The sequence below is a fragment of the Agelaius tricolor genome, unplaced genomic scaffold (genome assembly GCF_023055355.1).
Source record: "Agelaius tricolor isolate 1412-34295 unplaced genomic scaffold, bAgeTri1.0.p SCAF_66, whole genome shotgun sequence".
Lineage (NCBI taxonomy): Eukaryota > Metazoa > Chordata > Aves > Passeriformes > Icteridae > Agelaius > Agelaius tricolor.
This window is the reverse complement of record NW_027269326.1, coordinates 1493990-1769979: the sequence shown is the minus strand read 5'-3', so window position 1 is coordinate 1769979 and position 275990 is coordinate 1493990. Positions and strand designations below refer to the sequence as shown.

Sequence of the window (275990 nt, the reverse complement as noted above, 5' to 3'; positions counted from 1 at the left end):
CTCCAGAACCAAAGCTGTGCCAAAGCACAGATGCTGCCTTCAAAGGGACTCAAATTCAAGCCCAGACCTCTCACCTTCCAGAAAACTCCTTCCCCAAAACCCACCCCCCCAAACACCCCCACAGAAGCCCTCAACACCCCGCCAGGACCCCCAGCTCTGCCCGTCCCTCCGCAGAGCTTTCCCAGCCTCCAGCAGGGCCCCTGCTTCCCTGCACCTGCCGTGGGATGGCACTCAGGAGGATCTGCTCCAAGGCCTTCCCTGGCTTGGAGCAAAGCCAGCCTGCCAGGCCTATGGTTCCTGGGTCATCCTTGCCAGCCAGCCTTCCCGTGCACGGCTCTTCCATGGGCACATCTGCGCTCAGCTCGCACTTCTCCACTCTGGCAGGCCTGCTGGGAAAGGATCCAGAGCAGCCTGGCAAGCTCTTTCTCCAGCTCCTTCTTCACTCTTGGGGGAGCTAGAACATCCCACAGGAAAGACACTGCTGCCACAAGAACTGGGTGGCATCGGGCAGCTCTGGGGAGACCCCTCAGCACTGCTGTATCCTGAGGGAACGCTGCTGGCCATCCCCTGTGCGTATCCGCAAAAGCTTCAAATCAGCTGCCTCAGCTTCCAGGGCCTCTCTTGGCCAGCATCCTGATGTGGATGCAGGGCTGCTGCCAGGCGCCGCTGGCACCCAGCGGGACAGGACCGGCTGTCTCGTGTCCACGCAGCAGCCCTGACACACAGCCAGGGCCATGCCGAAAGCAGACAAACGCTCCCGGCTCAGCAGAGAGGAGCAAGGAGCACCGGGCTGCTCTCAGCCTATCGCAGCATGCTGCTCCAGTGGGAGGGGCAGGCCGGCCACCCACATGCAGGCCATGCCCTGCGTCAAAAGGACGGGCATTTTGTCCTTTTCATCCCTCCAGCCCAGAACCAGGCCTGACATCTCCTCCTCTGGAATGGAGCTTTTCCCGTTACAACGTCATCTCACGCTTGGCCAGTGCGTGAGATGAGGCTGCAATGACTTGTGATACTCCCTCCATGCCAAGCACAGCTCCATTGTGGCACAGCTTCCCATCCATTGACCAGTCCATTGTTTCCCTCAAGGGTCAAATTCCCACCAGTTAAACCATAAGGTTTCCTTCATTGTCTGTTCTTCATTATCTTGTTGACACGCACAACAGCGTGTGTCCAAATATGGCAGGGCCTTTGACACCACTTTGGTCCTGACACACAGGCTCCTTGTGCCACTGCTGGCCTCCAGTGTGCTCAGCAAGATCTGGAACTGCACAGTGCTCTGCAACTGCACCTTCAGCACAGGGACCTTTCCAGCCTGGCCTGCCCTTGTTCCTCTGGCTCTGTGCACAAAACACGGCGTGGCAGAGAACGGCAGCAGGGGCCTGTGTGTCCCAGGGCCCCGGATTTGCTTCACCTCCACAGGCATGCGGGCAAAGTGAAGAAGCCAAACTGTTTATTCACGGAAGGCCAAGCAAAGGGAGGAGTGGTGAGGGAAGAAAGGGGACGGGCAGGGTCTGAGGGCTGGGGAGGCACGCAGTTGTCAACAGGCAGGGAGAAGGCAGGAGCTATGGCAACTTCCCACAGGCTCAGCTGTGCCAATCATCAGCTGTGCCTGAAGCTCCAGCTGGTCTCTCCTGGTCTCTTCTGGTCTCTCCAGGTGATCTCCTCTTCCATGGTGTCTTCAGGCCTTTTAGCAGCAATGGTTCTTCTGAGCCGCCAGATAAACGGAGTTCTGCAGATCTCTCCATGATTCTCTGCTGAAGCGCTATGTTCCTTTGGGAAGGGCTGTCATCTCTTCTCAGGCCTTGAAGGGCTGCAAGAGACATGAGCAGAGCCACGGTCAGAGGCTGGATCTGCAGGTAGCCAAGGAGGCCTTCCTGCCAGGGCCATAGCTCCTAACTCTGGCCATGGACAGGAGGCAGCAGGAGACAATGGGATGGGTTAGAAGGTGCTGGCCACCAATCTCCCCTGCGCGTCTCCCTGAGATCTCTCTGTGCTTGTCCACACAGGGAGCGAAGCCTGCCGCAGCCAGGCCAGGATTTGCAGTTCCCCCAGCGGCAGCCCCCGCTGTCAGCCCGCTGCCCGCACTCACCCTCATTGAGGAGCTGGAGCTCTTCCTTGCGGCCCCTCATGACCATCCCGGCCATCCCTGCCAAAACAGAGCCTGTCACGGCCCCAGCGGCGCAGCTCCCTGCCAGCGCCGCTGCCGGCGCCGCGGCCACACGGGCTGCTGGCCCGGCAGGGCTCAGCCGGGGCCCTTGCCGCACGCTGCCGCCCCAGGGCGCGGCTGCCAGAGGGCGGCAGCAGCGCCCAGCCCGGCCGGGGCTCCACGGCGCCGGGCCCGGCCGGCGCTGCCGGGGCAGCAGGCGGGGCCGGGGCCGAGCTGCGGCGGCCCGGGGAGGGAGCCCGGGCTCGGCACTCACCGATGATCCTGACGGCCGCCTCTCGCAGGGGCTCCTGTGGGCTCTGCAGGTAGCGCAAGGCCCCGCGCAGGTGCTCGGCCGCTCGGCTCCTGTCCTCTGCCAGCTGCAGAGAGCGGCAGGAGGGAAGCGTTGGCGCGGGCTCAGCCCCTGGGCCGGGCGCTGCCTGCGCCCAGCCCCGGCCTCCCCTGCCCGCACCGCCCTGAGGCGTGGCCACAGCAGCCGCTGGCCAAGGGCTCCCGAGGGGAGGGGGCAGAGGGACGGCTGCTGCCCGGGGAGCCGCCGTGCCGCCCCGCAGCCCCGCCGGGCCGGGGCTCCATGGGCACCCGCCTCGGGCCCACGGGAGCCTGGAGAAGAGCCCGCGCGGCCTCTGCCTGCAGCAGCGGCCAGGGGCACAGCTGCCCGGCCCCGCACCCTGAGCACCGCCCTCAGGGGCCTTCTCCAGCCTCAGCCTGGGCCTTCCAGGCCCTCCTTACCAGCACCTCGCTGAACTTTGACAGCTGCCCCTTCTTCACCAGCTGCTTCAGCTTCCTCCTCTTCAGGAACTTGGCCACACCAAGCAGCGTTTCCCGAGAGGCCTGCAGGGCACCAGACACCCACAGATGGCCCCACGGGCCAAGGCACAGGACCCACATCCCTGTGCCAAGGCCTGCACCAGGCTGCACTCCTGGAGGTGCCAGGGCAGGAGGCAGCCCAGCCCCCTCCCCAAGATCCACCAGCATCACACAAAACCTCACCTTTGCCACACACCGCTTCTCATCATGGCACTGGAAGAAGAGTGGAAGGAGGCTTTGGCTCAAAACCTTCGCAAGGGGCTTTCTTCCCTCCTCCACTACCGACTCCATCACCCTGAAGAAGAGCTCAAGGGAGAGCACTTGCACATAGCTGTTGTCCTGGAGGAATGCAAGAGGATCAGGCCTTTACACCAAATACTCCACGCTCACCTGGCCAAAGTTTCTGGGCAGCAGCCAGTGCCCCCAGCTGGGCACACAGAGCCTTACGTGGTCAAAGAGCAGCAGCAGTGCCTCAGCCAGCTTGGGGGCAGTGGTGCTGGATACCAGCATGTCTGCCTGGAGCACATTTGTCAACACATGCATGGACATGCTGACCACCTTTCCATCGGCCTCACCCAGCAGCTCCAGAAGGCTCTCAGAAAGGCTGCACATTCTCCTGGCCTGCGTGGAACACAAGGCTGCGCTGCAAAGCCATGGACGGCTGCACCGCCAACACCGCCCTGGCACTGCAAGCCCACCCTGCTGCTGCTGCTGCTGCTGCTGCTGCTGCTGCTGCTGCAGGGCCCACAGGCCAAAGGCCTGAGCCAAAGCACTGGGGCAGCTGAGGCAGGAGAGCTGGGAGCAGCTGCCTCAGCTCCTGAAGCCCTGCACGCCCAAGGGGCTGCTTTGCACAGCGCAGCTTCAGCCGCAGCCCCCTTCTCACCATCCAGGGCTCCCTGCTGAGCACCACCAGGCCTCTGAGCGCCAGGCGCCGCCGCTCCCTGCACTCCATCTGCAGGCAACTTGACATCATCTTCACAACAGTGCCAGCACATTTCCTCAAGTGCAGGCACTCGAGGACCTGAAAGGCACGGGGCAGTGACAGGGGAACCATCCAGCAGGAGCCCAGAACCCCACAGGGCCGGGCCCAGGCAGCAGCACAGGGCGTGGCCACTGGCCCAGGCAGCTGTGGCTCTGAGAGGCCAGAGAGCTGCGAGGCAGCTCAGCCAGGCACTGCTGGCCACCAGGCTCACCTCCACAAGGAATGCCAGCAAGGGCAGATCCCAGCTTGGCTTTTCACTGCTGAGCAGCAGGAGAAGGCGATATGCCACATGGGAACACAGTGGGCTCAAGTCATAACGCATCTCCCTGGCAGGGGGAACAAAGGCACCGAGAGCCTGAGGTGGGGGACAAACCTCTCCCAGAACTGACTCCCAGAGGCCTGCTCTTTCCCCAGCATCCCTGCAGGGGATGTGGCCGCTCTGGGAGGCGGCCCCTTCTGGGCACTCTCCTCTCCCAGGCTTTTTCAGCCTCCTTGGCCGTCCCTCAGTGACGAGCCTCTGTGGCCCATGACCACAGGGACTGCCTGGAGCACAGGGCACAAATGCCGGGGACAGCGGGGACAAGGGGGTCTCACCTGGCCAGCAGAGCCACGGCATAGTGCTGGCTGTCAGCACACAGCAGCGTCTCCCAGGCACACTTGCGCTCCATAGACATCACCACGTGCTCACACCGCAGTCGGCAGAGCAGAACCTTCATGGCCTGCACTGCAAACCTGTGTGCAGAGCAAAGCCCAGGTCACACTAGGAGCGCTGGCGCTGGCCACAAGGGCATGGCAAGGACAGGAGGACTGGCACCTGTTAAGCGTGGTGGGAAGGCGCTGCTCCTCCTGGCACGCTCCCCAGAAGCTATCAACTTCCTCTGCTGGCGGCTGCTGCGTAGTGATGACAATATGGAAGAGCAGTGCCAGAAACAGTTGCTCAGAATAAGGGATCATGGCCTTGAGCAACCCGGGCACCTGCACAGTCACCAGAGCTGCCTGCAAAAGAAGCAGCCAGAGACAGCGCTCAGTGCCAAGGTGTCCATGGGGCAGGGCCCAAGGGCAGATGCAGGAGGAGCAGCGGGCCTGGTGCCCCCTGAGCCTGCCCCTAGCCCAGCTTTCAGCCCAGTGACTCCGGCACTGAGAGCACTGAGAGCTACTGCAGAGGCCACCTGGCGGCCCTGAGCATGGGCCCAGAAACTCACAGCCAGGGCAAAAACGTCCCTGTCGTCCCCAGCAGAGGCGCATGCGCTGTGCAGTGGCCAATCCTCCATTACACGGAGCAGTGTTGGCAGCACTTTCTGCATTGTTACTCCTGACGAGCCAATGCTTCTCCATATCCTCGCAGCAGCTCTGTGGGATCAGATCTCTGTGTCAGGGGCATCTCAGTCACAGTACCGTGCCCTGTGCAGCTGTGCGAGTGCAGGTGAAAGAGCCCCGGTGCCCTGGGGGGCAGGGGGGAGCATTGGCAGCAGGCTCGGGAAACAGAGGGGCCCGAGGCTCCTGGACCTCTCTGCCTGTCCGGCAGACCCCATAGCACAGGCTGCGCAGGGCCACGGGCCCTAAAGGCTGCTGAGCCCTGAGCTCTCCAGGCACGTGGGCCCCGTACCTGTCACATGTTGGGGCACAGCGCAGGAGGGTCAGCACCACGTCGGCAGGGTGCTCTTCAGCCAGCCTCACAATGTGGCTGTGCAGCCTGGCATCCACAGTGCCATGGGACAGTAGAGCCTGGTGGATGTTTCTTACCATGGCCGGCACCTGGAGGAGGCATGGGGGAGATTTGGAGTGCTGTCCAAGGGAGCAACTTGCCCAGCTTCCCCCAAGAAGTGCTTCCCTTCCCGCCACACTCTGCTGGCCTCAAAGGCTGAGGGGCCCAGGGACCATGGCTTGAGGGGACACACCATCCTGGCAGGCCTCCAGGCCCGGCCCCAGGCTGCTTACCTGCTCCTGAGAAGGAGCAGCACTGTCCTCCAAAAGATCCTTCGTGGCAGCATGAATCCCAGTGAGAGTGGGCCCGCTGCCAGTATTTGAGATGTCCTCAGTCTCGGCGGTGTTGCTGTTTGTCACGGCCACATCCTCACTTGCTGCCTCGTCTGCCTTTGCCCTGTCCTCGTTCATTGCAGCCCCAGAGTCTGCTGAGCGCTCAGCCCAATCTGGGTTGACATCAGGCTCTGCCTGGAGCTCGGTCAGCCCCGAGGCAGGCTGGGCTGTGCCCTCAGCTGCTGTGGGGCCCACCTTTCTAGGTCGTCGAATGCGCAGCAATTTCCCAAACATCTGCAGGAGAATAAAGGGCAGGGAAGCCAGGCATGCTCCGTGGCATGCTCCAAGCGTGCTGCTGGGCTCAGCAGGGACAGCAGGCCCAGCCCAGCCGGGGGTAACTGCAGGTACCTTCAGGGTTTTGCGCAAGCGGCTGCGGCCGGCTTCCTGCTCTTGTGTCTTCTCCAGGGCTGCACCTGGCAAAGAGCGAGCGCAGCCAGAGCTGAGGGGCTGCGGGAGAGGCCGGAGAACACAGCCCAGCCCGGCGCTCCCCAGGCAGGGAGAGCCCCGGCATGACCCAGGCGAAGGAGCGCGGCCATTGTGGGCTGTCTGCTCTGCCCCTCGTCCATCCTGTCCATGGGCATGTCCCCAGGGCATGGGATGGGATGGCATGGGGCCATGCTGGCTGTAGCCATCAGCCCTATGGCCCAGCTCTGCTACTCACCATCCTGCAGCGTCTGGATCTGCTCCGGGTCTTCAGGCTCTTGTGCTGGGGCGGCTCCAGGCCTTCTCTTTTTTTCCCCCCTGAACACTTTCAACAAGCCGGGCAATCTGGCTGCCATGCCAGAGTCTATTCTTGAGGGTGCCTTCAAGAGAGATGCCTCAGGATATCACCAAGTCAACAACTGCGCTTGTGCCTTCAAGGCACCTGTGACAGACAAGCCTCAGGAAGGCTGCAGGACAGCAAGTCCTGCACTCTGCTCTTGAGGGCTCCTGCCACAATGACAGGAGACTCCTCCTAAGCCATTCAGGTGACCAAATCCCACCGTCTGGACCTGATGGCGCTGGCCGCAGGAATGGCAGACGCCTCGGAAAAGCTCCGAGTCACAGAGTCCCGCAGGCTGGCCTCGAGCTCAGGTGCGGGAATGACGCTGCGGAAAAGCTCCGGCTGAGACGGGAAGGAGCGAGCTGTGCGGGGGCTCCTCACGGCACCGCTCTGTCCCCTTCTGTCCCGTCGCCTGTTCCGAGCACCCGGGCAAGCTTCTATTTCCCACGTGTCACAAAGGGCCCTTGGTCACCGGCTTCCATTCCATGCAACGCCGACCCTGCTGCAGCGTGCCAGCCAGGGCCCTTGCACACACTGCCGCCTGCCCCGGGGCCGCCCCCAGCCCGGCCAAAGTGGCCCAGGCTGGAAGCAATCCCTGCGCCCACGTGTCTCAGGCAGCCCCACAGGATCTCTTGCAACTGCTCCAAACATCAGCAAATGCTGCCCTGCTCTGTGGGCTCGGGCCAGTTCAGAATCCTCACTTCAGGAAAGCTTTACTTCCCATTGCTCAACTCAAGCACTTGCAAAAGTTGCAAACTTCTCCAATGAATAGCCACGAGAATGGGAATGCTTTGGAAGTTTCTTCCCTTCTCAAAGCAGCAACTCCTTTGCCTTAACATCATCCACTGCAAGTCACTTGACCAAACATAACACTACACAGAGCCAAAAAGAAGGCCATTCTTTGATTGGCAAGTGCTTTTCCAAGAAGGGATGATCATCTCCTCATTCTCTTAAAGGAATAAAAGCTCTCAAGAAATGAAAGACCACTCAGCGTTACAAGAGTAACCCAAACAAATGAGTAGATGGCAAAAGGGCTAATCCTCCCCCAGTACAGATATCTAAGTGGCCAAGAAAGTACAGCTCTCCCCTCTTGTTCCCTGCAGGAGAAACAGGACCAGGAAAAGAAATAGTCACAGAGATTTTTTTCTGCCCTCCAGAACCAAAGCTGTGCCAAAGCACAGATGCTGCCTTCAAAGGGACTCAAATTCAAGCCCAGACCTCTCACCTTCCAGAAAACTCCTTCCCCAAAACCCACCCCCCCAAACACCCCCACAGAAGCCCTCAACACCCCGCCAGGACCCCCAGCTCTGCCCGTCCCTCCGCAGAGCTTTCCCAGCCTCCAGCAGGGCCCCTGCTTCCCTGCACCTGCCGTGGGATGGCACTCAGGAGGATCTGCTCCAAGGCCTTCCCTGGCTTGGAGCAAAGCCAGCCTGCCAGGCCTATGGTTCCTGGGTCATCCTTGCCAGCCAGCCTTCCCGTGCACGGCTCTTCCATGGGCACATCTGCGCTCAGCTCGCACTTCTCCACTCTGGCAGGCCTGCTGGGAAAGGATCCAGAGCAGCCTGGCAAGCTCTTTCTCCAGCTCCTTCTTCACTCTTGGGGGAGCTAGAACATCCCACAGGAAAGACACTGCTGCCACAAGAACTGGGTGGCATCAGGCAGCTCTGGGGAGACCCCTCAGCACTGCTGTATCCTGAGGGAACGCTGCTGGCCATCCCCTGTGCGTATCCGCAAAAGCTTCAAATCAGCTGCCTCAGCTTCCAGGGCCTCTCTTGGCCAGCATCCTGATGTGGATGCAGGGCTGCTGCCAGGCGCCGCTGGCACCCAGCGGGACAGGACCGGCTGTCTCGTGTCCACGCAGCAGCCCTGACACACAGCCAGGGCCATGCCGAAAGCAGACAAACGCTCCCGGCTCAGCAGAGAGGAGCAAGGAGCACCGGGCTGCTCTCAGCCTATCGCAGCATGCTGCTCCAGTGGGAGGGGCAGGCCGGCCACCCACATGCAGGCCATGCCCTGCGTCAAAAGGACGGGCATTTTGTCCTTTTCATCCCTCCAGCCCAGAACCAGGCCTGACATCTCCTCCTCTGGAATGGAGCTTTTCCCGTTACAACGTCATCTCACGCTTGGCCAGTGCGTGAGATGAGGCTGCAATGACTTGTGATACTCCCTCCATGCCAAGCACAGCTCCATTGTGGCACAGCTTCCCATCCATTGACCAGTCCATTGTTTCCCTCAAGGGTCAAATTCCCACCAGTTAAACCATAAGGTTTCCTTCATTGTCTGTTCTTCATTATCTTGTTGACACGCACAACAGCGTGTGTCCAAATATGGCAGGGCCTTTGACACCACTTTGGTCCTGACACACAGGCTCCTTGTGCCACTGCTGGCCTCCAGTGTGCTCAGCAAGATCTGGAACTGCACAGTGCTCTGCAACTGCACCTTCAGCACAGGGACCTTTCCAGCCTGGCCTGCCCTTGTTCCTCTGGCTCTGTGCACAAAACACGGCGTGGCAGAGAACGGCAGCAGGGGCCTGTGTGTCCCAGGGCCCCGGATTTGCTTCACCTCCACAGGCATGCGGGCAAAGTGAAGAAGCCAAACTGTTTATTCACGGAAGGCCAAGCAAAGGGAGGAGTGGTGAGGGAAGAAAGGGGACGGGCAGGGTCTGAGGGCTGGGGAGGCACGCAGTTGTCAACAGGCAGGGAGAAGGCAGGAGCTATGGCAACTTCCCACAGGCTCAGCTGTGCCAATCATCAGCTGTGCCTGAAGCTCCAGCTGGTCTCTCCTGGTCTCTTCTGGTCTCTCCAGGTGATCTCCTCTTCCATGGTGTCTTCAGGCCTTTTAGCAGCAATGGTTCTTCTGAGCCGCCAGATAAACGGAGTTCTGCAGATCTCTCCATGATTCTCTGCTGAAGCGCTATGTTCCTTTGGGAAGGGCTGTCATCTCTTCTCAGGCCTTGAAGGGCTGCAAGAGACATGAGCAGAGCCACGGTCAGAGGCTGGATCTGCAGGTAGCCAAGGAGGCCTTCCTGCCAGGGCCATAGCTCCTAACTCTGGCCATGGACAGGAGGCAGCAGGAGACAATGGGATGGGTTAGAAGGTGCTGGCCACCAATCTCCCCTGCGCGTCTCCCTGAGATCTCTCTGTGCTTGTCCACACAGGGAGCGAAGCCTGCCGCAGCCAGGCCAGGATTTGCAGTTCCCCCAGCGGCAGCCCCCGCTGTCAGCCCGCTGCCCGCACTCACCCTCATTGAGGAGCTGGAGCTCTTCCTTGCGGCCCCTCATGACCATCCCGGCCATCCCTGCCAAAACAGAGCCTGTCACGGCCCCAGCGGCGCAGCTCCCTGCCAGCGCCGCTGCCGGCGCCGCGGCCACACGGGCTGCTGGCCCGGCAGGGCTCAGCCGGGGCCCTTGCCGCACGCTGCCGCCCCAGGGCGCGGCTGCCAGAGGGCGGCAGCAGCGCCCAGCCCGGCCGGGGCTCCACGGCGCCGGGCCCGGCCGGCGCTGCCGGGGCAGCAGGCGGGGCCGGGGCCGAGCTGCGGCGGCCCGGGGAGGGAGCCCGGGCTCGGCACTCACCGATGATCCTGACGGCCGCCTCTCGCAGGGGCTCCTGTGGGCTCTGCAGGTAGCGCAAGGCCCCGCGCAGGTGCTCGGCCGCTCGGCTCCTGTCCTCTGCCAGCTGCAGAGAGCGGCAGGAGGGAAGCGTTGGCGCGGGCTCAGCCCCTGGGCCGGGCGCTGCCTGCGCCCAGCCCCGGCCTCCCCTGCCCGCACCGCCCTGAGGCGTGGCCACAGCAGCCGCTGGCCAAGGGCTCCCGAGGGGAGGGGGCAGAGGGACGGCTGCTGCCCGGGGAGCCGCCGTGCCGCCCCGCAGCCCCGCCGGGCCGGGGCTCCATGGGCACCCGCCTCGGGCCCACGGGAGCCTGGAGAAGAGCCCGCGCGGCCTCTGCCTGCAGCAGCGGCCAGGGGCACAGCTGCCCGGCCCCGCACCCTGAGCACCGCCCTCAGGGGCCTTCTCCAGCCTCAGCCTGGGCCTTCCAGGCCCTCCTTACCAGCACCTCGCTGAACTTTGACAGCTGCCCCTTCTTCACCAGCTGCTTCAGCTTCCTCCTCTTCAGGAACTTGGCCACACCAAGCAGCGTTTCCCGAGAGGCCTGCAGGGCACCAGACACCCACAGATGGCCCCACGGGCCAAGGCACAGGACCCACATCCCTGTGCCAAGGCCTGCACCAGGCTGCACTCCTGGAGGTGCCAGGGCAGGAGGCAGCCCAGCCCCCTCCCCAAGATCCACCAGCATCACACAAAACCTCACCTTTGCCACACACCGCTTCTCATCATGGCACTGGAAGAAGAGTGGAAGGAGGCTTTGGCTCAAAACCTTCGCAAGGGGCTTTCTTCCCTCCTCCACTACCGACTCCATCACCCTGAAGAAGAGCTCAAGGGAGAGCACTTGCACATAGCTGTTGTCCTGGAGGAATGCAAGAGGATCAGGCCTTTACACCAAATACTCCACGCTCACCTGGCCAAAGTTTCTGGGCAGCAGCCAGTGCCCCCAGCTGGGCACACAGAGCCTTACGTGGTCAAAGAGCAGCAGCAGTGCCTCAGCCAGCTTGGGGGCAGTGGTGCTGGATACCAGCATGTCTGCCTGGAGCACATTTGTCAACACATGCATGGACATGCTGACCACCTTTCCATCGGCCTCACCCAGCAGCTCCAGAAGGCTCTCAGAAAGGCTGCACATTCTCCTGGCCTGCGTGGAACACAAGGCTGCGCTGCAAAGCCATGGACGGCTGCACCGCCAACACCGCCCTGGCACTGCAAGCCCACCCTGCTGCTGCTGCTGCTGCTGCTGCTGCTGCAGGGCCCACAGGCCAAAGGCCTGAGCCAAAGCACTGGGGCAGCTGAGGCAGGAGAGCTGGGAGCAGCTGCCTCAGCTCCTGAAGCCCTGCACGCCCAAGGGGCTGCTTTGCACAGCGCAGCTTCAGCCGCAGCCCCCTTCTCACCATCCAGGGCTCCCTGCTGAGCACCACCAGGCCTCTGAGCGCCAGGCGCCGCCGCTCCCTGCACTCCATCTGCAGGCAACTTGACATCATCTTCACAACAGTGCCAGCACATTTCCTCAAGTGCAGGCACTCGAGGACCTGAAAGGCACGGGGCAGTGACAGGGGAACCATCCAGCAGGAGCCCAGAACCCCACAGGGCCGGGCCCAGGCAGCAGCACAGGGCGTGGCCACTGGCCCAGGCAGCTGTGGCTCTGAGAGGCCAGAGAGCTGCGAGGCAGCTCAGCCAGGCACTGCTGGCCACCAGGCTCACCTCCACAAGGAATGCCAGCAAGGGCAGATCCCAGCTTGGCTTTTCACTGCTGAGCAGCAGGAGAAGGCGATATGCCACATGCGAACACAGTGGGCTCAAGTCATAACGCATCTCCCTGGCAGGGGGAACAAAGGCACCGAGAGCCTGAGGTGGGGGACAAACCTCTCCCAGAACTGACTCCCAGAGGCCTGCTCTTTCCCCAGCATCCCTGCAGGGGATGTGGCCGCTCTGGGAGGCGGCCCCTTCTGGGCACTCTCCTCTCCCAGGCTTTTTCAGCCTCCTTGGCCGTCCCTCAGTGACGAGCCTCTGTGGCCCATGACCACAGGGACTGCCTGGAGCACAGGGCACAAATGCCGGGGACAGCGGGGACAAGGGGGTCTCACCTGGCCAGCAGAGCCACGGCATAGTGCTGGCTGTCAGCACACAGCAGCGTCTCCCAGGCACACTTGCGCTCCATAGACATCACCACGTGCTCACACCGCAGTCGGCAGAGCAGAACCTTCATGGCCTGCACTGCAAACCTGTGTGCAGAGCAAAGCCCAGGTCACACTAGGAGCGCTGGCGCTGGCCACAAGGGCATGGCAAGGACAGGAGGACTGGCACCTGTTAAGCGTGGTGGGAAGGCGCTGCTCCTCCTGGCACGCTCCCCAGAAGCTATCAACTTCCTCTGCTGGCGGCTGCTGCGTAGTGATGACAATATGGAAGAGCAGTGCCAGAAACAGTTGCTCAGAATAAGGGATCATGGCCTTGAGCAACCCGGGCACCTGCACAGTCACCAGAGCTGCCTGCAAAAGAAGCAGCCAGAGACAGCGCTCAGTGCCAAGGTGTCCATGGGGCAGGGCCCAAGGGCAGATGCAGGAGGAGCAGCGGGCCTGGTGCCCCCTGAGCCTGCCCCTAGCCCAGCTTTCAGCCCAGTGACTCCGGCACTGAGAGCACTGAGAGCTACTGCAGAGGCCACCTGGCGGCCCTGAGCATGGGCCCAGAAACTCACAGCCAGGGCAAAAACGTCCCTGTCGTCCCCAGCAGAGGCGCATGCGCTGTGCAGTGGCCAATCCTCCATTACACGGAGCAGTGTTGGCAGCACTTTCTGCATTGTTACTCCTGACGAGCCAATGCTTCTCCATATCCTCGCAGCAGCTCTGTGGGATCAGATCTCTGTGTCAGGGGCATCTCAGTCACAGTACCGTGCCCTGTGCAGCTGTGCGAGTGCAGGTGAAAGAGCCCCGGTGCCCTGGGGGGCAGGGGGGAGCATTGGCAGCAGGCTCGGGAAACAGAGGGGCCCGAGGCTCCTGGACCTCTCTGCCTGTCCGGCAGACCCCATAGCACAGGCTGCGCAGGGCCACGGGCCCTAAAGGCTGCTGAGCCCTGAGCTCTCCAGGCACGTGGGCCCCGTACCTGTCACATGTTGGGGCACAGCGCAGGAGGGTCAGCACCACGTCGGCAGGGTGCTCTTCAGCCAGCCTCACAATGTGGCTGTGCAGCCTGGCATCCACAGTGCCATGGGACAGTAGAGCCTGGTGGATGTTTCTTACCATGGCCGGCACCTGGAGGAGGCATGGGGGAGATTTGGAGTGCTGTCCAAGGGAGCAACTTGCCCAGCTTCCCCCAAGAAGTGCTTCCCTTCCCGCCACACTCTGCTGGCCTCAAAGGCTGAGGGGCCCAGGGACCATGGCTTGAGGGGACACACCATCCTGGCAGGCCTCCAGGCCCGGCCCCAGGCTGCTTACCTGCTCCTGAGAAGGAGCAGCACTGTCCTCCAAAAGATCCTTCGTGGCAGCATGAATCCCAGTGAGAGTGGGCCCGCTGCCAGTATTTGAGATGTCCTCAGTCTCGGCGGTGTTGCTGTTTGTCACGGCCACATCCTCACTTGCTGCCTCGTCTGCCTTTGCCCTGTCCTCGTTCATTGCAGCCCCAGAGTCTGCTGAGCGCTCAGCCCAATCTGGGTTGACATCAGGCTCTGCCTGGAGCTCGGTCAGCCCCGAGGCAGGCTGGGCTGTGCCCTCAGCTGCTGTGGGGCCCACCTTTCTAGGTCGTCGAATGCGCAGCAATTTCCCAAACATCTGCAGGAGAATAAAGGGCAGGGAAGCCAGGCATGCTCCGTGGCATGCTCCAAGCGTGCTGCTGGGCTCAGCAGGGACAGCAGGCCCAGCCCAGCCGGGGGTAACTGCAGGTACCTTCAGGGTTTTGAGCAAGCGGCTGCGGCCGGCTTCCTGCTCTTGTGTCTTCTCCAGGGCTGCACCTGGCAAAGAGCGAGCGCAGCCAGAGCTGAGGGGCTGCGGGAGAGGCCGGAGAACACAGCCCAGCCCGGCGCTCCCCAGGCAGGGAGAGCCCCGGCATGACCCAGGCGAAGGAGCGCGGCCATTGTGGGCTGTCTGCTCTGCCCCTCGTCCATCCTGTCCATGGGCATGTCCCCAGGGCATGGGATGGGATGGCATGGGGCCATGCTGGCTGTAGCCATCAGCCCTATGGCCCAGCTCTGCTACTCACCATCCTGCAGCGTCTGGATCTGCTCCGGGTCTTCAGGCTCTTGTGCTGGGGCGGCTCCAGGGCTTCTCTTTTTTTCCCCCCTGAACACTTTCAACAAGCCGGGCAATCTGGCTGCCATGCCAGAGTCTATTCTTGAGGGTGCCTTCAAGAGAGATGCCTCAGGATATCACCAAGTCAACAACTGCGCTTGTGCCTTCAAGGCACCTGTGACAGACAAGCCTCAGGAAGGCTGCAGGACAGCAAGTCCTGCACTCTGCTCTTGAGGGCTCCTGCCACAATGACAGGAGACTCCTCCTAAGCCATTCAGGTGACCAAATCCCACCGTCTGGACCTGATGGCGCTGGCCGCAGGAATGGCAGACGCCTCGGAAAAGCTCCGAGTCACAGAGTCCCGCAGGCTGGCCTCGAGCTCAGGTGCGGGAATGACGCTGCGGAAAAGCTCCGGCTGAGACGGGAAGGAGCGAGCTGTGCGGGGGCTCCTCACGGCACCGCTCTGTCCCCTTCTGTCCCGTCGCCTGTTCCGAGCACCCGGGCAAGCTTCTATTTCCCACGTGTCACAAAGGGCCCTTGGTCACCGGCTTCCATTCCATGCAACGCCGACCCTGCTGCAGCGTGCCAGCCAGGGCCCTTGCACACACTGCCGCCTGCCCCGGGGCCGCCCCCAGCCCGGCCAAAGTGGCCCAGGCTGGAAGCAATCCCTGCGCCCACGTGTCTCAGGCAGCCCCACAGGATCTCTTGCAACTGCTCCAAACATCAGCAAATGCTGCCCTGCTCTGTGGGCTCGGGCCAGTTCAGAATCCTCACTTCAGGAAAGCTTTACTTCCCATTGCTCAACTCAAGCACTTGCAAAAGTTGCAAACTTCTCCAATGAATAGCCACGAGAATGGGAATGCTTTGGAAGTTTCTTCCCTTCTCAAAGCAGCAACTCCTTTGCCTTAACATCATCCACTGCAAGTCACTTGACCAAACATAACACTACACAGAGCCAAAAAGAAGGCCATTCTTTGATTGGCAAGTGCTTTTCCAAGAAGGGATGATCATCTCCTCATTCTCTTAAAGGAATAAAAGCTCTCAAGAAATGAAAGACCACTCAGCGTTACAAGAGTAACCCAAACAAATGAGTAGATGGCAAAAGGGCTAATCCTCCCCCAGTACAGATATCTAAGTGGCCAAGAAAGTACAGCTCTCCCCTCTTGTTCCCTGCAGGAGAAACAGGACCAGGAAAAGAAATAGTCACAGAGATTTTTTTCTGCCCTCCAGAACCAAAGCTGTGCCAAAGCACAGATGCTGCCTTCAAAGGGACTCAAATTCAAGCCCAGACCTCTCACCTTCCAGAAAACTCCTTCCCCAAAACCCACCCCCCCAAACACCCCCACAGAAGCCCTCAACACCCCGCCAGGACCCCCAGCTCTGCCCGTCCCTCCGCAGAGCTTTCCCAGCCTCCAGCAGGGCCCCTGCTTCCCTGCACCTGCCGTGGGATGGCACTCAGGAGGATCTGCTCCAAGGCCTTCCCTGGCTTGGAGCAAAGCCAGCCTGCCAGGCCTATGGTTCCTGGGTCATCCTTGCCAGCCAGCCTTCCCGTGCACGGCTCTTCCATGGGCACATCTGCGCTCAGCTCGCACTTCTCCACTCTGGCAGGCCTGCTGGGAAAGGATCCAGAGCAGCCTGGCAAGCTCTTTCTCCAGCTCCTTCTTCACTCTTGGGGGAGCTAGAACATCCCACAGGAAAGACACTGCTGCCACAAGAACTGGGTGGCATCAGGCAACTCTGGGGAGACCCCTCAGCACTGCTGTATCCTGAGGGAACGCTGCTGGCCATCCCCTGTGCGTATCCGCAAAAGCTTCAAATCAGCTGCCTCAGCTTCCAGGGCCTCTCTTGGCCAGCATCCTGATGTGGATGCAGGGCTGCTGCCAGGCGCCGCTGGCACCCAGCGGGACAGGACCGGCTGTCTCGTGTCCACGCAGCAGCCCTGACACACAGCCAGGGCCATGCCGAAAGCAGACAAACGCTCCCGGCTCAGCAGAGAGGAGCAAGGAGCACCGGGCTGCTCTCAGCCTATCGCAGCATGCTGCTCCAGTGGGAGGGGCAGGCCGGCCACCCACATGCAGGCCATGCCCTGCGTCAAAAGGACGGGCATTTTGTCCTTTTCATCCCTCCAGCCCAGAACCAGGCCTGACATCTCCTCCTCTGGAATGGAGCTTTTCCCGTTACAACGTCATCTCACGCTTGGCCAGTGCGTGAGATGAGGCTGCAATGACTTGTGATACTCCCTCCATGCCAAGCACAGCTCCATTGTGGCACAGCTTCCCATCCATTGACCAGTCCATTGTTTCCCTCAAGGGTCAAATTCCCACCAGTTAAACCATAAGGTTTCCTTCATTGTCTGTTCTTCATTATCTTGTTGACACGCACAACAGCGTGTGTCCAAATATGGCAGGGCCTTTGACACCACTTTGGTCCTGACACACAGGCTCCTTGTGCCACTGCTGGCCTCCAGTGTGCTCAGCAAGATCTGGAACTGCACAGTGCTCTGCAACTGCACCTTCAGCACAGGGACCTTTCCAGCCTGGCCTGCCCTTGTTCCTCTGGCTCTGTGCACAAAACACGGCGTGGCAGAGAACGGCAGCAGGGGCCTGTGTGTCCCAGGGCCCCGGATTTGCTTCACCTCCACAGGCATGCGGGCAAAGTGAAGAAGCCAAACTGTTTATTCACGGAAGGCCAAGCAAAGGGAGGAGTGGTGAGGGAAGAAAGGGGACGGGCAGGGTCTGAGGGCTGGGGAGGCACGCAGTTGTCAACAGGCAGGGAGAAGGCAGGAGCTATGGCAACTTCCCACAGGCTCAGCTGTGCCAATCATCAGCTGTGCCTGAAGCTCCAGCTGGTCTCTCCTGGTCTCTTCTGGTCTCTCCAGGTGATCTCCTCTTCCATGGTGTCTTCAGGCCTTTTAGCAGCAATGGTTCTTCTGAGCCGCCAGATAAACGGAGTTCTGCAGATCTCTCCATGATTCTCTGCTGAAGCGCTATGTTCCTTTGGGAAGGGCTGTCATCTCTTCTCAGGCCTTGAAGGGCTGCAAGAGACATGAGCAGAGCCACGGTCAGAGGCTGGATCTGCAGGTAGCCAAGGAGGCCTTCCTGCCAGGGCCATAGCTCCTAACTCTGGCCATGGACAGGAGGCAGCAGGAGACAATGGGATGGGTTAGAAGGTGCTGGCCACCAATCTCCCCTGCGCGTCTCCCTGAGATCTCTCTGTGCTTGTCCACACAGGGAGCGAAGCCTGCCGCAGCCAGGCCAGGATTTGCAGTTCCCCCAGCGGCAGCCCCCGCTGTCAGCCCGCTGCCCGCACTCACCCTCATTGAGGAGCTGGAGCTCTTCCTTGCGGCCCCTCATGACCATCCCGGCCATCCCTGCCAAAACAGAGCCTGTCACGGCCCCAGCGGCGCAGCTCCCTGCCAGCGCCGCTGCCGGCGCCGCGGCCACACGGGCTGCTGGCCCGGCAGGGCTCAGCCGGGGCCCTTGCCGCACGCTGCCACCCCAGGGCGCGGCTGCCAGAGGGCGGCAGCAGCCCCCAGCCCGGCCGGGGCTCCACGGCGCCGGGCCCGGCCGGCGCTGCCGGGGCAGCAGGCGGGGCCGGGGCCGAGCTGCGGCGGCCCGGGGAGGGAGCCCGGGCTCGGCACTCACCGATGATCCTGACGGCCGCCTCTCGCAGGGGCTCCTGTGGGCTCTGCAGGTAGCGCAGGGCCCCGCGCAGGTGCTCGGCCGCTCGGCTCCTGTCCTCTGCCAGCTGCAGAGAGCGGCAGGAGGGAAGCGTTGGCGCGGGCTCAGCCCCTGGGCCGGGCGCTGCCTGCGCCCAGCCCCGGCCTCCCCTGCCCGCACCGCCCTGAGGCGTGGCCACAGCAGCCGCTGGCCAAGGGCTCCCGAGGGGAGGGGGCAGAGGGACGGCTGCTGCCCGGGGAGCCGCCGTGCCGCCCCGCAGCCCTGCCGGGCCGGGGCTCCATGGGCACCCGCCTCGGGCCCACGGGAGCCTGGAGAAGAGCCGGCGCGGCCTCTGCCTGCAGCAGCGGCCAGGGGCACAGCTGCCCGGCCCCGCACCCTGAGCACCGCCCTCAGGGGCCTTCTCCAGCCTCAGCCTCAGGCCTGGAAGGCCCTCCTTACCAGCACCTCGCTGAACTTTGACAGCTGCCCCTTCTTCACCAGCTGCTTCAGCTTCCTCCTCTTCAGGAACTTAGCCACGCCAAGCAGCGTTTCCCGAGAGGCCTGCAGGGCACCAGACACCCACAGATGGCCCCACGGGCCAAGGCACAGGACCCACATCCCTGTGCCAAGGCCTGCACCAGGCTGCACTCCTGGAGGTGCCAGGGCAGGAGGCAGCCCAGCCCCCTCCCCAAGATCCACCAGCATCACACAAAACCTCACTTTGCCACACACCGCTTCTCATCATGGCACTGGAAGAAGAGTGGAAGGAGGCTTTGGCTCAAAACCTTCGCAAGGGGCTTTTTTCCCTCCACCACTACCGACTCCATCACCCTGAAGAAGAGCTCAAGGGAGAGCACTTGCACATAGCTGTTGTCCTGGAGGAATGCAAGAGGATCAGGCCTTTACACCAAATACTCCACGCTCACCTGGCCAAAGTTTCTGGGCAGCAGCCAGTGCCCGCAGCTGGGCACACAGAGCCTTACGTGGTCAAAGAGCAGCAGCAGTGCCTCAGCCAGCTTGGGGGCAGTGGAGCTGGATACCAGCATGTCTGCCTGGAGCACATTTGTCAACACATGCATGGACATGCTGACCACCTTTCCATCGGCCTCACCCAGCAGCTCCAGAAGGCTCTCAGAAAGGCTGCACATTCTCCTGGCCTGCGTGGAACACAAGGCTGTGCTGCAAAGCCATGGACGGCTGCACCGCCAACACCGCCCTGGCACTGCAAGCCCACCCTGCTGCTGCTGCTGCTGCTGCTGCTGCTGCTGCTGCTGCTGCTGCTGCAGGGCCCACAGGCCAAAGGCCTGAGCCAAAGCACTGGGGCAGCTGAGGCAGGAGAGCTGGGAGCAGCTGCCTCAGCTCCTGAAGCCCTGCACGCCCAAGGGGCTGCTTTGCACAGCGCAGCTTCAGCCGCAGCCCCCTTCTCACCATCCAGGGCTCCCTGCTGAGCACCACCAGGCCTCTGAGCGCCAGGCACCGCCGCTCCCTGCACTCCATCTGCAGGCAACTTGACATCATCTTCACAACAGTGCCAGCACATTTCCTCAAGTGCAGGCACTCGAGGACCTGAAAGGCACGGGGCAGTGACAGGGGAACCATCCAGCAGGAGCCCAGAACCCCACAGGGCCGGGCCCAGGCAGCAGCACAGGGCGTGGCCACTGGCCCAGGCAGCTGTGGCTCTGAGAGGCCAGAGAGCTGCGAGGCAGCTCAGCCAGGCACTGCTGGCCACCAGGCTCACCTCCACAAGGAATGCCAGCAAGGGCAGATCCCAGCTTGGCTTTTCACTGCTGAGCAGCAGGAGAAGGCGATATGCCACATGGGAACACAGTGGGCTCAAGTCATAACGCATCTCCCTGGCAGGGGGAACAAAGGCACCAAGAGCCTGAGGTGGGGGACAAACCTCTCCCAGAACTGACTCCCAGAGGCCTGCTCTTTCCCCAGCATCCCTGCAGGGGATGTGGCCGCTCTGGGAGGCGGCCCCTTCTGGGCACTCTCCTCTCCCAGGCTTTTTCAGCCTCCTTGGCCGTCCCTCAGTGACGAGCCTCTGTGGCCCATGACCACAGGGACTGCCTGGAGCACAGGGCACAAATGCCGGGGACAGCGGGGACAAGGGGGTCTCACCTGGCCAGCAGAGCCACGGCATAGTGCTGGCTGTCAGCACACAGCAGCGTCTCCCAGGCACACTTGCGCTCCATAGACATCACCACGTGCTCACACCGCAGTCGGCAGAGCAGAACCTTCATGGCCTGCACTGCAAACCTGTGTGCAGAGCAAAGCCCAGGTCACACTAGGAGCGCTGGCGCTGGCCACAAGGGCATGGCAAGGACAGGAGGACTGGCACCTGTTAAGCGTGGTGGGAAGGCGCTGCTCCTCCTGGCACGCTCCCCAGAAGCTATCAACTTCCTCTGCTGGCGGCTGCTGCGTAGTGATGACAATATGGAAGAGCAGTGCCAGAAACAGTTGCTCAGAATAAGGGATCATGGCCTTGAGCAACCCGGGCACCTGCACAGTCACCAGAGCTGCCTGCAAAAGAAGCAGCCAGAGACAGCGCTCAGTGCCAAGGTGTCCATGGGGCAGGGCCCAAGGGCAGATGCAGGAGGAGCAGCGGGCCTGGTGCCCCCTGAGCCTGCCCCTAGCCCAGCTTTCAGCCCAGTGACTCCGGCACTGAGAGCACTGAGAGCTACTGCAGAGGCCACCTGGCGGCCCTGAGCATGGGCCCAGAAACTCACAGCCAGGGCAAAAACGTCCCTGTCGTCCCCAGCAGAGGCGCATGCGCTGTGCAGTGGCCAATCCTCCATTACACGGAGCAGTGTTGGCAGCACTTTCTGCATTGTTACTCCTGACGAGCCAATGCTTCTCCATATCCTCGCAGCAGCTCTGTGGGATCAGATCTCTGTGTCAGGGGCATCTCAGTCACAGTACCGTGCCCTGTGCAGCTGTGCGAGTGCAGGTGAAAGAGCCCCGGTGCCCTGGGGGGCAGGGGGGAGCATTGGCAGCAGGCTCGGGAAACAGAGGGGCCCGAGGCTCCTGGACCTCTCTGCCTGTCCGGCAGACCCCATAGCACAGGCTGCGCAGGGCCACGGGCCCTAAAGGCTGCTGAGCCCTGAGCTCTCCAGGCACGTGGGCCCCGTACCTGTCACATGTTGGGGCACAGCGCAGGAGGGTCAGCACCACGTCGGCAGGGTGCTCTTCAGCCAGCCTCACAATGTGGCTGTGCAGCCTGGCATCCACAGTGCCATGGGACAGTAGAGCCTGGTGGATGTTTCTTACCATGGCCGGCACCTGGAGGAGGCATGGGGGAGATTTGGAGTGCTGTCCAAGGGAGCAACTTGCCCAGCTTCCCCCAAGAAGTGCTTCCCTTCCCGCCACACTCTGCTGGCCTCAAAGGCTGAGGGGCCCAGGGACCATGGCTTGAGGGGACACACCATCCTGGCAGGCCTCCAGGCCCGGCCCCAGGCTGCTTACCTGCTCCTGAGAAGGAGCAGCACTGTCCTCCAAAAGATCCTTCGTGGCAGCATGAATCCCAGTGAGAGTGGGCCCGCTGCCAGTATTTGAGATGTCCTCAGTCTCGGCGGTGTTGCTGTTTGTCACGGCCACATCCTCACTTGCTGCCTCGTCTGCCTTTGCCCTGTCCTCGTTCATTGCAGCCCCAGAGTCTGCTGAGCGCTCAGCCCAATCTGGGTTGACATCAGGCTCTGCCTGGAGCTCGGTCAGCCCCGAGGCAGGCTGGGCTGTGCCCTCAGCTGCTGTGGGGCCCACCTTTCTAGGTCGTCGAATGCGCAGCAATTTCCCAAACATCTGCAGGAGAATAAAGGGCAGGGAAGCCAGGCATGCTCCGTGGCATGCTCCAAGCGTGCTGCTGGGCTCAGCAGGGACAGCAGGCCCAGCCCAGCCGGGGGTAACTGCAGGTACCTTCAGGGTTTTGAGCAAGCGGCTGCGGCCGGCTTCCTGCTCTTGTGTCTTCTCCAGGGCTGCACCTGGCAAAGAGCGAGCGCAGCCAGAGCTGAGGGGCTGCGGGAGAGGCCGGAGAACACAGCCCAGCCCGGCGCTCCCCAGGCAGGGAGAGCCCCGGCATGACCCAGGCGAAGGAGCGCGGCCATTGTGGGCTGTCTGCTCTGCCCCTCGTCCATCCTGTCCATGGGCATGTCCCCAGGGCATGGGATGGGATGGCATGGGGCCATGCTGGCTGTAGCCATCAGCCCTATGGCCCAGCTCTGCTACTCACCATCCTGCAGCGTCTGGATCTGCTCCGGGTCTTCAGGCTCTTGTGCTGGGGCGGCTCCAGGCCTTCTCTTTTTTTCCCCCCTGAACACTTTCAACAAGCCGGGCAATCTGGCTGCCATGCCAGAGTCTATTCTTGAGGGTGCCTTCAAGAGAGATGCCTCAGGATATCACCAAGTCAACAACTGCGCTTGTGCCTTCAAGGCACCTGTGACAGACAAGCCTCAGGAAGGCTGCAGGACAGCAAGTCCTGCACTCTGCTCTTGAGGGCTCCTGCCACAATGACAGGAGACTCCTCCTAAGCCATTCAGGTGACCAAATCCCACCGTCTGGACCTGATGGCGCTGGCCGCAGGAATGGCAGACGCCTCGGAAAAGCTCCGAGTCACAGAGTCCCGCAGGCTGGCCTCGAGCTCAGGTGCGGGAATGACGCTGCGGAAAAGCTCCGGCTGAGACGGGAAGGAGCGAGCTGTGCGGGGGCTCCTCACGGCACCGCTCTGTCCCCTTCTGTCCCGTCGCCTGTTCCGAGCACCCGGGCAAGCTTCTATTTCCCACGTGTCACAAAGGGCCCTTGGTCACCGGCTTCCATTCCATGCAACGCCGACCCTGCTGCAGCGTGCCAGCCAGGGCCCTTGCACACACTGCCGCCTGCCCCGGGGCCGCCCCCAGCCCGGCCAAAGTGGCCCAGGCTGGAAGCAATCCCTGCGCCCACGTGTCTCAGGCAGCCCCACAGGATCTCTTGCAACTGCTCCAAACATCAGCAAATGCTGCCCTGCTCTGTGGGCTCGGGCCAGTTCAGAATCCTCACTTCAGGAAAGCTTTACTTCCCATTGCTCAACTCAAGCACTTGCAAAAGTTGCAAACTTCTCCAATGAATAGCCACGAGAATGGGAATGCTTTGGAAGTTTCTTCCCTTCTCAAAGCAGCAACTCCTTTGCCTTAACATCATCCACTGCAAGTCACTTGACCAAACATAACACTACACAGAGCCAAAAAGAAGGCCATTCTTTGATTGGCAAGTGCTTTTCCAAGAAGGGATGATCATCTCCTCATTCTCTTAAAGGAATAAAAGCTCTCAAGAAATGAAAGACCACTCAGCGTTACAAGAGTAACCCAAACAAATGAGTAGATGGCAAAAGGGCTAATCCTCCCCCAGTACAGATATCTAAGTGGCCAAGAAAGTACAGCTCTCCCCTCTTGTTCCCTGCAGGAGAAACAGGACCAGGAAAAGAAATAGTCACAGAGATTTTTTTCTGCCCTCCAGAACCAAAGCTGTGCCAAAGCACAGATGCTGCCTTCAAAGGGACTCAAATTCAAGCCCAGACCTCTCACCTTCCAGAAAACTCCTTCCCCAAAACCCACCCCCCCAAACACCCCCACAGAAGCCCTCAACACCCCGCCAGGACCCCCAGCTCTGCCCGTCCCTCCGCAGAGCTTTCCCAGCCTCCAGCAGGGCCCCTGCTTCCCTGCACCTGCCGTGGGATGGCACTCAGGAGGATCTGCTCCAAGGCCTTCCCTGGCTTGGAGCAAAGCCAGCCTGCCAGGCCTATGGTTCCTGGGTCATCCTTGCCAGCCAGCCTTCCCGTGCACGGCTCTTCCATGGGCACATCTGCGCTCAGCTCGCACTTCTCCACTCTGGCAGGCCTGCTGGGAAAGGATCCAGAGCAGCCTGGCAAGCTCTTTCTCCAGCTCCTTCTTCACTCTTGGGGGAGCTAGAACATCCCACAGGAAAGACACTGCTGCCACAAGAACTGGGTGGCATCAGGCAACTCTGGGGAGACCCCTCAGCACTGCTGTATCCTGAGGGAACGCTGCTGGCCATCCCCTGTGCGTATCCGCAAAAGCTTCAAATCAGCTGCCTCAGCTTCCAGGGCCTCTCTTGGCCAGCATCCTGATGTGGATGCAGGGCTGCTGCCAGGCGCCGCTGGCACCCAGCGGGACAGGACCGGCTGTCTCGTGTCCACGCAGCAGCCCTGACACACAGCCAGGGCCATGCCGAAAGCAGACAAACGCTCCCGGCTCAGCAGAGAGGAGCAAGGAGCACCGGGCTGCTCTCAGCCTATCGCAGCATGCTGCTCCAGTGGGAGGGGCAGGCCGGCCACCCACATGCAGGCCATGCCCTGCGTCAAAAGGACGGGCATTTTGTCCTTTTCATCCCTCCAGCCCAGAACCAGGCCTGACATCTCCTCCTCTGGAATGGAGCTTTTCCCGTTACAACGTCATCTCACGCTTGGCCAGTGCGTGAGATGAGGCTGCAATGACTTGTGATACTCCCTCCATGCCAAGCACAGCTCCATTGTGGCACAGCTTCCCATCCATTGACCAGTCCATTGTTTCCCTCAAGGGTCAAATTCCCACCAGTTAAACCATAAGGTTTCCTTCATTGTCTGTTCTTCATTATCTTGTTGACACGCACAACAGCGTGTGTCCAAATATGGCAGGGCCTTTGACACCACTTTGGTCCTGACACACAGGCTCCTTGTGCCACTGCTGGCCTCCAGTGTGCTCAGCAAGATCTGGAACTGCACAGTGCTCTGCAACTGCACCTTCAGCACAGGGACCTTTCCAGCCTGGCCTGCCCTTGTTCCTCTGGCTCTGTGCACAAAACACGGCGTGGCAGAGAACGGCAGCAGGGGCCTGTGTGTCCCAGGGCCCCGGATTTGCTTCACCTCCACAGGCATGCGGGCAAAGTGAAGAAGCCAAACTGTTTATTCACGGAAGGCCAAGCAAAGGGAGGAGTGGTGAGGGAAGAAAGGGGACGGGCAGGGTCTGAGGGCTGGGGAGGCACGCAGTTGTCAACAGGCAGGGAGAAGGCAGGAGCTATGGCAACTTCCCACAGGCTCAGCTGTGCCAATCATCAGCTGTGCCTGAAGCTCCAGCTGGTCTCTCCTGGTCTCTTCTGGTCTCTCCAGGTGATCTCCTCTTCCATGGTGTCTTCAGGCCTTTTAGCAGCAATGGTTCTTCTGAGCCGCCAGATAAACGGAGTTCTGCAGATCTCTCCATGATTCTCTGCTGAAGCGCTATGTTCCTTTGGGAAGGGCTGTCATCTCTTCTCAGGCCTTGAAGGGCTGCAAGAGACATGAGCAGAGCCACGGTCAGAGGCTGGATCTGCAGGTAGCCAAGGAGGCCTTCCTGCCAGGGCCATAGCTCCTAACTCTGGCCATGGACAGGAGGCAGCAGGAGACAATGGGATGGGTTAGAAGGTGCTGGCCACCAATCTCCCCTGCGCGTCTCCCTGAGATCTCTCTGTGCTTGTCCACACAGGGAGCGAAGCCTGCCGCAGCCAGGCCAGGATTTGCAGTTCCCCCAGCGGCAGCCCCCGCTGTCAGCCCGCTGCCCGCACTCACCCTCATTGAGGAGCTGGAGCTCTTCCTTGCGGCCCCTCATGACCATCCCGGCCATCCCTGCCAAAACAGAGCCTGTCACGGCCCCAGCGGCGCAGCTCCCTGCCAGCGCCGCTGCCGGCGCCGCGGCCACACGGGCTGCTGGCCCGGCAGGGCTCAGCCGGGGCCCTTGCCGCACGCTGCCACCCCAGGGCGCGGCTGCCAGAGGGCGGCAGCAGCCCCCAGCCCGGCCGGGGCTCCACGGCGCCGGGCCCGGCCGGCGCTGCCGGGGCAGCAGGCGGGGCCGGGGCCGAGCTGCGGCGGCCCGGGGAGGGAGCCCGGGCTCGGCACTCACCGATGATCCTGACGGCCGCCTCTCGCAGGGGCTCCTGTGGGCTCTGCAGGTAGCGCAAGGCCCCGCGCAGGTGCTCGGCCGCTCGGCTCCTGTCCTCTGCCAGCTGCAGAGAGCGGCAGGAGGGAAGCGTTGGCGCGGGCTCAGCCCCTGGGCCGGGCGCTGCCTGCGCCCAGCCCCGGCCTCCCCTGCCCGCACCGCCCTGAGGCGTGGCCACAGCAGCCGCTGGCCAAGGGCTCCCGAGGGGAGGGGGCAGAGGGACGGCTGCTGCCCGGGGAGCCGCCGTGCCGCCCCGCAGCCCCGCCGGGCCGGGGCTCCATGGGCACCCGCCTCGGGCCCACGGGAGCCTGGAGAAGAGCCCGCGCGGCCTCTGCCTGCAGCAGCGGCCAGGGGCACAGCTGCCCGGCCCCGCACCCTGAGCACCGCCCTCAGGGGCCTTCTCCAGCCTCAGCCTGGGCCTTCCAGGCCCTCCTTACCAGCACCTCGCTGAACTTTGACAGCTGCCCCTTCTTCACCAGCTGCTTCAGCTTCCTCCTCTTCAGGAACTTGGCCACACCAAGCAGCGTTTCCCGAGAGGCCTGCAGGGCACCAGACACCCACAGATGGCCCCACGGGCCAAGGCACAGGACCCACATCCCTGTGCCAAGGCCTGCACCAGGCTGCACTCCTGGAGGTGCCAGGGCAGGAGGCAGCCCAGCCCCCTCCCCAAGATCCACCAGCATCACACAAAACCTCACCTTTGCCACACACCGCTTCTCATCATGGCACTGGAAGAAGAGTGGAAGGAGGCTTTGGCTCAAAACCTTCGCAAGGGGCTTTCTTCCCTCCTCCACTACCGACTCCATCACCCTGAAGAAGAGCTCAAGGGAGAGCACTTGCACATAGCTGTTGTCCTGGAGGAATGCAAGAGGATCAGGCCTTTACACCAAATACTCCACGCTCACCTGGCCAAAGTTTCTGGGCAGCAGCCAGTGCCCCCAGCTGGGCACACAGAGCCTTACGTGGTCAAAGAGCAGCAGCAGTGCCTCAGCCAGCTTGGGGGCAGTGGTGCTGGATACCAGCATGTCTGCCTGGAGCACATTTGTCAACACATGCATGGACATGCTGACCACCTTTCCATCGGCCTCACCCAGCAGCTCCAGAAGGCTCTCAGAAAGGCTGCACATTCTCCTGGCCTGCGTGGAACACAAGGCTGCGCTGCAAAGCCATGGACGGCTGCACCGCCAACACCGCCCTGGCACTGCAAGCCCACCCTGCTGCTGCTGCTGCTGCTGCTGCTGCTGCTGCTGCAGGGCCCACAGGCCAAAGGCCTGAGCCAAAGCACTGGGGCAGCTGAGGCAGGAGAGCTGGGAGCAGCTGCCTCAGCTCCTGAAGCCCTGCACGCCCAAGGGGCTGCTTTGCACAGCGCAGCTTCAGCCGCAGCCCCCTTCTCACCATCCAGGGCTCCCTGCTGAGCACCACCAGGCCTCTGAGCGCCAGGCGCCGCCGCTCCCTGCACTCCATCTGCAGGCAACTTGACATCATCTTCACAACAGTGCCAGCACATTTCCTCAAGTGCAGGCACTCGAGGACCTGAAAGGCACGGGGCAGTGACAGGGGAACCATCCAGCAGGAGCCCAGAACCCCACAGGGCCGGGCCCAGGCAGCAGCACAGGGCGTGGCCACTGGCCCAGGCAGCTGTGGCTCTGAGAGGCCAGAGAGCTGCGAGGCAGCTCAGCCAGGCACTGCTGGCCACCAGGCTCACCTCCACAAGGAATGCCAGCAAGGGCAGATCCCAGCTTGGCTTTTCACTGCTGAGCAGCAGGAGAAGGCGATATGCCACATGGGAACACAGTGGGCTCAAGTCATAACGCATCTCCCTGGCAGGGGGAACAAAGGCACCGAGAGCCTGAGGTGGGGGACAAACCTCTCCCAGAACTGACTCCCAGAGGCCTGCTCTTTCCCCAGCATCCCTGCAGGGGATGTGGCCGCTCTGGGAGGCGGCCCCTTCTGGGCACTCTCCTCTCCCAGGCTTTTTCAGCCTCCTTGGCCGTCCCTCAGTGACGAGCCTCTGTGGCCCATGACCACAGGGACTGCCTGGAGCACAGGGCACAAATGCCGGGGACAGCGGGGACAAGGGGGTCTCACCTGGCCAGCAGAGCCACGGCATAGTGCTGGCTGTCAGCACACAGCAGCGTCTCCCAGGCACACTTGCGCTCCATAGACATCACCACGTGCTCACACCGCAGTCGGCAGAGCAGAACCTTCATGGCCTGCACTGCAAACCTGTGTGCAGAGCAAAGCCCAGGTCACACTAGGAGCGCTGGCGCTGGCCACAAGGGCATGGCAAGGACAGGAGGACTGGCACCTGTTAAGCGTGGTGGGAAGGCGCTGCTCCTCCTGGCACGCTCCCCAGAAGCTATCAACTTCCTCTGCTGGCGGCTGCTGCGTAGTGATGACAATATGGAAGAGCAGTGCCAGAAACAGTTGCTCAGAATAAGGGATCATGGCCTTGAGCAACCCGGGCACCTGCACAGTCACCAGAGCTGCCTGCAAAAGAAGCAGCCAGAGACAGCGCTCAGTGCCAAGGTGTCCATGGGGCAGGGCCCAAGGGCAGATGCAGGAGGAGCAGCGGGCCTGGTGCCCCCTGAGCCTGCCCCTAGCCCAGCTTTCAGCCCAGTGACTCCGGCACTGAGAGCACTGAGAGCTACTGCAGAGGCCACCTGGCGGCCCTGAGCATGGGCCCAGAAACTCACAGCCAGGGCAAAAACGTCCCTGTCGTCCCCAGCAGAGGCGCATGCGCTGTGCAGTGGCCAATCCTCCATTACACGGAGCAGTGTTGGCAGCACTTTCTGCATTGTTACTCCTGACGAGCCAATGCTTCTCCATATCCTCGCAGCAGCTCTGTGGGATCAGATCTCTGTGTCAGGGGCATCTCAGTCACAGTACCGTGCCCTGTGCAGCTGTGCGAGTGCAGGTGAAAGAGCCCCGGTGCCCTGGGGGGCAGGGGGGAGCATTGGCAGCAGGCTCGGGAAACAGAGGGGCCCGAGGCTCCTGGACCTCTCTGCCTGTCCGGCAGACCCCATAGCACAGGCTGCGCAGGGCCACGGGCCCTAAAGGCTGCTGAGCCCTGAGCTCTCCAGGCACGTGGGCCCCGTACCTGTCACATGTTGGGGCACAGCGCAGGAGGGTCAGCACCACGTCGGCAGGGTGCTCTTCAGCCAGCCTCACAATGTGGCTGTGCAGCCTGGCATCCACAGTGCCATGGGACAGTAGAGCCTGGTGGATGTTTCTTACCATGGCCGGCACCTGGAGGAGGCATGGGGGAGATTTGGAGTGCTGTCCAAGGGAGCAACTTGCCCAGCTTCCCCCAAGAAGTGCTTCCCTTCCCGCCACACTCTGCTGGCCTCAAAGGCTGAGGGGCCCAGGGACCATGGCTTGAGGGGACACACCATCCTGGCAGGCCTCCAGGCCCGGCCCCAGGCTGCTTACCTGCTCCTGAGAAGGAGCAGCACTGTCCTCCAAAAGATCCTTCGTGGCAGCATGAATCCCAGTGAGAGTGGGCCCGCTGCCAGTATTTGAGATGTCCTCAGTCTCGGCGGTGTTGCTGTTTGTCACGGCCACATCCTCACTTGCTGCCTCGTCTGCCTTTGCCCTGTCCTCGTTCATTGCAGCCCCAGAGTCTGCTGAGCGCTCAGCCCAATCTGGGTTGACATCAGGCTCTGCCTGGAGCTCGGTCAGCCCCGAGGCAGGCTGGGCTGTGCCCTCAGCTGCTGTGGGGCCCACCTTTCTAGGTCGTCGAATGCGCAGCAATTTCCCAAACATCTGCAGGAGAATAAAGGGCAGGGAAGCCAGGCATGCTCCGTGGCATGCTCCAAGCGTGCTGCTGGGCTCAGCAGGGACAGCAGGCCCAGCCCAGCCGGGGGTAACTGCAGGTACCTTCAGGGTTTTGAGCAAGCGGCTGCGGCCGGCTTCCTGCTCTTGTGTCTTCTCCAGGGCTGCACCTGGCAAAGAGCGAGCGCAGCCAGAGCTGAGGGGCTGCGGGAGAGGCCGGAGAACACAGCCCAGCCCGGCGCTCCCCAGGCAGGGAGAGCCCCGGCATGACCCAGGCGAAGGAGCGCGGCCATTGTGGGCTGTCTGCTCTGCCCCTCGTCCATCCTGTCCATGGGCATGTCCCCAGGGCATGGGATGGGATGGCATGGGGCCATGCTGGCTGTAGCCATCAGCCCTATGGCCCAGCTCTGCTACTCACCATCCTGCAGCGTCTGGATCTGCTCCGGGTCTTCAGGCTCTTGTGCTGGGGCGGCTCCAGGGCTTCTCTTTTTTTCCCCCCTGAACACTTTCAACAAGCCGGGCAATCTGGCTGCCATGCCAGAGTCTATTCTTGAGGGTGCCTTCAAGAGAGATGCCTCAGGATATCACCAAGTCAACAACTGCGCTTGTGCCTTCAAGGCACCTGTGACAGACAAGCCTCAGGAAGGCTGCAGGACAGCAAGTCCTGCACTCTGCTCTTGAGGGCTCCTGCCACAATGACAGGAGACTCCTCCTAAGCCATTCAGGTGACCAAATCCCACCGTCTGGACCTGATGGCGCTGGCCGCAGGAATGGCAGACGCCTCGGAAAAGCTCCGAGTCACAGAGTCCCGCAGGCTGGCCTCGAGCTCAGGTGCGGGAATGACGCTGCGGAAAAGCTCCGGCTGAGACGGGAAGGAGCGAGCTGTGCGGGGGCTCCTCACGGCACCGCTCTGTCCCCTTCTGTCCCGTCGCCTGTTCCGAGCACCCGGGCAAGCTTCTATTTCCCACGTGTCACAAAGGGCCCTTGGTCACCGGCTTCCATTCCATGCAACGCCGACCCTGCTGCAGCGTGCCAGCCAGGGCCCTTGCACACACTGCCGCCTGCCCCGGGGCCGCCCCCAGCCCGGCCAAAGTGGCCCAGGCTGGAAGCAATCCCTGCGCCCACGTGTCTCAGGCAGCCCCACAGGATCTCTTGCAACTGCTCCAAACATCAGCAAATGCTGCCCTGCTCTGTGGGCTCGGGCCAGTTCAGAATCCTCACTTCAGGAAAGCTTTACTTCCCATTGCTCAACTCAAGCACTTGCAAAAGTTGCAAACTTCTCCAATGAATAGCCACGAGAATGGGAATGCTTTGGAAGTTTCTTCCCTTCTCAAAGCAGCAACTCCTTTGCCTTAACATCATCCACTGCAAGTCACTTGACCAAACATAACACTACACAGAGCCAAAAAGAAGGCCATTCTTTGATTGGCAAGTGCTTTTCCAAGAAGGGATGATCATCTCCTCATTCTCTTAAAGGAATAAAAGCTCTCAAGAAATGAAAGACCACTCAGCGTTACAAGAGTAACCCAAACAAATGAGTAGATGGCAAAAGGGCTAATCCTCCCCCAGTACAGATATCTAAGTGGCCAAGAAAGTACAGCTCTCCCCTCTTGTTCCCTGCAGGAGAAACAGGACCAGGAAAAGAAATAGTCACAGAGATTTTTTTCTGCCCTCCAGAACCAAAGCTGTGCCAAAGCACAGATGCTGCCTTCAAAGGGACTCAAATTCAAGCCCAGACCTCTCACCTTCCAGAAAACTCCTTCCCCAAAACCCACCCCCCCAAACACCCCCACAGAAGCCCTCAACACCCCGCCAGGACCCCCAGCTCTGCCCGTCCCTCCGCAGAGCTTTCCCAGCCTCCAGCAGGGCCCCTGCTTCCCTGCACCTGCCGTGGGATGGCACTCAGGAGGATCTGCTCCAAGGCCTTCCCTGGCTTGGAGCAAAGCCAGCCTGCCAGGCCTATGGTTCCTGGGTCATCCTTGCCAGCCAGCCTTCCCGTGCATGGCTCTTCCATGGGCACATCTGCGCTCAGCTCGCACTTCTCCACTCTGGCAGGCCTGCTGGGAAAGGATCCAGAGCAGCCTGGCAAGCTCTTTCTCCAGCTCCTTCTTCACTCTTGGGGGAGCTAGAACATCCCACAGGAAAGACACTGCTGCCACAAGAACTGGGTGGCATCAGGCAGCTCTGGGGAGACCCCTCAGCACTGCTGTATCCTGAGGGAACGCTGCTGGCCATCCCCTGTGCGTATCCGCAAAAGCTTCAAATCAGCTGCCTCAGCTTCCAGGGCCTCTCTTGGCCAGCATCCTGATGTGGATGCAGGGCTGCTGCCAGGCGCCGCTGGCACCCAGCGGGACAGGACCGGCTGTCTCGTGTCCACGCAGCAGCCCTGACACACAGCCAGGGCCATGCCGAAAGCAGACAAACGCTCCCGGCTCAGCAGAGAGGAGCAAGGAGCACCGGGCTGCTCTCAGCCTATCGCAGCATGCTGCTCCAGTGGGAGGGGCAGGCCGGCCACCCACATGCAGGCCATGCCCTGCGTCAAAAGGACGGGCATTTTGTCCTTTTCATCCCTCCAGCCCAGAACCAGGCCTGACATCTCCTCCTCTGGAATGGAGCTTTTCCCGTTACAACGTCATCTCACGCTTGGCCAGTGCGTGAGATGAGGCTGCAATGACTTGTGATACTCCCTCCATGCCAAGCACAGCTCCATTGTGGCACAGCTTCCCATCCATTGACCAGTCCATTGTTTCCCTCAAGGGTCAAATTCCCACCAGTTAAACCATAAGGTTTCCTTCATTGTCTGTTCTTCATTATCTTGTTGACACGCACAACAGCGTGTGTCCAAATATGGCAGGGCCTTTGACACCACTTTGGTCCTGACACACAGGCTCCTTGTGCCACTGCTGGCCTCCAGTGTGCTCAGCAAGATCTGGAACTGCACAGTGCTCTGCAACTGCACCTTCAGCACAGGGACCTTTCCAGCCTGGCCTGCCCTTGTTCCTCTGGCTCTGTGCACAAAACACGGCGTGGCAGAGAACGGCAGCAGGGGCCTGTGTGTCCCAGGGCCCCGGATTTGCTTCACCTCCACAGGCATGCGGGCAAAGTGAAGAAGCCAAACTGTTTATTCACGGAAGGCCAAGCAAAGGGAGGAGTGGTGAGGGAAGAAAGGGGACGGGCAGGGTCTGAGGGCTGGGGAGGCACGCAGTTGTCAACAGGCAGGGAGAAGGCAGGAGCTATGGCAACTTCCCACAGGCTCAGCTGTGCCAATCATCAGCTGTGCCTGAAGCTCCAGCTGGTCTCTCCTGGTCTCTTCTGGTCTCTCCAGGTGATCTCCTCTTCCATGGTGTCTTCAGGCCTTTTAGCAGCAATGGTTCTTCTGAGCCGCCAGATAAACGGAGTTCTGCAGATCTCTCCATGATTCTCTGCTGAAGCGCTATGTTCCTTTGGGAAGGGCTGTCATCTCTTCTCAGGCCTTGAAGGGCTGCAAGAGACATGAGCAGAGCCACGGTCAGAGGCTGGATCTGCAGGTAGCCAAGGAGGCCTTCCTGCCAGGGCCATAGCTCCTAACTCTGGCCATGGACAGGAGGCAGCAGGAGACAATGGGATGGGTTAGAAGGTGCTGGCCACCAATCTCCCCTGCGCGTCTCCCTGAGATCTCTCTGTGCTTGTCCACACAGGGAGCGAAGCCTGCCGCAGCCAGGCCAGGATTTGCAGTTCCCCCAGCGGCAGCCCCCGCTGTCAGCCCGCTGCCCGCACTCACCCTCATTGAGGAGCTGGAGCTCTTCCTTGCGGCCCCTCATGACCATCCCGGCCATCCCTGCCAAAACAGAGCCTGTCACGGCCCCAGCGGCGCAGCTCCCTGCCAGCGCCGCTGCCGGCGCCGCGGCCACACGGGCTGCTGGCCCGGCAGGGCTCAGCCGGGGCCCTTGCCGCACGCTGCCACCCCAGGGCGCGGCTGCCAGAGGGCGGCAGCAGCCCCCAGCCCGGCCGGGGCTCCACGGCGCCGGGCCCGGCCGGCGCTGCCGGGGCAGCAGGCGGGGCCGGGGCCGAGCTGCGGCGGCCCGGGGAGGGAGCCCGGGCTCGGCACTCACCGATGATCCTGACGGCCGCCTCTCGCAGGGGCTCCTGTGGGCTCTGCAGGTAGCGCAGGGCCCCGCGCAGGTGCTCGGCCGCTCGGCTCCTGTCCTCTGCCAGCTGCAGAGAGCGGCAGGAGGGAAGCGTTGGCGCGGGCTCAGCCCCTGGGCCGGGCGCTGCCTGCGCCCAGCCCCGGCCTCCCCTGCCCGCACCGCCCTGAGGCGTGGCCACAGCAGCCGCTGGCCAAGGGCTCCCGAGGGGAGGGGGCAGAGGGACGGCTGCTGCCCGGGGAGCCGCCGTGCCGCCCCGCAGCCCTGCCGGGCCGGGGCTCCATGGGCACCCGCCTCGGGCCCACGGGAGCCTGGAGAAGAGCCGGCGCGGCCTCTGCCTGCAGCAGCGGCCAGGGGCACAGCTGCCCGGCCCCGCACCCTGAGCACCGCCCTCAGGGGCCTTCTCCAGCCTCAGCCTCAGGCCTGGAAGGCCCTCCTTACCAGCACCTCGCTGAACTTTGACAGCTGCCCCTTCTTCACCAGCTGCTTCAGCTTCCTCCTCTTCAGGAACTTAGCCACGCCAAGCAGCGTTTCCCGAGAGGCCTGCAGGGCACCAGACACCCACAGATGGCCCCACGGGCCAAGGCACAGGACCCACATCCCTGTGCCAAGGCCTGCACCAGGCTGCACTCCTGGAGGTGCCAGGGCAGGAGGCAGCCCAGCCCCCTCCCCAAGATCCACCAGCATCACACAAAACCTCACTTTGCCACACACCGCTTCTCATCATGGCACTGGAAGAAGAGTGGAAGGAGGCTTTGGCTCAAAACCTTCGCAAGGGGCTTTTTTCCCTCCACCACTACCGACTCCATCACCCTGAAGAAGAGCTCAAGGGAGAGCACTTGCACATAGCTGTTGTCCTGGAGGAATGCAAGAGGATCAGGCCTTTACACCAAATACTCCACGCTCACCTGGCCAAAGTTTCTGGGCAGCAGCCAGTGCCCGCAGCTGGGCACACAGAGCCTTACGTGGTCAAAGAGCAGCAGCAGTGCCTCAGCCAGCTTGGGGGCAGTGGAGCTGGATACCAGCATGTCTGCCTGGAGCACATTTGTCAACACATGCATGGACATGCTGACCACCTTTCCATCGGCCTCACCCAGCAGCTCCAGAAGGCTCTCAGAAAGGCTGCACATTCTCCTGGCCTGCGTGGAACACAAGGCTGTGCTGCAAAGCCATGGACGGCTGCACCGCCAACACCGCCCTGGCACTGCAAGCCCACCCTGCTGCTGCTGCTGCTGCTGCTGCTGCTGCTGCTGCTGCTGCTGCAGGGCCCACAGGCCAAAGGCCTGAGCCAAAGCACTGGGGCAGCTGAGGCAGGAGAGCTGGGAGCAGCTGCCTCAGCTCCTGAAGCCCTGCACGCCCAAGGGGCTGCTTTGCACAGCGCAGCTTCAGCCGCAGCCCCCTTCTCACCATCCAGGGCTCCCTGCTGAGCACCACCAGGCCTCTGAGCGCCAGGCGCCGCCGCTCCCTGCACTCCATCTGCAGGCAACTTGACATCATCTTCACAACAGTGCCAGCACATTTCCTCAAGTGCAGGCACTCGAGGACCTGAAAGGCACGGGGCAGTGACAGGGGAACCATCCAGCAGGAGCCCAGAACCCCACAGGGCCGGGCCCAGGCAGCAGCACAGGGCGTGGCCACTGGCCCAGGCAGCTGTGGCTCTGAGAGGCCAGAGAGCTGCGAGGCAGCTCAGCCAGGCACTGCTGGCCACCAGGCTCACCTCCACAAGGAATGCCAGCAAGGGCAGATCCCAGCTTGGCTTTTCACTGCTGAGCAGCAGGAGAAGGCGATATGCCACATGCGAACACAGTGGGCTCAAGTCATAACGCATCTCCCTGGCAGGGGGAACAAAGGCACCGAGAGCCTGAGGTGGGGGACAAACCTCTCCCAGAACTGACTCCCAGAGGCCTGCTCTTTCCCCAGCATCCCTGCAGGGGATGTGGCCGCTCTGGGAGGCGGCCCCTTCTGGGCACTCTCCTCTCCCAGGCTTTTTCAGCCTCCTTGGCCGTCCCTCAGTGACGAGCCTCTGTGGCCCATGACCACAGGGACTGCCTGGAGCACAGGGCACAAATGCCGGGGACAGCGGGGACAAGGGGGTCTCACCTGGCCAGCAGAGCCACGGCATAGTGCTGGCTGTCAGCACACAGCAGCGTCTCCCAGGCACACTTGCGCTCCATAGACATCACCACGTGCTCACACCGCAGTCGGCAGAGCAGAACCTTCATGGCCTGCACTGCAAACCTGTGTGCAGAGCAAAGCCCAGGTCACACTAGGAGCGCTGGCGCTGGCCACAAGGGCATGGCAAGGACAGGAGGACTGGCACCTGTTAAGCGTGGTGGGAAGGCGCTGCTCCTCCTGGCACGCTCCCCAGAAGCTATCAACTTCCTCTGCTGGCGGCTGCTGCGTAGTGATGACAATATGGAAGAGCAGTGCCAGAAACAGTTGCTCAGAATAAGGGATCATGGCCTTGAGCAACCCGGGCACCTGCACAGTCACCAGAGCTGCCTGCAAAAGAAGCAGCCAGAGACAGCGCTCAGTGCCAAGGTGTCCATGGGGCAGGGCCCAAGGGCAGATGCAGGAGGAGCAGCGGGCCTGGTGCCCCCTGAGCCTGCCCCTAGCCCAGCTTTCAGCCCAGTGACTCCGGCACTGAGAGCACTGAGAGCTACTGCAGAGGCCACCTGGCGGCCCTGAGCATGGGCCCAGAAACTCACAGCCAGGGCAAAAACGTCCCTGTCGTCCCCAGCAGAGGCGCATGCGCTGTGCAGTGGCCAATCCTCCATTACACGGAGCAGTGTTGGCAGCACTTTCTGCATTGTTACTCCTGACGAGCCAATGCTTCTCCATATCCTCGCAGCAGCTCTGTGGGATCAGATCTCTGTGTCAGGGGCATCTCAGTCACAGTACCGTGCCCTGTGCAGCTGTGCGAGTGCAGGTGAAAGAGCCCCGGTGCCCTGGGGGGCAGGGGGGAGCATTGGCAGCAGGCTCGGGAAACAGAGGGGCCCGAGGCTCCTGGACCTCTCTGCCTGTCCGGCAGACCCCATAGCACAGGCTGCGCAGGGCCACGGGCCCTAAAGGCTGCTGAGCCCTGAGCTCTCCAGGCACGTGGGCCCCGTACCTGTCACATGTTGGGGCACAGCGCAGGAGGGTCAGCACCACGTCGGCAGGGTGCTCTTCAGCCAGCCTCACAATGTGGCTGTGCAGCCTGGCATCCACAGTGCCATGGGACAGTAGAGCCTGGTGGATGTTTCTTACCATGGCCGGCACCTGGAGGAGGCATGGGGGAGATTTGGAGTGCTGTCCAAGGGAGCAACTTGCCCAGCTTCCCCCAAGAAGTGCTTCCCTTCCCGCCACACTCTGCTGGCCTCAAAGGCTGAGGGGCCCAGGGACCATGGCTTGAGGGGACACACCATCCTGGCAGGCCTCCAGGCCCGGCCCCAGGCTGCTTACCTGCTCCTGAGAAGGAGCAGCACTGTCCTCCAAAAGATCCTTCGTGGCAGCATGAATCCCAGTGAGAGTGGGCCCGCTGCCAGTATTTGAGATGTCCTCAGTCTCGGCGGTGTTGCTGTTTGTCACGGCCACATCCTCACTTGCTGCCTCGTCTGCCTTTGCCCTGTCCTCGTTCATTGCAGCCCCAGAGTCTGCTGAGCGCTCAGCCCAATCTGGGTTGACATCAGGCTCTGCCTGGAGCTCGGTCAGCCCCGAGGCAGGCTGGGCTGTGCCCTCAGCTGCTGTGGGGCCCACCTTTCTAGGTCGTCGAATGCGCAGCAATTTCCCAAACATCTGCAGGAGAATAAAGGGCAGGGAAGCCAGGCATGCTCCGTGGCATGCTCCAAGCGTGCTGCTGGGCTCAGCAGGGACAGCAGGCCCAGCCCAGCCGGGGGTAACTGCAGGTACCTTCAGGGTTTTGAGCAAGCGGCTGCGGCCGGCTTCCTGCTCTTGTGTCTTCTCCAGGGCTGCACCTGGCAAAGAGCGAGCGCAGCCAGAGCTGAGGGGCTGCGGGAGAGGCCGGAGAACACAGCCCAGCCCGGCGCTCCCCAGGCAGGGAGAGCCCCGGCATGACCCAGGCGAAGGAGCGCGGCCATTGTGGGCTGTCTGCTCTGCCCCTCGTCCATCCTGTCCATGGGCATGTCCCCAGGGCATGGGATGGGATGGCATGGGGCCATGCTGGCTGTAGCCATCAGCCCTATGGCCCAGCTCTGCTACTCACCATCCTGCAGCGTCTGGATCTGCTCCGGGTCTTCAGGCTCTTGTGCTGGGGCGGCTCCAGGGCTTCTCTTTTTTTCCCCCCTGAACACTTTCAACAAGCCGGGCAATCTGGCTGCCATGCCAGAGTCTATTCTTGAGGGTGCCTTCAAGAGAGATGCCTCAGGATATCACCAAGTCAACAACTGCGCTTGTGCCTTCAAGGCACCTGTGACAGACAAGCCTCAGGAAGGCTGCAGGACAGCAAGTCCTGCACTCTGCTCTTGAGGGCTCCTGCCACAATGACAGGAGACTCCTCCTAAGCCATTCAGGTGACCAAATCCCACCGTCTGGACCTGATGGCGCTGGCCGCAGGAATGGCAGACGCCTCGGAAAAGCTCCGAGTCACAGAGTCCCGCAGGCTGGCCTCGAGCTCAGGTGCGGGAATGACGCTGCGGAAAAGCTCCGGCTGAGACGGGAAGGAGCGAGCTGTGCGGGGGCTCCTCACGGCACCGCTCTGTCCCCTTCTGTCCCGTCGCCTGTTCCGAGCACCCGGGCAAGCTTCTATTTCCCACGTGTCACAAAGGGCCCTTGGTCACCGGCTTCCATTCCATGCAACGCCGACCCTGCTGCAGCGTGCCAGCCAGGGCCCTTGCACACACTGCCGCCTGCCCCGGGGCCGCCCCCAGCCCGGCCAAAGTGGCCCAGGCTGGAAGCAATCCCTGCGCCCACGTGTCTCAGGCAGCCCCACAGGATCTCTTGCAACTGCTCCAAACATCAGCAAATGCTGCCCTGCTCTGTGGGCTCGGGCCAGTTCAGAATCCTCACTTCAGGAAAGCTTTACTTCCCATTGCTCAACTCAAGCACTTGCAAAAGTTGCAAACTTCTCCAATGAATAGCCACGAGAATGGGAATGCTTTGGAAGTTTCTTCCCTTCTCAAAGCAGCAACTCCTTTGCCTTAACATCATCCACTGCAAGTCACTTGACCAAACATAACACTACACAGAGCCAAAAAGAAGGCCATTCTTTGATTGGCAAGTGCTTTTCCAAGAAGGGATGATCATCTCCTCATTCTCTTAAAGGAATAAAAGCTCTCAAGAAATGAAAGACCACTCAGCGTTACAAGAGTAACCCAAACAAATGAGTAGATGGCAAAAGGGCTAATCCTCCCCCAGTACAGATATCTAAGTGGCCAAGAAAGTACAGCTCTCCCCTCTTGTTCCCTGCAGGAGAAACAGGACCAGGAAAAGAAATAGTCACAGAGATTTTTTTCTGCCCTCCAGAACCAAAGCTGTGCCAAAGCACAGATGCTGCCTTCAAAGGGACTCAAATTCAAGCCCAGACCTCTCACCTTCCAGAAAACTCCTTCCCCAAAACCCACCCCCCCAAACACCCCCACAGAAGCCCTCAACACCCCGCCAGGACCCCCAGCTCTGCCCGTCCCTCCGCAGAGCTTTCCCAGCCTCCAGCAGGGCCCCTGCTTCCCTGCACCTGCCGTGGGATGGCACTCAGGAGGATCTGCTCCAAGGCCTTCCCTGGCTTGGAGCAAAGCCAGCCTGCCAGGCCTATGGTTCCTGGGTCATCCTTGCCAGCCAGCCTTCCCGTGCACGGCTCTTCCATGGGCACATCTGCGCTCAGCTCGCACTTCTCCACTCTGGCAGGCCTGCTGGGAAAGGATCCAGAGCAGCCTGGCAAGCTCTTTCTCCAGCTCCTTCTTCACTCTTGGGGGAGCTAGAACATCCCACAGGAAAGACACTGCTGCCACAAGAACTGGGTGGCATCAGGCAGCTCTGGGGAGACCCCTCAGCACTGCTGTATCCTGAGGGAACGCTGCTGGCCATCCCCTGTGCGTATCCGCAAAAGCTTCAAATCAGCTGCCTCAGCTTCCAGGGCCTCTCTTGGCCAGCATCCTGATGTGGATGCAGGGCTGCTGCCAGGCGCCGCTGGCACCCAGCGGGACAGGACCGGCTGTCTCGTGTCCACGCAGCAGCCCTGACACACAGCCAGGGCCATGCCGAAAGCAGACAAACGCTCCCGGCTCAGCAGAGAGGAGCAAGGAGCACCGGGCTGCTCTCAGCCTATCGCAGCATGCTGCTCCAGTGGGAGGGGCAGGCCGGCCACCCACATGCAGGCCATGCCCTGCGTCAAAAGGACGGGCATTTTGTCCTTTTCATCCCTCCAGCCCAGAACCAGGCCTGACATCTCCTCCTCTGGAATGGAGCTTTTCCCGTTACAACGTCATCTCACGCTTGGCCAGTGCGTGAGATGAGGCTGCAATGACTTGTGATACTCCCTCCATGCCAAGCACAGCTCCATTGTGGCACAGCTTCCCATCCATTGACCAGTCCATTGTTTCCCTCAAGGGTCAAATTCCCACCAGTTAAACCATAAGGTTTCCTTCATTGTCTGTTCTTCATTATCTTGTTGACACGCACAACAGCGTGTGTCCAAATATGGCAGGGCCTTTGACACCACTTTGGTCCTGACACACAGGCTCCTTGTGCCACTGCTGGCCTCCAGTGTGCTCAGCAAGATCTGGAACTGCACAGTGCTCTGCAACTGCACCTTCAGCACAGGGACCTTTCCAGCCTGGCCTGCCCTTGTTCCTCTGGCTCTGTGCACAAAACACGGCGTGGCAGAGAACGGCAGCAGGGGCCTGTGTGTCCCAGGGCCCCGGATTTGCTTCACCTCCACAGGCATGCGGGCAAAGTGAAGAAGCCAAACTGTTTATTCACGGAAGGCCAAGCAAAGGGAGGAGTGGTGAGGGAAGAAAGGGGACGGGCAGGGTCTGAGGGCTGGGGAGGCACGCAGTTGTCAACAGGCAGGGAGAAGGCAGGAGCTATGGCAACTTCCCACAGGCTCAGCTGTGCCAATCATCAGCTATGCCTGAAGCTCCAGCTGGTCTCTCCTGGTCTCTTCTGGTCTCTCCAGGTGATCTCCTCTTCCATGGTGTCTTTAGGCCTTTTAGCAGCAATGGTTCTTCTGAGCCGCCAGATAAACGGAGTTCTGCAGATCTCTCCATGATTCTCTGCTGAAGCGCTATGTTCCTTTGGGAAGGGCTGTCATCTCTTCTCAGGCCTTGAAGGGCTGCAAGAGACATGAGCAGAGCCACGGTCAGAGGCTGGATCTGCAGGTAGCCAAGGAGGCCTTCCTGCCAGGGCCATAGCTCCTAACTCTGGCCATGGACAGGAGGCAGCAGGAGACAATGGGATGGGTTAGAAGGTGCTGGCCACCAATCTCCCCTGCGCGTCTCCCTGAGATCTCTCTGTGCTTGTCCACACAGGGAGCGAAGCCTGCCGCAGCCAGGCCAGGATTTGCAGTTCCCCCAGCGGCAGCCCCCGCTGTCAGCCCGCTGCCCGCACTCACCCTCATTGAGGAGCTGGAGCTCTTCCTTGCGGCCCCTCATGACCATCCCGGCCATCCCTGCCAAAACAGAGCCTGTCACGGCCCCAGCGGCGCAGCTCCCTGCCAGCGCCGCTGCCGGCGCCGCGGCCACACGGGCTGCTGGCCCGGCAGGGCTCAGCCGGGGCCCTTGCCGCACGCTGCCGCCCCAGGGCGCGGCTGCCAGAGGGCGGCAGCAGCCCCCAGCCCGGCCGGGGCTCCACGGCGCCGGGCCCGGCCGGCGCTGCCGGGGCAGCAGGCGGGGCCGGGGCCGAGCTGCGGCGGCCCGGGGAGGGAGCCCGGGCTCGGCACTCACCGATGATCCTGACGGCCGCCTCTCGCAGGGGCTCCTGTGGGCTCTGCAGGTAGCGCAAGGCCCCGCGCAGGTGCTCGGCCGCTCGGCTCCTGTCCTCTGCCAGCTGCAGAGAGCGGCAGGAGGGAAGCGTTGGCGCGGGCTCAGCCCCTGGGCCGGGCGCTGCCTGCGCCCAGCCCCGGCCTCCCCTGCCCGCACCGCCCTGAGGCGTGGCCACAGCAGCCGCTGGCCAAGGGCTCCCGAGGGGAGGGGGCAGAGGGACGGCTGCTGCCCGGGGAGCCGCCGTGCCGCCCCGCAGCCCCGCCGGGCCGGGGCTCCATGGGCACCCGCCTCGGGCCCACGGGAGCCTGGAGAAGAGCCCGCGCGGCCTCTGCCTGCAGCAGCGGCCAGGGGCACAGCTGCCCGGCCCCGCACCCTGAGCACCGCCCTCAGGGGCCTTCTCCAGCCTCAGCCTGGGCCTTCCAGGCCCTCCTTACCAGCACCTCGCTGAACTTTGACAGCTGCCCCTTCTTCACCAGCTGCTTCAGCTTCCTCCTCTTCAGGAACTTGGCCACACCAAGCAGCGTTTCCCGAGAGGCCTGCAGGGCACCAGACACCCACAGATGGCCCCACGGGCCAAGGCACAGGACCCACATCCCTGTGCCAAGGCCTGCACCAGGCTGCACTCCTGGAGGTGCCAGGGCAGGAGGCAGCCCAGCCCCCTCCCCAAGATCCACCAGCATCACACAAAACCTCACCTTTGCCACACACCGCTTCTCATCATGGCACTGGAAGAAGAGTGGAAGGAGGCTTTGGCTCAAAACCTTCGCAAGGGGCTTTCTTCCCTCCTCCACTACCGACTCCATCACCCTGAAGAAGAGCTCAAGGGAGAGCACTTGCACATAGCTGTTGTCCTGGAGGAATGCAAGAGGATCAGGCCTTTACACCAAATACTCCACACTCACCTGGCCAAAGTTTCTGGGCAGCAGCCAGTGCCCCCAGCTGGGCACACAGAGCCTTACGTGGTCAAAGAGCAGCAGCAGTGCCTCAGCCAGCTTGGGGGCAGTGGTGCTGGATACCAGCATGTCTGCCTGGAGCACATTTGTCAACACATGCATGGACATGCTGACCACCTTTCCATCGGCCTCACCCAGCAGCTCCAGAAGGCTCTCAGAAAGGCTGCACATTCTCCTGGCCTGCGTGGAACACAAGGCTGCGCTGCAAAGCCATGGACGGCTGCACCGCCAACACCGCCCTGGCACTGCAAGCCCACCCTGCTGCTGCTGCTGCTGCTGCTGCTGCTGCTGCTGCTGCTGCAGGGCCCACAGGCCAAAGGCCTGAGCCAAAGCACTGGGGCAGCTGAGGCAGGAGAGCTGGGAGCAGCTGCCTCAGCTCCTGAAGCCCTGCACGCCCAAGGGGCTGCTTTGCACAGCGCAGCTTCAGCCGCAGCCCCCTTCTCACCATCCAGGGCTCCCTGCTGAGCACCACCAGGCCTCTGAGCGCCAGGCGCCGCCGCTCCCTGCACTCCATCTGCAGGCAACTTGACATCATCTTCACAACAGTGCCAGCACATTTCCTCAAGTGCAGGCACTCGAGGACCTGAAAGGCACGGGGCAGTGACAGGGGAACCATCCAGCAGGAGCCCAGAACCCCACAGGGCCGGGCCCAGGCAGCAGCACAGGGCGTGGCCACTGGCCCAGGCAGCTTTGGCTCTGAGAGGCCAGAGAGCTGCGAGGCAGCTCAGCCAGGCACTGCTGGCCACCAGGCTCACCTCCACAAGGAATGCCAGCAAGGGCAGATCCCAGCTTGGCTTTTCACTGCTGAGCAGCAGGAGAAGGCGATATGCCACATGGGAACACAGTGGGCTCAAGTCATAACGCATCTCCCTGGCAGGGGGAACAAAGGCACCGAGAGCCTGAGGTGGGGGACAAACCTCTCCCAGAACTGACTCCCAGAGGCCTGCTCTTTCCCCAGCATCCCTGCAGGGGATGTGGCCGCTCTGGGAGGCGGCCCCTTCTGGGCACTCTCCTCTCCCAGGCTTTTTCAGCCTCCTTGGCCGTCCCTCAGTGACGAGCCTCTGTGGCCCATGACCACAGGGACTGCCTGGAGCACAGGGCACAAATGCCGGGGACAGCGGGGACAAGGGGGTCTCACCTGGCCAGCAGAGCCACGGCATAGTGCTGGCTGTCAGCACACAGCAGCGTCTCCCAGGCACACTTGCGCTCCATAGACATCACCACGTGCTCACACCGCAGTCGGCAGAGCAGAACCTTCATGGCCTGCACTGCAAACCTGTGTGCAGAGCAAAGCCCAGGTCACACTAGGAGCGCTGGCGCTGGCCACAAGGGCATGGCAAGGACAGGAGGACTGGCACCTGTTAAGCGTGGTGGGAAGGCGCTGCTCCTCCTGGCACGCTCCCCAGAAGCTATCAACTTCCTCTGCTGGCGGCTGCTGCGTAGTGATGACAATATGGAAGAGCAGTGCCAGAAACAGTTGCTCAGAATAAGGGATCATGGCCTTGAGCAACCCGGGCACCTGCACAGTCACCAGAGCTGCCTGCAAAAGAAGCAGCCAGAGACAGCGCTCAGTGCCAAGGTGTCCATGGGGCAGGGCCCAAGGGCAGATGCAGGAGGAGCAGCGGGCCTGGTGCCCCCTGAGCCTGCCCCTAGCCCAGCTTTCAGCCCAGTGACTCCGGCACTGAGAGCACTGAGAGCTACTGCAGAGGCCACCTGGCGGCCCTGAGCATGGGCCCAGAAACTCACAGCCAGGGCAAAAACGTCCCTGTCGTCCCCAGCAGAGGCGCATGCGCTGTGCAGTGGCCAATCCTCCATTACACGGAGCAGTGTTGGCAGCACTTTCTGCATTGTTACTCCTGACGAGCCAATGCTTCTCCATATCCTCGCAGCAGCTCTGTGGGATCAGATCTCTGTGTCAGGGGCATCTCAGTCACAGTACCGTGCCCTGTGCAGCTGTGCGAGTGCAGGTGAAAGAGCCCCGGTGCCCTGGGGGGCAGGGGGGAGCATTGGCAGCAGGCTCGGGAAACAGAGGGGCCCGAGGCTCCTGGACCTCTCTGCCTGTCCGGCAGACCCCATAGCACAGGCTGCGCAGGGCCACGGGCCCTAAAGGCTGCTGAGCCCTGAGCTCTCCAGGCACGTGGGCCCCGTACCTGTCACATGTTGGGGCACAGCGCAGGAGGGTCAGCACCACGTCGGCAGGGTGCTCTTCAGCCAGCCTCACAATGTGGCTGTGCAGCCTGGCATCCACAGTGCCATGGGACAGTAGAGCCTGGTGGATGTTTCTTACCATGGCCGGCACCTGGAGGAGGCATGGGGGAGATTTGGAGTGCTGTCCAAGGGAGCAACTTGCCCAGCTTCCCCCAAGAAGTGCTTCCCTTCCCGCCACACTCTGCTGGCCTCAAAGGCTGAGGGGCCCAGGGACCATGGCTTGAGGGGACACACCATCCTGGCAGGCCTCCAGGCCCGGCCCCAGGCTGCTTACCTGCTCCTGAGAAGGAGCAGCACTGTCCTCCAAAAGATCCTTCGTGGCAGCATGAATCCCAGTGAGAGTGGGCCCGCTGCCAGTATTTGAGATGTCCTCAGTCTCGGCGGTGTTGCTGTTTGTCACGGCCACATCCTCACTTGCTGCCTCGTCTGCCTTTGCCCTGTCCTCGTTCATTGCAGCCCCAGAGTCTGCTGAGCGCTCAGCCCAATCTGGGTTGACATCAGGCTCTGCCTGGAGCTCGGTCAGCCCCGAGGCAGGCTGGGCTGTGCCCTCAGCTGCTGTGGGGCCCACCTTTCTAGGTCGTCGAATGCGCAGCAATTTCCCAAACATCTGCAGGAGAATAAAGGGCAGGGAAGCCAGGCATGCTCCGTGGCATGCTCCAAGCGTGCTGCTGGGCTCAGCAGGGACAGCAGGCCCAGCCCAGCCGGGGGTAACTGCAGGTACCTTCAGGGTTTTGAGCAAGCGGCTGCGGCCGGCTTCCTGCTCTTGTGTCTTCTCCAGGGCTGCACCTGGCAAAGAGCGAGCGCAGCCAGAGCTGAGGGGCTGCGGGAGAGGCCGGAGAACACAGCCCAGCCCGGCGCTCCCCAGGCAGGGAGAGCCCCGGCATGACCCAGGCGAAGGAGCGCGGCCATTGTGGGCTGTCTGCTCTGCCCCTCGTCCATCCTGTCCATGGGCATGTCCCCAGGGCATGGGATGGGATGGCATGGGGCCATGCTGGCTGTAGCCATCAGCCCTATGGCCCAGCTCTGCTACTCACCATCCTGCAGCGTCTGGATCTGCTCCGGGTCTTCAGGCTCTTGTGCTGGGGCGGCTCCAGGGCTTCTCTTTTTTTCCCCCCTGAACACTTTCAACAAGCCGGGCAATCTGGCTGCCATGCCAGAGTCTATTCTTGAGGGTGCCTTCAAGAGAGATGCCTCAGGATATCACCAAGTCAACAACTGCGCTTGTGCCTTCAAGGCACCTGTGACAGACAAGCCTCAGGAAGGCTGCAGGACAGCAAGTCCTGCACTCTGCTCTTGAGGGCTCCTGCCACAATGACAGGAGACTCCTCCTAAGCCATTCAGGTGACCAAATCCCACCGTCTGGACTTGATGGCGCTGGCCGCAGGAATGGCAGACGCCTCGGAAAAGCTCCGAGTCACAGAGTCCCGCAGGCTGGCCTCGAGCTCAGGTGCGGGAATGACGCTGCGGAAAAGCTCCGGCTGAGACGGGAAGGAGCGAGCTGTGCGGGGGCTCCTCACGGCACCGCTCTGTCCCCTTCTGTCCCGTCGCCTGTTCCGAGCACCCGGGCAAGCTTCTATTTCCCACGTGTCACAAAGGGCCCTTGGTCACCGGCTTCCATTCCATGCAACGCCGACCCTGCTGCAGCGTGCCAGCCAGGGCCCTTGCACACACTGCCGCCTGCCCCGGGGCCGCCCCCAGCCCGGCCAAAGTGGCCCAGGCTGGAAGCAATCCCTGCGCCCACGTGTCTCAGGCAGCCCCACAGGATCTCTTGCAACTGCTCCAAACATCAGCAAATGCTGCCCTGCTCTGTGGGCTCGGGCCAGTTCAGAATCCTCACTTCAGGAAAGCTTTACTTCCCATTGCTCAACTCAAGCACTTGCAAAAGTTGCAAACTTCTCCAATGAATAGCCACGAGAATGGGAATGCTTTGGAAGTTTCTTCCCTTCTCAAAGCAGCAACTCCTTTGCCTTAACATCATCCACTGCAAGTCACTTGACCAAACATAACACTACACAGAGCCAAAAAGAAGGCCATTCTTTGATTGGCAAGTGCTTTTCCAAGAAGGGATGATCATCTCCTCATTCTCTTAAAGGAATAAAAGCTCTCAAGAAATGAAAGACCACTCAGCGTTACAAGAGTAACCCAAACAAATGAGTAGATGGCAAAAGGGCTAATCCTCCCCCAGTACAGATATCTAAGTGGCCAAGAAAGTACAGCTCTCCCCTCTTGTTCCCTGCAGGAGAAACAGGACCAGGAAAAGAAATAGTCACAGAGATTTTTTTCTGCCCTCCAGAACCAAAGCTGTGCCAAAGCACAGATGCTGCCTTCAAAGGGACTCAAATTCAAGCCCAGACCTCTCACCTTCCAGAAAACTCCTTCCCCAAAACCCACCCCCCCAAACACCCCCACAGAAGCCCTCAACACCCCGCCAGGACCCCCAGCTCTGCCCGTCCCTCCGCAGAGCTTTCCCAGCCTCCAGCAGGGCCCCTGCTTCCCTGCACCTGCCGTGGGATGGCACTCAGGAGGATCTGCTCCAAGGCCTTCCCTGGCTTGGAGCAAAGCCAGCCTGCCAGGCCTATGGTTCCTGGGTCATCCTTGCCAGCCAGCCTTCCCGTGCATGGCTCTTCCATGGGCACATCTGCGCTCAGCTCGCACTTCTCCACTCTGGCAGGCCTGCTGGGAAAGGATCCAGAGCAGCCTGGCAAGCTCTTTCTCCAGCTCCTTCTTCACTCTTGGGGGAGCTAGAACATCCCACAGGAAAGACACTGCTGCCACAAGAACTGGGTGGCATCAGGCAGCTCTGGGGAGACCCCTCAGCACTGCTGTATCCTGAGGGAACGCTGCTGGCCATCCCCTGTGCGTATCCGCAAAAGCTTCAAATCAGCTGCCTCAGCTTCCAGGGCCTCTCTTGGCCAGCATCCTGATGTGGATGCAGGGCTGCTGCCAGGCGCCGCTGGCACCCAGCGGGACAGGACCGGCTGTCTCGTGTCCACGCAGCAGCCCTGACACACAGCCAGGGCCATGCCGAAAGCAGACAAACGCTCCCGGCTCAGCAGAGAGGAGCAAGGAGCACCGGGCTGCTCTCAGCCTATCGCAGCATGCTGCTCCAGTGGGAGGGGCAGGCCGGCCACCCACATGCAGGCCATGCCCTGCGTCAAAAGGACGGGCATTTTGTCCTTTTCATCCCTCCAGCCCAGAACCAGGCCTGACATCTCCTCCTCTGGAATGGAGCTTTTCCCGTTACAACGTCATCTCACGCTTGGCCAGTGCGTGAGATGAGGCTGCAATGACTTGTGATACTCCCTCCATGCCAAGCACAGCTCCATTGTGGCACAGCTTCCCATCCATTGACCAGTCCATTGTTTCCCTCAAGGGTCAAATTCCCACCAGTTAAACCATAAGGTTTCCTTCATTGTCTGTTCTTCATTATCTTGTTGACACGCACAACAGCGTGTGTCCAAATATGGCAGGGCCTTTGACACCACTTTGGTCCTGACACACAGGCTCCTTGTGCCACTGCTGGCCTCCAGTGTGCTCAGCAAGATCTGGAACTGCACAGTGCTCTGCAACTGCACCTTCAGCACAGGGACCTTTCCAGCCTGGCCTGCCCTTGTTCCTCTGGCTCTGTGCACAAAACACGGCGTGGCAGAGAACGGCAGCAGGGGCCTGTGTGTCCCAGGGCCCCGGATTTGCTTCACCTCCACAGGCATGCGGGCAAAGTGAAGAAGCCAAACTGTTTATTCACGGAAGGCCAAGCAAAGGGAGGAGTGGTGAGGGAAGAAAGGGGACGGGCAGGGTCTGAGGGCTGGGGAGGCACGCAGTTGTCAACAGGCAGGGAGAAGGCAGGAGCTATGGCAACTTCCCACAGGCTCAGCTGTGCCAATCATCAGCTGTGCCTGAAGCTCCAGCTGGTCTCTCCTGGTCTCTTCTGGTCTCTCCAGGTGATCTCCTCTTCCATGGTGTCTTCAGGCCTTTTAGCAGCAATGGTTCTTCTGAGCCGCCAGATAAACGGAGTTCTGCAGATCTCTCCATGATTCTCTGCTGAAGCGCTATGTTCCTTTGGGAAGGGCTGTCATCTCTTCTCAGGCCTTGAAGGGCTGCAAGAGACATGAGCAGAGCCACGGTCAGAGGCTGGATCTGCAGGTAGCCAAGGAGGCCTTCCTGCCAGGGCCATAGCTCCTAACTCTGGCCATGGACAGGAGGCAGCAGGAGACAATGGGATGGGTTAGAAGGTGCTGGCCACCAATCTCCCCTGCGCGTCTCCCTGAGATCTCTCTGTGCTTGTCCACACAGGGAGCGAAGCCTGCCGCAGCCAGGCCAGGATTTGCAGTTCCCCCAGCGGCAGCCCCCGCTGTCAGCCCGCTGCCCGCACTCACCCTCATTGAGGAGCTGGAGCTCTTCCTTGCGGCCCCTCATGACCATCCCGGCCATCCCTGCCAAAACAGAGCCTGTCACGGCCCCAGCGGCGCAGCTCCCTGCCAGCGCCGCTGCCGGCGCCGCGGCCACACGGGCTGCTGGCCCGGCAGGGCTCAGCCGGGGCCCTTGCCGCACGCTGCCACCCCAGGGCGCGGCTGCCAGAGGGCGGCAGCAGCCCCCAGCCCGGCCGGGGCTCCACGGCGCCGGGCCCGGCCGGCGCTGCCGGGGCAGCAGGCGGGGCCGGGGCCGAGCTGCGGCGGCCCGGGGAGGGAGCCCGGGCTCGGCACTCACCGATGATCCTGACGGCCGCCTCTCGCAGGGGCTCCTGTGGGCTCTGCAGGTAGCGCAAGGCCCCGCGCAGGTGCTCGGCCGCTCGGCTCCTGTCCTCTGCCAGCTGCAGAGAGCGGCAGGAGGGAAGCGTTGGCGCGGGCTCAGCCCCTGGGCCGGGCGCTGCCTGCGCCCAGCCCCGGCCTCCCCTGCCCGCACCGCCCTGAGGCGTGGCCACAGCAGCCGCTGGCCAAGGGCTCCCGAGGGGAGGGGGCAGAGGGACGGCTGCTGCCCGGGGAGCCGCCGTGCCGCCCCGCAGCCCCGCCGGGCCGGGGCTCCATGGGCACCCGCCTCGGGCCCACGGGAGCCTGGAGAAGAGCCCGCGCGGCCTCTGCCTGCAGCAGCGGCCAGGGGCACAGCTGCCCGGCCCCGCACCCTGAGCACCGCCCTCAGGGGCCTTCTCCAGCCTCAGCCTGGGCCTTCCAGGCCCTCCTTACCAGCACCTCGCTGAACTTTGACAGCTGCCCCTTCTTCACCAGCTGCTTCAGCTTCCTCCTCTTCAGGAACTTGGCCACACCAAGCAGCGTTTCCCGAGAGGCCTGCAGGGCACCAGACACCCACAGATGGCCCCACGGGCCAAGGCACAGGACCCACATCCCTGTGCCAAGGCCTGCACCAGGCTGCACTCCTGGAGGTGCCAGGGCAGGAGGCAGCCCAGCCCCCTCCCCAAGATCCACCAGCATCACACAAAACCTCACCTTTGCCACACACCGCTTCTCATCATGGCACTGGAAGAAGAGTGGAAGGAGGCTTTGGCTCAAAACCTTCGCAAGGGGCTTTCTTCCCTCCTCCACTACCGACTCCATCACCCTGAAGAAGAGCTCAAGGGAGAGCACTTGCACATAGCTGTTGTCCTGGAGGAATGCAAGAGGATCAGGCCTTTACACCAAATACTCCACACTCACCTGGCCAAAGTTTCTGGGCAGCAGCCAGTGCCCCCAGCTGGGCACACAGAGCCTTACGTGGTCAAAGAGCAGCAGCAGTGCCTCAGCCAGCTTGGGGGCAGTGGTGCTGGATACCAGCATGTCTGCCTGGAGCACATTTGTCAACACATGCATGGACATGCTGACCACCTTTCCATCGGCCTCACCCAGCAGCTCCAGAAGGCTCTCAGAAAGGCTGCACATTCTCCTGGCCTGCGTGGAACACAAGGCTGCGCTGCAAAGCCATGGACGGCTGCACCGCCAACACCGCCCTGGCACTGCAAGCCCACCCTGCTGCTGCTGCTGCTGCTGCTGCTGCTGCTGCTGCTGCTGCAGGGCCCACAGGCCAAAGGCCTGAGCCAAAGCACTGGGGCAGCTGAGGCAGGAGAGCTGGGAGCAGCTGCCTCAGCTCCTGAAGCCCTGCACGCCCAAGGGGCTGCTTTGCACAGCGCAGCTTCAGCCGCAGCCCCCTTCTCACCATCCAGGGCTCCCTGCTGAGCACCACCAGGCCTCTGAGCGCCAGGCGCCGCCGCTCCCTGCACTCCATCTGCAGGCAACTTGACATCATCTTCACAACAGTGCCAGCACATTTCCTCAAGTGCAGGCACTCGAGGACCTGAAAGGCACGGGGCAGTGACAGGGGAACCATCCAGCAGGAGCCCAGAACCCCACAGGGCCGGGCCCAGGCAGCAGCACAGGGCGTGGCCACTGGCCCAGGCAGCTTTGGCTCTGAGAGGCCAGAGAGCTGCGAGGCAGCTCAGCCAGGCACTGCTGGCCACCAGGCTCACCTCCACAAGGAATGCCAGCAAGGGCAGATCCCAGCTTGGCTTTTCACTGCTGAGCAGCAGGAGAAGGCGATATGCCACATGGGAACACAGTGGGCTCAAGTCATAACGCATCTCCCTGGCAGGGGGAACAAAGGCACCGAGAGCCTGAGGTGGGGGACAAACCTCTCCCAGAACTGACTCCCAGAGGCCTGCTCTTTCCCCAGCATCCCTGCAGGGGATGTGGCCGCTCTGGGAGGCGGCCCCTTCTGGGCACTCTCCTCTCCCAGGCTTTTTCAGCCTCCTTGGCCGTCCCTCAGTGACGAGCCTCTGTGGCCCATGACCACAGGGACTGCCTGGAGCACAGGGCACAAATGCCGGGGACAGCGGGGACAAGGGGGTCTCACCTGGCCAGCAGAGCCACGGCATAGTGCTGGCTGTCAGCACACAGCAGCGTCTCCCAGGCACACTTGCGCTCCATAGACATCACCACGTGCTCACACCGCAGTCGGCAGAGCAGAACCTTCATGGCCTGCACTGCAAACCTGTGTGCAGAGCAAAGCCCAGGTCACACTAGGAGCGCTGGCGCTGGCCACAAGGGCATGGCAAGGACAGGAGGACTGGCACCTGTTAAGCGTGGTGGGAAGGCGCTGCTCCTCCTGGCACGCTCCCCAGAAGCTATCAACTTCCTCTGCTGGCGGCTGCTGCGTAGTGATGACAATATGGAAGAGCAGTGCCAGAAACAGTTGCTCAGAATAAGGGATCATGGCCTTGAGCAACCCGGGCACCTGCACAGTCACCAGAGCTGCCTGCAAAAGAAGCAGCCAGAGACAGCGCTCAGTGCCAAGGTGTCCATGGGGCAGGGCCCAAGGGCAGATGCAGGAGGAGCAGCGGGCCTGGTGCCCCCTGAGCCTGCCCCTAGCCCAGCTTTCAGCCCAGTGACTCCGGCACTGAGAGCACTGAGAGCTACTGCAGAGGCCACCTGGCGGCCCTGAGCATGGGCCCAGAAACTCACAGCCAGGGCAAAAACGTCCCTGTCGTCCCCAGCAGAGGCGCATGCGCTGTGCAGTGGCCAATCCTCCATTACACGGAGCAGTGTTGGCAGCACTTTCTGCATTGTTACTCCTGACGAGCCAATGCTTCTCCATATCCTCGCAGCAGCTCTGTGGGATCAGATCTCTGTGTCAGGGGCATCTCAGTCACAGTACCGTGCCCTGTGCAGCTGTGCGAGTGCAGGTGAAAGAGCCCCGGTGCCCTGGGGGGCAGGGGGGAGCATTGGCAGCAGGCTCGGGAAACAGAGGGGCCCGAGGCTCCTGGACCTCTCTGCCTGTCCGGCAGACCCCATAGCACAGGCTGCGCAGGGCCACGGGCCCTAAAGGCTGCTGAGCCCTGAGCTCTCCAGGCACGTGGGCCCCGTACCTGTCACATGTTGGGGCACAGCGCAGGAGGGTCAGCACCACGTCGGCAGGGTGCTCTTCAGCCAGCCTCACAATGTGGCTGTGCAGCCTGGCATCCACAGTGCCATGGGACAGTAGAGCCTGGTGGATGTTTCTTACCATGGCCGGCACCTGGAGGAGGCATGGGGGAGATTTGGAGTGCTGTCCAAGGGAGCAACTTGCCCAGCTTCCCCCAAGAAGTGCTTCCCTTCCCGCCACACTCTGCTGGCCTCAAAGGCTGAGGGGCCCAGGGACCATGGCTTGAGGGGACACACCATCCTGGCAGGCCTCCAGGCCCGGCCCCAGGCTGCTTACCTGCTCCTGAGAAGGAGCAGCACTGTCCTCCAAAAGATCCTTCGTGGCAGCATGAATCCCAGTGAGAGTGGGCCCGCTGCCAGTATTTGAGATGTCCTCAGTCTCGGCGGTGTTGCTGTTTGTCACGGCCACATCCTCACTTGCTGCCTCGTCTGCCTTTGCCCTGTCCTCGTTCATTGCAGCCCCAGAGTCTGCTGAGCGCTCAGCCCAATCTGGGTTGACATCAGGCTCTGCCTGGAGCTCGGTCAGCCCCGAGGCAGGCTGGGCTGTGCCCTCAGCTGCTGTGGGGCCCACCTTTCTAGGTCGTCGAATGCGCAGCAATTTCCCAAACATCTGCAGGAGAATAAAGGGCAGGGAAGCCAGGCATGCTCCGTGGCATGCTCCAAGCGTGCTGCTGGGCTCAGCAGGGACAGCAGGCCCAGCCCAGCCGGGGGTAACTGCAGGTACCTTCAGGGTTTTGAGCAAGCGGCTGCGGCCGGCTTCCTGCTCTTGTGTCTTCTCCAGGGCTGCACCTGGCAAAGAGCGAGCGCAGCCAGAGCTGAGGGGCTGCGGGAGAGGCCGGAGAACACAGCCCAGCCCGGCGCTCCCCAGGCAGGGAGAGCCCCGGCATGACCCAGGCGAAGGAGCGCGGCCATTGTGGGCTGTCTGCTCTGCCCCTCGTCCATCCTGTCCATGGGCATGTCCCCAGGGCATGGGATGGGATGGCATGGGGCCATGCTGGCTGTAGCCATCAGCCCTATGGCCCAGCTCTGCTACTCACCATCCTGCAGCGTCTGGATCTGCTCCGGGTCTTCAGGCTCTTGTGCTGGGGCGGCTCCAGGGCTTCTCTTTTTTTCCCCCCTGAACACTTTCAACAAGCCGGGCAATCTGGCTGCCATGCCAGAGTCTATTCTTGAGGGTGCCTTCAAGAGAGATGCCTCAGGATATCACCAAGTCAACAACTGCGCTTGTGCCTTCAAGGCACCTGTGACAGACAAGCCTCAGGAAGGCTGCAGGACAGCAAGTCCTGCACTCTGCTCTTGAGGGCTCCTGCCACAATGACAGGAGACTCCTCCTAAGCCATTCAGGTGACCAAATCCCACCGTCTGGACTTGATGGCGCTGGCCGCAGGAATGGCAGACGCCTCGGAAAAGCTCCGAGTCACAGAGTCCCGCAGGCTGGCCTCGAGCTCAGGTGCGGGAATGACGCTGCGGAAAAGCTCCGGCTGAGACGGGAAGGAGCGAGCTGTGCGGGGGCTCCTCACGGCACCGCTCTGTCCCCTTCTGTCCCGTCGCCTGTTCCGAGCACCCGGGCAAGCTTCTATTTCCCACGTGTCACAAAGGGCCCTTGGTCACCGGCTTCCATTCCATGCAACGCCGACCCTGCTGCAGCGTGCCAGCCAGGGCCCTTGCACACACTGCCGCCTGCCCCGGGGCCGCCCCCAGCCCGGCCAAAGTGGCCCAGGCTGGAAGCAATCCCTGCGCCCACGTGTCTCAGGCAGCCCCACAGGATCTCTTGCAACTGCTCCAAACATCAGCAAATGCTGCCCTGCTCTGTGGGCTCGGGCCAGTTCAGAATCCTCACTTCAGGAAAGCTTTACTTCCCATTGCTCAACTCAAGCACTTGCAAAAGTTGCAAACTTCTCCAATGAATAGCCACGAGAATGGGAATGCTTTGGAAGTTTCTTCCCTTCTCAAAGCAGCAACTCCTTTGCCTTAACATCATCCACTGCAAGTCACTTGACCAAACATAACACTACACAGAGCCAAAAAGAAGGCCATTCTTTGATTGGCAAGTGCTTTTCCAAGAAGGGATGATCATCTCCTCATTCTCTTAAAGGAATAAAAGCTCTCAAGAAATGAAAGACCACTCAGCGTTACAAGAGTAACCCAAACAAATGAGTAGATGGCAAAAGGGCTAATCCTCCCCCAGTACAGATATCTAAGTGGCCAAGAAAGTACAGCTCTCCCCTCTTGTTCCCTGCAGGAGAAACAGGACCAGGAAAAGAAATAGTCACAGAGATTTTTTTCTGCCCTCCAGAACCAAAGCTGTGCCAAAGCACAGATGCTGCCTTCAAAGGGACTCAAATTCAAGCCCAGACCTCTCACCTTCCAGAAAACTCCTTCCCCAAAACCCACCCCCCCAAACACCCCCACAGAAGCCCTCAACACCCCGCCAGGACCCCCAGCTCTGCCCGTCCCTCCGCAGAGCTTTCCCAGCCTCCAGCAGGGCCCCTGCTTCCCTGCACCTGCCGTGGGATGGCACTCAGGAGGATCTGCTCCAAGGCCTTCCCTGGCTTGGAGCAAAGCCAGCCTGCCAGGCCTATGGTTCCTGGGTCATCCTTGCCAGCCAGCCTTCCCGTGCATGGCTCTTCCATGGGCACATCTGCGCTCAGCTCGCACTTCTCCACTCTGGCAGGCCTGCTGGGAAAGGATCCAGAGCAGCCTGGCAAGCTCTTTCTCCAGCTCCTTCTTCACTCTTGGGGGAGCTAGAACATCCCACAGGAAAGACACTGCTGCCACAAGAACTGGGTGGCATCAGGCAGCTCTGGGGAGACCCCTCAGCACTGCTGTATCCTGAGGGAACGCTGCTGGCCATCCCCTGTGCGTATCCGCAAAAGCTTCAAATCAGCTGCCTCAGCTTCCAGGGCCTCTCTTGGCCAGCATCCTGATGTGGATGCAGGGCTGCTGCCAGGCGCCGCTGGCACCCAGCGGGACAGGACCGGCTGTCTCGTGTCCACGCAGCAGCCCTGACACACAGCCAGGGCCATGCCGAAAGCAGACAAACGCTCCCGGCTCAGCAGAGAGGAGCAAGGAGCACCGGGCTGCTCTCAGCCTATCGCAGCATGCTGCTCCAGTGGGAGGGGCAGGCCGGCCACCCACATGCAGGCCATGCCCTGCGTCAAAAGGACGGGCATTTTGTCCTTTTCATCCCTCCAGCCCAGAACCAGGCCTGACATCTCCTCCTCTGGAATGGAGCTTTTCCCGTTACAACGTCATCTCACGCTTGGCCAGTGCGTGAGATGAGGCTGCAATGACTTGTGATACTCCCTCCATGCCAAGCACAGCTCCATTGTGGCACAGCTTCCCATCCATTGACCAGTCCATTGTTTCCCTCAAGGGTCAAATTCCCACCAGTTAAACCATAAGGTTTCCTTCATTGTCTGTTCTTCATTATCTTGTTGACACGCACAACAGCGTGTGTCCAAATATGGCAGGGCCTTTGACACCACTTTGGTCCTGACACACAGGCTCCTTGTGCCACTGCTGGCCTCCAGTGTGCTCAGCAAGATCTGGAACTGCACAGTGCTCTGCAACTGCACCTTCAGCACAGGGACCTTTCCAGCCTGGCCTGCCCTTGTTCCTCTGGCTCTGTGCACAAAACACGGCGTGGCAGAGAACGGCAGCAGGGGCCTGTGTGTCCCAGGGCCCCGGATTTGCTTCACCTCCACAGGCATGCGGGCAAAGTGAAGAAGCCAAACTGTTTATTCACGGAAGGCCAAGCAAAGGGAGGAGTGGTGAGGGAAGAAAGGGGACGGGCAGGGTCTGAGGGCTGGGGAGGCACGCAGTTGTCAACAGGCAGGGAGAAGGCAGGAGCTATGGCAACTTCCCACAGGCTCAGCTGTGCCAATCATCAGCTGTGCCTGAAGCTCCAGCTGGTCTCTCCTGGTCTCTTCTGGTCTCTCCAGGTGATCTCCTCTTCCATGGTGTCTTCAGGCCTTTTAGCAGCAATGGTTCTTCTGAGCCGCCAGATAAACGGAGTTCTGCAGATCTCTCCATGATTCTCTGCTGAAGCGCTATGTTCCTTTGGGAAGGGCTGTCATCTCTTCTCAGGCCTTGAAGGGCTGCAAGAGACATGAGCAGAGCCACGGTCAGAGGCTGGATCTGCAGGTAGCCAAGGAGGCCTTCCTGCCAGGGCCATAGCTCCTAACTCTGGCCATGGACAGGAGGCAGCAGGAGACAATGGGATGGGTTAGAAGGTGCTGGCCACCAATCTCCCCTGCGCGTCTCCCTGAGATCTCTCTGTGCTTGTCCACACAGGGAGCGAAGCCTGCCGCAGCCAGGCCAGGATTTGCAGTTCCCCCAGCGGCAGCCCCCGCTGTCAGCCCGCTGCCCGCACTCACCCTCATTGAGGAGCTGGAGCTCTTCCTTGCGGCCCCTCATGACCATCCCGGCCATCCCTGCCAAAACAGAGCCTGTCACGGCCCCAGCGGCGCAGCTCCCTGCCAGCGCCGCTGCCGGCGCCGCGGCCACACGGGCTGCTGGCCCGGCAGGGCTCAGCCGGGGCCCTTGCCGCACGCTGCCACCCCAGGGCGCGGCTGCCAGAGGGCGGCAGCAGCCCCCAGCCCGGCCGGGGCTCCACGGCGCCGGGCCCGGCCGGCGCTGCCGGGGCAGCAGGCGGGGCCGGGGCCGAGCTGCGGCGGCCCGGGGAGGGAGCCCGGGCTCGGCACTCACCGATGATCCTGACGGCCGCCTCTCGCAGGGGCTCCTGTGGGCTCTGCAGGTAGCGCAAGGCCCCGCGCAGGTGCTCGGCCGCTCGGCTCCTGTCCTCTGCCAGCTGCAGAGAGCGGCAGGAGGGAAGCGTTGGCGCGGGCTCAGCCCCTGGGCCGGGCGCTGCCTGCGCCCAGCCCCGGCCTCCCCTGCCCGCACCGCCCTGAGGCGTGGCCACAGCAGCCGCTGGCCAAGGGCTCCCGAGGGGAGGGGGCAGAGGGACGGCTGCTGCCCGGGGAGCCGCCGTGCCGCCCCGCAGCCCTGCCGGGCCGGGGCTCCATGGGCACCCGCCTCGGGCCCACGGGAGCCTGGAGAAGAGCCGGCGCGGCCTCTGCCTGCAGCAGCGGCCAGGGGCACAGCTGCCCGGCCCCGCACCCTGAGCACCGCCCTCAGGGGCCTTCTCCAGCCTCAGCCTCAGGCCTGGAAGGCCCTCCTTACCAGCACCTCGCTGAACTTTGACAGCTGCCCCTTCTTCACCAGCTGCTTCAGCTTCCTCCTCTTCAGGAACTTAGCCACGCCAAGCAGCGTTTCCCGAGAGGCCTGCAGGGCACCAGACACCCACAGATGGCCCCACGGGCCAAGGCACAGGACCCACATCCCTGTGCCAAGGCCTGCACCAGGCTGCACTCCTGGAGGTGCCAGGGCAGGAGGCAGCCCAGCCCCCTCCCCAAGATCCACCAGCATCACACAAAACCTCACTTTGCCACACACCGCTTCTCATCATGGCACTGGAAGAAGAGTGGAAGGAGGCTTTGGCTCAAAACCTTCGCAAGGGGCTTTTTTCCCTCCACCACTACCGACTCCATCACCCTGAAGAAGAGCTCAAGGGAGAGCACTTGCACATAGCTGTTGTCCTGGAGGAATGCAAGAGGATCAGGCCTTTACACCAAATACTCCACGCTCACCTGGCCAAAGTTTCTGGGCAGCAGCCAGTGCCCGCAGCTGGGCACACAGAGCCTTACGTGGTCAAAGAGCAGCAGCAGTGCCTCAGCCAGCTTGGGGGCAGTGGAGCTGGATACCAGCATGTCTGCCTGGAGCACATTTGTCAACACATGCATGGACATGCTGACCACCTTTCCATCGGCCTCACCCAGCAGCTCCAGAAGGCTCTCAGAAAGGCTGCACATTCTCCTGGCCTGCGTGGAACACAAGGCTGCGCTGCAAAGCCATGGACGGCTGCACCGCCAACACCGCCCTGGCACTGCAAGCCCACCCTGCTGCTGCTGCTGCTGCTGCTGCTGCTGCTGCTGCAGGGCCCACAGGCCAAAGGCCTGAGCCAAAGCACTGGGGCAGCTGAGGCAGGAGAGCTGGGAGCAGCTGCCTCAGCTCCTGAAGCCCTGCACGCCCAAGGGGCTGCTTTGCACAGCGCAGCTTCAGCCGCAGCCCCCTTCTCACCATCCAGGGCTCCCTGCTGAGCACCACCAGGCCTCTGAGCGCCAGGCGCCGCCGCTCCCTGCACTCCATCTGCAGGCAACTTGACATCATCTTCACAACAGTGCCAGCACATTTCCTCAAGTGCAGGCACTCGAGGACCTGAAAGGCACGGGGCAGTGACAGGGGAACCATCCAGCAGGAGCCCAGAACCCCACAGGGCCGGGCCCAGGCAGCAGCACAGGGCGTGGCCACTGGCCCAGGCAGCTTTGGCTCTGAGAGGCCAGAGAGCTGCGAGGCAGCTCAGCCAGGCACTGCTGGCCACCAGGCTCACCTCCACAAGGAATGCCAGCAAGGGCAGATCCCAGCTTGGCTTTTCACTGCTGAGCAGCAGGAGAAGGCGATATGCCACATGGGAACACAGTGGGCTCAAGTCATAACGCATCTCCCTGGCAGGGGGAACAAAGGCACCGAGAGCCTGAGGTGGGGGACAAACCTCTCCCAGAACTGACTCCCAGAGGCCTGCTCTTTCCCCAGCATCCCTGCAGGGGATGTGGCCGCTCTGGGAGGCGGCCCCTTCTGGGCACTCTCCTCTCCCAGGCTTTTTCAGCCTCCTTGGCCGTCCCTCAGTGACGAGCCTCTGTGGCCCATGACCACAGGGACTGCCTGGAGCACAGGGCACAAATGCCGGGGACAGCGGGGACAAGGGGGTCTCACCTGGCCAGCAGAGCCACGGCATAGTGCTGGCTGTCAGCACACAGCAGCGTCTCCCAGGCACACTTGCGCTCCATAGACATCACCACGTGCTCACACCGCAGTCGGCAGAGCAGAACCTTCATGGCCTGCACTGCAAACCTGTGTGCAGAGCAAAGCCCAGGTCACACTAGGAGCGCTGGCGCTGGCCACAAGGGCATGGCAAGGACAGGAGGACTGGCACCTGTTAAGCGTGGTGGGAAGGCGCTGCTCCTCCTGGCACGCTCCCCAGAAGCTATCAACTTCCTCTGCTGGCGGCTGCTGCGTAGTGATGACAATATGGAAGAGCAGTGCCAGAAACAGTTGCTCAGAATAAGGGATCATGGCCTTGAGCAACCCGGGCACCTGCACAGTCACCAGAGCTGCCTGCAAAAGAAGCAGCCAGAGACAGCGCTCAGTGCCAAGGTGTCCATGGGGCAGGGCCCAAGGGCAGATGCAGGAGGAGCAGCGGGCCTGGTGCCCCCTGAGCCTGCCCCTAGCCCAGCTTTCAGCCCAGTGACTCCGGCACTGAGAGCACTGAGAGCTACTGCAGAGGCCACCTGGCGGCCCTGAGCATGGGCCCAGAAACTCACAGCCAGGGCAAAAACGTCCCTGTCGTCCCCAGCAGAGGCGCATGCGCTGTGCAGTGGCCAATCCTCCATTACACGGAGCAGTGTTGGCAGCACTTTCTGCATTGTTACTCCTGACGAGCCAATGCTTCTCCATATCCTCGCAGCAGCTCTGTGGGATCAGATCTCTGTGTCAGGGGCATCTCAGTCACAGTACCGTGCCCTGTGCAGCTGTGCGAGTGCAGGTGAAAGAGCCCCGGTGCCCTGGGGGGCAGGGGGGAGCATTGGCAGCAGGCTCGGGAAACAGAGGGGCCCGAGGCTCCTGGACCTCTCTGCCTGTCCGGCAGACCCCATAGCACAGGCTGCGCAGGGCCACGGGCCCTAAAGGCTGCTGAGCCCTGAGCTCTCCAGGCACGTGGGCCCCGTACCTGTCACATGTTGGGGCACAGCGCAGGAGGGTCAGCACCACGTCGGCAGGGTGCTCTTCAGCCAGCCTCACAATGTGGCTGTGCAGCCTGGCATCCACAGTGCCATGGGACAGTAGAGCCTGGTGGATGTTTCTTACCATGGCCGGCACCTGGAGGAGGCATGGGGGAGATTTGGAGTGCTGTCCAAGGGAGCAACTTGCCCAGCTTCCCCCAAGAAGTGCTTCCCTTCCCGCCACACTCTGCTGGCCTCAAAGGCTGAGGGGCCCAGGGACCATGGCTTGAGGGGACACACCATCCTGGCAGGCCTCCAGGCCCGGCCCCAGGCTGCTTACCTGCTCCTGAGAAGGAGCAGCACTGTCCTCCAAAAGATCCTTCGTGGCAGCATGAATCCCAGTGAGAGTGGGCCCGCTGCCAGTATTTGAGATGTCCTCAGTCTCGGCGGTGTTGCTGTTTGTCACGGCCACATCCTCACTTGCTGCCTCGTCTGCCTTTGCCCTGTCCTCGTTCATTGCAGCCCCAGAGTCTGCTGAGCGCTCAGCCCAATCTGGGTTGACATCAGGCTCTGCCTGGAGCTCGGTCAGCCCCGAGGCAGGCTGGGCTGTGCCCTCAGCTGCTGTGGGGCCCACCTTTCTAGGTCGTCGAATGCGCAGCAATTTCCCAAACATCTGCAGGAGAATAAAGGGCAGGGAAGCCAGGCATGCTCCGTGGCATGCTCCAAGCGTGCTGCTGGGCTCAGCAGGGACAGCAGGCCCAGCCCAGCCGGGGGTAACTGCAGGTACCTTCAGGGTTTTGAGCAAGCGGCTGCGGCCGGCTTCCTGCTCTTGTGTCTTCTCCAGGGCTGCACCTGGCAAAGAGCGAGCGCAGCCAGAGCTGAGGGGCTGCGGGAGAGGCCGGAGAACACAGCCCAGCCCGGCGCTCCCCAGGCAGGGAGAGCCCCGGCATGACCCAGGCGAAGGAGCGCGGCCATTGTGGGCTGTCTGCTCTGCCCCTCGTCCATCCTGTCCATGGGCATGTCCCCAGGGCATGGGATGGGATGGCATGGGGCCATGCTGGCTGTAGCCATCAGCCCTATGGCCCAGCTCTGCTACTCACCATCCTGCAGCGTCTGGATCTGCTCCGGGTCTTCAGGCTCTTGTGCTGGGGCGGCTCCAGGGCTTCTCTTTTTTTCCCCCCTGAACACTTTCAACAAGCCGGGCAATCTGGCTGCCATGCCAGAGTCTGTTCTTGAGGGTGCCTTCAAGAGAGATGCCTCAGGATATCACCAAGTCAACAACTGCGCTTGTGCCTTCAAGGCACCTGTGACAGACAAGCCTCAGGAAGGCTGCAGGACAGCAAGTCCTGCACTCTGCTCTTGAGGGCTCCTGCCACAATGACAGGAGACTCCTCCTAAGCCATTCAGGTGACCAAATCCCACCGTCTGGACTTGATGGCGCTGGCCGCAGGAATGGCAGACGCCTCGGAAAAGCTCCGAGTCACAGAGTCCCGCAGGCTGGCCTCGAGCTCAGGTGCGGGAATGACGCTGCGGAAAAGCTCCGGCTGAGACGGGAAGGAGCGAGCTGTGCGGGGGCTCCTCACGGCACCGCTCTGTCCCCTTCTGTCCCGTCGCCTGTTCCGAGCACCCGGGCAAGCTTCTATTTCCCACGTGTCACAAAGGGCCCTTGGTCACCGGCTTCCATTCCATGCAACGCCGACCCTGCTGCAGCGTGCCAGCCAGGGCCCTTGCACACACTGCCGCCTGCCCCGGGGCCGCCCCCAGCCCGGCCAAAGTGGCCCAGGCTGGAAGCAATCCCTGCGCCCACGTGTCTCAGGCAGCCCCACAGGATCTCTTGCAACTGCTCCAAACATCAGCAAATGCTGCCCTGCTCTGTGGGCTCGGGCCAGTTCAGAATCCTCACTTCAGGAAAGCTTTACTTCCCATTGCTCAACTCAAGCACTTGCAAAAGTTGCAAACTTCTCCAATGAATAGCCACGAGAATGGGAATGCTTTGGAAGTTTCTTCCCTTCTCAAAGCAGCAACTCCTTTGCCTTAACATCATCCACTGCAAGTCACTTGACCAAACATAACACTACACAGAGCCAAAAAGAAGGCCATTCTTTGATTGGCAAGTGCTTTTCCAAGAAGGGATGATCATCTCCTCATTCTCTTAAAGGAATAAAAGCTCTCAAGAAATGAAAGACCACTCAGCGTTACAAGAGTAACCCAAACAAATGAGTAGATGGCAAAAGGGCTAATCCTCCCCCAGTACAGATATCTAAGTGGCCAAGAAAGTACAGCTCTCCCCTCTTGTTCCCTGCAGGAGAAACAGGACCAGGAAAAGAAATAGTCACAGAGATTTTTTTCTGCCCTCCAGAACCAAAGCTGTGCCAAAGCACAGATGCTGCCTTCAAAGGGACTCAAATTCAAGCCCAGACCTCTCACCTTCCAGAAAACTCCTTCCCCAAAACCCACCCCCCCAAACACCCCCACAGAAGCCCTCAACACCCCGCCAGGACCCCCAGCTCTGCCCGTCCCTCCGCAGAGCTTTCCCAGCCTCCAGCAGGGCCCCTGCTTCCCTGCACCTGCCGTGGGATGGCACTCAGGAGGATCTGCTCCAAGGCCTTCCCTGGCTTGGAGCAAAGCCAGCCTGCCAGGCCTATGGTTCCTGGGTCATCCTTGCCAGCCAGCCTTCCCGTGCATGGCTCTTCCATGGGCACATCTGCGCTCAGCTCGCACTTCTCCACTCTGGCAGGCCTGCTGGGAAAGGATCCAGAGCAGCCTGGCAAGCTCTTTCTCCAGCTCCTTCTTCACTCTTGGGGGAGCTAGAACATCCCACAGGAAAGACACTGCTGCCACAAGAACTGGGTGGCATCAGGCAGCTCTGGGGAGACCCCTCAGCACTGCTGTATCCTGAGGGAACGCTGCTGGCCATCCCCTGTGCGTATCCGCAAAAGCTTCAAATCAGCTGCCTCAGCTTCCAGGGCCTCTCTTGGCCAGCATCCTGATGTGGATGCAGGGCTGCTGCCAGGCGCCGCTGGCACCCAGCGGGACAGGACCGGCTGTCTCGTGTCCACGCAGCAGCCCTGACACACAGCCAGGGCCATGCCGAAAGCAGACAAACGCTCCCGGCTCAGCAGAGAGGAGCAAGGAGCACCGGGCTGCTCTCAGCCTATCGCAGCATGCTGCTCCAGTGGGAGGGGCAGGCCGGCCACCCACATGCAGGCCATGCCCTGCGTCAAAAGGACGGGCATTTTGTCCTTTTCATCCCTCCAGCCCAGAACCAGGCCTGACATCTCCTCCTCTGGAATGGAGCTTTTCCCGTTACAACGTCATCTCACGCTTGGCCAGTGCGTGAGATGAGGCTGCAATGACTTGTGATACTCCCTCCATGCCAAGCACAGCTCCATTGTGGCACAGCTTCCCATCCATTGACCAGTCCATTGTTTCCCTCAAGGGTCAAATTCCCACCAGTTAAACCATAAGGTTTCCTTCATTGTCTGTTCTTCATTATCTTGTTGACACGCACAACAGCGTGTGTCCAAATATGGCAGGGCCTTTGACACCACTTTGGTCCTGACACACAGGCTCCTTGTGCCACTGCTGGCCTCCAGTGTGCTCAGCAAGATCTGGAACTGCACAGTGCTCTGCAACTGCACCTTCAGCACAGGGACCTTTCCAGCCTGGCCTGCCCTTGTTCCTCTGGCTCTGTGCACAAAACACGGCGTGGCAGAGAACGGCAGCAGGGGCCTGTGTGTCCCAGGGCCCCGGATTTGCTTCACCTCCACAGGCATGCGGGCAAAGTGAAGAAGCCAAACTGTTTATTCACGGAAGGCCAAGCAAAGGGAGGAGTGGTGAGGGAAGAAAGGGGACGGGCAGGGTCTGAGGGCTGGGGAGGCACGCAGTTGTCAACAGGCAGGGAGAAGGCAGGAGCTATGGCAACTTCCCACAGGCTCAGCTGTGCCAATCATCAGCTATGCCTGAAGCTCCAGCTGGTCTCTCCTGGTCTCTTCTGGTCTCTCCAGGTGATCTCCTCTTCCATGGTGTCTTTAGGCCTTTTAGCAGCAATGGTTCTTCTGAGCCGCCAGATAAACGGAGTTCTGCAGATCTCTCCATGATTCTCTGCTGAAGCGCTATGTTCCTTTGGGAAGGGCTGTCATCTCTTCTCAGGCCTTGAAGGGCTGCAAGAGACATGAGCAGAGCCACAGTCACAGCCTGGATCTGCAGGTAGCCAAGGAGGCCTTCCTGCCAGGGCCATAGCTCCTAACTCTGGCCATGGACAGGAGGCAGCAGGAGACAATGAGATGGGTTAGAAGGTGCTGGCCACCAATCTCCCCTGCGCGTCTCCCTGAGATCTCTCTGTGCTTGTCCACACAGGGAGCGAAGCCTGCCGCAGCCAGGCCAGGATTTGCAGTTCCCCCAGCGGCAGCCCCCGCTGTCAGCCCGCTGCCCGCACTCACCCTCATTGAGGAGCTGGAGCTCTTCCTTGCGGCCCCTCATGACCATCCCGGCCATCCCTGCCAAAACAGAGCCTGTCACGGCCCCAGCGGCGCAGCTCCCTGCCAGCGCCGCTGCCGGCGCCGCGGCCACACGGGCTGCTGGCCCGGCAGGGCTCAGCCGGGGCCCTTGCCGCACGCTGCCGCCCCAGGGCGCGGCTGCCAGAGGGCGGCAGCAGCGCCCAGCCCGGCCGGGGCTCCACGGCGCCGGGCCCGGCCGGCGCTGCCGGGGCAGCAGGCGGGGCCGGGGCCGAGCTGCGGCGGCCCGGGGAGGGAGCCCGGGCTCGGCACTCACCGATGATCCTGACGGCCGCCTCTCGCAGGGGCTCCTGTGGGCTCTGCAGGTAGCGCAAGGCCCCGCGCAGGTGCTCGGCCGCTCGGCTCCTGTCCTCTGCCAGCTGCAGAGAGCGGCAGGAGGGAAGCGTTGGCGCGGGCTCAGCCCCTGGGCCGGGCGCTGCCTGCGCCCAGCCCCGGCCTCCCCTGCCCGCACCGCCCTGAGGCGTGGCCACAGCAGCCGCTGGCCAAGGGCTCCCGAGGGGAGGGGGCAGAGGGACGGCTGCTGCCCGGGGAGCCGCCGTGCCGCCCCGCAGCCCCGCCGGGCCGGGGCTCCATGGGCACCCGCCTCGGGCCCACGGGAGCCTGGAGAAGAGCCCGCGCGGCCTCTGCCTGCAGCAGCGGCCAGGGGCACAGCTGCCAGCCCCGCACCCTGAGCACCGCCCTCAGGGGCCTTCTCCAGCCTCAGCCTGGGCCTTCCAGGCCCTCCTTACCAGCACCTCGCTGAACTTTGACAGCTGCCCCTTCTTCACCAGCTGCTTCAGCTTCCTCCTCTTCAGGAACTTGGCCACACCAAGCAGCGTTTCCCGAGAGGCCTGCAGGGCACCAGACACCCACAGATGGCCCCACGGGCCAAGGCACAGGACCCACATCCCTGTGCCAAGGCCTGCACCAGGCTGCACTCCTGGAGGTGCCAGGGCAGGAGGCAGCCCAGCCCCCTCCCCAAGATCCACCAGCATCACACAAAACCTCACCTTTGCCACACACCGCTTCTCATCATGGCACTGGAAGAAGAGTGGAAGGAGGCTTTGGCTCAAAACCTTCGCAAGGGGCTTTTTTCCCTCCTCCACTACCGACTCCATCACCCTGAAGAAGAGCTCAAGGGAGAGCACTTGCACATAGCTGTTGTCCTGGAGGAATGCAAGAGGATCAGGCCTTTACACCAAATACTCCACGCTCACCTGGCCAAAGTTTCTGGGCAGCAGCCAGTGCCCCCAGCTGGGCACACAGAGCCTTACGTGGTCAAAGAGCAGCAGCAGTGCCTCAGCCAGCTTGGGGGCAGTGGTGCTGGATACCAGCATGTCTGCCTGGAGCACATTTGTCAACACATGCATGGACATGCTGACCACCTTTCCATCGGCCTCACCCAGCAGCTCCAGAAGGCTCTCAGAAAGGCTGCACATTCTCCTGGCCTGCGTGGAACACAAGGCTGCGCTGCAAAGCCATGGACGGCTGCACCGCCAACACCGCCCTGGCACTGCAAGCCCACCCTGCTGCTGCTGCTGCTGCTGCTGCTGCTGCAGGGCCCACAGGCCAAAGGCCTGAGCCAAAGCACTGGGGCAGCTGAGGCAGGAGAGCTGGGAGCAGCTGCCTCAGCTCCTGAAGCCCTGCACGCCCAAGGGGCTGCTTTGCACAGCGCAGCTTCAGCCGCAGCCCCCTTCTCACCATCCAGGGCTCCCTGCTGAGCACCACCAGGCCTCTGAGCGCCAGGCGCCGCCGCTCCCTGCACTCCATCTGCAGGCAACTTGACATCATCTTCACAACAGTGCCAGCACATTTCCTCAAGTGCAGGCACTCGAGGACCTGAAAGGCACGGGGCAGTGACAGGGGAACCATCCAGCAGGAGCCCAGAACCCCACAGGGCCGGGCCCAGGCAGCAGCACAGGGCGTGGCCACTGGCCCAGGCAGCTGTGGCTCTGAGAGGCCAGAGAGCTGCGAGGCAGCTCAGCCAGGCACTGCTGGCCACCAGGCTCACCTCCACAAGGAATGCCAGCAAGGGCAGATCCCAGCTTGGCTTTTCACTGCTGAGCAGCAGGAGAAGGCGATATGCCACATGGGAACACAGTGGGCTCAAGTCATAACGCATCTCCCTGGCAGGGGGAACAAAGGCACCGAGAGCCTGAGGTGGGGGACAAACCTCTCCCAGAACTGACTCCCAGAGGCCTGGTCTTTCCCCAGCATCCCTGCAGGGGATGTGGCCGCTCTGGGAGGCGGCCCCTTCTGGGCACTCTCCTCTCCCAGGCTTTTTCAGCCTCCTTGGCCGTCCCTCAGTGATGAGCCTCTGTGGCCCATGACCACAGGGACTGCCTGGAGCACAGGGCACAAATGCCGGGGACAGCGGGGACAAGGGGGTCTCACCTGGCCAGCAGAGCCATGGCATAGTGCTGGCTGTCAGCACACAGCAGCGTCTCCCAGGCACACTTGCGCTCCATAGACATCACCACGTGCTCACACCGCAGTCGGCAGAGCAGAACCTTCATGGCCTGCACTGCAAACCTGTGTGCAGAGCAAAGCCCAGGTCACACTAGGAGCGCTGGCGCTGGCCACAAGGGCATGGCAAGGACAGGAGGACTGGCACCTGTTAAGCGTGGTGGGAAGGCGCTGCTCCTCCTGGCACGCTCCCCAGAAGCTATCAACTTCCTCTGCTGGCGGCTGCTGCGTAGTGATGACAATATGGAAGAGCAGTGCCAGAAACAGTTGCTCAGAATAAGGGATCATGGCCTTGAGCAACCCGGGCACCTGCACAGTCACCAGAGCTGCCTGCAAAAGAAGCAGCCAGAGACAGCGCTCAGTGCCAAGGTGTCCATGGGGCAGGGCCCAAGGGCAGATGCAGGAGGAGCAGCGGGCCTGGTGCCCCCTGAGCCTGCCCCTAGCCCAGCTTTCAGCCCAGTGACTCCGGCACTGAGAGCACTGAGAGCTACTGCAGAGGCCACCTGGCGGCCCTGAGCATGGGCCCAGAAACTCACAGCCAGGGCAAAAACGTCCCTGTCGTCCCCAGCAGAGGCGCATGCGCTGTGCAGTGGCCAATCCTCCATTACACGGAGCAGTGTTGGCAGCACTTTCTGCATTGTTACTCCTGACGAGCCAATGCTTCTCCATATCCTCGCAGCAGCTCTGTGGGATCAGATCTCTGTGTCAGGGGCATCTCAGTCACAGTACCGTGCCCTGTGCAGCTGTGCGAGTGCAGGTGAAAGAGCCCCGGTGCCCTGGGGGGCAGGGGGGAGCATTGGCAGCAGGCTCGGGAAACAGAGGGGCCCGAGGCTCCTGGACCTCTCTGCCTGTCCGGCAGACCCCATAGCACAGGCTGCGCAGGGCCACGGGCCCTAAAGGCTGCTGAGCCCTGAGCTCTCCAGGCACGTGGGCCCCGTACCTGTCACATGTTGGGGCACAGCGCAGGAGGGTCAGCACCACGTCGGCAGGGTGCTCTTCAGCCAGCCTCACAATGTGGCTGTGCAGCCTGGCATCCACAGTGCCATGGGACAGTAGAGCCTGGTGGATGTTTCTTACCATGGCCGGCACCTGGAGGAGGCATGGGGGAGATTTGGAGTGCTGTCCAAGGGAGCAACTTGCCCAGCTTCCCCCAAGAAGTGCTTCCCTTCCCGCCACACTCTGCTGGCCTCAAAGGCTGAGGGGCCCAGGGACCATGGCTTGAGGGGACACACCATCCTGGCAGGCCTCCAGGCCCGGCCCCAGGCTGCTTACCTGCTCCTGAGAAGGAGCAGCACTGTCCTCCAAAAGATCCTTCGTGGCAGCATGAATCCCAGTGAGAGTGGGCCTGCTGCCAGTATTTGAGATGTCCTCAGTCTCGGCGGTGTTGCTGTTTGTCACGGCCACATCCTCACTTGCTGCCTCGTCTGCCTTTGCCCTGTCCTCGTTCATTGCAGCCCCAGAGTCTGCTGAGCGCTCAGCCCAATCTGGGTTGACATCAGGCTCTGCCTGGAGCTCGGTCAGCCCCGAGGCAGGCTGGGCTGTGCCCTCAGCTGCTGTGGGGCCCACCTTTCTAGGTCGTCGAATGCGCAGCAATTTCCCAAACATCTGCAGGAGAATAAAGGGCAGGGAAGCCAGGCATGCTCCGTGGCATGCTCCAAGCGTGCTGCTGGGCTCAGCAGGGACAGCAGGCCCAGCCCAGCCGGGGGTAACTGCAGGTACCTTCAGGGTTTTGAGCAAGCGGCTGCGGCCGGCTTCCTGCTCTTGTGTCTTCTCCAGGGCTGCACCTGGCAAAGAGCGAGCGCAGCCAGAGCTGAGGGGCTGCGGGAGAGGCCGGAGAACACAGCCCAGCCCGGCGCTCCCCAGGCAGGGAGAGCCCCGGCATGACCCAGGCGAAGGAGCGCGGCCATTGTGGGCTGTCTGCTCTGCCCCTCGTCCATCCTGTCCATGGGCATGTCCCCAGGGCATGGGATGGGATGGCATGGGGCCATGCTGGCTGTAGCCATCAGCCCTATGGCCCAGCTCTGCTACTCACCATCCTGCAGCGTCTGGATCTGCTCCGGGTCTTCAGGCTCTTGTGCTGGGGCGGCTCCAGGGCTTCTCTTTTTTTCCCCCCTGAACACTTTCAACAAGCCGGGCAATCTGGCTGCCATGCCAGAGTCTATTCTTGAGGGTGCCTTCAAGAGAGATGCCTCAGGATATCACCAAGTCAACAACTGCGCTTGTGCCTTCAAGGCACCTGTGACAGACAAGCCTCAGGAAGGCTGCAGGACAGCAAGTCCTGCACTCTGCTCTTGAGGGCTCCTGCCACAATGACAGGAGACTCCTCCTAAGCCATTCAGGTGACCAAATCCCACCGTCTGGACTTGATGGCGCTGGCCGCAGGAATGGCAGACGCCTCGGAAAAGCTCCGAGTCACAGAGTCCCGCAGGCTGGCCTCGAGCTCAGGTGCGGGAATGACGCTGCGGAAAAGCTCCGGCTGAGACGGGAAGGAGCGAGCTGTGCGGGGGCTCCTCACGGCACCGCTCTGTCCCCTTCTGTCCCGTCGCCTGTTCCGAGCACCCGGGCAAGCTTCTATTTCCCACGTGTCACAAAGGGCCCTTGGTCACCGGCTTCCATTCCATGCAACGCCGACCCTGCTGCAGCGTGCCAGCCAGGGCCCTTGCACACACTGCCGCCTGCCCCGGGGCCGCCCCCAGCCCGGCCAAAGTGGCCCAGGCTGGAAGCAATCCCTGCGCCCACGTGTCTCAGGCAGCCCCACAGGATCTCTTGCAACTGCTCCAAACATCAGCAAATGCTGCCCTGCTCTGTGGGCTCGGGCCAGTTCAGAATCCTCACTTCAGGAAAGCTTTACTTCCCATTGCTCAACTCAAGCACTTGCAAAAGTTGCAAACTTCTCCAATGAATAGCCACGAGAATGGGAATGCTTTGGAAGTTTCTTCCCTTCTCAAAGCAGCAACTCCTTTGCCTTAACATCATCCACTGCAAGTCACTTGACCAAACATAACACTACACAGAGCCAAAAAGAAGGCCATTCTTTGATTGGCAAGTGCTTTTCCAAGAAGGGATGATCATCTCCTCATTCTCTTAAAGGAATAAAAGCTCTCAAGAAATGAAAGACCACTCAGCGTTACAAGAGTAACCCAAACAAATGAGTAGATGGCAAAAGGGCTAATCCTCCCCCAGTACAGATATCTAAGTGGCCAAGAAAGTACAGCTCTCCCCTCTTGTTCCCTGCAGGAGAAACAGGACCAGGAAAAGAAATAGTCACAGAGATTTTTTTCTGCCCTCCAGAACCAAAGCTGTGCCAAAGCACAGATGCTGCCTTCAAAGGGACTCAAATTCAAGCCCAGACCTCTCACCTTCCAGAAAACTCCTTCCCCAAAACCCACCCCCCCAAACACCCCCACAGAAGCCCTCAACACCCCGCCAGGACCCCCAGCTCTGCCCGTCCCTCCGCAGAGCTTTCCCAGCCTCCAGCAGGGCCCCTGCTTCCCTGCACCTGCCGTGGGATGGCACTCAGGAGGATCTGCTCCAAGGCCTTCCCTGGCTTGGAGCAAAGCCAGCCTGCCAGGCCTATGGTTCCTGGGTCATCCTTGCCAGCCAGCCTTCCCGTGCATGGCTCTTCCATGGGCACATCTGCGCTCAGCTCGCACTTCTCCACTCTGGCAGGCCTGCTGGGAAAGGATCCAGAGCAGCCTGGCAAGCTCTTTCTCCAGCTCCTTCTTCACTCTTGGGGGAGCTAGAACATCCCACAGGAAAGACACTGCTGCCACAAGAACTGGGTGGCATCAGGCAGCTCTGGGGAGACCCCTCAGCACTGCTGTATCCTGAGGGAACGCTGCTGGCCATCCCCTGTGCGTATCCGCAAAAGCTTCAAATCAGCTGCCTCAGCTTCCAGGGCCTCTCTTGGCCAGCATCCTGATGTGGATGCAGGGCTGCTGCCAGGCGCCGCTGGCACCCAGCGGGACAGGACCGGCTGTCTCGTGTCCACGCAGCAGCCCTGACACACAGCCAGGGCCATGCCGAAAGCAGACAAACGCTCCCGGCTCAGCAGAGAGGAGCAAGGAGCACCGGGCTGCTCTCAGCCTATCGCAGCATGCTGCTCCAGTGGGAGGGGCAGGCCGGCCACCCACATGCAGGCCATGCCCTGCGTCAAAAGGACGGGCATTTTGTCCTTTTCATCCCTCCAGCCCAGAACCAGGCCTGACATCTCCTCCTCTGGAATGGAGCTTTTCCCGTTACAACGTCATCTCACGCTTGGCCAGTGCGTGAGATGAGGCTGCAATGACTTGTGATACTCCCTCCATGCCAAGCACAGCTCCATTGTGGCACAGCTTCCCATCCATTGACCAGTCCATTGTTTCCCTCAAGGGTCAAATTCCCACCAGTTAAACCATAAGGTTTCCTTCATTGTCTGTTCTTCATTATCTTGTTGACACGCACAACAGCGTGTGTCCAAATATGGCAGGGCCTTTGACACCACTTTGGTCCTGACACACAGGCTCCTTGTGCCACTGCTGGCCTCCAGTGTGCTCAGCAAGATCTGGAACTGCACAGTGCTCTGCAACTGCACCTTCAGCACAGGGACCTTTCCAGCCTGGCCTGCCCTTGTTCCTCTGGCTCTGTGCACAAAACACGGCGTGGCAGAGAACGGCAGCAGGGGCCTGTGTGTCCCAGGGCCCCGGATTTGCTTCACCTCCACAGGCATGCGGGCAAAGTGAAGAAGCCAAACTGTTTATTCACGGAAGGCCAAGCAAAGGGAGGAGTGGTGAGGGAAGAAAGGGGACGGGCAGGGTCTGAGGGCTGGGGAGGCACGCAGTTGTCAACAGGCAGGGAGAAGGCAGGAGCTATGGCAACTTCCCACAGGCTCAGCTGTGCCAATCATCAGCTATGCCTGAAGCTCCAGCTGGTCTCTCCTGGTCTCTTCTGGTCTCTCCAGGTGATCTCCTCTTCCATGGTGTCTTTAGGCCTTTTAGCAGCAATGGTTCTTCTGAGCCGCCAGATAAACGGAGTTCTGCAGATCTCTCCATGATTCTCTGCTGAAGCGCTATGTTCCTTTGGGAAGGGCTGTCATCTCTTCTCAGGCCTTGAAGGGCTGCAAGAGACATGAGCAGAGCCACAGTCACAGCCTGGATCTGCAGGTAGCCAAGGAGGCCTTCCTGCCAGGGCCATAGCTCCTAACTCTGGCCATGGACAGGAGGCAGCAGGAGACAATGAGATGGGTTAGAAGGTGCTGGCCACCAATCTCCCCTGCGCGTCTCCCTGAGATCTCTCTGTGCTTGTCCACACAGGGAGCGAAGCCTGCCGCAGCCAGGCCAGGATTTGCAGTTCCCCCAGCGGCAGCCCCCGCTGTCAGCCCGCTGCCCGCACTCACCCTCATTGAGGAGCTGGAGCTCTTCCTTGCGGCCCCTCATGACCATCCCGGCCATCCCTGCCAAAACAGAGCCTGTCACGGCCCCAGCGGCGCAGCTCCCTGCCAGCGCCGCTGCCGGCGCCGCGGCCACACGGGCTGCTGGCCCGGCAGGGCTCAGCCGGGGCCCTTGCCGCACGCTGCCGCCCCAGGGCGCGGCTGCCAGAGGGCGGCAGCAGCCCCCAGCCCGGCCGGGGCTCCACGGCGCCGGGCCCGGCCGGCGCTGCCGGGGCAGCAGGCGGGGCCGGGGCCGAGCTGCGGCGGCCCGGGGAGGGAGCCCGGGCTCGGCACTCACCGATGATCCTGACGGCCGCCTCTCGCAGGGGCTCCTGTGGGCTCTGCAGGTAGCGCAAGGCCCCGCGCAGGTGCTCGGCCGCTCGGCTCCTGTCCTCTGCCAGCTGCAGAGAGCGGCAGGAGGGAAGCGTTGGCGCGGGCTCAGCCCCTGGGCCGGGCGCTGCCTGCGCCCAGCCCCGGCCTCCCCTGCCCGCACCGCCCTGAGGCGTGGCCACAGCAGCCGCTGGCCAAGGGCTCCCGAGGGGAGGGGGCAGAGGGACGGCTGCTGCCCGGGGAGCCGCCGTGCCGCCCCGCAGCCCCGCCGGGCCGGGGCTCCATGGGCACCCGCCTCGGGCCCACGGGAGCCTGGAGAAGAGCCCGCGCGGCCTCTGCCTGCAGCAGCGGCCAGGGGCACAGCTGCCAGCCCCGCACCCTGAGCACCGCCCTCAGGGGCCTTCTCCAGCCTCAGCCTGGGCCTTCCAGGCCCTCCTTACCAGCACCTCGCTGAACTTTGACAGCTGCCCCTTCTTCACCAGCTGCTTCAGCTTCCTCCTCTTCAGGAACTTGGCCACACCAAGCAGCGTTTCCCGAGAGGCCTGCAGGGCACCAGACACCCACAGATGGCCCCACGGGCCAAGGCACAGGACCCACATCCCTGTGCCAAGGCCTGCACCAGGCTGCACTCCTGGAGGTGCCAGGGCAGGAGGCAGCCCAGCCCCCTCCCCAAGATCCACCAGCATCACACAAAACCTCACCTTTGCCACACACCGCTTCTCATCATGGCACTGGAAGAAGAGTGGAAGGAGGCTTTGGCTCAAAACCTTCGCAAGGGGCTTTTTTCCCTCCTCCACTACCGACTCCATCACCCTGAAGAAGAGCTCAAGGGAGAGCACTTGCACATAGCTGTTGTCCTGGAGGAATGCAAGAGGATCAGGCCTTTACACCAAATACTCCACGCTCACCTGGCCAAAGTTTCTGGGCAGCAGCCAGTGCCCCCAGCTGGGCACACAGAGCCTTACGTGGTCAAAGAGCAGCAGCAGTGCCTCAGCCAGCTTGGGGGCAGTGGTGCTGGATACCAGCATGTCTGCCTGGAGCACATTTGTCAACACATGCATGGACATGCTGACCACCTTTCCATCGGCCTCACCCAGCAGCTCCAGAAGGCTCTCAGAAAGGCTGCACATTCTCCTGGCCTGCGTGGAACACAAGGCTGCGCTGCAAAGCCATGGACGGCTGCACCGCCAACACCGCCCTGGCACTGCAAGCCCACCCTGCTGCTGCTGCTGCTGCTGCTGCTGCTGCAGGGCCCACAGGCCAAAGGCCTGAGCCAAAGCACTGGGGCAGCTGAGGCAGGAGAGCTGGGAGCAGCTGCCTCAGCTCCTGAAGCCCTGCACGCCCAAGGGGCTGCTTTGCACAGCGCAGCTTCAGCCGCAGCCCCCTTCTCACCATCCAGGGCTCCCTGCTGAGCACCACCAGGCCTCTGAGCGCCAGGCGCCGCCGCTCCCTGCACTCCATCTGCAGGCAACTTGACATCATCTTCACAACAGTGCCAGCACATTTCCTCAAGTGCAGGCACTCGAGGACCTGAAAGGCACGGGGCAGTGACAGGGGAACCATCCAGCAGGAGCCCAGAACCCCACAGGGCCGGGCCCAGGCAGCAGCACAGGGCGTGGCCACTGGCCCAGGCAGCTGTGGCTCTGAGAGGCCAGAGAGCTGCGAGGCAGCTCAGCCAGGCACTGCTGGCCACCAGGCTCACCTCCACAAGGAATGCCAGCAAGGGCAGATCCCAGCTTGGCTTTTCACTGCTGAGCAGCAGGAGAAGGCGATATGCCACATGGGAACACAGTGGGCTCAAGTCATAACGCATCTCCCTGGCAGGGGGAACAAAGGCACCGAGAGCCTGAGGTGGGGGACAAACCTCTCCCAGAACTGACTCCCAGAGGCCTGGTCTTTCCCCAGCATCCCTGCAGGGGATGTGGCCGCTCTGGGAGGCGGCCCCTTCTGGGCACTCTCCTCTCCCAGGCTTTTTCAGCCTCCTTGGCCGTCCCTCAGTGATGAGCCTCTGTGGCCCATGACCACAGGGACTGCCTGGAGCACAGGGCACAAATGCCGGGGACAGCGGGGACAAGGGGGTCTCACCTGGCCAGCAGAGCCATGGCATAGTGCTGGCTGTCAGCACACAGCAGCGTCTCCCAGGCACACTTGCGCTCCATAGACATCACCACGTGCTCACACCGCAGTCGGCAGAGCAGAACCTTCATGGCCTGCACTGCAAACCTGTGTGCAGAGCAAAGCCCAGGTCACACTAGGAGCGCTGGCGCTGGCCACAAGGGCATGGCAAGGACAGGAGGACTGGCACCTGTTAAGCGTGATGGGAAGGCGCTGCTCCTCCTGGCACGCTCCCCAGAAGCTATCAACTTCCTCTGCTGGCGGCTGCTGCGTAGTGATGACAATATGGAAGAGCAGTGCCAGAAACAGTTGCTCAGAATAAGGGATCATGGCCTTGAGCAACCCGGGCACCTGCACAGTCACCAGAGCTGCCTGCAAAAGAAGCAGCCAGAGACAGCGCTCAGTGCCAAGGTGTCCATGGGGCAGGGCCCAAGGGCAGATGCAGGAGGAGCAGCGGGCCTGGTGTCCCCTGAGCCTGCCCCTAGCCCAGCTTTCAGCCCAGTGACTCCGGCACTGAGAGCACTGAGAGCTACTGCAGAGGCCACCTGGCGGCCCTGAGCATGGGCCCAGAAACTCACAGCCAGGGCAAAAACGTCCCTGTCGTCCCCAGCAGAGGCGCATGCGCTGTGCAGTGGCCAATCCTCCATTACACGGAGCAGTGTTGGCAGCACTTTCTCTCCACTGTTACTCCTGACGAGCCAATGCTTCTCCATATCCTCGCAGCAGCTCTGTGGGATCAGATCTCTGTGTCAGGGGCATCTCAGTCACAGTACCGTGCTTAGTCAAGTTTGCCAGGGTGACCCATATGTTAGTCTTGGGCTGAGGTGGGGCCCATGCCTGATGGTCTACACTGTCCACAAAAGAAGCAAAAACTAATAAAGCGATAACACAAAGATATCCGCGGCTCCAATATAACACCTTAGCAGGACCTTGCCATTGTCCTGTTTTAGGATCTCTGTATCTCATCCATACATCTTTCTTTACACCATCTGTTTCTTGTACATAGTGACGAATCACAGCAGGAACCTTATTTTCCCCAAAAACACACAAGTGGTTCAAAACAAACAAACACTTTAACAATCTTTCTTGTGGCTCTCTGGTATCCATATATTTACTCAAATACCTTTTCAAGGTACCATTTGCTCTCTACAATCGCTTGCCCTGTAGGAGAATTAGGGATGCCTGTCATGTGTTCTATTCCCCACATTTGCATGAATTGTTTTATTCTTTTGCTACAGTAAGCAGGCCCATTATCTGTTTTGATGCGCTGTGGCACTCCCATTACTGCAAAACAACTACTGAGATGTCTCTCTACCTGCCCTGCTTTCTCACCAGTCTGTGCTGTGGCCCATATAAAATGAGTGTAAGTGTCTATGGTAACATGCACGTACTTCAACCTCCCAAACTCAGCAACATGTGTGACATCCATTTGCCAGGTCTCATTTGTGCTCAGCCCTCTTGGGTTAACTCCCAGACCTAAGCCACAGCCTCCATTATGATGACTACATATAGGACAGGCTTTGACTATTGCCCATGCCTCCTCCATAGATATCTGAAATTCTCTATGAAGGCCTTTTGCATTCTGGTGGAACATGCAATGTGCCTCTCTGGCCATAGTCTGCCTGGGAATTGGAGTTGCTTGTGTGATTGAGACTAATTTATCTGCTCGCATGTTACCCTCTCCCAGACCAATATCCCATTTGTGACTTCTGATATGGATAACACAAAAAGAATGCTTTCTTAGCTTAATTGCTCTCTGCAGCTGCATAAACAGCTCATGTAACCTCCTGTTTTGAACCTCTTTTATGGAGGCATCCTCTATTCGCTCACACACTCCTGCAACATACAAAGAATCTGTTACAATGTTAAGAGGTCCAGAGAAATGCATCATGGCCCATACAACAGCCAATAGCTCCATTGTTTGCAAAGTGTCCAACTCAATAGCTTGGAGTATATGATGATGCCATTGTCCCTCTTCTTTCCAGGTCACTGCAGCAGTTTTGGATTTTCTTCCTGCATCTGTGTAAGCAGTTATAGCATCCGACAAGGGCTTTAGTGATCTTTTTGGGCATTGAATCGAACCCCACTGTCCTATCCATATCAATGGTACATTGGGAATATCATCAGTGGCAGTCACACTACCGGCTCCCAATAGGGCCTCTTGTAACTCCATACTGTTCGTCAGGTACCAGGTCAATGTATCTTTCTTCATTGGTATCTGTATCTGATCCAGTTCCTTTCCCGTAATCTGTACCGCCCGTTCACGACCCTTTTTGAGCAAATCAGCTAAAATTTCAATTTTTTGAAGAAGGGTTTTATGTTGTTGAAGTGGAGGAGATATCCATTCCAAGGCCCATATCTCCCCCGTTTTTCTGTTATGCTGAGTAAGTGCACCCAGTAAAAATTTTGGTCCACACCAAACTGTCAGCTGTATAGGAAGATCAAGATCACGTCTCTGAACACTGCCTTGTGTGACACAGTCCAATATCTGCTGCAGTGTCTCAACCTGTTCAGGGGTTATACGAACAGGCCGTGCCGGATCAGTTCCCATTAACAAAGGTCGAAGTTCATCCAACAGTTCATTAGGGATACCAACAATGGGGCGTAGCCACTGTAGGTCACCCAGCAATTTCTGAACATCATGCAATGTATGTAATTTAATGTTCAATTGCAATTTCTGAGGGGTAACAATTTGATCAGTAAGTATCCACCCCAGATATTTCCAAGGTGCAGATAATTGAATTTTCTCAGAAGCTACAGTCAGTCCATAAAGCTTCAAAGCATCATATAGTGCCTGAATTTGTTGACCTGTAAAAGGTTCTGGCTGCGCAAATAAAATATCATCCATGTAATGGTAAATGATTGTTTCAGGCCAGGCATGCCGTAAGGGTTGTAAAGCGGCGTTGACATAGAGTTGACACAAGGTGGCGCAGTTCCGCATCCCCTGGGGTGAAGATACCCATTCAAACCTCTTGTCCGGCTCTCTCCTGTTTAGAGCGGGCAGAGTGAACGCAAATCTCCGAGTGTCTCGAGGATGAAGAGCAATAGTAAAGAAGCAGTCCTTCAGATCAATAATCAAAAGCGGCCAGTCCCTTGGCAACATAGCCGGATTAGGTAATCCTGGTTGTAAGGCTCCCATAGGCTCCATTTGTTCATTTACAGCCCACAAATCATGTATTAAGCAATACTTTCCCGACTTCTTCTTAATAACAAAGATGGAGGTATTCCATGGGCTTGTTGACAACTGTAAATGTCCTTGTTTATATTGTTCATATACCAGTATATGAACCTGTTCGAGACTCTCCCTTTTTAATGGCCACTGCTTAACCCATACCAGAACGTCCGTGGTCCAGGTTAATGGGACTGGGAAAGTCCATGCAATGGCCTTTAGCCCAAAAGGTGTTCATTTGTCAGTACTACACCCATCTGAGCCAAAATGTCCCGACCAATAAGGCACTGCACAGTAGGAGGCAAAGGTACAACTGATAAAACACTCCACACAGTTTTGTCATCAATAGTAACAGATAGCATGGGTGTGTTTCTTGCAAGTGTCAGGCCTCCAACTCCGGTTACTGGCATTGTGGTTGACTGCAATGGCCAGTTGTGGGGCCAAAAATCCGGACTCACAATGCTGGAGTCCACGCCAGTATCTAATAATCCTACCAAGGTTTGCTTCTCACCCCGATAATCCAAAATTACAGTGCGCTTTGGTCGTTCATTCAGGTTCATTGTTAAAAGAGTAAGGCCCCCAGTGGATCCAAATCCATGCTCTCCTCTCGACTGTGCTTGATGAGGGGGTACAGTTTTAGCCAACTGTTGCAAAGGAATCAGTTGAGCTATCCTTTGTCCTTTTTCGATTCGCATAGGTGGAAAAAGAGTATGCACCATAATAGAAATCTTCCCTGTATAGTCAGCATCTATTATTCCAGATAAAACAAATAATCCCATCATTGTAGCCGAGGAACGACCTAAAAGCAAAGCTCCCATAGGTAATCCATCAATAATGAGTGGTCCCTTTACTCCAGTTGGAACCTTTTCTGGGTGGGTGGTCATCAGGGTTACTGTGGCTGCGGCTGCCAGGTCCAATCCGAGGCTCCCGGCGGTGGCGGGCTGGAGGCAGGTTGAGCTGAAGCGGTGACAGCTGCTACTTGTGTCTGGGCGTGGCGGCTGGTGGACGCGCTGGCTCTGCCGTTTCCTGAGCAGCGTCTGCAGGCTCTGGTGTTGTGGGTATCCAGGCGGCAATTATGACACCAAACACTGATTGCGGGACAGGCCCGTCGCGTGTGCCCCATACCTCCACACCGGTAGCATTTGAGTCGGCCAGTAGATGGAGCTCGTGGAGCATTTATTGCTGCTGCCTGGAGCAGGGCGAGGGCTGCCAGCATCTGATTCTGCGAAGACTCTGCCTGTTTCTGTAACCCGACTCCTAGCTCTTTAATAGCATTTACTAGCATTGCTTGTGATCCCACTGGAACATTTGCTAACAGTTCTAAAGCCTCCTCTATAGACCAATTAGCTCCCAGGGTATTTAACACATTCTTGGTAGGCTGATTGCTGTTTTGGAGGGCGCACTGCTTTAGCAAGGTCCCTTTCATGAATTCAGGGACTCCTGCCCGTTCAATAGCGTTGGCTACCCTATGTAGAAAAGCTCCAAATGACTCATCTCTATCTTGCTTTATTCCCATGTAAGAAGGAATTCCTGCCGGATCCTTAATTCTGTCAATAGCTAAACGTGCCAACCGCATAGCCTCCCTGCACTTTTCAGGACCAATTAATGCCTGCGCTTCCGTTCGAAGAAAAGGCCCGAACCCCATTAATTCCTCCAGGGTTACCCCATATAACGGGTTGCCTGGCTGCCGTACTATTGCGACACATTGCTGACAGATCGCGTGCCAATGGGCATTGAACAGAAGCTGTTGATGCTGAGTAAAGATGAGCCGTACTAACACCCTGCAATCTGCCGGCAGCAAAACCTGAGTGCCCCAGATGTAATCCAGCATTTGTTTTGTGGGTTCACTGGTTACTCCAAATTGACTAACCGTGGATCGTAACTGTGATAACAATTTCCAATCCAAAGCAGTTATTGTAGCTTTAAACCCTCCCCCCGCCAGGGGAGAATAAACCACTGGACAGGCAATTTCCACAGCAGCTGATATCGCTCCATCATCCCCCGTGTCCATGAATTCTTTCGCTACCGCCGCCCATGCCTCCCTTCGCTGCTGTGCAATGGCCTTTGCTAGGTCACTCTCTGACCCGGGGGTGGGCGCATTACTAGGCGGAGGAGGTGTAGGGTTTGACACCGGGGCAGGCGGTGCGGACGGCACTGCTGGAGTACACGCGGGGGGGAAGCTGCTGCCTGAAGCAGGAGCTGATAGAGGCGGGGAGCTGCTGTTTAGAGCAGGAGCTACTGTTGGTGGGGAGCCGCCGCTTAAAGTAGGTGCCAGTGCCGGCAGGGGACTGCCGTGTAAAGCAGGAACCGAAGTCAGCGGGGAAGTGCTACTTAAAGCAGGCGCCGATGTCGGCGGGGCTGTGTTGCTTAAAGCAGGCGCCGATGTCGGCGGGGCAGCGTGGCTTAAAGCAGGCGCCAGTGTCGGTGGGGAACTGCTGTTTAAAGCAGAAGGCGATGCCGGCAGCAGATTGACTGTGGACGTAACAGGGGGTAATGGGGAACCAAACCAGTCTCCGTAATTCCTGTTTTTTTCATGGGCTGCACTAGCCTGCTGAGCAGCTCTTTCCTCCGCCTGATATTTCAACAATTCATCATGCACGACTCGCCACAACTTTCCCAACTTTCTTGCAGTTTTATCATCATCTATGACTGCTTGCCACAACTTATCCCCAAATATACGCCACTCGGACAACTCATGCACTGTGTGAGGATTTCGAAAAAGTCCCTGTGCACACCCATGAGCTAACAACCCAGGAAGCTCTTTCTGCAAATCTATACCCTTAACCTTATGCTTTTGTAAAAAGCTAGTAAATAAATCATATGCTGCTTGCCTTTCTTTATCCATGTTAAAGATAACAGCGCGCTTCTTGCAGCCCTTCAAGGCTCCGGCAGCACGTATCGGCCGGGGTCTCCGATGAGGTCCCGGGGCGCGGCACTTTCCCCTTTTCAGCAGTGCTTTCGCTGTCCTCGGCTGTGGTAGGACCCGAACTCCTTACACCGATCGACCGTGGCTACCGGCTATCACGTCGCGGAGTCACCATTTGTCGTGATCGGCGGAGGAATTGCCTCACACAATATGCGTGAACAGCAAATCCCAAAGTTTATTGATAGCTCACACATATTTATATTGGTGTTAATGAAGCTTATACATATTGCAAAAGCTGAGCTCATTATTGGTTAAAGCACACTTAGATCAACCACACCTACTTCTATGCTCTAATGATTATTTGGCTTCTATGTTTACATTCTTATAGCTACTCTACCCTTTCTCAGCTAGCCAATTATCCACAAAGCTCTCCACACCACAGCCTGAGGCCAAACATTCTTTCCATGAGGTTTCAGAAGGCCGCAGGTTTTGTTCAAGAATGAAGGCCTATTACAGCTTGTTGAGCAGAGTGTTCTTGTCTTTGCAGTAGTTCTGGGGCTCCCTCAGTCCCTTGCCAAGAGGGACAAAATGATCAATTGCTGCATTTCCGGACTCGTTCCCCCAAACCTGCCCCTGCAGGGGCAGTTTCCAGCCAGCCCTGCTCTGAAAACCATCAAAGGCCCTCCCAGAGCCACTGCTTGGGCTCCCTTTGGGCTTTGTGCTTCTTGCAGGGCTGAGCAAACCACAGGCAGGGCCTTTTTCCCCCACAGAATTCTCACCTCTGCAGCAGCTCTAAAGCTGCCAGAATCAAAGCCAAGGGGGCAGGGGGGACCCTCAGGTGCTGGCTGCCACCTGGGGCTGGGCAGAGCAGGGCTGGGCAATGGCCATCCCTGTGCAGTGGGGCCGGACCATGGCTGGGCCCAGGCTGGGCCCCAGTATTAAATGGACACCCCAACAACATCAGCCACTCCACAATACACATCATGTCCCAACACTAACAACATCACAATATTTAATCAACAATATCATCAATTATGTAATATCAGTTCATATAATATCCAGCAAAAGTCAACTTCCATTTACTTGTTTCTCATAATACATACCAGTAAAGAGCTCTTATTCCTGTTCTCACATCTTTGCCTAAAAGCCCCGTAATTTCAATGTTACAATAGTTCAGAGTGATGGGGGTTGTATTTTCCATTCCAATGGAGGTTCCCACCTTGTTCAGCTGCCTTGACAGAGCAGAACAAAGAAACACCATTTCTGCCCGTTTAACCAAAGAGCTGCATTTTTGTCCCAGGAGCAGGGAACCAGGTCCTGCACCCCTTTGGAACTGGGACGGGCACCAGTAAGCCACCTTAGTGGGAGCACTGGGAGGGGGATTGCAGAGCCACTAAGCACATGGGGGTTAAGAGGAACAAATCTGAATTTATGTCTTAACATATGCTACACATGAGGTGAAAAATTACTCTGTGGTTGTCCATGTGCTGGGAACCCTGTCCCTGGCGAGGCTTCACACAACAGAGAATCAGGGGAGAGAAAGCCTCAGTGATCGGGCTGTGAGTGACCCCCACTGGCTGGTGGGACAGATGCCCGGGAAAAATGTCTGGGGAAAAAAGCCCGGGAAATCCGGCTGTGGGAGGAGCCTTTGCAAATCAAAGCAGCAAACTGTGACACAACAGGAGCGTTTTGCTTTGGGTTTCTTGGAGGGATCAGGGGCTTGCTCAGAGGGTCAGCTTGGCCCTCCTCCCCTGTGGGATTGACATTCTCTGAACCTGGGAGAAGCAGTGAGAGAATCAAAGAATGATCCAAATAATTCTTATCTCATTTACTGCTCCTGTGTTTTTCACAAGTGGAATGCATTTTGGAAGATTGTTTACCTGAAGGGAATTGGTAACTGGATTTTGGTGTGAGTGTTTTGATTCACTGACCAAATGAATCCAGGTGTGTGCGTGTCAGGATTGTTGGCTGACAGTCATGAGATTGTGTGCAGTGGAGGGCAGTTGAGTGCTTGGCAGATTCAGTTAAAATGTAATGTAATATGGCATAGAATAATATAGTATACTAAAGTAAACAATTAGCCTTCTGAAAAGATGGAGTCAGATGCATCATTCCTCCCAGTTGTCAGGCAAAAATATCACCGATACTCCCCACCCTCACCTTTTTCTCCCGGTGGTCCTTCTTCCCTGTCCGCACCCGTTCTTCCCTGCTTCGCTGCTTCCCCGAGGCAGCTCATTCCTGCTCCTCCTGGACGTTCCTTCATTGCTTCCCCGATGGAGCGGATGCTGCCTGCACCCACCCGCCGCCTCTGCCGCGTTTCCCACGCTGCCCACAGCCCCGAGCCTGCTGCACCTGCCCACGGCAGCCCCAGGCCGCGGCAGCCAGCCCAGAGCCACCAGTGCCCAGCACCAGCCCGCAGCCAGCCCGCAGCAGCCCCTGCAGCCATCGCTCGCAATGCCAGAGACACGCAGGTGCCGTCCTTGGAAATCACGCCCAGCCACTCACAAAAGCCATGTGGGCTCGCCCTGGCTTGCAGCACACACACTCCATCTGCCGAGCTGATGCCCACAGAGCACCCGGGCTTCTTGTGCTAACGCTGTCCCTGTCTTCTGTTTCTCTCTCTGTCCTCTTCCCTTTCTATTGCCTTCTCTGCCCCTTTGGTAAGAACCCTTCCCCTCCTTTATCAATAAACAGTTCTCAGATATAATATTGCCGTGTTTGTGCTTCATTTTCATCTGACAAACCTTTCAGCAAGAATCCTCCCCAACTCCCCCTTTTACAGTGGGATGGGACAGGGGTAGTGGGAGGGGGAATGGGGCAGCCCTGGGTGTACTGCAAGCACTGTGGGGAGAGAATGGGGCAGTCCCTGAGGGTACTTGGGCACTTGGATGGGGCTGGGGAGCCCCTGCAGGTACGAGCAAAGGGATGGGGGAGCCCTTGGGGGTAGTGGGAGAGGAAAATGGGAGCACAGGGTGCCCTGTGTAGCCTCCCCCTGACCCATGACCACCTCCCTTGGAAGGATGGGCAACCACAGGAGCCATGGAGGGAGCACCCCCAGTGTCACCCAGTGCCTCCCGCTTCCCAGAGCATCACAACTTTTGGTGTAGATTGTCATAGATGTCACTGGGCTCCCATGGTTGCCTTTGCAGCTCCATGTACGTCGCCTGAGGATCCTCCAGCGGGGATGCCAGGGGGTCTTGGGGGGCCCTGTGGGAATAAGGGGATGTGTGGAAGGGGATGGGAGGTGCTGGGGGTTTGGGTAAAAGGTGTATCATGGCTGGAGCCTGCATTCACCTTTCCTGGTGCTTCATGGCAGCTGCGAAGGAAAACTGGAGGGGTGACTTTGGAGGCCCAGGGGTCCCCATCCACCCTTGGGAATGCTGAACCACCACCAGACACACAATCCTCCCCAGGCCCCCCCCCAGTATCCCTGAACCCCCCCACTTGCATCAACAGCCTGAGCCCCCAGAACCCCGAGCCTGGCAGGGAGGGGAACCCCTGATAGAACCCCCAACATCCCTGCAGGACCCTCCAACAGCTCCCAGGGCTCTGAGCCATGGACACTGGGGGCTCAGCCCCTCCCAAGTCAGGGGCTGTGGGTGCCCCCCTATGGCCCCCCTTCTGTTGGGCACTTTCCAACTCTCTCCATGACCCCCGTCCCCCCATTGTCACCCACCTACACAGTGCCAGCGGTGCCAGGCCACAATGACACCCATGAGCAGGAGCAGGAACAAAAGGGCCCCACCGACCCCTGCAGCCACTGCAAGAAATGGAGGGGGACACATCAGGGTCACCCATCACCCCAGGGGTCCTGCACTCCCTGGTGACCCCGTGTGACCCCACCTGTGACCCAGGGTGAGCCAGGTGTCACCTCCAGGGCCAGCTCAGGGCTGAGTGCCTGGAACACGCGGTGCCCATCCTGTCCCAGCTGGTTGGTGGCCATGCACTGGTAGGTGCCTGAATCTCCCACTTCGATGTCACTGAGCTCCAGGAGGGGACGCTGGGCCACCTCCTGCCTGTTGTGCAGCCAGGTGAAGGTGACAGGGGCTGAGCCCACCTGCACTGAGCAGTGCAGGGTCACGTTGTCACCTGCAAGCACCTGGTGTAACAGGAGACTGGGTGTGATGGTGGCATTGGCCACAGGCACTGTGGGGACAGAGACAGGGCTGGCACCGGGCAAGGTGGGACGGGAGTGCTACGACAGGGAGGGATCCGGGAAAGGTTGGGTACCCCAGAGCAGGCATCAGGGAGGGCTGGGCGATGCCAGGCATTGTGGGGGACCCAAGGAGGCTGTGGGGGCTCCCTGTGCCCATCCCCGCACTCACTGTGCACCGTGACGCGGAGCCGGGCGCTGCTCTTCCGCACAGCCCCACCCTGGGAGTGCACCTCACAGCCATAATTCCCCGAGTGGGAGACCCCCACAGCGGGCACCATCAGCTGCGGGGACCCCTGCGGGCCCCCCACCACCTGCCCATCCCGGTAGAACACGTGCAGGAGGGGGGCTCGGGGCCGCAGGGGGCTGGGGGTGCTGAGGCAGCTGAGAGTCAGAGGGGACCCCTCAGTGGGTGTGGGGGGACCCTCCAGCACCGGCATCGAGAAGAGCTCTGGGAAGGAGAGGGGAGGTGAGGACTGTGGCTCTGAATCCACTGGGAAGTGGCTTTGGGTTTGTCAAGATATTGGAGTTCCAGCCATGGGGGTGCTCACCGTGCACTGTCACTGTCACTGGTGCTGACCGTGGCTGCCAGGACCCCACCGATCCTGCACAGCTGTAGCGGCCGCTGTGGTGCAGCTGCAGGGGGGACAGGGACAGCTCGGTTCCCCTGAGGGACCCCCCGAGATCCTTCTCATCCCGGTAAAATCGCACCCTGCTGAGATGGTTTTCCTGCTGGCACCGGCAGCGGCAGCGCATTGTCACTGTGTCCCCCTCCAGCAGTGCCCACGCCGGCACCTGCAGCACCAGTGGGTCTGTGGGACAGGAAGGTCACATTTTACTGATGAGGCCATTCTGAGGTGGGTGCCCATAGCACCAGGGACATCTGGGTGCTCTGGAGTGCACTGGGCTGCACTGGGATGTCCCTGTGTGCAGGGCACAGGCTCTCGCCACATGAGGGGTGTGAGGCCACCCATGGAGTGGAGCCCACCCTGACCTCTCAGGGGCCACCCTGATCATTAAAGATCCCCCCTCACCATCTAAGACTATCACGGGGTGGCTGCACCTGGTGCCGGGTCTGTCACACTTGTAGATGCCACTCCTGGTGACACTGAGGCGGTCACGTCCCTGCTGCCCGCAGCGCTGCCCATCCTTGTACCAGGTGGTGGCACCGGCGTTCCCCGAGCCCTGGCAGGTCAGGGTCACCCGGTCCCACAGCACTGCCGGCCTCCAGGGGGGCTCCACCAGGAGCTGGGTGGTCTGGGCACCTGTGGGTGACAGGGGACACCAGCCTGCCAGGGCCAGCGTGGGGCTGGGGACAGTGGGGTGGGGCCATGGCATCCTCCGAGGACTCACCAGCGAGGCCGAGGGTCTGGGCTGGAAGGGAGAAGGGACAGGGCTGGGTGGGGGTGGCACTGCAGGGAAGGAGGCACCAGGGTACAGGGTGTGGTGGCTGTCCCCAAAAACTGTCCTTGTGGGGACAGCATTTCTTGTGGGAAAGTGTGTGTGGGTGGTCTCAAAAAGATTTGGAGAGGCAGGGGGACATGTCCGTGTCACAGCCACGCGTGCACCAAATCCCTGTGGCACAGACACCTTGGGAACAGGGACACTGAGGCCACCCTGGGCTGAGGCAGAACATGGGGACACTGTGGACACCCCTGGCACGAGGACACCACAGACACAGCCCATGCTGGCTCAGGTCACCCCCACCAGCTCATGATCCCAACCCCATGATCCCATCCCCATGGCCACATCCTTGCGGTTCTTGTCGCTTTCTGTCCCTGCATCCCAGTTCCCTTGTCCTTATTCCCAGAGTTACATGAGCCCAAAGGTGCCAGTCCCCACATTCCTGTCCCCACATCCCCATCCCCAAATTCCTGCCCCCCTATTCCTGTCCCCACAGCCACCCTACATCCCCAGTCCCGCCAAGGTCCACTGTGGGTAACATGGACTGGCACTGCTGCCATTGGGGACCTCAGGGGACCCCCCAGTCCCCCTGTGCCCCCTCCCCTCCCCATCCCCAGGGTGTCAGGCCCGTGCCCGGGGCACTCACCCCACAGGAGCAGCGCCACCTTCCCGGCCATCCCGGTGTCCCCAGCCATGTGCACTGGATGTCACTCGCTGCTGTGGCCACCGCTCCCCTGGCTGGCGGCTCTTTGGATGAAGGGGAAGGAAGCGAGGTCACGTCTGTCCCCATGCGTAGGTGGCCCTTGGTGGGGGCAGGGTGGCCACAAGCTGGGCACAGGATGGGGATGAGGGTGGGTGGGACAAGGTGGGAGATGTGGTTTGCAGGAGTGGGGGGCTCGGTGGGTTTGGGGAGCCAGGGATGGGTGTCCAGGGGAATGTGGTTCCTGAGGAGGGGGAGTCATGGGTCTGGGGGTGTCCAGGACTGAGGGGACTCAGGGATGGGAGTCCCAGGTGAGCGTGGGCTCCAGGATTTGGGGTCATGAGATGGGGATGCTGGGGGAATGGGGGTTGTCCATGGGAATGGCGTTCCTGAGAAAATCAAGGTCATGGAGTTAGGGGGATTTCAGAGGACTGAATGAGCAGGAGAGGGTTCCTTGGGAATGGGGTGCTGGGCCATGGAGATCCTGGGGAATGTCAGTACTGGGATGGGGGTCCCAGGGATGAGGGGACATAAGGAATGGGAATCCCATGTTTAGATTCCAGGAGGAATGGGGGTGCCAGGGATGAGCAGTTGCTGGATGGGCTCAGGAGTCTCAGCTCCTTCCCTGTGTGCCTCTGATTTTGGGTTGACCGAGAGCAAGCAAAGCCCCCCTGGGATTCTTGTTTCCTGTGCAGGCATCACATGGGGGTCCTGGGTAGCTCTGCCTCTGTGCCCACCACTGTCCTTGACTTTTTTGTGTTTTTATTGCTTTTTTTTCCTTATTTTCCTCACTTTTGTGCCACGTCCCCTCTGCCCCCGTTCCTGGCTCAGCAATCCCTGGGAGCACCTGAGCAGGGAATGGGTTGGGGGGAGCCAGGGTAGTGGGAAAATGGGGAGAAGGAGGTGCAGGGAAGGGTGGGGAGGCTGTGGGGGATGGAGGTGTTGGGCTGTGCCCCCTCAACACTTTCACTTTCTTTTTTCCTGGGCAAGAAGGAAGAGGCCGTTTGTGCTGAGAGTCAGATGGGAAAGGGGGGTTCTGTCCTGGGGGGGCACATCCAGAGGCTCCTGTCCTGGGGGGATCCTGTCCCAGGGGGTGACACATCCTGGCATGGGGGGTCCTGTCCCAGGTGTGGCAGTTCCAGAAATGTCCCTGCACATTCCTGGCCGGGTGCCTGTCCCAGGGGTGGCACATCCTGGGGACCCCTGTCAATGCAAGGCTGGGGCCCAGCCATGGCCCAGCCCCACTGCACAGGGATGGCCATTGCCCAGCCCTGCTCTGCCCAGACCCAGGTGGCAGCCAGGCCCTGAGGGTCCCCCCTGCCCCCTTGGCTTTGATTCTGGCAGCTTTAGAGCTGCTGCAGAGGTGAGAATTCTGTGGGGGAAAAAGGCCCTGCCTGTGGTTTGCTCAGCCCTGCAAGAAGCACAAAACTCAAAGGGAGCTCAAGCAGTGGCTCTGGGAGGGCCTTTGATGGTTTTCAGAGCAGGGCTGGCTGGAAACTGCCCCTGCAGGTTCAGCTGTGGGGGAACCAGTCCGGAAATGCAGCAATTGATAATTTTGTCCCTCTCAGCAAGGGACTGAGAGAGCCCCAGAACTGCTGCAAATCCCACACCGATTTTCTCAACAACCTGACCTGCTTGAACAAAACCTTCAGCCCTTTGGAACTTCCTGGAAAGAATGTTTGTGTTCTGGATGTGCACACCAGAAGAGAGGGAAAAGTGTGGAAATATTGAGCAGGGGCTGCACACCAGGGGCTGGGGAACAGGGGTGTCACAACAGGAGCGGGGAGTGCCCAGACAGGGGAATTCAGGGCAGGCTGGAGTGGATTTACCAGGGAATCAGACCCTGAGGCACACAGGGGCATTTCCATAGATTCCTGTGCACTGTCCCAAGCAGGGACAGAGCTTCTCCCCTTCCTCCATGGGAAGTCAAACAAGTTTCAGGGTGGGAATGAGAAAAATGGGACAAGTTCCTTAATATGGCCCAAGAAAAGGCTTCCTTAGGGGCTGGGTTGCTGCCCAGCAGGCAGGGAACAATCCCATGGAGCTGTTGGACACTCAGGGAGATTCCACCCTCTGTGTTATCCACAAGCAAATGCTGCTGTGGGATGCAGCAGGGGGCTGCTAAAGGGAACCAAAAAGTCTCATTTCACTGTGATTTGTTTGTGGTTTTATTGTGGTTTTTATGTCCACTTATTTGTGTTTTTATTGTGTTTTGATTTCCTCTTGTTGGGAAAGCAATGTTTAAAAGGATTCTATAAACCAGAGCATTTTATACCTTGTCAGTTTGATTTTTGAGGAGTTTGTTTTTTATTGGGAAAATAATGGTATAGGAAAAGATTTATGTCTTTTTTCTATGGCTGTATAATTTTGTCACAGTCAATTGGGCATCAAGTGTTTCCTGAGATTGCTAAGACAGGAAATTTGGGTTACAGGAAAAAGCCCAGGGATTGGTGGGGCAGAGACCCAGAGCCTCCCAGGACATGCCTGGGGTGCCCCAGGGTGGGCTCTGTGCTGGGCTCTGAGTCATCTCAAAATCTGAGACCAAAATATGACCCCAAAATTGTCCCAAGCAATTGGGCATCAGGGAATTCAACCAGCTTGATCCTGGGATTTACCATCATCAGGGCAAGGTCATAAAAGATGCCTCCGTAAGTTTGGGCACCCCAGAGGTCACAGGAACCCACTGGGGACAGCGGGAATGCTCAAGGCCCACCCAGGACAGAGGACCCCAGGATGTGCCACCTCTGGGAAAGGAATCCCCAAGGATGTGGCACCCCCAGAACGAGGAGGAGCTCCCAGGGACAAGAGGCTGGGACAAGAGCCGGGTGTCAGCACAGCAGAGCTGCCCTTTTCCCTAAAGGCTGGACCCCTCTGGATGTGCCCCCTGGACAGAATTCATGTCCTTGCCTCAGCACAAACCGCTGCAGGAAAGAGAAAGAGTTGGGGGGTCACAGACAGGGAGCCCCGTCCCCCACAGCCCTGAAACCACTGCCTGCACCCCCCAACCCCTTTTTTCCCTTCCTGGGATTCTCCCAGCTGTTCCCTGGGATGGTTCAGCCAGGAAATGCGGGGAGACAGGAAAAAGCCCAGGGGTGAGTGGGGCAGAGACACAGAACCTCCCAGGAGAGCCATGGGGTGCCCCAGGGTGGGGACTGTGCTGGGCTCTGAGTCACCCCAAAATCTGAGGCACCCCAGGAAGGAGCTGTGACCCCCATGCCCACCCAGCCACTGCCCATCCCTGGCACACCCATTCCCCTGGGAACCCAACCATGGGACCCCCATTGCCTTGGACTCTCCTCCCTGGGGACCCCCATCCCAGGACTGACATTGCCCAGCCCCACCATTGCCTTGATCCCATCCCATGGGCTGCTTCTTCCCCAGAACCCCTATTCCCGAGGGTCCCCTTTTTCCCCCTGCACCCCCAGCCCTGGCACCCACACACCATGACCCCAAATCCCTGGGGGACCATGTTCACCCCCATCCCTGAATGCACCCAGGCATGGAGACCCCAATTGCAGTGGACTCCCATTCTCCTGGACACCCATCCTTGGTTCCCCACATCCCCTGAGCCCCCCACTCCTGACAACAGCATCCCCCACCATGTCCCCAGGCTGTCCCCACCCTGCCCACAGCCTGTGCCCAGCTTGTGGCCACCCTGCCCCCACCAAGGGCCACCTACGCATGGGGACGGACGTGACCTCGCTTCCTTCCCCTTCATCCAAAGAGCCGCCAGCCAGGGGAGCGGTGGCCACAGCAGCGAGTGACATCCAGTGCACATGGCTGGGGACACCGGGATGGCCGGGAAGGTGGCGCTGCTCCTGTGGGGTGAGTGCCCCAGGCACGCGCCTGACACCCTGGGGATAGGGAGGGGAGGGGGCACAGGGGGGCTGTGGGGTCCCCTGGGGTCCTCAAGGCCAGCAGGGCATAGAGCCCAGTGTGACCAGAGTTGTGGGGTGGCCATGGGGACAGGAACACGGGACACACAAAGGGCAGGTGGGATGTGGGGACAGGGACAGGAGGATGGAGTTGTGGGGACAAGGTTGACACAGAAGAAAACTTGGGGCTTGGGCAGCTGTGGGGACAGAGACAGGGGAAGAGGGACACAGGGATGCAGGGACAGGAACAAGGGGACAAGCACCATGTGCTTGAGCCTTGGGGACAGGTGCCACCGGAATGGGACCATGGGCACAGGGTCATGGGAATGTGGCTATAGGGCTGGCAGGGGTGACCTGTGCCAGCACAGGGGTCCCCATGCCTGAGCATGGGTTGGCTGCTGTGTCCCTGTCCTCGAGACCTCTGTGCCACACCAATGCCCCCACTGAGACTTTTTTCAGGGACGCACCCACCGCCCCTGCCCTCGTGCCTCTGTCCCCACAGTGCCACCCCCACCCAGCCCTGTCCCTTCTCCCTTCCAGCCCAGACCCTCGGCCTCGCTGGTGAGTCCTCAGGGGATGCCATGGCCCCACCCCGCTGTCCCCAGGTCCACACTGGCCCTGGCAGGCTGGTGTCCCCTGTCACCCACAGGTGCCCAGACCACTCAGCTCCTGGTGGAGCCCCCCTGGAGGCCGGCGGTGCTGTGGGACTGGGTGACCCTGACCTGCCAGGGCTTGGGGACTTCCAGTGCCACCACCTGGTACAAGGATGGGCAGCACTGGGAGCAGCAGGGACCTGAACGCCTCAGTGTCACCATGAAAGGCACCTACCAGTGTGACAGACCTGGCACTGGGCTCAGCCCTCCTGTGATTGTCTCAGAAGGTGAGGGGGGTTTGGCTGTCCCCAGCCTGGCACCCACAGGCACCCCAAGGGCTCTGGTTGGGCTCCGCTCCATGGGTCACCTCCTGTGTGACCAGAGCCCATCCCCTGCTCTGGGGACGTCCCAGAGCATCCCTGAGTGAGAGGACCCTGTTTGTGGAATTGATGACCTCTGGTGCACTGGGTGTGACTCAGTGAGGGTCCCGATGTCAGCGGGACCCTTGAGATCCCTGTGATGTGATGAATCCCCTCTGTCCCCCAGATGATCTGGTGCTGCAGGTGCCAGCGCGGGAGCTGCTGGAGGGGGACACGGTGACACTGCGCTGCCGGAGCTATTGGAAGAGCACGGTCACCTCGGTGTCCTTCTACCACGAGGGGAAGGAACTGGGGGTGTTCCCCAATGTCACTGAGCTGTCCCTGTCCCCTCTGCAGCTGAGCCACAGTGGCCACTACAGCTGCAGGGGCAAGGTGGGACCCTGGGGGTGGAGGGAGTCACCACCAGTGACAGTGACAGTGCACGGTGAGCACCACAAAGTCCCCACCCCGACACCCCCACAGCCCCTCCCCAGGGACTCGGGGACAAAATTCCCGCTCCCCTCTCCTTCCCTGAGCTCTTCTTGGTGTCAGCACTGGAGGCTCCCCCCGAGCCCACCCAGGGGTCCCCCCTGACTCTCAGCTGCCTCAGCACCCCCAGCCCCCTGCAGCCCCGATCCCCCTCCTGCACGTGTTCTACCGGGACAGGAAGATGGTGGGAGACCCGCAGGGGTCCCCACAGCTGCTGGTGCCCGCCCTGGGGGTCTCCCACTCGGGAAATTACAGCTGCCAGCTGCACCCTGAGGGGGGGGTTGTGGGGAAAAGCAGCACCTGGCTCCATGTCATGGTGCACAGGGAGTGCGGGATGGGCACAGGGAGCCCCCACAGACACCTCGGGTCCCCTGATTGGGCATCTCCAAGTCCCCAACAAAAATTTCCTTGGTCCTTCTATTACTCCCCTTGTGCCCACACCCTTCTGTGTTATGACCCCATCCCTGACATCCCCCATCACACCCATCCCCCATCCCTGTCCCCCCACACCGGCTGCCAGCCCCTCCCTGTACCCTCAGCCCTGTCTCTGTCCCCGCAGTGCCCGTGGCCAATGCCACCATCCCCCCCGGTGCCCTGGACGTGACACCGCAGGACACAGGGACACACAGGGACACAGGTGGGGTCCCACAGGGTCACCAGGGAGTGCAGGACCCCTGGGGTCATGGGTGACCCTGATGTGTCCCCCTCTGTTTCTTGCAGTGGCCGCAGGGGTCGGTGGGGCCCTTTTGTTCCTGCTCCTGCTCATGGGTGTCATTGTGGCCTGGAACTGGTGGCACTGTGTGGGTGGGTGACAATGGGGGGACAAGGGTCACCAAGAGAGGTGGGAAGGGCCCCAGAGAAGGAAGGGCCACAGGGCAGCACCCACAGCCCCTGACTTGGGAGGGGCTGAGCCCCCAGTGACCATGGCTCAGAGCCCTGGGAGCTGTTGGAGGGTCCTGCAGGGATGTTGGGGGCTCTGCTCAGGGTGTTGGTGCAAGTGGGGTGGTTCAGGGATACTGGGGGGGGGCCTGGGGAGGATTGTGTGTCTGGTGGTGGTTCAGCATTCTCAGGGGTGGATGGGGGCCCCTGGATCTCCAAAGTCACCCCTCCAGTTTTCCTTCGCAGATGCCAGGAAGCACCAGGAAAGGTGGGTGCCCCCTCCAGCCATGATACACCTTTTACCCAAACCCCCAGCACCTCCCATCCCCTTCCACACACCCCCTTATTCCCACAGGGCCCTCCAAGACCCCCTGGCACCCCCGCTGGAGGATCCTCAGGCGACGTACATGGAGCTGCAAAGGCAACCGTGGGAGCCCAGTGACATCTATGACAATCTACACCAAAAGTTGTGATGCTCTGGGAAGCGGGAGGCACTGGGTGACACTGGGGGTGCTCCCTCCATGGCTCCTGTGGTTGCCCATCCTTCCAAGGGAGGTGGTCATGGGTCAGGGGGAGGCTACACAGGGCACCCTGTGCTCCCCATTTCCTCTCCCAGTACCCCCAAAGGGCTCCCCCATCCCTTTGCTCATACCTGCAGGGGCTCCCCAGCCCCATCCAAGTGCCCAAGTACCCTCAGGGACTGCCCCATTCTCTCCCCACAGTGCTTGCAGTACACCCAGGGCTTCCCCATTCCCCCTCCCACTACTCCTGTCCCATCCCACTGTAAAAGGGGGAGTCGGGGAGGATTCTTGCTGAAAGGTTTGTCAGATGAAAATGAAGCACAAACACGGCAATATTATATCTGAGAACTGTTTATTGATAAAGGAGGGGAAGGGTTCTTACCAAAGGGGCAGAGAAGGCAATAGAAAGGGAAGAGGACAGAGAGAGAAACAGAAGACAGGGACAGCGTTAGCACAAGAAGCCCGGGCGCTCTGTGGGCATCAGCTCGGCAGATGGAGTGTGTGTGCTGCAAGCCAGGGCGAGCCCACATGGCTTTTGTGAGTGGCTGGGCGTGATTTCCAAGGACGGCACCTGCGTGTCTCTGGCATTGCGAGCGATGGCTGCAGGGGCTGCTGCGGGCTGGCTGCGGGCTGGTGCTGGGCACTGGTGGCTCTGGGCTGGCTGCCGCGGCCTGGGGCTGCCGTGGGCAGGTGCAGCAGGCTCGGGGCTGTGGGCAGCGTGGGAAACGCGGCAGGGGCGGCGGGTGGGTGCAGGCAGCATCCGCTCCATCAGGGAAGCAATGAAGGAACGTCCAGGAGGAGCAGGAATGAGCTGCCTCGGGGAAGCAGCGAAGCAGGGAAGAACGGGTGCGGACAGGGAAGAAGGACCACCGGGAGGAAAAGGTGAGGGGGGGGTGTATCGGGGATATTTTTGCCTGACGACTGGGAGGAATGATGCACCTGACTCCATCTTATCAGAAGGCTAATTGTTTACTTTATTATGCTATATTATTCTATGCCATATTACATTACATTTTAACTGAATCTGCCAAGCACTCAACTGCACTCCACTGCACACAATCTCATGACTGTCAGCCAACAGTCCTGACACACACACATCTGGATTCAATTGGTCAGTGAATCAAAACACTCACACCAAAATCCAATTACCAATTCCCTTCAGGTAAACAATGTTCCACAATGCATTCCACTTGTGAAAAACACAGGAGCAGTAACTCAGATAAGAACTCTTTGGATCATTCTTTGCTTCTCTCACTGCTTCTCCCAGGTTCAGAGAATGTGAATCCCACAGGGGAAGAGGGCCAAGCTGACCCTCCGAGCAAGCCCCTGATCCCTCCAAGAAACCCAAAGCAAAACGCTCCTGTTGTGTCACAGTTTGCTGCTTTGATTTGCAAAGGCTCCTCCCACAGCCGGATTTCCCGGGCATTTTTTCCCAGAGAGTTTTCCTGGGCGTCTGTCCCACCAGCCAGTGGGGGTCACTCACAGTTTGATCACTGAAGCTTTCTCTCCCCTGATTCTCTGTTGTGTGAAGCCTCGCCAGGGACAGGGTTCCCAGCACATGGACAACCACAGAGTAATTTTTCACCTCATGTGTAGCATATGTTAAGAAATAAATAAAATTCAGATTTGTTCTTCTTAACCCCAGTGTGCTTAGTGGCTCTGTAATCCCCCTCCCAGTGCTCCCACTAAAGTGCCCGTCCCAGTTCCAAAGGGGTACAGGACCTGGTTCCCTGCTCCTGGGACAAAAATGCAGCTCTTTGGTTAAACGGGCAGAAATGGTGTTTCTTTGTTCTGCTCTGTCAAGGCAGCTGAACAAGGTGGGAACCTCCATTGGAATGGAAAATACAACCCCCATCACTCTGAATTATTATAACATTGAAATTACGGGGCTTTTAGGCAAAGATGTGAGAACAGGAATAAGAGTTCTTTACCGGTATGTGCTGTGAGAAACAAGTTAATGGAAGTTGACTTTTGCTGTATATTATATGAATTGATATTACATAATTGATGATATGGTTGATTAAATATTGTGATGTTGTTAGTGTTGGGACAGTGATGTGTATTGTGGAGTGGCTGATGTTGTTGGGGTGTCCATTTAATACTGGGGCCCAGCCTGGGCCCAGCCATGGTCCGGCCCCACTGCACAGGGATGGCCATTGCCCAGCCCTGCTCTGCCCAGCCCCAGGTGGCAGCCAGCACCTGAGGATCTCCCCTGCCCCCTTGGCTTTGATTCTGGCAGCTTTAGAGCTGCTGCAGAGGTGAGAATTCTGTGGGGGAAAAAGGCCCTGCCTGTGGTTTGCTCAGCCCTGCAAGAAGCACAAAGCCCAAAGGGAGCCCAAGCAGTGGCTCTGGGAGGGCCTTTGATGGTTTTCAGAGCAGGGCTGGCTGGAAACTGCCCCTGCAGGGGCAGGTTTGGGGGAACCAGTCTGGAAATGCAGCAATTGATCATTTTGTCCCTCTTGGTAAGGGACTGAGGGAGCCCCAGAACTACTGCAAAGACAAGAACACTCTGCTCAACAAGCTGTAATAGGTCTTCATTCTTGAACAAAACTGCGGCCTTCTGAAACCTTATGGAAAGAATGTTTGGCCTCTGGCTGTGGTCATCAGATAAGAGGGAAAAATGTGGAAATATCGAGCAGGAACTCTGGCCATTGTGGGGAGTGACCCTGTCTGGATTCCAGGTGGCCCCAAAGCTACTTCATGCCTACATTTCTCACCTAAGTGAAAGGCTGAGGGTTTGCAGGAATTGTAGTGTAAAGCCACCAGAGGTGCTATTGTGGACCCGAAAACTGCCTGGGGTCAAGCGCTGCCTTCCTTCCATTCGGGATCATGGAGAGCGGTCGCGGGTGTTGTGCAGGGCGTGTGCCTGGCCCCGGGACACTGCTACGCTGCCAGTGGGCACTGGGATCCAACCTGCTGCCTTGGCGGCTTCTGCCCACTGCCGGTGGTGGTGCCGGGACCGATTGGTGGCCGTGAGTTTGCAAAAGGAGCGATTTCCCCTCCTCCCTCCCGCCCGAGGCCGCCATGGCCCCTGAGGGGATGGAGCTGGAGCGGGGCGCCCCCTGCTGGCCGGGAGTGCTCCCTGCAGCGGCCCCTGCTGGCCGCGGTTATAACTGCCACAAAAACCAACAGCGCTGAGCGGGAGGGAAAGTTCTGGGTTTGAGTTGTTTCTTCTGTTCTGCTTTATAAATTTCCCGGTAAAGAGCTGCTATTCCTTTTCCCACATTTTGGCCTGCAAGCCTCATCATTTTTCAAATTTAAAAAATTTTAGACATGTGTCTTCTTTCCATTCCGAGAAAATTCCCACTTTCCTTTACTGAGATTTCTCATTTAAATGAAAGTCTTGACCCACCCCTGCCACACACAGGTGTTCCAAAATGTCTCCAGACATCAAATTTTCCTGCCTCTGATAACCTGCCCTGTACCATGGCCTGATCCCAACTGCCGTGGCAAAAGGGGTGACTCCAGAACGCCCACAGGGCCTTTGTGAGATCATCGTGAGGAGAACACGGCAGAGGAGGGGTTTGGGACAGGGACATGAGAATCCAGAGCCTCCTGAAGGCCGCTTTGGCACCCAGAGGAACAAAGATCCACAGCTCTGCCAGGTTCCTCTGGTGGAGTAAACATGCTGGGGGAAATGTCTGAGGTTTGTTTCCTTTTGGGGGCTTTCCCTGGAAATCGTTCCTTCTGGGATCCTTTGGACTCTGAACCTTGTTGCTGTTGCTGTTGGTTTTATTCTCTCTCATTACTGTCTCAGGAAATTGTTCTTCTCTCAGCTCTTTGGCATCTTTGTGCCTCCATGGGGTGCAGGAGGGGCAGTTTTTAGTGGCAGCACAGACACGAGTGGGTGCCCGTGGGTGGGGACCCCCAGTGCCCCCAGTTCCCCCCAGTGTCACAGCACATTCCCGTAGATGTCACCGAGTTCTCATGTTTGCCCCTGGGGTCCCTGCAGCTCCGCGTTGGTCACCTGCGGATGCTGGAGGGTGGTGGCACAGGGGGACGCTGCGAGAGACACGGGCTGTGGGATCTGGGTGGGGTGACACTGGTGGGTGACGTGTCCCTCTGTGTGTGTCCCCCCCGTACTCACCCCCTGCCCTCTTGGTGACCACGACGTGGGTGTACAGCACCTCCCCCTGCTCTGGGGGGGCTGGGGGATCCGGGGGGCCCCGAGGGAATAAAGGGGATGTGGGGGAGGGGGGGGAATGGGAGGTCTTGGGGGTTGTGGTAAAAGGGGAGAGTGTGGTTTGAGCCCCCCACTCACCTTTCCTGGTGCTTCCTGGCAGCTTCAAAGTAAAGAGGGGAGGAGTGACTTCGGGGGATCCCCAGGGCCCTGACCCCTCTCAGGATTGGTGAACCCCCACAGGACCCCCAATTTCCCTCAGGACCCCAAAACATCTCTGGAGCTCCCAGAATCCATGAACCTCCCCCGTGCCCCCTACCAACTCAGCCTCAATATCCGAAGCCCGGCAGGGAGAGAGACCCCCCCAATTACCCCCAGGGCCCCTGAAAGAACCCCCAACATCCCCACAGGACCCTCCAGCACCTCCCCAAACCCCATCAGCACCCCCAGCCAAGGCCACAGTTCTGGGGCTATGGGTGCTGCCCTATTGCTCCCCAACTCTGGGGGCCTCTACAGCTCCCTGGGACCCCTGTCCCCCCATTGTCACCCACCCAGGTGGTGCCACGGGCGCCAGGCTACAATGACACCCACGAGCAGGACCAGGAACAAAAGTGCCCCACCGACCCTTGTGGCCACTGCAAGTAACAGAAGGGGACACATCAGGGTTACCCTGAACCCTGGGTGTCCTACACTCCCTGATGACCCCGTGTGGCCCCACCTTTGTTGCAGTGTCACAGCCACGAGCAGCTCAGTGCTGGGTGCCTGGAACACGCAGTGCAGGTCCAGCTGGTTGGTGGCCACACACCGGTAGGTGCCCGAATGTCCCACATCGATGTCCCTGAGCTCCAGGATGGGACCCCGGGCTACCTCCTGCCCGTTGTGCAACCAGGTGAAGGTGAGAGGGGCTGAGCCCACCTGCACCGAGCAGCGCAGGGTCACCGTGTCCCCCTCCAGCAGCGCCTGCGCAGGCACCTGCAGCACCAGCCTGTCTGGGGCAAAGAGGGATCCTGTCACATCCCATGGCACCAAGACCTCCCCACTGGGTCACACCCAGTGCACCAGGGGTTCCCGATGCCAACACTGGGATCCCCCCGGTCTGGGATGCTCTGGGATGTCCCCAGAGCAAGGGATGGGCTCTGGTCACACCAGGAGGTGACCCATGGAGTGGAGCCCAACCAGAGCCCTTGGGGTCCCCATGGGTGCCAGGCTGGGGACACCCAAACCTCCCTCACCATATAAGACAGCCAAAGGGGGGCTGAACCTGGTGCCGGGTCTGTCACTCTCACAGGTGCCACTCTCGGTGAAAGTGAATGGGCAGGTCCCTGCTGCCCCCAGTGCTGCCCGTCCTTGTACCAGGTGGTGGCACCAGCAGTCCCCAAACCCTGGCAGGTCAGTGTCACCCGGTCCCACAGCATCACAGGTCTCCAAGGGGGCTCCACCAGGAGCTGGGTGTTCTGGGCACCTGTGGGTGACAGGGGACACCAGCCTGCCAGGGCCAGTGTGGGGCTGGGGACAGTGGGGTGGGGCCATGGCATCCCCCAAGGATTCACCAGCGAGGCCGAGGGTCTGGGCTGGAAGGGAGAAGGGACAGGGCTGGGTGGGGGTGGCACTGCTGGGACAGAGGCACATGTGGCACAATGTGTGGGAGCTGTCCCCGAAGTGTCCCCATGTGGACAGCAGTTCTTGTGAGAATGTGCGTGGGGGTGGCCCCCAAAAGATTTGGCAAAGCAGGGGGAGATTTCTGTGTCACAGCCACCTGTGCACCACATCTGTGTGGCACAGATACCTTGGGAACAGGAACGTGTCCCCTTCTGTCCCTGCATCCCAGTTCCCTTGTCCCCCACCCTATCCCCACAGCTACCGGAGCCCAAAGGTGCCAGTCCCCACATTCCTGTCCCCACATCCCCATCCCCAAATTCCTGCCCCTGTTCCTGTCCCCAAAGTCACCCTACATCCCCAGTCCAACCAATGTCCACTGTGGCTAACATGGACTGGCACTGCTGGCACTTGGGACCTCAGGGGACCCTGCAGCCCCCCTTTGCTCCCTCCCATCCTCATCCCCAGGCTTTCAGGCCCATGCCCAGGGCACTCATCCCACAGGAGCAGCACCACCTTCCCGGCCATCCCAGTGTTGCCAGCCATGTGGACTGGTGTGCGAGTCTGTCCGAAATATCCCTCATCTGCCTCACAATCATCATTGGGGGACCACTGAAGAAAAGACCCCCCTCTCTAGCCCTGTAGGAGAAAGTCATATGCCAGCCAGGCCTCGAGACTTGAGAGCATTGCTAAAGTTTTGTTTTCACAGGTGTATCTACTATATGCTACACTGAGCTCAACAAGAAGAAAGAAGGACATTCTGACCTTTTGCAACAATAGCTGTGGGATTTTTCTCTTGGCCTGGCTGAACTTCTCCTGAGTTCTGGCTGGTCCTCCTAAGAAGACCCCTCTGGCTCGTTTGCAATCACAGTGACAGACAAACTGAGATGTAAGAAGCCTCTTCACCAGAGAAAAACCCAGACATGAAACCCCTATGTGAGAAGGCCCCCTCTCATACTTTCCAAGGCCTGGGACTGAAACCCCCAACCCCGGGGAGGTGTGCGGGGGGAGGCAAGCTGACCAAAGCAGGATGGATGTTGCAGGTGGGAGCATTGGACCACAAAGACAATGGCTCTCACCCACTGCAGAGAATATGGACTGTGTGTACCCTTTCCAAATACCATTCTTTTCCCCGAGGATAGAATAGACTACCTTTGATTCGGTTTCAAGATCTATTCCCCTCCCCCCATCAGAAAAGGGTATTATTAGAGTGCAGATGGACTGCACCCCTGAGATCTCCCTGGACGTGACCTGGTGAACTCCATCGGCTGGACACCGAAGGACTTCGCAGTACTACGTTTGGTAGCTACATACCTTTTTCTTTTTCCTCCCTCTTTTCCCTTTTATTTTTCCCTTTCCCCCAATTCCTCCCCAAGGCATTTTCACTGTGGTTGTTTCAATAACGGTGCATTTGTTTTGATTATAACTGCAAACCCCCTTCGACCGTGTTGGTTCTTCTTGCACTCTGAGATCACGAACCATCACGAAACCCATCCATGAGGACGGCTTGTGACAACTGGCTGTCACTCGCTGCTGTGGCCACCGCTCCCCTGGCTGGCGGCTCTTCGGATGAAGGGCAAGGAAGCGAGGTCACATCTTGTCCCAACATGGAGGTGGCCCTTGGTGGGGGCAGGGTGGCCACAAGATGGGCACAGGCTGGGGACATGGTGGGCACAGGCTGGGGACATGGTGGGGGATGGTCTTGGCAGGACTGGGGGGCTCAGGGGATGTGGGGAACCAAGGATGGGTGTCCAGGAGAATGGGGGTCCAGGGGAATTGGAGTCTCCATGGCTGGGGGCATTCAGGGATGGGGGTGCTGTGGGAACATGGTCCCCAGGGATTTGGGGTCATGGTGTGTGGGTGCCAGGGCTGGGGGTGCAAGGGGAAAAAGGGGACCCTCGGGAATAGGGGTTCTGGGGAAGAAGCAGCCCATGGGATGGGATCAAGGCAATGGTGGGGCTGGGCAATGTCAGTCCTGGGATGGGGTCCCCAGGGAGGAGAGACCAAGGCAATGGGGGTCCCATGGTTGGGTTCCCAGGGGAATGGGTGTGCCAGGGATGGGCAGTGGCTGGGTGGGCACAGGGGTCACAGCTCCTTCCTGGGGTGCCTCAGATTTTGGGGTGACTCAGAGCCCAGCACAGTCCCCACCCTGGGGCACCCCATGGCTCTCCTGGGAGTCTCTGTGTCCCTGCCCCACTCACCCCTGGGTCAGGTCCCCCCATTTCCTGTCTCAGCCATCCCAGACAACACTTGATGCCCAATTGGTTCAGACAAAATTACACATCCATAGAATAAAAGCAAAAATCTTTCCCACACCATTATTTTCCCAATAAAGAACAAACTCAGCAAAAATCAAACTGGCAAGGTATAAAATGCTCTGGTTTGTAGAATCCTTATAACGCTTTCTGTCCCAACAAGTCCATCACAATAAAAACACAAACAAATCACAGTGAAATGAGACTTTTTGGCTCCCTTTAGCAGCCCATTGGTGCATCCCACAGCAGCGTTTGCTTGTGGATAACAGAGAGTGTGGAATCTCCCTGAGTGTCCAACAGTTCCATGGGATTGTTCCCTGCCTGCTGGGCAGCAACCCAGCCCCTAAGGAAGACTTTTCTTGGCCTATATTTAGGAACTCTCCCCATTTTTCACATTCCCACACTGAAAATTGATTGACTTCCCATGGAGCAAGGTGTGGGATCTCAGCACATCGTTCCCGATGTCCAGAGATGCCAGGAGAACCCTTGGGGGTCTCGAAAATCCTAGAATGTTGCCAAGAGTGTTTGGTGGCTTGATTTTGATCCATCCACAGAAGTAACAAGAGTTTGAGGACAAGAGAATCACTTTAGAGTACAAGGTGTAAAAGAGACACATTTAGAGGATGAGATACAGACTTTAAGGTTTTTAGTACAGGGGGGTTATGGAGACAAGATGGAGAGATCAAGGCGTGTCTCATCCTTCTTCTTTCTTCTTCTTGTCCTCCATCTCCTGTGATGATGTTGGCGCTTGGGGATTGGTTTATGGTGAAGGTGCACTTGCTAACATGAGTGAAAAGCATTGAGAAATAAAAGTAAATATTGTGTACGTAGATTTTAGTATAAAAAGACATGACCGCCCCGTGGGTGGTCAGAGAGTGCCTGTGACTGCTTGCAGATCAGACCTCTGTTGAGCAGACAGAAAAATTTTGTAGATAAGAAATAATAAACAACCTGAAGACCGAAAAGCTGAAGAGTCCAGACTCGTCCTTTGCATCGCGTGCCACCCAAGAACCACTCTACCCGTGTCGAGGCAGAGACAGACAGCCAGACCCAACAGCAAGGGTAGAAGCTCTGTCCATGCTTGGGACAGTGCACAGGAATCTATGGAAATGCCCCTGTGTGCCTCAGGGTCTGATTCCCTGGTAAATCCACTCCAGCCTGCCCTGAATTCCCCTGCCTGGGCACTCCCTGCTCCTGCTGTGACACCCCTGTTCCCCAGCCCCTCGTGTGCAGCCCCTGCTCAATATTTTCACACTTTCCCCTCTCTTCTGGTGTGCACATCCAGAGACAAACATTCTTTCCATGAAGTTCCAAAGGGCTGCAGGTTTTGTTCAAGAAGGAGGGCGCAGGTCAGCTTGTTAAGCAGCTTGGTGTGGGATTTGCAGTTGTTTTGTGGTTTTCTCAGTCCCTTGGGGACAGGAACAAATAATCAGTTGCTGCATTTCCGGACTGGTTCCCTCACAGCTGAACCTGCAGGGGCAGTTTCCAGCCAGCCCTGCTCTGAAAACCATCAAAGCCCCTCCCAGAGCCACTGCTTGGGCTCCCTTTGGGTTTTGTGCTTCTTGCAGGGCTGAGCAAACCACAGGCAGGGCCTTTTTCCACCCACAGAATTCTCACCTCTGCAGCAGCTCTAAAGCTGCCAGAATCAAAGCCAAGGGGGCAGGGGGGACCCTCAGGGCCTGGCTGCCCCCTGGGGCTGGGCAGAGCAGGGCTGGGCAATGGCCATCCCTGTGCAGTGGGGCTGGGCCATGGCTGGGCCCCAGCCTTGCATTGACAGGGGTCCCTAGGATGTGCCACCCCTGGGACAGGCGCCCGGCCAGGAATGTGCAGGGACATTTCTAGAACTGCCACACCTGGGACAGGAACTCCCATGCCAGGATGTGTCACCCCCTGGGACAGGATCCCCCTGGACAGGAGCCTCTGGATGTGCCCCCCCAGGACAGAACCACCCCCCCTTTCCCATCTGGCTCTCAGCACAAACGGCCTCTTCCTTCTTGTCCAGGAAAAGGAAAGTGAAAGTGTTGAGGGGGCACAGCCCAACACCTCCATCCCCCACAGCCTCCCCACCATTCCCTGCACCTCCTTCTCCCCATTTTCCCCCTCCCCTGGGTCCCCCCAACCCGTTCACTGCTCAGGTGCTCCCCGGGATTGCTGAGCCAGGAACCGGGGCTGAGGGGACATGGCAAAAAGTAAGGAGAATAAGGAAAAAAGAGAAATAAAGAGAGGAAAAAGTCAGGGGCAGGGGAGGGCACAGAGGCTGAGCTACCCAGGGCCCCTATGCAATGCCTGGCCAGGAAATGAGCACCCCAGGGGTGATTTTGCAGGGCCCTGGGTCACTCCAAAATCTGAGGCATCCAGGCAAGGAGCTGTGACCCCCAGGCCCCCCCAGCCACCACCCATGTCTGGCACCCCCATTCCCCTGGGACCCCAACCTTGGGACCCAATTTCCTTCTGTCCTCCCTTCCCTGAGACCCCCATCCCTGGACTGCAATTCCCCAGGATCGCCAACCCCAAGGAACCGCATCCCAGTAATTCCAGTCCCTGGGACACCCCTTCCCTTGGGGACCTTGATTTCCCCAGGGCCCCCATTCTCACAGGGACCCCCTTTCCCCTGGCACCCCCATGCCATGGCTCCCATCCCATGATCACAAATCCCTGGAGGCCACATTGTTCTGGGACCCACATTCCCAAGTCTGAGTCCACCCAACCCTTGGGACCCCCATTTCCCCGGGACCCCATCCCTGGGCACCCCATTCCCCTGGACACCCATCCCTGGCTCCCTACACAGCCTTAGACCCCAGATTCTGGCAACACCATGTCCCCACCATGTCCCACCCTGCCTCCCATGTCCCACAGCGTCCCCACCCTGCCCCCACCAAGGGCCACCTACGCATGGGGATGAGACCTGACCTCGCTTCCTTCCCCTTCATCCCAAGAGCCGCCAGCCAGGGGAGCGGTGGCCACAGCAGCGAGTGACAGCCAGTGCACATGGCTGGGGACACCGGGATGGCCGGGAAGGTGGCGCTGCTCCTGTGGGGTGAGTGCCCCGGGCACGGGCCTGACACCCCGGGGATGGGGAGGGAAGGGGGCATAGGGGGCTGTGGGGTCCCCTGAGGTCCCCAATGCCAGCAGAGCCAGAGCAGGGCATGGAGCCCAGTGTGACCAGTGGTTTGGGGTGGCTTTAGGGACAGCAACAGGGGAACTGGGATGTGGGGACAGAAACAGGGGAATGGAGTTGTGGGAACAAGGATGTGGCAGAAGGAGCCTTGGGGCTTGGGTAGCTGTGGGGACAGGGACAGGGGAACAGGGATGCAGGGACAGGGACAAGAGCCATGTTGCATGGGGATGGGCCGGGAGAACAGGTGCCATTGGAATGGGATGATGGGCACAGGGCCATGGATTTATGGCTGTGGGGACAGGTGCTGTAGGGCTGGTGGAGGTGACGTGTGCAAACATGGGGTGCCCACAGTGTCCACATGACCCTCACCCAGCCCTGTCCCTTCTCCCTTCCAGCCCAGACCCTCGGCCTCGCTGGTGAGTCCTCAGGGGATGCCATGGCCCCACCCCGCTGTCCCCAGGTCCACACTGGCCCTAGCAGGCTGGTGTCCCCTGTCACCCACAGGTGCCCAGACCGCCCAGCTCCTGGTGGAGCCCCCTGGAGGCCGGCGGTGCTGTGGGACCGGGTGACCCTGACCTGCCAGGGCTCGGGGACTGCCGGTGCCACCACCTGGTACAAGGACGGGCAGCACTGGGGGCAGGAGGGACCTGAACACCTCACTGTCACCGAGAGTGGCACCTACACGTGTGACAGACCTGGCATCAGTCTCAGTCCCCCTGTGAGTGTCTCAGACAGGGAGGGGGGTTTGGGTGTCCCCAGCCTGGCACCCAGGGGACCCCCAGGGCTCTCAGTGGGCTCCACTCCATGGTTCACCTCCTGGTGTAACCAGAGCCTGTGCCCTGCTATGGGGACATCCCAGAGTATCCTAGTGTCGGGGAAACCATGTGGGAATTGGGGACCCCGGTGCACTTGGTGTAACCCAGATGGGGTCCCGATGCCATCAGGTGTAACAGGACCCCTCTGTCCCCCAGGCCCGCTGGTGCTGCAGGTGCTGGCACAGGCGCTGCTGGAGGGGGACACGGTGACACTGCATTGCCAGGGCTGGTGGAACTGCACGGTCACCTCGGTGTCCTTCTACTGTGAGGAGAAGGGTCCGGGGGGGCTCCATGATGGCACCGAGCTGTCCCTGTCCCCTCTGCAGCTGCACCACAGCAGTCGCTAGAGCTGCAGGGTCTGGTGAAATCCTGGTGGTCAGGGAGGTCATGAAATTCAGCACTGGTGACAGTGACAGGGCACGGTGAGCACCCCACAGCTGCCACCCTGACACCCCCACAGCCCCTCCCCAGGGACTCAGGCTCACAAATCCCCCTCCCCTCTCCTTCCCAGAGCTCTTCTCAGTGCCAGTGCTGGAGGGTCCCCCCGAGCACTCTGAGGGGTCCCCCCTGACTCTCAGCGGCCTCAGCACCCCCAGCCCCCTGCGGCCCCGAGCCCCCATCCTGCACGTGTTCTACTGGGACAGGCAGGTGGTGGGGGGCCTGCAGGGGTCACTGCAGCTGCTGGTGCCCGCCCTGGGGGTCTCCCACTCGGGGAATTACAGCTGCCAGCTGCACTCCGAGGGGGGTGCTGTGCAAAAGAGCAGCGCCCGGCTCCGTGTCACGGTGCACAGTGAGTGCGGGGATGGGCACGGGGAGCCCCCACAGCCTCCTCAGCTCTCCCAGGCCTTCAGGGGATGCCCAGTCCTTCCAGACACCTGCCCTGTGGCCCCAACCTTTCACAGATCCTAACCTTGCTCCCCTGCTCCCTTCTCATGTCCCTCTCAGGGTCCCCCACCCCTAGAGGGCTACCCCCATCCTACCCCTACACATTTTCCCTGTGCTGCCATCCCTGCCCTGGGTCCCTCCCCACGTCCCCCCATTCCTGGCTTGTGTCTCCCCATCCCTCTCTGAGTGCCCTCACCCCTCCCTGCATCCCCCCATCCCTCTCTGAAGTCACCACACATTCCCCAGGTCACATCATTCCCTCCCTGGCTCCCCATACCCACCCTGGTGTCATCCTCCCCCCTCTCCAGGTGTCCCTAGGGGTTCCTTTCCAAGCCCCACCAATCTCTGCACCCCCTCTCCCTCACTGGGGTCTCCCTGCCCTTCCTCTACCACCCCCCTGGGTCCCTCACTGTCCCTTGCTATCCTCCCCTCCCGCAGGGTTCCTGCCCTCTGGGGTGTCCCTGTCAGCACAGCCCCCCGGGGGACAGGTGGCACTCAGGGACAGCCTGGTGCTGAGCTGCACAGTGGCCGTGGGGACAGGTCCCCTGTCCTTCTCCTGGCACCGGGAGAGCTCGGGGGCACCACTGGGCACCGGCCCCTGCCTGGAGCTGAACCATGTTGGGGACAATGACAGCGGCCAGTACCGGTGCCAGGTCAGTGACAGGGACAGCGTGGCCGAGAGTGACCCCCTGAATGTCACTGTCCTGGGTGAGCGGGACCCTCAGGCTGGGGATGAGCCCACCTATGGCACTCCCATCCCACTTCACCAGGTGCCAGCCCCGTGTTTGTCGCCACAGTGCCCGTGGCCAATGCCACCATCACACCCAGTCCCCAATCACACCGGGTGCTTGCAGGTGACCCTGTGACCCTGCACTGCTCAGTGCAGGTGGGCTCAGCCCCTGTCACCTTCACCTGGCTGCACAACGGGCAGGAGGTGCCTCAGGGTCCCCTCCTGGAGCTCAGGGACATCAATGTGGGACATTCGGGCACCTACCAGTGCGTGGCCACCAACCAGCTGGGACAGGACGGGCACCACGTGTTCCAGGCACTCAGCCCTGAGCTGGCCCTGGAGGTGACACCACGGGGACACGGCAACAAAGGTGGGGTCCCACAGGGTCACCAGGGAGTGCAGGACCCCTGGGGTGATGGGTGACCCTGATGTGTTCCCCTCTGTTTCTTGCAGTGGCCGCAGGGGTCAGTGGGGCCCTTTTCTTCCTGCTCCTGCTCGTGGGTGTCATTGTGGCCTGGCACCGATGGCACCATGTGGGTGGGTGACAATGGGGGCACAGGCGTCCCAGGGAGCTGTAGAGGCCCCCAGTGTTGGACATTAATTGGGCAGCACCCACAGCCCCAAAACTGGGGCATTGTCTGGGAGTCCTTTAGGGTTTGGGGAGGTGCTGGAGGGTCCTGCAGGGATGCTGGGGGTTCTCTCAGAGGCCCTTGGGGCAGTTAGGAGGTCTCTGTCCCTGCTGGGCTTTGGGTTCGTGAGGCTGAGTTGGCTGGGGACACTGGGGAGGTTCCCGAATTCTGGGAGGCTTCAGGGATGCTTGAGGGTTCTGTTGTAAATTGAGGGTCCCGTGGAGGGTCAGGAATCCTGGGAGGGTTCATGACCCTGCGATCCCACAGTCACATCTCCCCTCTTTCCTCTGCAGCTGCCAGGAAGCACCAGGAAAGGTTGGTGAAGGGCTCCCGACATGAGTCCCCTTTTACCCCCGCCCCACAGCTCTCCATTCTCTCCCCCACATCCCCTTTATTGCCTCAGGGCCCCCCCGGATCCCCCAGCCCCCCCAGAGGAGGGGGAGGTGCTGTACACCCACGTCGTGGTCACCAAGAGGGCAGGGGGTGAGTACGGGGGGGACACACGCAGAGGGACACGTCACCCACCAGTGTCACCCCACCCAGATCCCACAGCCCGTGTCTCTCGCAGCGTCCCCCTGTGCCACCACCCTCCAGGATCCCCAGGTGACCAATGCAGAGCTGCGGGGACCCCAGGGGCGACCGCGGGAACCCGGTGACATCTACGGGAATGTGCTGTGACACTGGGGGGAACTGGGGGCACTGGGGGTCCCCACCCATGGGCACCCACTCGTGTCTGTGCTGCCACTAAAAACTGCCCCAATCCCTCCCCATGGGGGCACAAAGATCCCAAAAGAGCCAAAAGATGAACAATTTGCTGAAACAGCAATGAGAGAGAATAAAACCAACAGCAACAGCAACAAGGTTCAGAGTCCAAATTGTCACACAAGGAACAATTTCCAGGGAAAGCCCCCAATAAGGAACAAACCCCAGAAATTTCCCCCAGCAGGTTTCTTCCACCACAGGAATCTTGCAGGGCCCTGGACCTTCCTTGCTCTGATGGCCAAAGTGGCCTTCAGGAGGCTCTGGATTCTCTTCTCCCCTGTCCCAAACCCTCCTCTGCCCTGTTCCCCACACCAGGATGCCACAAAGGCCCTGTGGGGATTCGGGAGCCCCCCCCTTTTCCAGGGCAGTCGGGATCAGGCAATGGCACAGGGTGGGATGTCAGAGACAGGAAAAGTTTGATGTCTGGAGAGATTTTGGAACACCTGTGTGTAGCACGGGTGGGTCAGGCCTTGCTTTTGGTGAGACAGGGCCCCGTTTGTCCATCAGTCTGTCAGCCATGGCACACTGGGGACAGTGTGATGCTCTGCCAAAGCCAGCTCCTGAGTGGCCGGGTGACCAGGAGTGCCAGCTGGGGAGAGGGCCCAACTGGCTTAAAGAACAAAGCATGAGATGGCCAAGTCCCTGACCGTGTCTTCTCTTGGGGTGTCTGCCCCATCCACGCTGGAAGCCAGCAGCTGGCAACTCATTTAAATGAGAAATATCTACCAAAGAAAGTGAGAATGTTCCTGGAATGGAAGGAAGACCGACGTCTAAAAATCTTTTTAATTTCAAAACTGATGATGGGGCTTCAAAGCAAAAGCGTAGGAAAGGGAATAGCAGCTCTTTACTGGGAAATTTATAAAGCAGAACAGAACAAACAACTCAAACCCAGAACTTTCCCTCCCGCTCAGCGCTGTTGGTTTTTGTGGCAGTTATAACCGCGGCCAGCAGGGGGCGCTGCAGGGAGCACTCCCGGCCAGCAGGGGGCGCCCCGCTCCAGCTCCATCCCCTCAGGGGCCATGGCGGCCTCGGGCGGGAGGCAGGAGGAGAAATCGCTCCTTTTGCAAACTCACGGCCACCAATCGGTCCCGGCACCACCACCGGCAGCGGGCAGAAGCCACCAAGGCAGCAGGTTAGATCCAGTGCCCACTGGCAGCGTAGCAGTGTCCCAGGGCCAGGCACACGCCCTGCACAACACCCGCGACCGCTCTCCATGATCCCGAATGGAAGGAAGGCAGCGCCTGACCCCAGGCAGGTCTCGGGTCCACAGCAGCACCTCTGGTGGCTTTACACCATAATTCCTGCAAACCCTCAGCCTTTCACTCAGGTGAGGAGGGCAGGGATGGAGCAGCTTTGGGGACACCTGGAATCCAGACAGGGTCACTCCCCACAATGGCCAGAGCTCCTGCTCGATATTTCTCTCTCTTATCTGATGACCACAGCCAGAGGCCAAACATTCTTTCCATGAGGTTTCAGAAGGCCGCAGGTTTTGTTCAAGAATCAAGGCCCACTTCAGCTTGTTGAGTAGATTGTTGTTGTCTTTGCAGTAGTTCTGGGGCTCTCTCAGTCCCTTGCTGAGAGGGACAAAATGATCAATTGCTGCATTTCCAGACTGGTTCCCCCAAAGCTGCCCCTGCAGGGGCAGTTTCCAGCCAGCCCTGCTCTGAAAACCATCAAAGGCCCTCCCAGAGCCACTGCTTGGGCTCCCTTTGGGCTTTGTGCTTCTTGCAGAGCTGAGCAAACCACAACCAGGCCTTTTTCCCCCACAGAATTCTCCCCTCTGCAGCAGCTCTAAAGCTGCCAGAATCAAAGCCAAGGGGGCAGGGGGGACCCTCAGGTGCTGGCTGCCACCTGGGGCTGGGCAGAGCAGGGCTGGGCAATGGCCATCCCTGTGCAGTGGGGCTGGACCATGGCTGGGCCCAGGCTGGGCCCGAGTCTTAAATGGACACCCCAACAACATCAGCCACTCCACAATACACATCACTGTCCCAACACTAACAACATCACAATATTTAATCAACAATATCATCAATTATGTAATATCAATTCATATAATATACAGCAAAAGTCAACTTCCATTTACTTGTTTCTCATAATACATACTGGTAAAGAGCTCTTATTCCTGTTCTCACATCTTTGCCTAAAAGCCTCGTAATTTCAATGTTACAATAGTTCAGAGTGATGGGGGTTGTATTTTCCATTCCAATGGAGGTTCCCACCTTGTTCAGCTGCCTTGACAGAGCAGAACAAAGAAACACCATTTCTGCCCGTTTAACCAAAGAGCTGCATTTTTGTCCCAGGAGCAGGGAACCAGGTCCTGTACCCCTTTGGAACTGGGACGGCCACCAGTAAGCCACCTTAGTGGGAGCACTGGGAGGGGGGACTACAGAGCCACTAAGCACACTGGGGTTAAGAAGAACAAATCTGAATTTTATTTATTTCTTAACATATGCTACACATGAGGTGAAAAATTACTCTGTGGTTGTCCATGTGCTGGGAACCCTGTCCCTGGCGAGGCTTCACACAACAGAGAATCAGGGGAGAGAAAGCTTCAGTGATCAAACTGTGAGTGACCCCCACTGGCTGGTGGGACAGATGCCCGGGAAAAATGTCTGGGGAAAAAAGCCCGGGAAATCCGGCTGTGGGAGGAGCCTTTGCAAATCAAAGCAGCAAACTGTGACACAACAGGAGCGTTTTGCTTTGGGTTTCTTGGAGGGATCAGGGGCTTGCTCGGAGGGTCAGCTTGGCCCTCTTCCCCTGTGGGATTCACATTCTCTGAACCTGGGAGAAGCAGTGAGAGAAGCAAAGAATGATCCAAAGAGTTCTTATCTGAGTTACTGCTCCTGTGTTTTTCACAAGTGGAATGCATTGTGGAAGATTGTGTACCTGAAGGGAATTGGTAACTGGATTCTGGTGTGAGTGTTTTGATTCACTGACCAATTGAATCCAGGTGTGTGCATGTCAGGATTGTTGGCTGACAGTCATGAGATTGTGTGCAGTGGAGGGCAGTTGAGTGCTTGGCAGATTCAGTTTAGATGTAATGTAATATGGCATAGAATAATATAGCATAATAAAGTAAACAATTAGCCTTCTGAAAAGATGGAGTCAGATGCATCATTCCTCCCAGTCGTCAGGCAAAAATATCCCCGATACACCCCCCCCTCACCTTTTCCTCCCGGTGGTCCTTCTTCCCTGTCCGCACCCGTTCTTCCCTGCTTCGCTGCTTCCCCGAGGCAGCTCATTCCTGCTCCTCCTGGACGTTCCTTCATTGCTTCCCCGATGGAGCGGATGCTGCCTGCACCCACCCGCCGCCTCTGCCGCGTTTCCCACGCTGCCCACAGCCCCGAGCCTGCTGCACCTGCCCAGGGCAGCCCCAGCCCGCGGCAGCCAGCCCAGAGCCACCAGTGCCCAGCACCAGCCCGCAGCCAGCCCGCAGCAGCCCCTGCAGCCATCGCTCGCAATGCCAGAGACACGCAGGTGCCGTCCTTGGAAATCACGCCCAGCCACTCACAAAAGCCATGTGGGCTCGCCCTGGCTTGCAGCACACACACTCCATCTGCCGAGCTGATGCCCACAGAGCGCCCGGGCTTCTTGTGCTAACGCTGTCCCTGTCTTCTGTTTCTCTCTCTGTCCTTTTCCCTTTCTACTCCCTTCTCTCCCCCTTCAGTAAGAACCCTTCCCCTCCTTTATCAATAAACAGTTCTCAGATATAATATTGCCGTGTTTGTGCTTCATTTTCATCTGACAAACCTTTCAGCAAGAATCCTCCCTGACTCCCCCTTTTACAGTGGGATGGGACAGGGGTAGTGGGAGGGGGAATGGGGAAGCCTTGGGTGTACTGCAAGCACTGTGGGGAGAGAATGGGGCAGTCCCTGAGGGTACTTGGGCACTTGGATGGGGCTGGGGAGCCCCTGCAGGTATGAGCAGAGGGATGGGGGAGCCCTTTGGGGGTACTGGGAGAGGAAATGGGGAGCACAGGGTGCCCTGTGTAGCCTCCCCCTGACCCATGACCACCTCCCTTGGAAGGATGGGCAACCACAGGAGCCATGGAGGGAGCACCCCCAGTGTCACCCAGTGCCTCCCGCTTCCCAGAGCATCACAACTTTTGGTGTAGATTGTCATAGATGTCACTGGGCTCCCACAGTTGCCTTTGCAGCTCCATGTACATCGCCTGAGGATCCTCCAGTGGGGGTGCCAGGGGGTCTTGGGGGGCCCTGTGGGAATAAGGGGGTGTGTGGAAGGGGATGGGAGGTGCTGGGGGTTTGGGTAAAAGGTATATCATGGCTGGAGCCTGCACCCACCTTTCCTGGTGCTTCCTGGCATCTGCGAAGGAAAACTGGAGGGGTGACTTTGGAGATCCAGGGGCCCCCATCCACCCCTGAGAATGCTGAACCACCACCAGACACACAATCCTCCCCAGGCCCCCTCAGTATCCCTGATGCCCCCCCACTTGCACCAACAGCCTGAGCCCCCAGAACCCCGAGCCTGGCAGGGAGGGGAACCCCTGATAGAACCCCCAACATCCCTGCAGGACCCTCCAACAGCTCCCAGGGCTCTGAGCCATGGACACTGGGGGCTCAGCCCCTCCCAAGTCAGGGGCTGTGGGTGCCCCCCTATGGCCCCCCTTCTGTGGGGCCCTTCCCACCTCTCTCCATGACCCCCGTCCCCCCCATTGTCACCCACCCACACGGTGCCACCGGTGCCAGGCCACACTGACACCCACGAGCAGGAGCAGGAACAAAAGGGCCCCACCGACCCCTGCAGCCACTGCAAGAAACAGAGGGGGACACATCAGGGTCACCCATCCCCCCTGCACTCCCTGGTGACCCCATGTGACCCCACCTGTTACCCAGGGTGAGCCAGGTGTCACCTCCAGGGCCACCTCTGGGCTGAGTGCCTGGAACACGCGGTGCCCGTCCTGTCCCAGCTGGTTGGTGGCCATGCACTGGTAGGTGCCTGAATCTCCCACTTCGATGTCCCTGAGCTGCAGGAGGGGACCCTGGGCCACCTCCTGCCTGTTGTGCAGCCAGGTGAAGGTGACAGGGGCTGAGCCCACCTGCACTGAGCAGTGCAGGGTCACGTTGTCACCTGCAAGCACCTGGTGTAACAGGAGACTGGGTGTGATGGTGGCATTGGCCACAGGCACTGTGGGGACAGAGACAGGGCTGGCACCGGGCAAGGTGGGACGGGAGTGCTACGACAGGGAGGGATCCAGGAAAGGTTGGGTACCCCAGAGCAGGCATCAGGGAGGGCTGGGCGATGCCAGGCATTGTGGGGGACCCAAGAAGGCTGTGGGGGCTCCCCGTGCCCATCCCCGCACTCACTGCGCACCGTGACACGGAGCCGGGCGCTGCTCTTCCGCACAGCCCCACCCTGGGAGTGCACCTCACAGCCATAATTCCCCGAGTGGGAGACCCCCACGGCGGGCACCAGCAGCTGTGGGGACCCCTGTGGGCCCCCCACCACCTGCCCGTCCTGGTAGAACTCTTGCAGGATGGGGGCTCGGGGCCGCAGGGGGCTGGGGGTGCTGAGGCAGCTGAGAGTCAGAGGGGACCCCTCAGTGGGTGTGGGGGGACCCTCCAGCACCGGCATCGAGAAGAGCTCTGGGAAGGAGAGGGGAGGTGAGGAATGTGGCTCTGAATCCACTGGGCTGTGCTTTTGGGGTTGTCAAGATATTGGAGTTCCAGCCATGGGGGTGCTCACCGTGCACTGTCACTGTCACTGGTGCTGACCGTGGCTGCCAGGACCCCACCAAGCCCTCACATCGGTAGTGGCCGCTGTGGTGCAGCTGCAGGGGGGACAGGGACAGCTCGGTTCCCCTGAGGGACCCCCTGAGATCCTTCTCCTCCCGGTAAAATCGCACCCTGCTGAGATGGTTTTCCTGCCGGCCCCGGCAGCGCATTGTCACTGTGTCCCCCTCCAGCAGTGCCCGCGCTGGCACCTGCAGCACCAGTGGGTCTGTGGGACAGGAAGGTCACATTTTACTGATGAGGCCATTCTGAGGTGGGTGCCCATAGCGCCAGGGACATCTGGGTGCTCTGGAGTGCACTGGGCTGCACTGGGATGTCCCTGTGTGCAGGGCACAGGCTCTCGCCACATGAGGGGTGTGAGGCCACCCATGGAGTGGAGCCCACCCTGACCTCTCAGGGGCCACCCTGATCATTAAAGATCCACCCTCACCATCTGTGACTGCTTTCACAAGGGTTTTCAGGATGAAGAAGAGATGAGAATATTGACTCCATGAAACTGAAACTGCAGCTTCTCACAAGGAAAAATCCTAAGAAAGGATTTTTCATGAAAGATGCCTGCGACAACCATCTAAGACTGTCACGGGGTGGCTGCGCCTGGTGCCAGGTCTGTCACATGTGTAGGTGCCACTCCTGGTGACACTGAGGCGGTCACATCCCTGCTGCCCCCAGAGCTGCCCATCCTTGTACCAGGTGGTGGCACCGGCGGTCCCCGAGCCCTGGCAGGTCAGTGTCACCCGGTCCCACAGCACCGCCGGCCTCCAGGGGGGCTCCAACAGGAGCTGGGTGGTCTGGGCACCTGTGGGTGACAGGGGACACCAGCCTGCCAGGGCCAGCGTGGGGCTGGGGACAGTGGGGTGGGGCCATGACATCCCCTGAGGACTCACCAGTGAGGCCGAGGGTCTGGGCTGGAAGGGAGAAGGGACAGGGCTGGGTGGGGGTGGCACTGCAGGGAAGGAGGCACCAGGGTACAGGGTGTGGTGGCTGTCCCCAAAAACTGTCCCTGTGGGGACAGCATTTTTTGTGGGAAAGTGTGTGTGGGTGGTCTCAAAAAGATTTGGAGAGGCAGGGGGACATGTCTGTGTCACAGCCACCTGTGCACCAAATCCCTGTGGCACAGACACCTTGGGAACAGGGACATTGAGGCCACCCTGGGCTGAGGCAGAACATGGGGACACTGTGGACACCCCTGGCATGAGGACACCACAGACACAGCCCATGCTGGCCCAGGTCACCCCCACCAGCTCATGATCCCAACCCCATGATCCCATCCCCATGGCCACATCCTCATGGTTCTTGTTGCTATCTGTCCCTGCATCCCAGTTCCCTTGTCCTTATCCCCAGAGCTACCTGAGCCCAAAGGTGCCAGTCCCCACATTCCTGTCCCCACATCCCCATCCCCAAATTCCTGCCCCCTATTCCTGTCCCCAAAGCCACCCTACCTCTCCGGTCACACCAAGGTCCACTGTGGGTACCATGGACTGGCACTGCTGGCATTGGGGACCTCAGGGGACTCCGCAGCCCCCCTGTGCCCCCTCCCCTCCCCTTCCCCAGGGTGTCAGGCCCGTGCCCGGGGCACTCACCCCACAGGAGCAGCGCCACCTTCCCGGCCATCCCGGTGTCCCCAGCCATGTGCACTGGCTGTCACTCGCTGCTGTGGCCACCGCTCCCCTGGCTGGCGGCTCTCTGGATGAAGGGGAAGGAAGCGAGGTCACGTCCGTCCCCATGTGTAGGTGGCCCTTGGTGGGGGCAGGGTGGGGACGCTGTGGGACATGGGAGGCAGGGTGGGACATGGTGGGGACATGGTGTTGCCAGAATCTGGAGTCTAAGGCTGTGTAGGGAGCCAGGGATGGGTGTCCAGGGGAATGGGGTGCCCAGGGATGGGGTCCCAGGGAAATGGGGGTCCCAAGGGTTGGGTGGACTCAGGCTTGGGAATGAGGGTCCCAGAACAACGTGGCCTCCAGGGATTTGTGATCATGGGATGGGAGCCATGGCATGGGGGTGCCAGGGGAACGGGGGTCCCTGTGAGAATGGGGGCCCTGGGGAAATCAAGGTCCCCAAGGGAAGGGGTGTCCCAGGGACTGGAATTACTGGGATGGGGTTCCTTGGAGTTGGCGATCCTGGGGAATTGCAGTCCAGGGATGGGGGTCTCAGGGAAGGGAGGACAGAAGGAAATTGGGTCCCAAGGTTGGGGTCCCAGGGGAATGGGGGTGCCAGGGATGGGCGGTGGCTGGGGGGGCCTGGGGGTCACAGCTCCTTGCCTGGATGCCTCAGATTTTGGAGTGACCCAGGGCCCTGCAAAATCACCCCTGGGGTGCTCATTTCCTGGCCAGACATTGCATGGGGGTCCTGGGTAGCTCAGCCTCTGTGCCCACCACTGTCCTTGAGTTTTTTGTGTTTTTATTGCTTTTTTTTCCTTATTTTCCTCACTTTTGTGCCACGTCCCCTCTGCCCCCGTTCCTGGCTCAGCAATCCCAGGGAGCACCTGAGCAGGGAATGGGTTGGGGGGAGCCAGGGTAGTGGGAAAATGGGGAGAAGGAGGTGCAGGGAAGGGTGGGGAGGCTGTGGGGGATGGAGGTGTTGGGCTGTGCCCCCTCAACACTTTCACTTTCTTTTTCCTGGGCAAGAAGGAAGAGGCCGTTTGTGCTGAGAGTCAGATGGGAAAGGGGGGGTTCTGTCCTGGGGGGGCACATCCAGAGGCTCCTGTCCTGGGGGATCCTGTCCCAGGGGGTGACACATCCTGGCATGGGGGCTCCTGTCCCAGGTGTGGCAGTTCCAGAAATGTCCCTGCACATTCCTGGCCGGGTGCCTGTCCCAGGGGTGGCACATCCTGGGGACCCCTGTCAATGCAAGGGTGGGGCCCAGCCATGGCCCAGCCCCACTGCACAGGGATGGCCATTGCCCAGCCCTGCTCTGCCCAGCCCCAGGTGGCAGCCAGCACCTGAGGGTCCCCCCTGCCCCCTTGGCTTTGATTCTGGCAGCTTTAGAGCTGCTGCAGAGGTGAGAATTCTGTGGGTGAAAAAGGCCCTGCCTGTGATTTGCTCAGCCCTGCAAGAAGCACAAACCCAAAGGGAGCCCAAGCAGTGGCTCTGGGAGGGCCTTTGATGGTTTTCAGAGCAGGGCTGGCTGGAAACTGCCCCTGCAGGTTCAGCTGTGAGGGAACCAGTCCGGAAATGCAGCAATTGATCATTTTGTCCCTCTCAGCAAGGGACTGAGAGAGCCCCAGAACTGCTGCAAATCCCACACCGATTTTCTCAACAACCTGACCTGCGCCCTCCTTCTTGAGCAAAACCTCCTGCCCTTTGGAACCTCATGGAAAGAATGTTTGCGTTCTGGATGTGCACACCAGAAGAGAGGGGAAAGTGTGGAAATATTGAGCAGGGGCTGCACACGAGGGGCTGGGGAACAGGGGTGTCACAGCAGGAGCAGGGAGTGCCCAGGCAGGGGAATTCAGGGCAGGCTGGAGTGGATTTACCAGGGAATCAGACCCTGACGCACACAGGGGCATTTCCACAGATTCCTGTGCACTGTCCCAAGCATGGACAGAGCTTCTCCCCTTCCTCCATGGGAAGTCAATCAAGTTTCAGGGTGGGAACGAGCAAAATGGGAACAGTTCCTTTATATGGCCCCGGAAAAGGCTTCCTTAGGGGCTGGGTTGCTGCCCAGCAGGCAGGGAACAATCCCATGGAGCTGTTGGACACTCAGGGAGATTCCACCCTCTGTGTTATCCACAAGCAAATGCTGCTGTGGGATGCAGCAGGGGGCTGCTAAAGGGAACCAAAAAGTCTCATTTCACTGTGATTTGTTTGTGGTTTTATTGTGGTTTTTATATCCACTTATTTGTGTTTTTATTGTGTTTTAATTTCCTCTTGTTGGGAAAGCAATGTTTAAAAGGATTCTATAAACCAGAGCATTTTATACCTTGTCAGTTTGATTTTTGAGGAGTTTGTTTTTTATTGGGAAAATAATGGTATAGGGAAAGATTTATGCCTTTTTTCTATGGCTGTATAATTTTGTCACAGTCAATTGGGCATCAAGTGTTTCCTGAGATTGCTAAGACAGGAAATTTGGGTGACAGGAAAAAGCCCAGGGATTTGTGGGGCAGAGACCCAGAGCCTCCCAGGACAAGCCTGGGGTGCCCCAGGGTGGGCTCTGTGCTGGGCTCTGAGTCATCTCAAAATCTGAGACCAAAATATGACCCCAAAATTGTCCAAAGCAATTGGGCATCAGGGAATTCAACCAGCTTGATCCTGGGATTTACCATCATCAGGGCAAGGTCATAAAAGATGCCTCCGTAAGTTTGGGCACCCCAGATGTCACAGGAACCCACTGGGGACAGCAGGAATGCTCAAGGCCCACCCAGGACAGAGGACCCCAGGATGTGCCACCTCTGGGAAAGGAATCCCCAAGGATGTGGCACCCCCAGAACGAGGAGGAGCTCCCAGGGACAAGAGGCTGGGACAAGAGCCAGGTGTCAGCACAGCAGAGCTGCCCTTTTCCCTAAAGGCTGGACCCCTCTGGATGTGGCCCCCTGACAGAATTCATGTCCTTGCCTCAGCACAAACCGCTGCAGGAAAGAGAAAGAGTTGGGGGGTCACAGACAGGGAGCCCCATCCCCCACAGCCCTGAAACCACTGCCTGCACCCCCCAACCCCTTTTTTCCCTTCCTGGGATTCTCCCAGCTGTTCCCTGGGATGGTTCAGCCAGGAAATGCGGGGAGACAGGAAAAAGCCCAGGGGTGAGTGGGGCAGAGACACAGAACCTCCCAGGAGAGCCATGGGGTGCCCAAGGGTGGGGACTGTGCTGGGCTCTGAGTCACCCCTAAAATCTGAGGCACCCCATGAAGGAGCTGTGCCCCCCGTGGCCACGCAGCCACTGCCCATCCCTGGCACCCCCATTCCCCTGGGAACCCAACCATGGGACCCCCATTGCCTTGGACTCTCCTCCCTGGGGACCCCCATCCCAGGACTGACATTGCCCAGGCCCACCATTGACTTGATCCCATCCCATGGGCTGCTTCTTCCCCCAGAACCCCTATTCCCGAGGGTCCCCTTTTTCCCCCTGCACCCCCAGCCCTGGCACCCACTTGCCATGACCCCAAATCCCTGGGGACCATGTTCCCACAGCCCCCCCATCCCTGAATCCCCCCCAGACATGGAAACCCCAATTCCAGTGGACTCCCATTCTCCTGGACACCCATCCTTGGTTCCCCAAATCCCCTGAGCCCCCCACTCCTGGCAACAGCATCCCCCACCATGTCCCCAGGCTGTCCCCACCCTACCCACAGCCTGTGCCCAGCTTGTGGCCACCCTGCCCCCACCAAGGGCCACCTACACATGGGGACGGACGTGACCTCGCTTCCTTCCCCTTCATCCAGAGAGCCGCCAGCCAGGGGAGCGGTGGCCACAGCAGCGAGTGACAGCCAGTGCACATGGCTGGGGACACCGGGATGGCCGGGAAGGTGGCGCTGCTCCTGTGGGGTGAGTGCCCCGGGCACGGGCCTGACACACTGGGGAAGGGGAGGGGAGGGGGCACAGGGGGGCTGTGGGGTCCCTGTCCTCGAGACATCTGTGCCACACCAATGCAACCACTGAGACATTTTTCAGGGACAGCCCCCACTCCCCCTGTCCCCGTGCCTCTGTCCCCATGGTGCCACCCCCACCCAGCCCTGTCCCTTTTCCCTTCCAGCCCAGACCCTTGGCCTCGCTGGTGAGTCCTCAGGGGATGCCATGGCCCCACCCCACTGTCTCCAGCCCCACACTGGCCCTGGCAGGCTGGTGTCCCCTGTCACCCACAGGTGCCCAGACCACCCAGCTCCTGGTGGAGCCCCCATGGAGGCCGGCGGTGCTGTGGGACTGGGTGACCCTGACCTGCCAGGGCTCGGGTGCCACCACCTGGTACAAGGACGGGCAGCGCTGGGAGCAGGAGGGACCTGAACGCCTCAGTGTCACCATGAAAGGCATTTACCAGTGTGACAGACCCGACACTGGGCTCAGCCCCCCTGTGATTGTCTCAGAAGGTGAGGGAGGTTTGGCTGTCCCCAGCCTGGCACCCACGAGGACCCCAAGGGGTCTGGGTGGCCTCCGCTCCATGGGTCACCTCCTGTGTGACCAGAGCCCATCCCCTGCTCTGGGGACATCCCAGAGCATCCCAGAGCAAGAGGACCCTGTTTGTGGAATTGATGACCTCTGGTGCACTGGGTGTGACTCAGTGAGGGTCCCGATGTCAGCGGGACCCTTGAGATCCCTGTGATGTGATGAATCCCCTCTGTCCCCCAGATGATCTGGTGCTGCAGGTGCCAGCGCGGGAGCTGCTGGAGGGGGACACGGTGACACTGCGCTGCCGGGGCTATTGGAAGAGCACGGTCACCTCGGTGTCCTTCTACCACGAGGGGAAGGAACTGGGGGTGTTCCCCAATGTCACTGAGCTGTCCCTGTCCCCTCTGCAGCTGAGCCACAGTGGCCACTACAGCTGCAGGGGCAAGGTGGGATCCTGGGGGTGGAGGGAGTCACCACCAGTGACAGTGACAGTGCACGGTGAGCACCACAAAGTCCCCACCCCGACACCCCCACAGCCCCTCCCCAGGGACTCGGGGACAAAATTCCCGCTCCCCTCTCCTTCCCTGAGTTCTTCTCGGTGCCGGTGCTGCAGGGTCCCCCCAAGCCCACCCAGGGGTCCCCCCTGACTTTCAGCTGCCTCAGCACCCCCAGCCCCCTGCAGCCCCGATCCCCCTCCTGCACGTGTTCTACTGGGACGGGAAGATGGTGGGAGACCCGCAGGGGTCCCCACAGCTGCTGGTGCCCGCCCTGGGGGTCTCCCACTCGGGGAATTACAGCTGCCAGCTGCACCCTGAGGGGGGGGTGGTGGGGAAAAGCAGCACCTGGCTCCATGTCATGGTGCACAGGGAGTGCGGGATGGGCACAGGGAGCCCCCACAGACATCTCGGGTCCCCTGTTTGGGCATCTCCAAGTCCCCAACAAAAATTTCCTTGGTCCTTCCATTACTCCCCTTGTGCCCACACCCTTCTGTGTTATGACCCCATTCCTGACATCCCCCATCACACCCATCCCCCATCCCTGTCCCCCCACACCGGCTGCCAGCCCCTCCCTGTACCCTCAGCCCTGTCTCTGTCCCCGCAGTGCCCGTGGCCAATGCCACCATCACCCCCGGTGCCCTGGACGTGACACCGCAGGACACAGGGACACACAGGGACACAGGTGGGGTCCCACAGGGTCATCAGGGAGTGCAGGACCCCTGGGGTCATGGGTGACCCTCATGGGTCCCCTCTGTTTCTTGCAGTGGCCGCAGGGGTCGGTGGGGCCCTTTTGTTCCTGCTCCTGCTCGTGGGTGTCATTGTGGCCTGGAACTGGTGGCACCGTGTGGGTGGGTGACAATGGGGGGACAGGGGTCCCAGGCGACTGTAGAGGCCCCCATAATTGGGGAACGAGATTGTGGCATTCACAATCCCCGAGTTGTGACATTGGCTGGGGGTGCTGTAGAGCTTGGGGAGGTGCAGGAGGGTTGTTCAGGGATGCTGGGGGTAATTGCAGCGGCCCTGGGTGTGTTTGGGGGGTCTCTGTCCCTCCTGGGCTTTGGGTACTTAAGGCTGAGTTGATTCGGGGCACTGAGGATGTTCATGAATTCTGGGGGGCTCCAGAGATGCATGGGGGTCCTGTTGAAGACTGAGGGTCCCATGGGAGTTCAGGAATCCTGAGAGCAGTCAGGGCCCTGGGGACCCCACAGTCACCCCTCCCCTCTTTCCTCTGCAGCTGCCAGGAAGCACCAGGAAAGGTGAGTGGGGGGCTCAAACCACACTCTCCCCTTTTACCACAACCCCCCAAGTTCTCCCATTCCCTCCCCCACATCCCCTTTGTTCCCTCAGGGCCCCCCCGGCTCCCCCGGCCCCCCCAGAGGAGGGGGAGGTGCTGTACACCCACGTCGTGGTCACCAAGAGGGCAGGGGGTGAGTACGGGGGGGACACACGCAGAGGGACACGTCACCCACCAGTGTCACCCCACCCAGATCCCACAGCTCGTGTCTCTCACAGCGTCCCCCCGTGCCACCACCCTCCAGGATCCCCAGGTGACCAACGCGGAGCTGCGGGGACCCCAGGGGCGACCGCGGGAACCCGGTGACATCCACAGGAATGTGCTGTGACACTGGGGGGAACTGGGGGCACTGGGGGTCCCCACCCATGGGCACCCACTCGTAGGTGTGCTGCCACTAAAAACTGCCCCAATCCCTCCCCGTGGGGGCACAAAGATGCCAAAGGGCTGAGAGAAGAACAATTTCCTGAAACAGCAATGAGAGAGAATAAAACCAACAGCAACAGCAACAAGGTTCAGAGTCCAAATTGTCACACAAGGAACAATTTCCAGGGAAAGCCCCCAAAAAGGAACAAACCCCAGACATTTCCCCCAGCAGGTTTCCTCCACCAGAAGAACCTGGGAGGGCTCTGTACCTTCCTTGCTCTGATGGCCAAAGTGGCCTTCAGGAGGCTCTGGATTCTCTTCTCCCCTGTCCCAAACCCTCCTCTGCCCTGTTCCCCACACGAGGATGTCACAAAGGCCCTGTGGGGATTCTGGAGCCGCCTCCTTTCCCAGGGCAGTCGGGATCAGGCAATGGCACAGGGCAGGGTGTCAGAGACAGGAAAAGTTTGATGTCTGGAGATATTTTGGAACACCTGTGTGTAGCAGGGGTGGGTCAGGCCTTGCTTATGGTGAGACAGGGCCCCGTCTGTCCATCAGTCTGTCAGCCATGGCACACTGGGGACAGTGTGATGCTCTGGAAAAACCAGCTCCTGAGTGGCCGGGTGACCAGGAGTGCCAGCTGGGGAGAGGGCCCTTGGTGGCCCAACTGGCTCAAAGGACAAAGCATGAGATGGCCAAGTCCCTGACCGTGTCTTCTCTTGGCGTGTCTGTCCCATCCAGGCTGGAACCCAGGAGTTGGCAACTCGTTTAAATGAGAAATATCTGCCAAGGTAAATGGGAGCGTTCCTGGAATGGAAAGAAGACACATGTCTAAAAATCTTTTTAATTTCAAAACTGATGATGGGGCTTCAAGGCAAAAGCGTAGGAAAGGGAATAACATCTGTTTCCTAGGAAATTTATAAAGCAGAAGAGAACAAACAACTCAAACCCAGAACTTTCCCTCCCGCTCAGCGCTGTTGGTTTTTGTGGCAGTTATAACCGCGGCCAGCAGGGGGCGCTGCAGGGAGCACTCCCGGCCAGCAGGGGGCGCCCCGCTCCAGCGCCATCCCCTCAGGGGCCATGGCGGCCTCGGCCGGGAGGGAGGAGGGGAAATCGCTCCTTTTGCAAACTCACGGCCACCAATCGGTCCCGGCACCACCACCGGCAGCGGGCAGAAGCCGCCAAGGCAGCAGGTTGGATCCCAGTGCCCACTGGCAGCGTAGCAGTGTCCCGGGGCCAGGCACACGCCCTGCACAACACCCGCGACCGCTCTCCATGATCCCGAATGGAAGGAAGGCAGGGCCTGACCCCAGGCAGGTGTCGTGTCCACAGCGGCACCTCTGGTGGCTTTACACCACAGTTCCTGCAAACCCTCAGCCTTTCACTCAGGTGAGGAGGGCAGGGATGGAGCAGCTTTGGGGACACCTGGAATCCAGACAGGGTCACTCCCCACGGCCCCACCATGGCCGCAGGCAGAGCCCCTGCTCAGTATTCCCACAGCTTTCCCTCTTATCTGGTGGACACATTCCAAACCCAAACCCATTCTTTCCAGGAGGTTCCAAAAGGCTGCAGGTTTTGTTCAAGAAGGATGGTCCGGGTCAGGTTGTTGAGCAGAATGTTGTGGGTTGTGCAGTAGTTTTGTGGTTCTCTCTGTCCCTTATAAAGAGGAACAAATGAACAATTGCTGCATTTCCGGACTGGTTCCCTCACAGGTGCCCGCCCCTGCAGGGGCACTTTCCAGCCAGCCCTGCTCTGAAAACCATCAAAGCCCCTCCCAGAGCCACTGCTTGGGCTCCCTTTGGGCTTTGTGCTCCTTGCAGGGCTGAGCAAACCACAGGCAGGCCTTTTTCTACCAGCATAATTCTCACCTCTGCAGCAGCTCCACAGACCCAGAGCCTCTCGGAATCTGTTTTGGGTGACCCCCAGGCGGCCGGCCCCTTGTGGGGGCTTTGCTGGGCTCTGGGTGACCCAAAATCTGAGGATCCCAGGGAAGGAGCTGAGACCTATGGGCCCATCCAGCAATTGCCCATCCCTGGGACCTCCATTCCCCTGGAAATCAAATCATGGGTACCCCATTTCTTATGTCCCCCCGTCTCTGGAACCCGTATCCCAGTACTCACATTCCCCAGGATCTCCATGGCCCAGGACCCCCCATTCCCAAGGAACCCTCTCCTGTTCATTCCATCCCCTGAAATCCTCCTTCCCCTGGCACCTTGATTCTTCCAGGAACCCCCATTGCCACGGGATCCCCTTTTCCCCCAGCATCCCCATCCCATGACCCCAAATCCCTGGAGCCCACATTCCTCTGGCACTCCCATCCCTGAATCCCCTCAGCCCTGGGGACCCCCATTCCCAGTGACTCCCCCTCCTCAGCACCCCCATTCCCAGGGACCCCATCCCTGAGACCTCCCATTCCCCTGGACACCCATCCCCACATCCCCAAACCCCCTGAGCCCCCCACACTCCTGGGAGCCCCATGTCCCACTGTGTCCCACCCAGCCTTGTCCCCATCCTGTCCCCACCCTGCCCACAGCCTGTCCCCAGCTTGTGGCCACCCAGCCCCACCAGGTGCCACCTACACATGGGGATGAGACCTGACCTCGCTTCCTTCCCCTTTGGCCAAAGAGCCACCACCCAGGGGACAGCCACCCCTGGCAGCGAGTGACAGCCAGTGCACATGGCTGGGGACACCAGGATGGCCGGGAAGGTGGCGCTGCTCCTGTGGGGTGAGTGCCCCGGGCACGGGCCTGACAGCCCAGGGATGGGGAGGGGAGGGGGCACAGGGGGGCTGCGGGGTCCCCAGAGGTCCCCAATGCCAGCAGGGTATGGAGGCAGTGTGACCAGAGCTGTGGGGTAGCTTTGGGGACAGAAACAGGAGACAGGAATGTGGGGACAGGGACAGGGGGATGAAGATGCGGGGACAAGGATGTGGCAGAAGGAACCTTGGGGCTGGGGCAGCTGTGGGGACAGGGACAAAGGGCTGCAGGGACAGGGACAAGGGGACAAGCACCATGTGTTTGGGCCATAGGGACAGGTGCCACTGGAATGGGACCATGGGCACAGGGCCATGGGGATGTGTCTGTGGGGCTGGCAGGGGTGACCTGTGCTAGGAGAGGGTTGGCTGCTGTGTCCCTGTCCTCGAGACCTCTGTGCCACACCAGTGCCCCCACTGAGACTTTTTAGGAACAGCCCCTAAACCCCATGTCCTCATGCTGCTGTCCCCACGGTGCCACCCCTACCCAGCCCTGTCACTTCTCCCTTCCTGCCCAGTCCCTCGGCCTCGCTGGTGAGTCCTCAGGGGATGCCATGGCCCCACCCCGCTGTCCCCAGCCCCACGCTGGCCCTGGCAGGCTGGTGTCCCCTGTCACCCACAGGTGCCCAGACCACCCAGCTCCTGGTGGAGCCTCTCTGGAGGCCGGCGGTGCTGTGGGACCGGGTGACACTGACCTGCCAGGGCTCGGGGACCGCCGGTGCCACCACCTGGTACAAGGACGGGCAGCGCTGGGGGCAGGAGAAACGCGACAAGTTCAGTGTCACTGAGAGTGGCACCTATGAGTGTGGCAGACCTGGCACCGGGCTCAGCCCCCCCGTAACCGTCTTAAATGGTGAGGGGTGTCTGGGTGTCCCCAGCCTGGCACCTGCAGGGACCTCGAGGGCTCTGGGTGGTCTCCGCTCCATGGGTCACCTGCTGTGTAACCAGAGCCTGTGCCCTGCTCTGGGGACATCCCAGAGCATCCCAGAGTGGGGAAACCCATGTGGGAAATGAGGACCCCTGCTGTGCTGGGTGTCACCGAATGGGGAGTCTTGGTGCCATCGGGTGTGACAGGACCCCTCTGTCCCCCGACTGGCTGGTGCTGCAGGTGCCTGCGTGGCTGCTGCTGGAGGGGGACACGGTGACACTGCGCTGCCGGGGCTGGTGGAACAGCACGGTCACCTTGGTGTCCTTCTACCACGAGGGGAGGAAACTGGAGGGGCTCCATGATAGGACCGAGTTGCCCCTGTCCCCCCTGCGGCTGCACCACAGTGGCCTCTACCACTGCGCGGGCCGGGTGCTGTCACTGTGGAGCATGTCGAACTGGGTGACAGTGACAGTGCACAGTGAGTGCAAGGATGGGGACAGGGAAGCCCGACATCCTCTGAGGGTTTCCCCACCACTGTCTGAATCCTTCATCCCTCCCTTTACTCCTCTCTGGGTCACCCCAAATTTCCCAAGTCCCTCTTGGTTTCCCCCATGACTGCCCAGTTCCCTCTGCAGATCCCTCATTCCTCTCTTTGTCCTCCCCAGGATTCCCCACCCCTTCCAAGGTCCCTGCTCCACCCTCTGGTCTCTCTGCCTTCCCTGGGTCCACCCACCCATCTCTAAACCCCAAATCATTCCCTGAGGTTCCTCAGTCTCTTGTCTGGTTCCCCATCCCTGCCTGGGTCTCTCCCCCTTTCCATGGGGTCTCGCCATTGTCCCCAGTTCCCAACGTGCCTCCCAGGGTCCCCTTCTGCTCACTGGGATCCTCTCTGCTCCCCTCCAATCCCCTTCTTTCCCCTCCTGTGTCCCTCACCTCCCCTGGGTCCCCAAACCCTCCTGTGTCCCCCCATAGGGGTCCCGCTCTCGGGGGTGTCCCTGTCAGCACAGCCCCCGGGGGACAGGTGGCACTTGGGGACAGCCTGGTGCTGAGCTGCACGGTGGCCGTGGGGACAGGTGCCCTGTCCTTCTCCTGGCACCGGGAGGGCTCGGGGGCACCGCTGGGCACTGGCCCCTGCCTGGAGCTGAGCCAGGCTGGGGACAATTACAGCGGCCAGTACCGGTGCAGGGTCAGTGACAGGGACAGCGTGGCTGAGAGTGACCCCATGAATGTCACTGTCCTGGGTGAGCGGGACCCTCGGGCTGGGGGTGACCCCCCATGGCACCCCCATCCCACCTCGCCTGGTGCCAGCCCTGTCTGTGTCCCCACAGTGCCCGTGGCCAATGCCACCATCACCCCTGGTCCCCTGTCACACCAGGTGCGTGCAGGTGACAACGTGACCCTGCACTGCTCAGTGCAGGTGGGCTCAGCCCCTGTCACCTTCACCTGGCTGCACAATGGGCAGGAGGTGGCCCAGGGTCCCCTCCTGGAGCTCGGGGACATCGATGTGGGACATGTGGGCACCTACCAGTGCGTGGCCACCAACCAGCTGGGACAGGACGGGCACCGCGTGTTCCGGGCACTCAGCCCTGAGCTGGCCCTGGAGGTGACACCTGGCTCACCCTGGGTCACAGGTGGGGTCACACGGGGTCACTGGGGTGTTCAGGACCTCCAGGGTTCCAGGTGACCCCAATGTGTCCCCTCTGTCCCCAGCAGTGGCTGTGAATGTCGGCAGGACCCTCCTGTTCCTGCTCCTGCTCCTGGCTGTCATCGGGGGCTGTCACTGGTGGCACCGCCGGGGTGGGTGACAATGGGGGGGCCCGAGGTCCTACAGGAACTGGGGGGAAGCCCCACACACTGGGGGGGCACTTGAGGCATCACCCAAAGCCCCTGACCTGGAGGAAGCTGAGCCCCCCTTGACCTTTGCTTGGGGTGCTCACAGGTTTGGGGACATTTTGGAGGGTCCTGGGCTGTCCCAGGAAGGGCCTTGAGGAATATTGGGGTGACTCTGGGATCGCCTGGGGGCTTTTAGGGAGGTGTTGGAGAGTTGTGCAGGGATGTTGAGAGCTCTCCAGGGATCCTGGAGCTGTTTGGAGGCTTCTCTGCATCCCATTCTTGGGGTTTTTGGGGGCTTGAGGGGTGCTTAGGGGTTGTGTGAAGAATCAGGGTCCCAAGGCAGTTCAGGGGTCCTGGGGAGGGGGTTGGAGTACCTGGGTGTCTCAGGTGTTCTGGGGCTCCTCAGGGGTGGTTTGGGGTGCAGGGGCCTGGGAGTCCAGTAGAAATCAGTGTCTGGTGGGGGCTCAGGGGTCCAGTGGGCATTTAAAGGCCCCAGGTGGGGTTGGGGCCCAGGGCACCCCATGATCACCCCGTCCTCTTTTTCTTGCAGCTGCCAGGAAATCCCAGGACAGGTCGGTGGGGAGCTCCAGCCATGGCTCTCCTTGACCCCCTCCCCAGACACCCCTCAGACCCCCCCTTATCCCCACAGCGCCCCCCAGAAACCCCTTATCCCCTGGAGGAGGGGGAGGGGCTGGACACCGAGGGGGCAGGGGGTGAGTATGGGGGATGGGTGGGGACACAGACATGTCACCCATGGGTGTCACCCCCAGCCAGGTGTCCCTTACTGTTCCCCCCAAGGACCCCCAGGTGACCCAGGCAGAGCTGCCAGGACCACTTGGGTGACTGCAGGACACCAGTGACATCCGTGGGAACGTGCTGTGACACTGGGGGACACTGGCAGTCCCCATCCCATGGCTCCCGTTGTGGCCCATCCTGCCTGGGGTGATGACCACGAGTCGGGGGGGCTGCACAGGGCCCCCAGTGCTCCCCTTCCCCCTCCCAGTGCTCCCAGTCCACCCATGGCTCCGCAGGCTCCTCCCAGTGCCAGGGGGCACAGGAGCCATTTCCTTCTTATTTGGTCCGAAATGCAGCTTTTTGGTTAAACTGGCAGAGATGGTGTTTGTTCAGCTTTGTTGGGCTTTGGGAATGGGATTCTCCAGTTCTGGGCTGCCAATGAAACCCAGGGGCTGATGCCCCTCACCCTCCCAGTGGAGGCACAAAGATCCCAAAGGGCTGAGAGAAGAAGAATTTCCTGAATCAGCAACAAGAGAACAAAACCAACAGAAACAGCAACAAGGTTCAGCCTCCAAACAGTCAGACAAGAAACGATTTCCAGGGAAAGCCCCCAATAAGGAACAAACCCCAGACGCTGTCCCCAGCAGGTTTCCTCCACCACAGGAACCTGGCAGGGCCCTGGACCTTCCTTGCTCTGATGGCCAACACAGCCTTTAGGAGGCTCTGGATCCTCTTCTCCCCTGTCCCAAACACCTCCTCTGCCCTGTTCCCCACACGAGGATGTCACCAAGGCCCCGTGGGGGTTCTGGAGCCTCCCCCTTTTCCAGGGCAGTCAGGATCAGGCCATGGCAAAAGGTGGGGTGTCAGAGACAGGAAAAGTTTGATATCTGGAGACATTTTGGAACAGCTGCGTGTGGCCCGGGCTGGTCAGGCCTTCCTTTTGGTGAGACAGGGCCCCGCCTTTCCATCAGTCTGTCAGCCATGGCACACTGGGGACAGTGTGATGCTCTGCCAAAGCCAGCTCCTGAGTGGCCGCATGATCAGAAGTGCCAGCTATGGAGAGGGCCCTTGGTGGCCCAGCTGGCTTAAAGGACAAAGCATGAGGTGGCCAAGTCCCTGACCGTGTCTTCTCTTGGGGTGTCTGTCCCATCCACACTGGAACCCAGGAGTTGGCAACTCATTTAAATGAGAAATATCTACCAAAGAAAGTGAGAATGTTCCTGGAATGGAAGGAAGACACATGTCTAAAAATCTTTTTAATTTCAAAAATGATGGGGCTTCAAGGCAATTGTGTAGGAAAGGGAATAACAGCTGTTTCCTAGGAAATTAATAAAGCAGAACAGAACCAACAACACAAACCCAGAACTTTCCCTCCCGCTCAGCGCTGTTGGTTTTTGTGGCAGTTATAACCGCGGCCAGCAGGGGCCGCTGCAGGGAGCACTCCCGGCCAGCAGGGGGCGCCCCGCTCCAGCTCCATCCCCTCAGGGGCCATGGCGGCCTCGGGCGGGAGGCAGGAGGGGAAATCGCTCCTTTTGCAAACTCACGGCCACCAATCGGTCCCGGCACCACCACCGGCAGCGGGCAGAAGCCGCCAAGGCAGCAGGTTGGATCCCAGTGCCCAGTGGCAGCGTAGCAGTGTCCCGGGGCCAGGCACACGCCCTGCACAACATCCGTGACCGCTCTCCATGATCCCGAATGGAAGGAAGGCAGCGCCTCACCCCAGGCAGGTCTCGGGTCTACAGCAGCACCTCTGGTGGCTTTACACCACAATTCCTGCAAACCCTCAGCCTTTCACTCAGGTGAGGAGGGCAGGGATGGAGCAGCTTTGGGGACACCTGGAATCCAGACAGGGTCACTCCCCACGGCCCCACCATGGCGGCGGGCAGAGCCCCTGTTCGGTATTCCCACAGCTTTCCCTCTTATCTTGTGGACACATTCCAAACCCAAACCCATTCTTTCCAGGAGGTTCCAAAAGGCTGCAGGTTTTGTTCAAGAAGGGTGGTCCGGGTCAGGTTGTTGAGCAGAATGTTGTGGGTTGTGCAGTAGTTTTGTGGTTCTCTCTGTCCCTTATAAAGAGGAACAAATGAACAATTGCTGCATTTCCGGACTGGTTCCCTCACAGGTGCCCGCCCCTGCAGGGGCAGTTTCCAGCCAGCCCTGCTCTGAAAACCATCAAAGCCCCTCCCAGAGCCACTGCTTGGGCTCCCTTTGGGCTTTGTGCTCCTTGCAGGGCTGAGCAAACCACAGGCAGGCCTTTTTCTACCAGCATAATTCTCACCTCTGCAGCAGCTCCACAGACCCAGAGCCTCTCGGAATCTGTTTTGGGTGACCCCCAGGCGGCCGGCCCCGTGTGGGGGCTTTGCTGGGCTCTGGGTGACCCAAAATCTGAGGATCCCAGGGAAGGAGCTGAGACCTATGGGCCCATCCAGCAATTGCCCATCCCTGGGACCTCCATTCCCCTGGAAATCAAATCATGGGTACCCCATTTCTTATGTCCCCCCGTCTCTGGAACCCGTATCCCAGTACTCACATTCCCCAGGATCTCCATGGCCCAGGACCCCCCATTCCCAAGGAACCCTCTCCTGTTCATTCCATCCCCTGAAATCCTCCTTCCCCTGGCACCTTGATTCTCCCAGGAGCCCCCATTGCCACGGGATCCCCCTTTCCCCCAGCATCCCCATCCCATGACCCCAAATCCCTGGAGCCCACATTCCTCTTGCACTCCCATCCCTGAGTCCCCTCAGCCCTGGGGACCCCCATTCCCAGTGACTCCCCCTCCTCAGCACCCCCATTCCCAGGGACCCCATCCCTGAGACCTCCCATTCCCCTGGACACCCATCCCCACATCCCCAAACCCCCTGAGCCCCCCACACTCCTGGGAGCCCCATATCCCACTGTGTCCCACCCAGCCTTATCCCCATCCTGTCCCCACCCTGCCCACAGCCTGTCCCCAGCTTGTGGCCACCCTGCCCCACCAGGTGCCACCTATACATGGGGATGAGACCTGACCTCGCTTCCTTCCCCTTTGGCCAAAGAGCCACCACCCAGGGGACAGCCACCCCTGGCAGCGAGTGACAGCCAGTGCACATGGCTGGGGACACCGGGATGGCCGGGAAGGTGGCGCTGCTCCTGTGGGGTGAGTGCCCCGGGCACGGGCCTGACAGCCCAGGGATGGGGAGGGGAGGGGGCACAGGGGGGCTGCGGGGTCCCCTGATGTCCCCAATGCCAGCAGGATATGGAGGCAGTGTGACCAGAGCTGTGGGGTAGCTTTGGGGACAGAAACAGGAGACAGGAATGTGGGGACAGGGACAGGGGGATGAAGATGCGGGGACAAGGATGTGGCAGAAGGAACCTTGGGGCTGGGGCAGCTGTGGGGACAGGGACAAAGGGCTGCAGGGACAGGGACAAGGGGACAAGCACCATGTGTTTGAGCCATGGGGACAGGTGCCACTGGAATGGGACCATGGGCACAGGGCCATGGGGATGTGTCTGTGGGGCTGGCAGGGGTGACCTGTGCTAGGAGAGGGTTGGCTGCTGTGTCCCTGTCCTCGAGACCTCTGTGCCACACCAGTGCCCCCACTGAGACTTTTTGGGAACAGCCCCTAAACCCCATGTCCTCATGCTGCTGTCCCCACGGTGCCACCCCCACCCAGCCCTGTCCCTTCTCCCTTCCAGCCCAGTCCCTCGGCCTCGCTGGTGAGTCCTCGGGGGATGCCATGGCCCCACCCCGCTGTCCCCAGCCCCACGCTGGCCCTGGCAGGCTGGTGTCCCCTGTCACCCACAGGTGCCCAGACCACCCAGCTCCTGGTGGAGCCCCTCTGGAGGCCGGCGGTGCTGTGGGACCGGGTGACCCTGACCTGCCAGGGCTTGGGGACCGCCGGTGCCACCACCTGGTACAAGGACTGGGAGCACTGGGGGCAGGAGAAACGTGACAACTTCAGTGTCACTGAGAGTGGCACCTATGAGTGTGGCAGACCTGGCACCGGGCTCAGCCCCCCCGTAACCGTCTTAAATGGTGAGGGGTGTCTGGGTGTCCCCAGCCTGGCACCTGCAGAGACCTCGAGGGCTCTGGGTGGTCTCCGCTCCATGGGTCACCTGCTGTGTAACCAGAGCCTGTGCCCTGCTCTGGGGACATCCCAGAGCATCCCAGAGTGGGGAAACCCATGTGGGAAATGAGGACCCCTGGTGTGCTGGGTGTCACCGAATGGGGAGTCATGGTGCCATCGGGTGTGACAGGACCCCTCTGTCCCTCGGACTGGCTGGTGCTGCAGGTGCCTGCGTGGCTGCTGCTGGAGGGGGACACGGTGACACTGCGCTGCCGGGGCTGGTGGAACAGCACGGTCACCTTGGTGTCCTTCTACCACGAGGGGAGGAAACTGGAGGGGCTCCATGATAGGACCGAGTTGTCCCTGTCCCCTCTGCAGCTGCACCACACTGGCCTCTACCACTGCGCGGGCCGGGTGGTGTCACTGTGGAGCATGTCGAACTGGGTGACAGTGACAGTGCACAGTGAGTGCAGGGATGGGGACAGGGAAGCCCGACATCCTCTGAGGGTTTCCCCACCACTGTCTGAATCCTTCATCCCTCCCTTTACTCCTCTCTGGGTCACCCCAAATTTCCCAAGTCCCTCTTGGTTTCCCCCATGACTGCCCAGTTCCCTCTGCAGATCCCTCATCCCTCTCTTTGTCCTCCCCAGCCCTCCCTGGATTCCCCACCCCTTCCAAGGTCCCTGCTCCACCCTCTGGTCTCTGTGCCTTCCCTGGGTCCACCCACCCATCTCTAAACCCCAAATCATTTCCTGAGGCTCCTCAGTCTCTCGTCTCATTCCCCATCCCTGCCTGGGTCTCTCCCTTTCCATGGGGTCTCGCCATTGTCCCCAGTTCCCAACGTGCCTCCCAGGGTCCCCTTCTGCTCACTGGGATCCTCTCTGCTCCCCTCCAATCCCCTTCTTTCCCCTCCTGTGTCCCTCACCTCCCCTGGGTCCCCAAACCCTCCTGTGTCCCCCCATAGGGGTCCCGCTCTCAGGGGTGTCCCTGTCAGCACAGCCCCCGGGGGACAGGTGGCACTTGGGGACAGCCTGGAGCTGAACTGCTCAGTGACCATGGGGACAGGTGCCCTGTCCTTCTCCTGGCACCGGGAGGGCTCGGGGGCACCGCTGGGCACCGGCCCCTGCCTGGAGCTGAGCCAGGCTGGGGACAATGACAGCGGCCAGTACCGGTGCCGGGTCAGTGACGGGGACAGCGTGGCCGAGAGTGACCCCATGAATGTCACCGTCCTGGGTGAGCGGGACCCTCGGGCTGGGGGTGACCCCCCCATGGCACCCCCATCCCACCTCGCCCGGTGCCAGCCCTGTCTGTGTCCCCACAGTGCCCGTGGCCAATGCCACCATCACCCCTGGTCCCCTGTCACACCAGGTGCGTGCAAGTGACAACGTGACCCTGCACTGCTCAGTGCAGGTGGGCTCAGCCCCTGTCACCTTCACCTGGCTGCACAATGGGCAGGAGGTGGCCCAGGGTCCCCTCCTGGAGCTCGGGGACATCAATGTGGGACATGTGGGCACCTACCAGTGCGTGGCCACCAACCAGCTGGGACAGGACGGGCACCGCGTGTTCCGGGCACTCAGCCCTGAGCTGGCCCTGGAGGTGACACCTGGCTCACCCTGGGTCACAGGTGGGGTCACACGGGGTCACTGGGGTGTTCAGGACCTCCAGGGTTCCAGGTGACCCCAATGTGTCCCCTCTGTCCCCAGCAGTGGCTGTGAATGTCGGCAGGACCCTCCTGTTCCTGCTCCTGCTCCTGGCTGTCATCGGGGGCTGTCACTGGTGGCACCGCCGGGGTGGGTGACAATGGGGGGGCCCGAGGTCCTACAGGAACTGGGGGGAAGCCCCACACTCTCGGGGGGGACTTGGGGAATCACCCAAAGCCCCTGACCTGGAGGAAGCTGAGCCCCCCTTGACCTTTGCTTGGGGTGCTCACAGGTTTGGGGACATTTTGGAGGGTCCTGGGCTGTCCCAGGAAGGGCCTTGAGGAATATTGGGGTGACTCTGGGATCGCCTGGGGGCTTTTAGGGAGGTGTTGGAGAGTTGTGCAGGGATGTTGAGAGCTCTCCAGGGATCCTGGAGCTGTTTGGAGGCTTCTCTGCATCCCATTCTTGGGGTTTTTGGGGGCTTGAGGGGTGCTCAGGGGTTGTGTGAAGAATCAGGGTCCCAAGGCAGTTCAGGGGTCCTGGGGAGGGGGTTGGAGTACCTGGGTGTCTCAGGTGTTCTGGGGCTCCTCAGGGGTGGTTTGGGGTGCAGGGGCCTGGGAGTCCAGTAGAAATCAGTGTCTGGTGGGGGCTCAGGGGTCCAGTGGGCATTTAAAGGCCCCAGGTGGGGTTGGGGCCCAGGGCACCCCATGATCACCCCATCCTCTTTTTCTTGCAGCTCTCAGGAAATCCCAGGACAGGTGAGTGGGGAGCTCCAGCCATGGCTCTCCTTGACCCCCTCCCCAGACACCCCTCAGACCCCCCCTTATCCCCACAGGGCCCCCCAGAACCCCCTTATCCCCTGGAGGAGGGGGAGGGGCTGGACACCGAGGGGGCAGGGGGTGAGTATGGGGGATGGGTGGGGACATGGACATGTCACCCATGGGTGTCACCCCCAGCCAGGTGTCCCTTACTGTCCCTCCCAAGGACCCCCAGGTGACCCAGGCAGAGCTGCCAGGACCACTTGGGTGACTGCAGGACACCAGTGACATCCATGGGAACGTGCTGTGACACTGGGGGACAGTGGGAGTCCCCATCCCATGGCTCCTGTGGCTTTTGCATTAATGTATTTGCTTTTGCCTATTGTTATTGATCCTAAGTATTTAGATATCGTACAAGTTATAACTCTTTTTAGCTATATTATAAAATAATATGATATGATATGCCAATGTAATATATACTATTATATACTGTTTTATTATATTATATACTATTTTATTTTATTTATTATATTATATTATTAATATATCGCTGTAAGTATGCACTCTTTTGCTCGTAGAAACAGTAGTGCAATCAATATAATATCTATGTATCACTTATAGAAATAATCCTGTGATGCACATATTTTACTATAGACCTTAGAAAAACATAAGATGTTAAAAGACTTTTGTATAACTAAAAAAAAACCATCTAAGGCCATCCACTAGATGGCATGTAATCCCAGCAATATTACTCTATATAGAGAAAATTATTTAAGCTTTTTGGTGCTCTTTGACTGTTTCTTAAAAGCACCCCAGCACTGGAAATATTGTCCTTTTTTTCTCCTCTTATTAAACTTTTAATACTTCTAAGTAGTGATCTCTGTTTTTCAGAGTCACTCAGAATTTCTTGGATTTTTTGGTCCTTTATATTTTCCGTGGATAGGATTGCCACCTGCTGTTCGATATTCTGAACTACGGTGCTTATTTTGGGTGTTTTACCTCGATTTTATACGGTTCTATCATTGTCATTATCACATCCTTTGGCGACGGCATTTTTTGGGGTTGAATTTAGGGTAACCCCTCTTTTCATCATGTTAAGGTTTAAAGTGAGGGGGAAACCCTGTTGCCTTCCCTTATTAAGGGTTTAAACTGAGAAAATCCCGCTTTCCCCATCATTTGAGAGATTTAAATTAAGGGAAATGCCTATTTTCCCCATATTTTAGGGGATTTAATTGGTTAGGAGAACCCCTTTATTTGTCATTTTATTGGTTTGAGGTCAACACCCAAACTCTGTTTCATCCTTTGGCCGAACCTTCACACTTTCAGGTTTTATCTCCTGCACAATCCTCCTGTGCTGATTTTGTCCATTCCTTGTCCTGGCACTGGAGGTGAGACCCAGGAATATTCCATCTTTTATATTGATTTAGTTTTCTGAAGGCTTTAGGTCATTTTAATAAAGCCACAGCTGGCAAGTGTTGCTCATTTTCCCAGTCCCTCTTTATCAATAACAAACATCCGAGGATTGCTCCCAGACCAAAAGGCTTTGACTACCCTTGGATTCTCGGAGGCCACGTCTCAGCTGCTCCAAGAACTGGGAATTCTTGGGTGGAATTCTTTCCTTCCTGTGCATCTTGGTTTGAAAGACAAATATCTGCCAAGGAGGGCAGAAATGGAAAAGAAAACCCCTCCCTCCAAATTATTATAACTTCAAAAATACGAAGCTTTCAGGGAAAATGTAGAAAAGGGAATAACAGCTGTTTAGTAGAAAATAAACGGAACAGAACAAACAACACAAAACCAGAACTTTCCCACCTGCCCAGGGGGAAAAAATCTGGTTTTTCATATTTGGTGCAGTTATAACCGCGGCCAGCAGGGGGCGCGGCGGGGATCAATGCCGGCCAGCAGGGGGCGCTGCGATGCAGCGACAACTCAGCCCCGCCCCTCGTTGCCCCGCCCCCTTTGCTCTTGCCCCGCCCATTCCTCCTGACCCGCCCCCTTGGTCGTGGCCCCGCCCCTCCACGCAGCCATGGGGTCCCTCTACCCCCAGACCGGGGTCCCCCCCTTGTAACCCAGCAGGACCCCCCTGCCCTCCCCCAGCCCCAAATCACGACCATCCAGGCCTGGAAAGAAGAGGATCCGTTTATTGGGGCACAGGGGTTGCTCCCCAACACGCTGGGGGGGCCTCCAGCAGCCCCCAAGGCACTGCGGGGTGGTGGGGTGGGCGCAGCGGCACCGCACCCACCCAGCCAAATAATATTAATAAAAAATTCCTTTGGTCCTGACAAAACTGGGGCCGGGGGGCACCCGGCTGGTCCACGGCGGGGGTTAAGGCAGTTTGGGGGGGCCCCTGGCAGGCAGAGGCCTGGGGGGTCCGGAGGGGCTCAGAGGATCTGGCGGGGCATCCCGTAGCCCGTCATGCCAGCCTGCGAGGCGCCCCGGTTGGTGCCCATCTGCAGCCCGATGACGCTCTGCCCCTCCTTCAGCTTGTCCTCGGAGAAGACACGCCGGTTCTCCTGTGACTTCCTGCGGGCACAGCGGGTGTCAGCATCCCCAAGGGACCCCACAGCCCGGCCTCTTGCCCTTCCAGCACCCCAGCACCTACTTGGGGAACCAGTTGGGGTCTCCCACGAAGAGCCCATCACCCTTGGCTACGGCCAGGCTGCCCAGGTTCATCAGGGTCCTCTGCACACATGCCATGTTCTTCCCTGGAGAACCCACAGCAGGCTCAGCTCCATCTCCATCCCCATCCCCGTCCCACCCCACGGCCTCTGGGTCACTCACCCTCCCAGAGATCCACGGTCTGGAAGATGTCGGTGGCGGCGATGCCGTAGCGCTCGGCCGCCTGCAGGAACTGCGAGATCTGCTCCATCTGCTTGAAGGCCATGGCCGACGCCTGGATTTTGGCCACGGGCGCCTGTCCCCGCGGGTGGAGGCTGTTGATGAGCCGGCACAGCACCTGCAGGCAGGGACAAGGACAGGGTTAGGCTCAGGTGTGTGGCACGGTCACCCCCTGCCCCGCTGGCCCTGGGGCTACTCACTGTGCCATCCTTCAGCCACTGCTGGAAGCCATCCCTGCCGGGTGCCGGCTGTGCCACCGCGCTGCCGCCGTCACCGCCGCACTGCGCCAGGATCCAGCGCACCAGCACCTGCTCCAGTTCGGGGTCGTACTGCCGGTCGATCTTCTGCTGCACCTCCCGGCTCAGCCCGTACGAGGGGCCCCGGTTTGCCATGCTGACGGCAGGGGGGTCTGCGGGGATGGCACCCGTCACTGGCTCTGCTGGCACCGGGGCACCCACCCCATGAGCCCCATCCTGCCTGGACGTCCGGCGTGGAGCCTTATCACCCATGCCAGGCACTGCCCAGGCTCTGCCCTCTTCCTGCCCAGCTGGCCGGGAGCAGGCGCTGGCTCTGTGCCCACCCAAGGGGCAGCAGGGTGGGCAGCATCCTCTGTGCCACCCTGAGCATCCCCATCCTGTGGCCCGGCCCCGCACGGGCTTGGCAGCCACCGGGGGCCGGTCGGAGCTTGTTTGCAGATCTCGCCCGTTTGCTCGGGCCCAGAGCCAGATCCGGGACTGGCACAGGAGCGTGGGGCCAGGGCTGATGGCGGCGGTGTCCCCACCCCGGCGGGGCAGCCAGACCCCACCCCTGGCCAGGTGCTGTGCCAAGGTGCCACTGGAGCAGTGCCACCCTTGCTGGAGATAATGCCCACAGGGGATGTGAGCAGAGTGGCCCTGCCCGTACAGCCAGGGTGTCCTGAGCCCCTGGGCTCTCTCTGTGCCCTCTGCCCACCAGTGCCGTGGTGGGCACATGAGGCTGCCCCCCCGTTCATTGCCCCCATGCCCTGTCCTTCCCCGCTGGCATTTGGGGGCACCGAGAAGCCAGAACACGTGCAGGCAGCCCTGCGTGCCCCGGTGTCCCCGTCCCATCTGGGCACATGTGGCAGTTGCTGCCCAGGGGGTGCCCCGCCCACACCCGGGGACCCGGGGGTGCCAGGCTGAGCTCACCCCTGTCACACACCCAGCTCGGGGGTCCCGTCACCAGGAGCAGCCCCAGGACGCGCTGCCCTCAAGGACAGGAGGAAAACCGAGCCCAGCCGGGTGTGCCCCCAGAGCCAAAGCCTTGGGCCACCGCGGGGGTCTCCAGGGCCAGGCCTGGGGCATGGGGACCCCGCGGGGAGTGGCGTGGGGAGCGGCCGGCCGGGGGCCAAGGCGTTGGGAAACAAAGAGGAGCTGGAACTGGGATCATTTCCCGACCCAGCCGGAGCTTGCCCAGGCGGGATGGGGACACACCCGGACCCAGCCCCGCTGCCCCGGCGACCTCCGGACTCCGCGAGGGGGGGGCTGCGCCCAGCCCGGCTGGGCTGGGGACCCTCCGGCCATCGTGGGGGCAGCGAAGGTCCCAGTAATGGGGCAGCCACCCGGGGGTCTCTGGGGACAGCCTGGGCACCCCGAGCTCTCCCCAAGGTCTGGCAGGGAAAGCGCTGTACCCAGCCCCGCTGGGACCGAGCCACCCTGGGGACCCCCGAGACCCTGCAGTGCCAACAGGGAGGGGACCCCAACCCGCACGAGGCCACCCTGGGGACCCCGACACACTCCGGGGACAGCAGGGACAGGCTGTACCCAGGGCTCGACCACCCTGGGGTGCCCAGAGCCCCCCGGGAGCAGCGGGGAGGGGACAGCGGGGGGACACGGCCACCCCGGCGGCGGCGGGGAGGGGACCGGAGCCAGCCCCGCGGGCGCGCCCCGGGGCTCCCCGCACGGCGGGGCCGGAAGCCGCACCCCGGTCCCGTTTCCCGGGCGCGGCCGCGTGTCCCGGCGGCTCCGCGGGCGCGGTCCGGCCGCAACCGCTACCGGGGCGGGCGGGGGGACACCCCGGGGGAAAACCGGGCGCGCCCCGGGGACTGGCGACCGGTCCCGAGCCGGTCCCCATCTCCGCCCCGTCGCTGTCCCGGTCCGCATCTCCTTCCCGGTGCCCGCGCCGCTCCCGGTGCCATCCCCATCCATCACGTGCCCACCTGCGCCCGGTGCCCGGTGCCAGCCCCTCCCTACCTGCGGCGCCGGTCCCGCGTTCCCGGGGCGGCAGTGCCGGATGCCGCCGCCCGCGCCCTTTTCACGGCTGATGTCACCGGCACCGCCCGGCACCGCCCGCCCCCGGGGCGGGATCCGCGGCCAGGGCTGGGACCGAGCCCGCACCGCGCCCCGGGGCAGCCCCGCCCCGCAATAGGGACACGGGGGGGCACGGGGACAGGGTGGCCGTGGTGGGGACAGAGTGGTCATGGTGGGGACAGGGTGGCCGTGGTGGGGACAGAGTGGTCATGGTGGGGACAGAGTGGTCATGGTGGGGACAGGGTGGCCGTGGTGGCCAAGATGAGGACAGGGTGGCCGTGGTGGCAAGTGGACAGAGGGGTTGTGTGGGGACAGTGTGGCTGTGGTGGCCGAGGTGAAGATGGGGTGGTCATGGTGGGGAGGAGACAGAGTGGCCCTAGTGGGGACAGAGTGGCCCTAGCCCACTAGGGGACAGGGTGGCCTTGCTGGCAGGGGGATACAGTAGCTGTGTGGGGACAGAGTGGCTGTGGTGGCCATGCTGGGGACAGGGTAGCCACAGAGGGGATACAGGCATTGTGGGAGGGACAGGGCGGCTGTGGTGGGGACAGTGGCTGTGCTGGGGACAGGGTGACCATGGTGGCAGGGATTGTGACAAGGACAGAGTGGCTGTGGTGGCAGAGGTCAGGATGGGGGTAACTGCAGTGATCAGTGTCACACACGGCAGTGGCTGTGGTGGCTGAGGTGAGGACAACGTGACTGTGGTGACAGTGCCACACAGGGTGACTGGTGGCTGAGGTGACAATGTGGTGGCTGTTGTAGTGACACAGTAGTGACAGGCAGACACAGGGCTGTGTGGGGACAGTGTGGCTGTGGTGGCTGACATGAGGATGGGGTGGGGCCTGAATGGCTGCAGTGGGGACAGGGGGGACACAGGGGACACAGGGACAGTGGGGACAGTGTGGCTGCAGTAGCAGGGACAGTGCCCATGATGGGGACAGGCTGGGCATAACCCCCCTGAAAATTTTGGTGGGGGCTGTGCTGTGGTGACAAAACCTCCCATGGTGGCAGTAAGGAACGAGGCTGTGATGGGGACAATCCCCACAGTGGCACTTGTGGGTGCCAGGACCCTGCTGTGACGATGATGGGGACAAGCAGGGCCTGGCTCTGGTGGCAGGGGGACAGCTGAGGCTCGGGGGGAGGACGTGGCCTCCGCAGCACCCGCAGTGTCCCTGGTGGCGCCAGCACAGCCGGTGGCGTTGGCACCGCTCCCGTCTCCATGGCAAGCGCCACCAAAACAACAAACAAAGCCCGGGCTCGAGGCCACCGGCCGCCTCCAGAACCGGTGACAGGGCCACTGCTGCAGTGTCCCCGTCACCCCACCCCCCTCAGCACCCAGCTCAGCACCCACTGTGCCCAGCTTGGCTGGGGTGCCACCACTGGGATGGCACTGTCACCCTCTGGTGTCACCAGAGCTCAGCTGGGATGGCACTGTCACCCTCTGGTGCCACCACAGCTCAGCAGGCATGGCACTGTCACACCGTGGTGCCACCAGAGCTCGGCTGGGATGGCACTGTCACCCTCTGGTGTCACCAGAGCTCAGCTGGGATGGCACTGTCACTCTCTGGTGCCAACGCCACCGGCTGTGCTGGCATGGCACTGTCACACTGTGGTGCCACCAGAGCTCGGCTGGGATGGCACTGTCACACTCTGGTGCCACCAGAGCTCAGCTGTGATGGCACTGTCACCCTCTGGTGTCACCACAGCTCAGCTGGGATGGCACTGTCACCCTCTGGTGCCACCACAGCTCGGCAGGCATGGCACTGTCACCCTCTGGTGTCACCAGAGCTCAGCTGTGATGGCACTGTCACACTGTGGTGCCACCAGAGCTCAGCTGGGATGGCACTGTCACTCTCTGGTGTCACCAGAGCTCAGCTGGAATGGCACTGTCACTCTGTTCTGCCACCAGAGCTCGGCTGGGATGGCACTGTCACTCTGTGGACCAGCCCAGAAGTGTCCCCCTGCCCTCCCTGGGTCCCTCCTGCACCCTTGGGTGCCACAGGGTGGGGTGGCTTTACCCCTCTAAGGGTTGTGGGTGTCCCCTGGGGATTTTGGGTGGTGTTTCCTGTGGCTTTGGGGACATGGGTGGGGGACATGTGGAGGAGGGGAGCAGGGCAGGGAGTGACACATGGGTGACCCATGGGACTGGGGTGACATGGGGGGGAACAAGGTCAGGGGGTGACACAGAGGTGCAGGAACAGGGGTGGGGTTAGGGGTGACACGGGGACAGGACCCAGGGGTGACAAAACACGAGATTTAGGGGTGACACAGGGGCAGGACCCACAGGGGGGTGGCCCAGGGTGACACAGAGCAGCAGCAGGAAGGTCCCAAGGGTGACAGGAACAGTGACACTGGGACAGGATCCTGGAAGGGCTCAGCCAGGGGACAGAGGGGGTGATTTGGGGACAGGAGCCCCAGAGGGCACAGTGGGGGTCGATACAGCAGACACAGCGGGGAGGGGACCTTGGGGACAAACTCAGGGACAGAGGACAGGATGAGGGGCACACACGGGCAGAGCAGGGGGCAGGGCCAGGGGACAATGGGCAGCAGGCAGGGGGACATGGGGTGGACATGGCAAGGAGACATGATGGAGGGGACACCAAGGGACAGGGGCGGATGTGACAGGGGGACACGATGGCAGTACGGGGGGACATGAAGTGGGCGGGGCAAGGGGACACAGGAGGAACTAATGGGGGGCATGGGGTGGGTGTGGCAGGGGGACACAAGGAGACATGAGGGGACATGGGGTGGGTGTGGCAGGGGGACACAAGGGGACATGAGGGGACATGGGGTGGGTGTGGCAGGGGGACAAAGGGGGACCCGATGGGGGGACGGGATGGGGGGGTGACCAACGTCCGTGACCCGACGCGACCCGCGCCGGAGCCCACGCGCGACCCCCCGGTGATGTCATCCCTTTGTCCCCGCCCCCTCGGTGACGCGCTCCCGCGCCGTGGCCATATAAGGGCATGAGCGTGCAGGCCACGCCCCTCCCGCGCGCTCGGGGCCGCCGCCAGGCCCCGCCCCCTCTCCAGGGATGGGGAGAACCGAGGGAGGGACACCGGAACGGGAGGGGGAGGGGAGGGGGGGCTGAGGAAAGCGGGAGGGGACAGGGACATTGGAGAGGGGACAGGAATGGCGGGTACCCGGATAGGATGGGGAGGACAGCGCTGAGATGGCGGGAAAATCCCATTGGGGGGGGGGAGGGACACGGAGAAAATGGGGAGGGACAGCGAGAAGATGGGGGGACACCCCAAGGGAGGAAGATGAGCAGAGACTTGAGGAGGGACTATGAGGAAAACGGGAGGACAGAGCAATTTGTGGGGGGACACGAGAAGATGGGGGGGGGGGGTACCAGGAAGATGGGGGGGGTGGGATTGATAGGGAGGGGCCGGGAAGGTGCGAATGGGAAAAGGGAAACTGTGGCCAGAGGATGAGGAAGATGGGGCCACAGGAGAATGGGCGAGCCTGCACAAGGCACGGAGAGTGGGACGAGGTGGGAGGGGGACACCGAGAAGATGGAGGGGGGGTAGGATGGAGTGGAAGACATGGGACAGAGGGGGTTTAGAAGGAGGGCGGACGTGGCAGAACCCGGGATGCCTTGGGGATCCCCCGCCAACAGGAGCCAGAGCTGCTCTCACGCCTCTTTATTCCCCCCCCGCCCATCCTTTCACCCAGGGGTCCCAGGGGGTCCCTAGAGCAGCGTGGCCACCTCGAAGCGCTCGGAGCAGCACCCGCGGGCTCCCACCCGCTGCCGCCGCTGCTGGGCCCCCTCCCTGCGGCGCCGCGCCCCCAACCCCTCGGGCCGGGGGGTCTGGCCGCGCTCCGGGGGACCCCCCGTCCCCAACGCCTCCGCCGACACCGAGCTCACCGGGGCCGAGCCGGGCTCTGCGGGGAGATAAGCAGCGTCCGGCCCCGCCGCGGCACCCGGCGGGGCGGCCACGGGGCCCTGGGCACGGGGGTGGGGGGCGCGGGGGGGCCGCACTCACGGTGCCGCTGCAGGTCCCGCAGCGCGATGGAGGAGCCGGGCCGGGCCGGGGCCGCGCCCCGGTAAAGCTGCAGCGCCTCCAGGAGCTCCGATTCCAGCGCGAACTCCGCGTCCCACTCGTAGTTCTCGTCCACCGAGGTGTTTCTCCTGCGGGGAGGGGGCGAGGGGCACGGCCCGAGGGTGTGAGACCCCCGGGTGGGCTCCAGGGGACACCCCAAAAGTGAAACCCCGGGGGATGGGTAGGAGAGGCCAGGGATGGAGGCCAGGGCAGAGCATGAGGTGTCAGATGCCAGGCATGGGCATGAGACCCCAAGATAAATGCCAGGGGAGACCCCAAAAACTGAAACCCCAGGGGATGGCTGTGAAAGCCTGGGGATGGATGACAGCACAGTGATGGAGGTCAGGGCAAAGGATGAAGGATCAGATGCCCGGGATGGGCATGAGACCCCAAGATAAATGCCAGGAGAGACCCCCAAACCACAGGTGCCCCGGGATGGGTGTCAGGGGCAGATGCCAAGTTCAGATCCCAGGGATGAGCATCAGGGGCACCAGCCCGAGGGATGTGGGGACACGGCAGGGATGCTTGGGGAGAACTGGAGGGGTCTCTCGGAACAGGGACACAGGGGGCTGTCCCCAGGGCACGGCAGGGCCGGGAGGCAGCCAGGTGGCTCCGTGCCAGGCCACCCCATGCCAGCTGGGTGGGACAGGCCCGGAGCTGCCCCAGCACGCTGCAGGAGCTCATCCCAGTGCCCTGCCCATGGCTCACCTCTTCCCGGCACCAGCATCCATCCTGCCCCGTCCCTCCTCGGTTGCCGAGCCCCCGCTGTGCCAGCTGCCCCCGTCCCCGACCGGGGTACCCAGGAAGGTGCCCCCCAGGGACGGTGCCAGCGAGGGGGGCCGCAGGAAGGAGCCGCTGCCCCGGCCGCTGCTCTGGCTGGTCAGGCTGCCCCGAGGGAGCTTCTCCGGGGCTGCAGCGTCCGGCGGCCACCCCGGGGCCTCAGTCCGGAGATGTGGGGCCGGCTGGGGGGGCGGCCCGGGGCTGGGGGAGCGGGGCCAGGAGGGGGAGCCGGGCAGCGAGGCCTTGGCGGGGCCCACGGGCAGCCGGGGGGGCTCAAGGAACGCGGCGGTGGCGGGGGGGGAGGTGGCGTTGGCACTTGTGTCGATGCAGTCCGGGCACAGCGTCCGCCCCGGGCGCGGGGGGCTGGCGGGGGGCTCCGGCCGGGCGCCGGCACTGGGGGGCTCCCCCGGCTCCTCCGGGGGGGGCCAGTCGCCGTCCACACACATCTCCTTGAAGAAGGGCAGGCTGAGGTACTGCAGGATGCCGCTGATGGCCGGGGGGCCGGGGGTCACCGGGGGGCTGCTGGCCGGCCGGGGGGAGCCCTGGCGGGGCGGGGAGTCCCGGGGGGGGCCGTGGCGGGGCCGGGGGGGCTCCTGGACGGCGCTGTAAGGCAGGGTGGCGGCGGCAGAGGCCACGGGGCTGACGTCGGTGATGCTCAACGCCACGGCCTCGTCCACGGGGCTGCTGCTGCCGTAGCCGAAGTAGCGGCCGTGGCGGTGCCCGGAGGCCCGGGCGCCCCGGCGGGGCTGCCCCGCGGGCTGGGGGCGCAGCGAGACCCCCCTGTGCCACACGGGCTCGTCGTCTTCCTCTTCTTCCTCCTCCTCCTCCTCCTCCTCCTCCTCGGTGGGCAGCTGGCGGTAGGGCTGCAGCGGGTCCCGCACAGGCTCCGGCTCCAGTTCTGGCTCGGCCTCCAGCACGAAGCGGCCGTCGGGGCCGCGGCAGATGCGCTCCAGCGGGACGTGCTCCCGGTGCTCCCGGTGCTCCCGGCCGTGGCTCTCGTAGGCAGGGTAGCAGGAGCCAGCGATGCTCAGCCCCAGGCTGGTGCCGGCCTTTTCACCCCACAGCAGGCTCCGGTGCAGGCTCCGGCACGGCGACGGCTGCAGCTTCAGCTTCACCGTGCTGGCAGGGCTACCAGGGCCACGAGCATTGCTGCAGGGGAGAGGCAGCAGCTGCAGCACCCCCAGCCGTGCTGCTCCTGCATTTCCTGAGCTTTCTCCAGCCAAAACTGCCCGGAGGGAGCACTAGGGGAGAGCCCCGGTGCAAGCACCCCGCTCCTAATGCCCCTGGGCAGTGGCAGCAGGGCGTGGCTGTCCCCAGCCTGTCCCTGTGCTCCCAGATGGTGGCAGAGGGATGGTGAAGAGCGCCGTGGGATGGGACAGGGAGAGGGACAGGGATGGGAACATGGCATGGCCAGGAGTGGGACAAGGAGGGAGAGGGATGGAGGGGAGCATGACATGGAGAGAGTGGGAGAGGGAGGGGAGTGTGGCATGGCCAGGAGTGGGATGAGAGGCAGCAGGATTTGGGGGAGTGGAAGCCAGAGGTGTGACATGGCAGGAGTGGGATAGCGGGGGAATGGGATGTAGAGGAACGTGGCATGGCAAGAGAGGGACAGGGAGGGAGTGTGGCATGGCATGGCATGGCATGGCATGGCAGGAATGTGGCATAGTGGGAGTAGGGAGGGAGTGTGGCATGGTGGGAGCAGGACAGCAAAGGGGTGGGATGGAGGGAGCAGGACAGGAAGGGAGTGGGATGGAGGGACCACGGCAATGACACAGCAGGACAAGCAGGGAGCGTGGCAATGATGTGACTTACTGTGGAGGTGGAAGCTTCTTGCTGGGGGAGAAGACGAGTGGTGGATCTGGAAGGCCATGAGAACACAGGGGGATCACACGGCGAGCAACTCAAAACGTGATGAGGAGGAGGAGACGGCGGCACCCACTCGGTCCCCACCCAGGCTGGCCTGTCCCCTGTCCCCTGTCCCCGGGTACCTTGGCGGCGCTTGCGGACGCGCGCAGCGCGGCGCCGGTTCATGATGCAGGCGGCCATGGTGCTGAAGATGACGGCCACGCTGAGGAAGCAGATCCCACCAATGACCCCTGCCAGCACCGGCTGTGGCAGCAGCTCCGGCAGCTGCGTGCGGGACGGGTACACCTCCATCCCTGCCACACACAGGGCACCCCATCAGGCAGGCACAACCTCCTGGTGTCACCAGGATCATGGGGGGCTCAGCTCCTGACCCACCAGGGCTGCTCTGCCCTTGGTGGGAACTGTGCCCCCTGCCACACACAAGGTACCCCATCAGGCAGGCACAGCCCTCCCCTGGTGTCACCACATCACGGGGACACAGCAAGGGCTCCGCTCTTGCCCCACCAGGGCTGCTCTGCCCACTGCCATGGGCACCAGGAGAGGAGATGCTCTGGTTCCTGAGGCTGAAGCCACTCTGGCTGTTGCCCCAGGTTTAGCCTTGGGGGTCCTGCTCTGTCCGTGCCCCCAGTTTAGCAGTAGGGACAGGGTGGTGGGAGCAGCATGAAGGGGATTCTCCTTTGGGAATCTGGATGTTTCCCACCTCTGGTTTCTGTCCCCACGTGGCAGCCCAGCCTCACCTGCAGTGGACACGTTCACCGTGTTGCTGGGGTCGCTGATGTAGCTGCCAGCAAAGGCCACCAGTCGGAACTCATAGAAGGCGTCCTGGGGAGGACACAGAGCCATGAGCCACGCTGCCACAGCAACCACCGAGCCCTAACCCAGCCAGACCTCACCTTGATGAGCCCTGGCACCAGCACCTGGGTGTCAGTGCCGGGGATGGAGCGCTCCAGCACCTCCCAGCCGCCCTTGTCCTGCCGCAGCTCCAGCGCATACCCGCTCAGGGCCACCGAGGCACGGGCAGGGGGGTCCCAGCGCAGCAGGACCCCCCTCACGGTCTCGTTGGCAGTCAGAGCCCGGGGTGGGGACAGGAAGACGTGCACGGTCATGGCCGGTGGCTCCGGAGGCACTGTGGTCACTGGGAAGCCTTGGGGAGAAAGCAGAGGTTGGCACGAGGTGGGCACGGGGGCACCGGGCGTGTTCTGGGGAGCTGCCCTTACCCCTGGGCACGGAGGTGACAATCTGGCTGAAGGGGCCACTGCCCAGCTTGTTCTGGGCCAGGACGCTGAACTGGTAACTGGTGTCTGGCTGCAGGTTCTCCACCAGAAGGTGCTGAGCCCCCGCTGGCACCGACAGGGACACCCAGTCATGGTGTGCCCGCGGTGGGTACCTCACCCTGGGGACAGGAGGGACCCATGAGAGGGAGCTGAGGCACCTGGGGGGGGACACAGCAGGGGTGGGCACTCACAGAGGGGTGTACCAGACGCTGAACCTCTGGAAGTAGCCTCCATCAAAGCCTGGCTCCCAGGAGATGTTGGCTGCCAGCAGCAGTGGGAGCACAGAGACGTTGGTGACAGCGTGGGGACTGGTACCTGGTGGGCAGCAGTGTCACGCTGGGGGGCTTGGACCACCCTTGCCAGCACATTGCCCACCCCAGGACCGTCCCAGTGACAGGCAGCTCACCCAGTACGTGGACAGAGGTGGCAGTGGTGACACTGGCCACCTGGTTGGTGGCCGTGCATTCCCAGACTCCGTGCTGCTCCTTGATGAGGGGGTGGAGGACAAGGCTGCTGTTCCCATCCACCTGGGCACTGCTCTTCCCCATGCTACCCACCTGTGGGGCATGGACATGCTAATGGTTGGTACCCACCAACCTGGCCCCTGCAGGGCTGGGACTGTGACACTGCCACACGGGGGACAAGGGGACTTGAAAAGGGGGACATGGCCCACCACCCTGGGGCTGGTTTGGACACCAAGGGGCAGGGTTTTGTCAGTGTTTTAGAGAACAGCCAAGCAAAGTGACCTGAGGCCCTCCAGGAATCATGTGATGGGACGGAACCCAGTGGGGACAGGGACACAGCCCCAGGAGTGATGTGGGGACAAGGACACTGCCCCAGAAATGATACCCTGGAGGCCAAAAACAATCTCTGCCCCGGGTAGGGGTCTCAGCTGACCCCCCAAAGCAGCAGCCCCTACCTTCACCCAGGTGATGGTGGGTGGGGGATCCCCTTGAGCCACGCAGGGGATCACCAGCTCCCGGCCCACCTCCTGGAAATATTCCTCCTTGGGCCGCACCGTGAAGGCAGGAGGGTCCTGCAAGGCAGAGGGGCAGTTTGGGGGAGCTTGGCAGGGGGTGCAGAGCCAGGAGGGGACCCCGAGGGGCTCCTCACCTTCAGCAGGACCCGCGTGGGCCGGGACTCGCCGGCGGTGCCGTAGCTGTTGTAGGGCGTGCAGCGGTACAGCCCCAGCGCGTCGTCGTTGCCCGTGGCGATGACGATGGAGCCGTCCGGACTAACGGACCAGCCGGGGAGCTGGGAAAGGAGGAGGGATTTGGGAAGGTGGGAAGGGTGGTGGGAGTGGGAGTGGCCGTAGGAGGGATTTGGGGAGGTGGGAAGGAGCTGAGAGAAGGGAATGGGTGAGCAGGAAGGAGCTGGGAGAGCGGAATGGGTGAGCAGGAGGGATTTGGGGAGGTGGGAAGGAGCTGGGAGTGAGGAATAGGTGAGGAGGAGGGGTTTAGGAAAGAGCTGGGAGAGGGGAATGGGTGAGCAGGAGGGATTTGGGAAGGGTGGTGGGAGTGGCCCTACCTTGTCCAGCTCCAGCGGGCGCCCGTCCCTCGTCCATGTGACAGAGAGCAGGGGGGGGTTGGCCCTGGAGGGGCAGCGGATCACGCCCCTCATGCCCTTGGGCAGGTGAGTCTCCGGGAGCATGGTGGTCACCTGCGCCGGGTCTGCGGGGACACACGGCGCTGGGGTCCCCATGGGGCACCCCTGTTCCCACCACAGCCCCCACAGCAGGGCTCCCTACGGCCTGGGGGTGCAGGAGGGGGTCTTACAGAGCACTGTGACGAAGGCTGAGGCGGAAGGTGGCTTCCAGAGCCCGTTGCTGGGGGTGCACGTGTATTTCCCAGCGTCGTCCGGGGTCGTTCGCTGCAGCAGGAGGCTCCCGTCCACCAGGACACGGACCCGAGCCTGGAGGTGGCTGGGAAGGGATGGCACAGCAGGGAGTGGCACAGCTGGGACTGTTCCTGCTGCCCTGGGGTGATGGATTTGCCCCCAGCATGTCCCTGGCACGCGGGGGCAGGTTTGGGGGCACAGCAGCCCCGGTGCCAGCCCATACCTGAGGTGGAAGACGTTGCTGCTGCCCTGGAACCAGGTGTAGGTGAGGTTTCCTGGGTATGCCTCAGCCTGGCACGCCAAAAAGGCATCTTGGGAGATGTTGACAGTGACGTTCTGGGGTGGCACCACGATGATGGGTGGCCCTGGGGTGCGGGGCAGAGTGGCACTGAGGGCTGGGCACAGGGGACAGCCCCAGCTGCTCCCAAAACCGACCATGCCATGGCTCCGGGTGTGTGCCCACACCTGTCCTTACCCTGCACGAGCACACGGGTGGTGTGGGTGACGGTACCCTCCTTGCTGGAGGCGTGGCACGTGTAGGTGCCCGCGCTGGCACGCTCCACGGTGGCAATGCTCAGCGTCCCGTTGCTCACCTGCAATGGCACCAGCTGTGGCACGGCCACCGAGGGACGGCAACGTGCCCCGTGAACCGGGTGGTGGCAGCAGGGAGGTGCCACCACACTGGGGATGGGCAGCAGAGCCTGGCCACACCCCACAGAGGGGTGACTGGCGGGTTGTCACCCTCACCTGCACCGTGTCCCCGCTCTGCACAGGCAGGTCACTCCTCTTCCAGGTGACAACAGGCTGGGGGTTGCCGACAGCCCTGCAGGTGAGGCTCAGTGCAGCCTGGTCCCGCACCTCCACGAACGCAGGGGGGGTCTCCAGGAAGGTGGGAGGTGCTGAAAGGCAAATCCCGATCCAAACCCTCACCCTTAGATCTGGCTCAACTCAGTGTGGAAGCCCAGCGTTTCCAGTGCCAGCCCTGGGAGATGCGGGCAGAGCAGCTGAGGGTGGGACGGGCCGGTACCGTTGACGGTGAGGTGGATCCAGGTGCCGTTCTGGAAGTCGGCGTCGGTGCTGTGCCGGTCGAGGAAGAGCACCCGGCACTCGTACCAGCCCTGGTCCTCGGCACGCAGCAGGTCCAGGCGCAGCGAGGCACCTTCCTCCAGCCGCACACGACCTGTGTGTGCCACCGGCAGCGGCTCAGGGACAGCCACGTCCCTGGGCCATCCCCTCCCTGGGGCCACCCTATCCCCGGGTCACGCCCTCCTCGGGCCACCCCCTCTGGGGCCACCCCCTCTGGGGCCACCCCTCTCCCAGCTCACACCTTCCCTGGGGCCACCCCCTCTGCCGGGTCACGCCCTCTGGGGTCACCCCTCTCTCGGGTCACCCTCTCTGGGGCCACCCCTCTCCCAGCTCACACCTTCCCTGGGGCCACCCCTCTCCCGGCTCACCCCCTCTGGGGCCACCCCTCTCTCGGGTCACCCCCTCTGGGGCCACCCCTCTCTCGGGTCACCCCCTCTCTGGGGCCACCCTATCCCCGGGTCACCCCCTCCCTGGGGCCACCCCCTCCCCAGGGCGCCCGCCCACGCTGGCCCCGCGGGGGGCTGGGAATGGCGGTGCCAGAGGTTGGTCCCAGCGACGTTCAGCACTCTACACACATGGGTGACAACGCAGAGGAGGCGACAGTGGCTGTGTCACCCGCCCTCGCGCAGAGTGGCCTTGGCGGGGTCCCCCAGCACGGCGGGTCCACGCACTTGGAGCATCGCTGGTCCCAGCACCCCTCCCCCGGCCCCTTTTCCCCCTTCCCGAGGACTCTCCCTCCCCCTGGGAGCTCCCCCGGCGCTCTCACCCTTGGGAGCCCTGCAAAGCCCCGGTCACGGTGAACCCTCGCCCGCCTCGCTGCAGCTTCCCGGGGGGACACGGTGACCGGGGCTCGCCCAGGCCGTGGGGTCCTCGCCCCGCGCCAGCCCCACGCCCCGCGGCCTCTTTGATGAGGAGAGGGATAAGGGCCGCAGCGAGAGCGACCGCAGCCCGCTAATCCCCCGGGCTATTATCAGAGCCATAATCGGCTCAGGGTGCAGTGGGCAATTGGCTCAGCCCAGGCTGGGGTGCGCGGCCAGCGGCCCCCAAGGAACGCACCGGCACCCCCTGTCCTGGGCACCCCCTGTCTGGGGCACCCACCATCCTGGGCACCCTCTGTCTGGGGCACCCACCGTCCTGAGCATCCCCTTCCCTGGGCACCCACTGTCCGGAGCACTCCCTTCCGTGGGCATCCATCTTTCCCTGCCACCCCGGCACCCCCTGCCCGGCACTGCCACCCCGGGCACCCCCGGGCCATTCCAGGTGACCCTGCTCCCGAGACACCGCGGCAGGGACACGGCACGGGCAGCACCGGAGCAGCCCATGATGCTCCATCAGCATCCCAGGACCTGCAGCTTCCCGAGGGGTTCCCGACACGGGAAGTTTTGGGGAACCCCGCTGCCAGCCCCAGCCGGTGTCACAGACGGTCCCCACGCAGTGCCCGAGGCACCGGAGCCCCGGCTGGCAGCGGGATTGGGATTCCGTGTCCCGCCAGACGAGCCTGGCAAGGATGATGAGGAGGAGGAGGAGTGGCAGGAGCCGGGCAGGCGGGTTTGGGCACCGAGATTCGCCCTGAGCCGTGCGAACCCCGCACACAAACACGTGCAAACCTTTCCCGCAGCGCCCAGAGCTGTCTCCCACCCCTCTGCCTTCACTCCACAGCTGTGGGATGAGGGGTCCGCCAGCCTTCACCCCAGATCTGGCTCCCACGCCGAGCCCTGGGAATTGGGACAGCTCTGGGAAGCTTTGGGAAGCTCTGGGAAGCCCCAGCAGCTGCCAGCCCCCAGCCCCAGGCACGGCGGGAGCAGCCGGCTCCTGAACAAAGGTCCCTTTGGAAGGGATCAGAGCGGTCTGGGGACGCCCCTCAGCCTCCCCCTAATCCCCCTGTGCCGGCCCCAGCTCCCTCCTCCTCCTCCACCGCCCTGCAAAAACAAAACCCTGTGGCCCAGCATCCCCCCGCGCCTGGCAACCGACATTCAGCGGGACACAAAGGAGGGGAGGGGACACAAAGGGGGCTGCAGCCCCCGCCACGCGGCCGGAGCCAGGGAGGGGGGGCCTGAGCCAGCCCGGAGACCACCGACCCTCTTCTAGGGCAGGGGACAGTGGTTCGTGTCACCGTGGGTGGCGGTGGCACCCAGGGGAGAGCCGACCCCCTCCCACCACGTGCTGTCACAGAAGGAGCTGCAGCCCACCCTGTCCCCAGGACCCCCCCCCCGATCTCCCCAGGAGTGACACTGGTGACAGCAGCGGTGACACCTGATCTGATCCACCTGGGAAGCGGCGGAGAGAGGGGCTGGCATCGCCCTGCACCCACCTCCCCTGCCCTTCCCGGCCGATGGAAAACAAGACCGAGCCGCCCCGCTGCCATGGCGACGGCCGCCAGCCCCCCCTGCCCACCCACCAAGCTCGCCCTCATTCCAGCCAGCAGCCCCTTCCCCCAGCGCTGATCCCAATCTGCTCCCGCAGCCCTCGGCGGCGAGGGGACACGGGGGAGGGCACTGCCAGCCCCTTCCTGGGTAACCGGAGCCGCGGCAGCCCCGGGGCCCCTCGGCGCTCAGGTAACAGGAGCTCAGCCCGGCCTCCCGGCAGAGCAGGTGCCTTGTCCTGCCCGGGGCGTTCGTTGTCACCGCTGGTCCCTCAGAGCCAAGGCGGAGCTGCTGAAAGCATCCCCCAAAATCTGCACCCTCGTGGGAAAGGGCAGCAGGAGAGTGGGGTGTCCCAACCGAGGGGATTTTTAGGCAAGGGACAATTTTGGCAGCAGGGTTTGGGTTGTGATCTGAGCATGATCTGGCCCCCCGAGGAAGGGTCGGAGCACGGATTCTGGCACAGAACGTCGGGGTTGGGCTCAGCCCAAATCACCCACGGGCTGCCAGCTCTTCCCATGCCCAGGGGACACTCTTGTGGCTTTCCCCTCGTGCTCTCAGGGATCCTCTCGCTGGGATTCCTCTGGCCCTGCCACCGCTCACTTTAAATACCCGCTAAAGCAGCGAATATCCCCCTCCCACGCCCAGCCCGTCCCCGGCCCAGCTTTGCTCCAATTAGCAGCTCCCCCGAAATCCCCTCCCCAGCCTCAACCTTCAGGCGACCCGCACGGGCCGAGGCAGCGCCCGCAGCCCCCGGGGCACCCCGGTGGCACCGGTGGGGCTCGGCCGTGCCACCCTGCAGGAGATGCCCCAGCAGCCACGGGGGTGGGTTTGGGGGGTTTCTCCCCGATCTCACCCTGTGGGGATCCCTCCCGCTGCCAGGCTGGGCACCCCAATCCCTCCTGCTATCCCTGGGGACGGAGATTGGCACTCACCTGATGCAGGGACCTCCCTGGCCCCCCGAGACCCCCGCAAGAGCCCCCCACTTCCCCGGGAGTGGGATTAAGGTGGTCCAACAGCAGCAGCACCCGGTTCGACCCAACCACAGCGAGTGGAGACACGGGACAGCCCACGGGAGTCCCGGGAACCCCCGCCCGCCCCTTCCCCGCCACTCACCCGCGTACTCGGGGTCCACGCGCGGCGAGTAGAGCCCGAACTTGATGAAGATGGGGAGGACGAAGCCGAACCGGACCCACTCGATCACGTAGAGCGGTGGGCGCGCCTCGTGTGCGCCCAGGAGCCCGCAGGACAGCACCGCGCTGCCCCCGACGCGCCCCACCACGGCCCGGGGCTCGCTCCGGCCGCTGCCTGCGGGACCGGCACCGGGACACGGGTGAGACGGAACGAACCGGGATGAACCGGGATGGGGGCGGGACGGCACGGGACACACCGGGACACATCGGGACCCTTCCCCTGCCCACGGAACCTCCCGCCCCCGTCTCTCCGGGACCCGGTGCTGGCCAAACCAATCCCACCGGGACACACCGGGACCTTCCTCCCGCCCCCGCTGTCCCCAGCTGTCCCCCGCCTCCTCCCGCTTTGCCGGCACCCGGCACTAGACGGACCGGTCCCGCCGGGACACACCGGGACATACCGGAACACACCGGGACCCTTTTCCCGCCCCCGAGCCCCGCCGCCCGGCACCGGCCAGACCGGCCCCGCCGCCACCCCCCCAGCTCCCCGGGGCGGCCCCTCACCCCCGGCTCCGGCGAGCAGGCTGAGGACGGCGGCGCGCAGCCACCACCGCATAGCCCAGGTCCCCCCTGCGGCGGCTCCCGCGGCGTCACCGGGGCCCGCGGACCGGCGGGCTCGGCCGGGCAGCCCCGGGGGCACCGGCCCCGGGCGGGGGGCGCGGGAGGCTCCGCGTCCCGCCGCTCCTCATGCCCGGCCGGCCGCGCTCGGTTGCGCTCGGCTCTTTCCGCCTGCTTTCGGCCTTTTCCGGCTCGGTTCGGGTCCGTCCGGGTCCGCTCGGCTCCGGCCGCCGCCGCCGGGCGGCCGCAAACAAACCCGCGACGGCGGGAGGGGCCGCCCCGGCCACGCCCCCCGCCGCCCGTTGCCGCGGCGACAGCCAATCAGGAGACGCCGCTGAGCGCTTCTGGAGGCGGCCAATGGCGGAGCGAGGCAGCGGGGAGCGAGGGATGCTGGGAAATGTAGTACCCGGAGGGGGGGCAGGGGTCCGGGGGGCGTGTGGGTGACATGGAGGGGGATCTGGGGGGGAAAGCGAGGGAGACACGGGGGGACACATGGGGGATCACGGGTGGGACCGGGAAAAGCACGGAGGGCTACAGGAGGGGCACATAGAGGGAGGACACGAGTGGGACACACGGGTGGGACACACAAGTGGGACACATGAGTGGGACACACGAGTGGGACACACAGGTGGGACCATGGAGGGGACACAGATGGGATACGAGTGGGACACATGGGCAGGACACGCAGGGAAAACATTTCTGGGACAGAGAGGGATCCAGGGGACACAGATGGGACACAAGGGTGGGACTGTGGTGGGTCAAAGAGGGGACACACAGGTGGGACATGGATGGGACACATGGATGGGACATGGACAGGACACGTGGGTGGGGTTTGGGTGGGACACAGGGACAGGTGGGTGGCACTGGGTGCAGTTCAGCCCTGTGTCCCCTCTGTCCCCTCTGTGTGTCCGCCTGAGCCAGCGCTCCCCGCTCGCCCTTCCCCATCCCAGCTCCCGCTCTCTAATCCCACCCTAAATGTGTCCCCACACGGGGACAGCCACCAGTGCCATGTCCCCATCCCGCAGGCTGAGCCGGAGCTGGGCCACTCGCCAGCCTGGGGGGACAGGAGGGGACACAGAGGGGACATCCAGGATGTGTCCCCGGCTCAGAGCCAGGATCGAGGGACGAGCAAACCCCGCACGTGTGACACCAGCCCAGCCACACGGGAGCCCCGGGAGCGGCTCTGGGGCGATGCCCCCCCAGCCCAGCCCTCCTTGGAGGGGGTGGGGGGTCCATGGAGCCCCCCCGGCCCGGCCTGGCCCCCTGAGCCCAGGGGACTCTGAGGACAGTGTGGAGTCAGCGGGGTTAAGGGCAATAATTCTGCCGTAAGCAGCTTTGGGCCGCTCCGGCCCATGTGAGCTTAGGCTGGACATCGCTGTCCGGCACTGCCACCGCGGCCACGGCGTCCCCACCGCGGCCACATCGTCCCCACTGTGTCCCCATTGTCCCCGAGCTGGCCCCCACACAGGGCTGGGCACCCCAAACTGGCTGTGCCCTGGGTATGTGCCCCCCGCACGGCTCCGTGCGCTGGTGTGGCCTTGCTGTGGCATCATCTGGGGGACATTGGTGTCCCCAAAACCCCACCATGGGCCACCAGGGCCAGCTGGGTGGCCCTGGAGTTTTGGAGTGACCTCATACCCTGTGGTGAGCCCCCTTCCCAATAGTGGTCACATCTGGGCAGGGCACAGCTGGATTGCCAGCAGTGACCAGTGTCACCATGCCAATGTCACCACCCCGGTGTCACCACCCTGGCACCTTGTCCCCAAAGGAGGATGGTGACATTGTGGCATTCCAAAGGAACTTTTAGGGACTGTGGAGCTGCTGGCTGAGGCGCTGGCCCCAGCTGTGCTCGGGGCGCTCCCAGCCATGTGCCACCCGCCCGGAAACGGGGACGGTGACACTGCTTCCAACCAGGATTTAAATGCCACCAAGGTTAGGAGCAGCTGAGAAGAGATTTCCAGGATTGGATTTTTGGATGGAGATGCCTCAATTCCGGCTAAGCTACACTTTAAGCACCAACGTCCCGGGTCGGCCCCCGGGCGCTGACACGGTTGTCACCCTCCACGTGGCATCAGGGCACTGGCAGGTGACAGCTCTGGGAGGGCTGCCCATGGTCCCTGAAGGACCCCAGAGACAGAACCACCCCAGAGCTGGGATCCCATGGGACCCCACAAACAGCACCCTGAGGGCCCCCAGAGCCAGGACCCAGATTTGGGACCCCAAAGCCAAGGTCCCAAAGCGAGAACCCAGAGCCAGGACCCAGAGCTGGGACCCCAAAGCCAAGGTCCCAAAGCCAGGACTCCAAAGCAGAACCCCAAAGCCAGAACCCAGAGCCAGGACCCAGAGCTGGGACCCCAGATGACCCCAGAACCAGGACCCTGAGAGTGCCCAGAATGAGAATCATAAAGGATCCCAGAGCCAGAACCCAGACTTGGGACCCCAAAGCCAGAACCCAGAGAGACCCCAGAGCTGGGACACCAAGGGATCCCAGAACCACAACGCTGAGAGACCCCAGACCCATGATCCTGGAACCAGGACTCTGAGGAACCCCTGAGTCAGGACGCAGGGCTGGGATCCCAAAGCCAGGATCCAAAGCCAGGAGCCAAGAGCTGGGAACCCAAGGGACCCCAGATCCAGGATCCCAAACAACCCCAGAATTGGGACCCTGACTGACCCCAAATTCAGGGCCCTGAGGGAGCTCAAAGCCAGGATCCAGAACCAGAACCCTGAGGAACCCCAAACCCAAGACCCCAGGGCCATCAGCCCAAGGGACCCCAGAGCCAGGATCCCAAACCCCAGAATTGGGACCCTGACTGACCCCAAATTCAGGGCCCTGAGGGAGCTCAAAGCCAGGATCCAGAACCAGAACCCTGAGGAACCCCAAACCCAAGACCCCAGAGCCTGGACCCCAAATCCCAAGATGCAGCTGCCAACGAAGCCGGGTCTGGGGGTGCCCAGCAGAGCCATGACCAGGCATCCCCCCAATGTGTACCCCAAAACCAGACCTGGAGAGAAGCCACAGGCCAGTCCTTTAATGCAGGAGTGGAGAGACAGGGCTGGGCATGCCTGGCACTTCAGGGTGCCCAATTCCACGGATGCCATCCACGTCCTCAGCTCTCCTTGCCAGCTCTGTGGAGGGGAAAAAGCCACCAGTGAGCGAGGACTGGGGACATTTAGGAGCCACAGATGGGGAGGGGACCCCCGTGGTGACACCCTGGGGACGGTGGCACCTACCTCAGGCACTGGCAGAAGCGGAGCACGGCCTGTTCCTGCTCTGCAGTCTCGATGGAGCCGGGCCGGAGGCGTCGGATCTCGCGGATGGCGTCACCAGCTGCCAGGTGCTGCTCCTTGCACAGGTAACAGGCCAGCAGCGTGCCAGTCCGGCCATGGCCCAGCATGCAGTGCACTGCCACGGCCTGGCACAGGGACACAGCAGTGGGTGGCACTGCTGGATGCCCACGTGCCCCTCTGAGTGACAGGTGATGCCCATTTTGGTGCTGCCTTCATGGGATTTCTGCCTGGTGTCACCTTCTGTCACCCCCTCCCCTCATCTTCCTAGGTGTCCCTTCTTGAAGTGACAACTCCCTGAGATTTCACAGCCAGCAGGTGTCACAACCCTACCTCAGGTGTGTGTTCCCCTCCAGGTGTAACCCTCCCAAGGTGTCATTCCTCAAGGGGACTCCATCCCCCACTAAGGTGCCATTCCCCTGAGATGTCATCTCCCCCCACTCCCAAGGTGTCATCTTGTCAAGATGTCACCCCCTCCAAAGTGTCCCCCACCACCAAGGTGCCATCTTTCCAAAAATTCCACCTCAAGGTGTTCCTCCCCCCTGAGGCATCACCCCCCTGAGGTGTCACCCTGCTGAGGTCTCCCCCCAACCCTCGAGGTGTCCCTGAATTGTTCCCCCAGATGTCTTCTCTAGTGTCCCCTCCCCTGGTGCCTCTCCTGGTGTCCTCCCCCAGGTATCCCCCTAGATCTCCCCACCTCCAGTGTCACCACCTCAATTGTCCCCTCTAGTCTCCTCCAGCTGCCCCCCCCAGTGTCTTCCCACAGTTGTCCCCCAGGTATCCCTCAGGTATCATCCCCCAGCTGTCCCCCAGGAGTCCCCTCGCTGTCCTCTCCCCCAGGTGTCCCCGGCCATACCTCCCCGCGGCCATTGGCCTCCTCCACGATCTGCAGGAAGCTCTGGATCTGCTCGGGGCTCGGGGGGGTGAAGTCGGCGATGCGGAGCCGGTGCAGCTGGATTTGGGGACAGCAGCCGTGGTGGGGCGGGGCCCGCTCGGTCAGGGACACCAGGTGTCGCACGCCGCGCTCCCGCAGGTACCGGTAGTGCCCCGGTTCCCGCGGCATCGCCAGCCCCGCCAGCCGCCCCTCGACCACCCATGAGAAATTGGGGGGCTCCAATGCACCCATCGCCTGTGGGGGGACAGGGGACACTGCTGCTCTGGGGACCCCACGGATCCCTCAGGTGAGATCCCACAGGAGCCCCAAGTCAGGACCCTTGGAACCTCCATTTCAGATGCTGTGACCCCAGGAAAGATCCCCTGGGATCCCCTGGCCAGGACCCCCAGGACAGCACCTCCAGGACCCCCAAAATCACCCTCAGGAGAACGTGGCCAGGCCCCCAAATCAGGTCCCCAGAGACCCCCAGGAACCCCCCCCCCCCCCCCCCATTAAACGTGGCCAAGCCTCCAGGATCTCAGGAACCCCAATACAACTCCCTCTCCCCCCAGGAACATGGCCAGGCCCCCTGGGACCCCCAATTCAGTCCCCTGGGACCTCCTGACAGACCCACAAAGTCAGACTCCCTGGGACCCCCATCTCAGGGCCCCAGACCCCATTACCACTTCCCCAGGGCCTCCAGCCAGGACCCCTGAGACTCCAAATTAATGCCCCCCAACACCATCCCCCTGGAAAACCCTCCACACCTCCAGAAGCCCCAGCACCATCCCCAAAACTCTCTGGCCAAGACCCTTGGGAGCCCTAAATAAAGCCCCCAGACCTCCAGCTCAGATCCTGCCCATCAGGACCCCTGGTACCCCAAAACCAACCCCGTGGAGAACCCGGCCAGATCCCCAGGACCCCCAGGTCAAGACCCCCATACTCCCCAATTCAGACCCCCTATGTCAGGACCCTCAAAACCACACCCTGGAGAACATGGCCAGAGTACCCCAAAGTCCCCTGCACCCCCTGGCCAGGACTCTCAAATAAACCCCAAATTCACTCCCCTCAATTGACACCCCCATGTCAGGACCCCCGGGTCCCCCAAAACCACACCCTAGAGAACATGACCAGGATGCCCCAAAATCCCCTGCACCCCAAACCCCAATTTCAGACCCTTCAATCGACACCCCTCATGTCAGGACCCTCACACCCACCCCCTCAGCAGAGTTTAACCGGGTGCCCCAATTCAGAGCCCCCCACCCCATCAGCCCCCCGGGACCCCCGTTCAGCGCCCCGGGCCCAGCTCGGGCCCCCCCTGTCCCCACAGGCCGCAGCTCCGGGCCCCGCTGGGCCCCGCTGGGCCCCGGCCTCGCTCCGTTCCCTCCGCCCCGCTGTCCCCCCGGCCCCGCCGTACCGGGGAGGCCGCGCGGGGCGGAGCGAGAAGGGGCCGGGCCCGAGCTGAGGCAGAGCTGAGGCGGAGCGGGGCCCGGGCTGAGGCGGAGCTGAGGCGGAGCGGGGTCCGAGCTGAGGCGGAGCTGAGGCGGAGCGGGGCCCGAGCTGAGGCGGAGCTGGGCCCGAGCTGAGGCGGAGCTGAGGCGGAGTTGGGTCCGAGCTGAGGCGGAGCGGGGCCCGAGCTGAGGCGGAGCTGAGGCGGAGCTGAGGCGGAGTTGGGTCCGAGCTCAGGCGGAGCTGGGCCGGAGCGGGATCCGAGCTGAGGCGGGGCTGGGCCGGGAGAGGCCGCAGCGAGCGACGGTGGCGCAGCGGTGACACAGGGGACAATGGGGACACGGGGGAGGTCGGATGGGTGTCGGGGGGACGAGGAGGGAACCCGCGGCTGCGAGGCCGCGCCGGGACGCGGGGCTTTGGGACACGGGGCTGAACCTCCGGGACAGCGAGCTGGAACCCCCGGGACAGGGGGCTGCAGGAGTGGGGGCTGAATCCCCCAGGACAGGAGGCTGAATCCCCTAGGACAGGAGGCTGAATCCCCCAGGACAGGGGACTGAGCCCTCCAGGGCTCTGGGACTGAGGCCCCCGGGACACGGGATTGCCGCTCGGGGCTCTGGGACTGACCCTCAGGGGATCCAGGACTGAACATCTCGGGACTCCAGGACTGCACCAGTGGGACTCAAGGCTGGACCCTCCGGATCTGTGTGGCACACGGGGCTGTAGGGCTGAATCCCCAGGATACAGAGATGGAACCCTGGAGCTCCAGGGCTGAACCCCACCGAGGGCTCCAGAACTGCACCCCCAGGGCTCTGGGTCTGAATCCCGCAGGACATGGGACTATGCCCCACCTGGGCATGGGACTGTCCCCCACCAGAATGTGGGACTATGCCCTACCTGGACATGGGGCTAAACCCCCAGGGACATGGGACTGAACCCCCCAAGAGCTCCAGGACTGCACCCCCAGGGCTCTGGGTCGTGGGACTGAACCTCCCCAAGCTTGGGGACACTGGGATGTCCCAGGGCTGCCCCCCAACAGTCCTGGGTCCCTGGGTTCTGCCCCCAGCCCAGCCCCACCATGCCTGGGGGCTGCCAGGGGTGCACATACCCCCAGGACTGTCCTGTCCCCAGCTCAGCCCCATGTCTCCAAACCAGAGCAAGGCCCTGAGCTGGGAGTTCCTTCCCCCATTCCATCCTCACCCTAGGGAGCTTCTGAGCCTGGATCCATCACCTGAGGCCTGCCGTGCCTTGGTGGGCCTCAATCCACTCCCCCGCCCCTAAAGACCACCAGAACCCTAAAAGCACATTTCTCCATTTATACAATGTTGGGTGGCTTTAGGGGAAGGGGTTACACAGCAGGGATTGGGGACACCCCCCACAACCTCAGGGCTTCAGGTACACCTCACCCACGATCTTGTAGGGGAAATTGTTCCAGCCAAAAATGGGGGTTTGGCCAGGTGTGTCATACATGGCTGACACGACCTCCATGCTGGAGATCCCCATGTCCCACATGTACACGGATGAAATCTCCCCCACAAAGGACTGCTTGGCATCAAAACCACCCCCAAAGCTGTCCTGGTCCTGCCCCAGCAGGATGGATGCTGGCACTCCCACCGTGTAGCCCTTCTGCAGCCCCTTCCTGGGCCAGGGCTTCCCATTGAACCAGAAGCTCACGATGCCCGTGGAGGATTCCCAGCTGACGCAGACGTGCTCGACCCCTCCGAGAGTTTCAGGCACCGTGAAGGACAAGAACTGGTTGCCCACGTTGAAGTCATACTGGCCAGGTTTGGGCTTGAAGAGCAGGATCTCGTTGCTCTGTTTTCTGGTGGCGTAGGAGAAGAGGCTGTAGGGCCGGGTGAGGTCGGTGTAGGACTTGAGGCACACGGTGAAGTTGTTCAGGGGCTTCTCCAGCTTTGCTGTCACCAGCACGTGGGCGCTTTGGGACTCTCGGGGGAACACGAACACCGAGCTGCCCAGGTCTGCAGGAGGTGACTCACAGGTGGCTGTTCCTGCCACAGAGGTGGCACCCAGCACCCAGGGTGGGTGCCACACCACCAGCTGTGGCACAGGGTGTTGAATGTCGAGTCCCTGCCACCCCCCACTGTCCCCCCCACCCCCATTTCAGTCCTCAGGGTGCCCCTTTGCCATCGTGCCCCCTCCTGCCACCCTTGCCAAGACCCCTGTGCCCTGCATGGCCCCCCCTTGCAGAGCTCGGGGTGCCCCTTGTGGGTTCCCCCATGCCCCCTTTGCCCCCACCCCTCGGGAGCACTCAGGGTGCCCCAGTGACCCCATAACCCCCCCTGCATGTCCCCATGCCCCTCAGGGTGTCCCTGTGCCATTACCTTGCTGGGCTGTGGGACCAAAGAGCGCAGTGAGGATGAGGAGGCAGAGCCACAGCGGCCCCATGGCACCGTCGAACCCGGCCACTGTCACCACCGTGGGAAAGGGGAGAGCTTGGAGCCACCTGGAGCTGCTCAGAGGCTGCTCCGAGGACACCCAAGAGTGACAGTGACTGGTGGTGACACTGACCTTCGTCCCCAAGCCCCAGGACTGTTGGGAAATGGCGTGTGAGCGTGGTGGGGACTGGCTTTGGGGACAGTCCCCCTGTCCCCAGGGGAGGGGCCTTCCCCTTCCTGACTCTGCATGGGGCTGGGCAGCGCCAGAGCCGCTGGATCCATGTCCTGCCTGTGCAGGGACGGCCGTGGGGCAGCTTGGGGGGTGTGGGATGGGGAATGGGTGCCCTGGCTGTTGGTGGCACTCAGGGGGACCCTGTCCCCAGCTGGGGAACCTTCCTCATGGTGGGTTGCAGAGGTGAAGGGGTGCTGGCTGCTGGGGAGATGGGTGTGACTGACAGGGGTGAGGAGGGGACAGCGGGGACCGAGGCCACCCCTGCCCCACAGCCCTCAGGCCCCCAGCACCTCCCGGAGCCGGGGTTTCACCACCACATCTCCCTTGACCTCGTAGCTGAGGCTGTTCCAGGCCAGCAGCGCGGGCGGCAGGCGCAGGGACAGGAAAGCTGCGCGCATCTTCTCCGGGGACAGCCCCGTGTCCCACAGGTAGACGTCGGTCAGCTCCCCCGAGAAGGAGTTGTAGAGGTCAAAGCCACCCCCGAAGCTGTCCTGCTCCTGTCCCAGCAGGATGGCAGCCGTGGCCCCCACCGTGTAGCCCCTCTGCAGCCCCTTCCTCGGCCAAGGCTTCCCGTTGAGCCAGAACTCGGCGATGCCCGTGGAGGATTCCCAGCTGGCACAGACGTGCTCCCAGTCCCTGCGGCCCTCGGGGACACGGAAGGTGACAAACTTTCCCCCCACGTAGAAGCGGTACTCCTCGGGTTTGGGCTTGAAGAGCAGGATCTCGTTGTCCTGGGCTTTGGTGGCGTAGGAGAAGAGGCTGTGGGGCCGGCTGAGGTCGGTGTAGGAGCGCAGGCACACGGTGAAGTTGCGCAGGGGCTGCTCCAGCTGCGCCTGCAGCACCACGAAGGCGTCGCTGGGATCCTTCCGGAACACGAACACCTTTCGGTACAGGTCTGGGGACAACACAGGGGACCTGCTGGGAGGCTGGCGTGTCCCACAGCCCTCTCTGGCTGTCCCCTGCTCCAGCATCCTCCAGCCCGGCTGGCCGAGAGTGATCCGAGAGCTGCTGCCACGTCCCCTTGGGACCCTGCCCCGTGCTGGCTCCTGTCCCCCCCACCCCGGTGTCCCCCGTGCCTTCCTGGGCCACGATCCCACTCCTGTCCCCCACCCCAGTGTCCCCCCTACCTTCCTGGGCCACGATCCCTGTGAGCACAGCCAGGACGGGCAGCCAGAGCTGCAGGTGGCCCATGGTCGGTGCTGGAGCCGGGCGGGCGCGGCGCTGCCGCCGGGTTTATGTGGCCGAGGAGGGGAGGGGACTGTCGGGGGGGATGTCCCCACCCAATCCCATCCTCAGCAGCCTGGCGGGCCCGGGAGGGGCGATGTCACGCCCAGGGTGGGTGATTTCATGCCCGGCATGGGTGATTTCATGCCATCACGCGGCCGTGCCACAAGACCTGGGGTCACCCGCCTGCACGGGGCTCCCCTCGGAGCTTGGCTCTGGGCGTGTTGTCCCCCCGGGTGACAGGGACACCCCAGCCATGTGTCCACCCAGGTGACAGGGACACCCTGGACACTCCATCCCCAGGTGTGCCTGCTCAGGGCAAACCCCCATTGGAGGGATGTGGTTTGATTTGGGGTCATGCGAGGGGTGCAAGGAAAGGTTCCCCTGGCCCCCCTGCCCTGAGCCACAGCTCGGGGCCACACCCTGGGCTCTGCTCTGTCTGTCCTGCCCGAGGGGACAGAGATGGAGCTGTGGACACCGGGTGGCCGAGTGTCCTGGGGTGACCATGGTGACCCAAGGGGACAGGCAGATGGGAAGGGGGAAGGTTTTGTCTGCCCCAGATGATGGTGCTGGACTGGGGGTGTAGAGTCCCTGCAGGGGTTTGATGGATCCCCAGTTTTGGGGACGATGTGTGCTCATTCCCCACTGATCAGTCCCCCAGTTTAGCGGGGATGAGCCCCCAGCTCCTCCAGGGCTTGGCTCAGGCAGAGCAGCCCCATTGTCCCCACTGCTGTGCCCGTGTCACACCCGTGACTGCACGCGCCCTGCCCTCGTGGGCTCTGGGCAAAAATGCCCCCACTCCCCCCGCAGGCTCCACAGCTTCCTTAGGAACTTCTCCTGCCAATTTGGAGGCACGAGGAGCACACACCCCCCATTTCCCGTCCCCCCCATCACCTCCCGGTCCCGTCCAGGGCATTAACTGGGCTGGACGAGTGCCTCTGGCAGTTGTGTTTGTTGTGTTTAATTCCCACTGCATCCTCTTGGCTTGTCAGGAGAGATGGAAAAATCCCATCACTTCCGAAATCCCCCCCCGGAGCTGGGGAGGGGGGGCCGGGGCTGAGCCTCGGGGATCCCCCTGGAGTCTGGGGTGACCCCCCCCGGGCAGCCTGAGTCACCCCAGGGCTTTCTGTGCTGGGCAGTCGGGGGGTCCGGCCCCAAAGAGGGGGCTGAGACCCCAAGGGAAGGGACAGAGGGCACGGAACGGGGGGTCCTGGGGGAGTGTTGGGTGTGGGACAGAGGGGACAGAGGCTGTGGGGGCACTGTGGGACAGAGGCCAGTGCCCAGATGCCAGGGTGCCAAGGCTTGTGCCAGGTGGCCAGGGGTCAGTGCTGGGCGGCCCAGGCTGGTGCCCAGGATCCAGGGTGCCAAGTCTGGTGCCAGGGGTCCTAGTCCAGCGCCAAGGGGCCGGGGCTGACTGCCGGGTGTCCGTTTGGCTCTGCGGTGCAGCCCCGGAGCTCGGCAGCGCCCGGAGCCTGGCAGTCCCTGGAGCTCCCGTAGCCCCCGAGCTTCGTACTCCCCAGAGCTCAGCAATCCCAGAGCTCAGCATTCCCGGGAGCTCAGCGTTCCCGGGAGCTCGGCAGCCCCAGATCGCGGCATTCCCGGAGCTCGGCAGTCCCGGAGCTCGGCATTCCCGGAGCTCGGCAGCCCCAGATCGCGGCATTCCCGGAGCTCGGCATTCCCGGGAGCTCAGCATCCCCGGAGCTCGGCATTCCCGGAGCTCGGCGTTCCCGGAGCTCAGCATTCCCGGGAGCTCGGCATTCCTGGAGCTCAGCAATCCCGGGAGCTCAGCATTCCCGGGAGCTCGGCAGTCCCGGAGCTGGGCAGCCCCCGGAGCTCAATATCCCCTGGAGCTCCGTAGCCCCCGGAGCTCAGTATTCCCGGAGCTCGGCATTCCCGGGAGCTCGGCAATCCCAGAGCTCAGCATTCCCGGAGCTCAGCATTCCCGGGAGCTCGGCATTCCCGGAGCTCAGCATTCCCAGAGCTCAGCATTCCCGGAGCTCGGCAGTCCCGGAGCTCGGCAATCCCGGGAGCTCTGTATCCCCTGGAGCTCCGTAGCCCCCGGCGCTCAGCAGCCCCCGGCAGCGCCGGCATCGCGGCGGCAGCTCCGGGCGAGCAGCAGCGCCAGGGGCCCGAGGCAGCAGTGCAGCACCCCCAGCCCCTCGCTCAGCCCCAGCGCGATGTCGAAGTGCTGGAAGGAGCCGCAGGTGGGCTCCAGCAGCCCGGCCTGCAGCAGGAACTCCCCGGCCAGCCCCGCTCCGTAGGGCCCCCAGAGCCCCAGGAAGAGCCAGGCGAGCCCGGCTCCGCTCGCCCTGAGGCGCGGCACGGCCAGCGCGGCCAGCAGCAGCCCCGCGGGCAGCAGCAGCAGCAGCAGCAGGCACAGGGCCAGGTGCAGCAGGTACAGCGGTGCCAGGATGCCCACGCTGCGCCGGACGCAGGCGGTGCCCGCCGCCACACCGCTGACCAGCGCGGCCGGAGTGGCCAAGAGCAGCGCCGCTGCCCACAGGGCCACGGCCAGGCGGCGGCTCCGGGGGTCCCAGCGAGCCCAGGCGGTGCCGCAGGAGCCGCTGGCCACCAGCAGCGCCTGGGCGAAGACGCTCCAGTGCCACAGGAGGTGCGTGAGGCGACACAGCCCCGTGCCCAGGTGCCAGCCCCGCGCCACGCCCGCGGCCAGCGCCGGCAGCAGCGCCGCGAACAGCGCCGTGCCCAGCGCCAGCTGCGCCACCAGCGCTCGGCTCTGCGGCCACTGCCACGCTTGGGGACGCTTGGCCAGGGCCACCAGCAAGGCGCCGGTGGCCAGCGCGGCCGCGACGCTGGTGGCGGCCAGGAAAGGGGGGGCCACGCTCTGGAAGAGGGGACAGAAGCTGTTGTGGCAGGGAGCGGCGTCGTAGTCCAGGAGGGTGTCGTTGCTGTAAGCGTTGTCGTTGTCGTAGGAGAGGTCGCCCATGATTTCCTCCAGGTCCAGGGAGCCCGGGGTCTCCAGGATGCCGGGGGTCTGTGGGTGAGGGGGTGGGCATCGGGCAGGTGCCACATCGCCCTGGTGCCGGCTGTGGGGCTGCCCCTGGTGCGGGATCGCGGGCAGGGCTGGGCAGGGCAGGGCTGGGCGGATTATCAGGGAGGGACACACGGGGGACACGGCTGGGGACAGCCAGGGTGCGGGGTGGGGCCGGGATGGGGCCGTTTTCTGTCAGGAGGGACACGGGGAGGATGCAGAGCCCGAGGATGGACACAGACCCTGCACGGTGGGGGTGTGGGGACACGGACACCCATGATCCTACTCAGAATGGGGACCTTCACAGCTCTGCTCGGTGCTGGGGACTCCTGTGACCCCACTCAGCACCAGGGATCCCCTAAACCCCACTCAACTCCCCTAAATCCCACTGGGGACCCCTATGACCCTGCTCAGAACTGGGGACCCTCACATCTCTACTCAGTTCTGGGGACTCTTAAAGCCCTAAAATCCCCTAAACCCCACTTGGCACTGGGGATTCCTGTGGTCCTGCTCAGCACCAGGGACTCCCATGATCCTGCTCAGAATGGGGGACTCCCTGTCATCCCTCTTAGGGTCCCCAGGGATCCCCTAAACCCCACGCAACTCCCCTATATCCCACTGGGGATTCCCATGATCCTGCTCAGAGCTGGGGACCCTCACGGCTCTGCCCAGAACTGGGAACTCCCTGTGACCCCTCTTAGGGTCCTCAGGGATCCCCTAAACCCCACTCAACTCCCCTAAATCCCACTGGGGATACCCATGGTCCTGCTCAGAACTGAGGGACCCCCGTGGCTCTGCTCAGTGCCGGGGACTCCTAAACCCCTAAAATCCCCTAAACCCCACTGAGCACTGGGGATTCCCATGGTCCTGCTCAGCACCAGGGACCCCCCCCATGATCCTGCTCAGAGCTGGGGACCCTCACGGCTCTGCTCAGAACTGGGAACCCCCTGTGACCCCTCTTAGGGTCCTCAGGGATCCCCTAAACCCCACTGAACACCCCTAAATCCCACTGGAGATTCCCATGATCCTGCTCAGAACTCGGGACCCTCACAGCTCTGCTCAGAACGGGGAACCCCCTGTGACCCCACTCAGCAGCAGGGATCCCCTAAACCCCACTCAATTCCCCTAAATCCCACTGGGGATTCCCATGATCCTGTCCAGAACTGGGGACCCCCATGGCTCTGCTCAGTTCTGGGGACTCCTAAACCCCTAAAATCCCCTAAACCCCACTGAGCACTGGGGATTCCTGCTCAGAACTGGGGACTTTCACAGCTCTGTTCAGTTCTGGGGGACTCCTAAACCCCTAAAATCCCCTAAACCCCACTGAGCACCGGGGACCCCCACGATCATGCCCAGAACTGAGGACTCCTGTGACCCCCACTCATCACCAGGGATCCCCTAAACCCCACTGAACACCCCTAAATCCCACTGGAGATTCCCATGATCCTGCTCAGAACTCGGGACCCTCACAGCTCTGCTCAGAACTGGGAACCCCCTGTGACCCCACTCAGCAGCAGGGATCCCCTAAACCTCACTCAATTCCCCTAAATCCCACTGGGGATTCCCATGATCCTGTCCAGAACTGGGGACCCCCATGGCTCTGCTCAGTTCTGGGGACTCCTAAACCCCTAAAATCCCCTAAACCCCACTGAGCACTGGGGATCCCTGCTCAGAACTGGGGACTCTCACAGCTCTGTTCACTTCTGGGGGACTCCTAAACCCCTAAAATCCCCTAAACCCCACTGAGCACCGGGGACCCCCACGATCATGCCCAGAACTGTGACCCCACTCATCACCAGGGATCCCCTAAACCCCACTCAACACCCCTAAACCCCTCAGGAGGAGATTCCTGTGATCCTCCTCAGCACAGGGGGACCCCCATATTCCTCCTCACACCAAGGACCCCCCCATCCCTGCCCTCCTCAGGGATGTGACACCACCAGGGACAGGAATTTGGGGCGGGTTGGGTCACTCACCACGGGGACACAGTTGCCCATGATGCTCCTCCGAGGCTGGGGGCTCTGCTGGGTGCTGGGGGTGGCACCGGGGGTGGCACCGGGGGTGGCACCGGGGGGGGGGGGCACTCGGGCAGGGCACCCACGTGCCAGGAGGTGTCTGGGGGTGACTTCTCCGCTCCGAGCACTGCGGGCAGGAGATAAGAGGTGCCCCAGGGCCGGCCCTGCCCTCTCCCGCCCCTGGCAGCCGGCGGAAAACGGGGAATGGCGCTGCCCGGAAAGCCGCGGAGCCGCCACAATTTCTCGAGCAGGAAACCATCAGTTCTTGGCAGGACAAGTGAAATTAATTAGGGATTAATTGTCTTTCCAAGCGCTCCGGGGATGGCGGTGGGGTGTGCCAGCTCCAGGGAGGGGTTTGGGGTGCAGGATGGGGGTGGGCATTGAGGGGACCCCCCCTCTCCTGCTGGAATCTGGAATTTCCCGGTTTTTTCCTTGGGAGGAAGGAAGGGCTCGCGGGGGTCACCCTGTGGCATTGGAGCAGCTTGGTGACAGGGCTGGTGGCCTTGGTGCCTTCAGGGACATCCTTATAGGAACGTCCCTGGAGAGGAGCAGGGCTGGGGGGCTCAGGGGTTGGGAATTGGGGTTCTGGTGGTAATTTGGGAGGATATTTGGGGGTGAAAGTGCTGGGAAGTGACAGTTTGGGAGGGGCTGTGGAGCAATTTTAGGGGTGAAAGGCCTGGGGAGCTCCAGGGGTTGGGAATTGGGGTCGCTGCTGTTTGGGGAGGGCTGGGGGCCAGGATTTGGGGGTCTCTGAGGGGCAGATTTGGGGGTGAAAGGGCTGGGAGCCTCCAGGGATTGGGGATTTATTGTTCTTTGGGGGGAACTGGGAATTTGAGAGGGGCTGAGGGTCGGGGCTGGGGGGGCTCTGGAGGGCTGGGAGAGCATTTGGGAGTAAAAAGGTTGGGGGGAGTCTGGGAAATTGGCAATTTGGGGGGGATTGAGGAGCAGATTTGGGGGGAAAAGGGCTGAGGAGGAGTTTGGGAATTGGCAGTTTGGGGGGATGGAGGGGCAGATTTGGGGGTGAAAGGCCTGGGGATCCCCAGGGATTGGGATTGGGGTTCTGCTCTTTGTGGGGAGGTGCTGAGGGTCAGGATCAGGGTGACTCTGGTGGGTCTGGGGGTGGGTGAGAGGTTTGGGGGCTCAGAGGAGTTTTTAGGGGGGCTGATCTCTGTCACCCTGTCCCACCACACCCCCAAACTCCCCCATGCCCAAACACAGAGAGGCAGGCAGGTAAGGTGTGTAATCCAGATATATTTATAGGATTATTTTCCGAGATTAGCACAGGATATTAGAAAGGTTATAAAGTCACATCAACGGTCGTTGGCTCCCTTTTTTATGTACAGACAAAAAAACACAGCACAACAACACAGCCCAGCCTCTGCCCCCCCTGGCCTCTCCAGAGCTCCCCAAAATATGGCTTTCGTGTCTATTGAGAGTTCAGTGCCGGCCAGGAAGCCTCCAAGGGGGTCCCCAAATCCTCCTCGTGCCCCCACCCCGTGACTGGGTGGATGTGGGGCCACCAACGGGACCCCCTGAGGACGGGGTGGTGGCCTGGGCTCTCCCAGACACGGTGACACTGACCCTGCCACCTCCCCCCGTGTGCGGTGTCACCAACCCCCAAGGGGACAAGGACAGGGGCCACACCCCACGCTGCCACCCCCAGGCCACCCAGCCCCTGCTCCTCTGTGACACGGGGTGTCTGTCACCCCCAAGGACTCCACACAGTGACCCCAAAAGGGTCAGGGACTCGTTGTCACCATGGTGACGTGGAGTGGCCCTGTCACAGCTTCCACCCGGAATCCTCCCAGTTCGGGAGGGTCCCTGTCACCCCAGGGCCACGCTGGTGTCACCCCCAGGTGTGACACAAATCTCCTCCGCTGCTCCCACCCCCACCAAGCCCTTTGGCTCCTGCTGCCACAAGTGGCCTCAGATGGAATCTCTGACCCCTCCCAGCCCCTCAGCAGCTCCCTCCAGGTGACACCGGGCCAGGTGACACCTCCACAGGTCCCTGCCTGCTCCCCGGGCTGCCCCGCCACACCCCACAGCACGTGGCACCTCAAAAAACACCTCAAAACCACCAAAACCACCTCAAAACCACCTCAAAACCATGTAAAAACCACCAAAAACACCTCAAAGCCACCAAAACCACCTCAAAACCACCAAAACCACCAAAAACACCTCAAAACCACCAAAACCACCTCAAAATCACCTCAAAACCACCCAAACCAGGCTGTTCTCCTTTGGAGCAGCTCTGGAGCAGCAGAACCAGCCAGGAACTGAATTCCAAGAGGGAAAATCCTCCCTTGTCCCTGGCAGCTCCCACCTCCCTGCCCCAGGGAGCACCCACCCCACTCCCAGCCCTGCTCCTGGCTCTGCCTGGGACCCCTCCAGCCCCCTAGGAGATGGAATTCTGCTGGAGAACACATCTGGCTGGGTTTTACTTGCAGGAATCGCTCAGTCCTGGCGACCTCGGGTGTTGGCAGTCCCAGGATTCATCCCCCAGAGGCTGGGAAGGAGGAAAACCCCCCCAAAACCAACTCAAAAACTCCATGTCCTGCTCCTTCCCAGTGCCAACACTGCTGCTGACACAGCTGAGCCATGCTGGTCACCTCTGCAGTGTCCCCAGTGTCACATCCCTCGCTGCCACCTGTGTGTGGCTCCTCTGCCTCACCTGAGCCCCTCTCGTTCCCCCAAAGGTGGCACAGATGGCACAGGTGGCAGGGGTTTGTGGGGGGGTGACACTTTCAGCCCTGTGGAAGAGGTGGTGAAATTCTTCCTGCAGCTCCCAGGTGAGGCTTCCACCCCTCCTCCTTCCTGAAGGGCCCCCTCATCCTCCAGATGACCCCAAATCCACGGGGTGACCTCCCAGGTGAGGTTACCCCCATCCCAAAGGGTTCCTCTTCTCCAGACAACCCCAAATCCAAGGGGTGACCTCCCAGGTGAGGTTACACCTCCCAAAGGGCTCCTCCAGATGACCCCAAATCCATGGGGAGATCTCCCAGGTGAGGTTACCCATTTCTTAAAGGGTTCCTTCTCTTCCAGATGACCCCAAATCCTTGGGGTGACCTCCCAGATGAGGTTACTCCTCCCAAAGGGCTCCTCCAGTCCTCCAGATGACCCCAAATCCACGGGAAAGCTCCCAGCTGAGGTTACTCCCTCTCCAAGGGCCCCCTCATCCTCCAGATGACCCCAAATCCAAGGGGTGACCTCCTGGGTGAGGTTACCCCCATCCCAAAGAGTTCCTCTTCTCCAGACAACCCCAAATCCATGAGGTGACCTCCCAGGTGAGGTTACCCATTTCTTCAAGGGTTCCTTCTCCTCCAGACAGCCCCAAATCCAAGGGGTCACCTCCTGGGTAAGGTTACCCATTTCCCAAAGGGTTCCTCTCCTCCAGAAAACCCCAAATCCATGGGGTTCCAGGCCCAAGGGCATCTCCTGCCACCCCCTTGTGCCCAGACTGGGATGTGGATCCCAGAGCACCTCATGCCAAGGCCGGGGGTGCCCTAAGGATGCCAGGGGGGGCAGCCCCATCCCGGGGTGCCCAGTTTGGGGGGGCTGAGCTGGGGCTGTGCTGGAGAGGTGGGGAAAGGTGTTTGGTTTTGTCTTGGAAGTGAAGGTGAAAGAGGCAGGAGGAAGGGCAAGGAGGAAGGGTGAACCTCCCCCAAAGCCTCTGTGGTGACCCCAAACTCCCCAGACCCCAGCTCCAGGTGTTTTGGTCGGGGTTCTCAGAGCCAAGAAGAAAATCAGCCCTTTCCAAGCTCATCCCTGCCCTGGGGAGGGAAGGGGGGCAGAGAGACCCCAGCCCTGCTCTGGGGGTCCCAGGGAAGCAGCCCCAGCCCCAGGGGTGCTGCTTCCTGCACTGAACATCTCAATAGATGGTTAAAATTGGCATTTCCAATCAGAGAATTTAAGAAAAATAAAATAAATTAAAAAATCAGGGGCTTTTCCTCTAGATTTGCCCCCTCCCCCCCAAAATAAACCTGAGCCCTCCCCCCTCCCGCTGGGGTGGGACCAGGGAGCTGTGGGGGCTCCTGGTCTCTCTGGGGGTCCCACCCTGGCCTTCCACCCCCTTTCACACACTGACTGCACGAGGACAGCTCTGCTCCCGCATGGACACTGCTCCACAAGAACCACCAAGGATAAAATCGGGGCAGGGGCTCGCTCTGCTCCCACCTGGAGTCACCCCCCAACCACGGGGAGGGGACAACGGGGACACCCAGGATCCCAACCTCACCCCGGGAACCCGGAGCTGTGATTTTATCCTTGGACATCAAAGAAACCAAAAGGGAGAGAAACAAAGGGAAGAGCTACATCGACCCCAGCCCAACACCCCAACCAAGGGCCCGAAGCAAAGAGCAGCCACGAAACCAAAGCCAAAAAATAAAAAAAGGTCCAAAAGGAAGAAGGAAGAAGTCGCTCACTCACGGGTTTTGGGTCTGTGGGGTTCGGGGCGTGGGGATGGAGGTGCAAGCAAGCAAACGGGGCCGGGGCTCTCGCTGTTGGAGTGAAGGATTTGTACAAGTTCAAGAAGCGTCAGCAGCGCCTCGAGGCCGGTGGCTCTCCCTGCTCTCTGTCCTGCCATCCCTCTGTCCGTCCGTCCGTCCGCCCGTGCCGGGCGCCAGAGAAAATCTGTTGGGTTTTGTGGGGTTTGTGGTCTGGTTGCCGTTGCCATCGGGGTTCTCTTGGCTCCATTTCTCTCTCTCTCTCTCTCTCTCTCTCTCTCTCTGACCCTTTTAGATGAAATATTCCTTCTTGTCGTCGCCGCCGGCCTGGCCGCCCTCGGCGTTGATGATGGCGGTGTCGGCGTCCGGAGCATCGTCCGAGCCTTTGGCCTCGTGGGTCAGGTACGTGCCTGGAAAAGGGGGGGACAGGGGCTGGGGTCACGGGGGGCTCTGCCAGAGACCCCTCCCACACAGCCAGAGGGCCTGGAGGGGCTGCTGGACCTGGCTGTAATGGGAAAGGCACTGGGAGGGGAGGGGATGGGATGGGAGGGGATCAATGGGATCCATGGGATGGGATGGGATGGGATGAGTGGGGTGGGATGGGATGCATGGGATGGGATCCATAGGATGAATGGGATGGCATGGATCCATGGGATGGGATCAATGGGATGGGATGGAATGGGATCAATGGGATGGGATGGGATGGGATCAATGGGATGGGATGGGATGGGATCAGTGGGATGGGGTGGGATGGGATCAAGGGGATGAATGGGATGGGATGGGATGGGATCAATGGGATTGGGTGGGATGGGATCAAGGGGATGAATGGGATGGGATGGGATGGGATCAATGGGATGGGATTAATGGGATGGGATCAAGGGGGTGAATGGGATGGAATGGGATGGGATCCATGGGATGGGATGGGTTCCATGGGATGGGATCAAGGGGATGAATGGGATGGGATGGGATGGGATCCATGGGATGGGATCAAGGGGACGAATGGGATGGAATGGGATCCATGGGATGGGATGGGTTCCATGGGATGGGATCAAAGGGATGAACGGGATGGGATGGGATGGGATCCATGGGATGGGATGGGTTCCATGGGATGGGATCAAGGGGATGAATAGGATGGGATGGGATGGGATCCATGGGATGGGATCAAGGGGATGAATGGGATGGGATGGGATGGGATCCATGGGATGGGATGGGTTCCATGGGATGGGGTGGGATCAGTGGGATGGGATTGGATGCAGACTCACTGGGGTGCTCCAGGTTTTTGGGCAGTGTCCACTTGTGGAGTGGCCAGTGCCAGTCAGGCTCCTGACCCCCTCCAACCCCTCCTGAAAAAGCAGGGGGTCCTGGCTGCCCCCCAGAGCAGGGTGGGGGGTGTCACCGTGTCCCCAGGGCTTGGGCACAAACCTGCTGGGCATGAAAAGGGCAGGTGGAGGGAAAGGAGGGGGAGGAAGGCAGAGGGAGGAGCTGAGGGGGACATGGGGACAGGGACAATCCCAGGACAGAGATGGAGAACAGGGGTGGGAGCTGCCTCCCCCTGCATTCACCAGGACATTCCTGACATTGCCACGCTGGGCACGACCAGGAGCTGCCTCCCTTCACCCCCCGTGCCCCAAGACCCCCGAGGGCTCCTCCAGCCCCCCCTGCAGCCCCCCAGGCCGTACCTTTGTGCCTGATCAGGTAATGTCCCAGCACGATGAGGAGGCTGAGCAGGAGGAAGACGATGACAGCCACCACCCCGCCGATCATCGCGTGGTAGGTGCTGGAGGTCGAGGGCACCGGGCTGGCATCTGCCCAGGCAGGGGGAGGAAAAAAGAGACAAAAAGGAGCTGAGACCCTGCAGGGCAGCAGAAGCTGCTGCTCCCCCCACCAGGAGCTCCATCCTGTGCCAGCAGCTCCGTCCTGCTGAGGGTCATGGCAGCGAGAACGGGGGGAAGCAAAGGGGAAATCTCATCTTCCACAAAAATAAAAATAAAAAAAAGCAAAAAGCAAAATGGAAATCCCATCCTCCACAATTGGGTTTTGGCCCCAAAAAGGGAGGATGGGCAGGTTTGGGTGGGAGGGGACATGCAGGCTGGCATGGCCACCTGAGAGGTGACGGCACCCCAAGGACAGCAGGCCCCGAGTCAGCCACATCCTGTCCTGGACAGGGAATCCAGTGAAAGGCCATTCCATCCCCTGCTGGCATCCTGTGCCAGCCCTGTGGCACGGTGACAAATCCTCCTCCCAGCCATGTCCCATCAGCTCAGGGTGGGGACAGAGCCACACTTGGGAAGGACAAAGCAGGGGACACACAGGGATGGCAGCAGGACAGAGGGACAACACGGCACACGGACACACAGGACAAGGGACAGCGCGGGGAGCTGCTGCTCAGGGTTCCTCCTGGAAAACACCAAAATCCACACCCACCATGGGACTGGAGCCACCTGGCAGGGCTGTCCCCAGGCCAGGGCAGGGCCACCATCCTCCTGTGGAGCTTCTCCAGGCCAAAGAGACAGAAAAGGAGCTTACGGTACCTTGGATGGGAGCTGGAGTGAAGGATGGAGCCGAGGCCATGGAAGCATGAGAGATGGGCTGGGAAGGGCCCAGGGTGGAGTGAACGTGTGGGGTGGGGAGCTGGGGAAGATCTGGGGAGGACAACAAAAACACAGGACATGAATCAATGCCACGAAGGGCCAGCGAGGTGACAGAGCCCTGAGGGGACCCTCAGCGGGTCCGTCTGTGACCCCTCTGCTTCTGCCACCAACCTCTGGGACACTGTGACCATCTTCCACCATCTCCTGTCCTGCCAGACCCCGAGGGACCCTCGTGGTGTCACCCATCACGAGGTGTCACCTGCACTCTGCTGGGCAGGGGTGGCACCAAGGTGGGCAAGGCTGGAGGTGGCTCCCAGTGCCTGAGACAAGAGTGGCTTTAGGGACAAAAGTGGCAATTCCACCAAGGCTGGATGTGGAGCTCTGTGTCTGTTGTGACAGGGCAGTGCCACCAGGCGGGCAAGGGACAGTGGGTGCCACCTCTCAAGGACAGCACGAGGCACCCGGGGTGAGCTCCTGGATGGGTGCAGAGAGCTCTGGGTGCTCACACAGGGGACACACAAGGGGTGACACGGGAGTGGCTGCACAAGGTTGGGCATTTGGGGGCTCATTCTGGGCAGGCTGAGGGAGGGGACACAGGGGACAAAGTGCCACTGAGGTGCCACCACACTGCAGGGGAAGGAGCCAGGAAAGGGAAGAGCTGGAGCAAGGGAGGAGAGCAGGAACTTTTGGATTTCCTCTGGATTTCCCAAATCCAAGGAAAAATGGCAGGGAAATGGGATCATGTGGGGTGGGCATGGGCTGGGATGGGCATGGGGAGCTGGGGTGGCAGCCAGGGGTGGGCACTGGCAGCAGCACACAGCACACACAGCCCTGAACCACGTGTGACACACGGCATGGGGACATGGGGACACACAGAGAGCCCTGAACCACGTGTGACACATGGCATGGGGACACACAGAGAGCCCTGAACCACGTGTGACACACGGCATGGGGACATGGGGACACACAGAGAGCCCTGAACCACGTGTGACACATGGCATGGGGACATGGGGACAAGCAGAGCACAGTCAGGGGACAGCACCACGTGGGGAGCAGCAGGAGCTGCCCCTTCCCACCCCAGGTGTCAGGGTGACAGGGTGACACTTTTTGGGCACACAGGATGCAGTGCCCCCTGTGCACAGGTGACAGACACAGTGACACATTATGGTCACACAGGAGGCAGTGCCCTCACCCATAGGTGACACAGTGACACATTCTGGGCGCACAGGATGCACAGGTGACACAGTGACACATTTTGGGCACACAGGGGGCAGTGCCCTCACCCACAGGTGACACAGTGACACTTTTTGGGCACACAGGATGCACAGGTGACACTTTTTGGGCACACAGGGGGCAGTGCCCTCACCCACAGGTGACACAGTGACACTTTTTGGGCACACAGGATGCACAGGTGACACTTTTTGGGCACCCAGGGGGCAGTGCCCTCACCCACAGGTGACACAGTGACACTTTTTGGGCACACAGGTGACACAGTGACACATTTTGGGCACACAGGATGCACAGGTGACACAGTGGCACATTCTGGGCACACAGGATGCACAGGTGACACAGTGATACATTTTGGGCACCCAGCAGGCAGTGCCCTCACCCATAGGTGACACAGTGACACATTTTGGGCACACAGGATGCACAGGTGACACAGTGACACATTTCAGGCACCCGGGGGGCAGTGCCCTCACCCATAGGTGACACAGTGACACATTTCAGGCACCCGGGGGGCAGTGCCCTCACCCGTAGGTGACACAGTGACACTTTTTGGGCACCCAGAATGCACAGGTGACACAGTGACACATTTCAGGCACACAGGAGGCAGTGCCCTCACCCATAGGTGACACAGTGACACTTTTTGGGCACACAGGATGCACAGGTGACACAGTGACACATTTTGGGCACCCGGGGGGCAGTGCCCTCACCCATAGGTGACACAGTGACACATTTCAGGCACCCGGGGGGCAGTGCCCCGGTGCCACCAGGGCCACACTCACCGCTGACATCCAGGTTGTACTTGGCCACCACGCTGCCCATGGAGCTGGTGGCCGTGCACACGTAGGTGCCGCTGTCGCTCTTGTTGAGGAAGGGGAAGATGAGGACGCTGTCGGAGCTGAGCTGCAGGGGAGCGTCGCTGCCCTCCTTCTCCCAGAGGAATTCCTGCGGGCTGGGCACAAAACCAGGCATGGGCCTTCCTTGTCCTGCTCTCCTGGGCAGCTCGGGGTTAATGCCATGGGGTCTTTTATAGGGTGGGGAAGGTAAAATCCTATAGGAATGGGGTGGGGGAAGGTAAAATCCTATAGGAACGGGATGGGATCAACTGATACCTTGGGGTTTTGCTGTTCTGATTCCTTGGGGTTTTCTGTGTTTTTCTGTTCAGCTTTACATTAATGTTACTAATGGGATCTTTTTACAGGGTGGGGAAGATAAAATCCTATAGGAACAGGATGGGGATAAACTGATACCTTAGGTTTAAGTTTTTCTGTTCTGGTTTTCTGATTAGCTTTATATTAATTCCACTGGGATCTTTTCATAGGGTGGGGAAGGTAAAATCCTATAGGAATGGGAAGGGATCAGCTGATACCTTGGGGTTTTGCTGTTCTGATTCCTTGGGGTTTTCTGTTGTGTTTTTCTGTTCAGCTTTATATTAATGTTACTGGGATTTTTCACAGGGTGGGGAAAGACAAAATCCTATAGGAACAGGATGGGGATAAACTGATACCTTGGGGTTTCAGGTTTTCTGTTTAGCTTTACATTAATGTTACTGGGATCCTTTTACAGGGTGGGGAAGATAAAATCCTACAGGAATAGGATGGAGATAAACTGATACCTTGGGGATTTTCTGTTCTGGTTTTCTGTTCAGCTTTATATTAATGTTACTGGGATCTTTTATAGGGTGGGGAAGGTAAAATCCTATAGGAATGGGATGGGATCAGCTGATACCTTGGGGTTTTGCTGTTCTGATTCCTTGGGGAATTCTGTTGTGTTTTTCTGTTCAGCTTTACATTAATGTTACTGGGATTTTTCACAGGGTGGGGAAGACAAAATCCTATAGGAACAGGATGGGGATAAACAGATTCCTTGGTTTAAGATTTTCTGTTCTGGTTTTCTGATTAGCTTTATATTAATTCCACTGGGATCTTTTCACAGGGTGGGGAAGGTAAAATCCTATAGGAATGGGATGGGATCAACTGATACCTTGGGGTTTTGCTGTTCTGGTTCCTTAGAGTTTTCTGTTGTGTTTTTCTGTTCAGCTTTACATTAATGTTACTGGGATTTTTCACAGGGTGGGGAAGACAAAATCCTATAGGAACAGGATGGGGATAAACTGATACCTTGGGGTTTCAGGTTTTCTGTTTAACTTTACATTAATGTTACTGGGATCCTTTTACAGGGTGGGGAAGACAAAATCCTACAGGAATAGGATGGAGATAAACTGATACCTTGGGGTTTTGCTGTTCTGATTCCTTGGGGAATTCTGTTGTGTTTTTCTGTTCAGCTTTACATTAATGTTACTGGGATCTTTTATAGGGTGGGGAAGATAAAATCCTACAGGAATAGGATGGGGATAAACTGATACCTTGGGGTTTCAGGTTTTCTGTTCAGCTTTACATTAATGTTACTGGGATCTTTCTACAGGGTGGGGAAGATAAAATCCTACAGGAATGGGATGGAGATAAACTGGTACCTTGGGGGTTTTCTGTTGTGTTTTTCTGTTCAGCTTTATATTCATGTTACTGGGATCTTTTCATAGGGTGGGGAAGATAAAATCCTATAGGAACAGGATGGGCATAAACAGATTCCTTGGTTTAAGATTTTCTGTTCTGGTATTCCACGGGGATCTTTTCACAGGGTGGGGAAGATAAAATCCTACAGGAATAGGATGGAGATAAACTGATACCTTGGGGTTTTTCTGTTGTGTTTTTCTGTTCAGCTTTATATTAATGTTACTGGGATCTTTTATAGGGTGGGGAAGGTAAAATCCTATAGGAATGGGAAGGGATCAGCTGATACCTTGGGGTTTTGCTGTTCTGATTCCTTGGGGTTTTCTGTTGTGTTTTTCTGTTCAGCTTTATATTAATGTTACTGGGATTTTTCACAGGGTGGGGAAAGACAAAATCCTATAGGAACAGGATGGGGATAAACTGATACCTTGGGGTTTTTCTGTTCTGATTCCTTGGGGTTTTCTGTTTTGTTTTTCTGTTCAGCTTTATATTAATGTCACTGGGATCTTTTCATAGGGTGGGGAAGATAAAATCCTATAGGAACAGGATGGGCATAAACAGATTCCTTGGTTTAAGATTTTCTGTTCTGGTTTTCTGATTAGCTTTATATTAATTCCACAGGGATCTTTTCACAGGGTGGGGAAGAGTAAATCCTATAGGAATGGGATGGGGCCAACTGATTCCTCAGGGTTTTTCTGACCAGCTTTATATTAATGTTACTAGGATTGTTTCACAGGGTGGGGAAGATAAAATCCTATAGGAATGGGAGATGGGGACAAACAGATGCCTTGGGGTTTTTCTGTTCTCATACCCTGGGGTTATTCTGTTGTGTTGAAGTTTTTCTGTTTAGCTTTCTATTAATGTTATGGGATCTTTTTATAGGGTGAGGAGGCAAAATCCTACAGGAATGGGAAGGGGTAAACTGATTCCTTGGGGTTTAAGTTTTTCTGTTTAGCTTTAAAATAATTTTACTGGGATCTTTTCATGGGTAGGGAAGACAAAATCCTATAGAATGGGAAGGGGTAAACTGATTCTTTGGGGTTTTTCTGATCAGCTTTATAATAATGTTACTGGGATCTTTTCACAGGGTAGTTAAAACAAAACAATTCTATAGGAATAGGATGGGGATAAACTGACACCTTGGAGTTTAAGTTTTTCTATTTTTCTGTACAGCTTTATATTAATGTCACTGGGATCTTTTTATAGGGTGGGGAAGACAAAATCCTATAGGAATGGGATGGGGATAAACTGATACCTTGGGGTTTTTCTGTTGTGTTTTTCTGTTCAGCTTTATATTAATGTCACTGGGATCTTTTTACAGGGTGGGGAAGATAAAATCCTACAGGAATGGGATGGGGATGAACTGATTCCTTGGGGTTTTGCTGTTCTGATACCTTGGGGTTTTTCTGTTCTGGTTTTCTGTTCAGCTTTATATTAATGTTACTGGGATCTTTTCATAGGGTGGGGAAGATAAAATCCTACAGGAACAGGATGGAGATAAACTGATACCTTGAGGTTTTTCTGTTCTGGATTTCTGTTCATCTTTATATTAAATGTTACTGGGAACTTTTCACAGGGTGGTTAAAACAAAACAATTCTATAGGAATGGGATGGGGATAAACTGACACCTTGGAGTTTAAGTTTTTCTATTTTTCTGTACAGCTTTATATTAATTCACTTGGATCTTTTTATAGGGTGGAGAAATAAAATCCTATAGGAATGGGATGAGGATAAATTGATACCTTAGGTTTAAGTTTTTCTGTTTAACTTTATATTAATGTTACTGGGATCTTTTTATAGGGTGGTTAAGACAAAACAATCCTATAGGTACAGGATGGGCAAAAACTGATACCTTGGGGTTTTTCTGTTGTGTTTTTCTGTTGTGTTTTTCTGTTCAGCTTTATATTAATGTCACTGGGATCTTTTTATAGGGTGGGGAAAAGTAAATCCTATAGGAATGGGATGGGGATGAACTGATTCCTTGGGGTTTTTCTGTTCTGGTACCTTGGGGTTTTTCTGTTGTGTTTAAGTTGTTCTGTTCTGTTTTTTTGTTTAGTTTTCTATTAATGTTACTGGGATCTTTTCACAGGGTGGTTAAAACAAAAGAATCCTATAGGAACAGGATGGGCATAAACTGATTCCTTGGGTTTAAGTTTTTCTGCTCTGTTTTTCTGTTTGTATTAATAGTATTGGGATCTTTTTATAGGATGGGGAAGACAAAATCCTATAGGAATGGTATGGGGCAAACTGATTCCTTGGTGTTTTTCTGCTCTGTTTTTCTGTTTAGTTTTATATTAATGGTACTGGGATCTTTTCACAGGGTGGGGAAGAAAGAATCCTACAGGAATGGGATGGGGATAAACTTTTTCCTTAGGGTTTCAGTTTTTCTGTTCAGCTTTGTATTAAGTGTTCCTAGGATCTTTTCACAAACAATCCTATTCTAGCTGGAGACCCAAGGCAAATCTCTTCAAACTTCAGGCCCAAATCATAAACCAGGTGAAAAGAGGCCAGCAAGGAGGATGAAACTTCATCATTTGAAGCTATGAACTGGACAATTAACTCCTATATGCAAATATTCTAAAACAAAACTTATCAACTAGACTAAAACTTATAAACCAGACTAAAACTTATTAAAATGTGAGATGTCATGACCAGACCCCTCTTTTGCTTCCATCCTGGGGCCATCTGGACAGTGCCAGGGTGTGGCTTTTGATGACAATTCAATAAAAATTCACTTTATTCCTCTTAAGTCCATCCAGTTCCAGCTCCTTGAGGCTGTCCCAGGACACAAAGGGGAAATGTTTAATTTAGGGACGAGCCAGGATGGATCTGCTGCTCCAGGAGAGGACAGGGAGCTCCCATGGAACCCCAGGACAGGGAGACCCCAAACCCAGCCAGCACCTCCTGGGGTGGGGTGTGGCACCTGGAGAGGGAGGGGAGGCCCTGAGGAGGAGGAGGGAGGTGAGGAAGGCCTTACATGGGGTTGCCCTGCCCGTCACATTGCAGCTGCAGCTTCTCCCCCTCGCGTGGGTACTGCGGGTGAGGCTCGATCTTCGCCGTGGGCTTGTCTGGAAAAGGGGAGAGGAACAGTGGGGTGAGGGCCTGGCACCCCAAATCCTGCCCTGGAACCCCAAATCCTGCCCTGGAACCCCAAATCCTGCTCCTGGGATCCTAAATCCTGCCCTGGAACCCCAAATCCTGCCCTGGAACCCCAAATCCTGCCCTGGAACCCCAAATCCTGCCCTGGAACCCCAAATCCTGCCCTGGAACCCTAAATCCTGCTCCTGGGATCCTAAATCCTGCCCTGGAACCCCAAATCCTGCCCTGGCACCCCACATCCTGCCCTGGAACCCCACATCCTGCCCTGGAACCCCAAATCCTGCCCTGGCACCCCAAATCCCGCCCTGGAACCCCAAACCCTGCCCTGGCACCCCAAATCCTGCCCTGGAACCCCAAATCCTGCCCTGGAACCCCAAACCCTGCTCCTGGCACCCTAAATCCTGCCCTGGCACCCCAAATCCCGCCCTGGAACCCCAAACCCTGCCCTGGAACTCCAAATCCTGCCCTGGAACCCCAAACCCTGCCCTGGCACCCCAAATCCTGCCCTGGAACCCTAAATCCTGCCCTGGCACCCCAAATCCTGCCCTGGAACCCCAAATCCTGTCCTGGAACCCCAAATCCTGCTCCTGGCACTCCAAATCCTGCCCTGGCACCCCAAATCCTGCCCTGGCACCCCAAATCTTGCTCCTGGCACCCCAAATCCTCCCTCTTATACTCCAAATCCTGTACCTGACACTTCAAATCCTGCCCTGGCACCCCAAATCCTGCACCTGGGATCCTAAATCCTCCACCTGGGATCCTAAATCCTGCTCCTGGCACCTCAAATCCTGCCCTGGCACCCCACATCCTGCATCTGAGATCCCAAATACTGCACCTGACACATCAAATCCTGCCCTGGAACCCCAAATCCTCCATCAGGCACCCCAAATCCTGCACCTGGGATTCCAAATCCTGTGCAGGGATCCCAAATCCTGCCCCGGGCATCCCAAGTCTTGCCCTGAAACCCCAAATCCTGAACCTGCCATCACAAATTCTACCCTGGAACCCCAAATCCTTTCCCTGGAACCCCAAATCCTGCCCTGATACCCCAAATTATTCTTTCCCTGACACCCCAAATCCTGCCCCTGGCACCCCAAATCCCACCCCTGGGCAAGTTCTGGGTGTGCAGAGCTGAGGGGGGACAACACCCAGGGGTAGGGGCAGCACTCAGGGGGTGCTCCCATGTCCCCCACCCCATCAGCAGCACAGGGAACAGGGACAGGGGAATGGGGACAGGAGTGGGAAGTGGAGCAGGGAAAATCCCTGGGAGATGGGGACAAGCAGGATTTGGGGACAAGCAGGATTTGGGGACAGGATTGAGGGAAGTTAAGAAAGAAGAAACCCCTGGGAGATGGGGACAAGCAGGATTTGGGGACAGGATTGATGGAAGTGAAGAAAGGAGAAACCCCTGGGAGATGGGGACAAGCAGGATTTGGGACAGGGGCGGGAAGCTGAGGGTGTGTGTGTCACCATGCAGGGGCAGTGTCACCGTGCCCCATGTGTGACAAGACCACGATGTTCACGTGTCCCTGAGCACCCCAGGCCACCTGTGTGGTGTCCCCTGAATGTCCAACCACACCCCAAACGTCCCCCCCACGTACAGTGGACCTGCAGCTTCTGCGTGGTGGATCTCTCTGAGTTCTGCAGGGACTCGTGGTCCACGGTGCAGGTGACCTCGACCTCGTTGTCCTCCTTGGTGACACGGAACTCCACCCTGCTGGTCACCGTGAAGGTTTTGCCATTGGGGTCCTCCACCACCTCGGTGCCCGAGTCTGTGGGGACAGGGGACAGGGACAGATGGCACACTGAGCAGGGGACAGCCCTGCCTGCGGGAAGGGGCAAAAATAGAAATTTCCACGGAAGGGTTTGAGCTGCAGCCACAGGAGAAGCTTGGATTGATGTAAATATTGTACAAACGTTATTGTGGTTGTATTATAATTAAATTATAATAGTATTATAACTGTATTATAATTGCATTATCACTGTATTATAATTGGATTATAGCTGTATTATAATTGGATTACAGCTGTATTACAAGTGTATTATAACTGTATTATAATTGCATTGTAACTGTATTATAAATGCGTTATAAATGTATTATAACTGCATTATTATGATTGTAACAATACAATACACTGACATTAAGCAGAAAAATCACAGATTAGTTAGAAAGTTGTATTAGTTTAGAAGGTAAAATATAATATAATATAATATAACATAATATAATATAATATAATTATTATATATTCTATATTATATAACTATATATTGTTATATATTATACAATTAATATGATAGAACATAATATTATATATAACAATATAATATAATTATACTTTATGATTTTATATTATCTTATATATAATATATATAATATAATGATGTATATATTTTATATATATCATTATATATATAAAAATATATTTTATCTATTATATACACAATAGTATAATTATATATTACCTCCTAACAAACAAACCTGTGACTGCCCTCGCCCTATAACCAAACACCCCCTGAAACCCCCCAACCTCCATCGCTGCCATTCACCCATCCCCAATCAGCCCCACCCTCCATTCCCACAGCTCCAACGCCCCCTGTCCCCCCGTGCGCTGCCCCCGCGGTGTCCCCAAGCTGTCCCCACCCCCGGACAGCGCCACCCACCCTTGATGTCCCTGTTGCCCTTCCTCCAGCGCAGCTGCGCCGCGGGTTTGCTGCCGGACGAGCGGCAGATGAGCCGCGCCACCTTCTCCTCATCGATGGGCTGCTCGTGGCCGAAGATCTGGGGCTTCTGGGGGATTCCTGGAGGAGGAGACAAAAAAACCCCACAAACCTGAGCTGGCAGTGCCACCGCGAGGTGCGACACGCACGCAGGTGATGGGGTCTGGGAGCTGCTGATGGGGGCTGTGGAATCCTTTCCTTAGGGAAATCCTGCCCTTGGCATCCCAAATCCTGCCCCTGGAACCCCAAATCCTGCCCCTGGAACCCCAAATCCTGCCCTGGATCCCAAATCCTGCACCTGGAACCCCAAATCCTGCCCTGGAACCCCAAATCCTGCTCCTGAAACCCCAAACCCTGCACCTGGTATTCCAAAACCTTCTCCTGGCATCCCAAATCCTTCTCTTGGCATCTCAAATCCTGCTCTGGAACCCCAAATCCTGCCCTGGTATCCCAAATCCTGCCCTGGATCCCAAATCCTGCCCTGGAACCCCAAATCCTGCCCCTGGTATCCCAAATCCTGCACCTGCAACTCCAAATCCTGCTCCTGGAACCCCAAATCCTGCTCCTGGATCCCAAATCCTGCTCCTGGATCCCAAATCCTGCCCCTGGAACCCCAAATCCTGCTCCTGGATCCCAAATCCTGCCCCTGGAGCCCCAAATCCTGCTCCTGGAACCCTAAACCCTGCTCCTGGAACCCTAAACCCTGCACCTGGTATTCCAAAGCCTTCTCCTGGCATCCCAAATCCTTCCCTTGGCATCTCAAATCCTGCTCTGGCACTCCAAATCCTGCTCCTGGTATCCCAAATCCTGCACCTGCAACTCCAAATCCTGCCCCTGGTACTCCAAATTCTACACTTGGAACCCCAAAACCCTGCACCTGGTACTGGGAAATCTTTTAGCCAGGGTGGTACAGTCTGAACTTTAGGCACAGCCTGGACTTTAGGGACAGTGGAAAATCTTTTAGGAAGGGTGGCACAGTCTGGACTTTAGGGACAGTCTGGACTTTAGGGACAGAGGGAAATCTTTTAGCCAGGATGGCACAGTCTGGACTTTAGGAAAAAAGGGAAATGTTTCAGCAAACGTGGCAAAGTCTGGACTTTAGGGACAGTCTGGACTTTAGGGACACTGAGAAATCTTTTAGCCAGGGAGCACAGTCCAGACTTCAGAGATAGTTTGGACTTTAGGAAAAGAGGGAAATCTTTTAGCCAGGGTGGCACAGTCTGGGCTTTAGGGAAAAAGGGAAATGTTTCAGCCAACGTGGCACAGTCTGGACTTTAGGGACAGTCTGGACTTTAGGGACACTGCGAAATCTTTTAGCCAGGGAGCACAGTCCAGACTTCAGAGATAGTTTGGACTTTAGGAAAAGAGGGAAATCTTTTAGCCAGGGTGGCACAGTCTGGGCTTTAGGGAAAAAGGGAAATGTTTCAGCAAACGTGGCACAGTCTGGACTTTAGGGACAGTCTGGACTTTAGGGACAGTCTGGACTTTAGGGACAGTAAGAAATCTTTCAGCCAGGGTGACACAGTTGGGGTTTTAGGCACAGTGGGCAATCTTTCCTCAAGAGTGGCACATGTAGGGCTGTCCCCATGTCCTACCCAGCACGGTGACCAGGGCCTTGGCTGTCCTCACGGGCATGGTGAAGATGGAGCAGGTGTACTCGCCCTCGTCGGCCAGCACCACGTCGCTGATGCTGATGGTCAGCTCGTTGGGGGTGGATCTCTCCAGCTGGATCCTGTTATCCCGCAGGGCTGGGGACAAAAGGGACAGTGGGCTCAGTGCCACCAGCCCAGCTGAGTGCCATCATCTCAGCCACCACCCCAAGCTCAGTGCGACCACCCCAGCTGAGTGCCACCATCCCAGCCCAGTGCCACCACCCCAATCACCATCCCAGCCCAGTGCCACCATCCCAATCACCACCCCAGCTGAGTGCCACCATCCCAGCCCAGTGCCACCATCCCAGCTCAGAGCCACCACCCCAGCTCAGAGCCACCACCCCAGCCAAGTGCCACCACCCCAATCACCACCCCAAGCTCAGTGCCACCACCCCAGCCCAGTGCCACCACCCCAGCTCAATGCCACCACCTCAGCTCAGAGCCACCACCCCAGCCAGCAGCAGCTCCCAGGGTGGCAGCATTGGGTTTTACCTCCTTTTTCCCCAACTGTGGGGTTTTATTTCATTTTTCCCCAACTGTGGGGTTTTATCTCTAGTCAGGATTTTACCTCATTTTCCCCAACTGTGGGATTTTACCTCCAGTTGGGATTTTACCCCATTTTTCCTCAACTCTGTGGTTTTACCTCCTTTCTCCCCAGCTGTGAGATTTTACCTGGAGTTGGGATTTTACCCCATTTTGAAGGTTTTCCTCCTTTTTCCCCAGCTCCAGGGTTTTACCTCCAGTTGGGGTTTTACCGCATTTATCCCAAACTGTGAGATTTTACCTAATTTTTCCCCAGCTTTGGGGTTTTATTTCATTTTTCCCCAGCTGTGGGGTTTTATTTAATTTTTCCCCAGCTGTGGGGTTTTACCTCCAGTTGGGGTTTTATATCATTTTTCCCAGCTTTGGGGTTTTAGCTCCTTTTTCCTCAACTGTGAGATTTTACCTGGAGTTGGGATTTTACCCCATTTTCCCCAATTTTGAAGGTTTTCCTCCTTTTTCCCCAGCTCCAGGGTTTTACCTCCAGTAGGGGTTTTACCCCATTTATCCCGAACTGTGAGATTTTACCTCATTTTTCCCCAATTGTGGGATTTTACCTGGAGTTGGGATTTGACCTCATTTTTCCCTGACTTTGGGATTTTTACCTCATTTTCCCCAACTGTGGGATTTTACCTCATTTTTCCCCAGCTCTGGGGTTTTACCTCCTTTTTCCCCAGCTCCAGGGTTTTGCCTCATTTTTACCCAACTGTGGGATTTTACCCCATTTTTCCCCAAACTGTGGGGTTTTACCCCATTTATCCCCAAACTGTGGCATTTTACCCCATTTTTCCCCAAACTATGAGATTTTACCCCATTTTTCCCCAAACTGTGGGATTTTACCCCATTTTTCCCCAAACTGTGGGGTTTTACCCCATTTTTTCCCAACTTTGAGGTTTTACCTCCTTTTTCACCAGCTCCAGGGTTTTACCCCATTCTTCCCCAAACTATGGGATTTTACCTCCCTTTTCCCCAAACTATGGGATTTTACCCCATTTATCCCCAAACTGTGGGGTTTTACCCCATTTATCCCAAACTATGGGATTTTACCTCCCTTTTCCCCAAACTGTGGCATTTTACCCCATTTTTCCCAAACTGTGGGATTTTACCCCATTTTTCCCCAAACTATGGGATTTTACCTCCCTTTTCCCCAAACTGTGGCATTTTACCCCATTTTTCCCAAACTGTGGGATTTTACCCCATTTTCCCAAAAACTGTGGCATTTTACCCCATTTATCCCCAACTGTGGGATTTTACCCCATTTTTCCCCAAACTATGAGATTTTACCCCATTTTTCCCCAAACTGTGGGATTTTACCCCATTTTTCCCCAAACTGTGGGGTTTTACCCCATTTATCCCAAACTGTGCGATTTTACCCCATTTTTCCCCAACTTTGATGTTTTACCTCCTTTTTCACCAGCTCCGGGGTTTTGCCTCATTTTTCCCCAACTGTGGGATTTTACCCCATTTATCCCAAACTGTGGGATTTTACCTCCCTCTTCCCCAAACGATGAGATTTTACCCCATTTTCCCCAAACTGTGGGATTTTACCCCATTTTCCCCCAAACTGTTGCATTTTACCCCATTTTTCCCCAAACTGTGGCATTTTACCCCATTTTTCCCCAAACTGTGGGATTTTACCTCCCTTTTCCCCAAACTGTGGCATTTTACCCCATTTTTCCCAAACTGTGGTGTTTTACCCCATTTTCCCCAGACTGTGGGATTTTACCTCATTTATCCCCAAACTGTGTGATTTGACCCCATTTTTCCCCAAACTGTGTGATTTGACCCCATTTTCCCCAACTGTGGGATTTTACCCCATTTTTCCCCAACTGTGAGATTTTACCCGATTTATCCCCAAACTGTGGGGTTTTACCCCATTTTTCCCCAGACTGTGGGATTTTACCTCCCTTTTCCCCAAACTGTGGGATTTTACCCCATTTTTCCCCAAACTGTGGGATTTTACCCCATTTTTCCCCAAACTATGAGATTTTACCCCATTCTTCCCCAAACTGTGGGATTTTACCCCATTTTTCCCCAAACTGTGGGGTTTTACCCCATTTTTCCCCAAACTGTGGTGTTTTACCCCATTTTCCCCCAGACTGTGGGGTTTTACCCCATTTCCCCCCAGCTTTAGGGTTTTACCTCGTTTCTCCCCGAAGTACAGGGTCTGCTGGGCAGGGTTGGACCACTGCAGCGAGGAATCATCGGGATCCTCCACCTGGCACTTGAGCACCACCGTGCCCCCGGCCACCACGGTCTCGTCCGACGTTGTGGGCTGGCTCTCTGCACGAGGAGAAGGACAATTCCTGGTGTCACCTCCCTCCAGAGCATCCCAGGGGACAGCACTGTCCCCAAAAGCCACCTGAGCACAGCTCTGTGGTGTCATCTGCAGGGATGGCCCCAAAAACCAGGGGGGTTTGGCCTCATTCCTGAGCTGGGATGGGTCCTGCCACCCCACCTGCAGCACCCGTGGGGACAGGGGACACTGCTGTCCCCAAGGCAGCTCCCAGGGACAGGAGCACGGCCCCAGAGCTGCTGGAGGGTCCTGCCACGAGCAGATCCCTGCAGAGCATCCCAAAATTGGGCAGTGAGGATGGAACTGGGGATGGGGATGAAGGGTGAATCCCAGCTTGAGGCTTCTCTGGAAGTCCCGGCCAGGGAGGGACTCATGGAATGGGCTGGGTTGAAGAGACCTAAATGTCACCCAGTGCCACCCCTGCCATGGCAGGGACACTTTCCACTGTCCCAGGGTGCTCCAAGCCCTGCCTGGGATGCAGCAGGAGCGGCTGGCACTGCCTGGTGGCATCTGGGGAGGGACTGACCCTGGCACTCCCTGCCAGGCACTCCTGGGATGCTCCATTCAGCACCTCCATCCCTGCACAGGCACCCCCAGCCCAGGGAGTGCCACCTGTGGGTGCCACTGTCCCCCTCCCAGTGCCACCCCTAAGGGCAAGCGTCACATTCACATTTTCTGGAAAAAACCCTTTGCCCAGGATTCTTCTCCTGGGAGGCTGAGAAGCCTCAGAGAAAAAGGAAAACAATATTTATCTGATTTGCTTCTCCTGTGTTTGGCTGCTTTGGAATGTGTTTGGAGATTGTTTACCAACACGTGATTGTTTCACTGGTTTCATGTGACTTTTTTTGAATTAATGACCAATCACAGCCAAGCTGTGCCAGGACTCTGAAGAGAGTCACGAGATTTCCTTATTATTTTTTTAGCATTCAGTAAGCATCCTTTCTGTATTCTTTAATATGGTATAGTTTAGTATTCTAAATTATAATATAGTATTAGGGATATATATATATATATATATATAATATTATATGTATATATATCCCTAATATACAGTATTATATAATATAGTATTAAAAAGTAACATATAATATAGTATTATATAATGATACTATAGAATATATACATAATATCATATATAATCATATATAATATGATACCATATGATATATATTATATAATGATACTATATAATATATAATATACATATATAATATATATAGTATACATAATATATAATATAATATATACATATATTATATATATTATATATAATATACAATATATAATACAGTACAGTATAATCTAATATAGTATAATATAGTGTAATGTAATATGATATATAATATAATATAATATAATATAATATAATCAAGTAATATATAATATAGTATTATAAAGTCATAAATACAATATAGTATTATAATATATATAATATACAATATATAATATATTATATATTATTTATAATTATATAATATATACAATAGCATTATATAGTACTATACAATACTATTACACAGTGCTGTATATAATACTATTATATACTATTTTAAAATAATAAATCAGTCCTCTGAGAACATGGAGTCAGGTTCACCATTCCTCCCTGCCATGAGGGTCCCTGCAAATAGAGCAGGCCAGGACGTGCTCCTGTCCCTCCCCTGGCTGTGTTCCTTCAGCTCCTCCTCCTCTCCTTCCTCCCTTGGAGCAGCCCAAGGGCAGGGAGAGCAGCTCCAGGATCAGATAACCCCCCCAGCCCAAGGACAGCTATTTTTGGGAAGCTGCCGTGCCAGGGACAGGGGGGACGTGGCACAATCCCCCGGCCCAGCAAATGGAAACACCTGAATTTCCTCGTTCTCCACACACAAGGTGAAAAGAAATTTATCCTTGTGCTGCCATCACAAACTCCTCAAAGCTCAGGAAGGAGGTTTTGGAGGAGGGCAGCACAAGGTTGTTGGCCTTGCCTGTTAAAACCCAGAAAGGCTGGGCTGGAAGCACCCAAGGACGGAATTTTCAGGAAGGAAATCCCCATTTATTTATTTCATATATATAGGATTTAACTTTTGATTTATTTATGATTTATTCCTTCCTTTGGGAAGGAATTCCTCTTTGCCAACGGTGGGCAGGCCCTGGCACAGCTGTGGCTGCCCCTGGACCCCTGGCAGTGCCCAAGGCCAGGCTGGAGCCACCTGGGACAGTGGGAGGTGTCCCTGCCATGGCAGGGGTGGCACTGGGTGACATTTAGGCCCCTCCACCCCAACCCATTGTGGCATTCCCCGAGCCCCTCCCTGGCCAGGATTTCCAGAGAAGCCTCAAACTGGGATTAAAACCATTCCCAGTGTCCCTTCATGCCCAGGATCATCCAGTGCCAGCCTTGCCATGCCCTGCTCAGCCTGGCCTTGGGCACTGCCAGGGGGGGAGCAGCCACAGCTGCCCTGGGCACCCTGTGCCAGGGCCTGCCCACCCTGGGAAAGAGGGAATTCTTTACCAAAGGAAGGAATAAATAAATAAATAAATAAATAAATAAATAAATAAATAAATAAATCCTTAATAGATAGCTAAATAAATAAATAAATATGTGTATATACATATATATAGAGAGAGATATTAAAAAATTAGATATATGTAATAAATAAATGATATAATTATAAAAATAAATTTAATAATAAAAATAAAATAAAATAATAAAAATATTTGTATAAACAAATCAATAATAAAAATAAAAATATAAAATATCACTATACAAAAATTTAAAAATTAATAATAAAAAATAAAATTTTCATAAATAAAAATATAATATAAATAACAAAATATAAAATATAATACATTTCCAATAAATCAATAAAAATAATAATGGATAAATCCAAATCAATCAATCAATCCAAGCCAGCAGCACCAGCCTGACCCCAGCCCAGGGGACTCAGAGCAGGGACTGTCCCCAGGTGCCACCCCTGTGCAGCCAAGGCTGGGCAGGGCTGGCACCACGAGCTGTGCCAGGTGCTGCCCACACCGGGAGCATCCGCCCTGCCCGTGCCAGCCCAGGCTGTGCCACCTGCCAGGGCTGGCACTGCCCCTGCCTCCTCCTGCCACTGCCACGGCCTGGGGGCTGCAGGGACCCCTCAGGGCTCCCTCGAGCCCCTGCTCAGGGAAATGGAGCAGTTATTTTCAGGGGAAATACATTTTTTAAAAATTTTTACTTTTTAAAATATATATATCATATATATATATTTAATATATTTTAATAGATATTTTATATATATTCTATATAATTCTATATTATATATATTTTTTACATATTTCTATACATTATATATATTATATATTATATATTTTATTAGATATATACTGTACTATTTAATATAGATTTTATATATATAAAATACAGATTTTATCTGTATATAAAATACATTTTAATATATTTTATATTTTTAATCTTTTAATATATCTTTTTATTTATTATATTCCAAATATATTTTAATACATATTTCATTAGATATTTTTATATATTCTATATTTTATAGATTTTAATCGATATTTTATATCCATAATATTTAATATATTTTATAGATTTTATATATATTTCTATATAAATATATATGTGTTTATGTATCAATATATATTTTATATTTTTATATTTTTATATGTTATATTTTTAAAATATATTTTCAATGCATATTTTAATATATATTTTATATCTATTTTTCTATATTTTTATATATTATATTTTTTTTTTTTTTTAATAAGGGGGGACATTCTTTCCAGGTGAGGCCTCCTGGCAGCCTGGGCACACTGCCACCCCTCCCTGGCACCATCAGAGGGACCACACCTGGCACAGGAGAGCTCAGATCCAGCCCAGGATCCAGAGCAAGGCAGAAAACCCTAAAACCACCCCAAAAATTCTCTGTGTGGGGCCCAGAGCTGCTGCCCATGTTTGTTTGTGCAGCAGAGCCAGGGAAAACCTGAAGCTCCAGAAAAATCAATATTTCATTAATTAGGGCTGGGCACGTTGGCAGAGGGGCTGCACTCGTGAGGGGGAACGGGGGAGGAAAATGGTGGAGGGAAAGGGTGAGGGAAAGGATGGAGGGAAAGGATGGAGGGAAAGGATGGAGGGAAAGGACGGAGGGAAAGGGTGAGGGAAAGGATGGAGGGAAAGGATGGAGGGAAAGGATGGAGGGAAAGGATGGAGGGAAAGGATGGAGGGAAAGGATGGAGGGAAAGGGTGAGGGAAAGGATGGAGGGAAAGGATGGAGGGAAAGGGTGGAGGGAAATGGTGGAGGGAAAGGATGGAGGGGAGGGATGGAGGGAAATGGTGGAGGGAAAGGGTGGAGGGAAAGGCTGGAGAGAAAGGATGGAGGGAAAGGGTGAGGGAAATGGTGAGGGAAAGGATGGAGGGAAAGGATGGAGGGAAAGGATGGAGGGAAATGGTGGAGGGAAAGGATGGAGGGATGGAGGGAAAGGATGGAGGAAAGGGATGGGGGAAAGGGATGGAGGAAAATGGTGGAGGGAAAGGGTGGAGGGAAAGGGTGGAGGGAAAGGGTGGAGGGAAAGGGTGGAGGGAAGGGATGGAGGGAAAGGGTGAGGGAAAGGATGGAGGGAAAGGATGGAGGGAAAGGACGGAGGGAAAGGATGGAGGGAAAGGTGGAAGGGAAGGGATGGAGGGAAATGGTGGAGGGAAAGGGTGGAGGGAAAGGGTGGAGGGAAGGGATGGAGGGAAATGGTGGAGGGAAAGGATGGAGGGGAGGGATGGAGGGAAATGGTGGAGGGAAAGGGTGGAGGGAAAGGCTGGAGAGAAAGGATGGAGGGAAAGGGTGAGGGAAATGGTGGAGGGAAAGGATGGAGGGAAAGGATGGAGGGAAAGGATGGAGGGAAATGGTGGAGGGAAAGGATGGAGGGATGGAGGGAAAGGATGGAGGAAAGGGATGGGGGAAAGGGATGGAGGAAAATGGTGGAGGGAAAGGGTGGAGGGAAAGGGTGGAGGGAAAGGGTGGAGGGAAAGGATGGAGGGAAGGGATGGAGGGAAGGGATGGAGGAAAGGGTGGAGGGAAAGGATGGAGGGAAAGGACGGAGGGAAAGGATGGAGGGAAAGGATGGAGGGAAAGGACGGAGGGAAAGGTGGAAGGGAAGGGATGGAGGGAAATGGTGGAGGGAAAGGGTGGAGGGAAAGGGTGGAGGGAAGGGATGGAGGGAAAGGATGGAGGGAAAGGATGGAGGGAAGGGATGGAGGGAAAGGGTGGAGGGAAGGGATGGAGGGAAAGGATGTCAACATCTCTGCTGCTCCTGGAGGCCAGTGTGACTGTCCCCATCCCACAGTGATTGTCCCCATCCCACAGTGATTGTCCCCATCCCACAGTGATTGTCCCCATCCAGCCATGAGTGTCCCCATCCAAGAGTGGCTGTCCCCATCCCACAGTGACTGTCCCCATCCCACAGTGACTGTCCCTGTCCAAAAATTATTGTCCCCATCCAGCAAGGACTGGCCCCATACAACAAGTATCCCCATACAATGAGTGTCCCCATCCCACAGTGACTGTCCCCATCCAAATATCATGGTCTCCATCCAGCAGGGACTGTCCCCATCCAAAAATGAGTGTCCCCATCCAGCAGAGACTGTCCCCATCCTGAAGTGGCAGTTCCCATCCAAAAATAAGTGTCCCCATCCATAAATTACTGTGCCCATCCAACAGTGACTGTCCCCACCCAGCCATGAGTGTCCCCATCCTGCAGTGACTGTCCCCATCCAGAAATGAGTGTCCCCATCCTGCAGTGACTCTCCCCATCCAAATATCAGTGTCTCCACCCAACAGGGACTGTCCCCATCCAGAAATGAGAGTCCTTATCCAGCAGTGACTGTCCCCAAATCTCTGCAGCTCTGGGCCTCCAGCCCCACGATGCTCCCAACCAGGAAAAATTGATTTTCTGCATCCCAGGAATTCTGCACCGCAGCCACGGCGCTGCCTGCCCGGAGCAGCTTCACTGCTGGAGATCAATAATGAAATGTTTGATTTCACCTGGAGCACCCTCAGGAAGCAGGGACAGAGGCTGGGAAGAGCCCAGCAGACGTGGGGGACGAGACTGGAGCTGCAGGAGCCTCTCCAAGGAATGTCCTCCCCATCCCAGCTTTTTTCCAGGCTGGGAAAGCATCTCTGGAGCAGAAATAACCCCAGGGAAAACCACCCACTGCTCCAAGCCCTCCAACGCCTCTGGTTCACAGTCACGGCCCAAAAATGTTTCTCATTTCCCTCCCTCATTCTCAAAAAAAACCATTTCTTATCTCTCCCCTTCTTTCCCAAAATTTCCCTCCTTCTTTTTAAAAAAAAATTCCTTCTCATTTCCCTCCTTCTTTCCCAAAAAACATTTCTCATTTCCCTCCTTCTTTCCCAAAATTTCCCTCCTTCCTTCTCAAAAAACCCTTCTTCATTTCCCAAAATTCCCCTCCTTCCTTCCCAAAAAACCCCTCTTCATTTCCCAAAATTTTCCTCCTTCTTTCCCAAAAAAACCCCTCCTTCTTTCCCATTTACTCTGTGTTTATCATCACAAAGATCCAATTCATCCCCTTGGGCACAGATGTTTTCGAAGGCTCCTTTTTCTCCTCTCCAAGGACTTTGTGTTCCAGGAATTCCCTCCTCAGCTCCATCCCCACTTTCTCTGCGTGGATCCTTGCAAGAATCAGCCCTGGCAGGGAGGGAATTTTGAACTCACATAAATCCATGAAGGAATCAGCCCTGGCAGGGAGGGAATTTTGAATTCTTGTGGATCCTTGCAGGAATCAGCCCTGGCAGGGAGGGAATTTTGAACTCACAGATCAGCAAACCTCAGACATCTGCTGTGCACATCCCTTTGCAGGCTGATTTTTGCAGGGTGTGAATCCACAGTCTGGAATATCCAGAGCACAAATTCCAGGCAGCTGAGCAGCTCCAGATTTCCCAGGAGAGGGAAACCTGCTCCTGTTTGGGTGCATCTGCTCCTGCAACTCCAGAGCTGGTTCCTTCCCCAGTCCAGATGTCCTTTGTGCTTGTAGAGTCCATCCAGGCTGTCCCCAAAATGCAGACCCAGGCAGGGAGAAGATGCTGGAGCAGGCTCAGAGCCAAAGGTGAAGGTGGGAGGGATTCAGGCAGATCCAGGACAGGGCTCCACGTGGGGTTAGGCAAAATGCAGTGTTCACTTTGGGGTCAGAAAGTTGAAATTCTCAGCATTTAGGACTCCAACAGACATCCCTGTGTGGTGTCACCTGGCTCTGGATGCAGGAGCTGCAGAATTCAGGGTGTTCCTGTTCTCCTCACAGGGATAAATCCATCCACAAACTCCACTGGTGCCTCAAGTTCCTTCTGGCAGCTCCCACCTTTGCACCTCCAGCCCCCACAGCCACTCCCTCCCTCCCACAGGGTGAAGGGATTGATGCCAGGAATGTCACAGGAATGAAAAGATTCCCTAGAAGTGGCAAACACAACCCTGGGTGTGCTCCCAGCTCAGCTCTGCCATGGACAGGGGTGCTGGGACCTGTGAGATCCAGAGGTTCAGGGGGATCCTGATGTTCCAGCAGGATGGGATCTCATTCCTTGTGACCCTGGGGGCTTCACATCTTCCCACATGAAACCCTCAAACCCCAAATTCCAGAGGATTTCACCACAAATGAGCATTCCCTGACTCCAGAGGCTTCACACTTTCCCACATGAAACCCCCAAACCCCAAATTCCAGAGGATTTCCCTGTAAATGAGCATTCCCTGACTCCAGGGGCTTCACTCACATGAAACCCCCAAACCCCAAATTCCAGAGGATTTCACCATAAATGAGCATTCCCCAACTCCAGGGGACTTCACACTTCCCCACATGAAACCCTCAAACCCCAAATTCCAGAGGATTTCACCATAAATGAGCATTTCTGAGGAGATGAACAGCAAGAGGATGCAGCTTCTCATATGAAACCCCCAAATTCCAGAAGATTTCACCATAAATGAGCATTCCCTGACTCCAGAGGCTTCACACTTTCCCACATGAAACCCCCAAACTCCAAATTCCAGAGGATTTCCCTGAAAATGAGCATTCCTGGGAAGGGGCACAGCAAGAGAATGCTTCTCACATGAAATATCCTCACCCCAAACCCCAAATTCCAGAGGATTTCCCTGAAAATGAGCATTCCTGGGAAGGGGCACAGCAAGAGGATGCTTCCCACATGAAATATCCTCACCCCAAACTCCAAATTCCAGAGGATTTCCCTGAAAATGAGCATTCCCTGACTCCAGGGGACTTCATATCTTCCCAAATGAAATCCCCAAACCCCAAATTCCAGAGGATTTCCCCGTAAATGAGCATTCCTGGGAAGGGGCACAGCAAGAGACACCCCAGCTTCTCATCCCCCCCTGCTCTGAAGCCTGGGGTGTCCCAGGGCATGGGGATGGTCCCCAGCAGCCCCCAGGGCAGGCTCCTGCTCTGAGGGGCACTGATGTGACCTCACAACCCCCTGTGACCAAAGGGACACTGTCACCTCCTGCCACACTGCCCAGGGGACAGCCCAGAGCTGCTGGTGCCACCTGCCCAGCAATTAGCAGCAATTAGCAGCAATTAGCTCCAGAGAGGCTGACTCCAAGTGCTTTGGGAGCACAGGATGCTCCTCTCCTCCTCCTCCTCTTCCTCCTCCAGCCTGGCTGCTCTCAGAGCTGACATTCCCGATGTGACTCCAGCTCCATCTTCACTGCAGCTTCTCCTCTCCTCTTCCTCCCTGTCACAGCTCCCTGAGGGACCCCAAAAGGAGAAAATTCCCCCAAAACCCCAGGGCACAGGGCTGGGTGACCCCTGTGCCAGTGAGTGCTGAGAGGGGGCAGAGCAGAGAGACTGGGCCACCACAAATGCCCCAAACACCCTGACAGCATTTCCTGACCCTGACAGCTCCCTGAAGGACCCCAAAATGAGAAAATTCCCCCCAAAACCCCAGGGCACAGGGCTGGGTGACCCCTGTGCCAGTGAGTGCTGAGAGAGGGCAGAGCAGAGGAAAAATTCCCAGTTCTGGGCCACCACAAATCCCCCAAACACCCTGACAGCATTTCCTGACCCTGACAGCTCCCTGAGGGACCCCAAAATGAGAGAATTCCCCCCAAAACCCCAGGGCACAGGGCTGGGTGACCCCTGTGCCAGCACCCTCCCCCAGTGTGCCAGCCAAGAGCTGAGAACTCCTATTTTTGAGTGGGTTTTTAGCTCCTACCCTAAGGCCAATCTCCAACATGACTGTTGCCAAGGGAACCAGCTCGGTGCTTTGACAGTTCTGTTTTAAGGATCTCCCTGCCCAACGAGGTGGCTCAGCCCAGTTGGATGCCCTGGCACGAGGTTTGGTGGCCCTGAAGCCACCTCAGTGCCGGTGTCCTGAGCAATTGTCACCCCAAGTGCCCCAGGATTAACCACACAGGGCTGTGTAAGAGGAGATTTGGTTTGAATATCCTTATATTTTATATTATTTTATTATATTTTATATTGTATTTTCATATCCTAATATTTTTAATAATTTATTTATTTTAATAACAGAGCTGAGGGGTGGGGAAGCCCTGGCTGCTCTGCTCCTCTCCTAGGGGACAGCACAGCCAATGCCTCCTCCTGACCTGCCAGAACCATGGAATGGCCAGAGTGGCAAAGAACCCCCAGACACCCCAACAATCCCAGCCTGCGCCTGGGAACGTTGTCCAAACTCTCCTGGAGCTCCTTGGGAATGTCAGAATTCCCTGGGGAGCCTGCTCAGTGCTCCAGCACCTTCTGGGGGTAGAAGATTTGCCTGATATTGAACCTAAACCTGCCCTAAGACATCTCCAGCTATTCCAGGAGACTCCCCACATCCCAAAGGATGGCCAGGAATGTGCTCCACACCAGCTGTGGCTGCTGAGTGTTCTGTCCCTCTTGGAGTACCCAGAACCACAGGGAAACAAAAAAAACCACCCAGAATTCAAAGCTGGTGAGACTTGGAGAGGCAAAATGGAGCTTCCAGGAGGGTGCAGGTGCTCAGGGAAGCTCAGAGCAGCAGCAGCTGAGGCTGGAGCACCTCAGGAGCTCTCCTGGATCCATCTCAGAGCAGGAGTAGCAGAGCAGGATCCTGATGGCAGCAGGAAGGAGAATGAGGAGCTGCAGCTCTGGACACCAGTGCAGCCACCCCAAAGCTCTGGAAACATCTCCCCAGGGACTGTGGGAGTCCAGCTCTGGACACCACTGCAGACACCCCAAAGCACATCCCAAAGGATGGCCAGGAATGTGCTCCACACCAGCTGTGGCTCAGCAGCTCACCTCTGCTGCTGCTGTTTTGTCCATTTTGGAGCGCCCAGAACAACAGGGAGACCAACAAAAAAGCCAGAACTCAAAGTTGGTGAGACTTGGAGAGGCAAAATGGAGCCTCCAGGAGTGCCATGAGGTGTGCAGGGAAATTCAGGGGCTGGAGCAGCTCAGGAGCTCTCCTGGATCCATCTCCTCATGGCTTCAGAGCAGGAGTAGCAGAGCAGGATCCTGGTAGCAGCAGAGGGAGAACGAGGAGCTGCAGCTCTGGACACCAGTGCAGACACCCCAAAGCTCTGGAAACATCTCCCCAGGGACTGTGGGAGTCCAGCTCTGGCCAGCACTGCAGACACCCCAAAGCACATCCCAGCTCTGGAACATCTCCCCAGGGTGTCACTGTGATATTTTCTGAAAAATCCCTTGGCCACGATTTCTTCCCCTGGCAAGATGAGAAGCCTCAGTTTCTCCATGTTTTGCTGCTCTGGAATGTAGTCTGGAGATTGTTTATCAACATGTGAATTGTTTTTAATTAATGACCAATCACAGCCAGCTGTGTCAGACTCTGAGGAGTCAACCACAAGCTTTCATTATCATTCTTGTGAAGCCTTCTGATGTCTCCTTTCTCTTTCTTTAGTATAGTTTTAGTATATAATTTCTTTTACTATAATACCATAAAATAATAAATCAGCCTTCTGAGAACATGGAGTCAAATTCTCATCTCTCACCTCATCCTGGGGACCTCACAACACCACACCAGGGTGTGTGGGGGTCCAGCTCTGGCCACCAGTGCAGACACCCCAAAGCAGCATTTCCTCCAGGAGTGCCATGAGATGCTCAGGAACTCTCCTGATCCATCTCCTCGTGCCTTCAGACCAAGATCCTGATGGCAGCAGGAGGGAGAACGAGGAGCTCTGCAACATCTCCCCAGGGTTTGGGGGGTCCCAGCAAGTCCTGTCCTCTGAGCAGCCCCCAGCCCAGGGACCTGCTGCTCTCCCTGCCAGTGGCCACTCAGCCCAGCAGCGTCAGAACTCATTTCCCTGGAAAATCCCAGCCTGAAAGCAACAGCCTGGAAAAGCTGAGCTTGCCAACAAACACCGTTTGAGGTGTCGGAGGCTGAAGAAAAACATCTGCAGCTCAAGCACCGCCTGGAGCATCACCCGAGGACGGGGCAGCTCCCGGGATGCTGCAGGGACACAGATCTGCCGTTTCCCAGCCAATCTCCTGGGAAATGCTGCTGCTGCCAGCCCTGCCATCCTCCAGCACGTCCGGACACCGCAGAGGCTCCGGGGGAGCTGCAGCATCCAACGCCTGCCCGCGGTGCCTGCGCCCTCGGCCGCATCCCGGCGCAGGCGGAGCGTGGCTGGGCGGGTGACCGGAATGGTTAAAAACACATCCCCGCTCCCGGCCGCGGCTTCCCCGCCTCCCGCCGCTGGCACCGGCTGCCTTGGGGCTGTCTGGCTTGGTGCTGTTGGCACCGGGGCTGCCCAAATAAAGCACGGAGAGTTCCTGCCTCTGCTCCTCATCCTCCCCCGGGGGGGGAAGAGGAGCTCTCTGGGAGGGGGATGGAGAATCTCAGCCTCTCACAGGTGGGTGGAGGAGCTGGGGCAGCACAGAGGTCACTCCCACCCCTCTCCATCACCATCCGATGAAGGCTCTGCTGGTCTCGGCTGATGGTGGCCAGCCAAGAGCAGAGGGGCCAGAACTGGACCAGATGGTTCAAGCTGAGCTGACCCAGTAACTGAGAGGAGGAGGAGGAGCAGATCCATCTGACTGTGGGGGTGTCACAGAGCTGGCAGCACCTCCCAGGGCCCACTGAAGAGCCAAAGCAACGAGGACTCCACTCAATCTGTGCAGAACCAGCACTGGGGGACCTGCACAGCCAAGGCATCAGCAGGGCTGGAAAAGCAGCTCAGGTGGAGACCAGGCTGGGCAGGGGGTGCCAGGCCGGCCACTGGCACAGCAGAACAAGCCCAACACCACAAGCAGAGCCCACCAAGCTCCCACCTGGCACCGCCACCAAAACCACCCCGGACGCGCATCCAGACCCTGCCCCGCTCCCTCCCACTGCTCCTCTCCTGCAGGAACCCGGATGGGCACGAGACACCCTGGATTGGCACAAAACGAGGTTAGGAACCAAAGCAGGGAAAACAAACAGGAACAGCTCTGCTGCAGCTCCCTCCATCTGCCTGCACGGCCGCCGTGCCAGCGCCGGGGTGACTCCCCAGATGCCGCCGCCTCCGGCTCCTCCGGCGGCTCCAACACCCCTGGAGAGGTGAGAACGTCAGGCACAGGGGGAAGAGGCAGCATCCTGCAGGCAGGAGACCTCCCAGGCAGGGAATCCTGGGCAAACAGGGCGTTTTTCCCTCCAGAGGAGGATGGGCACCCACACCTCGGGATGCTCAGCTCGGGTTCCAGCAGCATCACCCCACTCCTTTGGGATTTCTCCTCCCAGCAAACAGCACAAGCAGAGGTTTGGCCATGCCAAACCCCACGGCATTGGCAGGCCAGAGGCAGAATTCCTGTCCTGGCAGCGGTGCCAGCACATCCCTCACCGTCTGGGCACCTCCACAGAGCCTGATCCCAGGCTTTGTCCTAAAATCCAGCCTTGCCTGTTGAGCCTAACGCGTTGTGCCAGACAGCTGAGTGGTGGATTCCGTGCTCTCCAGCCTGCACAGGGATGCTCTGCTCCTCCCCTGGGGCTGAGCACTGATCCCAGCCCTGGAACAGCTCCTTTCCCCCAGGCAGCTGATCCAAGTCATCCAAAATCAGGCCAAGCAGGTAGTGAGTGATGCAGAGAGGTCGCCCTCCCTCCCTTTTGTGCCTCACCAGGGCTGTCACTGCTTCCTCAGCTCTGGAGCCAAGGGCTGCTGCTGGCACAGGCACTCGGAGCATATGGCAAAGCCCTAATGGCACTGGGAGCGGGGCTCTCCACACATTCCTTGGGGAAAAGCACCCTGGAAAGCAGCAAGCAAAGAATTCTGCTGCTCCAGACAGTGCTGGGCTCTCCCACATCCCAGCAGGACCTGCAGATGTCACCGGCTCAGAGGCTGGGGATGGCAAAAGCCCTGTGGGACCCCATCCCACAGGGGCAGGGCAGGCTGGGAGGCTGCTCCAGGACACCAGGGCATCTCCCCAGGGCACACGGAGCTCTCTGGGTGGCCTGGCCAAGCTGAGAGCTCCAGCAGCTCCAGAGAGACAAAAACACCCAGTGCCCTGAACCTCTGAACCTGCCTCATCTCACCAGGCTGAGGACTCCTCCCCATGTCCTCCAGTGGCCCAGGGAAAGATCAGCCCCAAAGTCATCTGGTTTTGGCCCCATGGTGGCCTCCCAGGGCACTGCCCAAACAAAAGGGTTTGGACCTGCAGATGTCACCTGCTCAGAGGCTGGGGACAGCAAAAGCCCTGTGGGACCCCATCCCACAGGGCAGGGCAGGCTGGGAGGCTGCAGAGCATCTCCCCAGGATAGAGGGAGGTTTTCTGGGTGGCTTGGCCAAGCTGAGAGCTCCAGCAGCTCCAGAGAGACAAAACCACCCTGCAGGACAGGGACAGAGCCCTGAACCTGCCTCTCTGCAAACCTCCTCATGTCCTCCAGTGCCACAGGGAAAAAAAACAGCCCCAAAGTCAACTGGTTTTGGCCCCTTGGTGGCCTCCCAGGGCACTGTCCAAACAAAAGGGTTACACAACTCCCAAGTGGAATAACCCTGCAGAGAGAGAATGATCCTCACACACAAGGACAACCACGCACCAGCCCAAACACACCCGAATGTGCCGACAGCAGCACAACGGCAGCCAAGAGCTCAGACAGGGCCCTCTTGTGCGGGAGCAGGGCCTGGGTGGCTTCCAGGGGTTCCTCCACACCCTGCCATGCTTGTAGCAGAGCCATCCACAGCCCTGGAGGAATGTTCTCCAAGGAGCAGCCTCTATCCCTCCCCAGGACAGGTGCCAGGGAGGGGATGTCACGCTGGGATGGCTCAGAGGCTCCAGGATGAGGCACCAACCATGAAAACACAACAACTTCTTTCCAAGCATCTCCCATCTCCTCTGCTCCTAAAGGATTTTTTTGGGGGTCTGTTTGTCCAGCTGTGCTGGACCCTGGCTCTGGTGGCCAGGGCTGGGCCACAGCAGAGGCCAGCCCGGGAGGAAATCTTGCAGTGTCACCATCCGGGCTGTGTCCTGTCCCAGGACAGCTCCGGGTCACAGCCACCTCCCCTCCCGGGATGCTCGGCCATCCCCAGCCCCACAGGCTGAGCATCCCCACGCTGGGGCTGCCAGGATGTCCCCACACCCCGGGGCTGAGCATCACCCACACCCAAGTGACTCTTTCGGGTGCCCGTGGGAGGACCGTGGCCAAAACCAGAACAAATCCCGGGATTCGTGGATGGGAACGCAGCCACCAGCCCCCAGAGGCTGTGACAGCAACAGAGATGGGTGCGGGGGAGCCGTGGGGGCGGCGGGCTCAGCCCTTGTCCCCACCGTGTCACCTCCCACCCGCACAGCCCTCGGGACCCTCGGTGCTGCTCCAGAGCCCCCTCCCTGCCCCTGATGGGCCGCGGGGATGTGGATGAGACCGAAGCCAGCCCCAGCACCCCCAGACCACAACACGGCGGGTCCAGCCCAGCCCCCGGCCGGCGGCTGCACCTCCCCACCCAAACACGCGCAGCAGCATCGCTCCTGTCACGACACACGACTCCCGACACGGCAAACGGAGCCGCCAGCAGCCAGACAGGGATGGCGGGTCCGAGCCACCGGGGCCACCCCGCAGGGACCCGCAGCGACGGGGGACGCGGCGCTGCCACCGGCGAGTCCCGACACAAATCACAGCCGCTCCGTGCCTGTCGCGGCTGTCGCCGCCGGTGAACCCCTCTTTGTGTGGCGAGCCCCGCTCATCCCGGCGGGACGGGGAGCGGCCGCCGAGCCCCCCGCCCATCCCGGGGAGGCGGCTCCCACCGGAGGCACCGGGGAGCCGCCCCAGCCGCGGCGCGGATGTCACCGGGCTCCCCCGGGAGCTCCGTCCGCCCCTCCGTGTGTCACCGCCGAGCCCCGGGCACCCTCACGGCGGGGCGGCTCCGCCGCACCGGGGACTCTCCATCCGCCCCCCCCCTCTCCGCGGGCAGCGCCGGGAGGGGCCGAGCGCCGCCGCCGCCGCCCGCCGGGGCCTGTCTGGAACCTTCCGCCGCGGCCGTGGGGGGACACGACGGGCAGCACCGGCGCCGCCGTGACCTTGAGCCCCGCCGGCCGCCCGGGGAGCCGCACCCGCAGGCGGCGGCGGGGCGGGCCCCGAGGGCCGGGCGGGGCGGGGCGGGCGGTACCTGCCTGACCCACATAACGGCGACGCCGCCGCCGCCGCTCCCCGCACCTGTCGCTCGCTTCCCCGCATCCCCCGCCATGAGCGGCGGGGATGAGGAGGGAGCTTCGCCCGCTCGCGGTGCCGCCACTCACCGTCGCGGGAGAGGTTTCCCCGGGAGCTGCCGAAGCAGGCGATGAGCAGGAGGATGCCGAGGGCGGGAGGCTGCATGCTGGCGGCGGCGGGAGCCCGCGGGGCCGGCGCGACCGAGCCGCAGCGCGGGCGGCGGGCGCTGCTCTCTCCGCTGCTCCCTCAGCTCTGGAGCCGGCGGTGCGGCAGCGGCGGCGATTAAATAGAGCGCGCGGAAGAGACCATTCGTGCCGGGGGGGGGGGAGCGGGGGGGGCCGCGCCGATGCCGCCCCCCTCGGCCCCCGTGTAAACACGCCCGCTCCGGCCGCCGGCCCCCCCCGCGGGCTGGGGCGCGGTGGTGCGCGCCGCATGCGCGGCTCCCCGCGGGAGGCAGGTGCGCGCGGGGCGGCGGCGGCGGCGGCGGCGGCGGCGGCGGCGGCGCCGGGGGGGGGGGGGGGACGGCGGGAACGGCGCGAACGGGGCTGCCCTCAGTGCCCGTGATCCCCTCAGTGTCCGTGATCCCCTCAGTGTCCGTGATCCCCTCAGTGCCCGTGATCCCCCTCCGTGCCCGTCATCCCCTCAGTGCCCGTCATCCCCTCAGTGCCCGTGATCCCCCTCCGTGCCCGTGATCCCCTCAGTGCCCGTGGTCCCCTCAGTGCCCGTGGTCCCCTCCGTGCCCGTGATCCCCCTCCGTGCCCGTGGTCCCCTCAGTGCCCGTGATCCCCTCCGTGCCCGTGGTCCCCTCTGTCCCCGTGGTCCCCATCCCGCCCCCCATGCCCCAGGGTGTCGTCCCCAGTCCGGATCCCCGCCATGGAACGGGGTCTCGCCGGTGGAGCGGTGGAAACGGGACCGGTCCCACGGCAGGGCGCCGCCGGGTCGGGTCCCCTCTCGGCTCGCGGTGTCCCCGCGATGGGCCCTGTCACTGTCACCCGGCTGGGTGGATGGGGCACGGTCCCTTTGGCAGGAGAGAGGCCAGAGCAGAGATGCTCTGCTCAGCAGAGATGAGGGCTGTCACCTGTGCTGGGGTGTCACTCCCACTGGGGTGTCACCTGTGCTGGGATGTCACCTGTGCTGGGGTGTCACTCTCACTGGGATGTCACCTGTGCTAGGGTGCCACTCATGGTGGGGTGTTGGTCTCAGTGGGGAATCACCTGTGCTGGGATGTCACCCACGTTAGGATGTCACTCGTGCTGGGGTGTCACCCATGCTGGCATGTCACATGTGCTGGGATGTCACTCTCCCTGGGATGTCACCATGTTAGGATGTCACCCTTGGTAGCATGTCACTCTCACTGGAATGTCACCTATGCTGGGGTGACACCCGTGCTGGGATGTCACCCATGTTAGGATGTCACCTGTGCTGGGATGTCACTCTCCCTGGGATGTCACCATGTTAGGATGTCACCTTTGCTAGCATGTCACTCTCACTGGGATGTCACCCCTGGTAGGATGTCACTCTCACTGGGGTGTCACCTCTGCTGGGTGTCACTCTCACTGCAGTGTCACCTGTTCTGGGCTGTCACCTGTGTGTCCCAGCCCATCCCTGTCCCTTGTCCCACCCAGTCCCACAACCTCTCCTCGCAGCTGGCCCCGTTTGGGGTGGATCCCGCTCCGTGCCAGTCCCTAAAGGTCGGTGCCCAGTCCTGGCTGTCCCCTGGCATCTCCCTGGCAACTCCTTTATCCCCCCTCACCCAAGCGTGTCTCAGCCATCATCTGATCCCCCGAGCTCTGCCTCTTGCCAGGCATTTCCAGCTCTGGAGGATTTCAGGGCTCTGGGGAAACACCCCTAGCTCGTTTCCCGAGAAGAATTAACCCTTTGTGGGAGCGTTCCTGTGCAGCCCCTCCCCAGCTCGGCACCTGTGGGACAAAACCCCTTCCTGACCCAGAGATGGCGTTTGAAAAACTTTCATTCCAACGAACCTAAAAACTCCCTGCAAATCCCTTTCCCGCAGGCTCCAACCCCTCAGGAGGAGCCGCTCCGAGGCTCCTGCAGCGGAGCTGTGCCAGGGATGGCTCTGTTAGTCACAATCCCCGTGGGAAGCGCCCGTGGGAGGCACCAACAGCTCGGGCACGGTCCCTGCCCATCCCCGCGCTGCCTCCAGCTCCATGCCGGGTGTCGGGACGTGGCCCTGGAGGTGACTAAAACTGCAAATCTGGGGGCAAATTTGGGGTCAGGTGAGACCGCGGGAGGCTTTTCCCAGGTTTTTGCTCCTTGTTCGCTTGGAGAGGGGCTCGGGAAGCGCCCGTGGGAGGCAGGAGCAGCTTGGGCACGGTCCCTGCCCATCCCCGCGCTGCCTCCCTCCTCCCGGACATGGCCCCGGAGGTGACTAAAATTGCAAATTTGGGGCCAGGTGAGGCCGCAGGAGGCTTTCCCCGGGTTTTCTCTCCTTGTCAGCTTGGAGAAGGGCTCCCCATGGGAGGCACGAAGAGCTTGGTGCCGCTCCCTGCCCATCCCCGCGCTGCCTCCGGCTCCACTCCGGGTGCCCGGACATGGTCCTGGAGGTGACTAAAATTGCAAATTTGGGGGCGGATTGGAGGCCACAGGAGGTTTTTCCCACGTTTTTGCTCCTTGTCGGGTCTGAGAAGGGCTCGGGAAGCCCCCGTGGGAGGCAGGAGCAGCTTGGGCACGGTCCCTGCCCATCCTGCGCTGTTCCCTCCTCCCGGAGTGGCCTTGGAGGCGACTAAAATTGCCTGGTGGGGCAAATTTGGGGTCAGATTTGAGGCCACGGGAGGCTTTTCCCAGGTTTTCACTCCTTGTTCGCTTGGAGAAGGGCTCGGTGAGTCCCGGGATGTGAGAGCAGCACAGGGGACCCAACCAAGCTCAGCTCCTGGAGCAGGGAGAGGGTCCCGTGGGATGGGGGCGAGCTGGGCCAGCTCTGGGGGGGTCTGGGGGGCTCCCGGCCCCGCACTCATCCCTGAGGGGGCAGTTTTACCTGGAAAAGGGGGGTTTGGGGTGGCACTGCCTCTCCTGGGGTTTTTTTGGGGGATCCCCGAGCATCCCTGGATGTCCGTGCTCGCCCCGGGCTGTGCCAGAGCTCCGAGCCCCTCCCGGAGCCCCCCCGGGCTGTCCCTTGTCGCTGTCACCCCCCCAGGGGCTCCAGGCACGGCTTTTCACCCTTTCTCTGCCTCCTGCTTCCCCCGACCCGCGTGGGTGCAGCACCCACTCCCCATCACTCGGGCAGAGGGCAGAGGAGGAAGAGGAGGGAGAGGAGGTGTTCAGCGTGCAGCAGGTACCGAGGCGACGCTCGCCACAACAAATGGCTGTGATTCAGCCCCGGAGCATCTGGGAACGAGCCGGGGGAGCCGCAGCAGCTCTGCCGAGGCGTCCCGGAGCCCCCGGTAACGGGAGCTGCCCTGCTCGGGGCCGGGGAGGATGGAGCTCCTCGGCTCCCGTTTCCCGAGCTGCCCTCGGTGTCTCTGGTTCTGTCACGGGAGTCCAAGCTTTGTCACCTCCTTGCTGTCTGGGAGCTGTCCCAGCCCTCCAGGGCATCCCTCAGCCAGGTGGGAAGGGCTGTGCCAGGTGTGGGTGGCACACACAGAGCACCCCTGGGCAGCTCTCAGAGGCCTCCTGCTGCCAGCCCTGGGCACCTGTGACACCATCCCAGCCCCTCAGGGGAAGGATTGACCACCCCGAGGTTCACTTTCCACCCAGATCCAGCTGGAATGTGGAGCTAAAACACTTCCCCAAATGCCTGGGCAATGCCAGGTGTGGGTGGCACACACAGAGCACCCCTGGGCAGGTCTCAGTGGCCTCCTGCTGCCAGCCCTGGGCACCTGTGACACCATCCCAGCCCCTCTGGGGAAGGATTGACCACCCTGAGGTTCATTTTCCACCCTGAGGTTCACTTTCCACCCAGGCCCAGCTGGAATGTGGAGCTCAAACACTTCCCCAGATCCCTGGGCAATGCCAGGTGTGATCTTCCCCCTCTGCTCCCCCAGGTCTCAGTGTCTGTTTGTTTGACCGTTCTTTCCTCACAGCTCTGGAGAATTTCCTCTCTGAGCATCTGAATTTAATGATCTCTTGGCTTGCCACCCATCTCCTGGCTTTTAGGATCAGGCCAGAAGCTCCTGCCTTCCTTTTGCAGTCCCCCCAGTCCCTGCTGTCTCTGGGATTGAGGCTGAAAGGTGGAATAAATCCTTCCAAATCATCAAACAGGCTCCATAACCCATTTCCCTTTAAACAACCACGTTTGCTGCCACCCCAGGCACGGATGGCATCTCCCTGGAGGCTCTGCAAAGGCACAGAAATCTCCAGGGAAGCCGTGGGAGATGCTTCCAGCATCCCTGTGAGATCCTCGGCGCCCAGAATAATTTCCTTTAACCTCTGTCAGTGCCAGGGCCTCGTGTGCTCCTGCTGCCTCTCTGACACGCTCAGCCCTGTTTGTTTTTATACCTTGGGCTGATTTTGCTCTTCAGAAAGCCCTTCATTAGCCCCACGCTGGGTTGGAGTGCTTGCTCCTGTCTGGTGGCACTCCTCAGTCCTGGATTCCCTGCTCCACGCTGAGCTGAGCAGGGGCTGCTCCTCAGCAGCATCCAGCCACTCCAAATTCCCAAATTCCACCGAAACCGAGCCAGGAGGAGCCTCCCTGCTCCTCTCCTTGCTCCGAGGGCTGTGTGGGATGAGCCGTGTCCCTCCCTGTGGCCTGGGGGCGGCTCCTGTCCCTAATTCCTGTCCTTGTCACCTCATTGCTGGAGTTTTGATCCTCTCACCTGAGCAGGGAGCCAGGAGTTCCCTGGGGGGCAGGGAGTGTGATTCCATCCAGGAATGACAATTCCATCCAGGAGTGGCAATTCCATCCAGGAGTGGCAATTCCATCCAGGAATGACAATTCCATCTGGGAGTGGCAATTCCATCTGGGAATGGCAATTCCATCCAGGAATGACAATTCCATCTGGGAGTGACAATTCCATCTGGGAATGACAATTTTATCTAGGAATGGCAATTCCATCTAGGAGTGGCAATTCCATCTAGGAATGACAATTCCATCTGGGAATGGCAATTTTATCTAGGAGTGACAATTCCATGTAGGAATGGCAATTCCATCCAGGAATGACAATTCCATCTAGGAATGGCAATTTCATCCAGGAATGGCAATTCCATCTAGGAATGACGATTCCATCTAGGAATGGCAATTTTATCTAGGAGTGACAATTCCATGTAGGAATGAAAATTCCATGTAGGAATGACAATTCCATCTAGGAGTGACGATTCCATCCAGGAATGGCGATTCCATCCAGGAATGGCGATTCCATCCAGGAATGACAATTCCATCTGGGAATGGCAATTCCATCCAGGAATGACGATTCCATCTGGCTTTTTGGCTGCTCACTGGAGCTGCCAGCCACGTGTTTTGGTGTTTACTCCACCCTTGCACCTCCTTTTCTATCAAACCCACCTTGCGCCGTGCCAGGCTGGTTTTGGAGCTGGTTCCTGACCAGTGCAGGCTCTCATGGAACTCCTGAACTCTCAGCTGAGCTGATTTTACAGAATTATTGTGCACAGAAATATCTTGTCCTTGATTTGCTTCTGTTGAGGTTTGGTTGCTCCTCCTGAGTCACGTTGCTGTGAGTCAGGAGCCAGAACCTGATGCTTGTGCATATTATATATTATATATATTTCAATTTTATATTATATATTATAATTTATAAATTTTATATTATATATTGTATATTCTATGTTATATATCATATATTAAAATAATTATTATATATTATATTATATTATATTATCAGAGTTATTATATTATTAGAGTTCTATATATTATATTATATATCGTTATATAATTTATATTCTATATTATAATATAATTTACATATTATATAATATATTGTATATTATATTGTATATTTTTATATAATATATATTATATATTATTATATTAGAATTATTATATTATTATAGCTCTACACTAAAAAATTGCAGGATTACAAATAGATGAAAATTATAAAATTTAAGTCCTAAGGCGTCATTCCATCACCAATTGCCTAAATCAAATTCTTGCAAAGAATTCTTCTCAGATTGCAGAGCAGAATCCCTCTCTGTGAATGGGAAAACTCCCACTCTGGGAAGGGGAAAAATCCCACTCTGGGAACAGCTCTGGAGCCTGGATGAGCAAAATTCAGTGGCAGAAAACCCCAATAATATTATATGTATTTAATGATCATAATAATATTATTAATTATTAATATTTTGAATTATTATATTATTAATAATATTATATCTATTTAACATTATATGTGTATTTGATATGAGCACATCTTATGTCAAAAGAGAGCTACAAACAGAAGAGAGAAATAAAACCCAGGCCAAAAAAAAATGGGTTTTGAAAAGCTGGCAGGAAAATTAACAGGAAGAAAAAAAAAGATAAATGCAGCAGAACTTTCTCCTTGGTAACTCTCACACTTCAGAGCACAATTCAGAACCTTGTTTAGAGGAACTCCTGGTTATTCCCTGAGTGTGTCCTAAGTGAAATTCTGCTTTAATCCATGAAACATTGACATTTTATAGATCCAGCTTTGCCGTCCTCAGCTTGGAAAATGAGATTTTTGTTATTCTGGGGAAAACGCCTTGAACAACTGGGTGAAATTTGAGGTTGGAGGAGCTTCTGTGGGGACAGAAAATGAGTTTTAAACACTGCAAATGACAACTGGTGAGGCAGCCAGGCAAAATCCTTACAGGGAGAAGTAACTTTTGATTTCTTCCAGGTAATAAACAGGGCCTGGATCAATATTTCACCATCAAAGAGATGGGTTTTTTTTTATATATATATATATATTTTTTTATACACTGAGTCTAATGTAGTCAAATCCAACATCCTTGGGAGGGGAAGGAGCCAAGAAAAGTTGCAGGAATTTGCAAAACATCTTGAAATGACATGAAAAGAGGAAGCTGGTTAAAAGGAAATTAAATGAGTGAAATCCTCGGCTCTGCCATGGAGAGAAGTTAAAGGGAAGGTTCTGGAGCCAGGATCCCGTGTCCTCTGCTGGCCCAGATGTGCTGCAGGAGCTCTGGAGGAACATCTGGAGCAGCTGCTGGGGCTGTGGGGCAGGAAGGGTGGGGATGGAGCAGGAGATCCCAGGGGGATCCAGGGTTGGAGCCAGGGATGGACCCGGTGGAGCTACAGGAGATCCCAGGGGGATCCAGGGAAGGACCTGGTGGAGATCCCAGGGGGATCCAGGGTTGGATCCAGGGCTGGACCTGGTGGAGCTGCAGGAGATCCCAGGGGGATCCAGGGTTGGATCCAGGGCTGGACCCGGTGGAGCTGCAGGAGATCTGGGTGGGCCAGGAGGGAAGTGAGGAAATCCTGACTGTGCTGAGTCCCGGAGGAGCAGGACACAGATCCCGCTCAGGGCTGGGGGGAAAAGGAAGATTTTGGATGCTCAGAGCAACTCATCCCAAAAATCAGCATAGAAACGTGCCTGGCTCTCCCAAAGGGTTTTATCCTCATAAAATTTTATCCTCATAAAATATCCTGAGGTGGAAGGGACCCACAAGGGCTGAATCCACCCCCAGGCCCTGCAGAGCCCCAGAATTCCCACCCTGTGCCTGGGAGGGAGCTCTGGCAGCCTTGGGGCTGTGCCCTGCACCCTCTGAGGGTAGAATCTTCCCCTAAAATCCAACTTAAACCTCCTAAACCTCCAACCTAAAATCCTCCTAAACCTCCCTGACGCATCCCCAGCTGTTCCTGTCCTGCTCACAGGGAGCTGCCCCTCCTGAAGAATCACTTTCCCAAAGGAGTTTATCACCTAAAACCACAGTTTTAAAATCATCTTTCCAAAAAGTGAGACTCCAGAGTTCGAATCTCTGATAAATATTTTGGTTCCAGCCTTCCAGCTGTGTTGCTCCTACAAGAAAACAACATTTGTCCTCAGCTTGGGGTCAGGGAACAGCTCACGGCAAAGCCCAGGATCCCAAACATTCCTGGCTTTGCTGAGTGGGCCCAGGATGGGAATACTGGGGAGTTGTTGGATCTGGGATGTTGGAGATGTCTCTGTGTGCTGCCAGCAGGTTCTGCTGAAGGATTTCTGCAGTTTTCTGGTGCTTTTCTCACCCTGGATTTCCTCTGCTTCCTCCAGCAGCAAGTTCCTTGGAATCCCAGAATCCCAGAATGGTTTGGGTTGGAAGAACCTTGAGGATCATCTCATCCCACCCCCCTACCATGGCAGGGACATCTTCCACCATCCCAGGGTGCTCCAAACCCCATCCAGCCTGGCTTTGGACACTCCCAGGGATGGGGAATCCATGGAATCCTCTGTGCCAGGGCCTCCCCACCCTCACAAGGAACAATTTCTTCCTGATATCCCTGCTTCCCTGGGAAATCCATTCCAGCCCCTCACCACAATCACAGGGAAGAATTTCTTCCCAAAATCCCACCTAACCCTGCTCTCCCTTCCTGCTGCGTGAGCATCACTTCATTTTCTCGTCCTTAAATCCCTCTCCTCCCGGATTTGGGTGCACACCGTTCTGATCCTGGGGGAATTCTGTGGAAATCTGTGGAATTCTAAAAGAATTCTGTGGGATTCTGTGGGAATTCTGTGGAAATCTGTGGAATTCTGTGGAACTCTATGGGAATCTGTGGGAATTCTGTGGAATTCTGTGGAATTTTGGTGGAATTCTATGGAATTTTGGGGGAATCTGTGGAAATCTGTGGAATTCTGTGGGAATCTGGAAATCTGTGGAATTCTGTAGAATTCTCTAGAATTCAGTGGAATTCTTTATGAATCTGTGGAAATCGGTGGAAATCTGTGGAATTTTGTATAAATCTGTGGAATTCTGTGGAATTTTGGGGGGATCTGTGGAATTTTGTGTAAATCTGTGGAATTCTGAGGAATTTTGTGGAATTCTGTGGAATTCTCTGGAATTTTGGGATAATCTGTGGAATTCCATGGAAATCTGTGGAAATCTGTGGAAATCTGTGGAATTTTGGTGGAATTCTGTGGAATTTTGGGGGAATCTGTGGAAATCTGTGGAATTCTGTAGAATTCTCTAGAATTCTGTGGAATTCTGTGTGAATCTGTGGGAATTGGTGGAAATATGTGGAATTTTGTGTAAATCTGTGGAATTCAGTGGAATTCTGTGGAATTCTGTGGTTATCTCTGGAAATCTGTGGAATTCTGTTGAATTCAGTGGAATTCTGTGGAATTTGGGGGGAATCAGTGGAATTTTGTGTAAATCTGTGGAATTCTGAGGAATTCTGTAGAAATATGTGGGAATCTCTGGAAATCTGTGGAATTCTCTAGAATTTTTGGGGAAGGGCAGCTCTGCTCCCCTCCTTTGTGGTATCACAAACCTCAGCCACATCCCCCCCATGTTCCCACCTCATTTTCCAGCTGGAATTTGGGACCTTTTGGCTCCTTTGCTGCTCCCAGAGAGAGCCAGAATGGGCATGGACAGGGAGAATTTTCCATGTGAAGGAGCAGATCTGACACTTTGGGCGAGGCATGGGTGTCATTAATTGCAAAAAAGCAAAATTATTTCCAGGCTGGCAGCTGGGGTGGGACCAGTCCGAGCCTCCCGGGCCATCCCCCGGGGATTTGCAGCCTCTTAAACCCAGCTTAGGACTCCACACTTAAGGGGGTCGGTTTTGCTCATTTTTAAGCTCGATTTCACAGCCCAAATTCCTCCCCCAAAAAAAGCTTTGCATTGGGATTTCACAGGAGTTATCCGTGGCTGGAGCTGAGTCCTGGGAAAGTGGGAGTGGGGAGGAGGGAGGAGAGGGGAGAAAGAGAGAGGGAAAGGAAGGAGAGGAGAGGGGAAGGATGGGGGGAAAGAGAGGAGGATGAAGGGTGAGAGAGGAGGATGAAGGACAAGAAAAGATGAAAGGTGAGAGAGGATGAAGGGTGAGAGAAGAGGATGAGAGAAAAGAGAGGAGGATGAAGGGTGAGAGAGGGGGATTGAGAGAGGAGGGAGGAGAGGGGAGAAGGAAAAGGAAAAGAAAAAGGAAAAGGAAAAGGAAAAGGAAAAGGAAAAGGAAAAGGAAAAGGAAAAGGAGGGAAAGGGAAGGAAAAGAGGCTCCCGGACAAATCCCAAGCCCCACCAGGGAGAGAAATCCCTTGCTACCACCAAATCCTGGGTTTTTTTAAAAAATAAATGCTTCAAATGGCTCTTCTCAGCCAATTCCTGGTGCCTCTGCTGTAGCAACACTCATTTTTTCCCTCTTTAATTCTCATTAAATGTCTCCTCCCCCCTCAGTCCCCTGCTCAGTGTGCACCTCTGCTTTTGAGATCCTCCTTTTTCTCCTTGCCTGCCCTTCCCTCACAATAACCACTGGGATATTAATATTCCAGACAGAAGTTATCCCAACGAGCCTGTTCTGCCAATTAAATCAGAATTTTGCTTTGTGTGAAGAATTCGAGCTCCTCCTGTTTGCTCTGATTTTAATGTTTGTACACACGGATTTCTGGCCATTAAAGCCTCGTCCACTCGTGTCCTTGTCCTCCCATGAACCAGGAATGGTGCAAATCCATCCTGGAATCAGGAGGGTTTCTTGCCTGTCTTGGGGTTTTCAGAGCCAGCTTCTCTGGTGGCTAAAATCCTATTAATTTCCAGCCTGTGCTCCTATTTTTATTAAAAAAAATAAAAAATAAAAAATAAAATATGTATTTTATTTAATATAATGTATTAAATATAAATAATTTAATTTAATATATAATATACTTAATACATTTTTATAATTTAATATATTTTATACTTATATAAGATATATTTGATTAATATTTCTTTTAATTTATATTTATTATAATTTAGTTTCTATATATTATATATACACATGTTTGGAATGGGGAGAGCAGGAGCTCCAGGTGTTGCTGGGCAAGGATCCTGCTCAGGAGGCTGGAGAACATCCCTGGACACACAGGCTGGGTGACACCAGGTGACATCCAGCAGGAGAACATCCCTGGACATGAGCTGGGTAACACCAGGTTACATTAAACAGAACATCCCTCGACATGGACTGGGTGACACCAGGTGACATTGAGCAGGAGAACATCTCTGGATATGGCTGGGTGACACCAGGTGACATCCAGCAGGAGAACATCCCTGGATATGGCTGAGTGACACCAGGTGACATCCATAGGCTGGGTGACACCAGGTGACATTGAACAGAACACCCCTGGACATGGCTGGGTGACACCAGGTGACATCCATAGGCTGGGTGACACCAGGTGACCTCAAACAGAACACCCCTGGATATGGTTGAGTGACACCAGGTGACAGTGAGCAGGAGAACATCCCTGGACATGGCTGGGTGACACCAGGTGACATTGAGCAGGAGAACACCCCTGGACATGGGCTGGGTGACACCAGGTGACATTGAGCAGGAGAACATCTCTGGACATGGCTGGGTGACACCAGGTGACATCCATAGGCTGGGTGACACCAGGTGACATTGAGCAGGAGAACATCCCTGGACATGGCTGGGTGACACCAGGTGACACTGAGCAGGAGAACATCCCTGGACAAGGGTGACTGGGTGGCACTCGGTGACACTGAGCAGGAGAACATCTCTGGATGTGTTGAATTCCCAGCACAGGGAATCCCAGCTGGACAGTGCCAGGCGTGGGGACAGTGCCGGTGTCACCGAGCAAGGTGACATCCTGGGACGGCAGTGGCTCCATGGGATCCTGCAGATGGAGCTGGCAGCCAGGAGAAGCACCGAGAGCTCGTGTCCCATGTGTGGCTTCAAGTGTCCCTTGGGCAATGTCCCATGTCCTCGGTGGGCCCCACTCCCAGCTCCACTCTGGAACATTCCATGGAGCTGCTGCTGGAGCTGAGCGGGGTCTGGCTCACCCTGGACACATCCCAGGCTCCAGGACACTCGGCCACGTTCCCATGGATGCTCCTCCTCACTTCTGGGAAGAGGATGGTGCCTCTGCTGCCGTTTGTTCCCAGAAACTGGCAGGAGCATTCCCAGGAATGCTGCCAAGCTGATGCACGAGCCTCTCTGGGAGGCTGAGAAGGTTCCAGAAGGAGGGAGCAGGGCTCTGGTGTGTGGGGATGGCAGGGAAGGGGCAGAACAGGGGGTGGGAGGGTTGTAAAGGGTCTTCACATCCATGGGAGTCACCAAACTGGGCTGGGACATCGGGAATGGGGAGAGCAGGAGCTCCAGGATTTGGGATCCTGCTGGGATTGGTGGGACAAGGAACACTGCTGGACCCCATAACTGACACATGGTTGGAATGGGGAGAGCAGGAACTCCAGGATTTGGGATTGTTTTGGGATTGGTGGGACAAGGGACACTGTGGACCCTGCACTGGAACAGGAGCTCCAGGGTTTGGGATTGTTTTGGGATTGGTGGGACAAGGGACACTGTGGACCCTGCTCTGGGTATCCTGCTCCAAACTGGGCTGGGAAGAGTCCAGGAAATGAGAATGGCCTGCGGCAGGGAGAACATGGAAGGAGTTAAACCAGAGTGAGATCCCGAGCCAAGGGGAAGTGAAATGCCTCAAAAACATTCAATTGAGCAATTTGGGAATGAGTCACGGCATCGTAGAATCCCGGAACGGTTTGGGCTAAAAGGACCTTAAGGACCATCCATGGGGACACCTTCCATGACCCCAGGTGGCCCCAAGCCCCCATCCAGCCTGGTCCTTGCAGGGATCCAGGTGTCAGAACCCAGGAAATTCCTCGGGCTGCCCTGGAGGACTCGAGACCCTGGCAAAGGCCTCAGAGACCTTGGCACAGAGCCCCAGACTCCCATGCCTTTGATTTAGCCCTTGGAAAAAACAATTCCCAACCTGATATGAAGGATTACAAGTCAAAAGAGTTTAAGCAGAATGATATTGAATTTATCACAGGGTGAAAAATAGAATTTTGGGGTTTTTAGAATGGGGGTTCAGGGGGCAAGATGGAGGAATCTGGGCGTGTCCTGTCCTTTCTTCTCCTTCTTGTCCTCCATCTTCTGCTGGGATGGTGGTGACACTTTTGGATTGGTTTAGAGTAGAGACAGACTGTCTAAAATAGGTGATAGGGATTGGAAAATTATTGTAAATAAAGTACACATTGTTCATAGTATAAAAAGGTAACAGCACCCCAAGGGCAGGGACTGTGCCACAAACCAACCTGCTGGACAGATCTCTGCAGGTCAGAGAAAGAATGTAATGGAGAAGAGAAAATAAACAACCTTGAAAAGCAGAACCGAGGAATCTCGACTTCTTTGGTCGTGGAGCTGGGAAAAAAAAAGACTTTCTAACACCTCGGGGGTCATCTCAAGCACAGAAAGCTGAGACCTGAACAGAGATGGAGCTTTGGTTTCCCTGAGTTTTCCCGGGTTTGAAAACAAGCAGGAGGAAGAGCAGCCTTGGCAGGGGGGTCAGCTGAGGACAGCGAGGCTGTGCCAGCCTGGGAGGAGGCCAAAAAAGCAGCTGGGCACATTGGTGGAAGGAGAAATGCAGCAAGGGCCATTAAACCTGCAAGATTCCATCCTGGCCTGGGGAATTCCCTGAGACACAGGGCAGGGATCGTGGTTACGCCCTGACACCCCCAAAGCTCCCCAGCCCGTCGGGAAAAAAGGAAATTATTAAAGGAAATTATTAAAGGGATTGTGCAGTTCTGTTCTCTCAGCTATGCTGGCGTGTTCCTTTCTCCTGCTCAAAGAGCTGGAGCAGCAGATTCGCTTCCTCAGCGAGGAGGATGCTTCTTTCTGGAGAGATTCCACAAACGAGGAGCATCTGATGCTCCATCAGTGGTGATAATGAAGCGTTCTCACATTGAATTGCAAACGGAGCTGGGAGCTGTTCCGGGGAACTCCCTGCAGGAATTACAGGGTGCCTCATCAGGGATGGGAGATTGTGGGATTTAACACTTTCTTTTTACTTAGAGATGGGGCAGTTGAGAGGTGGTTTAAAAATTTATTCCATTTTTCATTTTATGAGAAGGGGGAAACAATCTAGATTTTATAATTGACGTTATTATAATTAAAAGTTAACTATTTTAAAATTTATTTATTTATTTATACACTATACACTAGATGTTATAATTATACTATATATATAGCATATATATACACTATATAATATATACCATATATATATATACACTATATACTATACTATGTACTATATAATTATACTATAGATGTTATAATTTACGTTATTATAATTAGAAGTTAGCTATTCTAAAATGTATTTATTTATTTATTTGTTTGCTTATTTATTCTAATACACTGTAAGTGTTTCTTTATCAGCTTTGGCTCCACTATGCTGTAAATGCTTTTTGTAATTCCTTGCAGGAATTACAGGGTGGAAGTCAGCAGCTCTGGCCCATCAGGGATGGAAGATTGTGGGATTTAACATTTTCTTTTTACTTAGAGATGGGGTAATGGAGAGGTGTTTTAAAATTTTACTCTATTTTTGGTTCTGTGAGAAGGGGGAGATGATGTAGATTTATGTTATTATAATTAGAAGTTAACTATTTTAAAATTTATTTATTTAATTTATTTATTTATACACTATGCACTAGATGTTATAATTACACTATATATACACTATATATATACACTATATATTTATAATATATACTATATATATACACTATATAATTTACTATGTACTATATAATTATACATAGATGTTATAATTTACATTCTTATAATTAGAAGTTAACTATTTAAAATTTATTTATTTATTAATTATAACACACTGTAAGTGTTTCTTTATCAGCTTTAGCTCCACTATGTTGTAAATGCTTTTTGTAATTCCTTGCAGGAATTACAGGGTGGAAGTCAGCAGCTCTGGCCCATCAGTCATAGGAGATTGTTGGATTTAACTCTTTTTTTGACTTAGACATGGGGTAATTGAGAGGTGTTTTAAAAATGTTGTTCTATTTTCAGTTTTGTGAGAAGGGTGATGTTTTAATTTACGTTATTATAATTAGAAGTTAAAATGAAAATTTATTAAATTAAAATTTAAATTTATTATTATTATTATTATTATTATTATTATTATTATTATTATTATTATTATTATTATTATTATTTTAAAAGTGGTGTTTCTACCAAGTGCTTCCTGGTTCATCAGCTTTAGCTACACCATGTTGCAAATGCTTTACACAATCATCTAAAATGACTCTTTGTGGGTCTGAATACAATCTATCTTTCATCATTCTGTTTCTCTAAAGGATCTAGTCTTATTTGTAAGGTCATCCTTTGAAATTTGTTTTTGGTTCTAGTTCTCTCTTAACCATGTCTGTCCTCTTCCATGGCATTTTTAAGTCAGTATTTCTTATCTCAAGGTTTGCATACAGATGTACACTGTGTGAGCCTTCTGTCAGACTTTGAGAATTGTTTATTAATCTATTTCTCATATTTCCCCCTTTCTTGAATGGAAAAAAACCCCTCACAAATCAAAAAAAAAGGGCTCCTTCCTGGGGCTGTGGGACAGGACAGGGACACCTGGGAGGGAGGTGTCCTCACACAACTGAAGGTTCTGGAATGTTCCTCACACATCTGAAAATTCAGGAATGTTCCTCACACAACTGAAGGTTCTGGATGTTCCTCACACATCTGAAAATTCAGGAATGTTCCTCACACATCTGAAAATTCAGGAATGTTCCTCACACAGCTTCAGGTTCTGGAATGTTCCTCACACATCTGAAAATTCAGGAATGTTCCTCACACAGCTTCAGGTTCCGGAATGTTCCTCACACATCTGAAAATTCAGGAATGTTCCTCACATAGCTTCAGGTTCTGGAATGTTCCTCACACATCTGAAAATTCAGGAATGTTCCTCACACAGCTTCAGGTTCCGGAATGTTCCTCACACATCTGAAAATTCAGGAATGTTCCTCACACAACTGCAGGTTCCGGAATGTTCCTCACACATCTGAAAATTCAGGAATGTTCCTCACACAACTGCAGGTTCCGGAATGTTCCTCACACATCTGAAAATTCAGGAATGTTCCTCACACAGCTTCAGGTTCCGGAACGTGCCTCACACCTCTGCAGGTTCCCCACATTTGCTCCACCCCTGAGCGCCCAGGGAGTTTTTGCCTCTCCCTGGTTGGAAATGAGGCCTCCAGGTGCCAAGATCCCGGGATATTCCTGCTGGAAAAGGGGATTTTGGACACGATGCTTGGAGTGAGGCTTTGCAGGAGCGATGGGAACAAATCCCTCTGCACACACAGGAGCAGCAGAGCTGTCCCTGCTGAGATGTTCCAGTGTCCCCACAGTGTCCCTGCTCCAGCTGCCTGGAATTTCACAGCATTGACCCTGCCCTGGTGAGGTTTGCCCCTTGTGCAGGACGAGCTCCTGCTCTGCTGGATGTCCCAGCCTCATCCAGCTGCAATCCAAGGAGGGTTTTCCCTCTCAGATCCAGCAGGATTGAGCCTAAACCCAGTTCCTCTCAGCCTCAGTGTCCCCACACTGGAATTTCGCAGCATTCACCCTGCCCTGGTGAGGTTTTTCCCCCTGAGAACGATGAACTCCTGCTCTGCTGGATGTCCCATCCTCATCCAGTCTGAATTGCATCCAGCTGCAATCCAAACAGGGTTTTTTCCCCTCTCAGATCCAGCGGGATGGAGCCTAAACCCAGCTCCTCTCATCCTCAGTGTCCCCACACTGGAATTTCACAGCATTGACCCTGCCCTGGTGAGGTTTTTCCCCCTGTGCAGGACGAGCTCCTGCTCTGCTGGATGTCCCAGCCTCATCCAGATGCAATCCAAGGAGGGTTTTTCCCTCTCAGATCCAGCAGGATGGAGCCCAAGCCCAGCTCCTCTCATCCTCAGTGTCCTCAGAGTGTCCCTGGAATTTCACAGCATTGACCCTGCCCTGGTGAGGTTCTTCCCTTTGTGAAGGACCAGCTCCTGCTCTGCTGGATGTCCCATCATCATCTGGGAATTGCCTCCAGCTGCAATCCAAGGAGGGTTTTTGCTCTCAGATCCAGCAGGATGGAGCCCAAGCCCAGTTCCTCTTGTGCTGCTCCTCTCATCCTCAGTGTCCTCACAGTGTCCCTGGAATTTCACAGCACTGACCCTGCCCTGGTGAGGTTTTTCCCCCTGAGAACGATGAACTCCTGTTCTGCTGGATGTCCCATCCTCATCCAGTCTGAATTGCATCCAGCTGCAATCCAAACAGGGTTTTTTTCCCTCTCAGATCCAGCAGGATGGAGCCCAAGCCCAGCTCCTCTCGTGCTGCTCCTCTCATCCTCAGTGTCCCCACACTGGAATTTCACAGCATCAACCCTGCCCTGGTGAGGTTTTTCCCCCTGAGAACGATGAACTCCTGCTCTGCTGGATGTCCCATCCTCATCCAGCTGCAATCCAAGAAGGGTTTTCCCCCTGAGATCCATCAGGATGGAGCCTAAACCCAGCTCCTCTCGTGCTGCTCCTCTCAGCCTCAGTGTCCCCACACTGGAATTTCACACATCAACCCTGCCCTGGTGAGGTTTTCCCCCTGTGCAGGACGAGCTCCTGTTCTGCTGGATGTCCCAACCTCATCCAGCTGCAATCCAAGGAGGGTTTTCCCTCTCAGATCCAGCAGGATGGAGCCTAAACCCAGCTCCTCTCATCCTCAGTGTCCCCACACTGGAATTTCACAGCATTCACCCTGCCCTGGTGAGGTTTTCCCCCTTGTGCAGGATGAGCTCCTGCTCTGCTGGATGTCCCATCCTCATTCAGGGGCACCAAATCAGCCTCATCCCCAAAAAATGAGCTTTGGGCTTCACCTTCCCCCCAGTGCTGCTCGTTAACAAATATGGAAAGGAGTGAAAATTGGGCAGAATTCTCCTCTGCATCACAGACTCTTAACCAGCCTTTAACTCAAATTCCTGCTCTGAGCTGAGCATTAAATGGCTCCAAATGGAACTGGTGGGAAAACACGACCTCATTAAGTCTGTGCCCCATCCATCAGAGGCTGGAGGCAAACAAACCACGCAGAGAAGGGACTTGGAGCAGGGAAAAGAGGCAGCCACAGCACAGGTTGTCATCCCCATCAGGTATTCCCCATCCTCACCCCACGTGGGATTCCCTGGGAAACAACAAAACTGAAGGTACTTAAAAAAAAAAAAGAAAGAAAGAAAGAAAGAAAAAGGCCCAGACTAAAAATGTTGTATTTTTTTATTCCAGAGGCAGCGAGATTAAACATCTCCTAAATTATACATCCATGGGGCTCATTACAGACACATCAGGGAGCTGCTGGCTGGCTGGAAAAACCTGACAGGGGGAGCTGCTCCAGCTGGTGTGCAGTAAAAACCACCAAGTGGATAAAAACCCAGCAAAGCTGATGTTAAACCCCCTCAGGGTGGAACTCTGCTCCTTCTCCTGGCTGGGGCTGAGGCTGCTGTCCAACCCTGGCAGCCAGAGTGAGGGATTGAAATCCAGGAGACTTTGCTGATACAGCAGTGGGAAATCCCTGGGCAGGGACAAATTCCTGTGTCTGGGAGCTTGGTTCAGGTTTGGATCCTTGATTCATGTTTGGATCTTTGGTTCATGTTTGGATCCTTGATTGTGTTTGGATTCTCAATTTGTTTTTGGATCCTTGTTTGTGTTTGGACCCTTAATTCATGTTTGAATCTTTGGCTCATGTTTGCATCTCTGTTTGATGTTTGGATCCTCAGTTTGCGTTTGGATCCTTGATTTGTGTTTGGATCCTTGGTTCATGTTTGGATCCTTGTTTGGTGTTTGGATCCTTGGTTCATCTTTGGATCCTCCTTTGTGTTTGGATCCTTGATTTGTGTTTGGATCCTTGATTCATGTTTGGATCCTTGGTTCATGTTTGGATCCTTGGTTCATGTTTGGATCCTTGTTTGGTGTTTGGATCCTCAATTTGTGTTTGGATCCTCAATTTGTGTTTGGATCCTTGATTGAATTTGGATCCTTGTTTGTGTTTGGATTCTTGATTTGTGTTTGGATCCTCAATTCATGTTTGGATCCTTGGTTCATGTTTGGATATTTGGTTGGTATTCAGGCCCTCAATTCATGTTTGGATCCTTGATTTGTGCTTGGATCCTTGTTTGGTGTTTGGATCTTTGATTTTTATTTGGATCCTTGCTTGGTGTTCAGGTCCTCAATTCATGTTTAGATCCTTGACTTGTGTTTGGATCCTTAATTCATATTTGGATCCTTGATTTGTGCTTGGATCCTCAATTCATGTTTGGATCCTTGATTCATTTTTGGATTCCTGTTCTGACCCTGCCACCCCAGAGCTTAAAGTACAAAAGAATTCCATGGAGAAATTCTCAGTTTCTGGCCCAGGAGCCCAAAATGTCTTTTTGGGAATCCCCTGGTGGGGGACAGCTCGACAGCAGTTCTTTGTCTGCAGGAATTAAAGGGGATTATGGATTTATTTGTTTCTACCAGGAATAATGGGAATGGCAGCCCTGGCACAGCCTCACTCCCACATGGGAGCTGCTTCCTCAGAGAGGAAAGCCAGGCACTGGAACTGATATTCCTGCTTGGAATTTTAAAAGCAGCAGGAAGATGGATGGAAGATGGAATATTTTCTCCTGCTCCAGTGAGGAATCAGGATGAGAAGTGGAGATCATGGAACAGAATAATGGAATGATTGAGGTTGGAAAATCCCTCCCAGAGCATCCAGTCCCGGCTGTGCCCCATCCCCACCTTGTCCCCAGAGCTCTGAGTGCCACCTCCAGGGATGGGCACCCCAAACCTCCCAGGGCAGTTCCAAGGCCTTAAAACCCTTCCTAGGAAGACAAAGACATTTTTCCAGATATCTGATCTAAATCTCCCCTTCTCCTCCTGTCCCTGTCCCCTGGGAGCAGAGCCCGACCCTCCCTGGCTGTCCCCTCCTGTCAGGAGCTGTGCAGAGCCACGAGGGCCCCCTGAGCCTCCTTTGCTCCTTTCCCAGCTCCCTCAGGGATTCTCCAGCCCCTTCCCAGCTCTGGGTATGTTCCAGCCCCTCCAGGTCTTGCTGTGAGTGTCCCAGAGCTGCGCACAGCCTGCCCAAAAACCAAACCAGAGATTGCTGAGGGTGAATTTCTGGATCTTCCACCCTCCCTCAGCTCGAACCCAGCTCCAGGGGATGCTCACCCAGGGAATTTCCCCAGCCTCTGATGCTGAGCTGCTCCACAGATCCCTCCCAGCCCATCTGGCTCCAGCAGAGCCCCAGCCCTGCCTCCCTGGCCCTCGTTAGTGGCAGCAGCCCCTGGGGTCACATTCCTGTCACTGGTTTGGCAGAGATTGCTCAAATCCTCGCTGGGAGGTCACAGCACCACAGATGGCACCGGGCCACCCCCCCCGAGGTGACACCAGGACCTCTCCCTGCCCTCAGCCCCCGCCACTGGGCTCCCTCTGGGTGGTGGCACCAGTCCAGGAGCCCAGATGAAGCTCGGGGTGGTCACTGCCATCAGCTGTCACCCTGTGTCACCACCTGCCAGGGACAGCTGCTGGTCCCTGCCTGGGTGAGGCAGAAAATGGGATTTGGGATCACTGGGAGGGACCCCTGGGCTCTTTTGGCTCCTTCTGGACCTTGGTGGCCCTGTTGGGTTCCCCTGGGCATCCCTGGAGCCACCCCAGCAGTTCCCAGGAGCTGGAGAAGATCCTTGAGCCCCTTTGGAGTCACATTCCCCTCCTGAGGGATCCACACCTTTGCCAAGAGATGCTCTTGGAGTGTTTCCAAAAGGATCCCATTGTGAGGATCATTGTCCTGAGGGTGCAGCTGCCCCCCAAAGCTGCTCCAACGCTTCTCCCCTCACCTGGACAGAGGAGGGGAAATACAAAAAAAATCTCCTGAGCTCAGACCGAGGCAGGGAGAGCTCACTCAGCAACTCCCACCACGGGCAAAACCGGCTCGAGTTGGGAAATTAATTGTGTTAATTGAATTTATTACCAGTGAGAGCAGAGGCAGGTAATGAGAAGTAAACCCAAGGGTTAAAAACACTTTTCCCCCACCTCTTCCTCCTTCCCAGCTTGACTTTGTTCCTGATTCTGCTCCTCACACTCTCCCTCCCCTCTGCCCTTGGTGCCTGCAGCCTCTTCTCTCTCTGCTCTGGCCACAACTGATTCTGCACAATCCCTGCTTTCCCTTCTCAAATTCTCTCTCCCAGAGGATAAAGATTCCCCAAACCCAGAGGACGAAATTCACCAAACCCAAAGGATAAAATTCACCAAACCCAGAGGATAAATTTTCCCAAACCTAGAGGATAAAAATTCCCCAAACCCAGAGGATAAAATTCACCAAACCCAGAGGATAAAAATTCCCCAAACCTAGGGGATAAAGATTCCCCAAACCTAGAGGATAAAGCTTCCCCAAACCCAGAGGATAAAATTCACCAAACCCAGAGGATAAAATCCCCCAAACCTAGAGGATAAAAATTCCCCAAACCTAGAATTCACCTGCAGCTCCCCGAACCCAGAATTCACCTGCAGCCCCCAAACCCAAGGAATAAAAATTCCCCCAAACCCAGGGGATAAAGATTCCCCAAACCCAGAATTCACCTGCAGCTCCCCAAATGTTTATCCCAGAGGATAAAAATTCCCCAAACCCAGAATTCACCTGCAGCTCCACAAACCAGCGGATTAAGTTTCCCCAAACCCAGGGGATAAAAATTCCCCAAACCAGAGGATAAAGATTCCCCAAACCCAGAGGATGAAAAATTCCCCAAAGCCATAATTCACCTGCAGCTCCCCAAACCCAGAGGATAAAATTCACCAAACCCAATGGATAAAAATTCCCCAAACACAGAAGATAAAGATTCCCCAAACACAGAAGATAAAGATTCCCCAAACCCAGGGGATAAAAATTCCCCAAAGCCAGAATTCACCTGCAGCTCCCAAACCTGAAGCAGGCTGAGCAGCTCCAGGAATTTCATTTCCAAATCGAATTCTCCTCTCCAGGTGGGGATTTCTTCTGCTTGGTTCAATTTTAGGGGCTGAGGAAGATCCTTCCCACCAGCACAGTTCAGCCTCTCCGTGCCAGGGGGCTGTTGCATTTTATAAAAAGTGCTTTTCTGAATCAAATTGTGCACTCATCTGAAAATGGACCTTGCTGGTTGATGTATGTTTGGGAAGTGCCACGTACGTTTATTGTGCTGTATAAATAAAATATAATAATGCTGAGACTCAAGGACTCCCATGGAGTCATTCAGGAGAGAGGCAGAGGGCCAGTGAATGAATTTGGACAAGACTTAGGAAAGGAAAAGAGATTTATTTATTGTTTAAACAGGGGGAGGAAAAAAAAGAAAAAGAAAAAGAAGGAAAAAAAAAGCCACAGAAAGGGGTTCTGAGCCTGGGCTAAGCAACAGAGCAGATCCTGTGCTTGAGGAATGGGATGAAAAGGGGATTTTCCTGCCTAAAAATGTGTGGGTGAGAAATAACCCTGGGATGGGGATTACACACCTGAATTTGGGAGAGGATGGGGGTTCCACACCTGGATTTGGGACAGGATGATGCAGGGAAGGGAATTGCAGAAACAACCCAAAAATGGGGGTTCCACACCTGCATTTGGGACAGGATGATCAAGGAATAATCCCTGGGATGGGGATTGCACACCTGAATTTGGGAGTGGATGATCCAAGAGTGAAGAGGGCAGATATTACCCAAAAATGGGGGTTACACACCTGGATTTGGGAGAGGAAAATCCAGGGAAGGGAATGGCAGAAATAACCCAAAAATGGGGGTTCCACACCTGGATTTGGGAGCGGATTTGGGGCAGGTTAATGCCAAACTCCCCGGCCTGTTTGCACCTTTTCCTGGAGCCAATCCAAGGCTGCTGCAAACACAAAAGGATTCATCACTCTCGGGCTGTCTGCAGCCAGCAAACCCAGAGCAATGTTTGACAGCGAGGAATAATTACCTTGCCAGCTTTGCTTTATCCACATTTCAAAATTCAGGGAGGGGGGGAGATAAAGCCGCGTTCCCAGTGGCTCAGGCAAGGAACCCATCCAGGCTGGAAGCTCCCACACCCCAGGAGATGCTGAGGGCTGAGAGGCACTGGGGCATCTCCCCCTCCCCTCTGCTCCCCTTTTTCTTTTCCTGGACCTTCCTCACCGATTCCTTCCTCTCCAGGGGCTGCCCGTGGGGTTTGGGGTGGCCCCATCCCAAAAATTTCCCACCCAAACCTGGCACCAAGAATCCTGAGGGCACCACCCCGAGGTGAGCTCTGGGCCAAATTATTTTTCGCTCATCCCGCACGTCTTTAATTAAATTAGCTCCGACACAAAGGGTTGCCTGACCCTGATTGGGTTAAATGAGCCCGTCTCCATGGCAACCGGCTCCTCCGAGGGGCTGGCATCTCCTGCCTCTCCTCCAAACCTTTCCACATTCCTCAGCTCCCAGCCCTGCGTTTTAAAGGCACCAAGTTCTGTTTGGGAGGAGCCCTGCCTGGATTTGGGGGTTTGGGAGGAGCCCTGCCTGGATTTGGGGGGTTTAAAGGCACCAAGTTCTGTTTGGGAGGATTTGGGGGTTTTAAAGGGACCAAGTTCTGTTTGGGAGGAGCCCTGCCTGGAATTTGGAGTTTTGAAGGCACCAAGTTCTGTTTGGGTGGAGCCCTGCCTGGATTTGGGGGTTTTAGAGGCACCAGGTTGGGTTTGGGACGAGTCATGCCTGAATTTGGAGGCTTGGGAGGAGCCTTGCCTGGAATTTGGGGTTTTGAAGGCACCAAGTTGGGTTTGGGAGGATTTGGGGGGTTTTAAAGGGACCAAGTTGAGTTTGGGAGGAGCCCTGCCTGGATTTGGGAGTTTTACAGGCACCAAGTTGAGTTTGAGGGTTTGAAAGGCACCAAGTTGGGTTTGGGAGGATTTGGGGCGTTATAATGGCACCAAGTTGGGTTTGGAGGTTTTAAAAACACCAAGTTGGGTTTGGGAGGAGCCCTGCCTGGATTTGGGGGTTTAGGAGGAGCCCTGCCTGGAATTTGGGGTTTTGAAGGCACCAAGTTGGGTTTGGGAGGAGCCCTGCCTGGATTTGGGGGTTTGGGAGGCGCTGTGCCTGGAATTTGGGGGTTTTGAAGGCATCAAGTTGAGTTTGAGGGTTTGAAAGGCACCAAGTTGAGTTTGGGAGGATTTGGAGGGTTTTAAAGGGACCAAGTTGGGTTTGGAGGTTTTAAAAGCACCAAGTTTGATTTGGGAAGGTGTGGGGGGTTTTGAAGGCACCAAATTGGGTTTGGGAGGAGCCCTGCCAGGATTAGGGGATTTGGGAAGAGCTGAGCCTGGGATTTAGGGGTTTTACAGGCACTGAGTTGGGTTTGGGAGGATTTGGGGGGGGTTTGAAGACATCAAATTGAGTTTGGCAGGGTTTTGGTGGTTTTAAAGGCACCAAGTTGGATTTGGGGTGTTTTAAAGGCACCAAGCTGGGTTTGGGAGGATTTTGGTGGTTTTAAAGGCACCAAGTTGGATTTGGGGGGTTTGAAAGGCACCAAGTTGGGTTTGGGAGGAGCCCTGCCTGGATTTGGAGTTTTCAAGGCACCAGGTTGGGTTAAGGAGGATTTGGAGATTTTACAGGCACCAAGTTGGGCTTGGGAGGATTTTGGTGGTTTTAAAGGCACCAAGTTGGGTTTGGAGGTTTTAAAAGCGCCAGGTTGAGTTTGGGAGGAGCCATGCCTGGATTTGGGGATCTGGGAGAGCCCTACCTGGATTTGGGGTTTTTAAGGCACCTCCACCCATTTCCTCCCCTGACAGCTCAGGGGCTTTGGGTGCCATTTGCAGCTTCTCTAAACACTCAATTCAATCCTTCCCTGGGGTGTCTCTCTAAAATAACTGCTGCAGATGAGCCTTGATAAATGTCTGATTTAAGAGGGATTTGGGAAGCTGCTCCAGGCCTGGATTGTGGAGCCAGTCCCAGGACAGGGATGAAAATTGGTGGGGTTTAAAATGAGAAATTTAGGGGTAAAATGGAGTGTGAATGCTCTATCCTGGCATCACACAGAACATCGTCCCCAGTTTCACCCTGGGGCTCAGATGAGCCAATTTGTAATTAAGTAATTAGGCTTCAGCAGGCCCATCCTGCTTTTCTTCCCTCACAGGGCTTTGGAACATGGAGTTTTGGGAGATTTGGGGTTGGGTTTGAGGAGCTGCTCACAAGAAATCCCAAGCAGAAAGGTGTGACCACCCTGGAAATGTGAAGCAGACCAAGAAGGGACTCAGAATTTCTTCTGGAAGTGTCCAAGGCCAGGCTGGGTGAGCAAAAACTCCTGAGATGGAGGAGGGAAAAAAGGGAGAAGGAAATATTGAGATTAGAAGGTGGGCTGAGATTAGGTAATGCTGAGATTAGAAGGGGTCAGGGGTTGGAAGGGATTTTTTTCAAAGACCAAGAGGGGCTCCAAGAGAGCTGGAGAGGGACTTTGGACAAGGCCTGGAGTGATGGGACAAAGGGGAATGGCTTTAAGCTGAAGGAGGGGAGATTTGGATGAGATATTGATAAAAAATTCCTCCCTGTGAGGGTGGGCAGGCCCTGGCACGGCTGGGGCTGCCCCTGGATCCCTGGCAGGGCCCAAGGCCAGGCTGGACAGGCCTTGGAGCACCTGGGACAGTGGAAGTTGTCCCTGCCATGGCTTGGGATGGGATTTAAGGTCTCCTCCCACCCAGGCACTCTGTGATTGCCTCTGAGCCAGCTGGGCACACCTGAGGCGCTGCTGGAGGGCTCAGAGAGCTCAGCAAGGCCTCCCCAGCAGCCCTGGGGTGTTCAGTGTGTAAATCATGGCACAGCCTCCGTGCCACGCTTTGGCAATTGGGTGGCATTATTATTTTTCCAGGAGGAAGACAGGCCCCTCTCTCTTCCCCCCTCTGGGAATTCTGTGAATCCTGTGGATGCAGAGCAGGTCTCAGAATCTCTGCTGATCACAGTGACCCCAAGATGTGTCAGAAAATCTCTTTTCCCAACCGGGCGCTCGAAGAAGGAGTCAGAGCTCTTCATTTCTTGGTCTCAAGGTTGTTCATTGTTCCTTACCTATAAAATTTTTTCTCCTGTCCAGCCAAGGTCAGCTCAGCAGGACAGTCAGAGGCACACTGGCCACCCTCAGGATGGTGTTATCTTTTTATATGTATACAATATTTACAATTACTTTCCAATACCTATCACCTATGTTGGACAGTGAGTTTCTACCTCAAACCAATCCCAAAGTGCCACCATCCCAGCAGAAGATGGAGGCCAAGAGGAAGATGGAGAAAGGCTGGACACACCCAGATTCTTCCATCTTGTCCCCTGAACCCCCATTCTAAAAACCCCAAAAAATCTATTTTTCACCCTGTGATAAATTCACTGTCATTCTGCTTAAACTATCGTGGCTTGTAATCCTTCATACAAGGCTGGGAATTGTTTTTTCCAAGGGCTAAATCAAAGGCACAGGGGTCTGGGGCTCTGTGCCAGAGTCTCTGAGCCCCCCGGGCAGGGGCTGGAGCCCACCAGGGCAGCCAGAGGAATTTCCTGGGTTCTGACAGCTGCAGCTGCCTCATTTCTCCTGGATGGATGGGGCCATTGGAGGAGGTTCAGGGCAGCAGAGGTCCCCAATAAATCCAGCAGCACGTGGGAAAAGCCACAAAGGCTGAACGCTGCACGGCTCATCGGCCGTGATGGAGCCACTGTCCTTCAGCAGCCACCCCGGAGTGCCAAAAAGCTTTAGTGGGATTTTTGATGAATTTCCACAAAGGTCTGAGCTCTCCTGGCTGGGTTTGACAAGACAGGTGTCTGCTAAGGAAGGCAGAAATGGAAAATGCAAACCCCCTCCCTCCAAATTGTTATAATTTTGAAATTAAGGGGGGCTCTCAGGCAAAGATATGGGAGTAGGAATAACAGTTTTTTGGTAGGAAAAAAAATAAAATTTAAAAATTATAAAATTTTAAAAATTAATTTAATATAAAATAAATACAAAACAACACTGACAGAGTCAGAACAGGACTTGACACCCTGTGGGTCAGGGTGGTGGCAGCAGTTTGATTAAATGGTGGCTGGAGGTTTTTTTGGAGGTTTGTTTCTTTTTACAAATGTGGTTTTATTGAAGCAGTGATCCTGCACAAAGGGGGAGGTTTCCTCTGAAAAAAACTGGTTTCTCTGCAACTCCAGGGCTGCTGGAGATGGGCCTGGGCTCCCTCTGGCAATGCAGGGCAGCAGAAGCTGCTCCTCTGGCAATGCACTGGGCAAAGGCTGCTGGGCTGTCCCAAAGCTCAGATTGGATCCAGGTAGGAATGCTTGGCTCCTCCCCTGGGCGCAGCATCTCCCCATGGGATGATGGGATTGGATCAGCCCTGCAGGGACACTCACTGGCCATGGACAGAAGAGAATTAATAACTAATGGCTCATTAACAGCAGATACCTCCTGGAGGGAGGATTGATTGTGGAAGAGATAAAGAAAACTGCCCAGTGAACAGAAGAGAACTAAAGGCCCCACCTGGTTTTAGCAGTGTTAAAAAGTGTTAATTTTAATTAACAACAGATAACTGCCCCACCTGGTTTTAACAGTGTTAATTTTAACAATTAAGAGCAGCTAACTGCCCCACCTCTGACAGATGGAAATAGAACACAGGCTTATCTTGCAATCCAGGACACCCCCGCTGGGTCTCAGGGGACTCAGACACCAGGAACTGCCAGGAGATGACCTCATTTCTGCTGGGGGACCCTGGTGACACCCCCAGCTCTGAATTGTCACCCTCCAGCCCCCTCTCCACACATCCAAATCCCACCTTTGTGGCCCAGGAAAAGCAGGGAGTGTTGCTGGGGTGTTGCTGTGGTCAGGGGGGTCTGCGAGTGAGCACCCGCGGCTGGGGAGGGGTGAGAGTGGGAAATGGATTTGTAGAGAATTCTTAAATTTTGATAGGAGGTTTATATCGTGTGTGCTTGTAGGTCAGTCTTGAGATATGGAATGGATGTTGTGACGAGGTGTCCTGGATGTTGTGGTCTCCTGGATGTTGTGACAAGGTCTCCTGGATGTTGTAATGAGATCTACCAGAGGTTGTGGTCTCCTGGATATTGTGATGAGATCTCCTGGATGCTGTGTTGAGGTCTCCCAAATGCTGAGGTCTCCCAAATGTTGTAACGAAGTTTCCTGGATGTTGAAGTCTCCTGGATGTTGTGACAAGGTCTCCTGGATGTTGAGGTCTCCTGATGTTGTGATGAGGTCTTCTGGATTTTGGGATGAGATCTCCTGGATCCTGTGGTCTCCTGGATGCTGTAATGAAGTCTCCTGGATGTTGAGGTCTCCTACTTGTTGTGGTCTCCTGGACGTTGTGATGAGATCTCCCAAATGTTGTGGTCTCCTGGATGTTGTAACGAAGTCTCCTGGATGTTATGATGAGGTGTCCTGGACATTGTGGTCTCCTGGACGTTGTGACGAGGTCTCCTGGATGTTGTGATGAGATCTCCTGGATGTTGAGGTCTCCTGGATGTTGAGGTCTCCTGGATATTGTAATGAAGTCTCCTGGATGTTGTGATGAGATCTCCCAAATGTTGAGGTCTCCTGGACATTGTGATGAGGTCTCCTGGATGTTGTAATGAGGTCTCCTGGACATTGTCACAAGGTTAATCTGTCACGGGGGGTTCAGGAGCTCCTCCCCTCAGCTCCGTGCTGTGGCTCCTCCACAGGAGCACCAGGATTCCAGAGCATCCCTCAGAACAGCTCTGCTGTGGCCAGAGGCTCCTAATTACCCTGGTCTGCAATGATCAATTGTCACCAGCCCCGAGCACTGAGTGCCACCTCCACGCCTTCCTCGGACACCTCCAGGTGGTTTGGGGAGCTTGGTGACCCCAAACCCTCCTGGGCACCCCCTTCCAAGCCCTGACCGCCCCTTCCATGGCGAAATTCCTCCTGGTGTCCAACCTGAGGCCGTTTCTCCTCCTGGGGAGCTTTGAAGCACAAAACCCAGGCTCGAGTCTGCCAGAGCCGAGGTCTGGTGAGGACCCAGAGCTGGAGCCAGACAAAGAATTTGGATCCATCTGCTGCTGAAGTCATCTCCTCACGCCACGGCGGAGGCAGGGAGCTGGGACAGCCTTTGAATGGCTGCTGCTGCTGCCGCAGTGATAAATTAGATCACTTTGAGAGCACTTTAGAGCTGGACGGAAAATTCAGTTGCTCTGCTGCCAATTTCATCCTGAAAGTGGAATTAATGCCTTGCTTCAGCTGCACTCTCCAGCCATGAGCAAAGCCCCCGTGCTGCGTCTCCAAGGGATTTGGCTCTCTGGGAACTGCGTGTGGCTCAACCAGCAGGGAGCAAACAGGGGAGGAACCTCAGCAGCAGGAGCCCATTTTGGCCTTCAAGCCTCTGACAAGTTCGATTTGGGCTGAAAAAATCCGATTTAAGGGCACCTGGAAGGCAGGGCTTGTGTTTGGGTTCTTTCCTAGGAGTGGTGGAGAGGAACTGCCTGGGAAGGTTTGGAAATTTGAAGGGGAGACCAAGCATTGAAATCACAGAATTTTCTGAGCTGGAGGGACCCACAAGGATCATCCAAGCCCAAGCCCTGCACAGACACCCCAACAACCCCAGCTGGGCTGGGAGCCTTGTCCAAGCTCTCCTGGAGCTCTGGAGCTGTGACCATTCCCTGGTCAGTGCCGTCACCCTCTGGGGGAAGAATCTTTCCCAAAATCCAACCTAACCCCCCTTGGCACAGCTCCAGCTGCTCCCTGGGCCCTGTCCTGGTGACAGAGCAGAGCTGACCCTCAGGAGAAGCTGAGTCTCCCCTCAGTGTCTTCTCCAGCTGAACAAACCCAGTGCCCTCAGCCACTCCAGACCTTCCCTTTCCAGACCCTTCCCCATTTTTGTGGCCCTGCTGCTCCATCAGGAGGAAAGCGAGAGTTTGGTGGGATTTGTAAAGCCCAAATTAACACTAAATAGGGAAAAAAAAACCCCAAACCCTCTCTGTGGCTCCAAATGCCAGCAGATCTGGATGGGGTCCAACCTGCTGCCCTGCAATGCTCAGGAGGGCTGGGAGGAGAGCTCAGCTTGGGAGCAGAGCAGCAGGATGGCCCCAGGGAGGTGGCACCACCACGCTCAGGACAGGATTGGAGCCTGGGATGATGCAGGAGGAGTTCAGGTCAGCAGAGCTGGCGTTCCATGCATGGGGACGGCTTTGGAGACCACAGGATTGGGCTGGAGCACCAGAAATCCATCCCCACCCTGAGACTGGGGAAAAGGAGATGCAGGAAGGGACATGGAGTTCCTGAAGGATGAGCCAGCATGGATTTGTCTGTCTGTCTGTCTGTCTTGGGGATGTGCTGTTCCCTGCAAGATGCAAGAACAGAAATTCCCAGCTGAAGCACGAAATGTTTGGGAAATTGCATTAGGAAGTGGCTCTAACAGCCTGCCTTAATCAATCTTTGTTTTTAATTTCCCATTTCCCAGAGCTGGCCTGGCCCTGGTGCAGATGGTCAGGGCTGGGGAGTCTGGAGTGGCAGAGCTGAGGAGGGAACTGAGGATGGAGAGTGGGAAAAGCTCTTTTTTTGTTGGCAAATATTCCTGCCTGGTGCTTGGTGACGGTCCCAGGATGATTCCTGCTGGAATTGCAGGCTCAGGGGGTGTTACCTGGACAGGAACAAGGTGGTGCTGTGTCCCCTCGTCCTGGTGCTGGCATGTCCAAGACAGAAACGTGGAACTTTTAATTTTTAGTTAGAAAAATGTTGGAACCCTGGATGCTGAGACTTTTCGATTTTTCTGTGCTGACAGGCAATGACCCCCAAGAGAACACTGCATTGACCTGAGAAATCTTCCAAAATTGAATGACAGCACTGGGATTACAGGTGTGGAGTTTGATTAGAAGTGTGTAATATCACAGGGTGGGAAACTTAGGGTTTGGGGTTTTAGAATCCAGTAATATAAATAAAGCAAGATGGACGTTTTAGGGCGGTGGCTGGTCCTTCTTCTTCACCTTCTTCTCCTTTTACTTCTTCACTTTCTTCTTCTCCTTCTTTTTCACCTTCTTCTTCACTTTCTTCTTCACCTCCTTCTCCTTCTTTCTCCTCCTCCTCCTCCTCCTCCTCCATGTGTTTAGGTGGTATTATGTAATTAGATTAAAAAGTCTGGCATTACAGGCCACAGGTAGTTAGTAATTGGGTCAAAAGTAAAAATAATTTAGGTGTCATTTCTTAATTAAAGAGTTTATCCTTAAAAGGCCTTGTAGAGAGAGAGATAAAGCTCCGTTTTTTAGTTTCTTAGAGTGATGTAGAACTCACGGTTTGTAAGACTGTAATATAAATAAGAACAACAAAACATCAAAACGTCTGAGTCCAAATGAGAAATACCATCTCACACATTTAATCCTTGACAAAAAAGAAGCAAAGACTCTACAGAGAAAGATCTCTGAGATCATTCCTGGGATGAAACAGAGCTGCAGGGAGTTTTGTGCCTCTGTTTCCTCTTGCACCTGGGTTGTGCTGCTGTTTTCCTGGAAAAACTCAGGGTTTGTTTACAGCTTTCCTGGGAGCTCTGGCAGCCTTGTCACTAAAACTCACGGGGAAGATCTGTCTCACCCTCCTCTCCATCCTGGGGCTGGGGATTCTCCCCTCAGCATCCAGGGAAATATCCCTGACCTCCCAGTGGACGGCAGGGAATGGCTCAGACCTTCTCCCCCTAACCCTGCACACCACAGAATGAGGGGTCCCAAATGCCTTTTCCACTCCCCAATGACCAGGAGAAGACACCTCTGGTGGTTTCAGCCCATTCCAGTGAAGGGAAATGGGTTTGGGCATCCAAAATGAGCAGGACCGTGGTCATTTGGGGTTGGTCCATTTGGGCTGGGCTCATCCTGGTCATTTTGGGGTTGGGCTCCCAAAGGAGCAGGATCCTGCTGATTTGGGTTGGTAATTTTGGGTTGGGCTCCCAAAAGAGAAGGATCCTGGCCCATTTGGGGTTGTTTCATTTGGGTTGGGCTCATCCTGCTCATTTTGGGGTAAATCCATTTGGGTTGGTCTCCTAGAGGAGCAGGATCTTGGTCCTTTTGGGTTTGTAATTTTGGGTTGGGCTCCCAAAAGAACAGGATCCTGGTCATTTGGGGTTGGTCCATTTAGGTTGGGCTCATCCTGGTCATTTTGGCTTGATCTGTTCAGGTTGAGATCCCAAAGGAGCAGGATCCTGCTGATTTGGGATTGATCCATCTGGGTTGGGCTCCCAAAAGGAGCAGGATCCTGCTCATTTGGGGTCGGTAATTTTGGGTTGGGCTCCCAAAGGAGAAGGATTCTGATCATTTTGGCTTGGTCCATTTGGGTTGGGCTCACCCTGCTCATTTTGGGTTGATCCATTTGGGTTTGGGCATCCCAAAGGAGCAGGATCCTGGTCCATTTGGGTTGGTCATTTTGGGGTTGGGCTCCCAAAAGAGCAGGATCCTGGTTCTTTTGGGGTTAGTCCATTTGTGTTGGGCTCCCAAAGGAGCAGGATCTTGATCCATTTTGGGTTGGGCTCATCCTGGTTATTTTGCTTTGGGTCATTTGGGTTGGGATCTCAAAGGAGCAGGATCCTGCTGATTTGGGATTGATCCATCTGGGTTGGGTTCCCAAAGGAGCAGGATCCTGCTCATTTTGGCTTGGTCCATTTGGGTTGGGCTCACCCTGCTCATTTTGGGTTGATCCATTTGGGTTGGGTTCCCAAAGGAGCAGCATCCTGGTCATTTTGGGTTGGTAATTTTGGGTTGGGCCCCCAAAGGAGCAGGATCCTGGCATCGATGGAGACTTTTCCAGGCAGGAGCAGGTCCCCTGTGCCCCAAGCCAGGTGTGCAGTGACCTGGAAGCTGCTCCCTGCAGGTGTGAAGCCTCTCCCAGCCTTGTGCTGAAAACTCCTGCCTCATTCACAGCCTCAATGCGCTCATCAGCTCGTTTGGGTGAGCTCTCTAAGGCTCCTCACATCTGATATTTGAAGGATCCTGCGTGTGAGGCACCTGCTTAACTGCAGGCAGCGTGAGAAGCACCAATCCATTTGATAATTAAATGTTTGCTGCCACCTAATTGTCCCTTTCTCTGGGAGTGCAAAGCCTGTCTCCTGGCATTCTCCCCGGAGTGCTGAGCTTCAAAGGGAGCTGGAGAAGAGTTTCTTTTCTTAAAGCACAGGAGAGATTGAAGATGGAGCCATCTCGAAAACTGTCAGGAGCCAGATAAGAAAACCGGGAGAACAGCAAACCCAGCAGGCTAATTATAAACAGGCAAATATAGCAGAAAAGCAGATTGCAGCAGGCTGATAAAGTGACAACAGCAGTGACACTGCCAGAGCTGGCGCTTACCTAGGAACCCCCGGGCACTGCTGAGCCTGGGCTGGGCTCTAAGCTCGGCTTTGCTCTGCAGATCTGCAAATCTGCCCTCTCAGAGCTGGCAGGATGGGCCAGGTCTGCATCCAGGGATCAGCTGCACTCCTCAGCTTGGCTCCAGCATAAACCAGAGGAGCCCTGGCCTGGGAATGAGTTTCCAACCACCTGAGTGCCTCGAGCTGGCTTTTCCCTGGATTTGTGGGCATTTCCCTGCTGTGAGCAGTCGCTCAGGGGTGGGGGGTCCCAAATGTTTTTTCCACTCCCCAATGAGCAGGACAAGACATTTCTGGTGGTTTCAGCCCACTCCTGTGAAGGGAAATGGATTTGGGCATCCAAAAGGAGCAGGATCCTGGTCATTTGGGGTTGGTCCATTTGGGTTGGGCTCATCCTGGTCTTTTTGGCTTGATCCATCTGGGTTGGGCCCCAAAGGAGCAGGATCCTCCTCATTTTGGCTTGGTTCATTTGGGTTGGGCTCCCAAAAGAACAGGATCCTTCTCATTTTGAGTTGGTCCATTTGGGTTGGGCTCATCCTGCTGATTTTGGGTTGGTCCCTTTTGGGTTGGGGTCCCAAAGGAGCAGGATCCTGATCCATTTTGAGTTGGTCCATTTGGGTTGGGCTCATCCTGCTCATTTTGTGTTGGTCCATTTGGGTTGGGCTCCCAAAGGAGCAGAATCTTGGTCATTTTGGGTTGGTCCATTTTGGGCTGGGCTCATCCTGCCCATTTTGGGGTTGGTCCATTTGTGTTGGGCTCATCCTGCCCATTTTGGGGTCAATCCTTTTGGGTTGGGCTCCCAAAGGAGCAGCATCCTCCTGGTTGTTTTGGGTTGGTCCATTTCGGGTTGGGCCCATCCTGCTCATTTTGGGGTTGGTCCATTTGGGTTGGGCCCATCCTGCCGATTTTGGGTTGGTCCATTTTGGGTTGGGCTCCCAAAGGAGCAGGATCCTGATCCATTTTGGGGTTGGTCCATCTGGGTTGGCTCATCCTGGCCATTTTGTGTTGGTCCATTTTGGGTTGGGCTTCCAAAGGAGCAGAATCTTGGTCATTTTGGGGTTGGTCCATTTGTGTTGGGCTCATCCTGGCCATTTTGGGGTCAATCCTTTTGGGTTGGGCTCCCAAAGGAGCAGGATCCTGATCCATTTTGGGTTGGTCCATCTGGGTTGGGCTCATCCTGATCCATTTTGGGGTTGGTCCATCTGGGTTGGCTCATCCTGGCCATTTTGGGTTTGGTCCATCTGGGTTGGGCTCCCAAAGGAGCAGGATCCTGGTCAGTGGCATGGATGGAGGCCCTGCTGCTGCTGCCGCTGCTGCTCAGGGCCGAGCTCCCAGAAGAATTCCAGGGGGAATTCCAGGGACAAACGAGCTCTCTGCTGGGTTCATGCCTCTCCCTGCTCGTGCTGAGCACAATCCCCCAGCTCCTGGCTTGCTGGGCTATAAATACAAACCCAGGAGCTGGAGATGGCTCTGCAAGCACGAGCCAGGGGGGTGGGTGTGTGCAGGCAGCTCTATTTTCAGCTGCTCCCACCCTGCAAGGTTTTCTGTAGTACTTTCAGTTGAACTTTCAGGGTTTTTCTATTTTCTCTTTTTAGTTTTTCAAGCTGTCTCGGGGAAATGTGCAATAAGAAGGGTGGCACTGGGTGATCTTTAAGGTCCCTTCCAACCCAACCCATTCGGGGATTCTTTGATTCTGTGAATTTCAGCATCCAAACTTGGTGTTGGTTAATTATTAGTGTATTTAATTTTTTTTGTTGTAAGATAGGATTAGGAGAAAGGTCAAGTAGGTTTAAAATTTTAAAAGGGTATAAAGAAAATTTTATTAATAGTGATTAAAAGAAAAAAAAAAGTAGTAGGAATTAGAATAATTTTTATAGAATTTTAAAATTATTTTTATTCATAATGTAAAGAAATAAAATTTAAAAAATTTTAGTTAGTTTATTGTTTTTAAAATAGTTGGGTTTTTTTTTAATTCAGAGTCTTGTGGAGAGCAAGAGACACCTCCCTGTATGGGATCCCCTCCTACTCCTCACCAGTGTCTCTAACAGCACCAAAACCCCAAAACCTGATGATTTCACTGGAGACAACTTTGCAGTTGTTTAATTTGGGAGGATGACTCTCCCATCACCAGTGATGAGGGCTCAGCTGAGCTCTTGCCCCTCAGGAGGCTCTGGAATTGTCTCAATCCTGTGGGAATCCTGCAGGAATGCAGGGGGATCACCACATCTGATATTTAAACATCCCACAGCTGATATTTAAACACCCCTGGGTTCACTCAGCAGTGGAGTTTGGGCTGTGGTGCCTCAGATCCTGCAGAGCAGGGGGTCCCCAGCAGGAGCCCCTTGCGGATGGTCCCTTCTCTGTGCCTTGAGATGGTTTGGGAGGTGGATTCACGGCTGAAAATGGGATAAAAACTGTCCAAATGATGCAGTCCCTGTGCCAAGAGTAGCTGACAATCCCAATTTACTGCTGGAGATTCAAGCACAAGGCTGTAAAAACCACTTGAGGTCAGGGGCTGGTGTCTGGGACTCAAAACTTGAGCACCACCCCGATCACATCCTTTAAAAATCCCGATTTTGGGAGGAGCCGGTGGGAACAGATCCAAACATTTTGGTTGCAGGAAGCCCTCGGGAGGAAGAGAAAACGATTCTGAGTGAAGATTTCCACAGCAAATAGCAAAAACATCCCCAAATGGAGACCTCGTGCTTTCCCTTCCTTCCAGAGGAGCGATTTGCTGCCCTCTCCTGCTCGAAGGCAGCCGGGAAAGGGCTGGAATTGGGGGAGAAAAGGGAAAAAGGGAGAGAAAAGGGGAAAAGGGGGAGAAAATGGAAAAGGGAGAGAAAAGGAAAAAGGGGGAGAAAATAGAAAAGGAAAAAGGAAAAAGAGGGAGAAAGTGAAAAAGGGAAAAGGGGGGGGGAATAGAAAAGGGAGGGAAAAGGAAAAAGAGGGTGAAAATGGGAAAGGGAGAGAAAAGGAAAAAGGGGGAGAAAATGGGAAAGGGAGAGAAAAGGAAAAAGGGGGAGAAAATGCAAAAGGGAGAGAAAAGGAAAAAGGAAAAAGGAGGAGAAAATGGAAAAGGGAGAGAAAAGGAAAAAGGGGGAGAAAATAGAAAAGGAAAAAGGAAAAAGAGGGAGAAAGTGAAAAAGGGAAAAGGGGGGGGAATAGAAAAGGGAGGGAAAAGGAAAAAGAGGGTGAAAATGGGAAAGGGAGAGAAAAGGAAAAAGGGGGAGAAAATGGGAAAGGGAGAGAAAAGGAAAAAGGGGGAGAAAATGCAAAAGGGAGAGAAAAGGAAAAAGGAAAAAGGAGGAGAAAATGGAAAAGGGAGAGAAAAGGAAAAAGGGGGAGAAAATAGAAAAGGAAAAAGGAAAAAGAGGGAGAAAGTGAAAAAGGGAAAAGGGGGGGGATAGAAAAGGGAGAGAAAAGGAAAAAGGGGGAGAAAATGGAAAAGGGAGAGAAAAGGAAAAAGGAAAAAGGGGGAGAAAATAGAAAAGGAAAAAGGAAAAAGAGGGAGAAAGTGAAAAAGGGAAAAGGGGGGGGAATAGAAAAGGGAGGGAAAAGGAAAAAGAGGGTGAAAATGGGAAAGGGAGAGAAAAGGAAAAAGGGGGAGAAAAGGGAAAAGGGAGAGAAAAGGGAAAAGGAAAAAGGGGTTTCCACTGTTGGAAATCCAACAGTGAAATATCTGAGGTGAGCTCAGGGTGGTTTTACCTTTGCTCTATGAATTCCCCATGGAGGCACCTCCAGGCTGGGCTGGGCTGGGCTGGGCTGGCACCCTCAGGCTCCCTGGAGCCCCAGCCTGGCACTGCCACCGTGCCAGGGACACACCCAGGCCCCTCTGGGCTGGGATATTGGGAATTTAGACAAATTCCCCATGCCAGGGACGCACCCAGGCCCCTCTGGGCTGGGATATTGGGAATTTAGACAAATTCCCCATGCCAGGGACGCACCCAGGCCCCTCTGGGCTGGGATATTGGGAATTTAGACAAATTCCCCGCGCGTGGCTGCTGTGATAAAGCTGTTGCTGCCCTGCTGAGCCAGGCTGGAGCATCTCATTGATTGCAGAGAAGGCCAGATAAGGGCTTTATCTGGGATGTCTCAGTCTGGGGAAGAGAAATTGAAGGATGTTTTTGTCTGGACATCCCACCCTGGGCTGCCAGGATCCTCCAGCAGCCTGGGCTGTTATCAGCCCTGCCTTGCTATTGTGTCTCTGGGCTGACAATCTCCTCCAGCCCAAAAAGGAGAAGAAATCGATGGCTTATCAGCTCCAGGCTGCCACATCAAACCTCTCTTCAAGGGGCTTCCCATTGCTTTGGCAGCTCCAGGGGTAAGGGACGTGCTCTGACCCATCCCAAGGATATTTATTTGTGGAGTGCTGGGCTGGGAGAGTGATGCTCTCCAAAATAGATTTTGGAGATATTTTGGAAATTATATATATATATATTTATTTATTTGTTTGTTTGTTTATATATTTATATAAAATTATTTTTATTTTTATATATAATTATTTTATATATATACATTTCTTATATATAATTATTTTATATATAATATATAATATATAATATATAATATATAATATATAATATATAATATATAATATATAATATATAATACATAGTATATAGTATATAGTATATTATACATTATGTATTATATATTATAGATTATATATTACATATTATATATTATATATTCTATTTTACATTATACATTATAAATTATAGATTAGATACTAGATATATTTCTAATATTTTAGGAAAAAAACCCTGCATTTTGCTACGCTTTGACAAATGCTGCTGCTCCTGGAGCATCTGAGAAACTCCATGGGAAGGTGAACAAATGCAGGAAAACAACCCAAATCCCTGCCCTCGGGAACTGGGGGTGAGCTGGGGCCTGCAGAGCCAACAGGTATCAAAAATAGGATGGTGTGGCTTGGTCACAAAAACAGATGTAGGGTTTTACAGAGGGATTCACAAATAAATCCTAATAAATCCTTACTTTGTTAATGAACTCTGTCTGGTCTCTGTTCTAGGGCAGCCTTCTCAAGGCATCAGCTGAAGAGGTTTTTGGCCTCCTGGGAGCTGGGATGGGCCCAGGATTGGATTGGATGTTCCTGGGAGCTGCCCAGGATTTGGTGGGAGGATGTCCCAGGGCCTGGATGCACTGGGGAACCCCAGAATTCAGGGTCTGGGATTCCTGCATCCCCATTAATGTAAAATCCCACACAAAAGGGACTTCAGAGGACACAAGGGGAGCAGGTGAGGAAGGAAAGAGCTCCAGGAGTCCATCCCCAGCTCTGGAATGGCTCTGGCCCGTTCTGAAGAACACACCAGGCTTTCTCTTATTGAAGTTAATAATACCTTGTGCTGCCCAAGGTGGATCCATTGAGGTATTTTAATAAATCCCTATTTTATTAATTAACTCTGTCTGGTTTCTGTTCTAGGGCAGCCTTCTGAAGGCATCACCTGAAGAGGTTTTTGGCCTCCTGGGAGTTTGGATGTGACCCCCAGGATTTGGTGGGAGGATGTCCCAGGCCTGGATGTGCTGGGGAGCCCCTGAATTCAGGATCTGGGATTCCTGCATTCCCATTCATGTAAAATCCCACATTAATGGGACTTCAGAGGGGAGCAGGTGAGGAAGGAAAGGGCTCCAGGAGCCCATCCCCACCTCTGGAATGGGCTCAGCTCTTATAAAAGATAATAATACCTCGTGCTGCCCAAGGTGGATCCATCGAGGCCTTTTAATAAATCCCTATTTTATTCATTAACTCTGTCTGGTCTCTGTTCTAGGGCAGCCTTCTCAAGGCATCATCTGAAGAGGTTTTTGGCCTCCTGGGAGCTGGGATGGGCCCAGGATTGGATTGGATGTTCCTGGGAGCTGCCCAGGATTTGGTGGGAGGATGTCCCAGGGCCTGGATGTGCTGGGGAACCCCCAGAATTCAGGGTCTGGGATTGCCCTGAGCAAATCCCACCCCAAAGGGATTTCAGAGGGGAGCAGGTGAGGAAGGAAAGGGCTCCAGGAGCCCATCCCCAGCTCTGGAATGGCTCTGGCTGTGCACAATCCCTGTTGGGAGCACACACCAGGCTCTGCTCTAATTAAATTAATTAATTCTGGCATCTTCCCACCCTGCAGCTCCCCAAATACCCACAAAAGACCCCCAAATATGGAGCAAAAATGCAAATTTGGAGCTGTGAACTGCCTGGTTCCATGGGAGCCCACCTGGGGCAGGTGAGGCCAAGGACAGGAGCTCCTGAGCTGGAATTTGTCCACAAATACCCATCAAAAAAATCCAGATATGGACAAATTGGAGCTGTGAACTGCCTGGTTCCATGGGAGCACACCTGGGGCAGGTGAGGCCAAGGACAGGAGCTCCTGAGCTGGAATTCCGAGGGTGAGTGGCCCTGAGGATGTCCCATCCTGTCCCATCTCTGAGCACCCATGGGTGCTCCTGGCCAGGTGTGAAGCTCCAAAATCCACGCCCTGAGAGCTGTGAGATTTCCAGCCAGAGCTGCTCTGGGTTTTCCCTCCGTGGCTCTTTGTTTCTGTTTTTGTCTGAGCTTTCCTATGAGAATGTTTGAGCTTGTTTATCTGTTTCAGCTGAAAAACTCCACAAGCCCCAGCAAAATGCTAATAAGAAGCATTAGCTGCAGTTAATTGGGATCCTCATAATTATCTCCTGCTACAGCACCTACCCTGAGAACAGCAGGATGGATGCCAGAGATAATCAGACAGAAGATCTGGGGAAAAAACATTGAATTTTCTTATCCAAATTAAGATTTTTTTTTTTTCCCTTGGATTGATTACCTCACTAAATATTTGCTGTTGAGAGCAAAGCAGGCTGGTTCTGGTGAGGACTGCAAAGGGAAAATGATGGGTTCTCAATTATTTACAGCCTTGCTTGGCTGCCTGAGTGTGCACCAGGAATGCAAAGGGAATTTTGCTGTCGCTGGGAATTTCCACGGAGATTTTTCAGCGGGAATAAAACACAACCAACGACGAGGGGGGAAATTCTGCCCGGTCCAAAATCCAAAACCTGCTCAGTGATAAATTGAGCTGTCAGCAAGGCTTGATGATCACATCCAGAGCACCCCAAACTGCCTGAGTTTGCAGAGCAGGAGTAAATATTGACTTGGCACAAAGCTCTGGGGTCAGCAGGTGGGAAATTCAGAAATCTCATTATTAAATGCACCAGTTTTGTCCCAGCCTGGTTTATATTCCCTTATATATAATATATTCCCTTATATTATATATAATACATTCCCTAATATAATATATTATATATTATATAATATATTTCTATTATATTATATATTACCTTATTTTATATATAATATATTCACTTTTATGATATATCATATATATTATATATATTCTATATTTTAATATTATATCAGATAATATTATATATTATTATATGTCAATATAGTATTATATATTATATATTACATATATGTAATATATTACATTATATATATTATATAATATATTCCCTTATATTATATATCATATACTCCCTTATATTATTGTATTCCCTTATTATATAATTTATATTTTAATATCATTTCTATTATTATATAATTTATATTATTGGCTCATCCCTGAGTGGGGTTGGATGTGCCCCACACTCAGCCAGGTGGGAGTTTTAGACTTGGAATAAATCCCCCAAATCCCTGTTTTTTTCCTGGGAATTGGAGAATCTTCTGTTTTTCCAGGAAACAAAGGGGAAAAAACCCCAATCCTCCATTTTTTAATGGGAATTGGAGGGGAAAACCCCCTCCCAGTGGAGGCCAGCAGGTCCCAAGAGCTCCTCTCAGATCCCAACAGATCCTAGTGAATCCCAGCGTATCCCAGCAGCTCCTATCAGATCCCAATGGATCCCAGTGTCCCCCAGTGGATCCCAGCATCCCCCAGTAGATCCCAGCAGATCCCAAAGGCTCCTTTCAGGTCCCAGTGGGTCTCAGCAGATCCCAAGAGCTCCTGTCACATCCCAGTGGGTCCCAGCATCCCCCAGTGGATCCCAGTATCCCCTGGTGGTCCACCAATTCTCCCAGTATCCCCCAGTATCCCCCAGCGGGTCCCCGCCGCTCCTCCCCGGGGCAGGGCCCGCGTTCCCCGGGCCGGCCCCGCTCCCCCGGCCCTTTGTCCGGGCCGGCCCCGTCCCCATGGAAACCCGGCCGGGCCCGGCGGAAAGGGCCGGACGGAGGCACAAAGGAGCGGGGCGGGACCGGGACGGGGACGGGGCACGGCCGGGCCTGGAGCTGCTGCGAGCCCGTGGGCCGCGTCCTGCTCCGGGAACTGCACCGGGAACTTGCACTGGGGAATAACTCCAGGGAACAGCGGGGAACAACTCCGGGGAACTGCACCGGGAACTGCACCGGGAACAACCGAGGGGAACATGGGGAAACACCGGGACACAACTCCAGGAAGCACCGGGAACACCGGGAAACAACCCATGGGGACACTGGGGAACAACACCGGGAAACAACCCAGGGGGAGACCCGAGAACAACACCGGGAACACCGTGAACCAACCCCGGGAAGCACCGGGAACACCGTGAGCACCGAGAAGCAGCCCCGGGGAACACCGGGGGGAACACCGGCGACACCGTGAACTAAGCCCGGGGAACACCGGGAACACCGAGAAGCACCGGGGAACACCGAGAAGCAGCCCCGGGAGCAGCGGGCGGAGCGGCGCCGGCCCAGCAGCGAGCCCTGAGGGTGAGGCGCGGCCTGCGCGGGACGGGCCGTGAGGGGACGGGAAAAGCGCCCGAGTGAGGGGAATTTTGTGAGGAAAACATTGCGAAGCTGAAATGCTGAGGGGAGGGGGTGGTGGAGGATGGAAGGGAATTTTTTCCACCGCTTAAAGGGGCTCCAAGAGCGCTGGAGAGGGAGTTTGGAAAAGGCGTGGGGTGTGGGACAAAGGGGATGGGTTTAAACTGGAGGGGGGGTTTTGGGGTTTTGGGAAGGGATTCCTCACTGTGAGGGCGGAGAGGGCTTGGAAAGGGTTATTCCAGGGGTGCCTCATTTCTGGAAGGGTCCAGGGGCAGCCTGGACAGGGCTTGGAGCAACCTGGGATGGTGGAAAGTGTCCCTGGCATGGGGGATCCCTTCCCACCCAAAGGATGATCCTGGATCCCTTCCGACCCAAAGGATGATCCTGGATCCCTTCCCAGCCACAGGGTGATCCTGGATCCCTTCCCACCCAAAGGATCGCCCTGGATCCTTTCCCACCCAAAGGATGACCCTGGATCCCTTCCCAGCCAAAGGATGATCCTGGATCCCTTCCCACCCAAAGGGTGATCCTGGATCCCTTCCCACCCAAAGGATGATCCTGGATCCCTTCCCACCCAAAGGATCACCCTGGATCCCTTCCCAGCCAAAGGATGATCCTGGATCCCTTCCCAAACCATCCCTCAATTCTATAATCAAGGCCGGTGCCCATTTATAATTTTCCAGTTTATTCAGCGTTCTCCCCAGGAACATCACAGCCTCTCTCCACTCCTTTTCTCCCTGATGGTTTTTGCTTCAGCCTGGGATGCAAAAATATCCCCTCTGGGGATTGATGGCCAGCAAAAAAATCATTTTTCTGTGGTACTTGAGCTGCTTTTCAAAAGACCACATGCTGTATTTTAACTGAAAGCTCAGCAAAGTAAAAATCAGGAAAATCAGCCACTTACCCAGCAAGTTTTGGCACAGCCACCTGTGCCAGCTCATGGCACAACCTCCCAAAACTGTGTCTGTGTGATCATTTTAGGGGAGCAAAATTTAGGATTTCCTAATAACTGGGGTTTTTTTTAGATGAGCCCAATCCCACAGACCAAGCAAGGCTCAGGCACTGGAGAGTTTGAAAATAAATGTGATAAACCCCAGAACAAGACACCTGGCTGCCTTTTGGGAGCTGCTGAAATGGCTTGCAAAGGAAGAAAAAGGCATTAGAAATTTAGGAAAAAAAAATAAGAATATAACTATTGTAAGGATTTTTGAAAGAGCCTGCACCATCACACAGGTGTAAGTGGATTTTTGGCCTCAAGCCACACAGCTTGGTGGCTCTTGGGGAAGGTTTTATTGAGGAATTGGGTGGTTGCATTTATTGTTTATATCATATTATATATATATTATATATTATATATATATATATATATATATATATATATATATAATATTCATCTTACAGAAATATATATTTACTGTCTATACTTATATTTATATATTTATATTTATTGTAAAACCTTTCTTTGGAAAGCACAAAGCAGTGCCAGCTCTGTAGGGTTTTTCTGTAGGGATTTCTTTAGGGACTTTCTGTAGGGTTTTCTGTAGGAATTTCGGTAGGGATTTCTCTAGGGACTTTCTGTAGGGTTTTTCTGTTGGGATTTCTGGAGGGACTTTCTGTAGGGATTTTCTGTTGCTGTTTCTTTCAGTGTACACAGAATTTCTGGATCTCCCAGCACTGGTGATGATGCCCTGGAGCAGCTTTAGGTGTGGTGGATCTGAAAGCTCCATCAGTCACCAAATTGCTCAGAGTTTTGTCTTGCCAAAGGCCTTTCCCAGCTGTTTATGAGGTGCTAAATTCTCTGGGTTCACCCTGGGCCGCTGCTCCTTGCTCGTGGCTCATGTTCCTGCTGTCTGTGGGAGATGATTTGAGGCTGGGAGCATCGGCTGGGGGACATTTCACAGCTTTTGAAGTCCTGACACATTTTTTAACTCCTGACACATTTCACAGAGATGTTCTCCTGCCTCAGGACGTGCTCTTCCCACAGAATGGGATGCACCAAAACCAACCTGGTGGCACCTGTGCTGCTCCCTCCAGTCTCTGCTTCCCAAATTTGTCACATCTTCAGGAGCAGAGGGACACTTGGGAGCTCGGGGAAGACTGAAGGGATGTTGAAGGTACTGAAACACCTGGCAGGTGCCCCCAGGGCTGCCTGTTGGGATGAAGATGAGGATGAGGCTCTGCTGCTGCTCCTCTGCAGCCCCTGCTTCTCCCCACACTTCCCCTGACAGAAATGTGGCGTTTTCATCAGCTCAAACTCTGCTTCTTTCCTGAGTTTGGTGCAGTTAGGGCTGAGGGGAGCTCCAGGCAGGAGGAATTCCTCAAAGCTCTGATTGCAGGGATGTGGCTGCCCAGAGAGGCACAGCCATTCTTCTGAGAGTTTCTGCTATTTCATTTGTCATCTCCAGATTTTCTGCTTGCTGCTGACTTCAAAGCAGGTGCACTCTTGAGGTGCAGCCTCCCCAAATGATATTGAAAGCTGCTGTCTTCATCCCCCAGGAGGAGCAGACAGTCACAGGCTGTGGGAGATTTTGCTCATCCTTTAGAGCTTTTTACCTTTAAGATTTTTTTTTTTTCTATAACATTTTTAAACACAGTCTTTGGTCATCCTGCAGATGGGTGTTTTCTAGACTTTGAGTTTTCTCCAGGTCCCAGTGTGATCACAATTGGTTCACAGAGGGATTTATTTCAAGGATTATCAATTCACTGGGTTATCTTTTGCAGCAGGAAGGGTTTTTCTGATAGAAGTTCAACCCCTGCCTTCTTTCCCACCACTCCAAGGTGGATTTTACTTGTCAAGACCACCATAAAGCTTTCCATGAGTAAAAGGATCACCAAATCCTTTGGGTTTGCATTAGGTGTGCTGAGGTTTTCAGTGCTGTGCCTCTTCTCTTCAGCACCACACAAATTCACAGCTCACTTTGGGCAGAAGTCAGGTCCTTCCCAGCTCTTGAGGGAGGCAGGGATTTGGCACAGAATGGGATTTTAGCCATGAGCACAGAGGTGCCCCAGCCTGAGGCAGGAAGGACAGGCACTGAGGAAAGCAGGGATGCAGCAGGAGCTTGTCCTGTGCAGGTGGAACACACCTGGTGTCATCTTCACCATCTAAACATGGGTGTTTGGGGGGGCTATCCTCAATTTTGAGGCCCTGATTCCACTGGGAGGGAATCTCCTCTTTATTCCTGCTCTGGGCTGTTCTCCCCCAGGAAGAGCTGCCTGAGCTTCAGGTCACATTAATCTCGAGGCAAAAGCTCCCTGTGTCAGAAAATTCTCCTCTGGGATTGCACTTAACATCTCCCCTTTCATGGAAATTGGAGGGGTTTATCCTCAGTTCTGAGGGGGTGAATCTCCTCTTTATTCCTGCTCTGGGCTGTTCTCTGCCAGCTAGAGCTGCCTGAGGTTCAGACCACGCTGACCTCGAGGCAAAAGCGCCCTGTGTTAGGGAATTCCTCTTCTGGGATTGCACTTAACATCTCCCCTTTCATGGGAATTGGGGGGGTTTATCCTCAGTTTTGAGGTTCTGGTTCCACTGGGGCTGAATCTCCTTTTTATTCCTGCTCTGGGCTGTTCTCCCCCAGGAACAGCTGCCTGAGCTTCAGACCACACTGACCTCAAGGCAAAAGTTCCCTGAGTCAGGGAGTTCCTCCTCTGGGATTGCACTTAGCATCTCCCCTTTCACAGGAACTGGGGGGATTTATCCTCAATTTTGAGGTTCCAAGGTTTATCCTCAATTCTGAGGGGTGAATATCCTCTTTATTCCTGCTCTGGGCTGTTCTCCCCCAGGAAGAGCTGCCTGAGGTTCAGGTCACACTGACCTCGAGGCAAAAGCTCCCTGTGTTAGGGAATTCCACTTCTTGGATTGCACTTAACATCTCCTCTTTTATGGGAATTGGAGGGGTTTATCCTCAGTTCTGAGGGGTTGAATCTCCCTTTTATTCCTGCTCTGGGCTGTTCTTCCCCAGGAAGAGCTGCCTGAGGTTCAGGTCACATTGACCTCGAGGCAAAAGTGCCCATGTCAGGGAATTCCTCCTCTGGGATTGCACTTAACATCTCCCCTTTTAATGGGAATTGGGGGGGTTTATCCTCAGTTTGGGGTTCTGGTTCCACTGGGGGCTGAATCTCCTTTTTATTCCTGCTCTGGGCTGTTCTCCCCCAGAAAGAGCTGCCTGAGGTTCAGGTCACACTGACCTCGAGGCAAAAGCTCCCTGTGTCAGAGAATTCCTCCTCTGGGATTGCACTTAACATCTCCCCTTTCATGGGAATTGGGGGGGTTATCCTCAATTCTGAGGGGTGGGAATCTCCTCTTTATTCCTGCTCTGGGCTGTTCTCCCCCAGGAAGAGCTGCCTGACCACACTGACCTCGAGGCAAAAGTGCCCATGTCAGGGAATTCCTCTTCTGGGATTGCACTTAACAATCTCCCCTTTCACAGGAATCCAGGGCATGTTTGGGAGAGAAAAACAGCCTGAAATTTGTTCCATTCAAGCATTCCAAATGTGCCGTTCCCAGCCTGGAATTTGTTCCTTTCGGGGATTCCGAATTCCCAGCGACGACTCCGTGCCAGAGTTTGATCCATTGTTAATAGGTCAGTGGCTGTAAATGGACCTTTCCTGTTGTTTTGACATCTGTCTTCATTTTTTCCCCTACAGAAGAAGCACAAATGTTTCTTCATTAAAGCCCTGATTGACAGCTTGCTGAAAGGAAACCCACGGTGGCTGCTTTCCCTTTCATTCCTCTGCTCAAACCTCAGGTTCTCACCGTTTTTTCACCCCGACAAGCCGAGCTCCCCTCACCATTGAGCTAAATCCTCTTTCATCTTTATCCCTCGGCTTCTGCAGCGAGGAGGATGCTGTGATGCCGCTGAGATGCAGCGAGGAACTCTGCTCCAGGATTTAGCTCTGCCCAGAGCGCCGGGGATGCTGCGGAAAGGTTGCCAGAGAGGCGGATACCAGCCTGCATCCAGCTTTTTGCTGCATCCCTGCTGCCGAGCGAGATACGGAGCATTCCTGGGATTATTCCTGCCTGTCCCTGTGCAGGGAGGGCACTCTGGAGGTGCTGCTGTGCCAGGGAGGTGTCGATGGGCACCGGACCCTGCGGGCGCTGTGGATTTTTCAGTTCTGGAGCCGACGCTCCCCTCACGGTGAGGTCTCTGTGGCGCAATGGACGAGCGCGCTGGACTTCTAATCCAGAGGTTCCGGGTTCGAGTCCCGGCAGAGATGATCTCCAGGCAGGTGTCTCTTTTCTTTTAGGGCCATTTCCCTCAGACGTGATCTCCAGGCAGGTGTCTCTTTTCTTTTAGGGCCATCTCCCTCAGACATGATCTCCAGGCAGGTGTGTCTTCTTTTTTAGTGCCATTTCCCCTCAGAGATCATCTCCAGGCAGGTGTCTCTTTTCTTTTAGGGCCATTTCCCTCAGACGTGATCTCCAGGCAGGTGTCTCTTTTCTTTTAGGGCCATTTCCCTCAGACATGATCTCCAGGCAGGTGTCTCTTTTCTTTTAGGGCCATCTCCCTCAGACATGATCTCCAGGCAGGTGTGTCTTCTTTTTTAGTGCCATTTCCCCTCAGAGATCATCTCCAGGCAGGTGTCTCTTTTCTTTTAGGGCCATTTCCCTCAGACGTGATCTCCAGGCAGGTGTCTCTTTTCTTTTAGTGCCATTTCCCCTCAGAGATCATCTCCAGGCAGGTGTCTCTTTTCTTTTAGGGCCATTTCCCCTCAGACATGATCTCCAGGCAGGTGTGTTTTCTTTTTTAGTGCCATTTCCCCTCACAGATGATCTCCAGGCAGGTGTCTCTTTTCTTTTAGGGCCATTTCTCTCAGACATGATCTGCAGGACCTCCAGGCAGGTGTCTCTTTTCTTTTAGGGCCATTTCCCCTCACAGATGATCTCCAGGCAGGTGTCTCTTTATTTTGGTGCCATTTCTCTCAGACATGACGTCCAGGATCTCCAGGCAGGTGTCTCTTTTCTTTTAGTGCCATTTCCCCTCAGAGATCATCTCCAGGATCTCCAGGCAGGTGTCTCTTTTCTTTTAGGGCCATTTCCCCTCAGAGATCATCTCCAGGCAGGTGTCTCTTTTCTTTTAGGGCCATTTCCCTCCCAGGTCCTGATCCCTTACATTTATAACACCCCTGAGGGTTTGCATGGGGAGGGAATCACTTTTCCTGGGATAGTTGATGGATGTCACATCCCTGTGCTCCTTTCTCCAGGCATTTCTCCTCCATCATCTCCCCATTCCCCCATTCCCTTTGGTTTCTCCTCCAAGCAGGTGTTTTAACCCCACATGTCCCCCCAGTAATGTCCCATTTTTTGATAACCTCTTCCCAAGGGATGTTCTGTGCTTTCCAGTAGGGCCCAGCTGGAAGGAAGCAGGTCAGAACCTTCTGGTGGCATTTCCTGTGATAAATGGGGTCATTTTTTCACATGTGTGGCCAAAGAAATGTAGGTCTCTGATCTGAAGGTCCACCTTGGTAAATTTGGATAACTCAATGCTCCCCACCTGGATCTTTGTACTCTGAAATGGTTTTAAACTGCCAGAGGGCAGGGTCAGATGGGATATTGGGAAGAAATTGTTCCTTGTGAGGGTGAGGAGGCCCTGGCACCGATGATTCCATGGATGCCCCATCCCTGGAAGTGTCCACAGCCAGGCTGGATGGGGCTGGGAGCACCCTGGGATGGTGGAGGGTGACCCTGCCATGGTAGGGGTGGGACTGGACAAGTTTGAAGGTCCCCCCCAACCCAAAGCATTCCATGACTCCATGCTCTCTGCAATCCCAGGATGCTCTCCCCTTGACTGGATTTCTGGTCTCCAGTGGAAAACCAGTCCATCCCCATCTCTGGGCTTGGCTTGTTTGTTTTTCTCCTTGTGGTATCTGTGCAAATGCTGGAGCTCAGCCTGATTGGAAAACCAGGTCCTGGTGGTGCTGGAAGTTCTGCCCTCATGTTCATCGTGGCAAAATTGTCATTTCCAACACATCCAGGGGGAAAAGGCCAGATTATCCTGAAAAAGAAAAAAATATGTGGGCAGTGAGTGGGACACACCCAAAGGAAAATTTGGTAGGAATGGAGGGAGAAAGGGCAGATTCTGCAGAGAGCACTCCTGCCATCAGCAAATGGAGAATGAAATCTCTTCATTTGCATTTTGGGACAGGGGCAGCAATAAAACTCTGATTCCAGCTCAGCTGTGGTTCCCCTCGGGAGGGACTGGGGCTCCTCTTCTCTGAGGATGAGTGTGGGAGAGCTCAGGAGCAGATCCTTGGTGTTACCAGCTGTGTTCTCCTGCTGTGTCTGGGAACCCCAGAGTGTCCCTTTGGGTTCAGGGACACCTTGTGCCAGGGCAGGAGACCCCTGTGACCCCCCCAAATTCAGGCACCAAGTGATGTTCACCAGTTCTGATGAGCAGAACGCTGCTTGTGTTCCGTGCATCACCTCACCTGTGTGAGGAGGACACAGAGCTCCCAGTCTCTCTCAGCTGCACTTTTGGTCACCCTTGGCTTCTTTTGCAGCTCCTTTTTGGCTTTTCCAGAACTTCCATGGGTTCCTTAATCTTCCCAAACCTTCAGCTCCCCTTTTGTCTCACCAGGTCACCCTCAGGTGTGCTGCCCACAAGGTGAGGAGGTGTGAGGATTCCTGTCCTCGCTGCAAGAACAGAAATTCTCATTTGGACAGGAAAAAGAATCAGCCAAACCTGCTGCGGAAGATGAGGAAAATGGAGGAATTAGGACACAGACACTGAGCTACACCTGAGTTCCACCTGTGCTGTCACTGCTGCAGGATGCTGTTCCCAGTGAGGGAGCTCCTCCTGGGGTTTTGGCAATGGCCACGTGTGCACACACAGTCCAAAAGCAGTTCCATGCTAATTATGCCCACTCAGAATCAGGAAGATTTTGCTTTCCACCCCAGAACGTTCCAGATTCCCAACAAAAAAGATGTTTGGGATGCCCTGCACTGAAGAGGGAGCTTGCATGGAATCTCATCTTTATCCCTCCAGACCTCAGGTAGCATCATGTTCCAGGAATGAATCCCCATCTGGAGGGGCAGGGAATTTGTCTCTGAAATCCCCAAACCCGACCCTGTGGAGGCAACCAAAACTCTGGAATGATCCCATGGCAACCCTAGAACTGACAGAAATGGTGGAATGTTCCTCAGGCAACCCTAGAACCTACAGAAATGGTGGAATGTTCCTCTGGAAATCCCAGAACCAACAAAAAGGGTGGAATGCCCCTCTGGCAACTCCAGAACTGGGAAAAAGGGTGGAATTCTACCATGGCAACCCTAGAAACAAATAAAACCAGTGGGATGATCCCATGGCAACCCCAGAACCAACAGAAACAATGGAATGATCCCATGGCAACCCTAGAATTGGCAAAAATGGTGGAATGTTCCTCAGGCAACCCTAGAACCTACAGAAATGGTGGAATGTTCCTCTGGAAATCCTAGAACCAACAAAAAGGGTGGAATGCCCCTCTGGCAACTCCAGAACTGGCAAAAATGGTGGAATGTTCTTCAGGTAACCCTAGAGCCAACAAAAATGGTGGAATGATCCTGTGGTGACCCTAGAACCCACAGAAATGGTGGAATGCTCTTCTGGAAATCCTAGAACTGACAAAAAATTGTGAATTCTCCTCTGGTATCTCTAGAACTAACAGAAAAAGTGGAATCCTCCACTGGAAATCCTAGAACCAACAAAAAGGGTGGAATGTCCCTCTGGCAACTCCAGAACTGGGAAAAAATGGTGGAATTCTACCATGGCAACCCTAGAAACAAATAAAACCAGTGGGACGATCCCATGGCAACCCTAGAATTAAAAAAAAAAAATTAAATGTTCCCCTGGGAACCCTGGAACCAACAGAAACAATGGAATGATCCCATGGCAACCCCAGAACCAACAGAAACAATGGAGTGATCCCATGGCAACCCTAGAATTGGCAAAAAGGGTGGAATGTTCCTCAGGTAACCCTAGAACCAACAGAAATGGTGGAATGATCCTGTGGTGACCCTAGAACCCACAGAAATGGTGGAATGATCCTATGGTGACCCTAGAATGCACAGAAATGGTGGAATGATCCTATGGTGACCCTAGAATGCACAGAAATGGTGGAATGCTCCTCTGGAACCCAAGAAGTGAATTAAAAAAAAAAACCAAAAAGATTGAATTCTCCTCTGGTAGCTCTAGAGCCAACAAAAAAAGTGAAATCATCCATGGAAATCCTGGAACCAACAAAAAGGGTGGAATGCCCCTCTGGCAACTCCAGAACTGGCAAAAGGGTGGAATTCTACCATGGCAATCTTAGAAACAAATAAAACCAGTGGGACGATCCCATGGCAACCCTAGAAATGGCAAAAATGGTGGAATGTTCCTCAGGTAACCCTAGAGCCAACAAAAATGGTGGAATGATCCTATGGTGACGCTAGAATGCACAGAAATGGTGGAATGCTCCTCTGGAAATCCTAGAATGGACAAAAATTATTAAATGTTCCCCTGGGAACCCTAGAACCAACAGGAACAATGGAATGATCCCATGGCAACCCTAGAAATGGCAAAAAGGGTGGAATGTTCCTCAGGCAACCCTAGAGCCAACAAAAATGGTGGAATGATTCTGTGGTGACCCTAGAACCCACAGAAATGGTGGAATTCTCCTCTGGTATCTCCAGAACCGACAAAAAAAGTGGAATGCACCACTGGAAATCCTGGAACCAACAGAAAGGGTGGAATGTCCCTTTGGCAACTCCAGAACTGGGAAAGAAGGGTGGGATTCTACCATGGCAACCCTAGAAACAAATAAAACCAGTGGGATGATCCCATGGCAACCCTAGAATTAAAAAAAAAAAATATTAAATGTTCCCCTGGGAACCCTAGAACCAACAGAAACAGTGGAATGATCCCATGGCAACCCTAGAACTGGCAAAAAGGGTGGAATGTCCCTCAGGCAACCCTAGAACCTACAGAAATGGTGGAATGATCCTGTGGTGACCCTAGAACCTACAGAAATGGTGGAATGCTCTTCTGGAAATCCTAGAACTGACAAAAAATGGTGGAATTCTCTCTGATATCTCTAGAGCCAACAGAAAAAGTGGAATCCTCCACTGGAAATCCTGGAACCAACAAAAAGGGTGGAATGCCCCTCTGGCAACTCCAGAACTGGGGAAAAAGGGTGGGATTCTACCATGGCAACCCTAGAAACAAATAAAACCAGTGGGATGATCCCATGGCAACCCTAGAATTAAAAAAAATATATATATTAAATGTTCCCCTGGGAACCCTGGAACCAACAGAAACAGTGGGATGATCCCATGGCAACCCCAGAACCAACAGAAACAATGGAGTGATCCCATGGCAACCCTAGAATTGGCAAAAAGGGTGGAATGTTCCTATGGTGACCCTAGAATGCACAGAAATGGTGGAATGCTCCTCTGGAACCCAAGAAGTGAATTTAAAAAAAAAAAAAAAAAAAAAAAAAAAAGATTGAATTCTCCTCTGGTATCTCTAGAACCAACAAAAAAAGTGAAATCATCCATGGAAATCCTGGAACCAACAAAAAGGGTGGAATGCCCCTCTGGCAACTCCAGAACTGGGAAAAAAGGGTGGAATTCTCCCATGGCAACCCTAGAAACAAATAAAACCAGTGGGATGATGCCAAGGCAACCCTAGAAATGGCAAAAAGGGTGGAATGTTCCTCAGGTAACCCTAGAGCCAACAAAAATGGTGGAATGGTCCTGTGGTGACCCTAGAACCCACAGAAATGGTGGAATGCTCTTCTGGAAATCCTAGAACTGACAAAAATTATTAAATGTTCCCCTGGCAACCCTGGAACCAACAGGAACAATGGAATGATCCCATGGCAACCCTAGAAATGGCAAAAAGGGTGGAATGTTCCTCAGGCAACCCTAGAACCTACAGAAATGGTGGAATGCTCTTCTGGAAATCCTAGAACTGACAAAAATGGTGAAATGCTCCCCTAGCAACCCTAGATTTTTATTTTTTTTAATGGTGAAACGTTCCCCTGGGACCCCCAGAACCAACAGAAGCAGTGGAATGGATCCCATGGCAACCCTAGAATTGACAAAAAGGGTGGAACGTTCCCCTGGCAATCCTAAACCCAACAAAAATAATGGGATGCTTGTTTGACCACCCTAGAACCAAGAAAAACTCTGGAATGTTCCCCTGCCATCCCTAAAATGAAGACAAAATGGTGGAATTCTCCCATGGAACCTCCTTTCCCAGGAGTTCTGCTCCTCCTGCCCCACAGGCAGTAAAACCTGGGTTTTATTTTATTTATTTATTGCAGCTTGGACACCTCTGCTCCCCCCTCGTTCACCACCAACCCCAAACAGGGGCTGTGACATGAGGGGACACTTTGTGCCCCTGATCCTCGGATTTTTCACCCTTGTGGCTTCCCAGAGCCACACTGGATCCAGCAGGGATCGGGGTGGAGGAGGTGTTGGGTTCCTCCAGGAGCTCCCAGGGTTTGGGGTTCAGGTTTATCCCTAAATAAATGATAAATTTATTTAGGGATTTCTGGCTGATTGTTCATGATGGGGGATACAAAACCCCTTGGGTTTGAGGGCTCTGAGCACCCCAGATCCAGTATGGATCAGGATGTAGGGAGGTGTTGAGTTCCCCCAGGAGCTCCCAGGGTTTGGGGTTCACTTTTATCTCTAAAGGGTTTGGGGTTCAGGTTTATCCCTAAATAAATTTACCATTTCTGGCTGATTGTTCATGGTGGGGGATACAAAACTGCCCGGGCTGGGGGTTCTGAGCACCCCAGATCCAGCAGGGATCAGGTTGGAGGGAGGTGCTGGGCTCCTCCAGGAGCTCCCAGGGTTTGGGGTTCAGGTTTATCTCTAAAGGGTTTGGGGTTCAGGTTTATCCCTAAATAAATTTACCATTTTTGGCTGATTGTTCATGGTGGGGCGTACAAAACCTCCCGGGTTTGGGGGCTCTGAGCACCCCAGATCCAGCAGGGATCAGGTTGGAGGGAGGTGCTGGGCTCCTCCAGGAGCTCCCAGGGTTTGGGGTTCATTTTTATCTCTAAAGGGTTTGGCGTTCAGGTTTATCCCTAAATAAATTTATCATTTCTGGCTGATTGTTCATGGTGGGGGGTACAAAACCTCCCGGGTTTGGGGGCTCTGAGGGGTCTGTACCAACACCAGGAGCTTTGGGGAGCCCAAGGACGGGGGCTGCACTTCAGGGGGCAACAAAAATATGGGCAGGGTGGGGGTCTTTGGTGTCCTGGGGGATGGAGGTGGGGTCTCTCTGGGATTTGGGGGTCTCCATAGTATGGGGCAGTGAAGGTTGGGGGTCTGGATGTTGGGGTGGTCATGGGGGGTCTCTGGAGCCCTGGGGAATGGGGGGGAGGGAGTTTCCCCTGTATGGGACTGTGAAGGACGGGGGGTCTCCACTGCCCTCCTGGGGGTGGAAATGGGGGGTGGGGGTCTCTGAGGGTCTCCAGAGTATGGGACGGTGACAGTGAGGGGAGTGTGGGGTGCTCCAGTGGCTTCAGAGACCCCAAGGGTCCAGAAGCTCCACGAGGTGAATGAAGTGGGGTCTGCCTTGTCCTGCGGGATTGATCTGGGGTCTCTGCTGGATGGGATGATGGAGGAGGGGGGGTCTCCACTGCCCTGACATTGAAGGGGGGGTCTCCACGCGATGGTGGACATGGGGGGGGTCTCTGCAGGATGGGGTGATGAAGGAGGGGGGGGTCTCCACTCCCCAGCAGGATGCACATGGGGGGTCTCTGCCGCCCCGGGCTCGGAAGGGGCTCAGCGCACACGGGGCAGAAGCAGAGCGGCAAACCCCGAGCGGTTCCTGTCTCCATCCGCATCCCGCACCCAGCGGCGCTCACAAGGGCTCCTTTACCGCGCGGGGCGGTACCGGGGGGTCCTGGGGCGGTACGGGGGCGGTCCTGGGGCGGTTCCCAGGCAGCACCGGGGCGGTTCCCGGGCGGTCCTGGGGCGGTACCGGGGCGGTCCTGGGGCGGTTCCCAGCGTTCCCCAGGCGGTCCCCAGGCGGTCCCTGGGAGGTACCGGGGCAGTACCGGGGCAGTACCGAGGCGGTTCCCGGGCCGTTCCGGGGCGGTCCCTGGGCGGTTCCCGGGCCGTTCCGAGGCGGTTCCGGGGCGGAGCCGTGGCCGGTGGCGCCATGGCCGCCGCTGCGGGGCTGGCGCTGCTGGCGCTGCTGGCGGCGGCCGGGGCCGAGCGGGGCCGGAAGGTGAGCGGGGCTCGGGGCTGCCGGGACCGAGGGTACCGGGACCGGGGCTGAGGGTACCGGGGGTACCGGGGCTGGGGGGGCCGGGCGCGGAGCTCGGAGCTCGTCCCGCGTTGCGGCGGTGGCTGAGACCCCCCCGTGTCCCCTCCTGGGATCTCGATGAGACACCGGGGTCACCCACCCAGGGACATCCAGGTGGCTGCGGGTGGGACACTGTGCTCGCCCAGGGCAGCTCTGGCACCCTCAGCGTTAAGAAGTTCTTGCTCGTGCTGAAGGGAACCTTCTGGGATAGTTTGTGGGATAGAAAGTTTTGGGACAGTTTGTGGGATAGAAAGTTTTAGGATAGTTTGTGTTCTCGGGGGATCCTGTCCGGAGCAGGGCCTGGGCTGGACCCTCTGAGCCCCAGCCTTGAGGGGTTTGGGGGGAAAAGGGGCTCCCACGTGGGGCTGGAGCTGACCCAGCCCTCCCTCTGTCCTGGGTGACCCCGCCCTGCCACCCCTGTCCTGCAGCGACAGCTCCCAGGGCCACCCATCTCTGTCCCTTTGTCCTAATCCAGTGGGACCAGCCTGGCCGTGGGGTGGGAAAGGCGATTGGGATGGGAAGGGGCTGTGGGATGGGATGGATGGGATGGGATGGGATGGGAAGGGGCTGTGGGATGGGAAGGGGCTGTGGGATGGGATGGGATGGGGCTGTGGGATGGGAAGGGGCTGGGGAACAGAAGGGCCATTAGGATGGGAAGAGTCTGTGCAAGGGAAGGGCCATTAGGATGGGAAGGGGCTGTGGAAGGGAAGGGCCATTAGGATGGGAAGCAGCTCAAAGCTGTGAAATGCTGACCGAGCGTGTTGAGCAACACCAGGGCTGCAGAGTCACGGGAGCAGAGGCAGCTGCAATGTCCCAACCTCCCGGCATGCTGGGCTTGTCCTGCCGGGCTCGGAGCCACCCCCAGCCCTGTCCCTGCCCCACAGGTGTCCATGGAGTACAACCCTGGCTGGAACAGCTCCTCTGTGAACCTGCTGCATGTGCGGGCGGTGGGGCCTGAGGACAGCCTGCACTACGTGTGGAGCAGCATCGGGGCCCCTTCTGTGCTCCTGGTGGCCACGCGGAGCCCCAGCAGTGCCCTGAGGGTCAACTGGACCCAGCTGCTGTCACCCAGTCCTGCTGGGGCCGTCTGGATCGACCCTCCCGACAGCGTGGTCTATTCCTCGGCTGTGGTCTTCACCAAGGTACTGCTGGCAAGGGGCTGCTCTGGGACAGCTGGGGGTGCAGAGGGTCCCTGGGCAGCTTCCCAGCTCCAGGGAAATCCCCTCCATTCCCATCCCCATCCAGGGAAGTGTCTGAGCTGCTGGGCTGAGGCAGCTGTGCCCCGTTCCCTGGATCACAGCACAATCTCCCATCCTGCCGGTGCTCCCAGCGCCTCTCCCCTCCCTTCCCTGCAGCTCTTCGAGTTCAGCGAGGCCAAACCTTTGGGAGAGCTCTTCTACCCCACCTATGACCTGTCCGAGTTCTCCTGGGACAGCCTCAACCACACCCTGAACCACACGGCCCTGACGGCCGAGCTCAGGGGGGTCCCGGCCACCGACCCCGGCGGTGCCTTCGCCAATGGCAGCCTGGCATTCCGGGTATGGCCAGGGGCTGGGGGCACGGGCAGGGGGCAGGGGACACGTCCAGGGGGCAGGGGACACATCCAGGGGGCAGGGGACACATCCAGGGGGCAGGGGGCACGTCCAGGGGCAGGGGACACATCCAGGGGGCAGGGGGCAGATCCGGGCTAAGAGAACTTGTGCAGAGGGCAGTCCAGGAGGCAGGGGACATGTCCAGGAGGCAGAGGGCACATCCAGGGGTCAGGGGACATGTCCAGGGGGCAGGGGGCACATCCAGGGCACAGAGAGCACATCCAGGGCGCAGGGGACAGTTCCAGGGGGCAGGGGACACATTCAGGATGCAGGGGACAGTTCCAGGGGGCAGGGGACACGTCCAGGGGGCAGGGGACACATTCAGGGTGCAGGGGACACGTCCGGGGGAAGAGAACTTGTGCAGAGGGCAGAGGGCAGTCCAGGAGGCAGGGGACATGTCCGGGGGCAGAGGGCACATCCAGGGGGCAGGGAACATGTCCAGGGAGCAGAGGGCATGTCCAGAAGGAAGAGAATTGGTCCAGGGGGCGGAGAACTTGTTCAGGGGGCAGAGGACACGTCCAGGGGGCAGAGAGCTTGCCCAGGTGGCAGGCGCTGTCCCTCTGCGCTGTGTTCCTCACTGTCCCCCTGTCCCTGTGCCCCATGTCCCTCACTGTCTCACTGTCCCTCACTGTCCCCATGTCTCTCACTGTCTCACTGTCCCTCACTGTCCCTCTGCACCGTGTTCCTCACTGTCCCTCACTGTCCCTCTGCCCCGTGTCCCTCACTGTCCCCGTCCCTTGCTGCACCTCACTGTCCTTCACTGTCCCTGTGCCTCGTGTCCCTCACTGTCCTTTTGTCCCTTGCTGTGCCTCACTGTCTCCCTGACCCTCACTGTCCCTCTGTCCCTCGCTGTCCCTCTGCCCCGTGTCCCTCGCTGTCCCTCGCTGTCCCTTTGCCCCATGTCCCTCGCTGTCCCTTTGCCCCATGTCCCTCGCTGTCTCTCTGTCCCCCGCTGTCCCTTTGCCCCATGTCCCTCGCTGTCCCTTTGCCCCATGTCCCTCACTGTCCCTCTGCCCCACGTCCCTGGCTGTCGCTCCCTGTCCCTGGCTGTCCCCGTGTCCCCTCAGGTGACAGCCTACGAGGCCGGTGGCCGTGCCGGGCCGCTGCCCAGCCTGCTGCACACGGCAGACAGCTCGCAGCTGGAGTTCATCCTGGCCGGGGTGCTGCCCCGCGGGAACAGCTCCCGGTTCCTGCTCCAGCTGGCGGCGGTGGAGCCCGCGGGGGCGGCGCGGCGCCTGCGGGCCCGGAGCTCCATCGACGATGAGTACACGCCCAGCGTCTTCCAGGTGAGCCAGGATGGCCCTGGGGCGGCTGACGGATCAATTCATCAATGTGTTCATTGATATCATCTGTCCAATAGATTGATATCAGATAGATTGATAGAAATTAATAGAATTGATATGAATCTAGCTAATATCAATCTATTAGATAGATTAATATCAATCCCATTAAATGATATTAATCTAATATCAATCTATTAGATTAATATCAATTAATAGAATTTATATTACTCTATATAATATCCACCTTTATAATATCAATCTATTAGATAAATTAATATCCATTAATAGAATTTATATTAATCTAATATAAATCTATTAGATTAATATCAATTAATAGAATTGATATGAATCTAGCTAATATCAATCTATTAAATAGATTAATATCCATTAATAGAATTTATATTAATCTATTATCAACCTATTAGATAGATTAATATAAATTCTATTAATTAACATTAATCTAGCTAATATCAATCTATTAGGTAGATTAATATAAATTAATAGAATTTATATTAATCTATTATCAACCTATTAGATGAATATAAATTCTATTAATTAACATTAATCTAGCTAATATCAATCTATTAGGTAGATTATCAATTCTATTAATGGATATTTATCTAATATCAATCTATTAGATTATTATGCATTAATAAAATTTATATTAATCTGTCTAATATAATATATATTAATCTGTCTAATCTAATATGTTAGATTAATATCAATTAATAAAATTTATATTAATCTAATATCAATCTATTAGATCGATTAATATAAATTCTATTAATTGATAATATCTAATATCAATCTATTAGTTTTATTAATATCAATTAATAGAATTTATATTAATTGTTCTAATATCAATCTATTAGATTGATTAATATCCATTAATAGAATTGATATTAATCTATCTAATATCAATCCATTAGATCAATTAATAGAATTTATAGTAATCTAATATCAATCTATATCCATTAATAGAATTGATATTTATCTACTATCAATCTATTAGGTAGATCAATATCCATTAATAGAATTGATATTAATCTACTATCAGTCCATTAGCCAGCTCAATACCCATTATCAGGATGGACAGGAATCCTGTGCTCCTGCCCCGGGGTGACCCCTGTCCGTGTGTCTGTCCCGCAGGAGCTGTCGCTGGTGGCCGAGGCCCCGAACAGCAGCTGCCCCCTGTCCTTCCTGCAGTGGAAGGCGGCCGCCTACGGCTCGCCCAGCCCTCGGCGCGAGGACGGCATCCAGTGCAGGGCAGGGGGGCTGCAGGTGGCCAACGGGAGCCTGCCCGGGGCCAGCCTGCTCCAGGCCTTCTTTGGGGACAGCCTGGGCAGCACCTGCACCGTCAGCGTCCTCAACGTGTCCTTTGGGGGAGAGGAGGGACACGTGTACCAGGAGAGGAGGTACCTCAGCTGGTGAGTCAGGGGGTCTGGGTACCCCAGCTGGTGAGTCTGAGGGGTCTGAGGAGGTGCTGCTGGTGCAGAGGGCTGTGAGGGGATGTTCCTGATCACTAACAATGTGCAGAGGGGTCTGAGGAGGTGCTCCTGGTCACTAATGATGTGCAGAGGAGTCAGAAAGGATGTTCCTGGTCACCAAAATGTGCAGGGGGTCTGAGTGGGGATGCTGCTGATCACTAAGGATGTGCTGAGGGGTCTGAAAGGATGTTCCTGCTCAATAATGATGTGCAGAGGGGTCTGAGGGGATGTTCCTGGTCACTGAAGATATCCAGAGAGGTTTCAGGGGATGTTCCTGGTCACTGATAATGTGCAGAGGGGTCTGAAGGGTCTGAGGGGATGCTGCTGGTGCAGAGGGGTCTGAAAGGATGTTCCTGGTCACTAAGGATGGGCAGAGGGGTCTGAGGGGATGCTGCTGGTCAATAATGATGTGCTGAGGGGTTTGAGGGGATGCTGCTTGTGCACAGGGGTCTGCAAGGATGCTGCTGGTCACTAAGGATGTGCAGTTTGGGGACTGGCAGGTCACAGGGTTTCTCTATTCAGTAGCAATCTCCATTCCAAAGTCAGAGTTCCCCTCTAATCCTGCAGCAAAGGCTCCACAGTTCCTTGAGGAGCCTCTCCCTGGCCTGACCCTCTGGGCTGGGGAAGCTTTGGGGCTCCCAGCCGTGGGACAGAGCCCACCCCTGTCCTGATCCGTGCCACCCCCGCAGGTCGGTGCTGCTGGGCTTTGGGGAGCCCCCCAGGGACACCTTCTCGCCGCTGGTGATCTCCATCACGGCCGTGGCACTGGGCACCCCGCTGGCCATGCTGCTGCTGGGCAGCTGCCTGGTGCTGCTGGCGCAGAGGCGGCGCTACTCGGAGTACGAGCCCATCAACTGAGGGGCCGGGAGAGCCCCGGGATCCTCCCCTCCCATGCCGGGCTCCTCCCATTCCCGGCATGCCCGGATGCCCTTCCCGGGAGCGGCCGTGGCTGCTGCCGCCCCCTCTGCGTCCCCTCTGCCCCCCGAGGGGACCAGGGACACTTGCAGGTGCCCACCTCACCCGTGTCCCCCTCCCCACTGCCACTCCTGCACTCCCTGCCCGGATTTTTCCTGATCCACGCAGCAAAGGGAAGCGATGGGGGGAGTTTGGTCAGGAAAATCCTTCTCCTCCTCTTTCTCTCCCTCCTCCTTTTCTCCTTCTCTTCCTCCTCCTCTTCTTCTTCTTCTCCTCCTTTTCTCCTCTTCTTCTCCTCCTCCTTTTCTCCTTCTCTTCCTCCTCCTCTTCTTACCTTCCTCCTCCTCCTTTTCTCCTTCTCCTCTTCCTCCTCCTCTCCCAAGGGATACAACCACTGCTGGCCAAGGCCTGGCTCCAGTGCCACACCCAGGGCTGGCTCCAGGCCCTCTCCTGCTCCCAGCACGTCCCAGCTCCTCCCTGCTCCCCCTTCCTGCTGGGACACAAGGGACACCCAGTGCCAGTCCCAGCACTGCTCAACCTCAGGTGTGTCCTGTGGGGCCCTGGAGGGCAGGTGCAGCCCAGGTGCTGGATCCCAGCTGCTGCCCATGGCCTGGGGCTCCTCGGGGCTCTCACGGGGATCTGGGGCCCTGCTGGCTCCGAGTTCTCCATCACTGACTTTGTCTTCAACCAAATAAAGTGGATTTCTAGACACAGGTTCCTGTGGGAATGCTGTCCTGGGGGGTGAGGAGGAGGAGGGCAGCTCCTGGCAGGGTGGGCAGGGTGCTGGAGCTCAGCAGGAGCCAAGGGAGCCTCTGGCCCAGAACTGAGGTGTGGAATTTGGGGAGGGGGTTCCCTTGAGCTGTGGGGTCACTGAGGTACCAAGGGCTGGGCTGTCACTTGGGAGAGTCCCAGAATCCTGGAATCTCAGCTGGAAGGGACCCACAGGGATCACCCAGTCCAACCCCTGGCCCTACAGTGACACCCCAAAATCCCACCCTGGGAGCATTGTCCAAACCCTCCTGGAGCTCTGGCAGCCCTGGGGCTGTGCCCATGCCCTGGGGAGCCTCAGGGGGAAGAACCTTTCCCTGATAATCCATCCTAAACCTCCCTGACACAGCTCCAGGATCCCTTGGCTGCTGTCCCTGCTCACAGGGAGCTGCCCCTGCTGAGGGAACTGTTTGAGGTCTGCATCCTGAAAGAGGAACAAGCAAAAACAAAAACCCAGCAGAAAGTTCCAAACTTCCTTTTCAGCCCTCCAGAGGAGGAACAGGAACCCCCTGGTCCACTGCAGCCAAAGCCACAGGAGGGCAGGAAGGGAAAGCGGGGGAGGTTCCATGGGAAACCTCGTTGTGGTTTTTGAGCAGGGAACTGAAGGGTCTGGGGGCGCTGCTGTCCCTGGGGGGGCAGAATGAGGGGTCTGGGGCAGAATGAGCGGTCTAGGGCAGGATGAGGGGTCTGGGGCAGGATGAGGGGTCTGGAGGTGCGGTTCTCCCCATCCCGGGGGCAGGATGAGGGGTCTGGGGCAGGATGTGCGGTCTGGGACAGGGTGAGCGGTCTGGGGCAGGATGAGGGGTCTGGAGCAGGATGAGGGGTCTGGGGGTGCGGTTCTCCCCATCCTGGGGGCAGGATGAGGGGTCTGGGGCAGGATGAGGGGTCTGGGGGCGCCCCCTCCCCATCCCGGGAGCAGGATGAGCGGTCTGGGACAGGATGAGGGGTCTGGGGGCGCCCCCTCCCGATCCCGGGGGCAGGATGAGGGGTCTGGGGCAGGATGAGCGGTTTGGGGCAGGATGAGGGGTCTGGGGCAGGGTGAGCGGTCTGGGGCAGGATGAGGGGTCTGGGGCAGGATGAGCGGTCTGGGGCAGGATGAGCGGTTTGGGGCAGGATGAGGGGTCTGGGGGCGCCCCCTTCCGATCCCGGGGGCAGGATGAGGGGTCTGGGGCAGGATGAGCGGTTTGGGGCAGGATGGGGGGTCTGGGGCAGGATGAGCGGTCTGGGGGCGCCCCCTCCCCATCCCGGGGGCAGGATGAGGGGTCTGGGGCAGGATGAGCGGTCTGGGGGCGCCCCCTCCCGATCCCGGGGGTCCCCGCCGCGTTCCTCACACCCCGTGCGGCCCCTGCAGTACCGCGCTCTCACCACGAGGCGGCAGCAGCGGCGCTGGCCCGAGGGCGGCACCGGCGCTGCCGCTCCGCGCTTTGGGCTCCGGGCGGCCCGGGCGGGGCAGCACCGGCGGCCGTTCCTCACCGGGAGGCACCGGCGTTACCGGCGGCAGCCCCCGGAGCCCCTCAACCCCGCGGTGCCGGTACTGGGGCCCCTCAACCCCGCGGGGCCTGTACCGGGGCCCCTCAGCCCCGCGGTGCCGGTACCGGCGAGTGGTGACAGCGCTACTGCGCATGTGCGGAGCCCGAGGTGCAGCACCGGCCTTTGGCCACCAGGCGGCGGCAGCGCCCTCCGGCGGTCCGTGTGCGGGGCGGGGCCGGCCCGGTCCGAGACCCCCCCGGTACCGCTTCTGGTACCGCCTTTGGTCCGAGACCCCCCGGTACCGCCTCTGCTCCGGGACCCCCCCGGTACGGCCTCTGGTACCGCCTTTGGTCCGAGACTCCCCGGTACCGCCTCTGGTACCGCCTTTGGTCCGAGACCCCCCCGGTACAGCCTCTGGTACCGCCTCTGCTCCGGGACCCCCCGGTACCGCCTTTGGTCCGAGACCCCGGCACCGCCTCTGGTGCACTGGAGCTCCCTGGGGTGCACTGGGAGCTCCCTGGGAGCAGTGGGTGCGGGGCAGTACCGAGTCAGTACCGGAGCAGTGGGTGCGGGGCAGGGCCCGGGCAGTACCGGGTCAGTACCGGGGCAGTGAGTGCGGCGTCAGTGACTGCGGGGCCGTGCCCGGGCGGTGGCACCGGCACAGGAACGCCGTGTGCTGCCAGCACATTCCTGCCTGAGTCACCGCTGCCTCTGCCCGGCCCTGCCCCGCACCCACTGCCCGGTACTGCCCGGAACTGCCCGGTACTGCCCGGGCCCTGCCCCGCACCCACTGCCCCGGGCCCTGCCCCGCACCCCTCTGCCCCCCACAGCCCCTAAACCCCCCCAAACACCCCCTATGTCCCCCATAACCCCTAAATCCCCCCAAACCGCGTCCAATAAACACCCTCTGTGCCCCTCATAGCCCCCAAATCCCCCCCAAACATCCCCTGTGCCCCACATAACCCCAAAATCCCCCCAAACACGCCCAAACACCCCCCATGACCCTCATGCCAGGGGGGGCTGGGAGCCCGGGAGAGGAGGAAGAGGAGGAAGAGGAGGAAGAGGAGGAAGAGGAGGAAGAGGAGGAGGAGCCTTCATGGAACAGCCCAGTGCCCAACGCCAGGCTCGGGAGGCAGGGACGGGGATTTGGGGTGCCAGGAGCACCCGAATTCCTGGAAAAGGAACTGGGGGACAAAACCCCACTGCGGGGGGGGGGGGGGTCAGGATGGGCCCCCAGCCCCCCCCAGCGCAGTGACACCCGCCCACTCCTCAAAACCCAGCCCGAAATACCCCAAATCTTCGTCATCTCAGCCCAAATGAGTCACCCGCCCACCCCCGCTTCCTCTCCCCGCAGGGACAATCCTGGCGAGCTGGGGGGGTCCCCGCACCCCAAAAACGCCAGGGTCACTTCTCTGCCATGGAGGGGGCTCCAGGCAGCCCCTCTCCCCATAAAGCATCTCTGTCCTGGGGTGGGGTCCCCCCAAATTCCAGGATCGCCCCAAGGACCCCCCCTAAAAGGATTCCCTGTCAAAGGATCCCCAGGATCCCCATAAAAGTGGGGAAAGGGCAGCGACCCCCCCCAAAAATGAAATCTCTGAGCCCCCCCCCCCCACATCCCAGAGCCCCGGGGGAAAACCCCACACCTGGAGCGTGACAGAAACCCCAAAAATGAGCACAGATTTGGGTATTTTGGGGGATTTTTGTGCATTTGCATGAACCCCTCCTCAGAGATTTCGGGGCCGGGCTCGGAGCTGCTTCCCCAAAATTCCCCCACCCCAAAAGCCCCCGAGCAGCCGGGCCAGGTGTTGGGGTGTCGCAAGCTGCAGCACCCCCGCCCCCCCCTTTCTGCAGCAGTTGAATTTTGAATTTTTGGTGGTGAATCCTCCCCCTTCCCCTCCCCCAGCTCTTATTTACAGCCCAGTTCGGGGAAGCGGCGGCGGCTTCTGAGAAAAGCCCCGATGGGTGCGGAACCGGAAAGCTCCGGGTTATCGGCGGGGCCAGGCGGCTTCCAGGAAACACAGCCCGAAACTGCTGCTAAAGGCACCCCAAAACTGCTAAAAACACCCCAAAACTGCTCCTAAAGGCACCCCAAAACTGCTCCAGAAACCCCAAATCTGCTACAAGTACCTGCACCCCAAAACTGCTACTGCAGAAACCCCAAAACTGCTGCTAAAGGCACCCAAAACTGCTAAAAACACCCCAAAGCTGCTGCTGCAGAAACCCCAAAACTGCTGCTGCAGAAACCCCAAAACTGCTGCTAAAGGCACCCCAAAACTGCTCCAGAAACCCCAAAACTGCTGCTAAAGGCACCCCGAAACTGCTCCAGAAACCCCAAATCTGCTACAAGTACCCGCACCCCAAAACTGCTAAAAGCACCCCAAACTGCTCCTAAAGGCACCCCAAAACTGCTAAAAACACCCCAAAGCTGCTGCTAAAAGCACCCCAAAACTGCTGCTCCAGAAACCCCAAAACTGCTGCTAAAAGCACCCCAAAACTGCTGCTAAAGGCACCCCAAAACTGCTGCTGCAGAAACCCCAAAACTGCTACAAGTACCTGCACCCCAAAACTGCTGCTTAAGGCACCCCGAAACTGCTACAGGAGCCCCAAAACTGCTGCTACAGAAACCCCAAAACTGGTGCTAAAAGCACCCCAAAACTGCTTCAGGAACCTCAAAACTACTGCTAAAGGCACCCCAAAATTGCTGCTGCAGAAACCCCAAAACTGCTCTGCTGGCACCCCAGAACTGCTCCTAAAGGCACCCCGAAACTGCTACAGGCATCCCAAAACTACTGCTGCAGAAACCCCAAAACTGCTGCTGCAGAAACCCCAAAACTGCTGCTAAAGGAACCCCAAAACTGCCACAGGAACCTACATCCCAAAACTGCTGCTGTAGGAACCCCAGAACTGCTGCTACAGGCACCCCAAAACTGCTACAGAAACCCCAAAACTGACAGGAACCTGCACCCCAAAACTGCTGCAGAAACCCCAAAACTGCTACAGGCACCCCAAAACTGCTGCAGAAACCCCCATCCTAATAACCCCCAGGAACCCCAAAACTGCTGCAGTTGCCCCAAAACTTCTCCAGGCCCCGTCACCCCAGTTCTGCCCCACCCAGCACCCACACCCAACCCCCCTGCACCCCAACTTGCCCCACCCCATCCCCTGGGAGCCACCTCCAACACCCCAAACCCCCCGGGCAGCCACACCCAAACCTGGGAGCCACGTGCACCCCAAAACCCCAAGAGCCACCAGCACCCTGAGCCCCACCTGCACCCCAAACCCCCCGGGCACCCACACCCAAACCTGGGAGCCACCAACGCCCAAAACCCTGAGAGGCACCAACACCCTGAGCTCCACCTGCACCCCAACTTTCACCTTCACCCCAACTCCTCCCAGGCACCCACACCCAAATTTAGGAGGCACCAACACCCCAAATCCCTGTGAGGCACCAACACCCTGAGCTCCACCTGCACCCCAAACTCTCTGAGCTGCCTGTACCCCAACTTTCACCTGCACCCCAACTTCTGGGAGCCACCAGCACCCCAACTTCCATCTGCACCCCAACTCCTCCCAGGCACCCACACCCAAATTTAGGAGCCACCTGCACCCCAAATCCTGGAATTCACCAACATCCTGAGCTCCACCTGCACCCCAGCCTCTGGGAGCCACCTGCACCCCCACCTCCACTTGTACCCCAACTTCTCCCAGGCATCCCCACCGAAATTTAGGAGCCACCAGCACCCTAAAACCCTGGAATTTGCCCTCACCCTGACCTCCACCTGCACCCCAACTTTCAGCTGCACCCCAACTTCTCCCAGGCACCCACAACGAAATTTAGGAGCCACCAGCACCCCAAAACCCTGTAAGGCACCAACACCCCAATTTTCCCCTGCACCCCAAACCCCTCCCAGGCACCCACATTGAAATTTCAGGGCCACCTGCACCCCAACTTCCATCCCCTGCACCCCAAAACCCCCTGAGCCTCCCCAAACCCCCCCATCCTCCCTTTGCATGTTTCCATGGCAACTTTTGCATGAAGGCCCCGCTGCACCCAAACAGGCCCAAAATATCCCCACAGACACAGCACTGAAAAAAACACCCAAAAAACACCAAAAACCCCCCAAAAACCGGAAAAACAAAACGAAACAAAACAAAAACCACCCCAAAGCAAGCAGAAAACCCACACCCAGCAGCGTTCTGCACTCTGGGCTGAGTCACTCGGGGTAGGTTTGGGAACCAGGGCCTGGCTTGGTGGGCCAGGTGTGGATTTTGGGGCAGGATTTTGCATTTCCAGAGGATTTTGGGGCAGGAATTCACCTTTCCAGATAATTTTGGGGCAGGATTTTACCCCTCCAGGGGATTTTGGGACAGGATTTTGCATTTCCAGGGGATTTTGGGGCAGGATTTTGCCTTTCCAGAGGATTTTGAGGCAGGATTTTGCATTTCCAGAGGATTTTGAGGCAGGATTCTGCCTGTCACCCACCCCAAAGCTGCAGGGATGGGAATTTGGGGTGCAGGGGAGGTCTGGGGGTACAGGACCTGTAAAGAGGGAGGAAAATTACATCTAAAAAGGGGAGGAAACTGCAGCAGTGCTGGGTGAGGCCCTGGCACCGATTTTCCAGAGAATTCCTGAATTCCCCAGCCCTGGAATTGTTTGGACAGGAGCTTGGAGGAACCTGGAAGATCTCCATGGTCAGAAGGTGGAAAAAAATGAGCTTGAAGGTCCCTCCCAACCCAACCCAACCTGGAATTCTGGGACTAAAACCCCACAGAGATGGGAATGAGGATGGCCATGTCCCAGTGTCCCCGTCCCCAAGGCTGCAGGTCCCCTTTGGGGGGGTGGCACAGCCCAAATTGTGCAGGAGGAGCCTCAGGGGCTCTCCCCACCCACGCCCACACCAGAGGTGACACCAGAGGTGACCCCAGACACCCCCAGCCCTTCCCCACAGCTCCCAGAGGCTTTTCCAGCAATCCTGGGGCAGCATGAGAGCCCCTGGCTGGGGGGAAACGAGCTTGGTAGGAGAGGAATGAGAAAAAAAAAGACATTTATTGACCAAACTACAGCTTGTTCTGCACACAAGCAGGGCCTGGCTGTAGCACCAGGGCTGAGCTGGGCCTGGCCCAGGCCCCAGGGGACACCTGGGGACAAGGAGGGTCCCCATGGGGCCCCCCAGTGCAGCCCCCCAGGGCCAGGGGTGGGCAAGGAGCCCCTTGGGCATCAAAATCCCCTCGTGGGCAGCCCAGAACATTCTACATTCAACCATCAGCTCTGCCCAGCTCATGGCTCGGAGGAGGAGGAGGAGGAAGGGGAGAGAAGGAAGTGGCCAGAATGAACTTCCACAGCTCCCCCACCCCCACCCAGAGGGACCAACAAAAAAAAAAAAGATTTAAAAGCAAAACAGAACCATCAGCTGCTGCCAGCCAGCCGTGGTCACAGCCAGGCCACTGCTGCTCGTCACCCTCTGTCACCCTCCCAGGGGAAGGCTGGAGTGGAGAGCAGGCTTTGCCACCAAAATGCTGCTTCCCATCAGGAATGAAGCCACATTCAGAATGAATTCCTCCTTTTTGTATCGTCAGCTCTGTAAAAATGTATATATTCTACAGATTTATAGACATTTACAGGTTTTCTACATCTTCCCCAGCCCACTGGGGTTTTTTTTACATAATTACAAAATGCAGTTGCTATTTCTGAACTGGCTGTGTGCAGCCAAGGCTGTCTGGGGCCAGGACAGAGCTGGGGGTGACCCCCAGCCCCTCCAAACCCCCGTCCCACGGGGAGGGCAGGGGCTGGGCAGGGCTCCAGCTCCGTGGCACCGGGTCTGGCACAGCTCTGGCACTCCCTGGCAGCACCTGGCTGCAG

General features: G+C 57.8%; 12 protein-coding genes, 4 long non-coding RNA genes and 1 other non-coding gene across 29 annotated transcripts in view; 7 read left to right on the top strand and 10 right to left on the bottom strand.

The window, feature by feature from the left end:
• Positions 1-84823: 84823 nt before the first annotated feature.
• FCRL6 (Fc receptor like 6) lies at positions 84824-88030 on the bottom strand. The gene is made up of 8 exons (XM_071456711.1): positions 87938-88030; positions 87241-87261; positions 86922-87152; positions 86439-86699; positions 86060-86338; positions 85578-85823; positions 85029-85050; positions 84824-84941 (listed from the first exon to the last, which is right to left on the bottom strand). The coding sequence occupies exons 1-8, from the start codon at positions 87984-87986 to the stop codon at positions 84824-84826; spliced, it is 1227 nt and encodes a 408-aa protein (XP_071312812.1). The 5' UTR covers positions 87987-88030.
• A 3680-nt stretch (positions 88031-91710) lies between these two features.
• Positions 91711-94299, top strand: LOC139605493 (low affinity immunoglobulin gamma Fc region receptor II-like). The gene is made up of 5 exons (XM_071456998.1): positions 91711-91816; positions 92407-92427; positions 92516-92746; positions 93006-93263; positions 93867-94299. The coding sequence occupies exons 1-5, from the start codon at positions 91768-91770 to the stop codon at positions 93995-93997; spliced, it is 690 nt and encodes a 229-aa protein (XP_071313099.1). The 5' UTR covers positions 91711-91767; the 3' UTR covers positions 93998-94299.
• An 11319-nt stretch (positions 94300-105618) lies between these two features.
• On the top strand, positions 105619-122755 carry LOC139605374 (low affinity immunoglobulin gamma Fc region receptor III-like). Its single transcript, XM_071456710.1, has 6 exons — positions 105619-105715; positions 106192-106212; positions 121162-121383; positions 121643-121900; positions 122504-122581; positions 122664-122755. Exons 1-6 carry the CDS (start codon positions 105667-105669, stop codon positions 122753-122755), a joined length of 720 nt encoding a protein of 239 aa, XP_071312811.1. The 5' UTR covers positions 105619-105666.
• On the bottom strand, positions 115983-117031 carry LOC139605461 (uncharacterized). The gene is made up of 3 exons (XR_011684405.1): positions 116948-117031; positions 116252-116272; positions 115983-116163 (listed from the first exon to the last, which is right to left on the bottom strand). It is a non-coding gene; the product is annotated as an uncharacterized lncRNA (long non-coding RNA).
• A 3475-nt stretch (positions 122756-126230) lies between the features above and the next one.
• On the top strand, positions 126231-129612 carry LOC139605373 (Fc receptor-like protein 3). Its single transcript, XM_071456708.1, has 7 exons — positions 126231-126279; positions 126928-127142; positions 127414-127651; positions 128181-128414; positions 128502-128804; positions 128884-128970; positions 129557-129612. Exons 1-7 carry the CDS (start codon positions 126231-126233, stop codon positions 129610-129612), a joined length of 1182 nt encoding a protein of 393 aa, XP_071312809.1.
• A 5881-nt stretch (positions 129613-135493) lies between these two features.
• LOC139605406 (uncharacterized) lies at positions 135494-136644 on the top strand. Its single transcript, XR_011684343.1, has 3 exons — positions 135494-135577; positions 136164-136185; positions 136412-136644. It is a non-coding gene; the product is annotated as an uncharacterized lncRNA (long non-coding RNA).
• Positions 136645-138306: 1662 nt separating this feature from the next.
• On the bottom strand, positions 138307-159654 carry LOC139605383 (transgelin-2-like). 7 transcript variants are annotated; one of them, XM_071456728.1, is made up of 24 exons: positions 159518-159654; positions 159289-159412; positions 155649-155840; positions 152114-152266; positions 151834-151985; positions 151562-151679; positions 151310-151451; positions 151026-151171; positions 150778-150920; positions 150364-150504; positions 150170-150286; positions 149657-149807; positions 149442-149565; positions 149194-149369; positions 148870-149120; positions 148714-148798; positions 148099-148269; positions 147923-147968; positions 146039-147259; positions 145274-145419; positions 139224-139432; positions 138967-139141; positions 138788-138890; positions 138307-138708 (listed from the first exon to the last, which is right to left on the bottom strand). In XM_071456728.1, the coding sequence occupies exons 2-24, from the start codon at positions 159383-159385 to the stop codon at positions 138567-138569; spliced, it is 4401 nt and encodes a 1466-aa protein (XP_071312829.1). In that variant the 5' UTR covers positions 159386-159412; positions 159518-159654; the 3' UTR covers positions 138307-138566. The 7 variants fall into 7 exon arrangements, with proteins under 7 accessions (XP_071312829.1, XP_071312831.1, XP_071312830.1 ...); XM_071456730.1 differs by lacking the exon at positions 155649-155840; XM_071456729.1 differs by lacking the exons at positions 159289-159412; positions 159518-159654 and adding an exon at positions 156230-156987.
• On the bottom strand, positions 159514-160942 carry DUSP23 (dual specificity phosphatase 23). Its single transcript, XM_071456735.1, has 2 exons — positions 160428-160942; positions 159514-159699 (listed from the first exon to the last, which is right to left on the bottom strand). The coding sequence occupies exons 1-2, from the start codon at positions 160695-160697 to the stop codon at positions 159514-159516; spliced, it is 456 nt and encodes a 151-aa protein (XP_071312836.1). The 5' UTR covers positions 160698-160942.
• A 2250-nt stretch (positions 160943-163192) lies between these two features.
• On the bottom strand, positions 163193-164311 carry LOC139605496 (C-reactive protein-like). The gene is made up of 2 exons (XM_071417018.1): positions 164234-164311; positions 163193-163870 (listed from the first exon to the last, which is right to left on the bottom strand). Exons 1-2 carry the CDS (start codon positions 164295-164297, stop codon positions 163275-163277), a joined length of 660 nt encoding a protein of 219 aa, XP_071273119.1. The 5' UTR covers positions 164298-164311; the 3' UTR covers positions 163193-163274.
• A 483-nt stretch (positions 164312-164794) lies between these two features.
• Positions 164795-166619, bottom strand: LOC139605495 (serum amyloid P-component-like). Its single transcript, XM_071457000.1, has 2 exons — positions 165647-166619; positions 164795-165414 (listed from the first exon to the last, which is right to left on the bottom strand). The coding sequence occupies exons 1-2, from the start codon at positions 165708-165710 to the stop codon at positions 164795-164797; spliced, it is 684 nt and encodes a 227-aa protein (XP_071313101.1). The 5' UTR covers positions 165711-166619.
• Positions 166620-166680: 61 nt separating this feature from the next.
• Positions 166681-170886, bottom strand: ACKR1 (atypical chemokine receptor 1 (Duffy blood group)). Its single transcript, XM_071417019.1, has 2 exons — positions 170709-170886; positions 166681-168735 (listed from the first exon to the last, which is right to left on the bottom strand). Exons 1-2 carry the CDS (start codon positions 170727-170729, stop codon positions 167809-167811), a joined length of 948 nt encoding a protein of 315 aa, XP_071273120.1. The 5' UTR covers positions 170730-170886; the 3' UTR covers positions 166681-167808.
• Positions 170887-171978: 1092 nt separating this feature from the next.
• On the bottom strand, positions 171979-207700 carry CADM3 (cell adhesion molecule 3). Of its 2 annotated transcripts, XR_011684426.1 has the most exons (10): positions 207502-207700; positions 191666-191806; positions 188927-189079; positions 187275-187412; positions 186215-186385; positions 184492-184582; positions 179787-179956; positions 176869-176994; positions 174025-175599; positions 171979-173954 (listed from the first exon to the last, which is right to left on the bottom strand). XR_011684426.1 is itself a non-coding variant. In XM_071456999.1 (9 exons), exons 1-9 carry the CDS (start codon positions 207575-207577, stop codon positions 175481-175483), a joined length of 1185 nt encoding a protein of 394 aa, XP_071313100.1. In that variant the 5' UTR covers positions 207578-207700; the 3' UTR covers positions 171979-175480. The 2 variants fall into 2 exon arrangements, 1 of the variants encoding a protein (XP_071313100.1); XM_071456999.1 differs by having other exon boundaries at positions 171979-175599.
• On the bottom strand, positions 180120-183795 carry LOC139584802 (uncharacterized). 6 transcript variants are annotated; one of them, XR_011676835.1, is made up of 3 exons: positions 181626-183795; positions 180512-181526; positions 180120-180254 (listed from the first exon to the last, which is right to left on the bottom strand). It is a non-coding gene; the product is annotated as an uncharacterized lncRNA (long non-coding RNA). The 6 variants fall into 6 exon arrangements; XR_011676833.1 differs by having other exon boundaries at positions 180157-180254; positions 180374-181526; XR_011676831.1 differs by lacking the exon at positions 180120-180254 and having other exon boundaries at positions 180395-180619; positions 180733-181526.
• Positions 207701-248772: 41072 nt separating the features above from the next.
• Positions 248773-261528, top strand: LOC139605429 (uncharacterized). The gene is made up of 3 exons (XR_011684398.1): positions 248773-249281; positions 256910-261163; positions 261379-261528. It is a non-coding gene; the product is annotated as an uncharacterized lncRNA (long non-coding RNA).
• Positions 254476-254549, top strand: TRNAR-UCU (transfer RNA arginine (anticodon UCU)). The gene has a single exon. It is a non-coding gene; the product is annotated as a tRNA-Arg (tRNA).
• Positions 261529-262414: 886 nt separating the features above from the next.
• GLMP (glycosylated lysosomal membrane protein) lies at positions 262415-268601 on the top strand. Its single transcript, XM_071456858.1, has 6 exons — positions 262415-262537; positions 263500-263757; positions 263971-264153; positions 265275-265493; positions 266640-266917; positions 267667-268601. Exons 1-6 carry the CDS (start codon positions 262469-262471, stop codon positions 267833-267835), a joined length of 1176 nt encoding a protein of 391 aa, XP_071312959.1. The 5' UTR covers positions 262415-262468; the 3' UTR covers positions 267836-268601.
• Positions 268602-275158: 6557 nt separating this feature from the next.
• Positions 275159-275990, bottom strand: part of MCL1 (MCL1 apoptosis regulator, BCL2 family member) — an 8447-nt gene continuing 7615 nt past the window's right edge. The window contains exon 3 of the mRNA XM_071456813.1: positions 275159-275990. This exon is cut by the window's right edge and continues 613 nt beyond it. The gene's annotated coding sequence lies outside the window, so the exon portion shown is untranslated.

Excerpts from the sequence above, each read along its gene's own strand:
- FCRL6 (XM_071456711.1), bottom strand. The coding sequence starts at position 87,986 with ATGGCTGGGGACACCGGGATGGCCGGGAAGGTGGCGCTGCTCCTGTGG. Across the intron at positions 87,262-87,937 it reads GGTGGCGCTGCTCCTGTGGG|CCCAGACCCTCGGCCTCGCT; the intron begins GTGAGTGCCCCG and ends TCTCCCTTCCAG. Across the intron at positions 86,700-86,921 it reads CCCCGTGATAGTCTTAGATG|ACCCACTGGTGCTGCAGGTG; the intron begins GTGAGGGGGGAT and ends CCTGTCCCACAG.
- LOC139605493 (XM_071456998.1), top strand. The coding sequence starts at position 91,768 with ATGGCTGGGGACACCGGGATGGCCGGGAAGGTGGCGCTGCTCCTGTGG. Across the intron at positions 92,747-93,005 it reads TCCTGTGATTGTCTCAGAAG|ATGATCTGGTGCTGCAGGTG; the intron begins GTGAGGGGGGTT and ends TCTGTCCCCCAG. Across the intron at positions 93,264-93,866 it reads AGTGACAGTGACAGTGCACG|TGCCCGTGGCCAATGCCACC; the intron begins GTGAGCACCACA and ends CTGTCCCCGCAG.
- LOC139605374 (XM_071456710.1), top strand. The coding sequence starts at position 105,667 with ATGGCTGGGGACACCGGGATGGCCGGGAAGGTGGCGCTGCTCCTGTGG. Across the intron at positions 105,716-106,191 it reads GGTGGCGCTGCTCCTGTGGG|CCCAGACCCTCGGCCTCGCT; the intron begins GTGAGTGCCCCG and ends TCTCCCTTCCAG. Across the intron at positions 121,384-121,642 it reads CCCTGTGATTGTCTCAGAAG|ATGATCTGGTGCTGCAGGTG; the intron begins GTGAGGGAGGTT and ends TCTGTCCCCCAG.
- LOC139605373 (XM_071456708.1), top strand. The coding sequence starts at position 126,231 with ATGGCTGGGGACACCAGGATGGCCGGGAAGGTGGCGCTGCTCCTGTGG. Across the intron at positions 128,415-128,501 it reads CATGAATGTCACTGTCCTGG|TGCCCGTGGCCAATGCCACC; the intron begins GTGAGCGGGACC and ends GTGTCCCCACAG. Across the intron at positions 128,805-128,883 it reads TGGCTCACCCTGGGTCACAG|CAGTGGCTGTGAATGTCGGC; the intron begins GTGGGGTCACAC and ends CTCTGTCCCCAG.
- LOC139605383 (XM_071456728.1), bottom strand. The coding sequence starts at position 159,385 with ATGGCATCCGTGGAATTGGGCACCCTGAAGTGCCAGGCATGCCCAGCC. Across the intron at positions 149,808-150,169 it reads CCACCATCACCTGGGTGAAG|GTGGGTAGCATGGGGAAGAG; the intron begins GTAGGGGCTGCT and ends CATGCCCCACAG. Across the intron at positions 138,709-138,787 it reads GACCCCAACTGGTTCCCCAA|GAAGTCACAGGAGAACCGGC; the intron begins GTAGGTGCTGGG and ends CTGTGCCCGCAG.
- DUSP23 (XM_071456735.1), bottom strand. The coding sequence starts at position 160,697 with ATGGGTGCATTGGAGCCCCCCAATTTCTCATGGGTGGTCGAGGGGCGG. Across the intron at positions 159,700-160,427 it reads AGGCCAATGGCCGCGGGGAG|GCCGTGGCAGTGCACTGCAT; the intron begins GTATGGCCGGGG and ends TCCCTGTGCCAG.
- LOC139605496 (XM_071417018.1), bottom strand. The coding sequence starts at position 164,297 with ATGGGGCCGCTGTGGCTCTGCCTCCTCATCCTCACTGCGCTCTTTGGT. Across the intron at positions 163,871-164,233 it reads TGGTCCCACAGCCCAGCAAG|ACCTGGGCAGCTCGGTGTTC; the intron begins GTAATGGCACAG and ends CACCTCCTGCAG.
- LOC139605495 (XM_071457000.1), bottom strand. The coding sequence starts at position 165,710 with ATGGGCCACCTGCAGCTCTGGCTGCCCGTCCTGGCTGTGCTCACAGGG. Across the intron at positions 165,415-165,646 it reads AGGGATCGTGGCCCAGGAAG|ACCTGTACCGAAAGGTGTTC; the intron begins GTAGGGGGGACA and ends TGTTGTCCCCAG.
- ACKR1 (XM_071417019.1), bottom strand. The coding sequence starts at position 170,729 with ATGGGCAACTGTGTCCCCGTG. Across the intron at positions 168,736-170,708 it reads TGGGCAACTGTGTCCCCGTG|ACCCCCGGCATCCTGGAGAC; the intron begins GTGAGTGACCCA and ends CCTCACCCACAG.
- CADM3 (XM_071456999.1), bottom strand. The coding sequence starts at position 207,577 with ATGCAGCCTCCCGCCCTCGGCATCCTCCTGCTCATCGCCTGCTTCGGC. Across the intron at positions 189,080-191,665 it reads GTACTTCGGGGAGAAACGAG|CCCTGCGGGATAACAGGATC; the intron begins GTAAAACCCTAA and ends TTTTGTCCCCAG. Across the intron at positions 187,413-188,926 it reads GGCCCTGGTCACCGTGCTGG|GAATCCCCCAGAAGCCCCAG; the intron begins GTAGGACATGGG and ends CTCCTCCTCCAG.
- GLMP (XM_071456858.1), top strand. The coding sequence starts at position 262,469 with ATGGCCGCCGCTGCGGGGCTGGCGCTGCTGGCGCTGCTGGCGGCGGCC. Across the intron at positions 263,758-263,970 it reads CGGCTGTGGTCTTCACCAAG|CTCTTCGAGTTCAGCGAGGC; the intron begins GTACTGCTGGCA and ends CCTTCCCTGCAG. Across the intron at positions 264,154-265,274 it reads ATGGCAGCCTGGCATTCCGG|GTGACAGCCTACGAGGCCGG; the intron begins GTATGGCCAGGG and ends GTGTCCCCTCAG.